The sequence below is a fragment of the Talpa occidentalis genome, unplaced genomic scaffold, assembly GCF_014898055.3.
Source record: "Talpa occidentalis isolate TD23 unplaced genomic scaffold, MPIMG_talOcc4v2.1 talOcc4.2, whole genome shotgun sequence".
Taxonomy (NCBI): Eukaryota; Metazoa; Chordata; class Mammalia; order Eulipotyphla; family Talpidae; genus Talpa; species Talpa occidentalis.
The window spans coordinates 25,939,678-26,228,035 of record NW_023602073.1 but is presented as its reverse complement, the minus strand read 5'-3'; the positions used below and the strand labels follow the sequence as shown (position 1 = coordinate 26,228,035).

Sequence of the window (288,358 nt, the reverse complement as noted above, 5' to 3'; positions counted from 1 at the left end):
ACTGAGATCCAGTCACTTTAGACTAAGGCTCCATTATCTTCCACTTGGATTGTTCTTAACTATTCTCTGCACTTCCCTCTCTCAAATCTTTAAGTGAATAAGAACAAAAGTATGCCTTTTAAATTATATATTCCAACTGCCTCACTCCTCTGTTCAAAATCCTTCAATTGTTCTGTATTATATTAGAAGGAATTCCACCCTTCTGTTCACAGTTTAAGACTCTGCGTGATCTGGGTCCTGGCAACAACACCTACTTCATTGGGTGCTACTCTCCCCAATGCCCCAATACACTGATGTGCATTGAGATTGAGAGAGTGAATACTCAAATGGACAATGGCCAGATGATATATAAAATATGCCGGTCTATTAATATGTACAGTAACAAACCAAGAAATCATCCTATCTATTGAATATGTGAGATTTGTAGGAAAACAGACCACTACTTCTATCAACTGATCCAGAAGTCAAGTAGTAAACCCTCAGCAATCAGACCAAAATGACCAGCACTTATTAATAACTCATAGTTTCTCTAATTCCTGTCCTTGTTTCCAATTTGGAACAAACCAGAGAAAAGCAAATATGCATCTCTAATTGGTCATGTTGGTTGATGCATCCACAGTTAGCTCACCTACAGCATTCCCATGCCAGCATTCATTATTCCACCATCAAGCTTTTTTACTCTTCTGCCTTCCTTTGCGTGTCTGTCAAAACCTAACTATGATGATTTTGTTTGGCAAGATCTTAATAAACAACATTTACTTGTTCTTTTTCGGTTGGTCTTCTTTTATTTCTACAAGACCCTTCACTGTCACAAGCTGAGCAATTTTGTTGCTCCCCTTTGCACAACTAACTCTTTGAGTTATTTTATTTTAAAGATTTATTTATTTATACAAGAACTGGGCTACAGGTCAGAAGCACGGGAGGGTGAGAAGATTCACCAGAGACAGAGCGGGAAGCAGAACAGGCAGACTGACCGAAAACACTGCTGAGGGGAGCAGTGGGCAAGTCAGGAGAGGTCTGCCGCGTCATGTGGGTATCTCCCTGACCAGCCAGGAATTGAACCCACACTGCAGAGGCTGCAGACAGCTTCACAGCACTGTACTCAACCCGCTGCGCCACCGGGGAGGCCCATCTCTTTGAGTTATTGATACTCTTTGTGTTCCATTCCTCTCCTCCAGTTCCATCTTTAACCCATACAGCCAGGCTTTTGTACCACAACTTCACCAAACTCTTGTGTCAAGTTCACCTCTGGTCTCCACATTTCTAAATGTAGTGGTCAGTTATCAAGCTCATTTGATTTGATGTCTCAGCAGTATTTGACACTGAAGATCACTCTATTTTGATATTCTTTCCTTAGTTGTTTTCCAGACCTCCACATATTTTGTTTCTTCCTTCCACCCCACTGATCGCTCCCTCTTCTTCTCATTAGCTGCATCCTTTCCTTACCTTTTCCAGGTATCTTACTGTTGGAATGGCTCAAAACTCAGTCCTCAGTTCTGTTCTCTATTCAAACTCACTTCTTATTCGTCTCATCCAATTTCATGGCTTTCTTTTTTACAAGTTAATGTATCCCAAATCATATTTCCAGAAATTTATTCTCACAATCCCAACTTGACATCACAATTTGGATGCCAAATAATGAGTTCAGAATCACCATCTCCAAAGATGAACTCCTGATTTTTGCTACAAAACATATTCCTCCTCAGTCTTTCCTGTCTCAGTTGTTTATTAGACTATACGTCTTCTTTCACTAACCATATCTGATTGCTCAGAAGATATTTTTGGTTCTATCTGATAAGATAACCAGATTCTCATCTCTTCTCACCACATTCATGACTATGACCAAATTAGAGGTGTCCTTGTTTTTGCCTGAATTACTCCAATGGTCTTCAAACTGATCCTACTGAGTCTGCTTTTGCCTCCCTACAGTCTTTTCTCAACACAGCAGCTGCAGTCATCTTTTTTAAAAAATTAACTGACTTAAATCCTTCATTTGCTCAAAGGTTTATAAAGACTTCATCAAATACTGAGTGAGAGGAATGCTGAGCTATAGATTTGAAAAGCATCATGGAGCTTACACATGGGTTAGTACTTCAACAATTACCTTCTAGCTCAGCTAACAAATTATCTAGTTTAGGGGTTCTCCACTTCAGCACTATTAATATCTTTAGGTTGGATAATTCTTTGTTGTGAGAGACTGTCCTGGGCATTGTAAAATATTTAGTAGCATCTCTGGACTCTATCTACTATCAATAGATGCTAGTGGTAATGTCCAAAAATGTGTTCAAGTTAAGATAATTAAAAAACAATCCACAGACTTGGAGAAAATACTTGAAAATATATGTCTGATAAAGGACTGTTAATCCCAATGTATACAAACTCTTAAAACTCAACAGTATGGTGGAGGACAGTTGCAGCATATGCAGCATACAGAAATGTGCTTTCTGCAAGATTTGACATGCTCCCTGTGACACTGAAGAAGAACACTGTATGCATCTATAAGGCCAGAGCAGGCAGAAATTATGTTGTGGAACATGTCCCTGGGTAACTTCAAATGCTGCTTTGTTAATATGTTCAGAGATCTGTTCTACAGGTGACCTTTTCCTTTATGAAAAGGTAAAAGGCATATATGTTTCCACATCAATTCCCTGAGACAGATAGATACCCCAGTGACTTTTGACACAACCACATGGGGTGCAGGGGTAGGCAGGGAATTCTAAAACAGTGCTAATCTCCTACTCCCTTCCCAATGTACACATCCTGCATAATCCCTGGAACTGTGAAAATAATGGATTTCACCCTCATGATGACATGTTGTTATATGGCACACTTGACTTTATGAAAGGAAATTACCTATGTAGGACTGACCTAGTCACACAAACCCTTTATAGGCAGACAGTTTTCTCCAGCTGGTTTCAGAAAATGTCAGATATTCAAAGCACAGAAAAGACTTTTTGGACTTATTTTTCACTGGTTTAAAGATGAAAGCAGCCATTTATTAGAACTGCAGGCAATACCTACGAGTTGTGTTTGATACCCAGTTGACTGCCAGCAAGGAATTGGGAACCCCAGTAATACAACCACCAGAAATTAATTCTTTCAAGAATTAATTAATTTTCAAGTTCAAGAATGAACTTGGAAGAATACTTTTGCTCAGAGCCTCTCATAGTAACTCAAGCTGGCTAAAATTAAGATTTTTGAGATCCTGAACATAGAACCCAGCTATGCCACACTGTACATTTTGTCTACAGCAACTGTGAGCAAATATACAGATTAAGTCTCTAAGTCTATGATGAGCTGTGTTTGTCAGACAGCTATAGAAAACTCAGAGATGTCATTGGCTAATAGCAGTGGGTCCTTTGCAACTAGGCTAGACTGCACTCCCAGACAAGAGAAGTAGCCAGAAGAAAGTAGCTTATGAATGTTCCTGGGGTCTGAGAAAGACAGATCCTACCTTTAACCCTGTAGTTTAACCCTGCAGTTCCTCTGGTCTTATTTCTCTAATTATTATCATCCACCACTCTATCTTAGTTCCTCTGATTATTAACTGAGGTAGACATTTTATCTGTTTGGATGCCCCTATTCCTTGGATCATCTTCAATTTCACACTTTTCACATAAGACCCAATCTAGCCCTTTGCATAGAACCATTAATTTTTCTTGACTCTGAATCCCAGTCTAAACACAGCACACTGGGTTTCTGTTTGATTGAGGGAGGAGGCTGGTCAGGGCTTACTTTTGTAGAAGGAAGCTATTACAAATAGGCCAGTGGGCCTGCAAGGCCTGGAACTTCTGCTTTGCTTTTTAAGCTCACTTTTTCTATACATTTAAACAAATTACTACCAACAGCATTGATATGACAGTCCAAAGTGGTGACACTGGGTAGTCCAAATTCATTTTTCCCTCTTAATCTTGAGTATCTAGTATTTTGAAATGACAGGGAAACTTGAAGTTCCATGTCTAGAAATAGACCATTAGATATTTATGAAATCCAGAAATTGTAGGGTTTTTCAATCTCACTGACCTAGATGAAGCCTAAGTCATGGAAACCCAGGAAAAGCCTCTAGAATATAAGTTCAACAGTTGATCATGCTCTTTTGTGACACTCCTAGAATAACATATTCTAACTCCAGAATCACTGAGGTACTGGAAAAGGGCAAGTAGATTTAGGCAGAAAACATCATAAGGTTATATGACTTCAACGTTTTTTTCCTCATCTGACATTCTATGAATGGGTAAAGAGGCCAGGACTAAATGAAAGTCAAGCAGTAGAAATGAAATAGAGGTAGTATGCCAGATTGAGATTCAATTCTAAGAGATACTGAGTTGGCTTATCAAAATTTAGCAAAGTAGATAGGAGATCTGAAAAAATTGGAAACCATGAGAAAGTTGAGGAAAACCACAAGAAGTGAAAGTGAGGAGCTTATATTTATTATCTACATCCTATCAAGTATCACAAGATCTATGCATTTGCAGGCCTCCCTGGTGGCGCAAGGGGTTAAGAGCAGCATTTTGAAGCTATCCACAACCTCTGCAGCACGAGTTTGATCCCCAGATGGCCAGGGAGCTACCCACATGACGCAGCAGACCTCTCCTGTCTTGCCAGCTGCTCCCCTCAGCAGTGTATTTCATCAATCTGCCTGTTGTGTTCCCCGCTCTGTCTCTGGTGAATGGTCTCACCCCCCGCACCTCTGACCTGTACCCCAGTTCTTGTATGCATAAATAAATAAATCTCTAAAAAAAAGATGTATGCATTTGTTTTTTCTTCTCCATTCCCTTATGAGGTAATCTCATCTCCACTTTACAAATGAAGAAATGGAGATGATACAGAGTGGATAAATACTTATCCTCAATTACATACCTAGTAAAGTGACCGTTAGGACCCAAGTAACTTCAACTGGCATCACCCAGTCTTCTTGTTTCCTCATGACTATGCCTTTGTTTCACAGAGCTGAATCGTGGAATCCATGACAATTAGACTAATTCTTTTTTTTTCTTAAAGGTTTATTTATTTATTTACACAAGCACTGGGTACAGTCAGAAGCGCAGGAGTGTGAGAGAATTCACCAGAGCCAGAGTGGAGAGCAGAACAGGCAGAAGGACCAAAGTACACTGCTGAGGGGAGCAGTGGGCGGCAGGAGAGGTCTGTGCGCCATGTGGGACCCTCGCCGGTGGCGGGTGATGGAACTGGTGCTGCAGAGGCTGTGGGCAGCTTCGCAACCCAGCGCTCAAGCACTGTACCACCGGGGAGGCCCGACAATTAGACTAATTCTATTCAATGAAAATTTATTGAGCACTTAGGGCATATATATACATATATATATACACACACATACATATGTGTATATGTGCATATATACATATACACGTATGTATATATGTATACACACACGCATATACATACATATATAGACATACATATGTATATATGTATATGTAGACATATATGTATATATGTGTATATATATAGACATATATATATACACATATATACACACACACACATAGAGATCCCGATATCTGCCTCTCTACTATTTCATTCTATTCAATGAAAATTTATTGAGCACTTATAGCATATATATACATGTATATATACACACATGTGTGTGTATGTATATATACACATATATGTATATATGTGTATCTGTATATATACACATATATATGTATATATATATGTATACATATACATACACACACACACACACATAGTGATCCCGATATCTGCCTCTCTACTCTGTTGACCATGGTCTATTGGGAATTCATTACAGAGAAAGAGCCTGTAATGAGGCTCACAAATAGAGCCTTTTGTGAGTTCTGTGCATATGGTAGCCGCAATAATGAGTGCCACCAGCTTCAGGCATTGTGCTAAATGCCAAAAATGCCACAGGCAACACAATAGTCATCATATTTCATGACTTAAGCCAACAGTCTTATTCTTGCTCTAGAAGAAAGATTGCAGATTTCAAAATGGTCTAAATGGTCTTAAAATCTTTAAGGGAGGTAGCCTAAGGACTTGTTCTCCTCTAAAGTGGAAGCAGACCAATTAACCTGAATGAAATCAATAGGAATAAGCCAAGAAATTTACAGTATATACACAACTGTTGGTGATTTTGGGGAAGCTCCAAGACCAAAAAGACTCTGTCAGAGTCATAAAAAAAAAAAAAAAAGGCAGGGAAAGAATATGATTGTAACCATAAAATCTAGACCCTAATCAGAATACTCTGTCTAGGTAAATGCATTAAAAGAGAAGATGTTCTGACTATGGTTTAACAATTGGCTGTTAAAACAGAGATTAAAAAAAATGGTTAGTATTAATCTAATACTGCTAACTGAAGCAGAGATTCAAGTCAGTCAGAAAGATATAAGCCACCGGAAAACAAGGATGATTTTTTTCCCTCATCTTTATGAGATCTTTCTAAATATTATTGCACTCCCTTTATTTCTAATTCCACACACATAAGTAATATGATTAATATTTGAACTATGGTATCAGAAATCAGGGTCTGGATACTATTAAATAGAAAGTCTCATTTATAAATTTAATATAATTCAATCTCAGAGAAGCTGAATAATCAAGATAGGAAAGATCCTGCAAGACTGTAATGTCTCAGATTGGTCATTTCCCAGGGTCTGCTCGTTAGATTTAAAAGAATAGGGTGGTGAAAAAACTGGATGATGCCCTATCTTAACATCCCAGGCACAGTTTTGAAAGATTATTTGGCCCCTTTCTATGATATCTTTGTAACTTTGATAATTGCAAAATGTCCTAAGAAAAATTAGTCCTTGGCTAAAATATACTTCTTCCTTTTTCATTTTAGAGTAACATGAGGCTTTGAGGTTTTGCTCCCTGGAATTCTGCAGTGAGAAAGCAACTTCTGGACTCTGTGCTGCTTGATTTTGTATGACACATTTTTTTTTTTTTTACAAAGGTCCTTCTTAAAGAATTACCTTCCTACATCCTGAATTGCAATCAGAAAATTGAATCTACCCCCATGGAGCTGAAGGCAGAGTTATCTGTGTTGATCTGCAAAGCCTCTGATTATATTTTTCTTATTTTCTCCTGAACCTATTGGAAGCCTGCTGTTTAGAGGGAGTGTTTATATTAGAAACAACTGCTTTGATATCTCTGGCAAGGAGCAAATCTCTCTTACTGGTGGAGGTCTACTCTTCAGTACCCAAAATGAATTATTATAGTGGGATTTGGGAAGACTGGGATTCTAAATGTAACAGTGATCTGAAATGTCTTCTAGATTTTAATGTTGAAGCAGATGACTACAGTATAAGACCTAATCTTACAGCAGACTTATTCACTTTGATTGATGTAATGTCTAAATGATGACTAATGGAGTTTATCAAAAATATGTTTTTAAAAGTACTTTTAATTGTGGTTAAACTAATAGTGTCTATAACTTTTCAGGGATGCAATGGTCTTATCTTCTGAATCACTGTTTTACTTCTTCTAGACAGGATAGATATTTCTCAGACAAGTGTACTTGTTAAATTGACATCTAATGTTGCAATATCTTCAAAGCAGTCTTGTAAAACAAGGTTTACCCAGATTTTTGCAAGGAAGCTTCATGCAGTTAGTGCAGCAGACTCTTCGTATTCCTGACCTCATCAGGAGTAGGCAGTTCCTGGGCTCCTCACAGTTGTATCTCAGCTGCTCTGCCTGCTCTGCCCAAACTATGCCGGCTTGTACACAAGCATGTAGGCAACTGGGAGTACTGATGATATAACTCCCTGGGCAACAGTCAACCAGCAAGAAATGGGAATAAGGGGGGTAAATGCTTTAGTTTCTCTGGGCATTACCCTGCATTCCTTCCTTACAGCCATGCCCTCCTAGCATGAGTTAGCAAACAACCTTTCCCAAATTCCTCTACCAGGTGTGTTAGGAAACCCAGTGGAAGATAGTTAGCAAACATGAAAATGGAACTACCCAGTTTGTTGTTGCTGCTGTTATTTTTTAACAGAATTGCATCCTCAGACTAGACATTTTTTGGAGCACCAAAAGACTCACAGCTTTGACAACGGGGTATTGGGCAAATATAACTCTGGGCTGTACAACTAATTTACCAGAGCATGGAAGTACTGACATTCAGAAGGAACTGACCAACCCTGTACAACAGCTCTTGGCAAACAGAACAGGTACCCCATCATTTTTAACACAAACAGCATAAGTTAAATTTGAATTGAAGTGTATGTGTCATTATTGGTTCTTAACAAAATAAATGAAATGCAAGCTGAGCAAATCTAAAAGGCAAATAATTTTCTCTTTCTGGAGGAAACCACCTGTGGGTATCTGTTCACTGGCACTTAGAGCCCTAAGTGGTTACACAATGGGTCTCCACGAATTTCCATGTGCACTACTGCTGAGCTAAACCAAGCATTTAAGAGAAAATAAAGCAGTAAATGCACATTACAAATCGATTTTATTAAAGAAACATTTCACATCATCAAAAGAACACATCAAGCTCATTAGAAAATGATGAAAACACTATTCAGTCACAGTCCTAAGCAGTGACTCTAGAAAGAATTAATTGAAAGTGAATCAAATATTCTTTTGACTATTCTCCTTCTGTTTGAAGTTCACCCTACAGAAACATGGCACCCAGAAACTTACCGAGGGTGAAAGGAAGATGAGTTCATGTTTCAGGAATCCAGTATATAACCTATGCTAAACACAGGAAGCTTGGGTCAAGAAATTCACAAGTGAACATCAACTAGTCAAACTAACTACAATAAAGTGATTCCAAAATGTAATTTAGTGCTTTCATTTTCTCAAAATAAGTTGGTTTCAAGGGGGAAATATGAACAATGGAATGAAGACAAAGAAAATTCAAATAAAGGATGATTCCAAGTGATAAAGTGGAAATTTCCAAGTGGAAATTAGATGAAAAATTATCACACTGTATTTCTCTTATTCTCCTTCTGCTATTACAACAATGGGAGAAGAAGAATGATGGAGAAAGAGTAGGATTAATCAAACAATGAGGTCAAAATAAATTCTCTTCCTTTCCAGAGCACAAGGGACTATGGTGATGGTGCACCGGTGAATTGGTGGTGGGAATTTTATGGGCACTACACCTGAGAGAAGAAAGTATACATTGTACAAAAAGGAAGAATGATGTAAAATATATATAAAATAAAAGTAAATAAATAAATGTTCTTCCTATCCGTGAAAGCAAAAAATAAACAAACAATAAAACAAAACAAAAATAACAACAATCTGTGAAAAAGACAAGCATTAGGAGTTTCGTAATTTAGTATGGAATGTTTCCACTGGAATAAAGTCAGAAGTATTCATTTTGTTTCTCTATGTTCTTATCGTAGGTGTGTCAGGCATATTTATTTTTAGAATAGATGATTCTTGAGCATTAAGATTATGATTTATTTATATATAACACAGTGGAATCTGGTGTGTAAATCTAGAAACAAGTCTCTTTGCACTGACATGAAGAGGTATTAATTTTTAATATTTTATGTACTGCTTTTATATAGTTTGACTCTTTTATATATATTCTTTTTATCATTGTTGGAATGATTATGTTTGACTACATGAACACACCCAAACTTGAAAAGGGGTTACCATATGCAGGTTTAGTATCACCACATGGATGTGGACATCTGGTCTACCATATAGCAGAGGCAGGCTCTCTGAAGTCACCTAAAGGAATCCACTGATCATCTATTTCCTGTGTCTTCCCATTTTCTACTTCTGCACAAACTTTGGGAGCAAACATCAGATATAGAGACCAATTTTATCTTTGAGTCTAACAGTTTAAATCCTTGACCTTTTATAAAATATACATAGGGCCTTCCTGGTGGCTTAGGGATTAAGTCTCAGTGTTATCACACTATTGCTGCTATGACCTGAGTTCAATTCCCAGCCAGGGAGCTAACCCACATATGGTATAGCAGACCTCTCCTTTCTCACCTTCTGCTCCCCTCAGCTGTGTATTTCAGTCAATCCACCTGTTCTATTCCTCTCTTTGTTTCTGGTAAATCCTCTGGCTTACACCCCAGTTCTTTCTACACAAAAATGAATAAATTTTTAAATAAATAAATAATATATATACATATAATATGAAATTGCTGAATGATTAAGTAGATTATATGCAACATAATGAGCCTTTTTAAATGTATATAAGTACTATTTATTTCACAAAACTTTTTTTCTGTTTAAGGCAGTACATAGGCATTGGACATACAAAAATGGTAATTAGAGTTTTTCTTGGTGGATCTATCCTCCAATAGAGAAAACATAGTATCAATTTTTATGGAAAGTAATAGATAAAGATATATAGAAAGAAAATAATTTTTTAAATAATCTAGAGATTAGAGATGAGGTTCAAATGAGAGACATCTAGTATGATTCCTGGGTTTCTGATTCAAGTTATTATGTCAATTGTGTAACATTTGCTGAGCTGGGAATGGGAATGGTCTGCAAGAAACAAGGATTAAGCAGATGATGATGAGTTCATTTATGAGTTGCAGTTGGTGATGATGAAGTGTGGGATATATGGCCCCAATAGTGGCCCAATGATGGAATTTCTAAAAAACGTCATTGATGTTAGCATGCATTTTTGGTGTTTGACTCACACACACATTACTCTTATCTAACAGACATTGCATCTCCAGTTCAATGCAAATAACTATTTGCCCCCTTGAAATATGAAACAATTGTTCTAACATCTGTGTCTTCGTGGCAGGCTGTCATCTCGTCATCTCTGTGGCCAGAGAACTGCTTCTTTACTTGCTCTCAACCACATCTAAGCTTGCTGCCACTAAGTAACCACCTGTTACTTCAGCTCTCTACTGAGTTTTGCTTTTTTTCCCCCTGACCTGTTTTCTTGCCAAATCTTAAATGTTTCTTGGTCTCCAAGGTAACACACACAGTACACATTCACCTTTCTTCAATGTCATTCATCAACCACGGTGCTCCAAGGTACTGATCACAGCAACGAGGCTGTCACCTACACTGGATGAGTTGAGAGCTGTGGCTGCTCAGTCACTGCCTTCCTGCACCCCTAGAGGGTGAACTGAGTGGCGGGGAGTGGGTGTCATGGCCATGCCTAATTACAATCATTTCAGAAAATGAAGATTTCAAGTGCCTCAACTTCCAAAACTCATAGTTTTATTGCATGATATTTATAAATGTAATGTTTTTAGTAAAGGTAAACATGTTCAAAAGTGATTTATCCTTAGTTTCTGCCAAGTTCTTAAAATGACTCGCAGGCCATAATAAATCTGGAAAAATATCAAGTAGATACTATACTATTTTCACTTTGTGAAGGGACTTGTATGGCATGTTTAGGAACACACATTGTATTCTTACAGCAAAAAAGAAAATAACAAGCCAGAAGAGGTTTGGATAGAGAATGGCAGAGATCATTCTCTTCCCTTTGTCCCTCCTCCCACAAGACAAAAGAAAACAGTTGGAGAAATTTCACCCTGAGAATGAAACATTAGCTCTGCTTCCATCATTTCCCTGGGAGTGGCCTCAGGGTGACTTCAGTCCTGTAGGAGTCTAGAGGATGACCCCTCCAGATGACAAAGAGCTGACTCCATAGTGTTTCCATTTGGCCCACATGAGACCATCACCTGCCTGTACTGTGATCATCCACTTCTGTGTGTTTTCCCCACCTCCCCCTTCCTGCATGCCTCTCCCTCCTAGTGGATGTGTGAAAGCTTCTTTCCCAACTTGATTGGACTATGGCTCTTTAGGAAAAACTCCCTTCCGCCATCTATGTGCCCATCACATGAATAGGGAGATTTCTTTATGCATCCCCAGACACTAGCAAGGGTCCGGGCACTTCTTAGACTCAATAAGCATTGGTAGAATGGATGGGACTAATTGAATTAAATAAAGATAACTTGGCTGGCACATTTTTCTGTATAAGCATTTCAACCCTTTTGTGTGGCAAAATAATATCAGCACATCAGACCAGAGATGTTGGACAACATCTTATCAGAGAAACATATTCCAGCTCTCTAAATATCAGCTTTTGTACTCCCTGTAATAGCAAATAATATATAGTTAAAACAAAAATACAATAACCAAGGAGGGATCATGATTTACATAAAACAAATACTAGGAAAAGCAATAATTTAAATATCCGTAAAAGGAAAAAAAGTGATCCATAAAGAAGTGATTATCTTCCCCAGGTTAAGATCTGTCTTTTCCCAAAATTGTCCCTTTAGTTTTTCTATAAATCAGTGTTTTATACACATCAGAGGACACCCTTGGCTAAAATTGTCCCTCCCTCTGTTATCACACATACCTCCCTTGATCAAGCTTGAATGACATTTAGTTGACTGGCATGCACCAGTTCCTCTCCCTTCAATTCCTAGGTGCTGATACTTTTTTGTGAATGTTGATGAATTGCATTTTCTGTCATTCATTCTATGTGACTTTGTCAGTTTCCTTTTCTCTTTCTGTTCTTGTCTATATAATTGATTTTCCTTAATTCAAATAGAATACCTGGAAAACTCAGCATTTCTATACATCATTTTTTCCTAAAGATTTATTTATTTATTTATACAAGCACTGGGTACAGTCAGAAGCGTGGGAGGGTGAGAGAATTCACCGGAGTCAGAGCAAATAGCAGAGCAGGCAGAGCGACGAAGTACACTGCTGAGGGGATCAGCGGGTGGCAGGAGAGGTCTGCCGCGCCATGTGGGACCCTCACTGGTGGCTGGGGATCGAACCGGCGCTACAGAGCGCGCAACCACTAAGCCACCGGGGTGGCCCTTTATACATCATTTTTGAATAATGAGTTCAAACATCATTATAGCAAGGTTTGACAATTACTTTGTGCATGTTGCTTAAGAAATTATGTACTTACCCAAAAGAGAGAGTGTAAATATGGAGGTAATAATGTTTTATTAACTCAATGATTAATCCTTTTGCAATGCATACTTACATCAAATCATCACACTGTACACTTTAAATATCTTACAATTTAATTTGTCATTATACCTCAATAAAGCTTAGAAAAATAATGGAAATGAGAAAATTATTTTATTTATTTAATTATTTATTTTTCAAGTATTTTAAAATTTTAAAGTAGCCACACAATGATAACAATGATAATCACAAACAATGATAATCTATTGTGGCTCCAGAAAATCTTTTACTATTGTTATGTTCATCATTAGTTTGGATGAATGGATAGATAGATACATACATGATCAACCTGGAGAACAAGTACGATACTTTAAAAATATCTATAGAAGTATTTGTGAACATTTTCATTGATGTTTTCTTCTGAATTACATTACTTACACTCAATATTATATTTTTGTTGTGAATTGTTATATAGGTGACAAAATTGTTCCCCATTTGTCATGGCATACATGAGTAACAATTATTTTTGGTGTTTACATTACTACCAGCTTGCCTTTAGGTTTTAGAGAAGGATTTACGGTGAAACTTTAAGCTTCAGGTGCCTTATTTGTATATGGGTCCTCCACAGAGAAAGGAGTCTTATTATTGTGTTAATATGGTCATAAAACTTCTCAAGAGACAGATATTTTAATCACATTCTGTCTCTTTTCACTTTCAGTTCCTCTTCTTGTACTAAACTTCATGTCAAATTGCATCTGAGAGACTACAGATACTTAGGGAATCTAACTGACGGAAGTTGAGTTCAGAATACGCGAGGTTAGTCGAATGGTTTGCTCTCATTGCTGATTGCGTGTGGCTTAGTCACGGCTAGCAGCGTTGCCGCGCAAACATGCACAAAGCATCTGAAATGCCCAGAGCCGGGAACAAGTCTATGGAAATCCTCCCATGTAAAATATTAAGCACAGTGCTTGATTTTCAGCACTGCCCAGCCTTAACAGAAATTTTCTCTTGATAACCTATATAGTTAATTAAAAATTGATAATACAGTGTAGTTTCAAATGTTCATACAGGAAGATCATTTGTTATGTATGTCTATATATTGGTAGAAATTATTCTGACATTAAGAAGCAAATTGAGGGCCTCCCTGGTGGCGTAGCGGTTGAGTGCTGGGCTGCGAACCTGCCCTCAGCCTCTGCAGCACCGGGTTCGATCCCCGGCCGCAGGGGAGGGTCCCACATGGTGCACAGACCTCTCCTGCCGCGCCCGCTGCTCTCCTCAGCAGTGTACTTCGTCAGTCTGCCTGTTCTGCCCCCCCTCCCCCACCCCAGCTCTGGCCCTGGTGAATTCTCTCACCTTCCCAAGCTTCTGACTGTACCCAGTGCTTGTATGAATAAATAAATAAATCTTTAGGGGAAAAAAAAACACTTTAAAAAAAAAGAGGCAAATTGAAACAAAAGATCTTTGCTGATATTCAAAACATAATTCATTAAAAGAAAGATATAAATTTCAGAGAGAAGTAGTGAAGAAGCCTTGAAACTGTTTAATTTTCAGTTAAGGAAAATTTTTGATTAACATTAACAAATTGCAGAAAGATTTGTATATTCTGCTGATTTTTCAGGAGATACTAACAGGAACATAACACCACAATACTATCAAGGACAATTCAATTCTGTTTTTAAGAACAAGCCCTACAGATCAGACTAAGACAAACTTTAAAACTTTAAAACTTTTTAAACTTTAAAACCCTTGAAAACTAACCATAGAACTGAGGCATCCAAGGTGGGGGAGGGCGGTAGGGGGAGTCGGGGAAGAGTGAGCACAGAAGAACAGACTTAGGAGAGAGTACAGTGACTATGGTGGAGGACTGTGGGTCATTCCGTTGTGGAATTGTGACTACACAATAATGACTACATCTAAGGGGAGAAATACTCTACTTTCAAAACATTAAGGAGACTGTAAGCCAATAATTCTTCAACTTATTAAAAAAAAGATGAATATACCCTGTAGAGGAAAATTTGAAGTGTCCCAATGTCTTCCAATTTATATGAGAAAAAAACTTTTTAAACATTCTCCAAATTCGGCAACAATACTAAAAATGTACATGCTATTGTCCATTATGATTTGTGAAACTGTAAGAAATTTTCATAAGCTACCAATTTAATGAAAGTGCTTTGATCAATTATGATTGGAAAATTTGATTTTTTTAAATTCTTTCTTAGAAAATTATATTTAAAGAGCATTGGTGCATGAAGAGCCATTATATCTAAAAATATAGAAGAAAAGTATTACAGAATTTGTCAGGCAGTTCATTAATATGCTTCTCCTTTTCTGAAATTTGTAATGTCCATGAGAGTCATCAGCTTTGTTTTATTGCTCTAAACAGATATTCACTTTGTTCTAATTCTGCATTTGCATCTTTATTTTATTTAATTGAAGTTCTTAAATTGATTAAGGTTGAGTCCCACAAAACCTGTCTCAGCCTTAGAGAATTTGTCTTAACTACAAATATAATATATTCTCCATATTCAAAATCTTCAATATATGTGGAATGTACTAGAATTTATTTTAGATTGTGGTATGGAATGGGGAATTTGAATTTTTTCAAAATGATTATAGCCTATTGTTTTAGTATTGTTGTAAAATAATGTTTGTATTTTTCCATTGCTACTATAGGTCACTTTAGCATATATGATATTGTCAGGTATGCTTGGAATGCTAGGATTTTTACTCTGTTTCATCGTTCTATATATGTCAGTACCACTGTTTTAATTATTATATTTTGATACCAAAACAAATTTAAAAAATGCAAAAAGTCTGTCTTATTGTTAGTTTTGAAAACATTCTTGGTTACTGAGTTTATTTTTCTAAGTGAGCTTTTTGTATTATAAAAAAGAAGCCCATTAGGATTTTGAGAAATTTGTAACTAATTTAGCAATAATTCACATGTTAACAATATCTGGCAACACCAATTTTTGTACTTTTCTATGTCCCTTGGAAAATGTTGCAGATGCTTTCCTATGGCTTCTGTGCATTTCTAGTTAAATATATGTCTAGCTAATTTATGCTTGTTGCTGTTTTGAGAGACTTTTATGCTTGGCTATTTTTGGTTCTTAGAAAACTTTAAACTTTTTTCTTTAAATGAATGTTGTTTATTTCTTTCCAATATAGTATACATTATTATACATAGTTTTTTTTTTAATTTGCCAGTCATTTACATATTCGTATAATTTTTGGGATACATTTTACACCTCCATTAGTGCACATGCTTCACTCATCATTTCTACCACACCAATTCCCTTCCCCCATTTCAGAGTCGAAGAATTATTTTCGCTGTGCTTTACCACTATGTGTCCTTTGGTTATTTATATTCCACAATTAGATGAAACCACCTGGTATCTGTCTTTCACTTTCTTAGTTCCCTTAGCATAATCACCTTGAAATCCACCCATTTTATCCTAAAAAGTCACTATTTCATCTTTTCAATAGCTGACTAATATTCCATTGAGTATATATTCCACATTTTCTTTGTTCAGTCATCTGTCAATAAACATTTATTTGGTTCCATGACTTAGCTATTCTGGATAATGTTTCTATGAATACTGGAGTGCATAAATCTTTTCATATCAGAGTTTTCATATCCACTGGGTAAACAGCTAAGAGTGGTATTGCAGGATTATATGATATTTACATTTTTTTAAAGTATCTCCACACAATTTTCCATAGAGTTGCATCAAATTACATTCTCATTACCAGCAGGTAAGTGTTCCTCTTTCTCCACATCCTTGCCGTCATTGTTGTTTTCATTCTTTTTTATAGAGGCCATTCTCACAGGGATGAGGTGTTGCCTCATTGTGGGTTTGATTTACATTTCCCTTTTCTTAAGTGATGTTCAACACTTTTTCATCTGAATGTCTTCTTTGGAGAAGTGTTTATTTAGATGTTTTGCCCACTTTTTTTTTTTTGTGTGTGTGTGTGTGTGTTGGTACAAACATTGTGTGTATTTTGGTAATTAACCCCTTGTGAGATATGTGATGGGAAAGTATCTTCTTCCAGTCTATAGGTTACGGCTTTATTTATGCGATTGCTTCTTTTGAGGTACAAAATCTTTTTCATTTGATATTGATCACTTGATTATTTTTGCTTTTGTTTGTCTTGTCATTGGGATGTATCCCCAAATACATCTCTGTGGCTGATGTCCAATACTACATCACTTATACCTTTTCTTGCCTAATTGCTCCTGTTAGGACTTCCATTACTATGTTTAACATTAGTGGTGATAGTGGACATCCTGGTTTTATACCTGATCTTAGGGAACATGCTTTCAGCCTTTCACCATTAAGTATGATGTTGACTATGGTTTGTCATATATGCCCTTTATCATATAGAGGTAAATTCCATTTATTCCCATTTCATTGAGGATTTTTATCATAAATGTATATTGAATCTTGTCACATGCTTTTTTCAGATTCCATTGAAAAGGTTGTGACATTTATATTCCTTTTTGATGATCTGGTGAATAACAATGATTGATTTGTGTAATTTGAACTGTCTTGCAACCTGGTCATGATCACAGTATGTGTAGTGTATGATTCTCTTAATTGCTGAATTCTATTTTTAAGATTTTGTTGAGTATTTTTGCATCTAGGTTCTTTAGAGGTATCAGCCTATAGTTTTCTCCTGCTATCCCTGCTTGGTTTTGGGATAAGGGTAATGTAGGTATCATAATATGTGTTAGGGAGTTTTCTACTCTTTTCAAATTTTTTGAGAAGTTTGAGTGAGATAAGTATTAGGTCCTCTTTGAAGGTTTGGTAGAGTTTAGTAGAAAAATGTGATCCTGGGTTTTTGTTCTGTTTGTGTTTTTCTTTAAGATTTATTTATTTATGCGTACAAAAGCTGGGGTGTAGGCCAGAGGTGTGGAGGATGGGGGAGCATGGGTGAGAGGATTCACCAGAGACAGAGTGGGGAACAGAACAGACAGACTGACTGAACTACACTTCTGAGGGGAGCAGTGGGCAAGTCAGGAGAGGTGTGCTGTGCCATATGTGTAGCTCCCTGGCTGGGGATCCAACTGGTGCTGCAGTGGCTGCTGATAGCTTTGTAGTGCTGAGACTTAACCCCTCACACCACCAGGGAGGCCCCAATCCTGAGCTTTTGTTCTTATGGAGAACTTTGATTAATTTTTCAATTTCTGGGCCGTGATTGGTATCTTAAGCTGTCTATCTTCTCCTGGTTCAGTCTTGGAAGGTTGTATGATTCTCAAAATTCATCCATTTCTTCCAAATTGTCCAATTTGTTGTATAGAGGTGTTCATAGTAGGTTCTTATGATCATTTGCATTTCTTTGGTGTGTGCTATAATTTGTCTCTTTCACTTCTGCTTCTTTTTGAGTCTTTTCTTTTCTTTTCTTAGTGATCCTAGCTAAGCATTTGTAATTTTGTTTATTCTTTCAAAGGACCAGTTCTTGGTTTCACTGATCTTTTGAACTTTTTGTTTTTATTTCACTTATTTTTGCTCAAAATTTTATTATTTCCTTCTTTCTACTGAATTTTGGTTTCATTTGTCCCTCCTTTTCTAGTTCCTTCATTTGTAAACTTAAATTGTTTATTTGAGAAATTTCTTGTTTTCTTATGCATGCTTGTATTGCTATGTTCTTTTCTTGTAATACAACTTTTAGAGCATCCTATTGGATTTAGTAGTTTGTCTCTTCATTTTCGTGAGACTCCATATTACTTTTTTAGTTTCCTCTTTAATTTCTTCATTGACACAGAATTTGTGCAAAAGCATTTTATTTAGTCTCCAAATGACTTGGTTTATTCTAGGATTCTTTTTCTGGTTAATTACTAGCTTTACTCCATTGTGATCAGAGAAAATGCATGATATAATATCTATTTTCAATAATTTTAAGACATGTTTTATGTCCAGCATACGATCTATCCTTGAGAATATTCCACATGTCTTTATTCTATGTTTTTACTTTGTGGTTTCCATGGGACTATATCAAACTACCTATGTCTAAAAGTCCTTTATGAATTTGTATCAATTCAGACATGGAGAGTAACAACTGAAAAATTTGAAGAGATTGGGGGAGGGCAGTGAACCCCTTTGTAAGATATTTTCTTTTTTTCTTTAGCAGTCTTTAATATTTTCTGTTTTTTGTGGGCATTTGATAATTAAGCAATGGTGTCTCTTGGTGAGGGTCATTTTGCATTATCAATTTGGGTGTTCTTTCAGCTTCCTGAGTATCCATGATTATTTTCTCATGTGTGGGGAGTTCTCAGCTATTATTTCTTTGAATGTGGTCTCTGTTCCTTTCTTTCTCTGCTCACTTTCTAGATTACCCATTATCCTTCTCTTCCCTCTTCAAAGTGAGTCTGAAATTTGACTTAGTGTTTCTATATTTTTTTCCTAGACCTTCTTTCTTTCTCTTCTTCCAATTGAGTGGTTTGTATATTTGCCTCTGCTATTTCTGAAATTCTCTCTTCTACCAGTTTAATTCTAGTTCAACCATTTTCCACATTCACCCTCATTTCATAGTTTCTCTTTTTATGTTCTTTTAATATCTTTAATCTCTTTATTCAAGAACTTTTTTGTTCTTGGATCTCCTTCTTAAGATCCTTTAGTTGTCTTTCTAGCATTTCACTGTCCTCCCACTACATAATTTAGCATTTTTAAAATTGTTACTCTGAATTGTCTCTTAGGTTTTCTTTTTCTGTGTCTTTTATATATGTTGCTGGACTTCTATTGGTTTCCTTCTGCTTTTCCACCTGTGTGTTGTTTTATTTGATTTGGGGAGGACTAGGGGCCTATGAGTTTAGTTTTCTTATTTTCTCTTCCTTGTTAACATTGGCCACCCTTGGGGGGAGGGAGGGGAAGCTGAGGCTGAAAGACAGTCTCAGTCCTGGGGAGAGCTGAGGGCAGCTGCAGGCCATTCTATCACATCTGCCTTCATTTCTCTCTGAACAAAGGAAGTTCTGCTTGCTGATTTGTCCCACCTCCTTGTTGCTGCTCTCTGCCATGTGGGGTGTGTTCCTCCAAGTTTGAGTCATCTGGAAATGGATGCCAGGTGTGATAGGCAGAACAAGAGCTACCAAACTCCAGTCACTTTGTGTTACTTAACAGGGCACACTCAGCACAATTTGTGTGTCCTGAGGGGCCCAGCAGTAGTCACCACTACCACTGCTGCTACTGCCAGGCACAGGTCTGGACTGCCATGTGCCACAATACCTCAGTTGGATTTTTATGCAGAAAGCAGGCCAAGGGTTCTGCCAGCAGCTAAGTCGGCTGCCCAATTCTCTGTGACTGAGCCTGGGTCAGCTCCACATAACATTACTGTCAATTTTCCTTTTGATGCTTCCAATGTTTTCCCTTTAATTTTATCCCTATCACAAGCCACCCATCTCCCCAAAATTGGACCCAATACCACCGAACTCCCAGTCACAACACCTGTGGAACACACATATACATGCCTGTCAGGACCACTCTCTTCCTGAAAAGTTCTCTGGGAATATTCACCATGCCCAGTAGAACTGGACACCAGACCCTAATCTGTTCACTCTGTGAGCAATCTCCTTTGTCTTTTTACTCACCTTCCCCATAGCAAGACACCAACCTCAGCACAAAACCTTCAGGAAAATCCTGTGTCTCTCTTGATGCACTGCCAGATCTTCCTTTGCTCTGATTTTATTTATTTGTTTTATTTCCATTTAATTTGTGTTTAGGGGAGAGAGTTATACAAACCTCTACTCTCTCATGTTGTGGGTAGATTACCAGAAAACTTTCAAAGTTAATATATTTGTGTATATGTTTTGTAAATGGGCATTTTACTCAATTTTCATGCTCTCTATCATCTGAATATTTTGTAGCTTATTTAGCCCTTCTCATTATATTGACTTCAATTCCAGCATCACAAAGGAGTAGTTAACTGTTTACACCAAACATTAATACCTTCTATATGAACACCTCTAAATCAGAGAGAGACCCATCTAGGTACCTATGTATATATCTGTATATATCTTTGTATATGTGTATATGAATACATCAGTGAATATATATACACAAATATATACATATATATGGAAGAAATATTCTTTCTAGTTTCCTTAAATACTTTATCAAACTTGGAAATATGGATGTTGAACTAAACTGGACACTATTTGAGGACATCTATTCATATGATGTCCTTAATCATTTGTATCTATTGCATTAATAGATTTCTTACTCAACCATCCATGATTACAAAAATAGACCCCACTGTGGTAGTAATTTGTTGTTCTTTTAATACATCTGGGTTGACAATATCTTATGTAGGATTTTTTCTCCTCTATAATCATAAGTGAAATTTAGCTGTAGGCTTCTTTCATTGTGATAATTTTATCAGGTTTTGGTATAAAGTTAAAATAAACTGGGAAGATTTCCATCTTTATGCTCTGGGACATTTTAAATTACAAAAGAACTCTATAATTTCAGAGTTTAAAATAACATCCATAAACTCATCTGGTTTTGGCAAATTTGGGGTGATAATTATCATCTTTTTTAAATTTATTCATGGTGAATATTCTACATACTGAGCCAATATTGGTTATTTATATTCCATGCTGACAATCTATTTCATCGTGATATTCTAACTCAGCTGCATCAAGTTTTATTTAAGATATGGCTCCCAATGTTTTGTCCTTGCATCATATCAATTAAAAATGTTTGAGTAAGCACCCCAATTTGCTTATTTAACAACTGTGTATATATTTGATACTATGCTCATGAATTACATTCACTGTAACAAAACTTGGTAATAGAAAAATTTGAAGGATAAGATAAAGATAAAATAAACTACTTTTAAATGGTTAAACTCAATAATAGAATGAAAAATTTTTGCTCCTCTAAAATAGTCCTTTTTACAATTTTATTAGGATATAATTATGTGTTTATAGTCTACAGCATGTTGATTTGACACATTTATGTTGTAAAATGATTAGCTAACACCTCCATCACATCACACAATTACCTTTTGATTTTTAGTGAGAACATTTAAGATCTATTCACTTAGCTACTTTTAAATATATAATACAGTGTTTTTACCTATAACTACTTTGCAGTATACTGGATCTCTGGAATTTACTGTTCTTATAACTAGAATTCTGTACTCTCTGACTAAGATATCCTCATTTCCCCTAACTACCAGTCCCTATTATAACATAGTCTTAGTATTTTAGTAGAAGTCATGTGATGAAATAAGCTTCATTATTTCTTTTAAATCTTGGTTTAATATTTTGTAATACAGTGATCAAAGATTGATTTCTAAAGTGAATTTAATTTGATAATTTTTTTTTTAGATTTTTTTTTTTTGTACAAGAGCTGGGGTACAGGCCAAAGGTCGGGGGAGGGGAGGTGTGTGAGAGGATTCACCAGAGACAGAGCAAGGAACAGAGCAGGAAGATTATGAAATACACTGCTGAGGGGAGCAGCGAGTGAGACACGAGAGGTCTGCCACACCATGTGGGCATCTCCCTGGCAGGCCAGGATCCAACGCATGCTGCAGAGGCTGCTGACAGCCTTCACAGTGCTGCACTAAACCCACTGTGCCACTGGGGAGGCCCTGATAATTGTTTTAAAAATATGTCTTACTCATGCAGATAACTCACAAGTACACATAGGTTCAAATTGGAAAAATAAAATGCATCATTGGCATGGTTAGTAAATCATTATATTCATTTTTGCAGTTTTGATTACATTGACATTTGTTGAAGTATTCATTTTCTTTGATACAAAACAGTTGGTCTTTTAAAATAATCACAAGTTGTTGAATTTTTGTAGCTTTAACAAATAAATTAAAGAATCACTGGAAGTGTATATTTTGAATATTTTAAAAGCAAGTTAGGTCATTTTGTGCCCAGGTTTATGGACTCTGCAGATACAAGAAGTTTGGTAAGTCATGAATAGCTTTTTCAGAAACAAAATCACATCATGATATAAATACTTATAAATATTGATTCTCAAAATGTCTCCAACGCAGAAGCTTCTTTTCAAAAACAGTCATTTTCTATTTCCTTGTAAAATTCATCTTTGCTTTTGAGTGATAAATTGTGTTAATTTTCTTTAGGGTTTTCTGAGTTGATACAAATGAGTCATTACCCTTCATAGAAATGATTAACAAATTAGAAATACTTACCTTTGGAAAAGAAATATGCATAACTCACCAATAACTTAAATCATTAGCTCCCAAATTTTTTTTTCAAAGATTTATTTATTTATACAAGAACCGGGGTATAGGCCAGATGTGCAGGAGGGTGAGAGGATCCACCAGAGACAGAGCGGGGAACAGAATATGTAGACTGATGAAATACACTGCTGTGGGAAGCAGCAGGCATGACAGGGGAAGTCTGCCTCCCCATATGGGTAACTCCGCTGCCGTGGGGATCGAACTGGCACTATAGAGGCTGCGGACAGCTTCACAGTGCAGCGCTCAACTGTCTGAGCCACCAGGGAGGCCCAGCTCCCAAATATAAATCTCAAAGATGATGTAAGAGAAAATGAAATCTTATGTCCTTCTTCACATAACATATCATAGTTTCATCAAATTGTAAATAAATTTACAAACATATGATTTGTGAACCTCGGTAACTATTGACATTAAAAAATTGAAAGGCGGGCCTCCCTCGTGGCGCAGCAGGCTGAGCGCAGCACTGGGCGCAGGGGTTAGTTCCCGGCTGGCCGGCCCGGAAGATACTCACATGACGACGCAGCAGACCCCTCCTGTCTCTCTGGCTGCTCTCCTCAACAGTGTATTTCAGTCAGTCTGCCTGGTCTGCTCCCCACTCTGTCTCTGGTGAATCCTCTCACCCTCTGCAGCTCTGGCCTGTACCCCAGTTTTTGTATGCAAAAGTGAATAAATCTTTAAAGAAAAATTGAAATTTAAATCATACCATGTCAAATGGCGTCCCAACACCTTAACAATCTAATATCTACCACTACCCATTATTTTTAAATATATGAATGAGTTCTTACTGAACAATGGATAATTGTACATCATCACTTTTTCTCCTCAGATTTATATATCTATTCTGCTTCAACAACCCCCTTCCTCAGAGAACATATTTTTAATATAGTTCATTTTGATACTGTGTGTTAATCATCATTATTTTCTACAATGAAATATGAATATAAGTTGAAAGTTTAATTTTATAATTACCTGTGAGCATAAGGCTGTAAGTGTTAATTGCCTCTTAGATAAAGCTATCATTGCAAAACAACTTAAGCATATTACACATTTCCATAAATAATCAGTATACAATTTTTTTAATTATTGGGAAAAAAATCACCTAATGACATGAATAAGGTTGGATTATTTTTATATAACTGTGTGTAAGTGTTGCTTGTGTTTTGAATGAGACAGGGGTTATCTCACTTCTGATCATGCAATTTTTGTTTCAAATGTAAATGCTGAGAAACCATACTCATATAAACAGATTGGAATAGAGGCTTTGTCATAGCAACACTGCTCAATATGTTTATCCATGTCTGCATCATATGCCAAAAAGTCACCCACTGATGAAATTACTTTCAATAATTTATCTTTTGACAATTCTAATTCATTCTTCAATTTTGTTGAAATCAAGAATGGATATGTTACCCAGTCATACTATTCATTCACTTTAGCTCTAGTAAGATCGTCTAAATATTTTTTTATTAGTCCGGTTTTCCTGCATAACCAACAAAATCTAGTGGCATATAACAGCAGAACAGTTATCTCTCTCCCTGGCAAGTTTGTGGGTCAACTGGAACAATTCTGGTTCAGACTGAGAGGCACTTTCGGTCAATTCCATGTGTCTCCTTCTGGGGTCCAGAACGAAGGCACAGCAGGTATGTTCTCTTCATGTCCCCAGTCAGAGAAATATGTGGTGAATCTGAAATATTAGACTCAGAATTGGCACATGGCCCCTTCTTCCCAAACGCCTTTGGGCAAAGAAATTCAGATGACCAAGTCCAGATTCTAGGGGTGGGATGAATGGTCTTTTCAGGGATGTGTGAGTGGGGGAGCAATGTTCACTAATCAGGAATCTAAACCACTACACCTATTCACTACTATTTTTCTTGATATTTGTTTTTATTTGGGTTAGCAGAAATTTATTCAAAACAATGTCTTCAAAAGTATTGGTAGATAAAGCATGAGGGAGACTTCTGAGATGCTGGTCATGTTCTATTTCTCCCCCAGGAGATGGCTACACAGGTAGGTTTGTTTGGTGCTAATTCATTGAATTGTGCATGTATAACCTGAATGCTTTTTCAATAATTATAATTCAATTATAAGCTTATTTCAATTTTATTTTTTTAACTATATAAAATTTTTTCAAGGTAACATTGCTTTATAACACTGTATGTTTTAGTGGGACAGACTCGCATCTGTTCAAATGTTTGTTATCACACCACACCCACCACTGAATTACTAACAGCCAGAATCCACTGGGTCTCTGCCACCCTCTGCTCCCTCCATCTTCCCCCTCTGGTAACCTTAGTTCTGCTATCAGATTCCAAGGGTTTATTGTAACTTTGTTATGTCTGTTCATTTGTAAAGATTTATTTTTATTTTTTTAATTTTTAAAAATTATTTATTTTTTACACCATTGTTCATTTTTTAACAATATTTGCTTCCTCAATGTACCTGTGCTCCATCACCTCAGTTCCCTGTGCTCCTCCATCCCTCCTTCTAGCCCCTCTCCCGCCTCCTCCCCTGGAGGATGTCTCTGGGTTATAATTGTCTGTTGTTGCTTTGTACTGTTATTGTTTTTTGTTGTGTTTTGAATTGTTATTGTTGATGTCCTATTTAGTTCCCCTATATTCCTGCTATAAGTGAAGCCATCCAATAATTTTCTTTTTCCTTCTGACTTATTTCACTGAGCATAATTACTTCTAGCTCCATCCATGTTGCTGTGAATGGCATGAGTTTATCTTTCTCAATTGCTGAATAATATTCCATTGTGTATGTATACAACATCTTCTTGATCCAGTCATCTATGTTTGGACATTTGAGTTTTTTCCAGGATTTATTTTTAAATAAGGAGTGAGAAAATAAAATTCTTTTTCATTTGAAATTTTTTTCAGTGCATTGTTTATATAGAGCTACATTTTAAATTATCACAAGCTTTACATATTATTTTATTAAAATTTTTAGAGCTATAGATTTAGAGCATTTAACTTCAGGAGGTGTCGGCTATAAAACCTAATTAGTAAAGCCATTTTTCTTTTTCATCTATTAACTAAATCAGAAAAACACTGCATTTTTCAATTCAAATAACATTAATATTTATTTCAAGGAACATTATTTAAAAAGCCATGTCAAAATAAATTTTGGAATGAATATTGTAAAACAGCTTACTGGAAGTGATAGAGGTTAAAAATGGGCATATCCAGTATAATTAATCCACTTTATAAGATAAAAAGCAAGAATATATCTGCACACCAATTCTACAATTCTAACAACGTAGTATAATGTGTAGTTAAGATGATACTATTATAAAGGGAGAAATAGAATAAAAACATGGTATATTTTAAATGCTTGTATATGTATGTATTGAACGTTGGCATTTATCTCTTTAGAATAATTAACTAAAAATCTTTACTTTGTATTAATTAGTCTTTTTCCTGGTCCCTTATTTAGGTTTTCTATTGGAGATACACTGGGGGGGTAAGGAAGAGGAAGGATTAGGGTCAAAATAAGGGGGGGTGTAATTGTATGGGGAATATAACCAAATTGAAAATGCATACATTGTGCAAAAATGAAAAATGATGTAAGAATTATATAAAATAAGACATTAAAAAAAGAATAATTAGCTAAAAATCATATGTAAAATCTAATAATAACTTTATTAATTTTGTTCACATCATGAACAAACATTGTTTAACAAAAGAAACTTTTATATGCTTCTTAAAAATTAATTTTCAGTAGCTATCCTATTAATTTAAACTTAAAAGGTTGGGACCTCCCTAGTGGCACAAGGAGTTAAGCACTGCACTATGAAGCTATCCACAGCCTCTGCAGCACTAGTTCAATCCTAGCCAGCTAGGGAGCTAACCACATTGAACAGCAGACCTCTCCTGTCTCGCGCACTGCTCCCTTCAGCAGTGTATTTCAGTCAGTCTGCTTGTTCTGTTCCCCACTCTGTCCCTGGTGAATCCTCTGGCCGGCCCCCCAACACACACACCTCTGACCTGTACTCCAGCTCTTGTATGCATAAATAAATAAATCCTTAAAAAAATAAACTTTTAAAAGGTAGAAACAAATTTAGAATATGAAATATTTTTAAGATATAACTTGATAAAATGGGTTTTAATGAATACCAAATCTGAAAGGAAAAAAATTTAGTATAACTTGGAAACTCTGGACCCCAGTAACTTTCAAAGCAAATAGTACTGTCAAGTGGTACTAGCTCTTTGATTGGTCGATAAATGAATGTTGAGAGTAGCTGAAGAAAATTGGTTATGTTTAAGTAAATGAAAGAAAAAAGCAAAAGTTATGCTAGCATCAATATGTCTTACCAATGTCCCTTTTGATTTGTCCACACTAAACTCTCCTTCAGAAAGCAATGCACTTGTTGACAATCCTTGTAAGAAGAGGGGAGGTTATAACAGATAATTGCTCTCATAATACTTTCCCTGAATAATCAGGCTTCAGGAAAGTCTACCAAGGGCAAAGAAAGACTCTTATTTCTCATATACTGGCTGTACCTTTTAAAAGAATTATGTATAAGCGAGGGGAAAACTAGAAGATCTAAAGACTTTTATATTTGTTTTTATTTGGGCATTTGGGAGGAAGGCAGTCCATGGACTAATCATAAAAGGAGGCATCACAGAAAGTAATATTTCCAGAAGTCCCTTTGTTGAAGCTCTGGAGGTTTCTTTGGTTATGAGGCCATATGCCACCATGGTAAAATTTGGGAGGCTGAAGGATACATTCTTCATGATAGGCTTAATGCCCCTCACTGACCTGTCCAGCTCTACTACCAATAGACTCAATGAGACCCATGGACTAGTCCCACCCAGGACATGGTAAAGGAAAATGACAACTGTCCCCTGCAGCCTGGAACATTAAATGCCGTTACAGACCCTCCAGAATTCTCCTTTCCTTCTGCCTGATTGGCAAACTTCCATCCAGTGAGCACCTGGGTCACAGAGTAAAGATAGCATGATACAAAGAACCATACTTTTCCTCTTTGTGCAGCATAAATGAGGAATAAATAAATGAGAAAAAAATGTGTTTTAAATCACTAAGATTCTGGGGTGAATTATTTTCTAGAGCATCCTGACCAGCTCAACTTTCTGTAAATAAAATAGGACAAATATACTTCAAAGCAGAGAGAAGAGAAGTAACATTACAGTAGTAAATCGTGTATATCAATTCTGTGGTCTGTATGTTGTGTACTTGAAACTATCCACATTGAATGTACCCTTTTCAAGTCTTTACCTAATTTTTCATGTGCCTATTTGACATCATTATGTTTTCTTTGTAGCAATGTCTGTTTAGATCCTCTGTCCGTTCATTAATTGGGTTGTTTCGGATTTTTTTTGTGGTTAATTTTTAAGAGTTCTTTGTCTATTTGGGGCATTAATACCTTGTAAGAAGTGCATTGCAAATATCTTCTCCCACTCAGTGGGATGTCTTTTCATTTTTATAGCGGTTTCCTTCACCTTACAGAAGCTGGTTAGTATTTACATGCTTAAGTATTTCAGGTCTTTCTTACAGTCAAGATTTTTAATTGGTTTTGAATTAATTTTTATGCATGGTGTAAGATAGTGGTTTGGATTCATTCTTTTGCATGTGGCTCCATTTTCCAAGCACCATTGGTTGAAGAGATTTTACTCTTTCCATTGTATGTATTTACCTCATTTGTTGTAAATTAGTTGTCCATAAATTTTTTTATCTATCCAGGCTTATAAGTATTTCATTGATCTGTGTACCTGTTTTTATTGGTTGTATGCATTTGAAAAAGCATGTACTTATATCCCTGAAGCAAATACAATGTTGTAAACCAATGTTACCACAATAATAAATAAATAGTACAATTTTAAAAGATAATAAAAGTCTCTTCTTAGTCCAGAGTGAAGACTAGATTTAAAAAAGGTTTAAACCTCTTTAAACCAGGTTTTAAAAAATATATTGCAAATACTTTGTCAAAAGTTAACAGGAGAATAGCTACGGAAAGCAAAAGGTATTTATTTATAAGTCCTCATCTCATTTCAGAGAATTGTAAACATTCTATTATTTCAAAGAATGTAGTCAGACTACACTTATTTATGTAGTAGATTTAAGTGTTTATCAAGAAAATATATACCAATGCAATTGAAGGTAAAGAAAAATCAAAGGGCAAAGTATCAAACCACAACATGGTAAAACCCTTAACTCCTGCCCACAGCTACCCACATCTCACCTGCCAAAGAGACAAAGATGACGTACAGATTGTGTGAAAGTCCACTATAAAGATTAGTTTCAATATTAAGAAAGTTTATTTTTAATTTTTTAAATAAAAAGTAGATTTTTCTCATATTTTATTTTCAGACCACTATAACTTATTCCTTAGAAGAATGCATCCACATTACATTAGAGAAAACTAAGAGAATATTCTCTTCTAAATTCAAATTGAATTTGTGGCTAAACATTCTTCATAATTATTAATTTTAGGTATTTATAGTTTCATTCTTATTTTTTCTTAATTGGCCTTGCCAGATATTTATCCATTTTATTGGACTATATAAGAAACAATATCTTGATCAATTTGTCATTCTTCTGATTCATTATGATATTTATATTAATTATAAATATCAGTATATCATATTTATTACATAATCAATAAATCATTGTGAATAATATTAATAATTGCCAATTAGTTCTTATTTTTTAAGTTTATTTTATGTGATATTAGCTTCTCAAGTTAAATAATTAATTTTTAAAAGATTTTGTTTGTCAAAGATATTGCACAAAAAATATTAAAATTTATGTAGAAACATTAAAGGCTTCCTATAGGTAAAACAATCCTGTGATAAAAGGAAAGAAATGGAAATATCACTTTGCCTGACTTTAAATAATGCTATAAAGCAACAGTAATTGAAAAACTACAGTGTTAACATGAAAAGACATATGGATCAATGAAAAGGAATCAAAAAGTCATCAATAGATCCACATACATATCAATATTTAATTTATGGTAAAGGTCACATAACCATACAAAGGAGATAGAAAGAGCCTCCAACAAACGGTGCTGGGAAACCTGAACAGATACATTGAAAGAATGCAGTATGCGCAAAAATAAATTCTTAATGGAGTAAAGACTTAGATATAAGACCTACAACAATAAACATTGACAGGACACCTCACAACATCAATGATAAAAATGTTTTTGGAGACTCAACACCTACAACAAGGGAAATACAAGCATCGCAAATAAAAATGATGCAAGATGGCAGCCATCATGGGCTCAGGAGTAAAACACCTTCACAACTTCCAACTGTTGGAAAAACTGGAAGAAGGCTAGAAAGGGGTAGGAGAAGGCACAGTTAGTGGAGTCTACAATGACCAAGTCATGACACTTACACAATGGGCAGGAATGATAAATGGGCCTCCAAAAACAATTTATGAAAATGGAATACACACAACCTTAAAATCGAATGTGGACCACTACACAGAGAAGCATCCTTCTTTGTAAGGGTTGCAAAAAAAAAAAAAAAAAAAAAAAAAAGAATAGGAATAGAGTTAATTGTTCTAATGGAGTGGTTGGTCTAAGAGTCATACCATGCTAGCAGAATGGCAGAATTCATATGGCCTCAGAGTTGTCCTGCAAGAGCGTCGGCATTTAATGATGTCTAAGAAAAACATGAAACTCCCTCAACCAGCAGAAGCGTTGTTACAGCAATTAATCAAAATGAAAAACCACAGGTCCTCCCTCCACCCCATTCAATTTAAGCAGCCTTCATTTTCCAGAGTAATAAGTTTTCTAGATATGTCTTGTTAAATCTCAAAGTACTGGAAAGGAAGATCCCATTCAAAGGCAATTTATCTTTAGATACTAATTTTTTGTCCATTTAAAATATGTTCATTGGGCTATAACAAACCATCGCCCTGTCAAGTGTAACCACTGTCCACATAATTGAACTTCTGGGCTCAAGAAAATATATTTAAATTGATTTCCTTTATAACTGGTGGGGCACATCTGATTCAAGTATGAAAACACCACACAATCAACTCTTGCTGCTGATTATGTGTCCTGGATCTCAGCCCTTTCCCTCCTCCTCTCCTTGTCTCCCTCTTTCCTTGCAACAATCCTCCAGCCCCAGGTGACAGCCTGTAGGACTAGTGCTGGGTGATTTGTACCTCTGCATTCCTTTTTAAACTCTTAAGTGAAGCACCCCTTCTAAGACATCATCCTTTTCCCATTCTGCACTAGTGCCCTTGGCCAAAACATAGATTGGAACCAACCCTGCTGCCCTCTTTAACTGACCTTTTTTTTTAAAAAAAAAGATTCATTTATTTATGGGGCCTCCCTGGTGGTGCAAGGGGTTAAGCAGCGCACTATGAAGCAATCCGTATCCTCGGCAGTACAAACTCGATCCCCGACCAGCCAGAGAGCAACCCTCATGGCACAGCAGACCTCTCTTGTCTCTCCCGCTGCTCCCCTAAGCAGTGTATTTCAGTCAGTCTGCTTGTTCTGCACCCCACTCTGTCTCTGATGAATCCTCTCACCCTCCCACACATCTGGCCTGTACCCCAGCTCTTGTATGCATAAATAAATAAAATCTTTAAAAATAAATAAAGATTTATTTATTTATTTATTTATTTATTTATTTATTTATTTATTTAAGAGCTGGGGTATAGGCCAAAGGCGCGAGAGGGTGAGAGGATTCATGAGAGACAGAGTGGAGAACAGGCCGACAGACTGAAAGCACTGCTGAGAAGAGCAGCAGGTAAGACAGGAGAGGTCTGCCTCACCATGTGGGTCTCTCCCTGGCCTGCCAGGAATCTATCCAGTGCTGCAGAGGCCGCAGACAGGTTCATAGGGCTGAGTTCAACCTGCTGAGCTCAACCTGCTGAGCCACCAGGGAGGCCCTGAAACTGACCTTTGTTGAGAAATTCAGGACTATTTCCATTATGGGTGTAGCATACAAGGCTCCTTTCAAGTTAGACAAGAGCAGTATGGCTTGATTGACCTGGGGCATTATTGATGTGCTTTGTGCCCCAGGAATGGATCAGTGGAATGCCTTATTTTTATTTATTTATTTATTTATTTTATATATTTTTTTACATCATTTTTCTTTTTTAAAGATTTATTTATTTATATAGGAGCTGGGGTAGAGGCCAGAGGCGCTGAAGGGTGACAGGATTCACCAGAGACAGCGGGGAGCAGAACAGGCAGAGGACGAAAATAGACTGCTGAGGGGAGCAGCAGGAAAGACAAGAGAGGTCTGCCACCCATGTGGTTATCTCACTGGCAGGCCAGGATCTGAGCTGTGCTGCAGAGGCTGCGGACAGCTTCATAGCACGGTGCTCAACCAGCTGCACCATCGGGGAGGCCCATCATTTTTCATTTTTGCACAATGTATGCATTTTTGTCTTGGTTATATTCCCCATACAATTCCCTCCCTTATTTTGACCTTAATCCCTCCACCCCCATAGTTGTCTCTAGTTTATAGTTGCTTGTTGATTTATAGTTGCTTGTTTGATTTTGATTTTTACTTTACTATAATTAGTCTTTTCCCTGGTCCCTTATTTAGGTTTTCTAAATTCCGGCTATGAGTGAGACCATCTGGTATTTTCCTTTTTCTTTCTGGCTTATTTCACTGAGCATGATCCCTTCCAGCTCCATCCATGATGCTGCAAATTGCATGAGTTTATCTTTTTTGATTGCTGAGTAATATTCCATTGTGTATATGTACCAAGAACATGGAATGCCTTGTGAATAAGATTGGAGCCATGGGTGGGAGTTGAGTGTATACTCACCCTCCCTAAAGCCCAAAATCCACTGTTCAGTTTGACCCACCCTTCTCTGTCAATAAAAAGGCTGAGATCTTGCTCTTGAGCAGCATCCTGCATCCTACAGCCTGCTCCACCACTCCTATTTCTTTTATCACTGCAGTGTTGCTAATGCAGCACTCCATTTTCTCTCACCACCTTTCATTGAGGGTGCTGCTTTTCCTGTCCTCCTCTTCAAGTCCCTTTCTGCACCATCACCACCTAACACCCTCCATGACACTTCCTTATTTGGACAGAAGTATCAGGTAAGGCTGGAAAGAATCTCTGACCTCCTGCTTTTTGTTTTGAAACCATGTTTATTTACTCTCCACCAGCCTGGGAAATGTATTTTGGGTCTTCAACCGTGCCACCTTATGTTATCACCCTCAGCTAATGAGTTTTTTAGCTCAGGTTTTGAGACAGTTTACTCAGACCTGCCAGTCTCAAAGTCCTGTCCAAAGAACATGAAACCATAAACAAGAAATTATATGCTCTACAATTCTTATTGCAGCACTATTTACAATGGCTAAGACATAAAAACAACATAAGTTCCCCCCAATGGAGGATTAGACTATATAGAATATTTATAAAGATTATATAGACTATGTATAAAATATGTATAGAATACTGTATATTCTATCAACCAAAAGGAAAGATAAAGTGTACTCGTTTATAGCAAAATTAAGGAATTCAAGGGAATTATGTATAGTAAGGCAACTCAGAAAGAAAAAGACAATATTGGACATGTACATAGCATACAATTTGACAAATCAAAGTACATATAAAAACTAGTGGACACTAAAAAAAAAATAAAACTTCTGAAGTTAAGAAGGAAGGAGAGGGAGGGAAGGTCAAAGGGGCATAAGGGATGTTGTTGAGGGGGAAAACTCTTTCTAAATGCGTTCTACAAATTTGATATATAACATTTTATTCTCATTTTCTAATTTTCATTGTGTCTTCTTTGTTCCATGTGTTATCTATATTTGTATTTCTTAATTACTTAGTGTCCAAATACATGAGTTTTTTCTATTTATCCTTTTGAATTGTGTTAGCACTTACCTGTGTAGCATCAGAAGAAAAGTCTCTGCTATGACTTCTATTCAAATGTCTCAAACCTTACTTTATGGCCCTCTGTATTGTTAAGTTTTGCAAATGCATTTGAAATAAATATTTGCTTGTAGTCCAGAGACAAGTCTGCAGCTGGAGACAAGTTCTCAAAGGTGTTTTTGAAGTTTATGTCATAGAATGTTTTGCCTATGTTATCCTCTATTTATTTTATGGTTTCAGATCTTTATCCATTTCAGATCTTTTATCCATTTTGAATTGATTCTTGTGCCTGGTATAAGATAGTAGTCAAGTTCATTCTTTTGCATGTGGTAGTCTAATTTTCCCAGCACCATTTCTTAAAGAAACTTCTCTTGTTCCACTGTATATTCTTTGCTCCTTCATCATAGATTAGTTAACCAAATATGTGCGGTTTTATTTCTGGGCTTTCAATTCTAATCCATTGGCCTTTGTGTCTGTTTTGTTCCAGGACCATGGTGTTCTAATTATTATGGCTTTGTAGTACAGTTTGAAGCCTGGAAGCATAATAACCCCATTCTGTCCCCGTATAGTCAAAAGAATTTTAACTATTCAGAGTCTTTTGTGGCTCCATATGAATTTCAGCTATATTTTCTCCATTTCTTTGAAGAATGCTATTGAGATTTTTATTGTGACTGCACTGAATCTGTGGATTTCTTTGGGTAGGATAACCAGTTACATAATGTTGATTTTTTTCAATCCGTAGAATGGAATATCTTCCCATTTCTTGTTTCTTTAAACATTTTATAATTTTCCTTGTGTATGTCCTTCAACTCCTTTATTTGGTTTATTTCTAGGTATTTAATATTTTTGATACAATTGTAAATGGGACAAAGTTCTTAATTTATTCATCTTCAGGCTGATTGTGTATAGAAGGCAACTGATTTTTGTGTATTGATTTTGTTACACTGCTACTTTACTGAGCTGGTTTACTTTTAAAATTATTTTTACATGGATTTTTTTATGGTTTTCTATATATATTAATATATCCCCTTCAAATAATAATAGCTTTACTTCTTTCCCAATTTGGATTGCTTTTATGCCTTCTTCTTGCTTAATTGCTCTAGCTAGGACTCCATTACTATGTTAAATAGCAGAGGTGAAAGTGGACATCCTTGTCTTATAGCAGATCTTAATGGAAAGACTTTTAGTTTTTTTCCCACAGAGAAAGATACTAGCTGTACATTTGACATATATGGCTTTTATTATGTTGAGATATGTTCCCTTTAGCCTGTTTTTCAAGGGCTTTCATCATAAATGAAATTATTATGGTTTTCTAGTATAGTTTGAAGCCCTGAAGTATAATACTCCCATTCTTCTCCCCCCCTTTTTTAAATGTTTTATTTTATTTTTTTAAAGATGTATTCATTTATTTATATAAGAACTGGGGTACAGGCCAGATGCACGGGAGGGTGAGAGGATTCACCAGAGACAGAGTGGGGCACAGAACAGGTACAATGATGAAATACACTGCTGAGGGGAGCAGCGGGTAAGACAGGAGAGGTCTGCCGCGCCTTGCGGGACCCTCACCTGCCGGCTGGGATTGAAAAGCCTGCTGGCTTTTTCTCTTTCTTTTTGTTGATTTGGTGAATTTTGATGACTGACTTATGGGCGCTGAGCCATCCCTGAGTCCCTGCACTAAATCCCACTTGGTCATGTTAAATAATCCTTTTGATGCATCGTTGGATTAGGTTTGTGAAGATTTTATTGAGGATTTTAGCATCAGTGTTCATTAGGAAGTTTAGCCTGTAGTTTTGTTTTGTTTTTCAATTTGGCTTTGTTTGGTTTTGCTATTAGTGTGAAGGTGGTCTCATAGATGTATTTGGAAGTATTCTTTCTCATGTTTTTGAAGAGTTTGAGCAGGATAGGTATTAGTTCACCTTTGAAAGTTTTGTTACAGGGCAGGGAGAGGGGCACCCCAGACCCTGCAAACCTGCCTGCTCTAAATAGTTTCTGCCATCTTCCGCATCAACACAAAACATATGAGACTTTAATGAAAAGGAACTTAATACAATTAGTAAACAATACAAGAAAGACAAAGAATATAGTTTCCAAATCAAGCACCCAAAGTTACCCATCCCCTAAGGAGTAAAAGTCCACCCAAGCAGGATTAGCCCCAAAGCCTGCCACAAATCTAAAGCACCTTACAGTGGGGACCTACAGAAAAGGATCAGAAACAAGACAACTCTGGGAGGAAAAGAGCAAAATCAAAATCAAGACAAAAACTGCTATTGTTACCTCTCCACGAGTCTCACCCACATCTGTGTCACCCAGTCCATGACCAAAAGGCAAGTATAGTTTCTTCACAAGTCTCTCTGCTCCATGTGCCTCCTCCAGGTCTCCTTCTGGCTCCATCCTACTTCCTTCCTTCCTCAGTCTCCTCTGCAGCTTCTTCTCTCCCTGATCAGCTCCACCCTACTTTTGGGTGGGGCAGGAAACCTGGAACCTCCCCCTTTCCTGGAGACCACCTTGTTACAGTTTGGTAGAACATCCTTATCTGGTCCTGGTTTTTTGTTTTTTTGGGAGAGTTTTGACTGCTGTTTCAATTTCCTTGTTTGTAAATGGTTTGTTCAAGTTTTCTATTTCTTCATAATTCAGCCTTAGGTGATTGTATAATTTTAAAAATTTGTCCATCTCATCTAGATTGCTGAACTTGTTTGCACATGAATGTTCATAGTAACCTCTATTACTCCTGGATTTCTGCTGTATCTGTTGTAATTTCTTCTCTTTCATTAATGATCCCCTTTGAGTTTTCTCCCCCTTTTTTGTTGTGAGTCTAGCTAGAGGGTTATCTATTTTGCTTATTTTGTTAATGAACTAGTTTTTTCATTGACCTTTTAGGCTGTTGTTTTGATTTATATTTCTTTCTGCTTTAATTTTTTAATATTTTATTTTATATAATTCTTAAATCATTTTTCATTTTTGCACAATGTATGCATTTTCATTTTGGTTATATTCCTCATACATTTGCACCCTCCCCTTATTTTGACCCTAATCCTTCCTCTCCCTGCCCCTCCACCCCCATAGTGTGTCTCTGGTTATAGTTACTTGTTGATTTTGATTTTTACTTTGTGTTAATTAGTCTTTTTCCTGGTCCCTTATTTAGGTTTCCTAAATTCCTGCTATAAGTGAGACCATCCGGTATTTTTTTCTTTCTTTTTAACTTATTTCGCTGAGCATGATCCTTTCTAGCTCCATCCATGTTGCTGCAAACTGCATGTGTTTATCTTTTTTGATTGCTGAGTAATACTCCATTGTGTATATATAGCACATCTTCTTGATCCAGTCATCTATTTTTGGGCATTTGGGTTGTTTCCATAGCTTAGCTATTGTAAATAGTGCTGCTATAATGTAGGGGTGCAGGTGCCCTTTGGAATTGATGTTTCTGTGTCCTTTGGGTACATACCTAGGAGTGGAATTGCTGGATCATATGGAAGCTCTATCTTTAATAGATTGAGGAATCTCCACACAGCTCTCCATAGTGGGTGGACCAGTTTGCACTCCCACCAGCAGTGCAGGAGTGTTCCTTTTTCTCCACAACCTCGTCAACATTTTTGTTGCTAGTTTTTTTAATATGTGCCATTCTCACTGGTGTAAGATGGTATCTCATGATAGTTTTGATTTGCATTTCCCTGATTACAAGTGATGTTGAACATTTTTTCGTATGCCTGTTGGCCATTTGCATTTCCTCTTTGAAGAAGTTTCTTTTTAGCTCTTCTGCCCATTTTTTGACTGGATTATTTTCTTTGTTTTTGTTGAGTGTCATCAGCTCTTTGTAGATTTTTGTGATCAGTCCTTTATCATTAGTGTATTCTTGAAAGAAATAGAACAATTATTGATGAAATTCATGTGGAATCACCAAAAACCCCGAATAGCCAAAGCTCTCCTGAAAAAAAAAGAAGGGAATGGAGGGCATCACACTCCCAGGCTTCAAACTATACTACAAAGCCATAATCATCAAAACTGCATGGAATTGGAACAAGAAAAGCCACACAGACCAATGGAATAAAATAGAAAATCCAGAAATAAACCGACAGATCTATGGTCAACTAATCTTTGACAAAAGAGCAAAGAATATGCCCTGGAGCAAAGAAAGTTTGTTCACTAAATGGTTCTAGGGAAACTGGGTCACTACATGCAATAGAATGAAGCTTCACTACTACCTCACACCATGCACAAAAACCAACTCAAAATGGATTAAAGAAGTAGACATAAGGTCTGAAACCATAAAATACATAGAAGGAAATAAGCAAAACACTACGTGATATGCACATCAAAGACATCTTTACAGACACATCACCCAAAGCAGTGATAGTGTAGGCAAAGATAAACAGCTGGGACTACATCAAATTAAAGAGCTTCTGCACAGCAAAAGAGGCAATAAATAAAACAAAGAGAAACCCCACTGACTGGGAGAAAATGTTTCCGCTTTAATTTTAATGATTTACTTCCTTCTACTTTTCTTAGGTCCATGAAATGAGAGATTACATCTTTTCTTTGGATTCTTTCTTTCTTTTTTTTTTTAAAGATTTATTTATTTATACAAGAGCTGGGGTACAGGCCAGAGCCACAGGAGGGTGAGAGAATTCACCAAAGACAGAGTGGGGAACAGAATAGGCAGACAGACTGAAAGCACTGCTGAGGGGAGCAGCAAGCAAGACAGGAGAGGCCTGCCACGCTATGTGGGTATCTCCCTGGCCGGCCAGGAATCGAACCCACGCTGCAGATGCTGTGGAGTGCACTGCACTCAACCCTCTGCACCACCAGGGAGGCCCCTGGATTCTTTCTTTATTGTTGATATGGGCCTGTATTGTTATATATTTCCCTTCTAGTACTGCTTTTGCTGTGTCCCATACATCTGGTAGGCTATGTCCTTGTTATTGTTAGTTCCAAGGTACTTTTTCATTTTTTCTTGGATTTCCTTACTAAACCAGTGGTCTTCAGTATTTTTTAGTTTCCACGTTTTGGAGGATTTACTTGCCTTCTTTTTGTAGTTGATTTCTAGTTTGATACCCTTATGGCCAGAGAAGATAACTTGGTGTGACTTGAATCTTGTTAATAACCTGTTAACATTAGTTTTATGACCTACTATTTGGTCAATCCTGGAGAATGATCCAAATGCACTTGAGAAGAATGTGTACTCCTCTTGAGGAGGGGGTTAACTGCCTTATAAATGTCTGTTAGGCCCATGTGGTCTTGATCTTTATTTAGGGCAATTGTGCCTATGTTTATTTTCTGTCTCATTGATCTGTTCACTAGTAAGAATGGGGTGTTGAGGTCTCCTAATACACATATATTTTCTCCAATGTCTGTTTTCAAATTCATAATTAATTTTCTAAGGTATTGTGGTGTGACAGTTAAATGTGTGAAGCCACTCATTCAACAAGTTTCAGTAGTGCCTGATATTTGTGAATAATTAAATATATATAAATATAATCATTAAAAAAAAAGTTAAGGCTTTTCTCAAAGAGTAAGTACACTGGGGTAATGATGATAATATGTCATTCAAAAGTGAAGGACACTGTCTGAAAACATGAATTACATGGGACTTTAGTGAAGAGTGGGGTCAGGCAATGTTTTATCAAATGGGCATTATCTGATCTTCAAGAAATAGAATCTGGATAAGAAGTGACTCTGGTGAGGAGCGAGAGCAGATGGAGACCATTTCAGGCCTAAGACATGCAGCCAAACCACTGAAGAGGAAACCTGAAACAGAGTTATCACTTGTTTTAAAAGAGTTGTAATCAGTTTCATTTGTACAGCCTATTGTTAGTTATCCCCTTGGTTTATTTAAAGTCAAGTCCTTGTCTGGGGACTAAACTAAAATTAGGCAAAACATGATTTGCTTTAAATAATTTGTGTTTATAGGAGCTCCAAAAAGACCTGATGGTAAACAAATGGGATCTTTATGTGTTCATAATGCATACAGTGGAAATTTGTTAGGAGAAACTGAATTTTTACATACAAGGACTAAAAACAATAGGATCCTGTGCTTATAAACAGCAGAAAGAATGAGCAGTGATAAAAAAAAAATAGTGATACCTTAAGTGTAAAAAGTAGAGACATTATAAAAAGAGGGATGAGAAGAAGAAATATTATTTTTTGGAATTCGGTTATACTGAAAAAGAGAAATATCAGAGCTGTTAATCATCTTTAGATTTGCTTGAATAAGAATAAAATCAGAAAGAAGTAAAACTTTACAATTACATTGAATAAAACTGAGACTCAGATGTTTGCATAATGATTTAATAGACTACCTGGCTGCAGTAGTCTATGAAACTGTAACAGGGTGGTCCCCAGGAAAGGGGGAGGTTCCATGTTCCCTGCCCCACCCAAGGGAGGGTGGAGCTAAGCAGGAAGAGGAGAAGCTGCAGAAGAGACTGAGGAAGGAAGCAGGATGGAGCAAGGAGACCTGGAGGAGGCGCATGGAGCCTAGAGACACGTGAAGAAACTGCACTTGTCTTTTGGTCGTGGACTGGGTGACACAGATGTGGGTGAGACCCGTGGGGAGGTGACAATGGCAGCTTTTATCTGGATGTTGATTTTGCTCTTTTCCTTCCGGGCTTGTCTGGTTGTTTGTGACCCTTTTCTGTGGGTCCCCACTGGAAGATGCTTTAGACTTGTGGCAGGCTTTGGGGCCTTGCTCTGGGCCAGTCCCATATGGATGGACTTTTACCCACGAGGGGATGGGTAACTTTGGGTGCTTCATTTAGAAACTAGACTTTTTGCCTTACCTGTGTTGTTTCCTAGTTTAATTAAAGTTCCTTCCCATTAAAGTCTCATATGTTTTGTGTTGATGCGGCGGATGGCAGAACCCATTTAGAATAGGCAGGTTTGCGGGGTTTTGGGCTGCCCCTCTCCCTGTCCTATAACAAAACCATAAAAATATATTCAATCATTATTTTCAGTACTCATAATTTTAAATCTTACTACCTGGCTGCAGTAGTCTATGACACCATAAAAATATATTTAATCATTATTTTCAGTACTCATAATTTTAAATCTTTAAAAGTATTTTGATGGTATTTCTGATATCTCTAAGTGTGTAATTTAAATCTACATTTAACGTCAAGTGCAAAACTTTTATAGTTTAGCTAAAACAATGGCCATCACCAAAGTTGTCTCCGGAGACTATATCTATAGATATAAATCATTTCCAAGTCCACATATATACAAAAATAAAGTGCAATATTAGCTTATGTTTCTTCTGACTCCTGCCTGAACACTTCCCTTCCTTGAATATAATACTAAGTCTGTCGTTAAAGAATCTCAAGTTAACATGTTATTTCACATTAAAATGTAGGTTATTCACTAATTGTTACTACCAATATCCTGTAAGAGAGCAAAAGAGCTCTGACATCAGAGAACAAGGGTAATAGAAAATCCCTCATGCTTGGAAATTCTGTGCTGAAAAAAATGGGTTGATCAACATGTACTAGCTTAGAAAATTAAGCCTAGACTGGATAACCTAGCATTTCATTCAAACACAAGTAAAACATTGCACAAAGGAGGGAGCTGGGCTCATTTTTTTTTTTTTTAAATCAGACTTACAGTTTTCCTATCCTAAAATGTATTTGTGTCTGCTGGCAGACAAGTACAGGTAATTGCCTCCAGGTGTTTGCCTGCAGGAAGTCATTGAAATTCAGAGCTAGTAATGGCAGTTTCCTCAGCAGCAAAAACTAACCTGCAGGAACCTCATAGGCACAGGTATTATTTTAGAATAGCAATGCCAGTCATTTGAAGGGCCATAGGCCCAGAAGGCCTAGTTTAACAGGGTACAGATTAACTAAAACAAGAATTAGGGCTTATTTTTAACTATTAACTAAAATTGAAGGGTTTATTGTCCTTGGCTTTTGAAAGTTTTCAAAATTGTTTATTTTTCTTGAATTTTTACTCATTTTTCATAATTGCCTAGCAGCTCTTTCCTGCAGAGGAAATATGAATTAAAGGAACAGTTATACTTTTCCTTATTGTTTTCATGGAAACGCATTATTTGGATTTTTTTTCCACTGTCTCTTGGTACCCTAGGCCACATTATGAAGATGATAGTTAAACGTTAGCATCCAGTTGAACTTCTCAACTCAAATGATAATAATGTGGAGCTTTATGAAGGGTTCAAGCTTACAAAGACAATAGAAATAAGAATGAAGACAACAGCACCAACAATTTGGAATCTGTGAGCAAATCTGAGAAAGCTAAATCCTATACCAGTTCAAGGAAAAGCAGAGGTGGAGCCTGCTTTTTAGAGAAAAAATTCAAATAAATATCTAAAGGGACATCTTTTCTAGAAAATCTGTTACAAGTGGGGTTATTTATAAAGGAGTTAAACCACCAAATCCCCTTCCATATTGTATGCAACAAGTCAATTACACCCCAGTAGATGACAAGGGGGAATTATTTTCTGGAGAAAAACACACAGAGGGTATGGTATTAAAAACAGCGTGCTGCGCCTACATATTGAGTGCTTAGACTCTGCGTATATCTTGCCTTTTCAGATCTGGAACACCCATGGACTCACATGTATGTGCACACACTCACACCCAAACATATATATGATCAGAAGTATTTTCTAGGGATTTTGTCTAGTCTAAGAAAAAGCTCTGACAATACCAACACTGAAGTTTCCACAAGGAAGAGCAAAGACAGGACTTACAGTGTGAAGTCTTGAGTCAATAGAACTAGTCACATATTCACCTGATCTGCTTTTGGTGTGCATTCCTAGGAAGAGTAGGCAAACAAGGATCACCAGGATCTGATTCCTATTTGAATAAATAATCAGGGAATAAATAATGGGAAAATATAAAAAAAAAACTGTGGGGTGAATAAAACATAAAACTATTATTAATACACTCACTCAGAGGTAAGCTATGAAATCTATAAGACAACAAGAGGTTGCTCTTTTAAGAAAATTTGCAGGAAAAAAAGCCCTTAAAAATTAAAAATTGAGCTACAGAAGTGAAAAATTCTACAGAAGATTTGTAAAAAGAGTTAGAGGAAAATCTTCCAGAAGTGAAGCAAAAATGAAAAATGGAGAAAACAAAGAGAAGAAAATAGAGGAAATGTCCTGAAGGTCTAACATCTATGACAGGAGTTTCACAAAGAGAAAGCTGAGACAATAGAGAAGAGAAAAACATCCTACGAAAATACTTAGTACTTCCCTAAGCATAAGAATATGAGGGTTTAGATCAGAATAAACCCAGCATCAGAGACAATAATAATCCTAAATTAAAATACACACTTTGAAATTCTAGAGGCAGAGGTAGGGAGAAATTGTTATGAGCTTCTAGTAAGATTTCATAAGAAAAGTCATGATTCAGAATTGCATGACATTTCTCAACAGGAATGTTGGAAAACACAGAAAAAAAAATCCATATTTGAATTCTCATCCAGTCTAAGGAGAATTTAGGTGTTTAGGTAGAAAAAATACATTTTCAAAATTTTTGTTTTCCATGAACCTATTTTTAGGAAGCACTTGGAGAATGGGCACCACCTAAGTGAGGGAATAAACTGGAAGGAAGATGTGGGATCCAGGAAATGGTATCATGTTGAAAAACAGTTGAAAACAACCCCCAGAATGATAGCAAATGGGATCCCCATGAAAACTGAGATAGAGCAATGCCTCAGGGTTGACTCTTCAACATGCAAGTTTGAGAGCTTAGGTCTACTTAATTAGGCCAAATTAGTACTATATTGAATGAGTCTGAATACATTAAGGTGGCATTTACCCATGTTAGATTAAATTAATAAGTACATGAAAAGCCAAGCAAATATTATACAAATTAGATAATTATTTTCATCAGGGAGGTGAAGCAAAAAAGATTTGTAACATATGGCTGTGAACAGTATTCATAATAATGCATGTGTTCATGGCAATAATGTACCTGTAAACACTATTGATCACACACCAGGATAATCTGCATGGCACATGGAAGAATGGACATTGTATCTATTTGCACTGCAGAATAGAGGGAATTTCATGTTTAGAGAAAAAGGTAGAACTTCATGTTCAAAGTGAGTCGTAAATAGGTGATATCTAAATTGAAAGGTGAAAATTTAGCATTATATTAATTTATATATAGAAATATAATTGGTTAAAAATTCAGAGAGGGAAAAGACGAAAATGGAAAATGAGCATGACAGGAAATACCTTTTTTCATATTATAAACAAATAGGAATGATATGTGAAAGATGCTTTTACATGTTTATTTGAATAAAGGACAAGTATGCACTTGAAAGAACTACATTTGACAGTGTAAAATAAACAAGATCAAGGTATTTCCTTGTTGAATGTAGCAGTTTGAACTGAGCATTGCAGGAAGAGGAAGACCAGGTAGTTGGGTCACGCATGTGCAAAATCATCGACAGGAAATGTCTCCACAAGTTTAGGTGGTTGCAAATATTCAGCACAGAGAGGAACAAAGAGAGGTTAACTCCAAGAGGATAGGGATCATGATTGTCTTATTCATTACTATATTCTCAACACAGCCTGGCACAAAATAGATACTCAATAAATATTTGCCCAATGAATAGGTTGAAAAGTTTGGAAATTGGTTAAGGGATGATGACAGAAGGCCTGAATGCAATGCCAAGAAATTTAGAATTTAGACTCTAAGCAATAATGTTTGAGGAGAAGATTGTCATTTATTAATTTTGTGGCTAAAATCAAAATTGGAAGCATAAGACATGTCTGTTTAATTAGGGAGTAATGAAAAATAAAGGTCTAAATTAAATCCGTTAGACACCAAAATAGAAAGGAAGAAATATAGATTGGTTGTTTTAGAAGTTAGCCTTAACTTTATGGAAATGTATTAAGTTTGCAATCAGAAAATCTGAGTTTAATTCCTGTCCCTATCATTGAAAGTTGTGAAAATCCTAATAAAACATAGGGGCTTTTTAATGAATATCAGTTTCTTTGCTAATCAAATCATTAATTTAAAAAAATCTCTCACCTGTTATGTAAATGGTATCAGTTAACTTTCAAGGATATGTAAAATACATTGAGACAATATAAATTGAGATGGGTACAAAAGAAGAAAAAGAGTGGAGACATGAATATAGCATCAAATAAAACTAAAAAATCAATGATACACAAAATTATGTGCTGTAAATTGTGCAAAGCTATATAAACATTTGTTGTAGTTAATCTTCAACATTTCTGATTTTAGTGGAAGCTTTGAAAGATACTGACACTGGCTAAGAATAAAAGGGTTTGTGAAGATGTGCCAGTTTAAGTTTTAAGAAGTTCACACATAAAGAGAAAACTATAAACAGGATGTTCACTGGATCAAGAAACTTTGTCTAAGAAAATATTTTTGTGGGCCTCCCCTGGTGGCACAGGTTGTTGAGCGCCGTGCTGTGAAGCTGTCTGTAGCCTCTGCAGCACTGGTTCGATCCCGGCTGGTGGGCAAGGGTCCCACATGGCGCAGCAGACCTCTCCTGTCTCTCATGCTGCTCCACTCAGCAGTGTATTTCGTCAGTCTGCCTGTTCTGTTCCCCACTCTGTCTCTGGTGAATCCTCTCACCCTCCCGCGCATCTGGCCTGCACTCTGGATATTGTGTAAATGAATAAATAAATCTTTAAAGAAAAAAGAAAATATTTTCTTAAAATCTAGATGATATTCCTCAACATATTTTATGGTTTCATTACATTCAGATCTTTTATCCATTTTAAGTTGGTCTTTGTCTATGGTGTGAAGTGGTAGTCTAGTTTCATTCTTTTGCATAGAGTGGCCCAGTTTTCCCAGAACCATTTGTTGAAGAAATTTTCCTTGTTCAAGTGTACATTCTTTGCTCCTTTGTCATAGATTAGCTGACCATATACATGTGGCTTTATTTCTGGGTTTTCAATTCAATTGCTCTGTGTGTCTGTTTTTGTTCCAGTACCATGCTGTTTTAATTATTATGACTTTGTGGTATAGCTTGAGAGTCAAGGAGTGTTTTGGCTATTCAAAATTTTTATTTTTTTTTGGGATTCCATATGAATTTAAGCAATATTTGTTCTATTTCTTTGAAGATGCCATTGAGATTTTTATTGGAATGGCATTGAATCTGTAAATTGCTTTTGGTAAGATGGCCACTTTGATAATGTTAATTCTTCCAATCATGAGCAGGAAATGCCTTTCCATTTCTTTGTGTCTTCTATTTCCTTTAACAATGTTTTGTAATTCTCTTTGTATAAGTCTTTCACTTTCTTTGTTAGGATAATTCCCAGGTATTTAATTTTTTGGAATGATTGCAAATGACATTTTTTTTGTTTCTTCTTCAGACTAATTGTTTGCATATAAGAGGGCTACTGATTTTTATGTGTTGATTTTGTAACTTGCTACTTTACTCAACTGGTTTATTGTTTAAATTAGTTTTCCTGTGGGGTTTTTAGGGTTCGCTATATATTATCATATCATCTGCAAATAGTGATAATTTCACTTCATCTTTCCCTATTTGGATTCATTGTGTATGGAAACCTATGTGGACTTTCCTCAAATGCCTCCCTGGTGGCTCAAGGGGTTAAGATGCAAACTATGAAACTATCGGTGGACACTGCAGCATGAGTTCAATCCTCAGCCAGCGAGCTACCCACATGGTACAGCAGACCTCTCCTGTCTCACCCACTGCTCAGCAGTGTATTACAGTCAATCCGCCTGTTCTGGTCCCCACTCTGTCTCTGGTAGATCCTCTCATCCCCCACACCTCTGGCCTGTACCCCAGTTCTTGTATGCATGAATAAATAAATCTTTTAAAAAGTTACTAAAAATAGATCAACCATATGACCCAGCGATTCCACTCCTTTGAGCTACCCAAAGAATACAAAAACATTAATTCAAAAGGAAATTTGCACTCCTGTGCTTATTGCAATACTACTTACAATAACTAAGATATGGAAACAAACTAAACCCCCAAAACAGATAAATGAATCAAGAAGATGTGGTATATTTACACAATGGAATACTATTCAGCTATCAAAAAAGATAAACTTAATGCCATTTGCAGCAACATGGATGGAGTTAGAAGAGATTATGTTCAGTGAAATAAGAAAGAAAAAGAAAAATATTGGATGGTTTCACTTATAGAAGGAACATAGGGAAACTGAACAAAGGGTCAAAAAAAAAGAGAGAGAAAACTTGCAGTGAAGGGCCTCCCCTGTGGCGCAGCAGTTGAGCGCTGGGTTATGAAGCTGCCCCCGGCCTCTGCGGCGCCGGTTCGATCCCCAGCTGCTCCCCGGCCACCAGAGGAGGGTCCCACATGGTGAGCAGACCTCTCCTGCCACCCACTGCTCCCCTCAGCAGTGTGCTTCGGTCCTTCTGCCTGCTCTGCTCCCCGCTCGGGCTCTGGTGAATTCTCTCACCCTCCCGCGCTTCTGACTGTACCCAGTGCATGTATAAACAAAAACAAAACAAAACAAACAAACAAACAAATAAATAAATAAATAAAACATGCCTCTATTAAAAAAAAAAAAAACTTGCAGTGAAACTATATATATATATATATATATCTGAGGCATACAGCTGGGGAGGGAGAGGAGGGAAGAGAACAAAGGGACTATGATAACAGTTCATGCATGATGTTTTGGTGGGAGATTTGTGAGGACTACACATGAGGGGAGAAATCAGATATTGTACAAAAATGAACAACAATGTAAGAAAATACAAAAAAGTTTAATAAAAAAATCTAGACAGTATTAGAGCAGATTTGTATGAGCAGAAGGAAGAGTCTATGTAGTGGGAGATACAGAATAGGGAGTGAGGATCTGTAGGACAGAGACCTGCTTGAGATAAAGGGAAGAAAGTCAGGGAGGAAGTGAGCCAGTCTTGAGTTGTGTAGAGTCCACCTCCTCAGAAGGAAGAGAAAGAAGAGCAGAAGGAATAGCCAAGAAACTGAAGACTATCAAGGGTTAAGGGATTTCTCATTTCTTTGGTCTGTATTCCACAAGCCAGTCAAGGGTTTCTGGGAAAAGCAAGATAAGTGGGTGGGCAGGGGGTGGAGTTAAGAATGCCAGGAGCAGACAAGTTTGGGCCATTAGTAGACAGAGATACAGAGCCAACTGTGAGAAGGACCAACAAGTATAAATTTAACCAAGCTCCTAGACACCAAAGAAGCATATTCATATAGTACAGTTACAGTTTATATAACATATTACACTTTTTGAACACTTTTTAAAAAACATTATGTCACTTGTCTTCAGATGCTATTGCTACATTACAAAACAAGGAAATTAAAGCTGAGAAAGAAGTAACTTGCCCAAGATTATGGGGCAAGTAGATTCTTGTCTCATCAGAATTTTAGAATTATGTTTGGTTATTAGTGGGAGGAAATCATTTATTTGGGTTATGAAATAAGTATCCCTTCTTGGATAGTTTCTTGATCAGCAAGAAAATTGAAAATAAATTTGAGGGAAAGCCTATATTGCTCAAAATATTTTGGGGGTTAGTATATGCCTTTGTTAGCAATGAATTAATGTATGCTTCTAAAATACTTCATAGGTAGAAAATATGTTTTGAAAGAAGTAATACTAACACCAGTTAGGTATTAATATATTTAGAATTTTATGTTTGCACAGAAATAATACTGTTTTCTTTTCTACTCCTCAGTGTTTCCACAGTCATATCTTGAGTATGAGATGTTGAAGGTAGGAGTGTTTTATGTTAACCTACTGGTAAGGGACATATAGTTAAACTGGAGTAAAAAGGGAAGTATGTTTAAAGTAAATGCTTATGTTTAGAAAGGATGGCAAATAAATTAAGGATTTTCTCTTGGAGAATGGGAAACTTTCTGGCCATCGGTTAAGAATAGAGGTGAAAAAGTAGATAAATTAGCAAGGCAAAATGATATATTACTTTATTACTTATTCGTTAATAAGAAAGATTAAAAAGAAGTTTATATGGAATAATAAATTTATCTGTTGTAAACAATTTTAACCAAAAATAGAAACCTACAAAAAGTAAAACAATAACATCACCTAAGTTGCAAACATGATTAACCTAGTTGACAGTAGACCAATTTCAGATGAGTCCCTAGGATCACTTAATGGAGTGGTCACAGAAAAGGGACAATTCAGCTAGATCTTAGAGAATGAGTAGGGTTTGGATGAGCAAGGAGGAAGACAGGCATTCTGTGCGATGAAAATGACTGCAATAAGAGTATGAAGGAAGGGAAGCCCCAAACTTATCGCAGTAACAGTGAGTGGAACCATTAAGTTCAAATGAAGACTTTATTTGGGGAAACAGCTGGTGATAATACTGGAAATACATGTTTGGATCATATTGTTTGACAGCCAGTTAGGGAGTATAGTCTTCACCTTGTAGCTAGATAGAAGATACGTGATTTCTGCGGTAGAGAGCTACATGATCAAAGCATTATTTTTAGGAGATAATTAGGGTAGAGTGTCTGATTGGAGAAGCGAAGAATGTTTGGACTCTTGCCCTATCTTTTCCAAGTTGATGTTCTAGTGACAACTGCATTCCCCACCCTAACCCCCTCCCCACACCCTTCAGTGTTAATAGTGGCAACAGTGGAGTTTCACAGGGTAAATCTACTATTGAACTGCTTTTAATTAAATGAATGTGGAGTGTACTTATTTTTGTCTTCTGCAATCTTTTGAAGAGTGAGGAAGAAATTTTTTTAAAACATCATACTAGGGGGCCTCCCCTGGTGGCACAGCAGTTGAGCGCTGGGCTGCGAAGCTGCCTGCAGCCTCTGCAGCGCCGGTTCGATCCCGGCCGCCTGTGAGGGTCCCACATGGCACGCAGACCTCTCCTGCCGCACCCTGCTCCCCTCAGCAGTGTGCTTCGTCAGTCTGCCTGTTCTGTTCCCGGCTCTGGCTCTGGTGAATTCTCTCACCCTCCTGTGCTTCTGACTGTACCCAGTGCATGTATAAATAAATAAATAAATCTTAAAAAAAAGAATGAAAAACACGCTTCTTTCTAAAAAAAAAAAAAATCACACTAGGATCCACATTTTAGAGAAATAATAATGGGAGTGGAAGAAGCAAAGAGTTGAAATTGGGAAAACAGGCAGGTTTTACCTTATTAAGAAAAAATTGAGGGGCAATAAGTTTCCAAAATGAGATTGTGTAATTCCTGCATTCACATTGAAAAAAATGACAACAAAATATGAAGCTACAGCATAACTATGAAATGACTGTTTAAATTTAAATTATAACACAAACCAACATATATTAAGTTAATTACCAATTAGTTCATATTTTTTTTAAGTGATGTACAGAGGCATGGAAGAATAGACATATGTTGCAGCTAGCCAAAAGACAATTCCAAATATTTCTAACTTAAATTAGACAGAATTTTGAAAACCTCCAAAGATGAGAGATATTATGATGGAAAATTTAATAACCCATGCTCTCACTTAGGTCAGCAGTAGCAATGAAGAAAATAGTTAGTCATTGATTGTATTTGTTTTAATTTGCATTAAATATAATTCAATTCAAAGAAAAGAAAAAAGTACTTAGAACTAGAGTGGGGAAGCTGGAGAGGAAAAGGAATATCAGAATGGTGACATTTGAGAAAAATCTTACTAGATTTGTATCTTGCAAGTAAAAATATTTCCCCTTTTATTTTTATCCCATTTATATAAATGGACACCTATTAAAAACAAAATTAACATTTTTTAAAAAAGAGAAAATTCAGGGAATTAGAAAAACAAGATTGGAAATGATGTTAAAATTGTGGTTTGGATGGATGTAAAGAGATAATTCTAATTTTAATTAGCCAGAGAATCCATATTCAAGAAGCCAGGTGTCAGGGCAATACAAATTAGAAGAGAAAAAGAGATTATGTAGCATTTTTCATCCAAAGAATTTAGAACACTTGTAAATGTTAATAGAAGAAGTAAACTGTAATTGAATTTAAGAGAACAGATGTCCAATTCACAGACTTCACAAAACCTAAAAATAATATTGTCCTGGGTTTAAGAATAAGCCATTCACTTCAAATTCAGAAGCAAAGAAGAGAAACAAAATAGAGCAGTAGAATGGTAAGTAGTTACAAGTATGGAAATAAATGCTTTCTTAAAAAAGGAATCCAATTACTTGGAAGTGAAGAAACAAATGAGTATATAATGAAGAACCATGGAAGAATAATATAAAGAAGACATTACACATGCTGGAAGTGTAAAGAGAAGGAGCTCTTAGATACTTTTTAAGATGTAGATCACTTAATAAGCTCTTATTGCTTGTCTGTGAAGCATCCCTAGGAAATTATGATTATCATTCAGTTTTACCTATAAGGATACAGCAAGATGCCCCTTAGAACTTAGTGCATTAATCTAAGGGTGCTAATTAGCAATGCATCTGAATTGTAATTGGGTCATGATAAGAAACATTATTATTGCTTTATTTTTCTCAAGACCTTTAATTTAACCTAGTAGAATGATTCCTTTGATTTACCAGCCATCCATGAGGACATCTCAATACTACCACATATTTCAGATTACCAGAAAAATCAAGAAGCTTCAAGGAAACCCATAATATAAAATCATACAGTAATATTTCTGTAACATTTCAGAATTTCTCATCTAAGAACTACCCAAATATATTCTGGCTTTCTCTGCATTTGTGAGAAAAGACACAAAATATTTTCTTGTGATTTATTGTAGAATGGCAGCTTGGCCTTCTGGGAGATGAATCATAGACCACTGTCATCAAATAACATATGTTTGAAATTTTTTTGAATAACAATTGATTTGGGACAAGACTTTTTTTCTAAATAAGAAAAAGGAAGATTTCTTAATAAGAAATCTCATTAGAGGTTTGAGTGATAAATATTGTTTTTCTTTTAATGGTATCAGTGTGGTTACCAGATCGTCAGTTGCTCAAGATACTTAAAAGTAATGGTTATTTACAGTAGAAAAATATTTTTGAGGAAAATTTCAGAAGTTAACCACTTCCTTCTCCCAGTCAAACTGTAGGTAATAGAAAACTATGCTTTCAGAAAAGAACTATTATAGAAAAGTCTGATTTACCTTTCTGGCAATCATTTTATTTTGTTCCAGAAGGGTGGACTATGGAACTTTCTGAGAGAACATGGTTACGAAACTGTTGTGAGATCAGAGCTCTCAGGAGGGAGGGACTGTTTTGACTCTCTTGTTACTATGTGAGGGATGGAATTTTGCAACCAGAAGGTTCCACAACAGTTGGGAACGACAGTTGTGTGAGTCGCAAGCAGAAGACAAATGTGTGTGTCCTGTTACTACTGCTCTGAGCACTACATACCAGGACTGTGCCAAGATTTTCTGCTTGCATCAATATTTTTATAATTACCAAAACTTGTGTGCATAATCCATTAATAGCAAAAATCTTACAAGTAATATCTTTGCTGCCTTTAGGTTACAGAGCCATCTGGCTAGCTGACATACACTGTACAGATTCATGCACATATATACAGACTTGTTTAGATGCCTTAATATAACCCTTGTTCTATTTCTAATAGTCTACTCTAAATCAAGCTCCACCTCCTCTTAGAAAAATTTAAAAAGCATAAAACTCATGTTAAAGCTCATCATGAGCATCATTGTCCTGTTATGTGGGGCTTATTCTGCTTTCCATTGTCTTATTTAGCCCTTCCTTGTGTGTTAATATTGCTTTCATTTCTTTTAGTCTCTGTAAATTCCATTGTCTTTTGCTCTTTCTGCTATTTCCCAAATTCAACTTGGGTTCCTTTATATTGATTTCTATAGATATTTTTGGCATAATAGGAACTATCATGAAAAGAAGATATCAGTAAATTCAAAATCATAATGTAAGCCTTGGGCGTGATAAGTTCTACTTTTGTTTCTTTACCAGGAGAAGTACTAGTGCAAGATTTCATTTAATGAACAGCATCTAGAGTAAATTTCTTAGAGCCCCAGAACATATTTTAAACAGCCAGAAGCTGGTGAGTTTTGGAGGTGATAAGATCTAGGTTAGAAGAGACATTAGAATAGGAAGTAGACATTGGGAGTTGACATATATTTGTAGAAAGAGGACACTTGTAATGCTGCTGATCATGAATCTATGAGGTTGACAATTTATTTACAGGAAAGAAAGTTCACTTACAATTAATGATTTAGGTAGGAAACTTGAAATACTTTAATGTTGTAGACCTGTGCTATAGCCTGGTTCACATACATAGTGGTGCACCTTGTGCATCACTGTGCTGATGCTGAAATTATATATATCCCCTAGATATATATAATCTATATGTAATCCTCTTTGAGATTCAATTCCCACCATGCTGGACTATACAATGTATTATTCTCCTCAATGCATTTTCATTTTATTAGGGGATATAGGTATACAAAATGAAAAATTATATATGTATAAAAATGAATATATATATATATATAGAGAGAGAGAGAGAGAGAGACACATACACACACACACACACTCACACACACATATATATAATGAAAATGGGTCGGGGAGAATAATGCATTGTATAGGCCAGTAGGGTGGGGATTGAAACTCAAAGAGGAGAAAAGAAACTTGGAGAAAATACCAGCTGCTTCATAACTGTGTTCAGTTCATGCCTGCTCACTTGGATCCCAGCCTGCTGCAGATGAGATTTTAAAGCAAAGTTCAGACTTGCTAGGAGGCCAGGTGGTCTAGGTGTTCAGGATGTGGTTTCCTCTGGAGGAGGTGAGGGGCCTTGTGAGGCATTTGTGAGGCCTTGGACATATTACTTCAGCTCTCCAAGCCTGAGTTCCATCATCGGTAGCATATGAATAACAGCACCTGTAGCAGTAGGTTATGTTTTTTAATAAACCTTTTTTGAAATATTTTAGATATAACAGAAAATTTGTAGATTGTATGAAAGCACCCATATTTCCTTACTTAGTTCCTCCATTGTTTACATCTTACATTACCATGGTAATTTTGTCATTTTCGTCTACCTGCTGGACATCACTATTAACTAAACTCCAGGCTTTATTTAGATGCCACAAAGTTGCTCCATTAACATCCTCTCTCTATTCCAGAATCCCATCCAGAGCACCATGTTACATTGAGTTATTAGGCTTCCACAGTCTTCAGGGACTTGTTTTAATATTTAAAAAGTAGGAGGGGATTATGCTAAGCAATATAAATTGGAAAGAAAAAGACACAGGATAATTTCACTTACATGTAGAATATAACAAAACAAAGGAACAGACAAAACTAAACCGAAACAAGCCCTAGAAATCTGACTGTAGAAATTACTGAGGGGGAAGTTAGGTTGAAGAGCAACATGGGGAGGGGACACAGTGGTCTATAATAGAGGATTATGGGTGCTTTGGTGGTAGATGTACGTGTGATAACATACATCTGAAGATGTATGATTCTGTATCCCTAAATCATACAGTGTTGTCAACTAATGCTACCTTGGTGCAGGCGGTTTAGCGCAGTGCTGTGAAGCTGTCTGCAGCCTTTGCAGTGCCAGTTTGATCCTGGCCGACAGGCGAGGGTCCCACATGGCACGGCAGACCTCTCCAGTCTCGCCTGCTGCTCCCCTCAGCAGTGTATTTCAGTCTACCTGTTCTGTTCCCCGCTTTGTCTCTGGTGAATCCTCTCACCCTCCTGCGCATCTGTCCTGTACCCCAGTTCTGGTATAAATAAATAAATAAATCTTTTTTTTAAAGTAACACAATTTTTAAAAACAAGAAAAAAATACCTAAAAGATAATAAGTATTAAAGCACACTTAGGAGGATGCTGGAAATGCAATAAATAAAGAGTTGGTGAATAGGGCCTCCCTGGTGGCGCATGGGGGTTAAGCGAGGGACTATGAAGCTCTTTGAAGCCTCTGCAGCACAAGTTCGATCCCAGCCAGCCAGGGAGCAACCCACATGGCGCAGCAGACCTCTCCTGTCTTCTCGCTGCTCCCCTCAGCAGTGTATTTCAGTAGATCCGCCTGTTCTGTTCCCCATTCTGTCTCTGGTGAATCCTCTCACACATCCCTGCCTCCCCACTGCTCCCCCCCGCCTCCCCCCACCTGTACCCCAATTCTTCTATGCATAAATAAATCTTTTTTTAAAAAAAAATTTGGTGAATACACAGATATATAGTTATAACTACATCTAAACCCACTAACTCATCTACTCCTACTCCTCATGACATTTGCTTTACAGATTAGTAAACTGAGGTACATGAAGGTATTTAAATGACCCAAGATCATACATCTGAAAGAGCTGGGACTCTCTCCAGGCTTGTTGGCTTCTAAGTTCATGCTTTTAATCACTAGGTTCTTTCTGCATAAATGCTTAATCCATGCTGTTTATTAGTAATAGAGTCTGGAGCTGGTGCTTTTCACTCAGGGCAGTAGTGGTATTACTAAGTAGTGGTTTTCTTCCACCACCCCTGCTCCAACTCTTTCCTAAGAATATGTCTGATTTTTAATCCTCTTGAATTACAACAACACAAAAAAGCAAAGGTATGGCATGTGGATTGAACTGGCTGGGAGGATTACTCAGTGAATAGCTTTGTACAAATCACTTTTTTAACCCTTATGCTGCTGTATATTTTTCTTAATTTTATACATATATGTATGCACACTTTTCTCTTCAACCTCTCTTCCTTTGCCTCTTCCTCCTCTTCTCTTCTCTTCTTTTCTCCCTCTTTTTCCTCCTTCCTTTCAACACATAATGCTTAAACCTCAAAATCTCAATGGAGTTGCTGGTGGTGAGAATTGTAGGAGGGTATAACAGGAAAAGGCCTTGAAAGTACGAAAAGAGGGAGAATACCTGAGAGTTCTTTGAATTCTGCCTATAACCAGCTGGTGACATCATGTAACACACACGACTGCAGCATATTTCAGTTTCCCAGTCTACAGCATGAGAACAGCCTTCTACCTATATTATATAAAACATCAGTTCAGAAATTAAAACTTTCCAATATGTTTAAAGGAACATGCAAAAGCAAGAAGACTAAGTGTCCATGAAACCCTTAATAACTAAACTGAAAGTTAAGCAGGATTCAGGCTATAACAGAGTTAATAGTTTGGTATTTGGACCTGTCTGGTGGCCGGGGCATTAAGTCTCAATGCTATCACTGCTATGGTCTGAGACTGATCCCCTGCCAGGGAGCTGACCCACATGGCCCAGCAGGCCTCTCCTGTCTCTCATGTTGCTCCCCTCAGCAGTGAATTTCAGTCAGTCTGCCAGTTCTGCTCCTCACTCTGTCTCTGGTGAATCCTCTTACCCTCCCCCACTTCCACCTTTGGCCTACATCCCAGTTCTTCAATGCAAAAATAAATTTAAATTTTTTTTTTTAAATTGTTTGGGATCATAGTGGGTACAGATTCTTCCACGAATGAAGATCTGAAAGTAACTAGCAGGATTGCACTCAAATGGAAAGGAGCTGTGGTTCTCTTGTTCACTCTTTGTTCAACAAACATTTATTTCAAAATTGTTTCAGATGCTGGAAATACATTGGAGAATAAAACAAGCCCTCTTCACTCACGGCTTTCATGTTCTATTTAAGATTGAGAGGTAATAGAGAAGTAAACTGATAATTAAGTCCAGAGTATTAGATGCTATAAAGGAAATTAATGGGGTTGTCACCAGGTGAGGGAGTGGACCCAAGGCCCTTGGGTCTGATCCCACCCTCCTACACTGGTAGATGTGCTGGTAGGGAATCTGTTGTTGTCCAGCGCTCTACCACTGGAAGTCTGAGGGGCCCTGTTCGTAAGTTCAAGAAAGGGCTCTTGAGACCCTCTGGTCAAGATTCAAAAGACTAGTTCAGAGACACCAGTGAGGGAGGCAAAGAGTCAGAATTTCCTGATGAGCGAAAGAGCAAGAGAAGAGAGTTCTGGGGAGACCTCTCAGGGCATGAGAGAGACTTCCTGAAGTGCCAGCACTCAGGGTCTCTCTAGGTTTCAGGGCTGGGATTTGAGAACAGAGGAATTAGACTTTATTGGCTGAGAAGGGTAGGATGGTAGACTTGACAAAGTCTACATATTGTTGCTAATTGTGGGCACACATCAGGGGCAGCTCAGGCGTCATGCAGGGCTGGTGACCATCTCCAAGGTGAACATGGGGTGGAGGCTGTGCGCCTGCTGCTTCAGAGCCAATTGGTCTGCTCTCAAGGTCTGTGATTCTTTTCTTCCGGGTCTGTAGCAACCTTTTCTTACCATAGCAGTCAACTTGATAAAATGGAAAGTAAGCTCAGAAATGGTAAACAAACTAAAAAACAACAATGACAGCAAGCATCCTAGAATCACCAGGCTTTTAACCTCTTGTTTACCAGCCTGTGGGGAGAGCAAAATTTTGTCCTTGAGTCCTGTCCTACCCTTGTCCTGAGACTTTCATGTCTCTGAGTGATGAGACTTGAGTATAAGGTAAAGGTCAGGATCCACATTTAGATAAGCTATAGACAGAATACTTAATTTACATATGTTCAGAATGTGAATACAATGGGGAAAATGAAAGCTTTAAATCCTTTGTCAATCAAAAGATGACTTTATTTATAATGTAGTAAATGTGTATACCGAAACAGCTCCTGCAGGAGATTTGAGAACTATTTTACCATAAAGGTTTAAAAGTGAGATACACAATTTTTTTTTAAGATTTATTTATTTATGCATACAAAAGCTGGGGTACAGTCCAGAGGTGGGGGGAGGTGAGAGGATTCACCAGAGACAGAGGGGAACAGAACAGGTAGACCAACTGAAACACACTGTTGAGGGGAGCAGTGGGCGAGTCAGGAGAGGTCTGCTGCGCCATGTGAGTAGCTCCCTGGTTGGTGATCGAACTCGTGCTGCAGTGGCTGTGGACAGCCTCATAGGTTGTGTCTCAATCCCTTGTACCACAAGGGAGCACAGAGATACATAATATTTTAATAGTAATTTAGGAGTAATTCTTCCCACAAGTAAGAGAGACTAGAATGAAGTCCTTTTGGCCTTTGAGGCTATGATAAAATCAAGTGAAGCAGGTCCCAGCAGTGGTCGCCTAGATAAAGAACGCTAAAAAGCAACACAGTGCTTCCCCGTGTCTGATATTATATAGCAGCACTTGTCAAATAGTAACCAAGGTTCTGATAGAGGCAAACATTCATTGAGCATTCAATCATTTCAGTAGTCACATTTAGTATTTCACTCAGCCCTGACTCCATCCTTCCTAGCCCACCCCTAGGAAGGAACTGTGGCTTAGAGAGATGAGCCTGACCTGTCCAAGTCAACCAAGGGCCTTGTGGGAGGCATATCTATCTGACACCAATGTCCACATTATTTATTTCATCTTAAGTCCCTGACAAGTCCCTTTTCTTGGTTAGTGCTAACTCACTCTGCAATTCCATGTAAAAATATCCTAATGTCTGCTATGTACTGAATTGGGTGTACCCTTAGCCCCCACCCACATTTATATATTGAAACCCTACCCCCACTGTAACTGCATTTGTAAATAGGGTCTTTGGAGATAATTAAATTACATGAAGTCATAGGGTGGGGTTCTGATCCTGTAGGATTAGTGTCCTTATAGGAACCAATGCCTCTGTGTGCATGCACCTGGAAGAGACCGCATACAGACACAGGGAAGAGGCAGCCAGTTGCTAGGCAAAGAGAGCTCAGAAACTGAGTTAGCTGAGTCTCGATCTCTGGACTTCCAAGCCTCCAGACCGTAAGGAAATATATTTTTTGTTTGTTAAAGTTTATACTTTGGTATGGCAGCCAGAGCAGACTAATAGTGTCTTAGATTGTTGCACTTGTATCAAACGTGTTAACTATGATCCATTTAGGTCATGGGTAAGGTTGAATTGCTTTAGTTGAATGGCCTTACTTCTTGCCAGTGTTCCCCATTATGCCCTTGTGGACATTGCCTATGAAGAATTCTTTTAGGAAATGCATTATCATTTCTAGTCTCCTAGAAGCACAACAAATAATATTCACTGAACTCTCATTAGTTGGCACTGAACTAAGTGCTTTTAAATGAATTTAGAGCCCAGGTTTCTTCAAACAGGGAACCGTATGATGTAAATAACATCAACACTGGCATAAATGTGGATTAACTCATCCTTCTTAATACTAGCCAATGTTAAATTAAAGTTGTTTTCTCTTCTCTCCCTCAAGCATCCATCATTCCAACTTTCTCTTTTCCATCATGTAATCTACCAAATTATCAAAATTTGAAATGATGGACTTTTAAAATTCCTTTTTCTCTTCTTTTCTCCACAGATGTAGAATATTACAGAGTTATTATACTCCAATTCCCCCCACAAAATATAACATTTAAGCCTTAAACTCATCCCAACATTTTCTGGATTTCAAACATGGAATTACTACTCACTAGAGCTGTAACTGTAGGAAGATTATTTCACATTGCTAAGCCTCTGTGTCTTTCGCTGTAGTATGGGTTTATGATGGGCATTAAATGAATTCATATAGGAAAGCCCAGGAAGTCAACTCTCAGTAACTGTCAATTGCTACCACCATCACTATTGCGACTGTTATTACTACAGCTGGCAAGAATACTAGTACTTTTGGTGCAGCTGCTGCTGATACAAATACTATTATTACTACTGCTGCTGATCGACATAATACAATGACAGATCCTAAATCCGTCAGCAATAATAATTTTCCTTAAAAAGATCATTCTCAGTCCATATGTCTCCCAATGACTACCAACTGTTTGGATGTAATATCTTAATTCCTTCTTAATGATGCCTGAAAAAAGGTTTTCCCTGGTTACCTGTTGCCTACTCATCCTGTCTTCATAGCTCATTACTAGAGAACCCAGCATTCCTGTTTGTCCAGAACAGTCCAGATGTATGTTTTTCTTTGGGTTATAGTTATTAAAAACTTCCCTTTCACTCTTAAGAGTGTCTTGGTTTGGATACCGCATTTATGTCACCACCTTAGTTGTTTCATATTTGTTGGACTTTCTGCTTTAGCCAGAAAGCATCAGATGCAGTTCACTTGCTCTCACTTTCAAGTTCTATCACTTGCCTGGAATGTGGTTCTTATACCATTGCCAAATCATAAACTTTCTCGCCTTCATAATCCTACTCAGAATTCACCTGCAGGAAGGAACTGTAGTTCTGATAATCCTGCCCTCTGCTCAATCCAGAAAGCTCTCAGCAATCACGTAAATAACTCTGTATAACTTTAATTGGCTCTGTTTATAAGCTGCTTCTTGTATCTTTTTTCCCTCTAGCTATTTTTCCATGTGTTTATCCTGTCTCCATTAATTTGTAAATTCCCAGAGGGCAAGGCCTGAACACAGGCTGGTGTTGGTATAAAGTGGATGAACAGTTAGGGCTGAATGGTAGACAGTGCAATCCTTCATGATTACTAATCTGTACAAAAAACATTCTTTGTTAGTGCTTTGTTTGTGATGGTCCTGAGATTGATAATCTAATGTAAAAATATATCTAGCTTCTGCTAGTGTCCAGTTAAATAAGATAAAATCAATACTTAGAGGCTTTTCATAATAGGAGGGAAAGGGTGCAGGGTCTGACCTATAAGGGGGTGACCTGTGATATATAAAATGTTATTGCACAGCCTATTTCCATCAGAGGTTTATTTTTTCGTCTCTTGAAGGCGTCGAACTATCTCAGGAGGGAAATATTTATTTTCAAAACACATCTAAAAACCAAAGCCCCAGAAAACATACAATACCACCTTGTTCTAGGTTTGTGCTAACAGTGGAGGGAAAACGAATCTAATTTACAAGGCCTCCTTTTGGGGTCTAACAGAAAACACCACATGGTCCAGCTCTCCAGGATTACTACATAGGTGGATTGTTCTTTTCAGACCAGGTAACAAAGGGAAACCGCCAGGGCAAATGCTCGTTTCTCACCGTGGGGCTAAGAAGTGGGAATCCTTTACCGGGGCCACCTGCTTCCCTCTCTTCAAACAGGCACACAAACTGCCACATTTCTCCATATCCTTCTCGGCGTAGAGCCCGCGGTGTGAGCCGACAGAAGCGGCGCACAGATAACATCAAAGCCCCAGGCTGGGGGCCAGAGAGGGGTGGGGGGGGTGCAAAAGCAGCCGAAGGAATGAAGCGCCTCCCCCTCAGCATTTCCTCTCACGCCCACTTCCAATCTAGCAGGCTTTTGGTTTCTGCTTTTGTTTTTAAAATTAAAAGTTAAACCCAGGAAGCCTTGGACCAGACTTTGGCGTTGCAGTTCGGGTAAGTTTTCTCTCGGTTCTTTTGTCTGTCGCTGGCTCGGGAGCCACCTGGGCGTGGGGTCGAGCTGGCAGGACGTGCGGGGCAGTTTCGTCGCCGGGTCGCCCGGAGGAGGAGGAGGAGGGGATCCGGCCGGTGGCCGGGAAAGCCCGGCGCGCGCAGGGCGGAGGGAGGGAGGGAGGGACGGGCGGTGGCGTGACCCGGCGGCCGGCTGGGAGGAACCTCCGGGATCTCCGCGTGGCGGCGGCGCTGCCGGGCCGCGCGCTGGGCGGAGGGCCGGGGCCGCGGGGCCGCGCCAGGGGGGAGCCCGAGCAGGGCCGGGCCGGGCGGCCGCGTGGGAACCCGGGCTGGGGACGCGCGGGCGGCGGTGGGAGCGCGGGGCCCGGGGACGCGACCCGACGGCCAAGTCCCGGGACCGGGCCCCGGGGGGGCCCCGCGCTCTCCCCCAAGTGCCCCGCGAGGAAGTGCGTGCAGAGCCTGGCGGTGACACTCCGCTGGCTGGAGCCCCACTCCCGGCCGCACGGCCAGGGGAGGTGCAGCCGGGGAGCCCCGGTCCCCAGCAGCCTCCCTCAGGTTCTTTTTCGGCAAAGTCCAGCCGCCTCCCCCCGCTGTTCCAGAATTTTTGACAGTTCTAACTGGGGTTTCCCATTCCCATTTATCTTCTGGTTCATTGCCCCTCACCCCCTCCCACATTCCGTTTATGAGATACATTTTGAGAAATGGTTTAATTTGCCACAAAATATTTAGTGCGAAACTAGTTACTTTTTAGTTGAGCTGAATTTCCCTGCATGCTGGTAACGCGGAGGTTAGACTTGTAGGCAGAATGAGGAAAAGAAGATTTGAAAATAGAAAATGGAAAACTGTTTGGTAGTGTGTGTCTTTCAAAGAAAAGTTTTTATGGTTTGTGCTCATGAAAGTTGAATTGTTAGCAGTTTATTTAACAAAAAGTTCTTTAACAGATTGAAATGACAAAATTAATCTAGTGTAACTCCAAATTGCACATATAATTTGTTAAAAAGTTAACCGCAATGCCAAATGCCATATAAATATTATGTTCACAGTATGTATTTCTGTCATGTTCAACAACGGTTGGGTCAAAAATATTTTCATTCAGTTAGTATTTTTAACTTCCCAACTGACAAAAAGTAGAAGAAATTATCAAACTATCTGAATTCTTATTCTCAGAAAGATTAAGTACACTTCCACATTTGAATAGGTGCTTATTTATTTATTTATTTTTTTGATTTAGATATCCAGGTAGGAAGTTACATTACCTACTTTCTGTAATTGCAATATATTAATGTCATTTTATTTCATAAAATAGGTGATAACATCACGTTGAACATGTAAAAATAGCGTTACTTATTGCAAAGTTGGAATCACAATATGTTAACATTTCAAATTTAGGCAGGTGATGAATGATCTTTGCTGTTTCGACCAAACTTAATTTTGAATAGGCATCACCCTCTCTCCCCTTTACATGACATTGCTTTTGGCTACAAGCTCGCCATTATTGAGTATTTCATTTTTAATCATTGCTATTTTTGATGCGTGAAACTTTTCTTAGCTCAAGTGTTCTAAAGGTAGGATTTCCTCAAGGGTATCCTAGCAGGAAAAATCTACATGTCTTTATGTAAAACCCCAGAGAACAAAACAATTCTAGTTTGCACAGATGGCCAGCGAGGTGGGTGTATGGTCGTTTAGCATTTTTATACCTTAAAAGGGGAAAAAGCACTTTGGTAGAATCTGACAAAGTTTTCCTCATTAATATTTTTAATTTATCATTTTTCTCCCAAGTTCGGCGTGGCTCCTTAGTCACTCTTGTCTGCTTCTTTGGTGCACATGTGCAATTTCTGAGCCCCAAACTTGTAATGTTCTTTAGGTCTAAACCCGAAAACCTGCTCCCCTAGCCCGGGCCAGCCCCTCCTGATTGCGTCCCTGTAGATTTCCACTCCTTGCTTCCTCAGTGCTTTCTAGCAGCCGGGGTCAAACTCTGGTTTATGGTAATTACTCCCCTTTCCCCTCTGGTCCTCCCGGGCGTTCCCGGAGCCAGGTCTGCGGCTCAGCCGCGCACCCCTTCTTTCCCGGCGCCGGGGACCTCTCCCTCGGGGCGCAGCCGCGAGGCGGACCCTCAAGGGTTAACCGCGCTCGCGGCGCGGGCTCTGGGAACCACCGCCGGCTCAGGAGCGGCCTTTGGAATAACCTTGGCTTTCCTCAGTCTTTTAATAGAACATCCGCCACCAAAAAGTGGTTTCAGTTCGGGTTAACGTTGTCCTCTTCCACCCCCTAAACCAACATCCCCCCCTCCGTTTTTTTAAAGTTGTTTTTCAAAGTTAATGAGTTTCAAGTTTCACAATGACTTTCCCCTTCCCTAACGCGTTGCTGAGGAAACCCCCTTGGGTCCCCCCCTCACCCCCCATCCCCCGCCCTCCCTTCTGTACCCTCCCCCTTACGGCCCGGGCGGGGGGCGGGGGGCGGGGGGGCGGGGCTGGGAGACCCCATGACGTCACCGGGCCGGCCCACATCCTGCTTTAGAAAGTAAAGAGACGGTAAAGAGACACTCCCGCCCCGCCCGTCCCCGCCCCTCTTCCCGCACCAACCGCCCCCAACTGCGCGACCCGGCCAGGCCTTCCCGGGGCCGCGTGACCAGCGGGGCCCGCCCCTCCGCCCCCGCCTCCGCCGGGCGCCTGTCCCCCGGCCGGCGCGACCCCGGCTCCCGCCCCTCGCGTCCCTAACCCCGCCCCTCCCCCTCGGGCCGCGCCGCCGCCTCCCTCGCCCCCTCCCGTCCCTGCGGCGGCCGGGCGGGGCGGAGTCGCGGGAGGGCGGGAGGGCGGGCGGCGGGGGGAGGCGCGGCCCCGGGCCCGCCCAGCCGGGGAGACCCGGGGCTCCAGGCGCCCCGCGGGGCGGGGCGGGGTACCCATCCCGCCCCTACGGCGGGGCCCGGCTGGCGGCCGCGCCGGTCCGGCTGGGCCTCCGCGCCCCGGGTGACCCCGCCCCTCCCCCCGCCCAGCCCCCGCCTCGGTTCCCGCCGGGGGACGCCCCCCGCCCGCGCGTCGCCGCCCGCGGCCTCCCCGCCCCCCGCCCCGGGGATCCCCTGCCGCCCCGCCCACCCGCGGGAAAGCCTCCGACCTTCGCCCTCCCTCCCCCGAGCCGCCCGGCCCGCGCGCCTCCCGTCGCCCCTAAAGACGCTAAACGTGCCCTACTCTGCCCCGGGGAGAGGTAAAGCCCGCGCCCGCCCGCCTCGCCCCGGGCCCCGGCGCCCCGGGTCGCTCCGTCCCGCCCGGCCGCGGCGCGCACCCCGGCCCGCCGCCCGGCTCCCCGTGCGCCCTCCCCGGCGGCGGCGGCGGGCAGGTCGCGGCCGGGGCGCCGGCGAGCGCGGCCGCCCCCCCCCCGCCTGCGGCCCCCGCCCGCGCGCCCCGCGCCCTCCCCCGCCCCCCGGCCGGCTCCCCGGTTTAATATTTCAGCGCCGGGTGGTGTGAGCGCCCGTCGCCGGCCTCTGGGGCGGCTGCTGCCGGCGCGGGGGGCGGGGGGCGCGCAGCCGGGGCGCCGGGCGCCGCGGCGGGAGGAGGCTATGTTTGTGTTTGGGGTTGTCAAGTGAAGGAGGGATCCCTGGCGCCGCCGCCGCGCGGGGGTCGCGGGGATTCGGAGCCGCGGCCGCCGCCATCAGCAGCGCAGCTCCCGGGCCGGCTGCAGCGGCGGCGGCTCCGCCGGGCGTCCGGGCAGCAGGTTCGGCGCGGGCTCCGCGGCGGGGGCGCTGCAGCTGGGAGGGCGGCGGGGGGCGGGGAAGGACCGCGTCCCCCTCCGCGGGCGGGGGGCGTGCAGGCGCCGCGTGTGTGTGTGTGCGTGTGTGTGTGTGCAGCCGCCGACCTTGCGGAGGGGATGGCTGCGTGCGGGAGACACTTGCCACTTCGGGGAGCCCTCGCCGCGCGCGGGCGGCCCGAGCTGCGGTCCTGCGAGGCGAGCAGGTACGGAGGGACCCAGCCTCCCTCCCCGGTTCCCGTCGCAGGCGCATTTTGCAGGGGGGTGGGGGGTGAGGGAGACCAGGCCTCGGCTTCCCAACCTCCGGGCTTTGTGGCTTGCTTTTCCTTTCGTTCTTTGCGCTAAGTGCATGTTTACTCCCAGCCACCTGGGTAGTTTCTTTCCGGGTTGAGAGTCCGCGCCTGCAGCAGTTTGCAAGGGGGCGGTGGGTTTGGGCGGGTCGCCGTGGCTCGCCTTGGGGTCGGGCTGGGTGAGGAGTTGCTGCCCTAGAGGGGAGGGGGCAGTGGCGAAGCTGGCGGCGAGGAGGAGTCTGAGGGCTGCCGCGCTCGCCTCCTCTCGTCCTCGTCCTCCTCCGGCTCTCCGCAGCCTCTCCGGGCTCCTTCCCGAGCTGGCACCTCCATTCCCCCCTCCTCCTGGCATGCGAAGCGCTTTGTTCAGTGCAGCGTTGCAGAGGGGTTTTCCCAGGCTCCGCCCTCCACATTCATTCATGTTTTTCCTCCTTGCAACTGTCTTTACGCTTTTTGATCGTGTCATGTTTTTACTCCATGTAGTATTTATTTCTTTCCTGCCAAGAAACGGTTTATCACTCGTCCTGGCCGCTACAGTGGTGCTAGCCTTGAAAATGCCCACTGTCTCCCCCACAAGGGTTTGTACGTGGGATGGGCAGCGAGGGACAGTGGTTAGGCAATGAACTGGGGAGCTGAACGCTGTTACGGATTGGAAATTTGCGTAGTTCACGTTTGTGCTCCTGATCCTGTGGGATCACACGATTGTATTACAACCGGAGTTCACGCTTAAAAAAAAACTTCCAAATATCGTCATTATTTTAAAGCTTTTAAGTTCAGGGAGGGACTTAGCGGTGCATTCGCACATAGTGTTTGACTCTAATGACAGGGACTTGTCTATTGAGATGAGAAGCTTCGTGAATTTGATGGTGGTTGTATGTAGTGCAGTGACTTGAGGAACCATATCTTACGTAGATCAATTAGCTCAGTGCTAGATGAAATGTATATAGTATTTCACACTCATCCCCATGCAGTTAAAAGTATTGCAAATATTTCTGGGCAGTGTCGACATAATAGCCATACTGGGGATAAAATACTGAAGTTATTGTTGCCTTTTCTTTATTTTTTTTTTCCCTTGCTGTAATGAAACCGTAAGTTTTTATGTCTCATACTAGGAAATTAGATAGTCTTTTCCTTATAGGCTTTCTTCAGGAGAATTAATATTAGAATATTTTTGTGTGCCAGGCAGTGAACAAAGCATCTACATTGTTTAGTCCTCACAACAACCCTTTGAGTTGGACACTATTTTCTCATTTCACACTAGAAACTAGATCTTCTGATCTGAAACTAGGGAGGGGCATCTGATCTTCAGAGAGGTTAAGTAACTTGAAGAAGGTCATACAGTAAGGGATAAAGCCTGTCTTGAACCCAGTCTGCTTTGACATCCAATTAAAAAGTCATGACTTGTTGCACTATCCAGCCTTTTGAATAAAGCCTGGAGAGGTTTCCACTGAGGAAATAAGCACCTAGAGTAACTGGGTGATGTGGTGTCTTATTCCTTCTTTGCTGACCATGGCAAGTTAGTTACTCTCTCCCCGTCTTCTGTGTCAAATAGGTAAATAATAGCTACCTTAGCAGTTGTTATTTGCATTCAATTAGATGATGTGTGCCAATGTATTTAGACATTCAGTAGGCATACTCATTTCTTCTAAATTACTAACTATAAGAAAAGTTCTAAACAAAGCATTCCTCTTCCATTCTTGTATCTTTGCTTAGTGATTAAACATAATTTAATGTTTAACATAATGGACTTTGCTTATTAGCTTTATAGCTGGAGGTTAAAACTGAAATTTTAGCTCTAGGATCCTTGAGAATCTTGTGGAAGGTGACTCATTTGGGAAAGGAGATGATTAGGTTTGGGATGATTACAGTTTCGGCATATTGTATTTCAGATTACTCTTTTCAAAATGCGTAAATCAGAACAGTCTAGGTTGCAGTAAGAAATAACTCATAAACCTTAGTTATTTAAAACAAAAAGTGTCTCCTTAATTGTTAATGCCACCTGATTATGCTGGGTTAGCAGGAGCTCAATTGTATTGTTAGATTCACTGTCTAGATCAATACCTCTCTGCCCCATGACGGAGGGAAAAGCTCTGGAGCACTTTCCTTTCATAATTATATAAATGCTCCAGCTTGGAATTGATGCTTGTCTGTGGCACTCAGGGCATTAGCTGAACTGGTCACACATTCTAGTGAAACACAGGAAGATAGAAAAGTACCATATTACCATGCACCTAGAAGGGGGAATTGGAGTAATTGGGGAGCAGCCAAAATAGCAACCACATGTATTAACTGAATTACCTTAGTAAAACAAGATGAATGAGACACAACCCCTGTCCCCAAAGAGCTAATGAATAGGAGTCCTATATTAAGTGTGACTATTCTTTATATAGCCTGTTGCTATATTTTAATTGTACCCAGTAATGTTACTTTGAAACACAACTCAGTAAATTTTTCACTCTTCTCTGATAAAGGTACAGTGATTTTTATTTTTTTTCTGGTTTCCTAATGAGAAAGCCCAAATTGCCAAAATGACCTGTTTTATGTTTAATTAAGATTTGGTAAGTAACATTTGGCAGTGATCATTAGCTTGATTACCTCTTGTTGAGTTTAAGGGTAGTGGATGCACTAAGTCATAACTTGAAATCTTTTTCTTTTGATGGTAGTAAATGTGATTTTTGTTTTTTTCCCTTTCAGCACATGGACTAAGTGATGAATGTTGAGTTTATGGAGCTACCTTTTTGTGATCTGCTCTTCCTACAATTTATAAGAAGAAAGAGGGGTCTCTGAATCAAAGAAGATGCCTCGAACCAAACAGATTCATCCCAGAAATCTGAGAGGTAAGGCTCTGCATGAAATAGAAGTGAAGTATAAGTATTTCTGGTGGCAGCCGTGGCTGTCGCTTGTCAACCCTGATCCGTGTCAAGCTTCAGGGGTGTTGGTTCCACGTTTTATGCATTCCCCTTGACTTTGCACAGTTTGTCTCGGGAGATGCTTATAAATACTTGTTGAATGAATGAATTGAATTTGACATAATTTCAGTGCTTTCTCAGCCATTAAATGTGGGTATTAAAGTCTGAGATATACTGTCTCAACAGGAACCATATTTGGATCAAGGAATCTGAAATTAATGGTTGAATATTCTTTTTTTTTTTTTAAAGATTTATTTATTTATTTATACATACAAGCATTGGGTACAGTCAGAAGCGTGGGAGGGTGAGAGCATTCACCAGGGCCAGAGCGGGGAGCAGAGCAGGCAGAAGGACCGAAGTACACTGCTGAGGGGAGCAGTGGGCGGCAGGAGGGGTCTGTGCGCCATGTGGGACCCTTCTCCAGTGGCTGGGGAGCAGCCGGGGAGCGAACTGGCGCTGCAGAGGCTGCGGGCAGCTTCGCAACCCAGCGCTTAACCGCTGCACCATTGGGGAGGCCCGAGGTTGAATATTCTTTACCAACTCATTCAAGATGAATTTTTTTCCTCCCCTCCCCCATGCTCATTTGAGATTTGGTTTTGTACTGTGCTACACGTTAGATTAGTAAGAAGTGAAGGGAGTTGTAGTTGATATTCTCAGAGATCATTATTTTCAGGCTTGGAGGCAGACTGACTTATTTTCTATGAGGAAGCAATTGTCCAAAAATGTATGTACTATATGTTTCATACCGAGATGAAAAAAAAGGAGTGTTTTCACTTTAACTGTGAAGGGATAGTTTAATATTAGGAAAATAAGCTTATTTTAGCTTATTGTTTTAAGAGATTGTTGTTTTGAAGTATTTCATCAACCAGGAATAGCAGTTATCTTCTATATTTAACTTTAGTAGATGAGGAAGTAGTAGTATTAAGCAATGAACTGTTAAATAAAATTCCAAACTGATGAGATCGTCTTATGGAATATTTGCTATTACAGAAAAAAGAAATTCTCAGATACATGTAAGATAAGAAAGGACTTAAAAATCGAACAAATAAATTGAAAATGCTCCTGATGAAATAAATGTGGTCAGTCACTGCAAGGTGATAATTGAAAATGTCAATTTTGTGGCCTCCCACTTAAATCTGAAAACAGTGCTTTTCCTGCCTAAAAGAGTGTTAGAAATTTCGGAATTGGCAGGTTTCTCAGCCCAAGTGAATTGGTGAATATAGTACCAGTGTTCAGTGAGGTGAGGAATTAAATGGAGAATGTTAAGCAGTTTGTGCTGAAGTCTGATTTTTCAGAGTTATAGAAAATGTTGAAAATTGAAATTGTTTGCCTGTTTCCCTCTGTAGAATCTGTACTACCAAAAGTAGGGGCCCTTTCTCATTTACTGCTCTTAGACCTCTGCACCTTCAAGTGCCTGCTGAAGTGGGCATGCGGAGTCCTGAGCCCAGCTGCTATAGTCCTTCTATCCAGAGAGGGCAGCCTGGGGGCCAGCAGGTGCTCAGCTCAGCACAATTCCTGGCAGCTGATGGGAGTCCAGATATTTGTTGAATGAAGGGAGGTAGTGTTCTTTAGGCTATAAATAATAAATGTTTTTTATATTTAAAATATATGCTGTAATAGTCTAGGTAACATGGATGTCCAGAACGGTGCAGATTTTTAGACCATGTATTCTTTTTTCAAAATTTATTTTCTTACATCATTGTTAGTTTTAGTACAGCATTTGACTTTTCCCCTCAGGTGCAGTCCCCAAAGTTCTCCCACCACCACAGCACCGAGACCCATCACCACAGTCCCTTGTGCTCTTCCCTCCCCTGATTTGACTCCTTTCCTCTCCCCTTCCCTGCTGTATGCCTCAGACTGTGGTCAGCCTGTTAGTTTTTAGATCATAGACTCTTTTCCTTTGTATAGCAAATAAATATACAACCCAACAGATACTTGTTAAATGCCTTTCATGTGTGCTGTTCCAGGTACTAGAGATAAAATGGTAATGAAACTTACAACCTTAAAAGGACCGTAGACTTAATAAGCGGTGATAGGTAAGCATGTAACTCTGCTACTAAGATAAGGTAAAAGCAAGGAGGTATGGATGTTCTACAGGGCTAGGGATCCTATTATCCTTGTTTGGAGTGGGGCAGATAGTGATTTAGGGACAGAAAATAACACCTCATTGGGGTTCTGTCATGTAATTTTGGGGAACTTGAGGGAATCTCATTCATCCTCCATTACGAGAGGATAAGAGGGAAAGAAAGTAAAGATTAGAGTGGGAGATTAGGAGGAATCACATCATGAGGGTCCATCAAATCTGAGCCTAAATTTAGTATGTAGAATTTATAGAGTTAAAAGTTTTAATAGGAAAACTTGTTTTCTAAAATTAGTATTTTTTTTAATGTTTTCTAGGAGAACTTGAAATAAATTGAATTGTGGCCTATCAGCCAGAGTGTAGAACGTTGCTTGACCAAGGCAATTATGAACTCTCAGCCACTAAAGAAAATATCAGAGTAGATTAGCATAAGATAGCCTAGTAAGGACTGGTAGGTGGCACCAGCAGACTTGCCAGACCTAGGGGAGGAGTAACATTGACTCCGAGTAGTGGAGAGCTTCATGGAAGAGGTGACCATCTGAGCTAGTTACCTCACCCAGAGAGGAATAAAGGAGAAAATATTCTGGTTGGGGGAATTCAGATATGAAAAGCACAAAGGCAAGAGAGTGCCAATGTGTAACACTTTAAAAATCTCTTTTCCTTCTAAAAATGTGTTTGAAGGCCTCCCCAGCGGCGCAGTGCCGTGCTGTGAAGCTGTGTGCAGCCTCTGCAGCACAGGTTCGATTCCCAGCCGGCAAGGGAGAAACCCACATGGTGGGGCAGATCTCTCCTGCCTCGCCCGCTGCTCCCCTCAGCAGTGTCTTCAGTCCATCTGCCTGTTCTGTTCTACTCTGTCTCTGGTGAATTCTCTCACCTCCCATGCCTCTGACCTGTACCCCAGTTCTTGCATAAATAAATAAAATCTTAAAAAAAAAAGTGTTTGAGGACTTCATCTCTAGGCACAGTTTGGGGGGATTAATGTAAGCAGGTAAACATTAACTGTAAAAATTTGTTAGTACTTATTTTGTATCTCACATGATAGGATATCATGTTTGTTTTACTTGACCCGTGACCCACTGCTTTGGCTTATAGAAGACCTAATTCATAAAGTTAGCTGTGAAATTGGAGAGAGGAAATCAGAAAACCAGAAAGGGAATAATAGCCCAGCTTGCTGTGAGGAGTACTGTGCTCATAGTACTCAGGCTGTTAGGTTAGGAGTTTTCATTAAACACATCACCTCTTTCTAGACTGAATTTTTTGGAAAATAGTTTGTGAAATACTGGTCTTAGTTTGGTAATTTAGTAATGATGAAAGATTTATACTTAAAAAATTCAAATTATGTTTATTGTGCTTGCATGATAGTTTTAATTCTTAATGTAAATTTTCTTTGATTTATTTTTGGTTTTTCAGCTGGGAGAGTCCTGTGGCTATTCAAAACCACAGGATAAGCATAATGTAACTTTCTGAAATAATGAATTTACCTGTATCTTTATGTGAGTATGTACACAAGGATCTTTCAGGGAGGATTATATAAAATTTGCATGGATTTAAAGTTAGGCATTCATAAGCTATCATCCAATAAGGAGATGAGATTTGCCCTTCTCTGATGTTAGAGGTTCTTAGTGGAAAAGTATGAAGAGAACTGACATGCTAAGGCCAGGACCTAAATTTGGGCCATAACTGACCTGATGGATAATCTCTACAGCTTATAAGAGCGGGCTTTGTTGAATTCCAGTCTTTTGGCTCTTGGCTATATAAACCAGTTAGAACCTTTTTCGTTGGTGCTTGTTTGCCTGATGCAGGTAGGTCAAGTTTAACAGCAGCCTGTTTTTTGTGAGGTTGAATAAAACATTTCAGAACGTGAGAGAAGCATTTGATGTTCAAAAGATAGCTTTGTATGTTGTCAGAGATTCGCTAGAGAAGTGTTCTTGGCCAATTCTAGGGCCAGAGCCCCTGAGAGTGGCCTTGATGAATATGACAGCAGGGCAGTCCCCTTCCCCATCGGTCATTCTTTACTGATCACTTGTCTCCATTGCCTTCCCAGGTCTTTGTGTGGTCTCAGGCAAAATGGAGGGAGGAACCAGGGCACTAGCAGGCACCCTGTGTCAGTCCTCTTAACTAAGAATGCTGCTTTTGTGCTATGCCAGTTGTCATTGAGAATGTGTATCAAAGTTTTAAAAATGTTTCACTTTTTTTTTTTTTTTTTTAAAGATTTATTTTTGCATACAAGAGCTGGGATACAGGCCAGAGATGTGGGGCAGGGGTGGGGGTGTGTGTGTGAGAGGATCCACCAGAGACAGAACGGGGAACAGAACAGGCAGTCTGATTACTGAAATACACTGCTGAGGGGAGCCGCTGGTGAGACAGGAGAGGTCTGCCTCGCCATGTGGGTTTCTCCCTGGCCAGCCAGGGATTGAACTTGTGCTGCAGAGGCTGTGGATTGCTTCATAGGCGGTGCTTAACCCCTTGTGCCACCAGGAAGGCCCTTATTTGTTTTTGACCTAGTGTTTCACAGATTCTTTAGGATCAGGAAGTCATTGTGGAAAATACTAAATGTTAACCTTATGTGAAACATATTTTGAAAATTTGGTGTAGCTGTTTTTTGTTTTTATTGCTTGAGTGCATTTAACTTTGAACATGCTATAGAGTTGGAGCGTTTTTCTTTCCCTCTGAGAGCCGTCTTATTATCATGTGAGAAGTAAGAGGCATGTGGGGTCTGTGGATGTCCATCACTCTAAGAGATGAAGTCTGAAGTCCTGAGTTTGGCTCGGAGAAACTGTCCACGCTGTGATCTTCTTGTTCTGCATTGAGTCTGATAACTAGTGCCATTTCAGGAGCTCAGCATGCATATCCAGCATGGCTGTGCTTGCTCCTCTTTTTCTAAATATCTCAGTCCCCTTCCCATTTCCATTATGTTTTCTCTGTGTTCGAGGTCTCACTAGGAAAATTTCACTTCTTGAGATTTTTCCCCTTTCCTACTCTTCTCTGTCCATCACACCTTCTCGTAACATACAGTGGGCCTCCATTTCTTGCGTTTACAGGTGCCTTATTGTACGTGAATATTGCATCGCAACTGTTCTCCTACATTTCTATCATCTTAGCTGGATACAAAATTTTATATGTCAAAACTAGAGGGTTAAAGTTGATTTGTACTCAAGACATTTGTTTATTGTTTCAAACCTCAGGTAGTAAATGCTTCTTCCAATATTTAATAGTTTCTAAAATGGTTGTAATACAAAATTTAAATTGCGTGAACAAACCAACCAAGTAGTTGTTATTAATTTGTTTTATATGAGGTTTTGCCATAGGACCTAGACTTTATTCCTTTTGTATATTTAATATAATGGTAAAGTGTTTGACCTCTTGCTATGGCTGGCTGGCCGTGTGGCCTTGGGCTAGTTGGGAGTGTTGCTATCCTCCCCTGTAAAACAGGGCTAATGTGTGAAGATTAGATGACATGGGAAATATAAGCATTTGGCACAATGCCTGATACTGGGTAAATACTCACTAAAGAGATCTGTTACTTTTTATTAAAAAAACTGGCTTATGTCAAACTGGGGTTGCCTGTGCTTTGCAAACAAAGGAAACTGAGGAATATCTATATGAAACCTTTAGCTGCATTTTGATGCTGCATAAAGAAAGCTGCATCTGTGCTCAGCATTGATTATAGATAATATCTTTTCTGACTACTCAGGTTTTGGAAGTGAAAGATAAGTACAGAAAATAATTTTGGGAGGAAAATTCTTACCCATTGTGCCTCCTCCATTTGTTCACCCAGACTCATTCAAGCCTTGCTTCATTTTTGACAATATTGAATGAAGTTATTTGTCCTGTCTGTATTTAGCTTTCAGGGAACTGATTGGAAAGTCGTCTATTTTAATATGACTGAACTGTTACAAAACTGTCCATGTTATGCATATGTGGGATTGAAGTGAACTGCTGTAGTTATTTAGGGTCTGAGATGGTGCTGTTTCTCTACCTTCTGCTTTCCTAATGTGTGAAGCTAAAGAAAAGAAACAACCCAGATTTCAGAAGTAATCTGATTAATATGAGTATTTTCATTTGCTATCACTGTTTGGGTTCACTCTAGTGGTTGTTTTATAAAGTCATTTACCATGAATAAAATTTTGTGTTTTCTTGTTATGTGGGATTATCTTGTTGAGCTTATAAGTAGAGTAGGCTTAATTTTAATGATTTTCAGATGGAATTCCAGCTGTTAATGCATCATTTTTTCCACATTTGAATGTTAGGTCAATGATTCTATGCTGACAGCCTTAAAATTTGAAAAGTCAGAAACCTTATAGAGAAAACAACCCCACAGTGTATTAAAAATTGTATATGATTGTACCTAGAAAGGAAATAACAACTTAAAAAGTAGTTTTTGAGGACATAGGTGGAAAAGCTAGCAAAGTCATCAAGACCTATCATGTAAGTAGATGATATTATTTAATTTGACTATGATAAAAATAGAAGAATAGATTTAATATAACAGGTCACTTTTTTCAGATAATTATTTTTAGCTCATGTTGAGAGCTTATTTAATGATTTTTTGAATGCTTATTAATATTAACCAAATGTCTTTTTTTAAAAAAAGCAAATACAAAATGTATTGAAATAATGTGATTAATCAGAGTAATGATTTTATTTTAGAACATCTTTGCACAAAATACATTCTGATGAGGTATAATTTTATCTTATCATAGAGTAGAAAAATAGATAATGAGCCTAAAAGTCCTATCATTTATGTATGTATATACATTTTTCACCTTTATGTTTAGAGTGCAGTATACTCTGTGTGGTCAGACAGGAAGTGTAGGTGATGGTTTGAGACATTACTGCCAACTGGGAACTGGGGAGATGGCTGAGACAGTCCCCTAAGACCATGCAGGATCTTATCTCAGTAATGCAGACTCTTCTGTAACAGATGCAAGATAAATTTCATACCATGTCTGACCAGGTCATTGGAAGAGTTGATGATTTGAGTAGTCACATCAACGACCTGGAGAGAAATATTGGGGACCTCATAACACTGGCTGGGCTGGAAGAGCTGGAATGGGAAACAGATGCCTGCCACACAGAAGAGCTATGGTTGCTTTTACACTAAAATCTGGAACACCATTTTTACAAGCCAAGAGAACATCAAATGGTTTTTTGCAACTAACTCCTATGTGTTGACAGGTTTTATATTATAAAGTGTGCATTGTTCTTCTCACCTACTATACAGCTAGTTTATAGAGTGATTCCTGCCCCCCCCCCTCAGTTTCTTGAACATGGCATCTTCATATCTCTGACCATGGTCAGTTGTCCTGTTAAATATTAGACACTAAAACAGGTGGTTACTGGGTAAAATTGTCAAATGTTTAGTGGTAAAAAAAAAAAAAAAGCTGTGTAATTGGACAAGTCTGGGCTAATGTTGATTCTTGTGTTACCTGAAAAATATTTTGTGAATAAATTGCTTTATTTTTTTAATTCACATATGTAATTCTTTTTTTTTTTTTTAAATCACAGTTTTTTGTTTTTTTTTTAAGACTTTTATTTTTTCTTTTTATACAAGAACCGGGGTATAAGCCAGATGTGCAGGAGGGTGAGAGGATTCACCAGACACAGCGGGCAACAGAAAAGGCAGACCGAAATACACTGCTGAGAGGAGCAGTGGGCGAGACAGGAGAGGTCTGCCACTCCATGTGATTATCTCTCTGGCCGGCCAGGATCCAACCTGCGCTGCAGAGGCTGTGGACAGCTTCACAGTGTGGCGCTCAACCGCCTGCGCCACCAGGGAGGCCCCACATATGTAATTCTTTTAAAATATATATATTTTAAAAGATTTATTTATGCATACAAGAACTGGGGTCCAGGCCAGATGTGCAGGACGGTAAGAGGATTCACCAGACTCACAGTGGGCAACAGAACAGGCAGACTGACCCAAATACACTGCTGAGGGGAGCAGCGGGTGAGACAGGAGAGGTCTGCCATGCCATGTGGTTATCTTGCTGGCCCACCAGGTTCTAACCTGCACTGCAGAGGCTGTGGACACCTTCACAGCGCTGCACTCAACTGTCTGCGTCACCATGGGAGGTCCTAATATATTTTAAGAGGATGCTTTTGTATATTGCTAGGATTTTCTTATAAAGAAGTTGATGTTTGCATTACTGTTAGTCATTGTGTGCTACAGCCCAAAAGATATAACCACATAGGTTCATTTCTTCTAAATTTTCTTAGTAATTCTTTCAGAGGTAAGGGTTTTTGATCACTAAACATTGCAATTTTTTTTTTTTAAGATTTATTTATTTATGCATACAAGAACTCCAGTATAAGTTAGAGGTAAAAAGGGGGTGAGAGGATTCATCACAGAGAGAGGGGAGGAGAACAGGGAGATCTACTGAAATATACTGCCGAGGGGAGCAGCAGGCAAGGCAGGAGAGGTCTGCTGCACCATGTGGATTATCTCCCTGGCCAGGATCAAACTCATGCTGCAGTGCCTGGTGATAGCTTGATAGCACTGTGTCTTTAACCCATGTGCCAGCAGGGAGGCACTAAGTGTTGCATTTTGACTTTTTTCTTTACAACTTAAAAAATGAAAAGTTTTCAGAAATTTGCTGTGATGAATTTTGTTCTAGAAGATATTTTAAGGCTGTGTTACCATGCAAAAGTGTGCGTGTGTATACATATATATAAAATACAAAATAAATAGTTGCTTACTATGTGAATAGCAGCCCCTAATTCCCTAAGAATTATCTAATTAACTGATACAAAGATTGATTTTTATGTGCTTATGTGCACTTTATATTTCTATGTACTGATGTGATTATAGTATGAATTTGCTCAAACATACTTACTGTTTTGCATTTTGAGGTGTGCTTATGTGTGCTTATTTTCCAACTCTTTCAGATTGGCCAGAAAGGAGGAAGATAAGATTAACATATAACTGCTTAGTAGTGACAGTATCCAACTATAGAAAAAGATTAAACATACAATTGGGGCAGTGTTTGATAGTTTAAAAATAAATAAAAATTAACTGAGCTGGTACACAGGGACCCCGAAAGGTAGTTAAACAGTGCCAGTGCTGTGCCAGGGGTTGCTCTTACATTGCTAGCTTTTTATATGCCTATCCAAGAGAATTATAAGTTTGAAAACTGGGAAGGAGAGACTTTAGAGGTCATTGTGTTCACCTTCCTCATTTTACAGATGAGAAAGTTGGCCAGAGACGTTTCAGTGAGTTAAGTGAGTTGACTTTGTGCAGCTTGTTTGTATCTTGTTTGCTTCTGGGTGGTACAAAAGCAGTCCCAGAATACTCTTTGGATGTGTTAATTTGCTCAAAGAATGTTTACAGTACTGTTAAGTCATTTTGTGCATTAGCCCAGAGAAAATCAGTTGTTTTGCGATTTTGGCAGAAGAAAAGAATGGGGGGCAAATCATATAGAAATTTTCAGTGTTTTTGGAAGATATATCACAGGCTAGGGGCCAAATTATATCATTTTGAAATTAAAGAACAACTGTACAAAGAGAATTTTTTAGGGCTGTGAAATTATTCGGTGTGATATTATAATGATGGATTATTATTACACATTTGTCCAAACCCATAAATGTGCAACACCAAGATGAACCCTAATGCAAACCCTGTGTTTCGGGGTAGGTTCATCAATTCTAACAAATGTATCACTCTAGTGGGAGATGTTGATGGAGGGGATGCTGTGCATGTGTGTAAGCAGACTGTGCAGGTTAGTTTTGCTGTGAACCTAAAACTGTGCTATAAAATAAAGTGTATTTTTTTAGAAAACAGAAGTACTTCCACCTAGGTTTAGTATGATTGATTGACATCATAAAATAGGAAGATTAAATTATTGAGGCAGTCTCTTTCCCACTCTTTTTTTTTTTTTTTGAATTACAGAAAATCTTTATGCATGTGAACAAATTAACAAGAAAGCTATATATGACCTTGAGGAAATAACTTGAATTTAGTATCTGTATAGAGAGCAAGTCATGGGAGTAGGCAGGGCTTGGGCATAATGATCTTGATCTATAATTTCCTTTGTAGCTTAAATAGCTGTTATTCTAGGGAATGGGTTAGTAAACTGTATCTAGAGGTTCTAGAGGTCAAATACAATTTTTTGTAAATACAGTTTTATTGGAACACAATCTTGCCCCTTCATTTACATATTGTCTGTGATTGCTTTCATGCCACAGAAGCAGAGTTGAGTAGTTGCAAATCGGCTCACAGGGTCTAAAATATTTACCTAACCTTTTTTTTTTTTTTTTTAATATCAATGGGGCCTCCCTGGTGGCACAAGAGGTTAAGTTTCAGCACTATTTTTTTTTTTTTTTGAAGATTTTTATTTATTTATTTATACAAGCACTGGGTACAGTCAGAAGCGCGGGAGGGTGAGAGAATTCACCAGAGCCGGAAACAGAACTGGCAGACTGACGATATGCTGCTGAGGGGAGCAGCGGGTGGTAGGAGAGGTCTGCGCGCCATGTGGGACCCTCACCCGGTGGCTGGGATTGAACTGGTGTTGCAGAGGCTGCGGGCAGCTTCTCAGCCCAGCGCTCAACAGCTGCGCCACCGGGAAGACCGTTACCTAACCTTTTATAGAAAAAGTTTGCTGACCTTGTCTAGGAAATAGGTGAGACTTAGATTATTTGGTTGTAAAAACTCCATTATGTTGAGAATAAGTAGGAATGCTTTATCTTTTTATAGAGGCCTGTAGGAAAGAATTATAGGAAACCTAGAACTGCTTTAATAGTGAAGGGTTCTTTGTCTGCCAAGCATGGTAAGGGAATTCTCACTTGTTCGGGAAGTTCCTTTGCTTGTGGTACTAAGATGAATGTAGAGCTTCAAGGGATTGAATTGGTCTTTCCAGAAATTTTCTGTTGTTCTTGCTGTTTTGATGCCAGGATTATGAGTTTCCACCCAAAGGATCTAAGTGGGCAGGGAGCCAGCTGTTTTTTCTAATTGTGCTGTCTCTATTCACCTGTATATTTAACTCACAGTGGTAGAAAAGGAGCACAAGCAGCAATGTTGTACACCATGTTTGTTTTTAAAGATTTACTTATTTATGCATACAAGAGCTGGGGTGCAGGCCAGAGGTTTGGGGGTGAGAGGATTCACCAGAGACAGAGTGGGGAGCAGAACAGGTGGATTGACTGAAATACACTGCTACGGGGAGCAGCGGGCAAGGCAGGAGAGGTCTGCTGCACCATGTGGGTCACCTCCCTGGCCAGGGATCGAATGTGCTGCAGTGGCTGCAGATAGCTTTGTAGTGCTGTTTCTTAACCCCTTGCGCCACTGCCACCAGGGAGGCCCCCAGATGTCTTATAAAGGATTATTTTTCAGAAAAAGAAAGCTGCCTTTGAGAGTGGCCCCTTCTGAAAAATGGACCCTCCGAGGTAGTTCAGTGACTTTGAGTGGTCGACTGAGAATGTGACCTTGAGAATGGTCATGGTCATCTGAGTGACAGCTGCCATGGACACATTAAAGCGTTATGATTTGTACTTATTTTTTGAGAACATGATTAAACTGGTATATCTGAATTCTCAATATTCCCTGCAACACTGTCTTTATTCTCCAAGTAATTCTCTATTTCTGGTGGTTTTGGCATATGGGATAAGAGTGAGTAGAGAAAATGTTATTTTTGTGTTCTGGTTTTGTTTTACTTTATTTTGCTTAAGTTAAATATGTTAAGGAAAGGCTTGATTCAGTTCATCATAGCTGTTTCAATGGTTTGAGAAATACTTTTGAAAACAGCGTTAATTCTCCATAGACATATTGGGACATAGCTTCTTTATTTTGGTCCATGCCAGTGTTAGCAACATGCTCAAAAAATGGTATGAGAATCAATAGCTGTTAATGTTTCTTTTTAAACAGGAAACAGGACCAATCTATAGCAAAGTGTGGTAAGAACGAAGGGCTGCTTTGGCCACAACACTCAGAGACCTCTGAACTTTCATAGGCCCTGCTGTGATGTCTTGGACATTATAGCTGAAGACATAAAGACCACAATTACTTGCATAAGAAAGTCCAGATGGCTGTGCAAACACTTGATAAGTGAACATATAAGTAAATATATTTTACATTCAGTAAAACTTTATTCAGTGAACATTGAGTAAACATGTATGAGAAGCCTTATGACTGTGACAGAGGGGTTGCATGCATTATTTGGCTTTCTGTATATTTTGATGGAATTAATTCATATTTGTGATGAGATCCACGCTAGCATCTTGGATGAGCTAGAGTTTGCATTAATTTTGTATTTGGCCATACACTCTTTTATGGAAAGAATGCAAAGAATGCCCTTTTCAGTCTCCAGACAGAAGTTAGTTGCCTCAGTCAAGCTACTGCACAATGTGTTTTTTTTTTTTTTTTTTTGGTAATGTTTTTACTAAGACATAATTTATGTGCAATAAAATGCACCCATTGTAACTCATTTAAGTTGAATCATATTCAGTCAATTTATGGAGTCATACAACTTTTGCCACAATCCAGCTTTAGAACATGTCTCCCTATCCCCAAATTTCCCTAAACCCGTTAGTCAAGCTTTGCTTCTACCACCAGCTCCAGGTAACTTTTGGTCTACTTTCTGGCTTTTTTACATTTGCCTTTTCTGTACATTTAATATAATAGGGTCACACAATTTATAGTCTTTCATGTCTAGCTTTTTAGCACAGTGTATTTGAGATTCATCTACATTGTAATATGTATCCAGAGTTTTGTTACCTTTTATTGCTTAGTAACAGTCTATTGTATAAGTATATCACATTTGTCCATTTACCAATTGATGGACATTTGGGTGGTTTTGACTGTTAGGAAGAATGTTGCTGTAAGTAATTGTGTCCAAGTCTGAAGCTAACTGGAGTGTTCAGTGGAGACCTCTTAGGTCAAATTGGTCATGAACATCTGTTTTACATGATATTATTAAGGCGATTCCAGCTGTCTTAGAGTTTCTGTTTGCTTAATGTATCTTTCTCTATTCCTTTTACTTTGAACCTAAGGTTTATCTCTTTTGGACACGAAATTGCTCTTTTTTCCAGTTTGACAATTTGTTTTTTGAATATCCCATTCACATTAATGTTAATTATTGTTATTGTTGAGTTGATGTCTGCCACATTGCTCTTTTTCCATTTGCTTCATACTTTTGTTCTTTCTGCCCTTTTTTTACATGTATAGTTTTCATTAATTTTTGCTATAATTTTGAGTGTTTTTCTTGGTGGTGGTTCTAGAGATTGTAATGTACACCTTAATGTATTAACTATCTATTTGAGAATACTACTAACTGAACCTTGATAAAATATAGAACCTTTGTTCCAGTTTGTTCTCTTTTTTCTTTATGCTATTATTGTCATACACATTTGATTCTTGTATGTTACAAACCCAGCTGTATAGTATTAAGTTATGGCTATATACAATCTTAGGCTTTTCAAATAATTTAATATAAAAAAATTAGGAGTCTGATATGTACCCACATATTTACCATTTTTGGCACTCATTTTTTTCCTGTCGATTTGCGTTATTGTCAGTATCATTTCCATTCAACTTGAAGAACTTTCCTGCAGGGTATTTCTTATACGGCATGTTTTCTAGCAATAAATTCTCTTTTTAGAAAAATCATGAATATTTCCTTATTTCTTTTTCAGTTTTGGAATGTAAATTTATGGTTATAGAATTCCTGACTCCTAGTTTTGCTTTTTCCCACCAACATTCTTAACAACCGGTCTCCTGGCCTCTGCTATTTCTGATGAGAAGTCTGCTATTCATTGTCTTGCTTTTCTCTGCATAAGAAGTTGGTTTTTGCCTGCCACTTCCAAGTTTTTCTCTTTGCCTTTACCTTCCTGAAGTTTGAGTGCTGTGAGTTTAGAATGGAATTTCCTAGTGTTTATCATATTTGGGACTTTATCATATTTATCATATTTCTGATTTTCTTGTATATGGCGATTAATGGTTTTGTCTATTTCATCAAATTTGGAAAGCTTTAGGCCATTATTTCTTCAGATATTTTTTCTGCTCCTTTATCTTCCCCTATTACACCTGTGTTGGTAAACTTGGCATTCTATCATAGATCTCTGAAGCTCTGTTCATTTTTCTTTGTGCTTTTCCTTGCTGTTGCCCATGTTGGTTAATTTTTATTGATCTGTCATCAACTGTACTTTTTTTTGTGGTAGCCCAAATTTGCTATTAAATGCCTCTAGTAAACTTCCTTTCATTTCTTGTACTTTGCAACTTCAGGATTTTCATTTGCTTCTCTTTTTTATAATTTATATTTCTTTATTGATATCTCTATTTTTGTATTATGCTTTATTTTAATTCTTTAAACATCGTTTCCTTCAGTCCTTTGAATGCATATCTTCATATAATAGCTACTTGGATGTCAGAACTCATTACATCTAACATCTGTGGACACTGAAAACAGTTTCTAGTGACTGTTTTTTTCCCATAAGTTTGGGTTACCCTTTTTTATTCCACTTCATGTATCTAGATTTTTTGTTGACTTTTACATTCTATTCAATAAATAATATATTGTAGCAACTCTGGATTCTGAGTGGTCTGCTCATGATTCTGATTCTGGTCTCCACAGGTTGTTATTTTGTTGTTTTGTTTGTTTATGTGCCTGGAATTAATCTCCAAGACTTGTCTCTCTCATATGATGTGTCTCCTCATGTCTCTGTTCAGTTTTGTTGTTGTTGTTGTTGTTGTGACTTTTAAGCCCAGCTTCCTAGGGTCAGGCTTGTGGTAGCATAGCTTTAGTTGTGCTCAGCCCAAGATCGATCAGTGGTTGACCTGGTAAAGTTAGTAAAGCTTTTTACTCTCTGCTAATGGATCTGTGTGGACTGGGGGGCACGTTCAAATTTCAGGCTGTTTTTTTGTCTGCCCAGGCTTTTACTTTCAGCTGTATTCTGTTGTGTCATCTTTGTGTGCAGGTGTGAGCTCTGTTGGCAAGGGATGTGCAGGTGGCCTGAGTCCACTCTGACATCTAATGATCATGCAGAATCTCTGGTCAGCCTGGTCAGCTGTGGAGAGTTTATCTGGCTACTGTGGTTGTCTCACCTCCAGAACTCCCCATTAAATCCTTGCACATCCTCTGGTCACTTATCTTGCACAGGACTTCAGCCTCAGACTGGTAGAGCCTCAGTGCTTCATGTTCTCTTGCTGGAGGAATTGTCATTTCAATAGACAGTTGTTCCATATCTCCTGAGTTTGGCCTGGCAGTCAAGGTATTTTTTTTCAGATTACCCCTCTCAGTTGAACTGATGGAACTGGGGGTAAGGGGACAGGAACAGAAATGCCACAGGTCTATGCTTTGCTGTCTTACCTGAAGTTCAGTGCTTTTCACAAAGAAATACTTCCCTGTTTATGATTTTGTTTTATTTCCGAGGTGCTGACCTCGTTGTTTTGTTTTGTCCACCTCCTCATTCTGTCATTACTTCTTCTGAAGATGTTCTGAACAAATCCCTGTAGCTGCAAGCACTGTCTCTGGCCCTGAGAAAAGAAAATATCTATTTTGACAAACTTCTTACTTAAGTCTGTTCATAGAGACTCATCAAGTTGACAACAATCTGACTGTTTTTGAAAGATACAAAATAGTGAGAAGATTACTTTTAGGATGCTATTGAAGTTATTATTGATACTTTTTAAAAAAGATTTATTTATGCATACAAGAACTGGGGTACAGGCCAGAGGTGGGGGGGGTAAAAGGATTCACCAGAGACATAGTGGGGAACAGAACAGGCAGATCGACAGAAATACACTGCTGAGGGGAGCAGTAGGCGAGACAGGAGAGGTCTGTCTCGCAGAGGTCGGCTGCGCCGTGTGGGTAGCTCCCTGGCTGGGGATCAAACTTGTGCTGCAGTGGCTGTGGATAGCTTGGGTCTTAACCCCTTGCGCCACCAGGGAAGCCCTATTATTGATGCTTTAAATTACATTAACATATATATATACACACATGGACCAACCAATGTATCTAAATGTGTGCCACTATTTAAGTTCATTAAATATCTAAATATTTGAAAGTGATCTAGTGGGGAAATAAAGTAAGAATTTTGGATTTAAAAAATTGAAATTGAATTCTGATCCTATGACTAAGATGTCTGTGGTTTACGGAATGTCATATGACTCCTCCAAGCCTATGTTTTCTCAGCTTAACTTGTGAATAATAATACTTACCTAATAGTAACTGGCACATAGTAGGCATTGAAAGAATGTTAGTGCACCCACCCATCAAGCCTGTGATTGAGAATATAGTTTTGTTAATTTTTCTTCCTCAAAACATCTGCTGCTTTCTTGCTTTATCTAACTCACTTCTTAGATTTTTTTCTCTGTATAGAATAATTTGGTACTTTATACATTAATTAAAATATACTGTATATTTTTCTCAGAATCCATTTTGGTTGGATTCTCCTTCCAGATATCCAAATGTTTCTGTATTTCAGTTATTTCCTTTTGAAAATCTGAATTTTATGTGCTTATAAATGACAAACTTTTTTAATGATCACTTATGGTGAATGATGAGAGTGTGCGTGTGTGTACGTACATATAAAGTTGTTTTAGGGTAGCTTATAAAATGAAAGAAACTCTTGCACACTGTTGGTGGGACTATAAATTAGTACAGCCATTTGAAAAACTGTGTAGAAGTTCTTCAGAAAGCTATAAATAAAACCACTGCTGTAAGCTGGGTATCTATCTGAATAATATGACAGTAACTCAGAGAGCGATGTGCACCTCTGTGTTTACTGCAACACTAATGTAGCTAAGGTATAGAAACAATCTAAGTACTCACTGATAGATGATTGGATAGAGAAGATACATACACACAAACTGTGAAATACTACTTAGCTATAAAAAAAAAATGATGAAGTTTTGCCATTTGCAGTAAAGTAGAAGAAAACTATATAGAAGGGAATTATGCTAAGTGAAATAAGAACAACAACAAATTTAGGGTGATCTCATCTAAAATGAAAATGAAAAGCAAATGAACTGGTGAAATAAAATATGATGAACTGGTGAGAAGAGGGTGGGGGTTGGGAGCAAGGGTAGAAGGGGTCTAATGGATGGTAGTTGTTTTGTACATTTTTTATTTGTTTAATAAAATCAAAACCTCAAACAGGTAGGCATTACATCAAAGAGTAATTTGGACTTTTTCTTGATCTTCCCTTAGTAAACAGTATTTTTGTAAGTGGCAAATGATTGTAATAATTATTGTCTTCCTAGTAACCCTCCTCCAGGTCATTTGTGTCAGCAACCTATTTCCTTTGAAAAAAGTTTTAAATCAAATTCTACCCATTTCAGATGAGAAATAGTTGAATTGTATCATAAAAATTATTATTGGTAAAAAAATTTCTGGCTATACTAGTTATGGAAGGCAACCATACACACAAAAAGACCTAGATCATTATCTAGATATTCTCAAGACCTCATTGGAAGGGGAAAAACTAGGTCTCTAGTAAATAATATCAAAGACCCAGCGCTCACTCTGCTCAATGTCAGTATCGCCTATATTTATGTAATATAAAGGAAGTGGAAATTTTTGTTTTTTCAGGTTTTCATGTCACCTTTTGTTTTGAAGAGGACACAATTAGGTTAAGGCACATACAAATTCTCTTAACAATACCCAGACTTAGGATTCTTGGAATTGAGAAAGTAACAGTTCTCTCACTTAACGTTTTGCTGAACTCTGGGAGCAAACCTTATGCCAGAGTATTTTGTAATACTTTTTATTAAATTAAAAAAAATAAAATTTTAGACACTGCTTCTTCTGGAAGCATTTAATTTTCCCTGGGAGTATGTGTTTGCTGTGAATAAGGTGTTTATTAGGAGTAATTCTTTAAAATGAAGCACTGGGATAACTATAAATTTCACAATACTGACATTGCAGAATTTGGACATACAGGATATCAAGATCTGGTGCTGCTTCATTGTGAAGGGAAATCAGGATTTGCTGTTTATTGAATGGAGGAGAAAATGCAGATGTTTTACAGGCTGTCACCTTTCTTTTTGAGTTGCAGTCATGTGTGTCAAGTGTGATAAGTTCCTGTAGCAAACTTAACAGTTAAAGAACGAATTTTTTTTTTTAATGTTTAATGGTTTTTCAGCACCTGCATTTGTTGTAAGAATAAGGTGTGGAGTTACATACATACATATATATGCATGTTCTTTCTGTTCAACACTGCTGTAAATGTGTGCCTTGGGAAAAGTGTAGAATAGGTTTATAGAAATGAATACTTTCCCCCCTAAGGCTTTAAAAGCCCTATTTTTGGTAAATATCTTCAATACATTTTTTAGAAAAGTTTTATTAACTGAAATAAAGGTTTAGACTTTTTATTCTGTGTAGATTGGATTTCTTACTTAAGCTCTTAGCAAAGTCTTGATTAATAAACCTGCACGTTCCTATGCCCATTGAGTTTGAGCAATTCTGGCATAAGTGCCAAATCCACGGTCCTGCAGTGCACCAGAAGCAACACAATAAGACACAAACCATAACAAGCACAAAGTGGTAAGTGCCACAAGGCAGTCAGAGCTGCCAGGAGAGGCTGAGGAGGGGCACAGTGCCTCTGGCCTAGTGGGGAACCCCAAGAATTCTCTTTACGTTTTCTGCCCGTATTGTACCTTTCTCCAAGTCCCCTGTTTTAGTGCATGAAACTACAGATGTATTTTTGATTTCCCTTTATCCTGGGAGATGAAAAGAGAGGAAAGAGGATTCAGGGTCAAATAGAGTTATGGAGAGTAGCTTGAGCGGTTGGTGTGGTTTCTAGACTTGAATATTGGGCCAGGCTGCATTAGCATCTGACCTGACAGATCCCTGGAAAAAATGTTAATGTAGGATTCTCAGTGGCAATATCCTGGAAAAACAGCTCAAAGAAGCTCAGGAGCTGTACATGTTAGATTTGAGAAAAATATCATTGTGTGAATCAAGCCGTTTGTACCAAATATATGAACAACTACTGACACCTCATGGATGTAGATAATATTTTCAGTTACAAAAAGTATATATGCATGGGTAGCAGAGCCTATCTGTGTGTGAACACATACATGTAAATGGTCTTGGTGCAACATGATCTGTGATTAAATCTGTGACAGTGAAAGCTGTTTAGTACATTCTCAAGTTACTTGGAAAAATAAAGTTGGATTGTATTTTTTCAGTGGAGTCACAGCTTAATCTTTTGCAAAGTACCCAGGTTTGTTCTACAGAATTAGAATTCTGCCCTTAATACTTACTGAACATGAAGACAAGGAAGCATTAAAAGAATAATAATGCACTCTCCTTAAATGATAATTAAATGATGCACTCTCCTTTTCAAATTAACATGCATTAATGTTTTAGGAAAGAACTGCAGTCATGCTTTTCTTTTTTTTAGTGAAATAGTAAAAGTTTAAGACAATGGAGTGTCAGGACCCACAGGTAAATTAGGTAATTTCAGTTAAAAATTATATATGTAATACATTTTATTTTTCATGTGTTCTTTTTGTGGACTTGCTTTTTTTTTTTTTAAGATTTATTTATTTATTTATTTATGCAAGCGCTGGGTACAGTCAGAAGTGCGGGAGGGTGAGAGAATTCACCAGAGCCAGAGCAGGGAGCAGAACAGGCAGAGTGACAAAATACACTGCTGAGGGGAGCTGTGGGTGTGGCAGGAGAGGTTTGTAGTACCATGTGGGACCCTCGCCCCGTGGCTGGGAATCAAACCAGTGCTGCAGAGGCTGCGGGCAGCTTCTCAGCCCAGCGCTCAAACACTGCGCCACCAAGGGAGGCCCTTGCATATTTTTTTTTTTTAAGCAAATTTGGTTTTTATAAATCTGTTTCTAAGTGACTTATTTTCTAACATTTTCATTTTCAGTTTGAAATTATTTTTACCACACTGAATGCAAAAACAGGGAAGGATCATATTTAAATAATTTGGGATTATCTGATTGGATGTTTAGAGGAGAAAGTACTGACGCTTCACAAATTAACATAAGTTTTAGAGTGGACAGACAGGAAATCATACAATAGGAAAAAAGTAGGAAATGTAGAAGGGAACATTAGAAGGAAGCTCATTCTAATGTATAAGAAAAGACCAAGAGGTGGGGAGTAGGGGGAATGAGAGAATTCACTACAGACAAACTGGGGAGCAGAACAGTCAGATCTACTGAGGGGAGCAGCCACTGAGACAGGAGAGGTCTGCTGCACCATGTGGGTTGGCTCTCTGGCCAGGGATTGCAGGCCGAAGCGGTGATAGCACTGAGACTTAACCTCTAGGCTGCTAGGGAGGCCCCATAGTCCGTTTCTTATACTAGGACATAAACCCCTTTACCCAAAGTGTTTTTAAAAACTTATTAGAGGCAAAAGATATTTTATATTTTGCTCAGAGATACTCATTATAGTGTTATTTTTATTAGCAAAATAGCAGAAGTGACTTTAATTTCCTTTAACTGTACGATAGGCAATTGGTCTTCTGTACTAGTGGACTTTAAAAAAGAACTTTGAGGGCCTCCCTGGTGGCACAGGGGGTTAGGCACGACGCTATGAAGCTACTACCCCCAGCCACTGCAGCATGAATTGGATCCCCGGCCACGGAACAACCCACATGGTGCAGCAGACCTCTTCTGTCTCTCCGCTGCTCCCCTCAGCAGTGCATTTCAGTTAGTCTACCTGTTCTGTTCCCCACTCTGTCTCTGGTGAATCCTCTCACCCCCTGCACCTCTGGCCTGTACCCCAGTTTTTGTATGCATAAATAAATAAACCTTTAAAAAAATGTAAAAGAACTTTGAGATCTTGTGGCTATATGAAAAATGCTTGCTATATGTAAAAATATATTTATAATATAGAATATGCAGTTGTTTGGTCTTCATGGAAATGCTTTTTTTTAGGGTGATGGCAATTTGAGTGTTTAAAGTTTTCAGTTTGATTGTTTGCGATGTGTCTCTTGTTTAATTCACTAAGTTGTGTACTGGTCATTGCTCTAGACTCCAGGGAGGCAAAACTCTTTAGGTGATCTTATATAGACACGCAGATGGACACTTAATAACTGACAGTACAGTTTAAAAGAGTGGCTTCCCAAAGAAGATGGTGTGTACCTTAGATCCTGGAGAATGAATGGGCCTTGGTCAAGTCATCTGGGAGGAGGCCTCTGAGCAGAGGTGACAGTATAAATAAATGTGTGATGTGTGAGTCACTGGGACCTGTGCTTACAAGCATCACTTATTTCAAGGTGACTTTGACTGTAAGGGGCAGTGTAAAGGGCATGGAGTGGGTGGTGAGGACCGGGTTGTGGAAGGATGTATATGTTGTACACAGGCTGGGAAAGGATGGCCTCATTTTTGCCTCACACATTTTCTGCTTTCAGAATGTAGTATGAATTACTATCTTGTTCATTGTACCTCATCCTTATAATTCTCTAACACTTTTGTCTGGCTCTTCAGTATACACAAGTGAAATGTACAGAATCAAACTAAATACTTCTCTGTGTAAATTTCTTTGTGTATTCGCTATTGTGGTTACTTGTATGTCCATCAGTGGTGATTTTGAGACTGCATGAAATTAGCAAAAAGTTAGCTTTTCTAACTTCTCATACATGAACTATATTCCCTTTTGCAATTTATTCTTGGACTGTCGGTTATGGCTAAATCTTAAGCATTTTTGTAGATAATGTAGTTTTATGTGGTTGGAAAACATTTTATTGGCTAATACTGGGAAGGATTGTGTATGAAATAGTAGCACTGAGTTTTTAGAAAGATTCTTCAGTATTATGATAACTTTAGTTCTTTTTTAAAAAAGCACTGTGTGAAGGGAAATTAAGGAACATGATATATCTCTTAGACATTAATGTCATGCAGATTTTTTATGTCTTAATGTTTTGATACCTTGATGTCCTTTCTATTGAAAGCCAATAATAGTTATTATTAGGTATTCTGGTAGATCTCTTAATGTATGTGAAACACAGATAGTACAATTTCTCAAATGCAATTTTCAGTGTTTTAGAACTATTTTGTTGTGCTTGGTTTCCCTTTTTTACCCTATTGTGTTTAATGTATTTGAAGACATTTTGAGAAGAGAGCCATAGACTTTACTTGACAGCAGCGCATCATTCCAAACAAAGTTAAGAATTTCCTTCCCCTATCCTCCCTCTGCCCCTGTTCCTGAAGCCCCAGAGTATGAAGGGGAAGGGACCCAGAGCACTTTGGAAATTCACAATACGGTTTTGAATCTGTACTCTGCCTCTTAGGAGCTCTGTGAGTAAGGCATTTACTTCTTAGTTTAACTGTCTGCGTTATATTGAGTTTATATGTTTGAGAGGTTTTTTTTTTTTTTAATAGAGGCATGTTTTTATTTATTTATTTATTTTATTTGGTTGTTTGTTTTTGCTTATACATGCACTGGGTACAGTCAGAAGTGCGGGAGGGTGAGAGAATTCACCAGAGCCAGAGCAGGGAGCAGAGCAGGCAGAAGGACCGAAGCACACTGCTGAGGGGAGCAGCGGGCGGCAGGAGAGGTCTGCGCGCCATGCGGGACCCTCCTCCCGTGGCCGGGGAGCAGCCGGGGATCAAACCAGCGCCGCAGAGGCTGCGGGCAGCTTTGCAACCCAGCGCTCAACCGCTGCGCCACCGGGGAGGCCCCTTTCATAGGTTTCTGATGAGGTTTAAAGTGGATGCTTACTTGGCAGGGTAATTGGCACATAGAATACATGTTAAACCTTGGCCCTAACTTTTACCATAAACTACCTGAGTATCTTTTGGGCAAATTAAGTTTCACTTTGTGGTCTTTGTTACATGTTTAAAGGAATTTATACTTGTCTATTTCTACTGATACCAAAACTAAAATTCTGAGATTATTTCAAAAGTCAGCATTGCCTTTTCCAAATTGGAAGGTTTTCTGCACAGCTGAGAGAGCATTCCTGTCATCTTCTTTATGAGGCACTCTTAAAGGGATGAAGGTACAGAACTTATTTTGTTGATTAAAGATATATAGGTATTGATCATCATTGCCTTTTTTGATGCCACCCAGCTTTTATTCCCCGCATATTGTTGTTCATTTTTATATAATATTTGATTTCACCTCTCATGTGTAGTCCCTCAAATTCTCCCACTACCCACAATACCCATGATCATCACCATAGCTTACACAACTCACAAAAAGAAAGCAAACAACCCAGTCACAAAATGGGCAGCAGAAGCACTGTTTACAATAGCTAAGCTTTGGAAACAACCCAAATGCCCAAAAATAGGTGGCTGGATCAAGAAGATGTGGTACATATACACCATGGAATATTACTCAGCATTCAAAAAAGATAAACACATGCAATTTGCAGCAACATGCATGGCGCTGGAAGGGATCATGCTCAGCGAAATAAGCCAGAAAGAAAAAGAAAAATACTGGATGGTCTCACTCATAGCAGGAATCTAGAAAACTTAAATAAGGGACCAGGAAAATGAATAACTATAAGAAAGTGAAAATCAAAATCAACAAAAAACTATGAACCAGAGATTCTCTATGGGGGGTGGGGGGTGGGGAGGGGAGGGATTGGGGTCAAAATAAGGGGATTGCAATTGTATGGGGAATATAAAAATAAAATTTATTTAAAAAAAACAAAATGGGCAGCAGAGCTAAAAAGACCCTTTTCAAAAGAAGAAATGCAAATGGCCAACAGGTATATGAAAAAATGTTCAACATCACTTATAATCAGGTTAATGCAACTCACAACCACAGTGAAAAACCACCTGGCTTTTCTTTACTGGTTTCTTTTGTTAAATGGTTTTCTTTTGCCTTGGGTTAAAACAAAGCCTGTTGTCTCAAATACCAACTAGAGTGCTGGAGAAGCTATGCTGGTAGAAAGCATCTCTGTGGGATTGAGTTGTAGGAATGTGCTTCAGTTCTAATAATGATAACCTTACTGTTTGTGACTGGCCACCCTCTCCCTTCTCTGCATTTACAGTAGCTCTTTAAACCTCATTTGATCCATTGGCTCCACGTTGTTAAGAAGCCCACAGTGTTGGCTGATCATGTGTGTCCATGGGTGGGTGGGTGTGGGTTTGGCAGAGGCTTATAATAAAGTAGAAGTATACAAAGTTCTTGACTGTGAAGAATAGAAACAGACTAATTCAAGAAGGAATTTAGTGGAAGGATACCAGCTTGCTCATTTGATCACAAATACAGGTGGACATATGTGTTTGAAAGACAGGTAGGAAGTTGTGTATCCCTCCAGAACATGCAGAAGCATAGCAAGCCTGAGGAGATTGCTGCTCTGGGCATCCTTGGATCCTGGACACTGCAGAGGGGAGCACCAAGCCTGGGAGCACCCCGCTCAGGGTAGGGTGGGCAGGAGCACCCATGGGCCGGAACTTATTGAGGGCCAATATCTGGAAGAAATAGGAGGACCTGTTTGCTCACCAGGCTTGCCTAGTGGTAGCTTCCCCAACTGCAGGGTGGGGATTCTGATGTTGGGCAACTGAGGAGAAATACAGACAAAAAGAAAGCTGAATGTTTTCTACTGCTGGATCTAGGAGTTGTTGAAAGTGCTTATTATTTGTGCATTCGAGTGTGCACCTGCTGTGAGGATGCATGCACGTGCCTGCTTTTGGAGAGGTGAGGACCCGTGAATTTCATCAGACTCCTAAAAGCATCTTTGATCTAAGAGGAGCTAAGAAACACTCTATAATAAAAGAGATTTAGCTGTGTTTGAATCTTTGCTTTTCCACCAGGTGGTGCAAATCTTTTATAATGGTCATAGAAGTTAAATCCTCTTAAAAGATAAGAAAAATGTGAAGTTAAATCTTTTTTTATTAAGAGCTTAGTTTTACCACCCAACAATGAAGGGTTGCTGATCTGATTCTTTCCACCTTTATGTGTTCATAAAGAATATATGAATATATATAACTTAAAATATTGACTATAGATTTGAATTATGCATTGATTTTGGAGACATTGATTTTGTAGTCCTATATTTAATGTAGTAATTGTGTCAATTTCTTTATGAAGCTGGAAACACTCAATTTTTAAAACTTACTGCTTGATACAGAAAACTTGTGTGTTTTAAAATTTCAGCGATAAAAGTACATGGTAGCAAACATGTCAGACATTTTCACTGTTTTCTGCTGTGATGCAAGTGACAAGTAGGATTGTAATTAGAGAACAGGAAGGAAGGCTGCAGAATGGAACAGGTCCTTTGATTAAAGTTTTCATCAGTGTGAAGTAGTAACAACAAAGGGCAGGGTCCTTCTAAGGAGAGTATAAATATTTCATTGCCAGGATAAAGACAAATGAAATTGAATTTTGAGTTCCAGTATGCTTAGAATTGTCTGAGAAACTTGGAAGTTTTTCAATTTGTGCATGGTTTGAATGTTTTTGGGAAAAGCTTTAGAATGTTCTTACTAAATTTAAGTATTGAATACACATGCCATGAACAGAGTTACTTAAACAACACATGCTAGAATTAATTTTTTTAAACAGTTCATGGATAATTAAAAATTTAATTATTTAATAGGTGGACGTTTATAAAGTTTAGCTACTATCACTTTTCATTTGTACCTGGCAATTGTTAAATAATAAAAAAATATATTCAAGTCAAATAGCCCCAAGGTCCATGTGCTATATCTAGAGTTTAGGTCAGAATTTATTAAATAAATCTTATTTAATTAGTTATAGGTGTGCTCTAGACCACTGATTTGCAGATATTTTACATTATCCCCCATTAAGGAGAAAAATTAGCCATTAATTAAATTTCTGCCACGTAAGAAAAATTAAGTCCCAAGGAATAAGATGCGGTTTCTTATTCTGAGTTTTGAAAGGCCACAAGCCATGCATGGTATAACAGCTAAGATGTTTTCTGTCCATCTACCCTCACCTCCCCATCAACCTATCAGCCAGTTTTCTTCATCCTTTGAGCCAATATTGTAGCTGGAAAAAATGGATGATCTGGGCTATATTTACTTGAAATCTCATCTTTGTAAGTGGCTTGTCTGTATTAAAGGTGAGCATATGTGCTTTGCTTCTGGAGAACTGCAAGCAAGTTGCTTATATATGGTGCATTTGTATTTAACAATTGGAAATTTAAAATACGGTATTCAGTAGAACTTTATTGATTTTTTTTTTGCACCCAGAGAATGATGTTGAAGGTACTAGTTCTCTGGTTCCCAATCTAAAGCTGCTGTGAACAATTTAGTTTTGGGAGAAATTCTCCCTGAGTAGACAGATGGAGGATTTCCTGGTTCTCCATCTCCATTGTGCTGTCTTTGGACTTAGGTTTATTGGGAGGGGAAGTAAAGCTGAGTTGTGTTTTTAATATCTATTGTCATAAAATTTATGTTTTATTGAATAAATCATGTAAACAATTTAAAGGTTATAATACTTCTTTTTTCAGTATTACAAAAAAAGAAGGGTAGACTTTTGGAAATGGATCATCTATTCCAGTTTTCTCCTTTTATGCATAAAGAATGCCACTCTAGTTGAAGGCTTAGAATATGCAAATGATAGGAACAAAAAAAATCTCAGACCTAAATGAACATTGGAAACCTGACTTTGTAAAGGTTAGCAGAGTATGACCTTATTTCAAGACAGAAAAGGAATTCTAATTTTATTTATTAAGGGAAAGCATCTTTTGATGGACTGTGGATCTGTAGATGCATCTGGCTGTCTCATCTGTTTGTTTCTTCATCCTATGAGCTGTTTAACAGCTTGCTGTGTTTCCTCATACATTTTTCTGTTTTTTGAAATACGTGCACAAAGTTTTGCTGGTATTTAATATTTCCCAATGATGACGGAAACATTTGCACTTTTTTTTTTCCATCTAATAGGTTGATAGGGACATCCTTCAACTCATCACATATAGATCTTAATGCATAATTTAATTTGTTACTTAATCTAAAATATGAATTGTTCTTTTTTCCCAACTATTTCTGCAGTAGAACAAATGAATTGATTTGGGTTTTGCTTTATTTTGTTCTTATTTTTGCCATTACAAACTACTGCAACAAGCACATCCTATTTATCAAGTCATTTTAATGCTTTTTAATAAAAGCACTATTAACAAATTACAATTACTAAGCCAAAGCAAATTCGTAGTTTTAGATTAGAATAGATGTTGCTAGATTTGTGGATGAAAAATTTGTACTAACACTTCTTTCTCCTGATTCTCACCATCTCTGAATTACTTTGTCTATAATGGGTTAAAAAGTGTCTTGCTTATATTGATACCTAACATTTACTAATTATTTCCCACTGATCTTTTTGCCTTGTCATTTTTCCTTTCCTTCTCTTTGGTGGTCATCTTTTCATCACTTTGAAGGAATATTTTTTCTGTTTGAGAGTCTTAACACATTGTTAGCTATACTATTTACAAATGTTTCTCAGTTTATATTTTAGTTCTGTTTATGAAAACTTTAGATTATAAAGAATTTTAAGACTTTTATACAGTCAAATCCATCAATATTTTTCCTATTCTAATATACAGTAACACATTTTTCTTGTTTCTTACAATATTTTTAATGGGAATACCATATTTTATTGCTTTTAATTTGCACAGTATTTTTTTTAACAGTTTTACATCTTTCACATTGTTTTTTATATTAGTTTGTCATGCATAATTGGTAGTTCATTTTTCCTTCAGTTGCATATAACATAATGGTTTATGTTATAATTGATGCCTTGTATTGAGTGTAATGCAATATTTCTTATATTGAGAGCATTGAAACGTGTACTTATTTTTTAATATATTGTCTTTTTCCTCAGAAATGAAACCAATTTGCCAGGTTTGTTTATTAAATGTATATTTCTTTCCTGATACAATTCCATTTAGTTGCTGCCTATTTAAACCTGGACTCCTGACTTTGTCCACTAGTTTATTTATTCCTTTCACTGTATAATTTTGGTGATAGCAGTTCTTTAGTGATTTTTCAATTTGCAAAGGATGAGTTCATCTTCACTTTTTTTAAAGTTAAAGTAACATTTCTTAATGTTTGCTTTAAGCAACCTATACTTCAATTTTAAAGTCTCTATTTTTACCTATTATCTTTCTTTAAAATATTGTAAATTACGCTGGCATTTCATAAGGTATTTGTATGTATGCAAATGTGCACATCACAGTGTTTCACATCTTGCTGGGATCTGTCCTGCCTATGTAGTCGTTAATTGCTTTAGTATCAGACACAGAAGAGGGTTCCATTGAATGTGATATTCACCAGTGTTCCCTTACTGGATATTATTAGTGGCATTTATAGAATTTTTATTTAGAAACTGCACTAGGTTTTATGGGATTTCTAACAGCTCTGATTTCTGCCCTCTAAACTGTAAATGAAACTTCCCAAATGAAACTTCAGAATAGTCTCAGGGGTAGGTCTCAGTGATGGTGAAGGGATAGGGATTATTGCTGAAGATCAGGAAGGATGAAAGTACCCAGTCATACCACTTTTTTAAAAACATATATTTAGAATTTTACATATAGACTTTGTACACCACGTACATTATGTATTCTTGGAGAGAGGGAGCTTATCCCTATCGAGACTACTATTTATTTATTTATGAAGAACTTTTTTTTTTAAAGATTTATTCATACAAGAACTGGGGTACAGGCCAGAGGTGAGTGTGTGGCGGGGGTGCGGGTGGTGAGAGGGTTCACCAGAGACAAAGTGGGGAAAAGAACAGGCAGATTGCAGTGAGCTAGTCAGGAGAGGTCTGCTGCTGACTCAGGAGAGGTCTGCTGTGCTATGTGGTAGCTCTCTGGCAGGGGATCAAACTCGCACTGCAGTGGCTGGGAATAGCTTCATAGGTTGCATCTTAACCCCTTGCACCACCAGGAAGGTCCGAGACCACTATTAGGAAAATGGATTTTTGGCTTCCAGAGTAAGAATTCTAAATAAATTTACCTTCCCCACAGAACATATTATACTCAATAATCAAGTTCTATATTAATATTTTATTATTTGGGGGCATATTCATGGTAATTTTCATGAACTGGTCAGCATACCAACCAAGAAGTATAATTTTTTTCTAAGGGAAAATTTGTGGTTTTCTAAACAGTATTCTATTTCTAAAAAGTTTTCTATTTTCTAAAAAAAATTCATTTGAATTTAAAATGGCACCTTTCCCCTAGGGACTCAGTGAAAGGCACCAATGTATTTCCTAGGAGACTTTAGTTCCCAACCCGCTCCCATCATCTCCTCTCAGATCTCTCAGAGTAGACATCGCTCTAACTACAGCCTACACTTGCTCTGTAAGTACAGTTGGCTATTCCATATTTCAGCACCCCCTCCTTCCTTGCCAGGCTGGGCCCTACCTAAATCCTTCCTACACAGGCATTCTGTAGTTTCACTGTGCTACACATCTGTAAGTGTCTGTTGAGAAAAGTTGAATTTGCTTTTTGAGAAAGTGCATTTTTATTTTTGATTATAGTGCATTTTTATTTTGATTCTGTGGCTAAGTTGAAAACATTAGACTAATGAGATCACCAGGCTGGTGAAATGTTGTGCTGATATGGACACTCTTCTAGCATATTCATCTCTCTTTCCTTTTTTTTTTTTTTTTAAAGATTTATTTATTTTTTCAGAAATAAATAAAAAAAATTATTTATTTATATTTACCAGAACTGGGGTACAGGCCAGAGGTGTAGGGGGGTGAGAGGATTCATCAGAGACAGAGTAGGAAACAGAACAGGCAGACTGACTGAAATACACTGCTAGGGGGAGCAGTAGACGAGCCAGGAGAGGTCTGCTGCGCCATGTGGGTTTCTCCCTGGCCGGGGCTCGAACTTGTGCTGCAGTGGCTGTGGGTGGCTTCATAGGGAGCCACCAGGGAGGCTCCGCATCTCTGTTTCTTTTTTTTTTTTTTTTTTTTTTTTATAGAGGCATGCTTTATTTATTTAATTTATTTATTTATTTTGTTTGTTTGTTTATACATGCACTGGGTACAGTCAGAAGCGCGGGAGGGTGAGAGAATTCACCAGATCCAGAGCAGGGAGCAGAGCAGGCAGAAGGACCGAAGTACACTGCTGAGGGGAGCAGCGGGCGGCAGGAGAGGTCTGCGCGCCATGTGGAACCCTCCTCCGGTGGCCTGGGAGCAGCCGGGGATCGAACCGGCGCCGCGGAGGCTGCGGGCAGCTTCGCAACCCAGCGCTCAACCGCTGCGCCACCGGGGAGGCCGCATCTCTGTTTCTAACCATATTTCTCTACTGGTCATTTTTATATATACTTTTGATCAGAAGTTAGATTGAGTGAGGGAGTGTGCGGACCCAAATTGATCCATTGTCCTGCTCAGACAAGCCCTTGGCTCCTGGCCCTTGTACAGTACCGTGAATTGCTGGGTGAATGGAGGAGCAGGACAGATTTACTCAAGCTAGCACTGGATCCTGACAGCTTAATCTGAAAGGAGGGCGGAGCAGGTTTGAATCTATTTGACTTGTCAAGGGAAATTTATTTGGCTTACAAATACTTCCACTAACATGTCATGATTTGAGCACATTTTTCAAGTCAAGAGTGGAAAGGTGGCCCAGGGCCACCCTGTTGTCAATTTCCAGGAGACTATAAGTGGCATCCCTTGGAGTTGTGCAATAGGCACAGCCTTAAGCTAGCCCATTAATTTCTTCAGTAGATTTATGTTGAGTTAATGCTTGCTAATGAAGTGTGCCCTCTATGTTAAGAGACTGTTGTTAGTGGTGATTGACCCACCTGAGCCTCAGAGGCTGCGTTAGCAGTGGTGTTCCTAGCATGTAAACACCTTTTTATCACAGATCTCAGGCCTCATTTATTAACAATTAAAAATGCATTAAATATTTTAACAATGCATGCCTGTTAAATGCTTTCTGTAACATCTGTAGTAGTATAAACATGCCTAATGAAAACTTGATAACATTTACAAATACGGGAAGCCATGATTTGCAATTGTCTTTTAAATTCTTATAATTTGGAATAAGTAATTTAATTTGTACTTTTAATATTTGAAATATCTTTTTATAAAAGAATGTGATTTTCAAAAGAATATTAAGTATGTTTTGTGGAAAAATTGAGCAGAGATGAAATACATGTAATTTAGATCACACAGAAATCACTAGGAATTTTTAGTAATTTTAGCAATATAAAATAAAAATTTTACTTTGGTTGTTCTGAGTATCTGAAATACCTCTGTAAATTTCATAGAATTTAAGATTGTGTTCAACAAAATTTTGTGTGCAATTTTAAACACTTTGATATCCTCAACTTGGATAGTAGATTAGGAATTTTCCATTTAGTAATAAACATGATTAAGGATTCATTGAGTTTTCACTGTATTTCTAGATTTGATCTACTCTCATTCATTTGATCCTAAAAATTACCCTAGTAGAATGTTGGTACTTGTGTTGCCCCCATTTCAGAATGAGGAAAATGGAGGCCTCCAGGGACTGAATGGCAGAGCAAAGAATGGAAGTAGAATTTTGATCTGTCCTACCCAAAGCCTTGTGCCTCATTTTTCTGCTACTAAAATTTTAAGTGTCTAACATGCTATTCAAATACTTTTAGCAGTAATTTATAAATGACATAATAATAACATAATCTGAATGTTTATGAGATCTAAGTTTTATTGAATTCATAATGGGACCTGCATAGAGTGTACCAGGATACAAAGAGACTGTGCAATTTTGAATGATTGGAGAGGCATGGCTTATTTCCATCCTTTCACATTGCTGATTGTTATTGCAGAGTTTGACTTCTCCCTCATTCAGATTTTTAAAAAAAGATTTATTTAGTTATGCATATGCATACAAGAGCTAGGGTGTAGGCCAGGCGTGTTGGGAGGTGAGAGGAGTCACAGAGACAGAATGGGGAGTAGAACAGGCTGATCTACTGAAGTACACTGCTGAGGGGAACAGCGGGTGAGACAGGAGAGGTCTGCTGCGCCATGTGGGTCATCTCCCAGGTAGGCCAGGGAATCGAACTTGTGCTGCAGTGGCTGGTGATAGCTTGATAGCATTGTCTTTAACCCCTGCACTACAAGGGAGGCCCCCAGATTTTTTTTTTTTAAGATTTATTTATACAGGCACTGGGAGGATGAGAAGCTTGGGAGGGTGAGAGAATTCACCAGAGCCAGAGCGGGGAACAGAACAGGCAGATTGAGGAAGTACACTGCTGAGGGGAGCAGCGGGCGAGGCAGGAGAGGTCTGTCGCGCCATGTGGGACCCTTGCCGCGGGATCAAACCAGCACTTCAGAGGCTGTGGGCAGCTTCGCAGCCCAGTGCTCAACCACTGCGCCACCAGGGGAGGCCCCCCAGATTTTTTTTTAATTGTTGTTGAAGTACTATTATTTTGCATCCTTGCTAGTGTTTTAATGACATAGAATTCCCCCCACCCCACCCTTGGGTGTAGTCACCATAGCACTTCCATTGTGCAAGCACCCATAGTCCTCCACCATAGTCCATTGTGTTATCTCCCACCCCCTTGATTTTACCTCTCTTTCCTGCCCCCTTTGAAAGCCTAAGAGTTGGCTTTGTCTAAGGGTTGTATTTTCTTTTGTTTCCATCCTTAAGTTTATCAATCTTTAGGTCCATCCTTGCAGGCTACTTCATTCCTGTTGATGTATTGAGTAGGAAGCATTTTAAGTTTTTAAAATGTTTTAAGCATATATGTAAGAAGAGTTACCTGCAGTCATGGAAACACTGTTTTCTCAGCAAATCAACCAGGAAAGTTCATCATACTTTTCTGTTTCAAAAAGTACCCTTCTTGCTTTTTAAAATCAGAGTAGTTAAGCAGTTTTGCACAGTTTGGGGATATGGCTTGAGGACATATGAGTTTATAAGTGAACTCTTTGCTTGACTTTTCCTATTGTGATCCCCCTGGAAACCTTCTTTTCTTACCAGCTTTTGTGGCCATGGAAACTTTTAAGCTTTTCCTAGGATTTCTGTTAAGCTGGAATCCCCATTCTGGACAGTTCTTTGTCCCCCTTAAAAAGTCATGAATTTTATGTTGCTTGGGGTCCCATAGTGAGAGCAAGTTGGCCATGCAGACAGAGCCTGTAACTCATATGGGAAGGCATCTCAACACTGTTTCTGTTTATATACAAATTTTTCCACTTTTTGATAAATAATCAATGTTTGCTTGAATAAGAAATTATGATATTTTTTCTTTGTCACCTAATAAGTGATCATTTAGTATTTAGAAAAATAGTTTACATTTTCAATACTCTAGCTCTCTACAAACATCTGTTTGCCTTCCAACTGAAAGTACCACCACTCTTCCTACAATTCTTACTGTTTTTTAGAATTAATCAAGTTGTTGTGATTCACAGCTTATCTCAAAACGTGCATGGTAAATATATTGTTAATGAAACCTGGATACACTCTACATGAAAATTCAATAAGAAGGTCCAAAATACAATGCTTGGTTTTCAAATTGTGGAGCTCTAGAAGTTAAAAATAGATTTTATTCCTTTTTAATATTATTTAAATAAAATGTGCCTGGTCTTTGTGAAATTGGCACATGGCTTGGCTTTTTTGACCCTCAAAATGTATTATGAGCTTTCGGAATTCATTATATAGTCATTTCTGGTTAGGAAAATAGCAGAGATGAGAATATGAAGAAAGGTGATTCTCCTAAATCTTGGTATGTGGAAGTATGGGATGAATGAATGGCATTGTTATGGCAACATTCATCTGAATTTCAGGTTAAAAGTGATTGGGCACTGGCCCTTCATTACAAGCGGTCTTGCATGTGCAGGTGTCCCTTCGCTTGGTGCCTAACCACCTCTCCCTAAGATTTGCCTGATGGGGACCTGCTGCATCATTACCCTGGGAAACAGGAGCTGTGTGTGTTCATGGTCCTCAGGCAGCTTGTGGGCAACAGCACCCGGTATCTGTTTGGTGGAGGGTGTCAAGCTCTGCATTTGCTCTCCCTCCATCTATTACTTCTCATTAAATGACTTCGATATTAAAAAACCTAGCCAGTGCTTTTCAGCATGCAAACTACACCCAGTTCTCAGTTTACACATCAACACAAGCAGCCAAAGATGATGATTTTCTGTCTGCTTGCTCCAGTATTAAATGCCATTTATGTGTAGAAAGAATGGAATGTATAGCTTATGTGTATTTCTGAGTTATTTAAAAACAAACTTAATTTGTGAAGTTCTAACTAATGAGTGTATACTTTACTGGCAAGCTTGAGTAGTTTTATTAAATTAGCTTCCTTCTCCTAGCATGCCTTATTTGGGATTTCAGCAGTTTTTACTATGTAATGAGGGATTCACTTCTGTTGTGAAATTTTACTTCATTTTTAAATGTAACTGGTATAAGAAGGAGAACTGAAATTTGATCAAATATTAAAATTAGGATGAAAAATAAGGCATTCGCTGAGAGAGTGCTTATTATGATGGGGGTGTTGTTGTAGGTATGGGGTGCTCTCTGGTGTGGGTCTAGATCATTGCATGCTCATTGTCTCTGTCCCTAGTCCTTTAAGAAAATTGAGGCTGCCTTTGTGATCAGCTGTGTCTGGGCCTCTTGCCCTAACCTGTGCTTACACTGGCACCATGGCCTGCCCTGAACACCCTGATACCTAGTGCACCAGCTCAGGGGAAGCAATCCTGTGTCAGGAAGCCACTATTGGACTTAGATTCTTACTTTGCCTCTTACTCTCTGTGTGATAGATATGCCTTAACATCCCCATCTCTAGAAGTAAGGTCATGGCAGCTGCATAGGGGTGTTTAAAGATTAAGCAACATAAATCATATAAAGAGCTAGCAGCATAACTAAGTAGGTGTCCTTGCTCTTGGTTTCCCTCCGTCAAAATGCTCTGTTGATGAGACCCAGACGCGGGAGCTGACATGGCATCAGGGAACTGCAATCCAGGTGCCAGGTGTGAAGTTCCTTGCTGCTGGCTTGGCCATTGTTTTTAGGCCTCCAGTAGACTTTGTATGTGTACATACACAAGCACTCACATGATTTTTAAGATAAAATTCAGTACTGCAGGGTTTTACTTAGCCTCTTTGATCTTGCACCTCTGTCTTTCTGTCAAAGTGACTCCCAGAATGATAGAATTACTTATTTGCTTTATCGCATGATGTACACACAGCAGAATTCAGTATGTCCTAAGGTTCATTTGTCGTATTTTATTTTTGATTTTTAGGTATTATTTTAATTTAAACTTTTAATTATGTAATTACATAAAATAGTTACATGGCTCCAAAAGTGTAATCCAGAAAACAAGATCTTATGAAAGAAGCTCTGGTCTCTTTTCTCCAATAAGTAACAATTAAACAATGTTACAGTTTTCTCCATTTTTTGGTCTTTACTTTGTATGCGTATATATGTGTGTAAATATATAAATTTACACATATAAGTAATATGTATAAATGTATAAAATGTTTTTATTATATATAATTTATAAGTAAAATAGAAAAATGTGGTTAGAAGTATATATGTTTATGTTGTTTTATGTTTTGTATATCCAAAGGAAAGGAAAATAGCCTAGCTATGTTGCAATGTACTTTGTAACTTTTTCCCCCTGTGGAGAGGGAGTTTGTAGGGGAGGATGGCACATGCAAATGGGTATTTCTAGTACTAGAGGGATTGAAGCTTTCATTTGTTGTTGTTATATTTGAACCTTCATATTATTCAGTGTGCTCTTTTGGTTAGCTTTTCTTTCCATAATTACACTTGCCCATGATCACATTTTAGCAGCCTGTGAGAGAACCTCTGTGGCTTTCTGAAAAATTGTTCTTTTATATAAACTTAGTTAGCTAGATGAGTTATAGGAGGAACTGTCCTCTCTAGTTTCAAAATGAGTTCAAACATTGTGAGGGGGACTTTCCAAATGAGTAAAGCATGCCATGGTATGTGGTTAGCCAATACAAGTTTAAGAGGCTGTAGCAGCTGTTGCTAACTTGTGAAATACGCCTCTAGGTTAAAATAAAAAATCGGTTTTTGGAAACTCTTCCGTTTAGACACAGCTTTAGATAAAGAATAAAGAACTGTCTTCTGATGATAACAAACCATGACCTGCTTATCCATTCAGATTATGATTTCCTTTAGAATCTGTTTTACCTAACAAGGACAAATATCTTAGATAATGAAAGTACAGGCAGTACCAGCAGTACTCTAAGTAGGCAAACACATATTTAAAGGGATAATGTAGGGATAGCTTTGGGTAGCATGGTGTACATTGGAGGATTTTTATTGATGGCATTTTAACTTTCTGTAGTGTATGAAATAGTTAAAGTTACTGAGTCAATTTAAAAATTTTCTATTTGCAAAGAGATAGATCTTTATCTGGCAATTTAGTTATCTCTTTGAGGAATTTAAACCATCTTCTACGGCAGATGGTATTTTAATTTTTTAAATTTTTAAATTTTTAATTAAAAGTTGAGGTGAGTTAGAGTCTCTTGACATTAATTGCACCTAATAAGTGGCACAAAGAATTGTGAGCCTCAGTTTATCTGAAAAGAAAATCCTTGTTATTTCCAGTGTGGTGTGTGCTGCCTCTGTTTACTCTTCTTGCACTGAAAGGAAACCCAGGGATCTCATTCCACTAGATGAAAATTAGTAACTACTTATAAACTAGAAATTTTATTAGTTGCTATAATAGTTGCTTCTGTGATTTAAGAATGCACACTAAAATGCTTAGTAAGTACTACCTTTTGAAAACTTGTAACAAACGCTGACAGTAATTTATTGTAGTGGGGGCAGGTGGAGATTTTCATCACCACGGAATTTAAAATAATTTGATTTTCATTATTGGAAAAGCTGTGTACTTGCCGTCGCTGGACTATGTGCTGTTATACATCACAGCTGTAATTTTCTGTAAATCAGAGAACTTTCTGTGCAGCTGCTTTAATTCAGATGCCTTTTTGGGGACGTCTAAAATGATAAATATCTATAGTATATGTTGTTTCACAATGAAGATTTGTATGAGACAAGATACAAAATTATTACAAATATTTCTTAATGTGCTAGTTCATTTGTGTATCGGAATGTTCTGAGCCTTGTCTTGCCAAATTTTATTTGCTATTCTTTGAACATTGACTGTCAGTTTTGTTGGCCAAGTTTAGAAGATAAAGTTTACCAAAGGTGAAAATTAGAGAAACAGCTTAGAAATATGTTGTAAGCTCTGGAAGAATGTCATAGAAAAATATTTTCAGTTGTAAGTTAACACAAATGTTGGGATATAGTGGAAACCTAGATACCTGCGGGTCTCAGGTAAGAGATCAATAGAAATATTCTAAGGTCCTGGGGAGACTGTGTTGTCAGAGACTACTGCTGAAGGTAAGAGTAGAATTGACGTCATGTCTTGAATGAAACTATAGTGTTGGTGGAGAGGGATGTTGTTTGAGGTTATGTGCTTTAGCTAGATTATGTTTGGAGAGAAAAGAAAACATTATTTTCCATTCTTTACCTTATCAACTTCAAAATAAAATAGCAGAGGACATAAGAATACAAGAGATAGCACACGAAGCTCCCCTGCGGTGGTGACTTCCAGTTCTTTTCCAGAAGAGATAGTGTTATAATGAACATCTTGGTACAGTGTTCTTGTTCCATATTTAAAGTTATTATTTTCCTACAATGAAGAATCTCACAAGTAGGATAATAGAAAGGGAATGTACATTTTCATCATTCTCCAGGAAGAAATAGGGCCTTCAACTTATTCATAATAGGTCCTTTCTGCAATTCAAATACCATCCACTGTACTTGAAAACTAACGGCTTTCAAACTCTCATAGATCATATAGTTCACAGCAACAGATAAGAAGGGTCTGTACTCAGTTATTCTAGTCTGTTGCTTGTGGTGCCAGTCTGGCGGTATTTTAGAGAATTGTATTGGCTTCATTTATTTCACTGATGACCATATAAATAATTGGTTTGATACCAAGGTTTATGCTGTAGATTTTAACATAAGAAGAACAGAATATATTCCATCTATCCCCCTTCTATAGGTAGATTTTCAAGAACTGTTATTTGTTTTATATGTGCATTGCAGAAAAGTTGCAAGGGCCACATCTCAGAAAAATTGCTATCACTCGTAATTGTACTATCCATAAATTATTAACAATTTGATATATTTATATATGTATACATGTATATAGATATAGATACATACATATGTGTCTAGACGTTATGCATGTACATTTAACATACAAATTTAAAGACATAGTTGAGATCATATAGTATATATTTTGTAGTGCTCACCTTGAATAATATCTGTCAGTAGTATTTCTCAGTGTCATTGAATGCATATAGATGTGATTTTCAAATCACTGCATGATATTTCATCATATTGCTTTAACACAGTTAATATTTTCTTGATGTTGTATTAGTTTGTTCCCATTATCTAATAATTTTGTGAAACTCTAGTATTTTTCACTTTTAACTTTCAAATTTTCTAGTATTTTTCACTGTTAACATGCACAGGATAACATATTTGATCAAAAATGTCATGTTTCTTATTCATTAAAAAAATCAGCATTTGAGAAGAACCTAATTCAGAATTGTAATATTCCATTTTTTAAAATTTATCATGCAATATTTTTTTTACATTTTAAATACATTTTAAAAAGTCTTCTTTGTTAGCTTCAGTTTGATCTATTTTCATTTGCTCTTTCATAAAATGTAAATTGTCTTCAAGCTTCATAGTCAGACAACAGTGCAGAACAAAAAGGACAAGTTTTCTGTTTTTTTTTTACTATCCAAATGGGCAGGTTTATTATAAAAAGGAAAGGATGTTTGCACAGACACAAGCAGGCAGAAAGAGCTGCCCCTGGAAGGGAGATAGTGTTGTTAAAAGACATGCCTGCATAGTAACAGCCGGGCAGCCTTGGGAGGAGAGCTGCCTCTGCTGTTTTGCGAAGGGAGTAGGTTGGCGAAGAGAAATACCTGGCACAGGGGGGCAAGAGAGTTGTTGTAGAACTGACTGACTGGTTAGAAAGTGTAGTATTAGATAATTACATAAAGTTATTACAGAATTGCACTTGTAACAAATGTTACACACCAAAAATTACAGTGTGCTGTCAGAATGTCTACTTGAGTAGTCTCACCTGGAAAGAAAAGACAATTCATTAATTTTATTATCTTGCTTGGTTTCTATTTTACGTAGAAAACCTCTGTGCTTTATCTGAGAATCTGTGACAAACCATAGAATAGAGTACAGATACTTTATTTATATCTTTTTCTCTTGCCAAATCTGGAAGAGAAGAAATCATTAGTCTCTCTGGTTGAGTATTTGCCTTCTGAGATGGTTTTTTTTTTCCCCCTGAGTTTATCAAATTCCTGAATATAAATTTAATTCTTTCAGTCAGCATTGTGGCTTTAAAGCTTGAGATTTTGACATCACGATTAGAGACTATTTAGCGTCCCAATTCAACATAAAATAAACGAAATGATGTGTGTAGATAAACTTCTGTCCAAGGTGTAAGGGTCCTAATAAGCTAGTGCTACTTGTAAAGTTAGTATAGTAATACCTGGGAGAGATTGCACATCATTTAGGAGAACTGTGCTTTGTGGGTTATTCATATAGAAAGGATGAGTTAGTACTTGGTTATTCTATTATACATTTGATTGCTCAGGAATGTGGTTAGCAGAAGTCATATTTTGGATTGAAAAAGCTGTAGGCAGTTGTTTTGGGGGGGTCCAGATTAGATTTAACCTAGATCTAGTGCAAAAGTTAGGAGAAAAGCTGAAATAAAAATGAGTTATTTTTTCTGTTGAAATTTATTTTTTTTATATTAATTTATATATATTTTGTATCATTGTTCATTATTTTTTCTACAGTGTTTGCTTTTTTTTCTCAGGTGTAGTCCCCATAGAATTCCACTACCTATTCACCCATTCACACGTGCACCATCACCATAGTCCTTGGTGCTCTTCCCGTCCTTACTTTGATCCCTCTCCCTCCTGTGCAGAATGTCTCTGATTTACAGTTGTCTGCTGATTTTTTTTTTAAAGATTTATTTATTTATACAAGCACTGGGTACCGTCAGAAGCACGGGAGGGTGAGAGAATTCACCAGAGCCAGAACGGGGAGCAGAATAGACAGACAAAATACACTCCTGAGGGGAGCAGCAGGCACGGCAGGAGAGGTCTGCGTGCCATGTGGGGCCCTCGCAGGCCGGCCGGGGATGAACCCATGCTGCAGAGGTTGCGGGCAGCTTCGCAGCCCACAGCTCAACTGCTGTGCCACCAGGGAGGCCCTGGCTGCTTATTTTTGTTTTGTTGTGTTGTGTTTTTTTAATTGTTATTATTTTTTTTCCATGATCCCTTATTTGGTTCCCTGTATTTCTCTTATAAGTGAAACCACAGAAGGAGTTAGTTTTAACGAAGAACCAGAATAGAAGGCTACACAGCAGAAAGTTCATTTAAATGCCCTCTGATTTATTTGGAGGTCAAATGGCTAAATAAACTGCTAGTCGGTTAACTGAGCATTGAGCATTAGTTTTAACATGTGACCAAGGGGGGATACCCTTGGATCCCAAAACTTGCTTTAAGTTTGGGTGTCCGGCCTTTTGTGTACACAGAGACAAAGGGTATTATTAGTGTGAAAGAACTTTAATAGAGTTAGTGTGCACAAAGAAAGAAGAGAAGAAAAAAAAGGACATTCTAAATAAAATACCCAAATTACCTATTCTCTTGTGAGTAGGTGACCAACCAGATAGGGTTGGCCCCAAGCAGAGCTGCTGAGGCCTGAAATCTTGCCACAAGTCTAAGGCACCTTCTTGTAGGGAACATAGCAAAGGGATTCTGAAGCAGGACCTAGAAAGCTGAAACAAAGGAGCAAAATCAAAGTTCAAATCAAGATAATGGCTGCCATTGTCAGCCTCCCCACATGTCTCTCACCCACGTGTCTCTTCCAAATGTTTCTACATGTCTCCCCTCCATATGCCTAGTGCAAATTTAAGCTGAGAAACAAGCATGCCTTTCTTCTTCTTGTCTCTCCCAAGCCCACCTCTCTTCCCTGTTACGGAGTTTCACCAGGCTGCCTTACTCTGCCCCTCCCCTCATTAAGTGGGTTAGGGAACACTGTACCTACCCTAACATTATAAGACCATTTGAAGAGGAAGGAAATGTCTTGAATTAATTTACCATGTTGTGTGGAACCTTAGAATGAGGGAGTTTGATGTTCTTAAAAGTAATAAGGTTAATATAATTCCCAGGTCTCCACTTAAATCCATACCTGTTAACTTCTTGCCACATTTGCTTTATCTCTCTATAGATGTACTCCTTTTTGGTTTTGTTTGATGACTGGATCAAGAAGATGTGGTACATATACACGATGGAATATTACTCATAAAAGATAAACACATGCCATTTGCAGCAACATGTATGGAGCTGGAAGCGATCATGCTCAGTGAAATAAGCCAGAAAGAAAAAAAAAAAAAAATCAGATGGTCTCACTGATAGGAGGAATGTAGAGGATCCAAATAAGGGATCAGAAAAAAAAAAAAAAAAGTAACTATAATAAAGTAAAAATCAAAATTAACAGGCACCTATAAACCAGAGACATTCTGCAGGTAGGGAGAAGGGAGTAGGATCAAAACAGGGGTGGGAAGAGCACAAGGGACTATGGTGATAGTTCACCGGTGAATGGGTGGTAGGAATTTCATGGGGAGTATAACCGAGATGAAAATGCGTACATTGTACAAAAATGAAAAATGATCTAAAAATATATATAAAATAAAATAATTAAAAAATAAAAATAAATAAGTACAAAAAATAAATTTACATTCTTTTAAAAAATAAATGTGCTCTTTTTTGTTTGAGATACATTTGAAAGTAGATTAAAACTACCTTACTGAATTTTTATTCTTACCAATTCACTTGATTTTCTTGAGATACTCCAATTAAATTGTCATAGCAGCTGCAAGTTATTTTATATTTGTCCAGGTCCTTTAAAGAAGTGTTAACTTGTATCACTGATACAACACTGACTTTAGTGAGAATATTTCCAATATTTCATAGTATAGTGATCATAGTTAGCTTCTTGTAGATATTCTTTCCATAGCTTCCGAAATTTTCTTTAATCATAGCTTTCAGCTGTTGTGGTAGGGTTGGTAGGGATTTTAATCACTCTGTTTTGGCTTATAGAGTGATAGTTTTCCTTATTATCTCCATACAGTGAATTGTGAGACTAGTTTTCTGATGGCAAGTTATCCTTACATTCCTAAGATAGATTCAACTTGGTAATGATCTTTTAATCTGTTTTGGTACTCTACATATATCAGAGAATGTATATGTTACTGTGACTAATGAAATCAGATCCATCTGAAAGTATTGCTTTTATTTATTTTTATTATGATTCCTAAATCAACAGATAGGAAAACTGTTGTATTATCTATTTTTAACCAGAAAAGCACAGTACCACTGAGAAGGCTACAGAATTGTCTGTTAAAAAGGGGTCCTCACTCTTAAAATACTTGGAATCAGGTCCATAGTCAAGATACTTAAAAACAAATCTCATTTTCATCCTCACTCTTTCTGGCACTTTTGCATATAAATCTTGTCTAGAATTTGATCTTGATGTTAATCTGGACATTCTAAAGTTAAGTCATAAAAAGAACTTTAAGAGGTTATCTTAGTCATCCTTCTGTTTTCTGTTATCAAAGACTTGAAAAAAATAATGATTTTATTTTAGTCTCAGGAAGTAATTCATTCTAAACCTTTAGTATCAAATTGCACATCTACTGATATTGGTGCTCTGGGACATTTTAGTTAATAGTGTTTTTTTTCTGCTATGCTCAGGGTTGTTTAAGATGCTTCATTTTCCCTTGAATGTTTGATATTATAACTTTCTAAATAGAATGGTGAATATAAAATTTAATTATTTGGAAAATGGGAGGGAAATTGACATTATTTTTTTCAGCATCGTTCCTATTAATAATCATTATACAGTAATTGCAAACATATGAAGAATATTAGGTTTAGGATTAATAAATCCTTGAAGCTGGCACGTTGATTTGTCTTTAGTGTGGGAAGGAAGGGATCTAGATAATCAGATTTATTGATAACCATTATACCTTTTTAAAAAAATGTTTCTGTATCTTTGGGAGGTATGGATGTATCTTCAAATTCATGTGTTCAGAGAAACAGAAATATACAAAAGAAGGATAAAAAAAAAAGATGTAAATTTTAGACCTGTTCCCAAGTTTGCTGACTTTTTTGAAGCTGATCTTAAGTAAAATCCTAGAATCATTGCTCTTAATAGTTGAGAGGAACATGAAGAGCATTCATACCATTTTTGAGCATTTCTGTTGTAACAAATATTGTGTTTCATGGTAGGGATGAAATAAATACAACTCTTGCCTTTAAAGTCTGCTTTGAAGTAGTAAATTCTGAACTGGAACCTTTGTGTAGGAGGTAGATTTTCCACGTTTTCAATTTCACTCTAGCATGGTGGGCTAGCAGCCCAGGTGATTACAGCTTCTTAGTGGTGGTGGTGTTCCTGGTCTCTTGATACCAGTCTCATGACCTGGGTCATAGTGGGTTGACCTGTTAACCTTTGAAAAAGAACATTTCAGCTATCATCTTTTTTAAAAAGTAGTTTGCTTTGTACAGTTAAGAGCTGTTTGAGATAAACAGTCATTTCTTTCTTATCCTATTTTTTTTTTTTTTTTTTGAGAGCTGGGGATTCCCCTAAGCATTTAGAACCAAAAGCAATGAATAAATTCAGTATTTTTTAGTCTCATAATTTCATTGCATTATCTAAAATCCTATGCACTAAACATAGACCTCATGATGCAAATCTTTGCCAGGAATCTGGACTCCACTTCTTCCATGAGCTTCACTTATAGGGAGCCTCCTGGAATCTTGGGCTAGGCTAGTTAAGGCACAGCTCCCACCAGCCCTGAGCATGCCTTGAAAATACCTCATGTTATCCCAGAATTTTAGGGTACCTAGGACATTCACAGGTATTTGGTAAATGTTTGATAAATAATTAAATAGAGGTTTGTAAACTGTCTTTATTATATGACAAAATGTGATCATGCTATCGTGTATACAGATGCTGAATTATGTTGCACACCTGAAACATATATAATGTTATAGAGCAGTTACCACAAAAAATTATTTTAAAAGATAAACAAAAAATGTGTTCACACATATTAAAAATTACTGATATTCTGTTATTATCCATGTAAACGTAACTTTTGTAGTCTGATTTATTTTTTTCTTGAATACATCTTTAGAAGGATTATTAAAGTCACCCCATTTATATTGCTCATCAGTCATTGATGAGAGCTTGTTCCATGCTATTTCAGTTGGAATTCTATTATTGGACATTCACATGTTGAACGACAACTTACAGAGTTTGACATTTTGGTATATCCATGGATTAAAACACATATTTAAAATAGGCATTTATAAATATATCATTTGTTGTTAGTCACGATTTGATGGATAGTGATTGCTTCTGCTGTCCATTCTCTGTAGCCTTATGAAATGTAATCTAACCATTATACTTGTTTCTTTAAATATTTATGAAAGGAAGCTGTTCAATTAAAGTTAAATCTGGTAACAATTAGAAGATAAACTGTTTATTTCCCCCCTCCTGTAGGATTATTAATAAGTAACTATTTTGTAAAAGTAAAAAAAAATATAAAAACTTGACTTTTCTAAATAAAAATGAACATGTAAAAGAAGCATTACATATAAGAATGCAATTTTAGCACCAAGTGTTTTCCTTATAATCAATATAAATGTGCCCTCGCTCTTGCTAGCTCTGTCAAATTACAGGATAGATAATATCTCAAAGGATTCTTACATAAAACACTAAAATGCGCAGATATAAAAGGGGCTTGCTGAGATATTGGCATGGTAAATGAGACTCACCAAATCATGCTTATCTTTGGATTCTCAGTCACGTTATATGAGTGGTCATACAGATGGATTTTTAACTCTGATTTTCCTGAGTTGCTTTCCCTTCCATTAAATGATGGAAAATAAAAAGAATGCATTGCTGTTACTTTAAGAAGGGAATTAACTAGGGAGGGAAGAGGGGGATGTTGTGACTGCTGACATTTGTGGCCTCTTTTCATTTGCGTAAGAGGTGGACTGGCTTTTCTGAAGCTGCGGTTGCCATGGAGAGGTAGTGGGGGAGGACTCCTAAGACTACAGCCTGTGAGAGCAATGCTGGTTTAGAGCTGCTCCAGAAAGTGATGTGAAGGGGCAGGGAGCTCAGGTGTGCCACGGCAGCACAGATAATGGGGGCTGGCTGACCTGTCATGGCTGGTAACGTGACTGTGCAGATACCCCTGGGTGTGACAGACATGTTTGTGGAAGTGCCTGTGGATTCTCTATGTGAAGTGAAAGGATTGTAATGTTGTATGTATTCCCACCCTTCCTATGATTTCTTACACTCGAGATTTGATTAAAAGAGTTTAAGCATATTAAACCAAATGAACACTCTTTATATAAGAAAATGACTAACTTCAGTTGACATGTTTGCATATAGATAAATGACATAAATAACAAGTCAGATAAATTTTGATGGGGATAATACATTCAGAAGAATCTAATATGGTAGGTTAAACTGTAAACAGAAATGAATGTGTTACTAACCTGGAGTCATTAATACATGACTATAGCTGGCTAATCTAAAAAAAATAAAACAATGAAAGTTGTAAGAATTTTTCTACATAGCACATAGAAAAAAATCCGTTGTGTGTTTTGTGGGTAAATATGCTTGTATCTTAAGAGATCTATTTTAGGAATTTTGATAGATAATTGTTTTTAATACATTTTGATTAGGAATACTTTTTATCAAATAGATAATTGTTAGAGTACGTAGTATGATTATTTTATGGCTTTTGTTTTCTTGACATAGTTGTAAATGAATATGATTATATTAGTCTTGCTTTCTTAAGGATATTATGTCATGCCTTTGTTTAAAAGGAAATGTGATTGGTAATTTTAACTTACTCCCTGAGCTGCTGTTTAAAATACTTCTAAGTAAAAATATGTTTCTCTTCAGGAAATCATATAATGTGTTAAATTTACCAAGCATGTAAGAACTTACTTCACTTCTCAGTTCTAATGAAATTATTTTATAGTAGTTGAATCAGAAATGGTTTATATGAAAGAATACATTGTAAAGGTTGGTACAGGATTTAACTGCTTACTGCACATTTCAACTTATTTTAAGAATAACTAGTTGCCTAATTTAATCCATGGAAGAAATGACAAACCGTCTTTTTTTTTTTTTTTTAAATAGTGTTAATGTAAAATCAAGGCAAGAGCGAAACCTAGTACTACTGAAAAGACTTGTAAAATACACAAATTTATTACAGAATTTGCTTGGGATGTATTATTGCAGTTAAGGTATTTCAGAAATTGTTCAGTAAACATTTACTGATGAATATGTGTGTGTATAGATATTAAAAAAAATGTTTGCTCAGTTATTCCTGCAATGCAGGAGGGCTATGAGGTGTAAAATACGTGAGTATTTGTTAGATAATAACAGCTTATAGTTGGTGCTCATTAAAAATTCCCTAAGTACTATTTAAACACTTGTGCTTATTGCCTTTTTTTGAATTTTATACAACTTTGTTAGGTGGGTGCTGTTTTCGTTATTTTATGCATAAAGAAATTGAGTTTTAGAGGGCAAAGTAATTTGCCCATATCGTAGAGCTAAGTTATCCAGGATTTGAATCCTTGAAAATTCTTAACTATCACACTTCACCTTTTCTTGTATGTAACCTATAGTTTGATATAGTGGGAGAGCTTTTTATTTGTGGGAGGGAACCCCAGCTTTCAATATCTTAGCTGAGTGACGTTGCAGAAATTATACCTCTTCATGCCTTCGCTTTCATATAATACTTAATGATAGAATACGTGTAGTTCCTTTAATATTAGTGCTAATGTGAAACGACCCCTCCGTTATGTTACTGCTAACATGTGTTATTATTCATATTATTAAAATATTAGGCAGTAATTGCAATTATGTTTTATTACTGTTTGGAAACAATGGTATAAAAGAGTAAAGAGGATTTGACTATGTTTTCAGTTATCCATTCAAGTATTTATCAGTTTATATAGAAGGGTGTCTTACTGATATTTTGGGTTGGATAATTCTTTGTTATGGGGACTGTCCTGTGCTTTGTGGGATGTTTAGCAGCATGCTCTACCTCTCCCCACTGGATGCAGTCCTCTCCCTCCTCAGTTGTGACAACCAAAAAGGTCTTGCCAGATGGCCTTTGGGACATATTGAGGATATGATGGAGGAAACCAAGGTGCTCTAATGCAGGGCAGCAAGCTGGTTTTTGTATAGGGTGTAACTATGTGTAGAGCATGGGTTGTTCAGCAGGGGCCGTTAAATTGTAGGCCTGTGCATAGTCTGTAGCAACGGTTTTTGTTTGTGATGAGACTTTGGATCAGGTAGGGAAAGTAGACAATTTGGAGTGGTTTGGGGATGGAGAATCGGAGGGTTTGGAGTTTGCTAGGGAATTACAAAGAATCAAGAACAATGAACGTTTAAGAAGCGGACCCTGGGGAAGCTGGGCAGTCTGCAGACTGACGCACCAAGTGCTAAGTGCGTTAGCTGGCTGGGTTATGCGTGGGATTCATGTGTTTCTCAGCAAAGTTAGCAATTACTGAATGTCCTCAACATCATGAATATTGGAAACCAGGAGTCTTATATCTCTGACTGCCAAGTGATTGCATATTTAAAACTTCTGTGATTTGCCTTGCCTTACAGATTAGATATGCTCTTGAGAGATCTTTCATTTTTGACAAGTGGCACTCGTTGGTCATTACTGTTCCCGCTATTTAGATTCTTGCCCCTGCCTTGGCCTACACAGGTTTCTGTCCTTGGCCCCAGACTACTGAATCAGGATTTTGAAGACCTTGTAGGATCCTTAAAGCAGTGTATCTCTATAGTGGGTACAGTGTACACCATAATTTTGGCCAATGGTAAGGCTGGAACATTCCAGATCTTTATGTCACAGTGTTCCGGGAAATCCAATAGAATTTCTGTTTTTACAGTAAATAATCTCAACTGGCTGCTTTCTGGAACTATTTCTGGAATGAAGATCACCATACACTTAATGATCTTTTGTTAGTAATAGTTGGTAAAATCACCAGGAGTTATAATTACAACTTAATTGCTAGTGTTACAAGTTTGTAATGCCAAATACTTCAGAAATGATAAAACTTTTTTTTTAAGATTTATTTATTTATGCATACAAGACCTGGGGTGTAGGCCAGAGGTCCGGGGTGGGGGCCGTGAGACACAGTGGGGAACAGAACAGGTAGATTGACCGAAATACACTGCTCTGGGGAGCAGTGGGTGAGTCAGGAGAGGTCTGCTGCACCATGTGGGTCACCTCCCTGGCAGGGGCTCGAACTCATGCTGCAGTGGCTGCAGATTGCTTCATGGTGCTGATGTTTAACCCCTTGTGCCACCAAGGTTTTTCTCCACAAAATCATGTTGTTGAAATTGTGTGTATCTGAGTGTGTCTGTCAGTGATTTCTACCACAGTAAAATAGAAATTCATTTTGCCGTGTACACCAAGATATACTCAAAGGGAAGAGAAGAGAAACTACCTTTCTTGCTATAGTTTCTTGGGGATTTTATTTCTTGGTCCTACCAGTCCCCTCCACCCTCCAACTCCAGTTCAGTTGTTCAGTTATTGGTTGCTTTATTTTCCTCTGGGAAAGGGGCTTTTTCAACTCAATTTTCCATATTGAATCATCTTCCCAGTGGGCTTTGGTGAAGCAGTCAAGAATTTTGGTCTGCTTATTTGCTCTGACAAATGAATTCAGCCAAATTTGAACACATGCTGTGATTTAGGGCTCTACATGTGCTGTGGGGATTGATTTTCCTATCTTCAGGGCATTTAAAACTCTGAGATGGATAGGAGATTTTTTTTACACATAATAGAGACTTTAAGGAATAAATGAGTTTACTAATAAATGGGATACAGTTAAATACCATTAGATACTTTATTATATATAATAGTGCACAATAGATGAAGCTCTGTCAAATTGTGAAAGGTAAGAAACTATTGATTTTCTGATTTATTAGCAGAAGTTTTTGAGAGTTGGGATTTAAACTTGGCCGTGAAATGACCGGTAAATACCTGTGGCCAAGGTAATAGAGACTGTGATAGAGCTTGGTCATGGAGTTTATGGCGTTAGCAGGTTGATACAAGCATGAATGAAGCATCCAACACCCCCACCCCCAACCCCTGCCCCACCACCACCACACATACACACTACAAGACAAGCTGGAGTACTGTTGCATGCCACAGAGGTCCCAATTGGAGATCAGGAAAGGACTTCATAATTGTGACATTCAAACACACACGAGAGATGAGGAATTGCCAGTGCAGGCAGGACACTCTTTTGATGTACATGAATAACACAGAGGAGTAGTGTAGTGTAGTGTAAAGGAGTTCACATTCTGAAAGCTATCTGTTTGGGTTCAAGCCTGGCATTTGTCATTATTAGCTATCTGAAGTTTGCTTCTGTTTCCCACAGTTGACGCTCATCTGTAAAATGGAGATAAAGTGGTTCCCTTTTAGCAGAGTGTGTGTGCGTGCGCGCGCGCACACACACACAAGCTTTATATTTTGTGAGGTTCGAATGAGTTAGTAGATGTGAAGTCCTTAGTACAGTGCCAGCAATAGTAAGCACTTACATTTTAGCTGTTGTTGATAGGTTTTTCTCTAGTAGACGGAGGAAAATGGGGGCTTTCCAGGCAGGTGTGAGGGGAGCACCAGGAAGCAATTCTCGAAGAAGGAATACCTTGGGTGTGAAGCACTGGTGGTGAAAGGCCTGTGAGATCCTGTAAAGTAGTATTGCTCCTTCAGAAAGGAGGATTCTAAGGATGGGTTGGAACAGATAACTTGCGGGGGTGGGGAAGTCACCATCAGTTTTATGAAATACGTATGTGTTAATTACGTTTTGCTGGTTTATGTATATTTTAGGGAGTTTAAGAAATAGTTTTATTAGTTATCAGAAGTTATTGCATCATGGTTGTCTGTTATGTGCTACAATATTCTGAATAGAATTTTATATTTTCTTAAATTCAACTATAATTTTTTTCCTGTGCTTTGCTAACTTTTCTGTATAATGTGGTATCCTCTATAGCAAACAATAGCAGCTGATAAATGACCAGAAAGCTATTTTTGACTTGACTAGATCAGATCCATACATATGAAGTTACAAGCCTAATTACTGTTATTTTTGGCCAGTCCTTGCAAGTGTGGGAGTTAGCCAAGTACTTCCTTTGTGGGGGGAAAAAAAAATGACATTTGTTCTTTGTTTTAATTGTAAAGTTTGCTCAAAGCATCTGAGTTTTTCCAGTGATTCAGATTATAACGATCTAGATGGGGAATTTTATGCATTGTAACATTTATTATAAATATTTGTTTAGAACCACTTAAATGTACTAAGGGCCCAGTGTTACCATTATCTTCTGTGAACTGCTATTTCTAGATAACAGTGAAAACAAAGGACATATGCGTGTAGACATGTAATTCTTCCCATCTATAGGTATGGAATGGCTTTCCTTGTGTGTTCTATGTCTTCAGCAGCGTCTTATTGTTTTCATTGAGTAGGTCATCTGTTTTGCTAGGTTTATACTTAGGTATTTAATATTTTTTGATGCTACTGTATGCAGGATTGATTTTTAAATTTTTTCTCTTAGATTTCATTATTTGTATATAGGAATGCAACAAATTTTTATATATCAATTTTGTAGACTGTCACTTTATTGATTTACTGTTTCTAATAGTTGTTCCGTGGAATCTTTAGAGTATTTTGTGTTTATTATCAAGTCATCTGCACATAGTGATATTTTTACTGCTTGTCCACTTTTGATCTTTTTAAAATGTCTTTCTCTTGCCTAATTGCTCTGGCTAGAACTCTAGTATTATGTTGAACAGTAGTGGTGAGACTGGATATCCCTGTCATATCTGATCTTAGAGGAAGAGCTTACAGTTCCTCACCATTGAGTATGATGGTGGCTATAGGTTTGGCACATATGGACTTCATTATGATGAGGTATGTTCCATGTATTGCATTTTACTAAGAGTTTTTATCATAAATGGATGCTGAGTTTTGGAAGCGCCATGTTTCCATCTATTGATATGGTCATATATTTTTGCCTTTCCTTTTCTCAATATGGTGAATCATATTGATTTGACCATGTTGAACCATCCTTTCATCTCTGGAATAAATCCCAGTAGGTCATAATATATGATCCTTTTAATGTATTGTTGAATTCAGTTTGCTAACAGTTTGGAGGAGTTTTCGCTTGTGTTTTCATAAGGGATATTGGTCTATAGTTTTCTTTTTTGGTGATGTTCCTGTCTGCTTTTGATATCAGGGTAATGTTGGCCCCATAAAATGCATTCAGACTCATTCCTTCTTCCTCAATTCTTTACAAGAATTGAGAAGGATAGGTGTTATTTATTCTTTGAACTTTTGGTAGAATTCACTAATACATCTGGTTCTGGGCTTTTGTTTTTTGGAGACTTATTAATTACAGGCAAGAAAATTGAAATAATAGTCTATTCAGGTTTTTCTGTCTCTATCTGATTTTATCTGGGAAGGACATATGCTTCTAAGAATGTGTCCACTCCATATTTTCTAATATGTTGTCATGAATGTTCATTGTAGTCTCTTATCTTTTGTATTTCTGGTGTCTGTTGTAACTTCACTTTCATTTCTGATTCTCTTAGAGTTTTCTCCCTTTTTATCTTAGTGAATATGGGTAAAAAATTGTCTTTCTAGTTTATTTTTTCCAAAGAACCAGCTTTTGGTTGCATTTATCTTTGGCATTTTTGATTTCTATTTCTGTATTTCCACTCTAATTTTTATTATTTTTGTCCTTCTGACTTTTTGTTTCATTTGTTCTTTTTTCTAGTTCTTCGAGATAAAATGTTAGCTTATTAGTAGACATCTTTATTGTTTCTTGATGTGGGTCTCTATTGCTCTATACTTCCCCCTCTTGGTATTGCTTTTGCTGTGTCCCTTAGGTCTAGTAAGTTAGCTTATATTTTCATTTGTCTCCGGGTATTTTTAAATTCTCCTTTGATTTCCTTATTAACCCAATAGTCATTTAGTAATGTGTAGTTCATCCTACACATAGTAAAGGTTGTTTTTCTGGTTTTCTTTTTGTGATTGATTTCTAGTTTGATTCCTTTGTGATCAGAAAAGATACTTGATATGATTTCTGTCTTCATGAACATAATTGACATTAGTTTTGTGACCAACATATGGTTTATTCTGGTGAGTGTTTCATTTTTGGAAGTATGTGAACACATCTTTTTTGGAGTATAATGTCCTACAAATTTCTAATAGGCCCATCTAATCTAATTCCTCATTTAAGGCCATTGTTTCTTAGTTGATTATCTGTTTGGTTGATCTGTCCATTAATGTAAGTGGGGAGTTGAAATCCCCAGCCACTACTGTGGTGTGGCCAATGTCTGTTTCTAGATTTTTTTTTTTAATTTTTATTTTTATATTCCCCATGCAATTGCACCCCCCTTATTTTGGCCCCAATTCCTACTTTCCCCGCCATCCCCCCCCCCCATAGTGTGTCTCTGGTTTATAGTTGTTTGTTGATTTTGATTTTTTCTTTATTACAGTTACTCTTTTTCCTGGTCCCTTATTTAGGTTTTCTAGATTCCTGCTATGGGTGAGTCCATCCGGTATTTTTCTTTTTCTTTCTGGCTTATTTCCCTGGGCATGATCCCTTCCAGCTCCATCCATATTGCTGCAAATCTTTTTTGATTGCTGAGTAATAGTTTATCTTTTTGATTGCTGAATAATATTCCATTTTGTATATGTACACATCTTCTTGATCCAGTCATCTATTTTGGGGCATTTGGGTTGTTTCCAAAGCTTAGCTATTGCAAATAGTGCTGTTATAAACAAAGGGGTGCAGGTGACCTTTGGAATTAATGTTTCTGTGTCCTTGGGTAAATACCTAGGAGTGGAATTGCTGGATCATATGGAAGCTCTATCTTTAGTCGGTTGAGGAATCTCCACACAGCTTTCCACAACACTTAAGATAGAGGACTGATCACAAAAATCTACAAAGCGCTGATGAGACTCAACAAAAACAAAGAAAATAATCCAGTCAAAAAATGGGCAGAAGACCTAAAAAGAAACTTCTTTAAAGAGGAAATGCAAATGGCCAATAGGCATATGAAAAAATGTTCAACATCTCTTGTAATCAGGGAAATGCAAATCAAAACTACAATGAGATACCATCTTACACCAGTGAGAATGGCACATATTAAAAAAAACTAGCAACAACAAATGTTGGTGAGGATGTGGAGAAAAAGGAGCTTTCCTGCACTGCTGATGGGAGTGCAAACTGTTTCTAGATTTTTTAACAGCTGTGTAATATATTTTGGTTCTCCTTTATCTGGGTGCATATATGCATTTGTAATGTATATAGGTATACTTATATATCTATATCTATATCTCTCGCTCTGTATGTTATGTCTTTCTGATGTATTGTTCCCTTAATTATTATATAAGTCTATCCTGTCTCTTGTTACCTCTTTTAAATGGAGATAACAGGCTTTCCCTGCCTTTTTATGTGTCTTGACTGGGGGATTGTTTTCTGACCATTTACTTTGAGTGTATGTTTATCTTTGAAGCTGAAGTGGTCTCCTGGAGACAACAGAAGTTTGGGTTTTGTTTGAACCAGTCACTCTGTGCCTTTTTGATTGGCCAGTTCAATTCATTTACATTTAAAAGAGTTATTGATAGATGGGAATTTGATACTGGTGTTTTGCCTTTGGTGTTCTGGTTTTATTTCATTATTTACTTTTTACATGGATTTTCTTCACTTTAATTAGTGCTCCTTTTTTTTTTTTAACATATTTTGAAGGAAAGTCTAGTATTTGCAGACTTCTTCAGTTTTTGTTTTTCTGGGAAGGCATTTATTTCTCTCGTATCTGAAAGTGAATCTTGAAGGATATAGAATTCTTTCCTGACAGTTTTTATCTTTTAGTATTTTGAATGTATCTTTACATTCTCTCCATGACTTGAGTTTCCACTGAGAAGGCTGATACAAACCTCATGGGAATACCTCTCTAAGTTACCTGCTTCCCCCACCTTACCTTCATCTTCAATATTCTTTCTTTGTCTTGCGCTCTTGCTGCTTTACAACTGTGTTTTGGTATATTTGTTTGATTCCCATTTAGGTAATGAGGTATTCTTTTAGCTTCATGGACTGGTATATTTAACTCCTTTCCCAGATGTGAGAAGTTTCCTTTATTATTTCCTTAAACAGGTTCTGTGTTCCCCCTTTCATCTCGTCCCCATCTTGGATACCCATTATTCTTATGTTCTTTCTTAATGGTGTTGGATAGTTTTCATATTGCTTCATCATCATCATTATTTTTTTTTTTTTTTACATATTGTCTCTATGTCTTCTTCCACTTGAGTCCTTTGTGCATTTTTGTTTTCAAGCTTCAGTGCTCCTTTTGATGCATTCAACTTCCATAACTTTAGAGTTCTTGATCTCAAGTTTTGAGCTCCTTCCGGAATTTCTATAGTTTTCTTATTTAAAGCTTCAATTTTTACCTTCTGCACATTGATTTTATTTCTAATGTCGTTAATTTGTCTTTCTGGATTTCATTGTGTCTTTTGGATTAGTTTTTCTGAGTTCTTTAACTTGCCTTTCTGAGTTTTCTATTTCTTTTAGATTCTTTGTTATAATAGTTCTGAACTCTCTGTGTTAGTTGGGGAGATAAAATTTTCCTTTTTATGTTGGATTTTGGAATGTTCTCACCTTCTGATGTCATACTCTTGTCTTGAATTTCCATGGATTCAATCTTTTTGTCTACCCATTTTGCTACTTGAGATCTCCTCTTTTATTATTTTAAAAATATTATTTAGGGCCTCCCTGGTGGCACAGGGGATTGAGACGCAACCTATGAAGCAGTCTGCAGCCACTGCAGCACAAGTTTGATCCCAGGCCAGGGAGCAACCCATATGCGCAGCAGAACTCTCCTGACTTGCCCGCTGCTCCTCTCAGCAGTGTATTTCAGTCAATCTTCCTGTTCTGTTCCCCATTCTGTCTCTGGTGGATCCTCCCATTCCCCACACCTCTGGCCTGTACCCAAGTTCTTGTATGCATAAATAAATAAATCTTTAAAAAATATTATTTAGGGGCCTCCCCGGTGGGGCAGCTGTTGAGCGCTGGGTTGCGAAGCTGCCCACGGCCTCTGCAGCTCCCCGGCCACCAGAGGAAGGTCCCACACGGTGCACAGACCTCTCCTGCCGCCTGCTGCTCCCCTCAGCAGTGTACTTCAGTCCTTCTGCCTGCTCTGCTCCCCGCTCTGGCTCTGGTGAATTCTCTCACCCTCCGTGCTTCTGACTGTACCTTGTGCATGTACAAACAAACAAACAAACAAATAAATAAAAATACATGCCTCTTTAAAAAAATATTATTTAGTAGTAATATAGGAGATTAAATTATTTTACTTTCTGTGAAGGTGGTGGGTGTGGTTTTGTTTTAATTTAATTATTCATGCATGCATGCTGTTGCTAGCTGTTTTTATAGACTCAGATCTTTTTTGTAGTTGCTGAGTTAGCAGGGTGGGGGAGGTGCTTCGAGAGATCCAACATGGGTTTGGGCTGGTGCATGGTTTTGGCAGTGCTGATATCCTTCCTCTCTGCATTTGGGTTGTGATTTGGCTGTCTCTGTGCTCTCAATGTGCTTCACAATATGAGTGCCAATCCCAGGGGGTAGGAATGGAGAGTGCAGACCAGAATGCCTGCTCCATTATTATCTTCACCTAGGACCCTGTCTGTGTGGTGCAACCCATCTCCTCCTCCTTTCAAAGGAGAATGCCTGTGCACAACCTTCATGCCCCCCTTCTCAGGACCTCTGGCTAAATTGACAGTCCTGCCACTGGTGTCCCATACTCAAGACCAAAACCCCAGGTTCCTCTTCCTGTCCACTTCCTTGGATATAGTGTGAATCTCCTCAGTGTCAACCCAGTTGAAGTATGCACTGGTTTCTACTGGCCAGGAGATGATCAGTTCCCCTTCTATCCATGGAGATATCTATCTGAACGGTGTTTTTGGTTCATGGCTCTAAGATTAGTGGGAACCAGGCCCTGCAATTGCCTCTGCTTGAGCCTGTTTCATCTGTCCCCTTGCCCCCTTGGCAGGGCTTGCTCCACTGTTTGTTAGACCACTTTTGGGTCTGGATGGCTTCTAGATCCTACCCAGGGCTTGCTAGGATTTGCAGAAGCCTACTATATTGGCGATGCTGCCAGGTCCCTTTTGGGGGTATGTGTGCTGAGGCCTTTCACCTCAGGGCTGCTGACCTGTTCCCCCTCTGAATTGGGTCCCCTTCCTCTGAATGCTGCTCCTAGTGTGTGCTGTAGTCATCTCTTCTTCTGTCAGTATTTACTGGTATTTTTTTCTGCAGTCTAACTTATATGGAGGAGGTGAATCCAGTTTCTTCACTCTATGCCATCTTGCTCAACTGCTTTATTGCTGATTTTTAATTTTCTTATTCATTAGTAAATATTACATGCATCTGAGATAGTATAAGAGCAAAGTGCTTTCAACTTACTCTCGTGACCAAACATAAAATGCAAACCAGACTCTATCAAAATAGAGAAATCTAGATTCTTAATTCCAAATCTTTGTCCAGCCTATATCAGTCACTAGTTTCTATTTCAGCTTTTCTTTGAAGCACCTCTCCTGTAATAAACCCCTATCCCCTTGATCCTGTTTCCCAAAGTTCATTAATAAGACTACAAATGGATTTCCCAACCCTAATAGGCTATAGTTTTCTGCTTCTATTTGTAGTTTTTCAACTACTATCTTTTCCCTTCAGCCTGAATCACTGCTTTTAGCTTTGCTTATAGTATTAGTGACAACTTTTCTTTATCTTATCTTAAAGCCAAAAAAAACCCTTTATTTGCTTTTCATTTTGTAAGATAATTTTGTTATCTTACAGAATTCTAATTTAACTTTTCTTTTTCCTTTAGCATGTTAAAATTCTGTTGCCTTACCATGACCATTCCCCTCTTCCCTGAATATTCTGCAGTGTACTATTACATGCTTTTGTATCCGTTTTTTAATACTAATTTTCCTTGGGGTTCACTGAGCTTCTTGGACCTAAAGACTCATGTTTTAAATCAGGTTTTGGAAAAATTAAGTCATATTTCTTCAGCTGTTTCTCCTCTCTAGTTTTCTCTCTGCTCTCCTTGTGGGACTTGAAATATGAGTAATATGTTATTTGATACTATACCTCAAAATCATTGAAACTGTTATTTATTGTCAGTCTTTTTTCTTTTTACTACAATTGGGGTAATTTCTGTTGACTTATCATGAAGTTCACTAATCCTTTCTTCCACAGTGTGTGTATCTTATGTTAATAGCATCCTAGAGTTTTTATTTCAGATACTGAATTTCTCTGTTATTTTTTTTTAGAATTTCTGTATATCTTCCAAAATTTTCTACTCCTCACCTTTTGCAATATTCATCATGTAACAACATAAAGAGGTGAAGGATATCCTATGTTCATGAATGGGAAGAATTGATATAGTAAAAATGACCACTTTGTCTAAAATGATACATAATAATCCCTGTCAAAATATCAGTAATATTTTTCAAAGAATTTGAACAAAAAGGGGCCTCCCTGGTGGCACAAGGGGTTAAGCACCGCACTATGAAGCCATTCACAGCCTCTGCAGCATGAGTTCGATCCCTGGCCAGCCAGGGAGAAACCCACATGGTGAGGCAGATCTCTCCTGTCTTGCCCACTGCTCCTCTCAACTGCTTGCCCACTTCTCCCTTCAGTGTATTTCAGTCAGTCTTTCTGTTCTGTTCCCCGCTTTTGTCTCTGGTGAATCCTCTCACCCCCCCCCACATCTCTGGCCTGCACCCCAGTTCTTGTATGCATAAATAAATAAATCTTTTAAAAAAAAAGTAAGCTCCAAATGGATAAAGATTTAGATATAAGAACTACAACTATAAAATATAGAGAAAGGAACGTTGGCAATATATTCTGTCTTTGGTGACTTGATCCCTATGGCAAGGCAAATAAAAGCAAATACATTTGGGATTGCCAAGTTAAAAAGCATTTACTCTGCCAAAGAAGATACATGTGAGAAAATATTCATGTACCATGTAACCAATAAAGGGTTATTCACTATACACTAAAAAGTCACACAAGTCAACAATAAACTGAAACAACTCAGTTAATGAATAGGCAGTTCTAAATAGACCATTCACCAAAGAGAATATCCAGAAGACTAATAGACATATGGGAAAGTGCTCTTCATTGCTTCCAATAAGAGAGATGCAGATTAAAACCACAATGAGGGCCTCCCCTGGTGGCATAGCGGTTGAGCGCTGGGCTGTGACGCTGCCCACAGCCTCTGCAGCGCTGGTTCGATCCCCTGCTGCCTGTGAGGGTCCCACATGGCGCGCAGACCTCTCCTGCTACCTGCTGCTCCCCTCAGCAGTGTACTTCGTCAGTCTGCCTGCTCTGCTCCCCTCTCTGGCTTTGGTGAATTCTCTCACCCTCCTGCGCTTCTGACTGTACCCAGTGCTTGTCTAAATAAATAAATAAATCTTTAAAAAAAAAAAGAGTTTCTAATAAAAAATAAAATAAAAAAAATAAAACCACAATGAGATACCATCTCATACCCATGAGAATGGCACATATTAAAATAAACCTCCAATAAGTGCTGGAAAGGATGCAGAGAAAGAGAAACCCCATTACACTGTTGGTAGGAACGTAAACTGGTATAGCTATTATAAAATACAATCTTGAGTTTACTTCAAAAACCTAAAAATGAAAAATTCCATATGACCCAGTAACCCACTCTTGGACATCTATCCAAAGAACATGAAACCATGAACAAAAAATTATATACTCTGAGTGTTTATTGCAGCATTATTTTACAATATGTAGGACATGGAAACAGCTATCAATGCCCATTAGTGGGTGATTGGATCAAGAGATGTGGTGTATGTGCACTATGGAATATTATTCAGCCAGAAGGAAAAACAAAATGAAGCCTTTCTTAGTGAACTGGAGGAAGTTTGAGAGAATCATGTGTAGCAAAGCAAGTCAGAATGATACAAACAAATACTGGGCATTTACATAGCAGATGATATTAATAAACACCACCAGGGCCCTGAAATTAAAAGGGAGTGGGGCGAGAAAGGAACAGGAAATATAAGGGATGGAATGGTGGTAAGGGAAAGAAAAAACAATATCCATTTGTTAGTTCTTTCCCACATTTATCATAGCTTAAGCTCCTTGTCTGATAAGTAGGTCTTTATCTTCTATATATCTGATTCTTTTTTACTGCTTTCTTTGTCACATTTTTGTGATTCGCATGCTTAGTATTTTTTTTTTTTTATTATATAGAGAACAGTGGGATTGATATGTATTAGAGGTTTAAGAGTCTCTCTTTGTTCTAGCTAATTTGTTAGAATTAGGTTTTTTTCTCTACTCTTTTGGACCATTTCTATTGATTTGTCATCAAATTCACAAAGTACTATTCGGTTAAATTACCACCAGATCAACTGAAACTTGTGGACTTGACTTTATTTAGGTTTTTTTTAGAATAGGTCTATTTGATTTGTCCTAAGTCTGAGATCTGATGTTAATCCTAAGGCATGACCATCTGAAATTTCTTCTGAAAGCAAGATGCTTATCTGACTGCTTATCATGACCGAACTTGGATCCCAACTCTGTGTCCTTCATACCAGGTGACTGCTGATACTTTGCTGAGTTTTTCAGCCTGCTCTTGGGTTACTTTCTTAACCTCCACACAAGCAGTTCAAGAGTAAACTAAGGATTGAAGAAGCTTTTTCAGAGATACTGTCCCTTCCTGGACACCCCCCCCCCCCCACCAGTTTTCAGTGATTCCTGTAGCCCCAGACTACACCCATGTCCTCTCAGTCCAGTACAGGTGCTGCTTTCTACTTGAGCCATGCTCTTTATGGATTGATGACTGCCCTTCTGGAAATGGGACTCTTACCTCATTTGGTTCTCTCATCCTGCAAGTATCAAATGCCATCCAGTTTCTGCCTGCTTTTGGTCACTCTCCAGTACCTTCTCTTTTTGTTTATTGTGGCGGCTCCTGAGAGCAATGTTACAATTGCCACAATCTCGCATCACTAATGGGTGGCTGTGCTGTCTGGGCACAATGCTCTCTGCCCCTGTGAGCTGGACTGGACAGTCAATGACGGGTAAGATCAGGAAGTGAGTCCTGACAACCTAAGACAGACGCAGTCCCCGAGGGGATTTTGGTTCCCACCTGTTCATCCGTGTAAAACAACAGGAACAAACAGGCCTGTGAATGATTGAGGCACCACTTAAATATGTTGCCAGTAACTAAGCTCATAATAAAGGAATGTAACCATGGAAACAGATTATAATGCGTGTAGTAAACAAAATAATCAAATATAGAAATAAATATAAGATATAAAGATATTAATAATAGAAAATATACAATCATAACAGTGAATCAGAAGATCTAGAACAAACCTCCAGCAAGGAGGATAATAGAATGAAATATTCTTGATTTATATGATTTTGTAAAAGATAATAAGCAAGATGTAATGATATGTAACTACGTATACTTTGATAATGATTAACCAGAATTTGTGCAAACACAATGAAAGTAATTATGAAAGAAATGTATAAAAAGAAAAGACTGCTTTCAATAAATTGCACTCAGATTTTCACTCTCTCTTGAGTGTGTCTGTGTGTCATTTCTTCTTGTCCCTCGCCCTAAGTCCTTCGACCACCTTTAGCTCATTCTCAATCAACCCTGAGATTGTCTCAATCTCCCGCCACTGCTGGGCTGGTCCATAGCAGTTTATCTTTACATATACATTATAATGTACATTGTAACAATATATATGTCTTATATCATATCTATTCTTTGTGGTTTTTATTGTTATTGACAGTAGAATTAGTTCCATGTAATCTACTCTGCTATCACCAGAATAGCCAGAGGTCCTAAAGAAGTAAATAATTGTTGCTATCAACAAAAGGTTTTTACAAATTTAGGCAGATGATAATCCCTTAATAGTGAAGAGTTTCTGGGGAACCTCTAAAGCTGGAAGGTAGAGGACTAATACTGTCCTCTGATCATTTAATTCATCCCAGGTTGTCTTGCAGCTAACTTGCAGAGGTGAGTTAGTGGGAGCTCTCACCACTGTAACTCGCACTACTGCACTGCTGTTGTAAACAAATGTAGATTGATTATAATTGGGGCATATACTGTGAAAACTTTGCTTCATTGACTTTCCTTACCCCCCATTTGCTGCTATTATGGAAATTATTAGTGTTGTAGGTACTTACACACACACACACACATCAATGTATTTTTGTATTTTTGAATTGGTTGCAAATGGAAAACACTGTATTTAGCTTAAAGCTTTACACGTGGTATGTACTAAGGATGAAATGGATCAGATAATGCAGATGTACTGGTGTCAGTAGTTTTTTCTTTCCCATGTACACTCCTCTATGTAAAAGTTATTAAATATAATTGAACTGGTAGTAAAGAACAGATTATTTATTCCAGCTAGCTACTTCCCCCCTCTTCATGTGACTAGATAAGAATAGTTTGTCTGGTAAGAGCTACATTGTTAAATTATTTGTGGAGGAATTTAACAACTGAAAAAATGATAACATTCAAACAAGTGAATGTTCAGTATCACTGTGAAAATGTCTTTGAATTCTCATTCAGAATGCAAAAGAATAGTGAAAATATAGATTAGCTCAATAACCAGAGATTTTTAACAGGGGTTTAAGGTCTCCATAAGATAAGATATGCAGAAGTGTGTGTGTTTGTGTGTGTGTGTTCGCATGCACGTGTGTGCTGCACAGGCTTATGGGGGGGGAGGGAGGAAGAGAGGGATAGAGTGTCTCACTTCTAGGAGAAGCTGCAGAGTGGTTATAAGATTTTTTTTTAATACAGGCATTTTGATGTTTCAATTTACTCTTTTTTTGTGTGTTTGTTTTTAAAGATTTATTTATTTATTTTATACAAGCACAGGGTACAGTCAGAAGCACGGGAGGGTGAGAGAATTCACTAGAGCCAGAGCTGGGAGCAGAACAGGCAGACTGACGAAACACACTGCTGAGGGGAGCAGCAGGCTCGGCAGGAGAGGTCTGCGCACCATGTGGACCCTCCCGGGCCAGCCAGGGATCGAACTGGTGCTGCAGAGGTTGCGGGCAGCTTCGCAGGCCAGCGTTCAACCGCTTTGCCACTGGGGAGGCCCTCATTTTACTCTTTAAAAAGCAATCTGTTTATTTTTATTTTATTATTACTTTTTTATTGTATATTTCTTATATCATTAAAAAAAGCAATCTGTTTAAACTTTTTATTTAAAGAAGCGATGCATCAGTATTGGAATATTAGTGATGTTATAATTTTGAAAAAGAGAAAGGCAGTGTATCCATATAGTTCTTTTATCAATTTTGAAAAAGTGTGCATGAGACCAATACATAAAATGTGCATTCTGTTCCTTAGATTTGTTTTTAACTTTGTATCTTTTCAGTCTCCAAATTCTTGTCCTTCTCTGTCCCACCAGAAATAATTCAGAACACTGGATATCTTATTTCTAGAAATTATTTTGTTTGTTATCCTTTTTAGCATTGTGTACAAACATGAGTCTGGTGTGTACAAACATGCCTCCCAATGATAGCTTAGTAATTATTTCATTTCCTTTTGGGTCTGATTATTTTGGGGTCAGTGACTTTTACTGAAAAAGTATGTGTGCTGGGCCTTTGGATACTTTGTCTCATTTACTTAACAATATTGTATATATATTCTAGTTTATGACTTGTGCTATCATACAGTGTTTAAAAATGTTTCACATTGGGCTGCTTTTGTTTCTTTTTTAAACTTTTACTTATGAAAGTTTCAAAATAGTTCCAAAATAGAATGGTGTAATAAGCCTCTAATTTACTTACCAAGCAGCACTAGTAATTAACAGCTTATAGCCATCCTGCTTTATTTGTTTTCCTGGGCACTTCCCTCTACCATAATGTCTTAAAAGGACTTCATATGTATCTTTTAATTAATTAATTTGTAATCCTATTTTATTACTTTGTTCCGTGTCTCAGTTGCCTTTTCATAAATAGTATTACTGGTATACAGTCCGGTGACTCAGGCATCCTTGCCTCACAGGTATTCCAGCTTACTGGAATACTGCAGAATTAACACATACTTTTGGGATCTCTCCAAAGTTCTACATCCTGTAGTGGAATAAACACATGTTGCCTGTCACTAGTCCAAATTCCTCTTGCATGAAAACCCCCTTGATATTCCTTCAAAAACAAGCACCTGCACCCCTATGTTTATAGCAGCACTATTTGCAATAGCTAAGCTTTGGAAACAACCCAAAAGCCCAAATAGATGACTGGATCAAGAAGATGTGGTACATATACACCATGGAATATTACTCAGCATTCAAAAAAGATAAACATGGGCCTCCCCGGTGGCGCAGCGGTTGATCGCTGGGTTGCGAAGCTGCCCTCAGCCTCTGCAGCGCCGGTTCGATCCCCGGCTGCTCCCCGGCCACCAGAGGAGGGTCCCACATGGCGCGCAGACCTCTTCCTGCCACCCGCTGCTCCCCTCAGCAGTGTACTTCGGTCCTTCTGCCTGCTCTGCTCCCCGCTCTGGCTCTGGTGAATTCTCTCACCCTCCCACGCTTCTGACTGTACCCAGTGCTTGTATAAATAAATAAATAAATAAATCTTAAAAAAAAAAAAAAAAAGATAAACACATGCAATTTGCAGCAACATGGATGGAGCTGGAAGGGATCATGCTCAGCGAAATAAACCAGAAAGAAAAAGAAAAATACCGGATGGTCTCACTCATAGCAGGAATCTAGAAAACTTAAATAAGGACCAGGAAAAAGAATAACTATAAGAAAGTAAAAATCAAAATCAACAAAGAACTATGAACCAGAGACACTCTATGGGGGGTGGGGGGGGGCAGGGAAAGGAGGGATTGGGGTCAAAATAAGGGGGTTGCAATTGTATGGGGAATATAAAAATAAAATTAAAATTAAAAACAAAACAAGATTTATACCACTTCTGCCATGAAGTCTTATTCTTAGCACACTGGAGTTTACTTCTTCTATTCTTAGCACACTGGAGTTTACTTCTCAACTTTTAACTTGCTGAATAGTTGGAAAGGAATAATCTGTTTAAGAAAAAGATCCCACAAGTTTCTTACATTTTAATGGTAACACAAATAGGAGTCATCCAGTATTTTGTTGTTTCTGTGCTGGCCAACTTAGATCTTACTCATCAGCTTGTTGAACCATTCCTTTTTCAAAAACATAGATACCATCCCCAAATTTCCTGATATCCTTGTTTTTAACCGTTGTGGTTTGCTGAATCAAAACAACTGACTTTGATACAAATTCAGTGTATCAACTTCTTTCAAGAATTAACTCAGATTTTTGGGGTTGAGATACTGAACAAGCAATGCAGGGCCCATCAGAACCCTGCAAATGCACTTCTCACTCATGAAATTTCAGATTTCAACAAGACTCATTCTCCCCAATAACTGCATTGATGGGGAAGGGAGGACACAGAACTCACCCTGTAATGGAAGCCCAGGGTAGCCCCCTCTGTCATGTGTGTTCTGTATATGACTACACATTCTGCAAACATTAGTCGGTTTCTTTCTGTTTCCCCACCATTTGTCAACCCGGAGGCGTTTTTCCCTTTCATGGAGACTGAATTCAACATTGATGTGATAGAAGTCCCTCCACAGGGTGCCTCTGGGGCCCTTCACATTATCAGTATGTCCCTTTGGGGAGATGTCAACATTTTTGGAAATGTCAGCAGTCTGATTGCTGAGAATGGTCTTCATTCTCTCAGGTGTGGCAAAAACAGCTCATTTATGTGTTTTTATTATATATGCTCCAAAAAATGAGGGATGTTTTTTCAAATGATCATGATACCTTCATCAAACAACAACAAAATAATAATTCTATTGTGATCAAATATCCTCTAAGTGTTTAAATTTCTTGTCCTTTATAGCCCATAACTTTTTAAACATTTTGTTAGAACCAGAACAAATAAGTTTCATATATTTTCTAGGTTTTATATGTTTTGGTCTGTGGGTACCTTTTTCAATTCTCCTTTTTTTTTCTTTGCAAATTATTTATCAAAGGAACTGGTTTTTATGTCCTGCAGAATTTTCCTCCATTGGTTTATCACTTTTTAAGGTTTAAATATATAAGTAGATTTCTTTAAAAATTATTTTAACTGGTGGCTTCAAGCTTCCAGATAGTCTATAGATACCTAGTTATGTTTGAACATGTATTTATTGTCCAACATAGCTTTTATTTATGGTTTTGTTTCATATGAGTTACTAGATAAGTACTCATTGTAGGTTTGAAATGTAGACTGCTCTGTGAAATAAAAATTCACATGAAAACATAAGAGAAATTGAGTAATTTAAGAAAATTATGTGGTATGCCTGTACGTATACATTATTGAGTATATAATGTGTTTAAGTTTGTGGTAGGAACTTAAAACAATTTCTGGTTTCTTTTTATTTAAATTTTTTTTGCCCACCACCTTCCCTCAAAGGAAAAGGCTCAAAGGTCTTTCTCCCTTTTAACTTCAGTATTTGCCTTTGTCATTCTGACTTGCTTTAATGTACACAATTCCCTTTAATTCCCTGCATTTTGGTGTAAATGGCAACATTTTTTTCTTTCCTTCTGGCTGAATGGTCTTAGTGTGGATATGTCACATCTTCTTAATCCAGTCTTTTTTTTTTGATGGGCAGTGAGGCTGCTTCCAAGTCCAGCTATTGTAAATAATGTTGCTATGCACATTGATAGTTTCACATTCTTTAGATAGATGTCCCAGAGTTGGATTGCTGGGTCATAGAGTATTTCCATTTTTAGTTTTTTAAGGTAATTCCAAATTGCTTTCCAGAATATTTGCATCAGTTTACATTGCCACCAGCAGTATACTAGGGTTTCTCTTTCTCTGCATCCTCTCCAGTACTCATTAGGGATCTTGCTGAAGGGATCCTGTGTGTCAGTGTGTGCCATTCTCACAGGTAAGATGATATCTCATTGTGGTTTTGACCGGCATCTCTTCTTGGAAGTAGTGATGACCACTTTTTCATGTATCTGTTGGCCTTCTGAATATTCTCTGTTTGGTGAATTGTCTGTTCACATCTGCTTCCCATTTGTTATTGGGTTGTTTATTTTTCTGTTGGATTTTGTAATGTTTTTTTTTTTTATATGTCTTAAATATGACTCCTTTCAGTTGTGTAATGTGTAAATATTTTTCCCATCCTATAGGGGGTCTTTTTAATTTACTCATATTTTCTTTCATTGTGAAAAGCTTTTTAATTTGCGGTAATTCCAGCTGTTGATTTTTTTATTTTTTTCCTTTATTTTAGGGGTTGAATTTACAAAAAATCTTTATCATTGATGTCATAGAACATATTGTTAAAGTATTTCTTTTATCTATTTTGTGGTATGTATATATATACCTTTAATCCATTTGGAATTTAATTTTGTGTAAGGAGTCTGAGAGTGATCTGAGTTAATTCTTTTAATGTAACTGTCTAGTTTTCCTAGCACCATTTGTTAAACACCCTCCTTTACCCATTGTAGCATCAAGGGGCTTTTATCATAAATTAAATATTGATATGTACATGGATTTATTTTTGGACTTCTATTCCATAGATCCATGGGTCTATTTTTTGTCAACACCATATTATTTTAATTAGTGTTGATTATAATATTATTTAAAGTTAAGTAATATGATATTTTCATTTCTCTGAGGATTTTTTGGGGCCTGTGTGCGTTCTCTTTCTCTTTCACACCCCCCCCCACCTGTTCAATGTCATATATAGAGAAACCTTTTTAGAGACTTAGATGTCTTGGAGTTTAAGTCTTTCCATGGAGGTGGATCTTGCTGAGGGGATCATATATGTCAAGCAGGAAGCCAGTTTTTGAGCCACTGTAACCACAACTTCCAAACTGAAAAACAGGGAGTGGGCAGTGAGGCTGAAACCTCCATGGGCAGAAGTGTCCCACCACAGCAGTGATAGATCGAAGGGCAGGTAGCTGGGATGTCATACCTCATAGCTCTTTGCTGGGTCTGTAGTAGAAAGTTAAAGTACAGAATATTATTTCTCCAAACTAATATTTCTTCTTTCAAGTTGTAGAAGAAATGTAGTTGGTTATCTTCCCCTGGCAGTCTTCTGTGCGTCTAAATACCTTCCTTCTCCAGAAGGGATTTGGACATGTATTTCCACTGTTTTTTTTTTTTTTTGTTCCCACCCCTCGCCCCTGTTGTTGGTGTTTTTTTTTTTTTTTTTTTTTTTGGGCATCCTTTATTCATGTTTCTAATCTTCCTTATCCCTTTCCTTTTGTACTTTAAGAAAATTGATTTTTTTTTATAGTGAGATTACAAAATGGAACCAGTAACCAGAAATCTGAAATACCTGGTACTATTTGCCTAACCCGTACTGGAGTATCAGTGTATGGCAGGGTGAGCATCAGCTGTTTCCTGCTGATGAGTGAATGGCGAGTGGGTTTCCAGGGAAGAGGTGAGGAGGCTGTTCTGAGAAGAACCCCCAGGCACATGAAAGGTGAGCAGATAGACTGAGTTCATGCGCTTTCTATATTTTCACCCTAGTTAATGGCCAAACCTTGTATTTAATCCCTTCATTGTTTTCTTTCCTTTTCTGTTTTTCTTTATTTATTTTTTAAATTGATAGTAATGCATTCCTTCTTCTTTTTTTTTTGAAGACTTATTTATATATACAAGAACTGGGGTACAGTCAGAGGCACAGAAGGGTGAGAGGATTCACCAGAGACAGAGTGGGGAGCAGCACAGGCAGACTGACCAAAAACACTGCTGAGGGGAGCAGCAGGCAAGGCAGGAGAGGTCTGCCATGCTATGTGGGTTACTCTTCGGCTGGCCCGAATCGAATCCGTGCTGCAGAGGTTGTGGACAGCGTCACAGCGTAGGTATCAACCCACTGCGCCCACAGGGGAGGCCCATTTTTTTTTTTTCCAAAGGGCTATAAAAATACATAGGGAGGGCCTCCCCAGTGGCATGGTGCAGCGGTTGAGCACTGGGTTGCCAAGTTGCCCACAGCCTCTGCAGCGCCGGTTCGATCCCCAGCCACCTGACGAGGGTCCCACATGGCGCACAGACCTTTCCTGCCGCCTGCTGCTCCCCTCAGCAGTGTACTTCGTCAGTCTGCCTGCTCTGCTCCCCGCTCTGGCTCTGGTGAATTCTGTCACCCTCCTGAGCTTCTGAATGTACCCCGTTCTTGTATAAATAAATAAATTAATTAAAAATAAAGTATCTTGCTTTTCTCAAGGAAATTTAAGAAAAAAAATACATAGGGAAAAACTGATGTTATTTATTCACTGGGGGTGATATGGCACATAGACAGCCTGAAGAACCAGAAGAGTTTTTTCAGTTTCTGAGATCCACATTTGCTGGTTCTTTCTCAACCCCTCCTACATCTGTATCCCTCGCCCTGAATTTTGGTTTGGGTGTGTGTGCGTGCACCTGCATGAGTGTACACTGCTTGCACGCATGAGGGCACACCTGTGTCAGTGACTCATTCGTTGGACATTCAGCTTCCCTGGGTAATAACGTGCTGTCTTCATTTTCCTTTCCTCACTGTAGTTACCATGACTGCTTCCTTCCATTTACTGCATCAGAAGTCATCAATTGGGAAGAGGAGCCAGTCATACTCTAATAATAATATCTAAGCCACAATGGCGAAAGTGTTTCAATATGATTATTAGGAACTATGTGAGGCCATGTCAATTTCAGCCTCTTTGTATGAGTTCATGTTTAAATAGATTTTGTGTTTTCAAACCTTGAATTTACAGCTAGAAATTAATTTTCTAGTTTAGTGCTCACTTTACTAATAACATTAGGTCTATATTTGGTATAATACTTGGTAAAAATATATGCTTTGTGTTTTAGAAGTATAATTTAATTGGACATCCTTAGCCATGAAGCATGCATTATTCTCCTTAGTTTCTGCTGAAATCAGCAGCAACTTTGATAAGGGATGCAGATGATGTTAAGGCCACTGCCCATATTACTTGATGAAAAGATGCTTTGAATAACTGACTTGATAAGTCTTTCCTCTAGCTGCTTGGATTTTTACAATTTCAATTCTCAACCTAATAATAACTTAGAGAACATTGATTCCTAAGTTGTGTTACATTGTGGAATAATTGGTAAACCTAAAAATACTGGTTTAACTGGTATGGTGTTTACCCTTGGTATGCAGGGTTTCCACTTAAGTTTGACCCCTTGTCTGGCCTCAATGCAGGAGAACAGTGTGAGGTTTGGGGAAGGATAATTGGAAAATTTGCTTTGATTTTGGTTTCTTCGCAAATATCTGCTCAGCCATAAGATGCAGTGCTCTTTTTATCACCCTCTGGGGTAAAAAAGTATAATTACCCCACAATTAAAAGGGCAGAGTTTGATCGGTGTCCTAGTAATTTTTAGCTGTACTTTTCAAAAGCTAAGCTACTGTGAAGTGAAACCAAGAGATATGCTATTAAGGCAAAACAAAGAATTAAAAGCCAGATGGTTCAATTTAACACTTGCATTGTGTGTCTGTGCACATTTTGTTATTTTCCTAGTTTTGATATCAAGATAATTTTCTTACAGAAGAAATATTGCATTTATTTGATCATATCTTAAAGCTTAATGGAGTTTATGTCTACCTTTTGAATTATTACAAATTTTTCTTAGTATCATGGGTGGAAATATGCATTCTGAAAAGGATGAGTATAGAGTTTGCAAAGGGCAAGCTATAAAAGTGTGTCAAGATTAGGTGTTTCACACTTTAAATTTTGTTACAACATATTTTTTTCTTAAATTTCTTACTATTTCCTAAATTTCTTGGTTAATGTCCAAGTGATCTTTATCTCTAGCCTACTTTACCCATAGCCACTCTGGATCTTTTTAAACCCTTTGAAGACTTTGTCAAAGATTGATCACAACATCCAAAGAGAGATTTTGGACCCTTGGATGCTCAGCGCCCTTCCTCTGCCCTTGGGATCTATAGCTCCTTTATCAGTTCCTTCCTAGCCACTACCCATCTTGTGTATTTGGTCATTGGGACAGTTCTCTACATCTTTAACTCACCGAACTCTTTGTCTTTCCTAATTAATAGAAAAATCCAAAATTCACATTTCTTTTTCATTTCTTCATCCAGGTTGCCTGAGTTTGTTAGAATAAATGGTACAGTTATGCACCCTGCAGCCACCAACTTTCATAGACTTCCACATTTATGGATCTCTAGTCGCTGTTTGTTAATTCTTTGATTTGCCCTTGAAATTAGTCAGCTCTTTTATTCCCATCAATAACTTTATTTTGCTTGACTTGGCCAGTCTCTAAGGCACCCTTACAACAAACACTAGATTCTTTTTTCTTTATAGACAACCACACCTTTTATCTCACTAAAAACAACCTTCTCTTGACACCCTGCATTTTTCTCTGGCTTTGCCAGTTTACTTTGTCCCTCTTCTGCTGAGTGTTTTTTTTCTATTTTATGTATTTTACATTATTGTTCATTTTGTACAATATTTGCTTTCTCCTCTCAGATTTAGTCCCCATAAAATTCCCACCACAAATTCACCCGTGCAGCATCACCACAGTCCCTTGTGCTCTTCCCTCCCGTTTTGATCCCTTTCCCTCCCCCTCCCCCTCCCCTGCAGAATGTGTCTGATTTATAGTTGCCTGTACAGCAAAAGAGACATTAACTAAAACAGAGACACCCTACTGATTGGGAGAGCAATTTTGCACACTATACAACTGATAAGGGACTCATTACAAAGATCTGTAAGGAGCTCACACAATTCAACAAAAACAAAGTAAACAAACCAGTCAAAAATATGGGCAGAAAAGCTAAAAAGATACATCTCCAGAAAGGAAGTGCAAATGGCCAACAGGTACATGGAAAAAATGTTCAACATCACTTATAATCAGGGAAATGCAAATCAAAACCACAATGATATACCATGTTACACCAGTGAGAATGGCACATATTAAAAAAAAGAAAGCAACAAATGTTGGCAAGGATCTGCTAAGTGTTTTGAAAGGAAGTTCTGCTTTGTTTCCTTCTCTACATCATGTCCCATCACTTTCTCAGTCTCCTGCCCTCTATTCCCCATGCACATTTGCTCAGTTCAGTGGAAGCTTTTCCAGTCTGTATCAACTGCATTATTTACTGAGTTGACAATGAAACACTATTCACTTCTGTGACCAAAATTGTTTCTGGTTCTTCTAATATTTCCCAGTCCTTTTTTTTTTTTTTTTCTTTTTTTGCCTCTTTGTTTTCTCTTCCTCTCCCTGCTCCTCACAGTTAGGCTACCTCTTACCTGACTGTGATTCTTAATTGGTTAGTAGGGCCACTCGAGAAAAGAATGTTTTTGCTTCCACCAGCTCCGGGGTATGGCTTTAATTAATTCAGTCATGTCAGAAAGTGACTCCCAAATCCTTAATGGTAAACCTATTCTCTCAGATAGGATTCCAAACTATGTTTCCCTAACTGTATGGCCTTTTCTCTCCATTGTGGAATGAGTCATCATCTTCTCATATTCAGCCCCTGTATTATTTCTTCTAGGAAAGCATTTCAGAACTGTTCTTCCTATATCTAGGATGACCACATTTTTACCCCCAGATAGTTTTCGCATTTTAGCCTATTTCTTCATAGTTTCCTCTGTTTACCTATGTACGTATTCTTCTATGTGGCACAAAATACTTTCACATACTACACTGAGCATTTTTCTATCCTTAAGTATTTTAAAAAGCATTAATGGTAAATGATATTCTATTATATGAAAGTTCCATAGTTATTTAAGTCCCTTATTGTTTTACGTATATAATTTTCCTCCAAGTTACCATTAACAAATACTGCAAAGGTGTCAGCAGTTCTAGGAATTTCTCCAGAACTTCTAGGAAGTTCTCCAGGAGGTCAGGACCAGTCTTCCTGATGAGTCTATCTTGCAAAGTTCTGTCTAGGAGAAGGTCACTGAGACTGAATCCCAAGGTGTCAGTCATCCTAGCTTTCTGGAACATTGGCTTATCTCCCCTGCCTACCTTTTCAAGCCTGATCGGTCTTTTTACAGTTCGAGTTGTTTGATTGGAGCTGATCAAGTTCTGCCCAGATTGGGCTTTTTTATGTTTCCAACAACATATTTAAAGGGGAATCCCCGCAGCTGCAGGCCCCCTGCTTTGCTGTTAAAAATATGTAATAATGTGTCCTGATATTGAAATATTGTTGCATACTTATTTTGCACCCTATCTGGGCATGGCTGCTAATCTTAAATAGGCTACTTGATGTAGATTATTATGTCCATATTCATACTGAGACTTCTTGTAGTATTGGTTTTACTGCCCCTTGGTCAAATTGGTGTCCATGCCATACCAGCTTTATAAAATGATTTAGAATACTTTTTGTGTTATCTTGTGCTCTGAAACTGTTTAGGAAATGCTTAATTTTTCAAAATTGGAAAGAAGTGGATAGTAAAAGTGTGTGGGCCTGGAACTTTTAATAAAAAGGTTATTCTCTGGTAAGTTACTCAGTTTCATCAATAGTGGGTTGTTCTGATCTGGCTTTCCTCTTCCTGAATCAACCTTGAGTACTTTTATGTTTTGGATTTTTTGTTTTTGTTTTTGTTTTTTTTTTTAGAATTTTTAGTAATCACAATTTTAAAATCATTAGCATAGAGTTGTGTCTGGTTTTTTTCATTTATTTCAAGCAATACTTTTTGATTTAAAACATTACTAGTCTGTCATTTTCCATATTATTGTAGAATGTCATCTTACTGAAAGACATAGGTTTAGAGTATGTAATATGTATAATTAATGATTAAAACATGTGATTTATTAAGGTAGTTTACTTAGCTGATTTAGTAGTGAAATCTGGATAGTTTTCATTTATAAGTGCCTGTATAATGGTTATGGGTGTTGGATGTGTTTTTTCAACATTACATCATTGTAATATATTTAGTCTTACTGAAATAGCTCTCTAGCAGTTAACAGTGAGAGTCAGGAGTTTGGACTGATGTGTAATTAGGGGACATGGGAGTTATGGTTATTCAGTAGTAAAAATAGTACAATCACATATGGTGATTCTGTTTCAATCAGATGGTACCTCTTTCCGTAAACAGAGGCTCTTTTTACAGTTCATTAGGATCTACATTATAAAATTTTACGACTGGCATTTTCATTTTGTGTTTTTAGGGCTTCACTTTATGGAGAGTGTGTGCATCTTAGATCAGGTTTTAGGTACTTATCAGAACAGCAAGAGAGAGATGAGCTAATAGAATTAAGGTTGAAATAAGTTAAATCATTTATAGGTGGGATGGAGTGATAGTTGATTCAAGTGCTTTCAGAGTAGTAATAGTTTTCCCAAAGGTTGAAGTCATTTGTAATGTGAAAGGGAATAAAATGCTAGGCTCTCTTAAGTGAAAACACCCAGTGCTAATTTTCATTTGTGCAGGTGTTCATTTTTTTCCCGAATGCATTAGTTCTCTGTGTTACTTGGCAGTTTATACAATCAGTAAGTCATTGAGATCTGTCTCACTGTCATCCTGACTGGTGAACTTGATAGATGCAACAGGGTTCTCGTACCAGCTTTGGTGGTGGCCGCAGAAGGGGGTGACATGCTGTGAATTAGTGTTTTAGAGAGGGTTTCCAATTGGAGATGTTGAAAGGATGCACCTAAAGAAAGGGTGGGTGGGAGGGGGTGTAGTGCCAGCAACCAGGTGCAGGGTGGGCAGGCTGGGGGATGTGGGGGCAGGAGGCTGGTAGATCTCCCACCCCTAGGCACATCTTCACTCTTTCTCTTTGGCCTCGTTCAGGTGTCCTCTCCTGTTCTCTTACTCTCGTAGCTGTTCTCTGCTACCACAGCTTTCCTGTGTGACACCATCCTTACAGGCTCAGCCTCCAGGCTCAGGTGTGCCCACTCACGCATGCCCACATCATACTCCAGGTGTCCACCATCAGGCATGCGTGCCCCGAGACCATGCTCCTCCTGCATAAGCACAATCAAGGCCGCAGGTGATGGCCCCAGAGGCCAGTGGCATAAAAGCCTGACCAGTCTTCATTTACCCTACAGGAGTGTTCCGGGAAGATTTAGGGATCTGAAGGAGCCTGCACTTCGGTGTCACTGAAGCTGAAAAGAAAGGGAGGGTAGGAGTGGGGGAAGGAGGTAGTGGGATTCCCAGGAACCTTATTAGCCAGGCTTTATATTTACCATTATATTAAATATAATGGTAAATTATAATTAATTATATTAATTATAATTATATTAATAATATAATAAAATATATTAATAATATAATTATATTAATAATATAATAAAAATATAATTATATTAATACCATTATATGGTATTAAAATGACTGTTTAAAGGATATAATAATCTGTGAGCCCTTCCAGGAGAGCTATTCAGTTTTTCTAGCTCCGTTCCTTCCTCTCAGGCCTGATACGGGATAGACATTCAGTACAACAAAAACACAGCTTTTGTTGAGCTTAATTCTGATGAATTTAATGGGTTGGACCCTGACACTGTAATGTGCTGGATCCAAGGCCCTTAAGGAGTGGTGTTGAGGCATCTGAGATGGTGAGGCTATCTCTCACCCTTCACCAGAAAATCAAAATGCTCAGAAAGCAAGAGCTTACTGTGAACTCTTATTTCAAGATTGTGCTAAAAATTGTTTTTAATTATTCAGTCATCTTCCCAGAACCTTAAGAGACAGATTGTTTCTTAAGGACTTAGGATTTGTTTTCTCAGAGGTTTCAGCTTTAGTAAATAAGGAGATTTTTCCTTTATTTATGGCTGATGAAAAGAAAATATTTTTCTATTTTCTGGGTACATTTTAAAAATTAAGGCATTATACAAGATTGTTCATAGCCTTTTTTATTAACAGGCAGTTACTGTGTTTTATCAGAGAAGAAAAACTGAAAAGATGTACATTTTTTGTGTATTATTTTTGTTGAGGTAGCATTGGTTTATAGTGCTATACATGATTTTATTTAAAACCTTTTAGTATCCCTCTTCCTAGCCTATTGTTCCTTTTAACCAGGGCCTCTCTGGATCTTGAGGGAATATTATAGCTCCATCAACTCTTCTTACTCAAAACTGAATTAATTAGAATTCCATCTTAATTTAAATACAGGGAGAATTCATTACAGTAAGAATGATGATATTTATTGACATGTGTGATTGATCATCATTTTGCATATATCTATTTTTATTTTTAAGCACCAGCAACAGAGAAACTTTTTGAATGTGGCATTCTTTGTGAAATTTTAACTTCAGATGACTGACATTGGTGGAGAGCACGAAGGATGATGTCTCACAATCTGAGATCTCATACTGTCTTCTTCTCCCATCCCCCAGTCAAGGATTATACTAAGAAATATTATTGCTGGGAAGTGTTACCTTTGGCAAAAGCATGGTGAAAAAAATGTGGTGAGATCTTGTTTCAGTGCATTTCCAGCTTCAGGTTTACAGTCCAGCAATGGATTGTGAAATGAGCCAAGTTGGGGAAAGTGGCATTTTTCATTTTTAATTGGAAAGGATAGAAAGTAGTGTGTGGGTGAGTTTGTTTCTGAATTGTGTTTACACATACTAGAATATAAAGATATGCTTCTTTCTCTCTGTCATGATGAACACAATCATAAATAGTGCTTTAAATTTCAGCAAATTGTCTAAATCAATTAACTGCCTATAATACTGACCATATTCTCTGTAATTTTAGCCTCTTAGAAGATCATTTTACCAGGACAATCATAAAACATAGGTTAAATATAAACAGGACTTTTCAATGAAAATTGATTGCAGCAAAATTTTTAATAATGGTTGTTACAAGCTCTCTTGTGTGTTTGCCCATTGAACTGGAGTTCTGGGTAAAAGCGTCTAAGTAGACGTGTATATTCAAGGTAGATGTCCTTAGTCTACTGATCTGCATGCTGTATTATCAAGAATAAAAGGCAGCTAACTTAAATTTTATAAAGGAAAGCTACTGTTTTGTGATCAGATGTAAACTGAGGTCACTTTTTAAAAAAGATTATTTATTTATTTGTTTGTTTATACAAGAACTGGGGTACAGGCCAGAGGTGGGGGGGGGGTGAGAGGATTCACCAGAGATAGCGTGGGGAGCAGTGGGTGAGACAGGAGGGGTCTGCTACGCCATGTGGTTCACCTCCCTGGCCAGGGATCAAACTCGTGCTTCAGTAGCTGGAGATTGCTTCATAGTTCTGACGCTACCGTTACGCCACCAGGGAGGCCCCGAACTGAGGTCACTTTTATAATAATTGTTAAGTTATATCGTCAACAGAGAGGGACCAAACCTCAATAAAGTAAATACCAGCTATTTTTAACATAGTTGTTGAATCATAAGCTTTTATTGCTTTGAGCCACAGTTGATTGTATTATTAAAGATTTGTTTTTATTTAGTATTGCCATATTACACTTGCATAAACTCTTGAATATACTCACTAATATCAGAAACACACAAAATATGTATGTATTATTTATGGTTCTTAAATTTGAACAAACTGCTGGCAAAGAAATAATGATGCTTTTGCTTTTTTGTTTTTCAAGGAGTATGTATTTAAATTTGTGACATGTTTATTTACAGTTTGTATGTCCACAATATACTTAGTCTGTTTTACTTTTTAAAAAGTAATAATTACATGTATGAGTTTATTATTTTTCTCTTTGAAGTAAAACCGCTACTGAATGCAGATCTTTCTGCATATAATTTAGATTTTTTTTTCAGGACTGTTTTCAATCACTTAGTGAGAAATAATAAAAGTTTGTAAATAAGAAAATTTATATTATTGCCAAAGGTTATCTCTACTTCCAACTCTTACTCTGGATCTGATAATTAGAAGGAAGCAAAAAGGACACTGCTGTGGGGAGCGCATTTATCAGGATGAAAATTTAGTTATTGACCATTGCTATATAATGTCTAATATTTTAAACTAGCTTGCTTCCTTTATTCTGCTTCTCCCACTGTCTTGATTTGTTGGGCAGGTTGGGTCATCAGGCAGGTACACCAGAGTTTCGAGGACTCATGGTGTGGGGATCTGTGTCTTTTAATTTGGGGGGAAGGATGCCATTTTGGAGAGAAAAATCTTCCATGAGTAGAAGAATGTTTAATGGCAGAGACCATCTGTGGACTAGTGGTATATGCTAGAAAGCATAAATACCAAAAGTACCAGTATTTTGAAAGCATGTACATTATGCTCATTTGGAATATCTTAAGTAAATATTATATGTATATATTTCATATGTACATATATTACATGTTATGTAATTATTGGTCAGTTTAGTATAAAAATAGTAACAAGAATTTTGCAATTTTTGTCATAGCATTTAGATTGCTATATTAAACTTGCTGTCACAGTTATGAAATATGTATATGTTTATAAAATTTCAGTTTATGTTGCCAAAGGAAACCGTGTTTATATGCAAAATTCAAGTGTATCCCATATATCAGATTGAAGATCTGCAGGTCCTGGGACAAGTCTTGCCTCCCCCTGCTTCCATCTGTTTCTGAGGCAGTACTCCCAACTTGGTTTATTTTTGCTTCTGGGTTATACCTTATTTTTCAAAACTGCTTTTACAACAGTTCTGTAATTATTCATTTTATACATTATCTCTTCAATGCAGTATTCTACATGCATACCATGAAGATAACTATCCTGCTATCAAGAGCTGGCAAAAGTGATGAGCAGCAATCTACTTAGCTCATTTGCTTTGTTTTCCCATTCTTTCCATGTTTGGCTTAGGTTAGATCTTTTGTGAACTTTGCTTAGACTTGTTTCTGTGCTTACAAAAATTTATTATATATCTCTAATAAAATCCCTACTGTGAACTTATATGTCTTCATGAAGAAATTATTATTTGTAGATATTTTATTAGGTAGCTAAACATTTTTTTTTTATTTTATAGATAGCCCAGTATTTAAAGGGTACTAATTACTTGCTTTGTGGAAACATTAATTAATTTCAGTTGGTACTTGTGTCTAAGACATGATAAAAATTGTACATATAATTTTAAAAGGAAGTATATAATTTTTACAGTTTACACATCTGTTTCATGAGTAATTCATTCATTCAACAAATACTTATTACCATGTATTAGGTATTCTTTATAAGTATGTTTTACTGTATTCTCATTTGTCTATGATGCATTGATTTATAAAGTTTTCTTTGTTTTTCTTAGACAAAATTGAAGAAGCACAAAAAGAACTTAATGGGGCAGATGTGTCAAAAAAAGGTAAATTAAAGCCAACCCCAATACAGATGATATTCTTGGCACAAATTTCTATTCAAGTACCATATTGCAGTGTTACTAAATCAGTGTGAACATACCACAAAATTAAAAATCACTTTAAATTAATTGATATCTAAAAGTATATGGACTTTGCTTTGTGAAATGTTTTAGCTACTTAGCATATTCTTTAAATTTCCCACATACTAATATATTGCTGGAAGTGTGAAAGATTGCTTCAACTCTTTTGAAAGTCCTATTAATGAGCTGTCCTTGTTTATAAAAGTAGAAGTACAGTGGATATTGATGGATGTGTTCATGCACTACAATTTTTTTTATAATGACACAAGCTTAAGACAACTAAAACAATCTGAATGCTAGTTCATGGAGGAATACATGAATAAATTACAGTAAATTCATAGCTTGACGTACACAATATTAGAAAAAAATTGAAAGTGAGGATTTATTGCTAAATGAGAAAAGTTAAAATGTATCATGTGAAATTTTCCAGTTTTTTTTCAAATGACAAAGGCATGATACACACATAAGTGTTTATGCACATACATTTGGTTATTTATAAGTTTGAAAGGGCTTATATACAAATGTTTACTAAAATGATGGGGAAAGGTATAGCGGAAGATGATTAACTTTTTAAATATGTCTGTTTCTTTCACTATCTACAATGGGTATATTTTTGTATAAAAAATTGTATACTTTTGTATAAAAGAAAAAAAAATTGTATACTTTTGTATAAAAGAAATTGGTTTTCATTCAGAGAAAGCACACTGATTATTTTTCCAGTTAATATGAAAAAATACATCCAGTGTAGAACATCCTGTGGGGAGAGGAGATGGTGAAGTAGAGAGTATTGTAACACTACTGTTAATGAGTAAAATTGATTAAAAGGCATAGTAAGTTCTCTTTATGGCATTTACTTTTCATGATTTATTATTCCTTTGTCTTTCTTATATTTTCTAATTGCAGTGTAATGTTTTGTTAAAGTAATTATACAAATAGGATTCCAATTGGAAGTCTTTATTTAAAAAAAAAGTCTTTTAAATTTAGTTAGGTTTGTAAATGTAGGTATCTTTGGGGAAAATGTTTCAGATTCTCCAGACTTTCCATTGCTTGCACATCCTGGGGAGCTTCCAATACTGTTTGGGGTTGGCCTGAATAGTTACACTGCAGTATGCATCACGTCACACCTTCTTTTTCCTTGCTATCCTTTTATCCCCTTGTTCCAATGGACAGCCAGAAAGTCCACGTTGACAGACCTAAGAGCAAGTCTATAAAGAGCAGAGAAGTCACCATAGCCATGTCACCTAGGCACTTTGACAGGTGGACTCAAAATCCCTTGCCCATATTGCTGTAGACATGAAGTATTTAAGCTACTCAGACTATAAGAGACCTTATGATTTAAACTTAATTTGTCATAGTTGGCCTTATTCACATCTAGTAACGATTTAGAACTGCTTCAAGTAGTAAATAAATGTGTGCTTGTTTCCCTTTTCCTGTTTTATTACCCTTATGCAAAGAGTCTTAAGTGAACTAGGGCCTCCCCTTGTGGCGCAGGCGGTTGAATGCAGTGCTCTGAAGCTGTTGCAGCCTCTGCAGTGCTGGTTCGATACCCGCCTGCCTTGGAGCAACCCACATGGCACAGCAGACCTCTCCTGTCTCGCCCGCTGCTCCCCTCAGCAGTGTATTTTGTCAGTATGCCTATTCTGTTCCCTGCTCTGTCTCTGGTGAATCCTCTCACCCTCCCGCACATCTGGCCTGTGCCCTGGTTCTTGTATAAATAAAATAAATCTTTAAAAAAAAAAAGAAAGTGAACTAAATGTCTGATAGGAAGGAGGAAATGGAACAAAGGTTCTAGAAAAAGAAATTGGATACAGTTTAGAATAATCTAGTCAGCTACATTTGTCAGGCTACACTTACTAAGACTTGGAATAAATACCAAGTGAATATTGTCTGCACTTCACTGCCTAGAATTACTACTTGACTTTCAATTTTACATATACATTCTGAGCAAATTAAAAATAAAATAATTTTCCTTTAAAATATGAGGAATTATATCCATTTCTCTTGTATAGCATTGTATAAAATCTTTGAGTAATAAAAGTGTTGAGATTTTCAAATTTTTGCTTTTTTTTGCTGTGCTTATTAACGGAAATTCACTTCTTTTGAAGTGTTTACTTTTAAAATTGAGTTATTTGCTGTTTTTTATTAAGATGACTCTTCTGGGACATCGCACTGTTTCATTAATTCCGGCATGCCATTAGGGTTTTGTTTTACCCCTGGAAGTTTGACTCTTTCTCCAGCTAACTTCTTTCCTGCAATGCTCACGGTTGTAAAGCTTTGAAGATGCTGTGACCCTTAATTAAGGTTCTTTCTTCCCCTTCTCATCTTTTAATTATTAGGGCAAGCAACTAATTTATTTCCAGAAACATCTTGCATGATGGTAGACTCTTAAATGAAAAAATATGCTCACTGATTTAAAAGTTTGCTTTTTCTAACATTTTTTTAATTTTTTTAAATTTAAAATTTTAATATTTTTTTTAATTTAAATTTTTCTAACATTTTAAGGAAGTATTACTCTATTTTTTATTAGTGTCATAGAACTGGCCTTACCCACTAAACATCAATGAAATAATATTATGTTAATAAAGTTGTATTTTTTCTCTGCTTATGAATGAAAATCAGATGACTTTTTATTTTAATCAATTTGGAGATAAGTGACATAAAATGATAGTGTTTGATTAGGCTTTATGAATTGGAGCATTAATAATGCTGTGTATTTACTTACATGCTGTTCTCTCTTCCATCCCACTTTTTTCTCTGTAAAGTTATTTACTATCATCAATTTTGTGTTCATTATTTTAGTGATTTAAAAATTAATGATGCATTCTCAAACAATATATTTCTTTAATTTTGCCAGAATTCGAGCTTTAAAAATAAAATTGATATATAATTTTTTCATAGCTTTCATTCAACACTATTGTAAAGATTCATGAATGTTGTTGCATGTAGCTGATTCTCCTCATTACTGTAATAATATTTCATTGTGTGACTGGTTGATTTGTCCATTCTCTTTTTGATTGATTTAAGTTCATTTTTTATTGATGACTCTGAGATAACTCTGCCTTTTTGATGTCAAACAATGCAGCTAAATATTCTTATATATGAGACGTGTCAGTTTCATAGGTCATTTATCAGGGAGTGTGGATGTTTAAGTACAAATACAATACTAACTTGTAGTTTAAAAGTATTTATTTGAAACTGCACTCACAGAACCAAGAATTCATTTTGTGCCATCTAGTGCTTGGCATTATGAATCTTTTCCAGTTGAATGGGTATAAAATTTTTAGTTTGTTCTGCTCTTGATTGTCATTTCCCTGATTACTAATAATGTCAAAATTGTCCTCATTTGTATTCTACCTTCCTGAAATGCTTGCTCTGGTATATTTCGCACATTTAAAAAAATATTTTCTTCTAATGTATTTGGATAACAACCCTTATCCATTTCATGTTTTTAGTTTTTGAATGAATTGTTCACTTTCTTTAAAGCTCCTTTTAGTAAACAGAAGTTCTTCATTTTAATAGTATCAATATAGTTATTTTTTTCTTTCATGGTTAGTATTTTTTTGTTGCGATTTTGTTTGTCTTAAGAAATTCTTGCATACCACAAAAAAGGGTATTTCTGTATTTCCTTAAATTTTTTTCTCCACTTTAGATTAAAAGTCCTGGAGTTGCTTTTTGTTTGTTTGTTTGTTTGTTTGTTTGTTTGTTTGTTTGTTTAATTATAGCAGATTCAGAGTTCCAAATCTTCCCCCAAGTGAATAATCGTTTGTCTCTGGTGGGTTTTTCCTTTTCTGTTTCTTATTAATTTTTCATATATGTCTGAATTTTTTTCTTCGCTCTTTGTTCTGATAGTTTGTATATTCATTTTATTATTTTCATGTACATTAGGGCAAATTCCTCAAGATACTCTTTTTCAGGAGTGTTTTGACTATGTCTTACTTTTTGCTCATCTATTTACATTTTAGAATCAGCTTTTAAAAAATAACTTGGAATGTTGTTTGGAATTGCATTGAATTTGGGGCCAAACTAACCAATATCACTTATAAAGGAATATGTTTGATACTTACATTTTCTTTAATGTCTTATAATTTTTCTCATATGGGTCCTCTTTATTTTTATGGGCTTATTGGAATTTTACTCTTGCTGAATTTCATTTTTAAGTTTTTTTCAGCTTGTTTCAACATACATTTTTGTATATCCAGCCATCCTTCTGAATTCATTCATTCTGAAAATCTGTCTGCAGCTCCTTTAGATTTTCTTGTAGATAGTCATATCTGGGAGTAATGAATGTTTTTTCTTTCCTTTTAAAAAATATTTTTTTACATTTTAAAAGGGCAGGTTTATTAAAAGGAAAAAGAAAAAGAGGGATGCACCTACATAGTCACAGGCAGGCAGGGAGCTCTTTCTTTCTCTTCCTTTTAAAATCATTGTTCCTTTTATTTAATTTTCTTGTTTTACCCAGTTGGCTTTAGTAAAATGTCAGCAGAAAATGGTTGTATTAACATCCTTGATGTGCTCTTCATTTTAAAGGGATATGTCTAATATCTTCCCACTACATTGTCATTTTATGTGAGGGTTGGGTCAGTTTATTGTTTAATAGCTTAAGGAAGTTAACCTATTTTTAATTTGTTGATATTTTATTAAATCACAAGTAGCTCGTCTTTTTTTTAAACAAATGCTTTTTCCTTATATAGAGAGATGATCTCATGGTCTTTAGCTCTCATTCTAATGGTTAAAACTCATTTTCATAATTTTAATAAAACCAAATTTGATGTTTAGAGTTTTTAAACATCTACTAGCTTGGATTTCTTCGTTTTTGTTGAAGAGTTTTTATATCCATGTTCAAGAAATACTGCTCTATAATTTTACTTTCTTATAATTTTCTTTTTTTGATTTTGTCTTTAGATACTACTAGCTTAATAGCATTATCTGAGGATTGTATCTTTCTGCTTCCCATGGAGGTACTTGTTTATTTTTGAAATGGCAGTTTCTTAGGCAAATCTTAGAACATCTTTTGAGTTTTGAGAGGTGGTTGAGGGTAGATTTTTAAGTTCATTGTATTAAATTCAGTGTATTAAATAATTAGAACTATTCGCAATTTTCAGTTAGATTTATTAATTTATACTTTTCCTAACATCCATTTTATGTGAATATTCATTGTTTATTGACAAAAAGTCACTCATGATACTTTTTTACTGTCTTTTATTGGTGCTGGATCTGTAGATGTTTGTCAGTTTTTCCATTGCTATTATAGCTCATTAGTACTATTTCTTTCTTTCTTGATTAGTCTTACTAGAAGTTTATCTTCTCACTCTCAAGTATACCAGCTTCTGATTTTCTTCATACTGTCTTGTATCATCCTTTTCAGCTTCATTAAATGTTGTTCGTTATTGTCTTTCCCTGTTTTTCTTTGTTTATTCTGTAAATCAAATTTCTTAAGTTTGCAGCTCAACTTACTCAATTTTAAGTTTTTGTCTTCTGTATTGGAATGATGTAAGGCTGTTAATTTCTTTCCAAGTAGTGGTCTAGCCATATTACATATGCTATCATACTTGTTCATTTTTTAATTTCTATGCTGGTTTCTTCTTCCATCCTCTTGATAGGGTTGTTTTTCTCACATGAATGAGAATATTATCGTATGCTTTTCCTAGTGATTTCTGACTAAATGACTTTTTTTTGAAACCAGTTTGTATTTTAAAAATAATTTTCTGACTTTGAATACTGTGTATTAAAAACTTCAGGAAATGCTCCTGGATTTTATGTTAGAAATTTTGAATTCAGTATTTCACAAAGATGAAAAGACTGACATTGAGAGATGCTAAATAGTCTTAACCCGGGAAATGCAGAAAGTGGTATGCCAGCAAGTGGCATGAGGAGGTTCAGCCCTAGCTCTTGGATTCTACTGTCTTCATTGTGTATATCAGAACCTTATGAGAGCTGTGTCCTAGTGATAGCTGAACCTGTCTGGACATTAACTGTTGCTCTAAATACAATTATGATAAGTTATATCCAAAAACTTTCGATGACTGAGGAAACATAGTTATGATTCAAACAATGATAGATAAGGTGGAGATTTAAAGTCAGCTTGCACTGGGATTTTTCATAGTATTCTCTCAAGCAGAATCACCACCGTATTACTGTTAAATTACTTTTCAGCAGCAGTGATATCATTCTAACATATATACTCTGGATAGTTTTTATTTAAATGATAATTGGCATCATTTATTTTATCACACTTGTGGAGGATAACAGGTCCCCAGCACTTAAATAATTTTTAGAGGTCAAGAAATATTGTAAGGAATCAACTGCTGAAATAACTCATTGTGCTCCAAGGAGTCTGTTGACTGACAGGATTTTGCTAACATAGTCATGATCTATGCCCTTGAATGCCTTCCTGTTATCTGGAATAGCTTAAAGGAACCTAGGTTCCCAATAAAAATAGACTAATTCAGAAGCAAGAGTGACAGACCAATGAGAAGAAAACTTAATTGGTGAACTTGTTAATTTAGTGTTTAAATAAGAAAGCTAGCATTCATTCACTTATATTGCCTAATGTTTTTTAAGCTCCTATTAATAAGTGTAAGTTTACAAGAAAAATACTCCCACTTTTTTACTCTTTTAAATATCATGTAACGGTATTTAAAAAAAATAAAGACTGATTTGGAATAATACTTTACGTTAATGAGTTTATGCCTTAATGCCAATGACGTTCTCTTCTTTAAGAATTATGCTAGGTATAGGACCTCCCCAGTGGCGTAGCGGTTGAGCACTGGGTTGTGAAGCTGCCTGCAGCCTCTGCAAAGCCGGTTCGATCCCTGGCCGCCGGGTGAGGGTCCCACATGGTGCACAGACCTCTCCTGCCACCCGTTGCTCCCCTCAGCAGTGTACTTCATCAGTCTGCCTGCTCTGCTCTCTGTTCTGACTCTGGTGAATTCTCTCACCCTCCCACACTTCTGACTGTACCCAGTGCTTGTATAAATAAATAAATAAATATTTAAAATAAATTTTTAAAATAAAAAAGAATTATGCTAGGTATACATAAGAAAATACAGGAGCATGTTCTTTTTATTAGGAACCATAAATTTCCTGCTAAGTAAAACTAAAATTTAGGTGACAGAATAGAAAAGTTGGATTGATTTTATTGAATTGAAATGAATGCTATTAACACAGGTAAATGTTTTAAAGCAGTCTGGAAGAAAATATGTGCAATAAAACAAAGCTTGGTTGGTTTAGTGAAAATGTTATAAACTTAGGATATTAATTTAAAAGTGAAAACTGACATTAATAAAGCCCAAGGATAGCCCATTTTAGTGAGATGTCTAAAATATAGAGTATTTTTTAAAAGAATGCAGTTTTATTATTTTAGTATGATGGTAATGCTAACTAGAATATATCTTGGAAGGGTGTAGTTCTTGAATTTATAAATTAATGACTGGGAAATATTTAATGAGCACATTAAATGGTTAAGAAGTAATGTTTATAAATACTGCCCCCTTCATTTTAAAAGCCCTAAATAATTCCTCATTGCAAAGTTCTTAGTTCATTCTCTTATCCAATATGTTTTTATTATGAGCAGCCCTTCTTTTTAGCTTTGGAAAGCAGATAGGAAAGCAAAAGGTTAAATCCTTAAGGAAGCCACTAGCTTTCACTCAGCCCTTGCCCAAATTATCATAAAATCTGAACAGGTAGAATCAAAATTCATGAGGTTTTTTAATGTAGACTGGCAGGAGCACCTCACAAATTCTCCTGGGAAAACAGAAACAGATTTCTGTTTTTTTTTTAGGAAAGAAAATCATCTTCTTTTAATGTTATATTAACTGGAATTTGAAATTTAAATATTCAGGACTTGTGAAGTGTTCTCTTAGTGTAATAGGCATTGCTAATAGCTTGAAATATAGGAAGATAAATATTGTTTTTATTATGTACTAGTTAAAAGTACCACATCAATCTGTCAGTATTTTGAGATTTAAAATTATTGAATCTCAAAAGATCATTCCTGTTGTTAAATCTGCCAACTTTATGGAAGAAGATTTTCATAATAACAAAGAATATTTTGGTATGTTATTGTAAAATAAGTGGCTTTAAATATTCTATTCTTAGTTTATAATATAAATGCAAAAGAAAACTTCCTACAAAATATGAGAGGAGAAATCCTCAGTGTTTACTAACAGAGTACTTATTGATTACTATCTGCTGAGTAGATACTAACAATATTTTAATTTTATAATATTTATCTAAATGCTTGGATTCTTTTGTGCTTCCATGGCATATTCCATTGACTTCAAATGCTATTGATTGTAAGATACAATGATTTCATGCTCCATTTAGAAAGGGAAAAAGTCAGTGTCAGTTAAATCATGACACAGTGTTTCTATAATTGATTAGAAGATGCATCCTGATTTCAGGGAGATTAAAATGTTCAGAACCCATTGTCTGAGATTCTATCAAGTATGTATTTATGTCCACTGCTTCATTTTTTGACAAGAGAAATGAAGTAGTTCACATAATGAGGTGTGGATTTGAGCTGCTTTGAAGACAGCATTTCTGAGGACAGTGAAAAACAAAGGAATGGACTAATTCTGTTGGTTCACTTGAGGATTCATGGAAGAATAATAAGGAAAAAAATAAATCCAGGTTATATTCAACTTATTCTCTTCACATTTGAGTTAATTGGCCTCATGCATATGCCTTAACATTTTCTATATAAATAATGTTGCAGAGTAACTTAGCAGGCTTATAGGTATGTTGCTGTTGATTTAATTTAGGTGTTTTTCCATCTTTGCTCTGCTGTCTATATTCTTGGGGTGGGCAGTGGGGTGGGGGAGGGAGGTTTGGACAAAAGAAAAAACAAAGAAGAAGCTCAAATATTTATTGCCTACATGGAGGTTTTTTTCTTTTTCCTCAGATCAGAGAAGGCAGTAGACATGTTCCATAACTGATAAGTATAGTTTAGGGAGGAAGGAATAGAAAATAAAAGTGAGGTGAGACAGACTAAATTTGAAGACATATAAACAACAGGAAGAAATTAAAATAAATTTTTAAAGAAATGGGGAGAAGTGCCATTTCACCAAAATATGATATTCTTTATGATTACTGTTCCATTGCTCAGAATGTATTTATCCTGCTGTGCATCATATAGCAGGACAAATACCCTGACTACCAAGCGTGGAATATAAAACCTTCTATTTGATTCAAGAAAATACTTAAAAGTAACAAATGAGATTATGTGAGTGAGGAAGGGCTGTAGGCCGACTAAAGAACATTTAAATGAGAAGAGATATTCATACATAGTCTGATGTTTGGTTATAGGGGGAAGTAGATTTGACCATACTGCTTAAGAACAGATTGTTATTGGGAGTGCAGCTCACTCCACAGGAGTACAAAGTGGAATGTTGGTCCTGTTTCTGGAGGCCCACCAGCTCCCTACAGTTAGTCACTTAGTCACTACTAAGTTAGTCACTTAGTCACAGTTTAACACATTCCTTTAAAGGCTCTGCAGGACTCAGCTTGGAAACCAGCTAAGTGGCCTGAGACCTCACCTCACTGAGCTGCTCATGATTCCTCCAGTTTTTTGTCTGCTGTATCCTGACACCTCCTACACTCTTGGTACACGCTGTAGAAACGAATCTGTGTTAAATAGATGAAGAAGGGGGTAGGTAGATTGAAAAGGATGGGTCGGGCTTTAAAATAATGTGAACTGTGGTTAAACAGGTATTTTTTATTTAGCTTTCTGTGATTTGGATTACATAGCCCAAGTAAATTGTTTCATTATATTAAATTATCTGTATAATTTAATTGTAACTATAGTGATATATACAAATTGTCTATGTATGTCTAACAAAAATAAAAGCTTCATTTTCTGACTTTTAATAGAGACTGCTGATAGCTTTTTCAAATGAATAATTTCTTAAAACTTAATCAAAAACACTAAGATTAAAATTGTTCTTAATGTACTTTGTACTATAATAACATTATAGCATGATAGTTAATGAGATTGTGATATTCTGAAGAATTGAGGATTCTAGATTTCTAGATGTTTGACACTACAAACCAAGAACCTTTGTGGTAGAAATGTTTATGAAACAGATCCCATATTTTCTTGTCTTAGTAATTTAATATCATTATCCTCTAGTTGAATGATTTTGTTTTGTTTTAGCATCATTTGTGCTGGTAAACCATAATGCAGAGGTGAGTGAAGAGAGGCAATTTATTGCATTTTTTGTTGTGAAAATGCTTTACCATGGCTGACTTAAAAGTACCAGTGAATCTGGCTTAGAAAATTACTGAATATTCAGTATTCATTGCCTTAGAGAAATCCTTATCTAAGAGAATGCACCTCTTATGTTTAAAGATCTTAGGACATAGAAAAGGCACCAGAGTTTTTGGGATCTTTCTAATGAAAGTCAAGAAATTTGAATGCCCTCAATGGAGAGAAATGGGACTGTTATTCTGTAAATTTACGGTTTGAATCAAAGGCTGAATCAACCTTCTAATAGGTGATCTTATTAACTCTAAGTTTAATAAGGTAAAATATAAAAGCACATCAGGATATTTGATTTTTATTGGTTATATTATCAGTGTCAATTATTTAGTTAGATTTTCATTCAAATTTTTATCTTTTGCTTTTCCAATTCACCTCCAATTTTCTACAAGCCAAATTACAAGACATTAGAAACATGTTATTTTAGAACATCTCATCTCAATTGTTGTCAGTTTTCTGTTACCTTCTTTACTAACCTGGCTTTAGCATAGCCAAAGCGGACCTGTCTTGAAGTACAAGGTTGTATTTTCTCTAGGGTACTTCTTAGAAGTCCTGCAGAATAGCTTATCAAAATAGTAAATAAGGTTTTTATAACAACCTTTTCTAAGCTTTAAGTATATACTTGTTCTCCTTTTCTTAGTAACCTCTTTAAAAGACATGTTGTTATGTAAAGTGGTAATTATAACTATCATGTTGGGGTGTAACATTTATAGATATGATATGAATAGCAATAACAAGATAAAACAAGGAAAAGGGATAAAACTTTTAAGGTATAATGTTTTTGTCTTGTTGGATATACATTGGAAGTAGATTTTAATGAGTTAAATGTAGGACTAGAATACTACAAAGGGATTAACTCAAACATAGTGACTTGATATAAGATATAGTAGAGAAGTAGATGCGGCGGAAGAAACATGATTACATGATATATAGAAAACAAAATGGCAGAAATACATCCTGTTCAGTAATAACATTACATGTGAATGGATTTAACAATTCAATCAGAAGGCAGGGCTTGTCAGTCTGGACAAAGAAGAAAGTCCAGTTATGTGCTGTCTAGTTTCAGAGACACAACTGGACTGAAACTAATGGATGGAAACACATACATACATCATGTAAACTGCAAACATAGGAATACTGAAGTAGCTGGCCTAGTATCAGACAAAAGAGACTTTAAAGTGAAAACGTTGCTGAAGAAAACGGGCGTTTTCTCATGATAAAAGAGTTAATCCATCAGGAAAATATAACAGTTTATAACAGCTTACAGCAGAGCCTTAAAATACGCCAAGCATAACTGACAAGTGAAGGGAGAGAGGATTCAACTGCACAGCTGGAGACATCAATGACCCACTGTCAATAATGGATGGAACACCTAGGCAAAAGGTCAGCAAGCAAATAGAAGGCTTCTGAACAGTGTAAGCCAGCTGGATCCAGTAGATACATCGACAGCAGAATACATCTTCTCCTGAGCACATGCAACATTTTGTAGAATAGGCCATAAAACAATTTATCAGTAAATTTAAGATGTCTGAAATAATTCAAAGTCTGTTCTCTGACCATAATGGAATGAAATTAGACATAAATGACAAAATAATGTACTTATCTATACTGATCTGTACCAAAAGTTCTTTTGGTCCCAGAGGAGAAGAAATTGGCAGTCAATAAGGCAAAAAGTTTAAGTGATTCAAAGGTTTTCAAAGCAAGTACATCATGACCATTGCTATGAAATTGATAACTGAAATTCTGCATTGGAATCTCTGTACATGAGAAAACTCATAAAAAATAAAGGAGATTGGAAGTGCTTTTTCTGAAACAAACATAGATTGCTATACAAATTTTTTAAAGACCATAGTTCCTGCAAAAGAACAAAATGTTCAAAGGCATCTTCTTAAGTAATCAAACAAGGAAAGGGATTATTGGAAGACAGAAATATATTGGAACAACTATATCATCTCCTTTTTTTCTGAATAAGGTAGTCAGAGGTTTTTTTTAATCACTGAAATTTAATAGAGGGGCCTCCCTGGTGGTACAGGGGTTAAAGACACAGCACTATCAAGCTATCCCCAGCCACTGCAATGTGAGTTAGATTCCCCAGCCAGGGAGCTAACCCACATGGCACAGCTGACCTCTCCTGTCTCTCCCACTGCTCCCCTCAGCACAGCAGTGGAGTTCAGTAGATTGGCCTATTTTGCTCCCTACTCTGTCTCTGGTGAATCCTCTTACCCCCACGCCTCTGGCCTACACCCCAGTTCTTGTGTGCATAAATAAATAATCTTTAAAAAAAGAAATTTGGTAGAAAGATTCACTTGCAACCCAGTTTTGTTATCTTTTCATTTGTTAAGGAGAAACTTATAAAAGATTAAATATTATGTTGGGTTTTTATGTTAATTTAGTATTCTTTATTTTAATAATATTCAATCCATTTGAAATAATTTTATTTTGTTTTTATTAACATGCTTATGCAAGTTTGGGTTACATTTTTACTCCTCCATATGTGCACATGCTTCACAGTAATTCTTATACTCTAATACAAAGGACACAATAGAATATGTTATCTTTAATAAGCTTAGTCAAACATCAAATAAAATTATCTTTTATGAGAAAAGTATTAAAACTAGTTTCACTGAAGCTAAAATACAAGTGTTAATTTAATACTAGCTATTCCATATTAGAGGAAATAAATGCTGAATACTGGTTTAGCCATTTTTTTTCTGGTATCACAATTGTAAACCATGATGAGGATATCAACATTAACATGTTAATAAGCCAGAATTGAAGATCCAGACACCGCATTATTCTTTTCTACGTACATTTTCTCAAATAATCCTCACAGCTTCATGATATATCATTATCTGCATTTTACAGAAAATGAAGCACAATGAGAGAACTCTTACCTAAGGTTGAATAACTAGTAAGTGGTAAATCCAGGGCTTAAGCTTCCCTGTACACAGTTCACCAGAGTTCATATTTGAGCAGGGATGATTTGGAGAAATGGTAACTGGGATTGAGACTAGGAGGGAGGGAGAAGAGCAAGGCTAGGTCTTAAGTAAGACCCTAGAGGCCTATTTAGGCGTTCACCTTCTTGGACCAATTTTATTTATAAACTGTTACTTTCTTGGTTACTCAAGTGTCCAACTATATTAGGGTGAGTGCAATAGTCTCTTGTCCTTTTAAATATTTTTGTTTTTACGTTATATCCTTTACATTTCTGAAAAATTATTGATTAGATTTATTTTTTTCTTAATTTTCAAAGATTGGTATCATTCTTTTAAATTTTCAGTTTCATTTCTGACTAGTTTTTGTTCTTCTTTTCTCTCATCTGTATTCTTCCAGTCTTAATTATTTCTCTGAAATCATATATTGACTGCTTAGGAAATTATTTTTCATATATAGAAAAGTTATACAGCATTCACATATCTTTGATTAATTGCACAAGTATTTGATTACCTATTTTGTCTGTATATACTAGATTTTGATCTATATTATTCTAAAGGATTGTTAAGTAAGCAACTATTGGTTGAGTTCTTAACTTGCTTATTGTCCTCACTTGCAGTTGAAAATTTAATTACTTATTTACTCGTGTGAGAATAGTATGTATGCTCCTTGTGCCATGTCTAGCCCCCATTTCTGTGTGTCTCAAAAACATTTTAGAGATGAAAGTTTTATTTTAAAACATTATAAGGGTATAAGATTTGTGACTTGATTCTACTACAGTCTCTTTTTCTGTTAAAGCCTATGCATTTTTTTCTGTTTCCTGAATCATCTACATCAGAGTGCATGCTACTAGTAAATTCAGATTTCCCACTCATACTTTACATTTCTGTTTCTTTTGAAAAGTTTTTAAAAATGCATTTTGTTACTTATTTGTTATGGTATGAAAATTTAATAATGTCTTTCCTTGCATTGTTCACATCTTTAAGTGATTCCTGGCCTTCTGATGAGGTTGACCTCAAATTCTGTTCCATTCTTGCTTTTCTTTTCAGGGCTTGGATTCTTGTTCACAATTGCTGCTGTGTTCTGATTGTATTTCATGAATTCTTCCATTAGGAATATTAAGGCTTTGATTTTGGTTAGTAAAACTTACCTTTTCTTTTACTGAATGGTCTAGGAACCACTCTTCGTATTCCCTTGATTTACTTACTGAGGCATGGTGGTGCTCCCAGGGGCTGCTTTTGTGTTCCTTCTGACTTCAAGCTTCTGGGCTCTTCACCATTAAAGAACTTGTTGGTTTACCTGCTTTTGACTAATATGTTATTATTATCGTGTATTTGAATTTCATATGCTTTATTATTTTTCATGCTGTTTCTACTCATTGTGATTTATTCCCATGTTAATCACTTTTTTGTTATTTCATCTTAAAATTCTAACTTCCCATCTGGGATGCTTTTAAAAAAAAAAAAAACTTGAAAATAGCCTTTAGTTTCCCATTAGTCACAGGTCTGTTATGACATATTATTTCATGTGTCATTTATTAGAAATTGTCTATTTTCATCCTTCAGAAATACTTTTTGCTGAGTATAGAAGAAAGTAGCATAGAATTCTACCAATTTTTCTTTCATTGAGTACATTGTTGCTGTTGCTATATCATTTTTGAGTCTTAATTGTTGCTTATTTGAAAATAATGTGGTTTTGGCTTTTTATAACACTGCGTGAGTTTTTGTTGAAGTAACGTTGGTTTACAAAACTGTATGTTTAGAGGTATAGGCTCACATCTCCTCAGACTTCCATTACCACAATGCGCCCACCACGAAAGCATGGATACTCTTTCACCACAGTTGATTGGGCCCCTTTGTTTCCCATCCCCAGCCTCCATCTCTGGTAGGCTCAATTCTGCTATCAGATTTCTAGGACTTGTTTGATTTAATTTGGGTAGCATTTTCTTTATCAATATATATATTTTAAGTTCTTTGGCCTTGTCTCTGATTTTTGCAATTTCACATGAATAGATATAATTTCTCTTATTTGTGGTTTTATCACTCTTGAATCTGTAGATTTGTGTGTTTCATTAGTTCTCAAAAACTTTTAGACCTTGTCTCCTCAGATATTGCTTCTGTAGTTCCTCACATAAAAGCATGTAGTTCTTCTAAGAACTCCATTCATTGCATGCCTTGGGTTCTTCATTTTCACTCTTAACCCCTTTAGATTGCTCTTTATGGGTAGCAAACTCTCCCTGGGCTTAAAGGAGTACCAGATGCTGATATCACCTTTTTGAACTTTTGCCCTTTTTTCCTCATCTGAATACTGACCCATTAACTTTTCAGCACCTTCATAATGTTTTAGTGCCTTCAAGCTGATAATTATATTTTGCTAAGTCTGTTGTCCACATTAGTAGAGTGCTTTCTTTATTCTACTCTCTGCTTCAGTTCCCATCTGTAAATGTGTGTTATCAACCTTTTCCTCTATACTTCTTAGTTATTTACTTATTTTATTATATTACTTAGTTATTTTAAAAATTCCCTGTCTGAGAGTTCTAACATCTGTATCATCTCTGAGTCTGGTTTTTTTGATTACTTTCTCTCTTGACAGTAGGTTCTTCTTAGTGTGTACATGTGTGTCTTACATTTTTATTGAATTTTGGTTATTGTTTATACCAGTAGATGGTAAAGTCAGTAGTGATTGTAGTAGACATTGTTACTCAGTCAGGTCATCTGCCGAGGAGTTTGAAGCAGTCTTTTCAGGAGTTGGACTGGGTTCAGATTTTGTTGTTTCTTTATCTTCATTCTACCACACTGGCCTGTAATTCTTTTAGTGGTGGCCTGCCATTTTTTTGTGCTGATAGTGGGATGGAGGATCTGAAGGTTTTTTTTTTTTTTTTTTTTTCAGTTTAGTGCTGTATGTTCAATTTTCAGCTGCCTATACCTTTGTATGGACTGGACTTGCTCCACCTCCTTGACCTTCTCCTTGGAGTACACTGCTATTATTTCTTAACAGTGTTTGACTGGGATAAGTGAAGATCACTCTTATCCCAATGTAGTCTCAGTCTTAAGCACTTCCTGTTTTTCTTGGCCCACTCATAGTAGCAAACCTCTAATTTTGTTGGTATGGACTTTTGACCCCAAGACAGTTTCCTACCTCCTTTGGGTTAGAGCATTTTCTCTCCTACCCTTCTCCAAGCTTTTGCCAGTGCTCTGTGGATGATGTATCTGCTGTTTCTTTCCCAGCAGCTTAAAGTGTGAGGTTTTTGGTCCACAAGAGAGAAGCTCATAGGCAGGGCCTGTAGCTTTGTGCCTTTTTCACAAATGTGGCTGAATCCTTCTGGTATTTGGAAGGCTGTTTTCTCTACTTGTCTGCTCTGGCCATGTGTGAAGACCTGGTGGCTGCCCACCAAAAATAGCCTGGAAGTGAGTGTGAATTCCTTTGTGTCTGAGGCCCATCAAAATCAGGCCACACTTGGCCTCCTACAGTGTTAGAATTTTAGGTGATACCTTCTCACACATTTGCATGACTACTGCATCCTCTTCTTACATCTTACACCCTGTGTGGCCCTATATGTGAGCCAGTACATGTTTCTGTCCTCAGAGGTCAGGCAATTTGGTTGCCCTTCACTTTCTGATGGACTCAAAAGGAGTTCTGATTTTTGTGTTATTTCTGCATTTTTCTAATTGTTAGGAAGGATGCAACCCTCTTCAAGTTTTTACATCCTAAAGTAGATTCAGGTATTTTCATTTTTAAAATAAGGACTAGATGGACTTTATTATATATCACTTTTTTAAAAATAGTCATATGAAATTCTAATTGAGCCTTTGTGAAGTCAGGAATTATACCAGTAGGTAGCCTATTATATTTCTCTCTTATTTTCTCCTACTTAGATATTTTTTTCATCCAGCCCTATTAAGTGTGGGTTATGTAGGAATGAATAATAAAGACAAGTCTTACAGATCTCATATCATTATCAGAAGGTGGACAAAGATACTTACATAAATAAATAGGGCATTTTGCATTGTGATAATATTATAAGGATGGACAACACAAGGCCAGCTGCTTTAGGTGTAATGGGGTAATGGACATGAATGTTTATGATCTACATTCAACATGGGTTGAATATGATCTAGTCTTGTAAAAAGTTGAGAGTAGGAGGAACTTTTCAAGAAATGACAAATACAAACCTGTGGACAGGAAGGAGATGGGCCTGATGGAGTATCACGGTGTTCACCACTGTTGACTACAGCATGGAAAGTAGGGGGAAATTGGCATGGACAGAGGTTGGAAAGGTGGAGTCAGATAAGCATGCCATCTTTTGACCAAGTTAAATGTTTAAATTACATTCTATGAGGAATGGGAGGAATGTGCATTGAATGTAGCTTACAAATGCTTGCTAAGTAAAATGAGCTGTTCCTACATCCATGTGGTAGCTTCTCATTTTAACTCTAGTATAGATATCACACGTTAATTTATTTGTCTTGCATTTTCAGGCTCCTTCTCTCTGCTGATTTACTTCTTGTTTGTAAACCCCTCAACCCTATCTACCTTTCCATTCTTTTCCCCTGATATTGACATCCTGCCTTTCTGTTTACCTTCACAGAGAATGAAATTTTTCAGAAAGCATTTGCTGACCCATAGACATCATCATGCCCTTCCTTACTCCTTGCCCTTTTGCGATTTGGATTTTTATATCAGGACCAAACCACAACTGCCCTCTGAGATAAGATGTCTTTCTCAACCCAGTGACTGCCAATTCCAGTACTCTCTTGTTTAGTCTTATTTATCTGACTATAATATTTAACATTATTGGCCACATCTTCCTTCTTGAATGTCCCCAAACCCTGACATACTGGATATCACATATTATCTTTGATATGACCCCTGTGTTTCTTTTCATTTCTACTTTATCTTAATTCTAGTGATGAATAAGCTGCTGATGTCAGGCTTCTCTTTCTACTATAATTCTTTCTGGTTTATCATTTACATACTTTTACAAAAGCAGTTCTCACCATGTACTCCCAGATCTATTCCTGTAGCCTAGACTTCTCTCTAGGGAAGGAAAAGAATATCTACATACATTTAGTATTGTAATTTTCATATGCTATGTAATCTTCATAATTATTTTAAATGGATGTTTAATGTTAAGTGGCTATGCCATAATTAGCCTAACCATTTCCCCATTGAAAATTTCTACTTCTCAATTTGCAGCTACAATTTATAATTCTGTACATGTATATTGAATTTTTCTACTTCTCAATTTGCAGCTACAATTTATAATTCTGTACATGTATAATAAATTTGAGAATCAGTAGGGTGGAAACTAAATTTATTTTACCTCCTTCTTACTCTAGCTCAGTCCTCCCAGGTAAAGATAACTGCAGAATCTTTAGTAAACTTTGCTCAGATTTGTGTGTGTGTGTGTGTGTGTGTGTGTGTGTGTGTGCTGTGAATCAACTAACAGACTCTGAGTTCAGAGTAACATTTTAACTCTTGCATGAAAGGCTCCTCAGTGGTCTCCCTGTCTCTGATCTGTTAAATCTCCAGTTCAACATGTTGCTAACTGTTAGAAAACAGGCCTTCCCTAGGGGCGCAGGCGGTTGAGCGCCATGCTGTGAAGCTGGTCTGCAGCCTCTGCAGCAATGCTGTGAAGCTGGTCTGCAGCCTCTGCAGCGCGGGTTGGTTCAGTCTCGGCCAGCGAGAATCCCACATGGTGCTGCAGACCTCTCCTGTTGCGCCTGCCACTCCCCTCAGCAGTGTGCTTTGTCAGTCTGCCTGTTCTGTTCCCCACTCTCTCTCTGGTGAATCCTCTCACCCTCCCACACATCTGGCCTGTACCCCGGTAATTGTATAAATAAATAAACAAATCTTTAAAAGAAAGAAAAAAAAAAGACAAAGGAAAACAGGTAGTAGTCCTTGTGTGCCCAAGGCCCCAGAGAAATTTTAAGTATTTTACACTGACATGTTTCTGAAGAAATCTGAAAAAGAAACCTACCTTCAATCTAGGCAGAATTTTAAACATATAATTCAGTTGTAGTTTATCATACTTTTTTAACTGAAAACTCAGATCCACTCCTAAGTCAGGAAACTTGGCTTGTTTCCAATCTGTTGTTCTCTGGATGTTATTCTGGAAACCAGCCAATGGTATTCTTGGCCACTTATACGCTTCTCTAAAATATATAGGTGCCCTCATTGTTACTAGGTTGGTGGGAGTGAGCATAATAAAAAGGCATCGTCCTTAGATTGGCTTTTACCATTTGTCTCTTTGTCTCTCAGCCTCTTCTAATTTATTTTCATTTTAGTTTATTATAACAACAACTTGCCTTTAAAATTATTGAAAAATGGAAGTGCTGATGGAAAATAGCTGTTCTCCTTTCATTCTTCACCCCAGCTATATTTTTGCTTTGGGATATTCTGGTTTATAGAGCTTCCTAACAATGGTCTCTCATAACTATATACCAGAGGTTGTAGATGTATTCACAATGTTTAATGATTGTGTTTCTTACTATAGATAAGGGGATATAGGATCTCTAGTGGATTTTAAATTATTAAAGATTAAGTTGAGTTTAGTAAAACTACCCCAGGTATTGTCTGAAGACCCAAAGGTCTGCAAGCGCATTTTTTTTATACCCCTTCCTCATCCCCCCATACACACCCTCTTCACTTCTAATAGCAGCAGCAAGAAGAAGTAGTCCTTGAATTTAGAGACTGTCCCAATAGCCAGGGTCAGCTACTCATGATGAGATGGGCTTTATCTCATGAACAAGGAGAGTGACCCTGATACAGGAGATTCACCAAAATCGTTCAAGAATAAAAATACTCTTCACTGAATGCCACACCCTGCTATTCCACACGATTTCAAGCAGTAAAAAAGTAGAACATGAAAAGACAGGGTAAAACAGACTTAAAGAAAATGATGCCTCAGAAACAGAAGGGTGTTTTTTAAAGCACAGTACTTAATAAAGTCATAAAAGTATTAATGAAAGAACTCAAACATACCATCGGACAATAAAATGAGTGAAATGGGAAATAATGGAACTAAGGGAACAAAATGAGAACAAAACAACAGTCTAAAACAAACTTGAAACAGTAAGGAACTTAATGGTCTGATAAGTGAATTGTTAACATACAGGAAAATGTTTATGTAGGTAATTCTAGAGAAAAATTCATACAAAAGCAGAATGATGAAAGTAATTAAAAATTGCCATAAGTGTGGTCCAGCATAATAATTGATGTATTTAGAACAGAAAATGTATTTGATCATTAGTAAAAGAAAAAGTTTCCAAAAATTTCCTTTAGATATAATCATTGTTTCTAGAGAAAAAAATGTAAGTTGTATGTTGATCAACTCTGAATTGACTCCTAGTTATATTAATAGCCTTCAAAAATAAAGAATTTTGCAGACACACAGGCAGAAAAAAGAAAATCACCTCCAGGAGGGGAAACTGTTAGTCAGGCTGATACCAGATTCTTTATATGAACATTATTGCTAGAAGGCAAAGGAGTACAAGGTATTTTGAAGGAAGGGATTGGTGTGTTAACACCAATGAAGTGTTAAAATTCAAATAGAGAACTAAGAGTAAACCTCTATGAACAGAATGTTAATTTATAATCTTTACAAAAGGGAGATAACTCAGTCCTCATCTAATATTAAAACATGCAATTCAGAAAATCTGTTTAAAGTGTTTGTTCAAATCCTCAATTCCAGAAGAATTTTTAAGAAATAGTGTTTCTATGAAGAAATGTGAATCAGAAATTTAATAGTTTCTTTATTTTTACTCTAACTCATTTTCTTTTAAGTACAAACTTAAATTTCACCTTTTTTTGGTTTGAAACATACATAGTGTGGTATTTATGTTTGTGTTGTCTATGTGTTGAATTTTTGCATTTTTCTTTGGAATGTAAGACATTGTTTAATTTTTTGCAAATAACTTTATGTAAAAATAAAAGCTTATGCCCAAAGTATGTTAAAAAAATAACTACCTAAACCCTGATTCTGGTTGCGTAGTTGGCCATGGCAGTTATAAAAATTACCTTTTGTATTCCTGGTCACACAGTCACTGGAGTTGGGAACCTCTGCTCTGTCTTTATATTTATTTTAGCAACCTAATGGCTTTCACTTATGTTACAACCCACTTCCAAGCTTTTTGGAAATAGGTGGGGAAACTACTCGCCCTAGATGATTATCATTTTTTCACTTTTGATCACTTGCCTGGTGAAGTTCATGAGAGACATAAAGTGCATCATTGACTTTGTTACATCCATATTGAAGAGGAAAAACTAATAGGAAAACATCACTTTATAAATGAGAGGACTGAATAATAAAAAAATACTTGTTTAGAAGGTGTCAACAATCATTGGTTCTTGTTTTTCTAATTTTCTTTAGCTTAAATACTTTAGCCAGGAGACCCTGCCCCTCTTATTTTTTCCCCTTTCTAATTAGAGTGGGTAAATGTAACTTTGGCAAATTAGCACGCATTTCCTTCTTTAGGTTAATATATAACAGCACATAAACTGACATCACAGAAAAATAGAATATTTTATTTTATGTAAATTTTTATCTTCAGTGAATGCAAAGCAGTTATTATTGTACAGACATTTCATCTAATGTAAATTTCGGTTATATCCTTTGCAACCGCTATTTGAAAATTTTGAGGAATTAAATATTTGGCTTTTCTGCAAGCAAGTTACATAAACTTGAACAATATTTGTTTGCCTAAATATCCAACAAATGGAAACAAACTAAATTATGGCAAATAATTGTTGGTGAAAAATATTAATAGTTGACAGAGAGTATAGGTAGTTAATTCCCTTTGAATGTTTATTACTTCCAATACAGTCAGCAGTGAAGGTAGTTTTAACTCTTCTCTTCTGCTGGAACTGCCTACCTATTGATCTATCATTAATGTTAAAGATACACAGCCATTTTTAAGTTTTCTTAGTTTAAACAGTGATTTTTTTTTCAACAAAGGACCATTACACATGACTTTTAGATTTCATTGAAAAACCATAAATAATTGGATTGTACTATTTTTTCCTGTTTGTAATATTATTGCTATATTAGCAATACTTCATGGTTCAACCAGCTAATATCTAATGTTCATCTGAGATTTATTTGCTCTTAAAATTATTTTATAGCACTTTTTTTCTAATGAGACATTGCATATTCTAGAGCACTACTGTTATTTAGAAACTTTGTGAAATTTTTCACTCTAGAAGATACTAAAACAAATACCCAGCATTAAAAAGTTAAACTTTCTTATGGCTTAGCTTTTTCAAGACTATTGTGTAGACAGAGCCCTTAGCTTTGGGAGTGATACAAAGAGGTTAATTTAGTTTTCAGAGATCTGTATCTAGGACAAATGTGTTTCCTTCATGAGATAGGAGGTAAAGAGAGGAACACAGCAGTCTAGAAATATACACTTAGGTCTTCACTTGACTGTTTCAGTAGATTTTGATTGTCAGCATTCCTAATATTGTCAGAATGTTGGAATGCTGTTTTATCCAACAAAGGTCTCCTTAAACCACCTTATTCAATAGTTATAATGACTTTTATGATTATAATTTTATTTATGCATATAAGAACTGGGTGTAGGTCAGAGGTACACCGGGGATGAGAAGATTCACCAAAGACACAGTGGGGAGCAGAACAGGTGGATCTACTGAAATACATTGCTGAGGGGAGCAGCGGGCAAGACAGGAGAGGTCTGCTGCATCATGTGGGTTAGCTCCCTGGCTGGGGATTGAACTCATGCCACACTGGCTGGCAGTAGCTTGGTAGTGCTGAGACTTGAAACCCTGCGCCACCAGGGAGGCCCCATGATGATTATAATTTTAGTTGTTAAAATTATAGTTGGTCTCTGTGCTTTTTTTACCAACTGATTTTCTTGTTTTATTTTTTGAACAGAAATCTTAGAGGCTGGTATTAAAGGAACTTCAGAATCACTTAAAGGTGTGAAACGAAAAAAGATTGTAGCTGAAAATCACCTGAAGAAAATACCAAAATCTCCACTGAGAAATCCTCTTCAGGCAAAACACAAACAAAATACAGAAGAGTCATCTTTCACTGTTCTTCAGAGTGCTTCAGAGCCTCACAAGAAGCAGAATCACAGTCCTATAAAAAATGGGAAGCAATTTACCAGACAAAATGGAGAAACACCTAGGATAATTGCTGAGGCCTCTAAGTTCGAAGACTCAGTCTCCCCAAAGAAGCCCTTGATTTTGCAGCACCCATCTGAACTGCGGAGATGGAGGTCCGAAGACTCTGATCCTGCCAAATTAAATCATCTAGATGGAAGATGTGACCCTAGTTCTTTGTCCAGTAAAACCAGGACTGACCATAGTGAATGTATCTCCTCTAATGGTAGTACTACTTCCTCTTCCTACACAAACACCGCATTTGATGTCTTACTGAAAGCAATGGAGCCAGAACTGAGCACCTTATCTCAAAAAAGCTCGTCTTGTGCAGTTAAGATAGAAAAACTGAGACCAAATAAAACTGTACAACCCCCTTCTCAATTAAAAATCAGCTCAATGGATGCCCCCAATCAGACTTCACAAGAATTTGTTGCTGAATCACAGTCTTCTCCTTGTACCTCATACACAGTACATGCTTCTGTTGCTCAGAAGAATGAGCCAGCAGCAGTTCAATCTATTTCTCATTCATATAATCAACAAGAACACTTTGTTTCTAACTCTAACCAACTTAATCAGCAGCTTCCAGTATGTTCAGGTTTAACAGGATCACTGAAAAATCTGCAGAATCAAGAAAATGCCAAACTTGAACAAGTTTATAATGTAGTAGTGACATCATCTATAGGTCTGACTTCACCTTCCAACAGAACTCAGGTTACTCCTCAAAGCCAGCAAGTTGATTCTACTTCACCTATGTCAATAAGTCCAACTCATTCCACACAGTCACCCCCCATGACAGTTTATAATTCAGCTCCTGTAGCCTCTGTTGTTAATCACAGCGTAGAACAAATGTGCAATCTTCTTCTGAAAGAGCAGAAGCCAAAAAAACAAGGAAAGTATATTTGTGAGTATTGCAATAGAGCTTGTGCAAAGCCTAGTGTGCTTTTAAAGCACATCCGTTCCCACACTGGTGAGCGACCTTACCCTTGTGTGACCTGTGGATTTTCGTTTAAGACTAAAAGTAATCTGTACAAGCACAAAAAATCCCATGCACATACTATCAAACTGGGTCTTGTCTTACAACCTGATGCTGGCAGTTTGTTCTTGTCACATGAGTCCCCGAAAGCACTTAGTATCCAATCGGATGTAGAAGACAGTGGGGAAAGTGATGAGGAGGCCACTGCTGATGACAGACCAAATGAACCAGGCTCCATAGAACTGCAGCCTGTGCAAATAATGAAAATAATAGCAAATTCTGAAGCTTTATCAAAATCAGGTCCCATTCCAAGCAATCCAGATCATGTTGTAGGTACCTTTTCACTACAGGACAAATCTTCAGAATTACAAGCTATAACGGAGTTACCAACTGTTGTGGTCCACCCTGTCAATGTGTCCCCTTTAAGGGTTGAGAGCCCAAAGGTGGTAGATTCCAAGCCTGATCTTCCTAGTGCACAGAAACAGAAGGACCTTCAGGTAACTAATATATTGTCACATCCAGCCTGGGCATCCTCCCTAGAGACTAATGTGAAGTCCTGTCCAAAAGGGGACATGAGTCAGCCAGAAGGAAAGCAAGAATCTCATATAGGTACTGTACATGCGCAATTGCAAAGGCAACAGGCTACAGATTACTCTCAGGAGCAACAAGGAAAACTTCTGAGTCCTCGAAGTTTAGGAAGTACAGATTCTGGTTATTTTTCACGTTCTGAAAGTGCGGATCAAACAGTGAGTCCACCAACTCCCTTTGCCAGAACTTTATCCACCACAGAACAGGACTCAAATAAGAATATTGGATCCTCTGCACTTCGTATCAATACACCAGCACCTTCTACTTTACCAGCAGGTGAAAAGGCATTGCAACCAGGTCAGATGCGCCCACCTTTGGCAACAAAAACACTTGAAGAAAGAATATCAAAACTCATCTCAGACAATGAGGCTTTGGTAGATGATAAGCAACTGGATAGTGTAAAGCCACGGAGAACCTCTCTCTCACGACGAGGAAGTATTGATTCCCCCAAATCATACATATTTAAGGATTCTTTCCAGTTTGATTTAAAACCAATGGGACGGAGAACAAGTTCAAGCTCTGATATACCAAAATCACCTTTCACCCCAACTGAGAAGTCAAAGCAAGTGTTTCTTCTGTCTGTACCTTCCCTTGACTGTTTACCTATTACAAGAAGTAATTCTATGCCTACCACAGGTTATTCAGCAGTCCCTGCAAACATAATTCCTCCATCTCATCCACTGAGAGGAAGTCAGTCATTTGATGACAAAATTGGAGCTTTCTATGATGATGTCTTTATATCGGGACCTAACACTTCTGTGCCCCAAAGTGGGCATCCCCGCCCCCTTGTCAGACAAGCAGCTGTGGAAGACTCTTCAGCAAATGAAAATCATGTTCTTGGTCTTGGGCAGTCTTTGGATGAGAGCTATCAGGGATATAGTGCCACTAGTGAAATTTTATCAGCAAGGAGCAAGTCATTGGTACCAAGCTCACATTTAGAAAAAAAGAAGTCTCATCAAGGACGCGGGACAATGTTTGAGTGTGAAACCTGTAGAAACAGGTATAGAAAATTGGAAAATTTTGAAAACCATAAGAAATTTTACTGTTCAGAGTTACATGGACCAAAAACAAAGGTAGCTATGAGAGAACCTGAACACAGCCCTGTGCCTACCAGTACACAACCTCAAATTCTGCATTACAGAGTTGCTGGTTCCACAGGGGTCTGGGAACAGACATCCCAAATAAGAAAAAGAAGGAAAATGAAAAGTGTTGGAGATGATGATGAACTTCAGCAAAATGAAAGTGGAACTTCTCCAAAAAGCTGTGAAGGCCTTCAGTTACAGAATACTCTGAGTTCTGCTTCCAGTTTCTCTAAACATAATGTTCCCATTACAAGGGACCAACACCTAAGAAATATCCAGTTGCAAAACTCCCAGATTCAGCATGTTGCCAGAGTCCCTGACCAGACCGTGGATCCAAAGCTGTCCACCATCATGGAACAACAGATAAACGCAGCTGCCCCAGACAAGATAGAGTTGAAGAGACATGCGATTTCAGTCATCCAACATACAAACTCACTGAGCAGACCCAATTCATTTGATAAGCTTGAGTCTCTTGAAAGGGGTTCCCCAGTGTCTTTCCAAGAGCTGAATAGAACAGTTAAACCCCGGTCTCTGAAAGTGATAGGAATTTCCCAGGAGGGAGGGCTCCCTCCTCAAAACACCTCTCATTCTCATCAACCTGCACTATCAAACACGATTAGAGGAGAACTTCAGGAAGGTTCAAGAAAGATTTCAAGTGAACGACACATGTTAGGACAGCCTTCAAGGCTTGTTCGGCAGCACAACATCCAAGTTCCAGAAATTCTCGTCACAGAAGAACCAGATCGGGACCTTGAAACCCAAGGGCATGATCAGGAAAAGACAGAGAAATTCAGTTGGCCCCAGCGTAGTGAAACCTTGTCAAAATTGCCAACAGAGAAACTGCCACCTAAAAAGAAAAGGCTCCGTCTTGATGAGATTGAGCATTCCTCAACTGAATCAAGTTTTGATTCCACTCTCTCCAGGAGTCTAAGTAGGGAGAGTAGTTTGTCACACACTTCAAGTTTCTCAGCTTCATTAGACATAGAAGACATTTCTAAATCTGAGGCTTCTCCCAAAATTGATTTTCTAAATAAAGCAGAGTTTCTCATGATGCCAGCAGGTTCTAATACACTTAATGTTCCTGGAACTCATCGAGAAATGAGGCGTGCTGCATCAGAACAGATTAATTATGTGCAAACATCAATGGATGTCACTGATTTCAGAAGTAAATCATTCGACTGCGGAAGCATAACTCCACCCCAGACAATGCCACTTGTTGAATTGCAGCCTCCAACTTCCTCTTCTGGCATGAGTGTCACTGGGCACGTGCCTCTCTTGGAGAGGAGGAGAGGCCCATTGATTCGGCAGATATCTTTAAACATAGCTCCAGATAATCATCTGTCACCTGTGAACCCCGCATCTTTCCAAACTGTTACTCTTCCAGTGGTGAACGGGGTGCCATTTCAGGGACCTCAGCCCACTAATACATCTTTAGCTGAGCTTCCTGCAAATACTTCGCGCTCCCAGACTCAAGTTAAGGATCTCCAGACAGAAATTTCCAAGTACAGTTCTACTAACATCTTTCCTATCCAACAGTGTTTTCCTTTGTTAAATGAGATCCATACACCTTTTAGCCACCAAAATGCACAGAAGTCTCAACAAGTGTCTACACAGTGTGTCAAAGCAGATGAAAGCCCCAGTTTATGTGTGTCTTCTAAAAGTGAGGATTGTTTTGCTCCCAAATACCAACTTCAGTGTCAGGTTTTCACTTCAAGCCAATCTAGCTCTTCTAAATCGGTACATTCTTTGCCAAATAAAGTTCTTTCAGATCCAGTTCAGGCTGAACATCTTGGGACTTCATTGGCATTACCAACCAAATTAGTAGATGCCATGTCGAATTCACATCCTTTGCCACCACTGATGCTTGGGCCACTCAGTCAGGTGCCAACATCATTTATACCCCCTGTGCATCCACAGGGTAAAGTTCCAGCTTACTGTTTTGCCACAGGCACATCTCTACCACAAATCCTAGTGACCCAAGACTTATCCAGCCAGCCACTTAGCCAGGCTACTTGTAGTGTGCCAGTTGGCGAAGAACAAAATTCCATGCCAAAATCGCAAAAAGATCACCAGAATACTTTGCCAAACCCAGAGGAAGTGCTTGTTTATGACAATGTTTTTTCAGATATAGGCTCAAATTCTCCATCAAAGCCCTTGCCCATATCTCAGAAAATGTCTGTTGGTAGACTTTCTCCCCAACAAGAATCTTCAGCTTCAAGTAAAAGGATGCTTTCCCCAGCAAATAGTTTGGACATCGCCATGGAAAAGCACCAGAAACGGGCTAAAGATGAAAATGGAGCTGTTTGTACAACAGATATTAGATCCTTGGAACCACTGAGTTCAAAAGCTCATGAAATTAATAAACACAAGAAACCTGTTTTAGTGAGACAGGTTTGTACTACAGAGCCCCTTGAAGGTGTAATATTGGAACAGGATATTTTTTCTCAACCTGAAATTAATAGTGAGACTGTTAATTTGGCAGAAGTTTTACCAGCTGATAATTTGGCACCAGGACACTCTAAGATTGTAGTTATAGAAACTATAAAAGAATTGCAAGAATTTGAAAATGTAAAGTCATCTGCATCACTTACAGTGGAAAATTTACCTGTCCCTTCAGAAAACATCCACATTTTTCCTTTGGAAGGTATAGACAACAACCAAGAAAGGAAGTCTCCAGGGGCTAAAAATCAAGGAGACAAAGTGAACATCCCCAAACAAAGTCAACTGGCAACCACCACTCTGTCGGTGTTTGATGCTGGGGACACCCAGCAGCTGTCTTTCCCCAGCCTGAAGACAACAACCAGCTTTACATGGTGTTATCTGTTAAGACAGAAGGCTTTGCATTTGCCTCAAGGTGACCAGAAAACTTCAGCCTATACTGATTGGATAGTAAACACCAGTAATCCAAATCCACTTGGCTTGCCTACAAAAGTTGCTCTTTCTCTTCTTAATTCAAAACAGAAAACTGGAAAGTCACTATATTGTGAAGCAATAAATACCCATTCCAAATCAGATTTGTTGGTCTATTCAAGCAAGTGGAAAAGCAACTTAAGCAAGGTACTTGAAATATCATTTATCTTCAAAACTAGTTTGTGTAAATTAGTTTTAATGTCTTGATGCATTAAAATATTTTAATTAGAAGTGTTTTAATTTTGAATGACAAGTCATGCTTCATGTGTATAGTTATTTGAAAGAAAGGATGGTATGTTTTCCCTGGGAGTTTTACTGATAAGGATTACCTGGAATTCTTTCAGTGATTCTAAGAGACATTTTGAAAATAACTTGCCTTAGCATCTGTTTTTTCCTCAGCTGGATGTTGAAGTCTTTATTTAGTAGTCCAGAGTATCTTTTTTTTACTTTCATCTTTCTCCTATGTTAAGAGTTAATTGTTACTGTTAAATGAGAGCAGATTGTATTTATTTTTTGTCCTGCAAATGCAGGAAAACAGACATGTGAATAACGGAACTTTGATCTATTTCGTTTTAAAATAGCAGTCATTTATATTTATGCATATCTAACCACTCTCCCTCACCAAGTTTATGCCAACTTTCCTCCAGTTTAGTTCTGAAAACTGTCTTAGTATTAGAGATCACAAAATAACTCATGCACCTTTTAATTAAGTTGATTTGATCAAGCTTTATATTGTAAGGTTGTAAAATGATAATTTTAGGTAGTTTGTGGGATCTGTCTCATTAGAGTTGTTGGCATTATAAAATAGGAAAATCACTCAAGTGATTCAGATTAAATAAATAGGTAAGGGTATCATGGTGGACATTCAGAATTATTAATTAGGTCCTATTGACATGTTCACAGGCATACAATCAGGATGCTTATAAGCAAATATATATATATATATATATGTACTTAATAGAAAATATCACAGTAGTGGTTTTACAATAGAAGTATGTACAACTTCTGAATGAAGGAAGCCTATTACTATCAATATAATGATGAATTACAGATATAAGGAAAATTTTTCAAAACTATGATAGCTGAATCTTAAAAACAAGAAGTAGAGATTTTTCAGGCAAACAAGAATGAGAAATTTTAATAGTCTGCTGAATGGAATGGAAGTGAGAAAAAACTTGGTTTATTTCAAGAACTCTGAGGAGTCCATCATGATTAGAAGGTGTTAAGCTTGAAACACTGCCTTACATGGAAGTTGGAAATGTTGGTAAAAGCCAAAGACTGTGCATGGTGGTAGAGAACCAGTGAAACATTTCTCAGTGAAGGAGAGTACATCCAAACTATTTGTGGAATTTAATGTTTAAGTGTTCAGATTCAACTCTGTATGTATTAAGTCATGGTCTTGGAAGATGAGACCTGATCATAAGGATTTGTGTGGTATCTCGTGTGTATTTGTGAAGTAGCAGGCGCCCTGGTAGCAATGCTTCTGGAAATGAATGTCCCCTAGGTTTTAATCTAGGAGAGAGCTTCAGGTAAACGATCTAAAAATTCTTCAGTTTTAATTAATGAGATTGTTCAGGGAGTGTGGAAAGAAGAGATTTAGGCCTGTAATAGATCCTGGGGATCACTGCTATTTAAAGGGTTAGACAGATGTAAAAAGTTCGCATAGGAAAACTGAAAGAGCTTTTCATAAAGGAAAGAGAACTAGGAGAAGTGGTATCACACAGATCAAGGAAGAAGATATTTCAATGAGAGTTGTCCAGGTAGAGAGGTCAGATAAGGATGAACTAACAATCTGGACTGAGCAGCTTTAATATCACTGGTGATTTGAGTCCGGCTTTTAACTCAAAATCAAAATGTTGAAGTATTTATGATTCAAAATGGAAAAGAACAGATGCTAAAGTAAAAGGATTTCCAAGAGAAATGAGGTCTCAGCAACATATAATTATATGGAGTGGTTGAACATAAAAAGACTAAGGAAATGATAATGATTTTAGCACTTAGCTCATTAGTAACTTTGGTAAATAGAAGCCAGATTAGATAGGGACAAAGTAAGCAAAAGATAAGTGGGGATTTGGTATGGGAGGTAATAAATAGGGTTACTGTTAAGAAAAGAATATGGAAGGAAAGATGTATATATGTTCAAGTATTCCAAACTCAGGGGAAACCTGATGTCTTTCCCAGGAAAAGAGGGCACAGGTGCATTTTTACTCGTCAGGGTCTGTGTGCATTATCTTCATACTACCTTTTTGAGAAATTTGGGCCAACACCTTTTCTTTGTCCCTGGCTTTGTAAGGACAGAGATCTCACTGAACACTTTCTGAGGCCAGATAGGCCCTCCATCCACAAGGTAAATACCCTCCCACCACTTAATATATCATCTTAGTAACCATAGCTGTATACTCAGCAGTGTGATTGTTAAAGGAGGTTTGTAACAAAGAGGCCCTTGATCAGAAAAGCGCGCCTGTGTTGGATTTGCCCGAAGAACTGAAGTTTGAGCCTTTGCTTTTCACACTTGATCTGGATAAATGTCTTAACCCGGAGAGTGTTTTCTCACTGTTCTACACTCCCCTATGCTGTCTGACTGAAAGGTATGTGAAGATGGAACAGCCGAGGAAGGAGGAAACTTAATGTGAATGGTGTGGTTTATGAAATGATAGTGTAATATTTCTATTGGAAAAACACATTCATTATTTTAATGTTCGTTACCTTTTTTGAGAGATTTAGTTGTTTCCAGGCCAAAACCCGATTTTTGACCTGACACGGATCTCACAATTACCAGTATTTAGAAACTTGTGAAACAGTAAGAGCACCACATTATGGTTTAAACTAATGGGAGGAAGGGAGAATAAAATGCTGGAAATCAGACTTCTTCTTTTAACTTTACAGTGCATTTTAGTCAAAGGGGATTTATTCATGTTTCTTAGTATAAGGCATTAGTATACCAAGGGGGATAAATAGTTCTTTTACATCTGCAAAGGAATGTGCTTAAATTAGAGTATGAATGGTGAGTTAGATATAAGAAAGAATATTTAGTCTGTTAAAAACAGTTCCTGTTAAGCTCATGGAATACCAAGGTAGGAGGTTGTAAGGCATTTATTTGGGGTGTCAGTGCACTGCAGTGGAATTTTAAAATAGCTGTAATCGGTTTGCTATGATTTAGATAGCTATATTAAAGGTAATGGAGAAGACAAAGCAGATGACAATAAACCTGTTACTTCACTGAAATGCATTTCTTTAACTATATGCCCTGAACTCTGCCTTGTTTAATTTCCAAGTGAAACATTAGTATGTCTGTGTTTTCAGTTTTATTAAATTAGTCTCTCTTTTTTTTTTTTTCGTTTCAGAGAGCATTAGGTAATCAAAAGTCCACAGTAGTTGAATTCAGCAATAAGGATGCCTCTGAAATTAACAATGAGCAAGATAAAGAAAATTCCTTAATCAAAAGTGAACCAAGAAGAATTAAAATATTTGATGGAGGGCAAGTACAAATTTTACTTCTTAAATGTACATTTAAACTTACTTTTTAAATGTACATTTGATTTCATGTGAATGAACACGTATCAGTGCCAATTTTATATAACGATGAAAGTTCCTGAGTTTATGAACAGAATCTTCATTACAAAATATATGTAGTATTAAGTAATTTTGTTTAATCAAAAAAGTGATAATTATTTAGAACATTGTTGAACCTAGGAGGCTACTAAGAACTGAGTTTCCACAGGGAACCCTATATTTCACCTTGACTGACAAAGGAATGACAAGGAAAATCTGCTCTTAAAGAAATGAATTCATTGCCTATTATCTTTATTTGATTATGAGAGAAAAATGAATTATAAAAATCAGTGGTACTTAGGGTGAAACTCAGAAATATTTTAGTACTTAAAGATGTGATTGAATTTAACAGTAAAGAAACCTTTTAAACCAATTGCTTAGAAACAGGAAATATTTTTAAATTGAACTGTAATTGAATAAAGTTTTGATTAGAATTAACTGTTAGAATATTGTTGGGTGTAAAAGCTGGACTGTTACATTTACATGTATTAAATTTGTGTTGAGTATAAAAATTGTGCATTGGTTTAATTTTTTTAGGTTGAATTTTAATCATTAATATTTTCTAAAAGACATAGTATCCATAGTATCTATTCATTTCTTTTTCTTTAAATTAGATATAAATCAAATGAAGAGTATGTGTATGTCCGAGGCAGGGGAAGAGGAAAGTATATTTGTGAAGAATGTGGAATACGTTGTAAGAAACCTAGTATGTTAAAGAAACACATACGAACCCATACAGATGTCCGCCCCTATCACTGCACTTACTGTAACTTCTCCTTTAAGACAAAAGGTATGAGTGGGTTGCTTCAAGGTCCTTTTTATATGCATTCAGTTAGTAGAGATAAGACCCTGCTTTGCATTATTCTTTGACCAAGGATGCAGTAACTTAAATACACTGATATAAATTATATCTTGTCAACATTGTAGTCTTATTTCATTATATGTTTCTAGTCCTTTTAGAAAAAGATTTTAATTACACATTTTTAGAATATATATATAATAAATAGAACATTTTAAAAAGAACAACTGCCCTTTTCAATCTAACTACCAAATTACAGTTAACATGATGACTAATACATTTTCAAAAATATTTACTTTGCAGCTAACGAAGAACAAAAATTTTCATGATCACAAGTAAATTCATTTTGGTGCTAAAAGATTAAAGTGAAATTTAAAATAATAACTACTTATAAACTTAATAATGATTACTCATGTTTTATCATCTAATTTTAGACACATATAACCATTTCTTTTTCTTTTCCCTGATGCTTTTTTTAGCCCAAATTGTTGAATTTAAGCTTCAGATTATCTAACCTTTGTAAAGAAACTCAGAGCTACTTTTTAAAATTATATTTAGTATTCCTTCTGTTCTCTTTATAGGTTTTTATTTAAATTGTAAGCCTTTATTATAGTTAAGGCAATTTTACCCTTTACAAATTTCCTGTTGACATGCAATGGATAAAATACTATAAAATGTTTGCTTTTTCCTTTATATACCTTCATGAATCAGTATATAAAAATTTGCTTCTGGTGATTTAAATTTTCCATATCCTTTAAGAAGTATTATTCTCTCTAAAACAAAGCCATGCAATCATGAAATTGTCTGTAAGGACAGCAGCTGTAAAAATTTAATCGATTTTTTACAGAAGCTCTTTTCATTCCTTAGCAGTTAACATTTGCTTTTATTTTTTATATTGGTGGTTTTCACAGTTTTGTTTTTAAAGACTCCTTAACTCTTCAGCAAAATTGATTTTTGGCTTTTAAGAACGTTATAATATTTACAAATAAATAGTTTCAAATTCGCTAGCCTTGAATGCCGTACTGCTTGAAACAAGAATGAAGGGGGAAAATTATCCAAAGCTGCTCTTCAGATAACCTTGAGTATTTCTAAAAAGTTTCAAGAAATCCTGAGGAGTTAGAAGAAACATTCTGTAGTCCTGATTGTAATATAGAACCTCCTTCTGGAAATGGAAGGTGATTCAGGATGATTTTCCTGGTCGGATCAAATGCTTTAATCTATGCACCCAATTTATTGCCTTTCACTGATTTTCCTGTCATGAAGAAGCATCAACTAAGTTCCAGTATGAGACCAAGAGCCATTTCAATAGATCAGTATTACTAATAAAAGATTACCAAGTACAGAGTGATATAACCCAAATAAAAGACAATCAAGGTGTAATATGAAATGGGTAAGGAAAACTAGGTGTGGAAAACCAAATGAAACTATAAAGATTTCATGGCAAAGAAAAATATTGATTCACCACCACCCAAAACAGCATCATATAAATTTTCGGTAGATATTTATTAAATAGTGGGCAAAGCATATTGAACCCTAAAGAGTGAGCATTATGGTAGTAGTTTTTAGTCCTTCATTTTTCTAATATACTACATATCTGAGTTTACATTAAATGTTTTTCTTTTGTCAGATAATTCATGTAGTTTTATGTGACAAGTAGTTATTTCAAAAAAGCTCCCTTAATTGAGGACACTGATAAAGAAAATATTAGAAATTCAATATTTTCCCATTCTCAGCATGATAATTCCCTTTTTTTTAATGATCACCTCCCATGGAGAAACAGAGACCTTTTGTGTAAAGCAGATTCCTCAGAACTTTCTAAAGTAGCTAAACAATAGTAGTCCTGCTTTTAGGTTAGACTAGATTTTGCCCTGCTCTGGTTTATTTTGTTATCCTCGCCAGTCCAGCTTTACTTCTTATTGAAAGTGCATGGTTTTTAGCAAAAAGGAACTGTGGTATAATGGCATGCCATATACATGTGGGAATGTACAGGTGGCAGAATCTTATCAGAGCAACGATCTGTGGTGCTAGAATTGATCCGCCTGCTGCTCATGCATATGAGCACTTTATCATTTGTCCTCTTAGTTTATTTGATGAGTACATTTTCAAAATAATTGTAATTTACTTCACTATTCAGTTTTAAAGGCCAGTCAACAAAAAATACATAGTAAGCTTGCATCTTTGCAGGATTTAGCCCCATTTATGTCACAGAAAATTAAACTCTGTGTAGTTATAGGAATCCAGCAACAAAATCTCTCATGCTTTCCATAGGATTTTGATTAATGTTTATTAAATCTGTTGAAAAATTTCTCTGTTAATACAGTTTATAGCATTGCTAGGGGATATTTGCATTTTATATGCATCTTTAAAGTGCAAATTGCTTTGTTTATTGTAAATTCTTTAAGATATGGTTGATAATAACTCAAATTATGAGAAGATATGCTTGTTAAAAATTTATATTCCCAAATTTGCTAGTTACAATTATACAGTAACTTCCTAAAAAGTAAATAACCTGTTATGACTATCTGTTTAGGGAACAAAAGCATTTTGAAGAGACTGTTGGAAGACCTTGTAATTTGGTTTGTAAAATTGTTATTATGTTGAAAGTGTTTTGACATATAAGTAGAATTTTCAGTCACATTAAAATGGCCAAGCTTTTCTTAATAACGTTTTTATGTGAGAATTTTAAAGCATTCAGAAAAGTGTAGAGATTATTTAGTGAACACCAGTATGTCCTTCCTCTTTTAATGTCACCTTTTTTACATTTGTATTTTATATTTTAAGTGTATTTAAAATATACATCAGACAAGGCTAATCCATTTTAAGTCAAGGATTCTCTCCGGAATCACAGAAGCCAGGGTTCAATAGCTTTTAGACACAGTTACCTGGTCCAGTCACCATCCTATGCTTGAAATTCTTGTGCTTGAACTAAGCTCTAGGATTCTGTATATACTATGTAGGGCAAGAATTTGCTTGAACATGTGTGTGACGAGTTCAAGGTTTTACTACATTTTTAGGCTCTATAAATACAGCAGATTCACAGGTCCTTTAGCTCCCACAAGCACATAAGCTAGACCAATGAATCAGATATGTTGAGCTCCTCTAAAGGCTTTTTCTTAATATTAGTGTGTCCCTGAGCACCAAACTCAGCATATTTGTTTAGAATTTGGTTTTCTGGAAAGACATCAGTTTTTCCCTTTTTTTTGGGCAATTTGTGTACATGTGTGGCATTACCCACTCAAGCTGCTTAGTATCCTCAGAATAATCTGAACTCTTCTCCTGCAGTCACCAATGCTTGTGCTCAGCATTTCCCAGTTAACCTGATAAAATATATAGAGGTCAGTACTCCAGCCCCCAGGGGAAACATACCTGTAGAGATACTATGGTAAGACTTCTAGTTAATGTGGTTGATTGAAATTAATGAAGACATTCTTTCTCATGTTCCAAACACAAAGATAATTTGTAATAATGACAACCAAATAGAGATTTTATTAGATTATCAAGCTCAAAATTTACAAAAGTCTTAATTTCCAGAGACCAGAAATTAAAAAACAAAAAACAAAACAAAACAAAAAAGCTACCAAGCTAGAAAGGTGAGCAGATACTTAAAAAAAAAGAAAAAAAATCCATAGGGACATCAAAACCCAGATACATGCCTGCAGGCCTGAGATTTTAATGTCAGTTCTGGGAAGGAGTCCAACACCCGAAATAAACCTGGCTCTCCTGTCTTTGGACCACATGGAGAAAAAGCTGTCTGCTAAAAAGGAAAACCCTATACCTATGTCTTGCTTGCAAAAGGGAAAAAAAAAAAAAAAAACTTACCCCAAATCAGTGGTCTGAAAACCCCAATGAAAATGGTAAAGTCCCAGGAAGAAGCTTTTAGAGAACAGATCTATTAGAGATGTGTCTGCAGCTCAAAGTACTTAAGACTCCTTACGGTTCCATGGATACTATGCCAGCACATACAACTGGTAGAGAATTCCCACTCCAAGAACTATACAGGTGATAGTGCAGTCGGAAAGGGGCTTTATCTACAAAATGTTCTAAGACATAAATAAGGACTAGAGAATAAAAACTAAGTAATGTGCACAATTATCAAAGTAAAGGAGGAAGATTGGAGCTGAATTATTAGTAACAGGGTTGTTACAACACAGTTACCAATATGTGCTTTGATCCAAATTTTAGTCATTGGAATTGTATAACCACAGTGTGTACTTTCACTTGAAATAGGAATGGAATTTGCCAGTGTTGACAAATGCAGTAGCAAATTAATAATGCTATGTAAGCTTAGTAAACATTCTTTTCCCTTAAGGAAATCTGACAAAACACATGAAGTCCAAGACACATAGCAAGAAATGTGTGGATTTAGGCGTCTCAGTAGGTTTAATAGATGAACAAGATACAGAAGAATCAGGTAAGGCTTTATTCCATATTTTACATAACTGTTATTTATTGTGTACTATTTTTTTTTTTTGCATCCATACTCTTCTGTTTCTACTTGGTTCCTATTTTCATTATCTCCTATTTATACTAAATAATAGTCTCATAATCCATTCTCCTGTCTCAAATTTATCTTACTTCCTCTCCATTTTCCCATTTTCACATAAGCCAGTCTTCCTGAACAAGTACCTGGTCATGTACTATGCAGTGTTTCATTGGTTTTCATTTGTCTTCCAAATAAAGTGTGAGCCATTGACTTTACATCCTCAAAATCCTGTATAATCTGCTGCCTACCTACCTTTTCATCCTATTTTTCATTTCTTTCTTTCACCAATTCTAATGCTTTTATTTCCTGCTGTCATGACTTATATCCAGCTTAAAATTGCCCTCAAATCCAATCCAAAAGTGGCTCCCAGTCTGCATTGGTCAAAATCTTGCTTTCTTTCAAGATCTAGCTCAAATTTGCTGCCTTTATGAAGCCACCTCTGATTTTCCCTTCCCACATCACTTGCTGGAAGCAGTTTTTCCCTTCTCTAGACTCCTCAATATTATTGCTTTATGAAAGTATTGAATCCCTTTCTGCTTTATTTTGTGATTATTTACATGCTCACTTTACCTCCACACTGAAAACCTTGAGCAGATCATGAGCAAAATTGATGACTGAATAATAATGGCTTCATCCACAGCACTTGGTGCAGTGCCTTGCACATAGCAGCTGTTCCGGAAATGTTTATGAAATAAAACATTTGTTTGCTTCCGTAAAACGTTTGTTATTTTGAAGAGGTTAACTGGTTGTTTTCTTAACAATATTAACTCAACAAATACAAGTATTTATTTTTATCCAATTTTGAAAGAAAATATGCCTGCTCATCTGTTCTGATTAATCAGACTAGAATTATCCTTTTGTATGAATATTTAACTAAAAAGTCTATCAAAAAGATATATTTAAAGAATAGTTTTCCTGCCGCTTTTTCAAAAAATTCTCTATAAACATTTACCTGCTTCCGTGTTTTGTTTAATATGCATTAGTTTGATACAGAGAAAATTACCAAAGAGAAAATGGTGAGGACATCATTGAAACTATAGGTAGAAAAATCAGATACATTTTTGTTTACTGACAACCAGTAACAATACTAAATGAATCAACCTGAATTTATTTCTATACATATTGTGGATGACAATATCAGGTTTTAAAATTACCTATTACATGTTTACATATTTTGTTCTATAGTATATTAAACTGATTTTTTAATTGCTAAGAATTCTGTCAGTGTCTTTGTTTAAAGACATTTTATAAAATTAATTTATAACCCACTTCTATTATAAGTAGCTTGTTCAATTTATTTTCAATTCTTAGTAGCCATGCAATGCAGTTAAAATTAACCATTTAAGTGGTGAGAGGATTAGCCAGAGAGGGTGAGGAGCAGAACAGGCATATCTACTGAAATGCACTGCTGAGGGGAGCAATGGGCAAGGCAGGAGAGGTCTGCTGTGCCATGTGGGTAGCTCCCTGGCCAGTTGGGGATTGAGCTCATGCTGCAGTGGCCAGTAACAGCTTGATAGCTCTGTCTTTAACCCCCTGAGCCACCAGGGAAGTCCCTCTCTTTTGTGTCTTTAAAAAACTTTTCAATGTATACAGTCACAGAGAAGAGAAAATGTACTACTGAAACCTCTGTAGTGTTATAAAGTAAAGCTATCTCAATAACAAAAAAGGAAAAAAATGTTTTTAAATACAAAAAGATTACAAAGTTTTATTACATACTCATGTATTCACATTAGAGTTGATGAATATCAATATTTTCTCACATTTGCTTGAAGTCTTTTTCATTAATTCAGTGTTAAGTAAGACTTTACACATTAGTGCTGTGCCTTGCTCATCATTTGCCAGTCAAGCTCCCTCCCAGAGGCAAACACTAAATGCATTTAAGGATTTTCCTTTTATTTCATTAACACAGAGATATATATTTATGAGCCATGTGGCTTTGTTAATGTTTGGATTTTAAATTTGCATAAATAGTATGTCTTGTATGTAGACAGATAACCTAGAAAATTAATTTTGCTTTGTAATTTTAAATTATTCTCTAGAATAGATTTTCCATTTCTTCACATCTTAAATTATTTCTAATATAAGAATTTACGTTTTTGATCACTTTGATGGAGAGTCTGCTGTCTTTGTGTTTTGATTACTGTCATGAAATTGGATATTAACATGCTTTAAAAAGAAATTTCAGTTCATTAAATTGATAATAGAGATGCAATGTTGCTTAGCAATACTTCAGACATCTCTGTGTGTAGGGGAGAATGCCCAGATCATGATATGATGCTGCATGTCTGGAAGGTGTACTTTTTTCTAGTCTAAACATTACCCTAGAATGTCCTAGCAGTTCTTTTTCAATTTTCCTTTGCCGGTTCCTTCTCAACCCCTTAGCCTCTATAGGTAGTGCCCAGAGGCTATGGTCTTTTAATTTTTCTGAATACACTACCTCCCTAGGTAATCTCATCCACACTTTAAAAACCATCTGTGGTGATGGTTCCCATATTCACTCAAACTTGCAAGTCCACCTCATACTCCTGATCTCCACTTGGATGTCTAATAGGCATTTCAGGTAGCTATACCCCCAAATACTGACTTACCTCTTACATCTAAGAAGTGTTCTTTTGCTATAGTGCTCTCCTGCCCTTTCTTGCTAGACCAAAAATCTTGAAATCCTCCCTGATGCCTTTATTTTGCCTATAATCCACAGTAAAACCTGTTGTCTCTTCCTGCAAAATGTATTCAGAAATCAACCACTTTTTTTTTTCTTATTGAGTTTATTTCTCGACTCTCAATTTTATTCTAGTCAAGCGGCATAATCTTTTTTTTTTTTTTTAAATTGAGGTATAACATTAGTTAACAACACTAAGTGATTGAGAGGTTCACACCTTCAGATGTATGTTATCACACCACACCTGCCACCAGAGCCCCAATAATCTCATCACCAAGGAACCCATAGTCCTTTGGGACCTGTCCACTCTTTGTTCTCTATCCTCCCCTTCCCTTTTCAGTATTATACCGTCAGATTTCTAGGCTGCTTTATTAGTTTGTTTTGCCTGATCCTTTGTTATGTTTCTCTGTATCCTACATATAAGTGAAACCATCCAGCAATTGTCTTTCTCCTTCTGATTTACTTCATTTAGCATAATACCCTCCTTTTCCACCCATGTTATAGTAACAAATGGCAAGAATTCATCCTTTTTTTTGTATAACTCATAATGCATTGTGTATATATACCACAACTTATTAATCCACTCTTCTGTTGTTGGGCACTTTGTTTCCATAATAAATAGCATTGCAGTGTATGTAGGAGTGCGTATATCCCTTTACATCAGTGGTTTTTCATCCTTTGGATAGACCTAGGAGTGAAATTGGTGGGTTGTGTAGTATATCTGAATATCGTTTTCCATACAGAATAGACTGGTCTTTAACGCCACCACTAGCAGGAGAGCTTCTTTTTCTCCACATCTTTGCCAACACATTTTTGATCTTTTAGTTATGACCACTCTCACAAGTGTGAGATGTTATCTCATTGTGGTTTTGATTTACGTTTCCCTGAAGGTATGTGATGATGATTTTTTCTTGTGCCTGTGGCCATCTGTATGTATTCTTTGGAGATGTTTCTATTTTTATCATAAAAGGATGAAAGGATTTAGCTCTCCTGCCCATTTTTTGATTAGGTTATTTGTTTTCTTTTTGTTGTGTGGGTTCTTTAAAGAACTTGGATATTAGCCCTTTTTTCAGTTGTATGATGTACAGATATTTTCTCCCAGTCAGTAAGGTGTCTTCTTGTTTTAATGATAGTTAATATCACTATGCAGGAACATTTTAGTTTGCTGTAGTTCCATTTGTTGATTTTTCCTTTTTGCAATAAGCATCTAGTCTCCAAAGACATCCCTGAAGTAAGTGTAGTGGAGTACTTTGTATTTTTTTTTCTTCTATATATTTTGTGGTCTCAGGTCCAAGTGTTACATCCATTTTGGGTTAACTCTTGTGTATGATGTGAGAGAATAATTTGGTTTCATTCTTTTGTATGTGGCTGTCCAGTTTTGTTGAAGAAGCTTTTCTTTTTTTTCAGTGTATACTCTTGGCTCATTTGTTGAAGATTAACTATAAATTTGAGTTTATTTCTGGACTCTCAATTCTTTTTTTTTTTAAGATTTATTTATGCATACAAGAACTGGGGTGCAGTCTGGAGGTGCAGGGGGTAAGAGTATTCACCAGAGACAGAGTGGGGAGCAGAACAGGTAGATCTACTGAAATACACTGCTGAGGGGAGCAGCGGGTAAGTCGGAGAAGTCTGCTGCGCAACATGAGTAGCTCCCTGGCCAGGGATCAAACTTGTGCTGCAGTGGCTGCGGATAGCCACTGCGTCTTAACCCAGTGCCACCATGGAGGCCCTTCTTTGTCTTTTTTTGTGAGAATTGCTTTTGCTCTCTCAGGGTCTTTTGTGGTTCCATATAAATTTGTTTATTCTACCTTTCTGGAAACATGCTGTTGAAACATTGGTAGGATTTGCATTGCATATTTATATTGCTTTGGGTAACATGGCCATTCATATTACTTTGTTTTGTTTTGTTTTTTATCACTTAAAGTCGTCACCTCTTTTGGCCTATATATATCTGACTTTTAATCCAGATTATTTTTTCAAATGTTCTTGAAATAAGGAAACAAAAGATATTAGGACTTTTGATATGAAACCATGGAATTTTCATTGCTGAGGATTTTTGTTGGCTGGTTTGTTTTTGCTGCTGCTCCTGTTTTATTTTGTAGTGGGAATTCAGAGGATAATGACTAAAAGAGTTTGATTTTTATATTCATTTTTCACATAATGACAAAATAATAACTACTTCCTTAAGTGGATAGTCTCACTCAGCAACAACAATAATATTGTAGAGGAAAAATTGTTTTCCTTGTATTATAAACAAAGTACTTTTGTGATTCAACATCCCTCATTCTCCACCAGATGGAGTTTTCAGATTTGGGCACAAAGTCTGGCATGACTTTTCCCTTGTGACATCTGGTTTTGTATTTATATGTATAAACGCTTAATGACTAATTTGGAAATCTTCTCTTCATTTATTAAATTAGAGAGCATTCATTCTCCTAGAATTAAATTCTACTCTAACCAGCATCACTATGGTGTGGAATCTTTCCTATAGTATAAACTATCATAAAAGATAAAGAAAGACTTGAGCAGTTTCTACTTTAATGTGTTTTAAAATTCTGCCCTTATTAATTCTTCAGACTATAAGGAGTAGAAGCATATGTTATGAAGTGTTTAATTTTGCCATCAATTTTGTTTCCTAAGGGAAAATAGAAACAAACATATGATAGATGAAGTGGCTGACTTTTTAAAAATTAGGAAGCATGATAAGTATTTTTCAGTAGACAGTTATAAGTTAAAGTTTGCCTCTCCTGTTAGAACAAAGCTGGGGATCAGAGGCTGGTCATATTGGTGATCTTAATCTTCTCCCTATACCTTCCTTCCCCCACCACCCTTATAACCCAGGGAAATCCTCTGAGTCATACACTGCTAGAAACCATCTTGGGATTCCATTTGCTGCATATCTACAATAAATATTCAGGAAAATTCTAAGGTTTGGTCAGCAGTCAGGTGTTATCATAGCTTTCCTACCTTAATTCCAAAAAGTAGTGATGATAGTGACTTTTCAGGTGCCTTTCATCTTGACTTCACAGCTGTAGCTTATGAGAGACATCTGGTCTAGCTGTTTGAAGAGTGAAAGTGAAAGAACTGAGCAAGCTATCATTGACTATCCTTTAGTGCCTAGGTTTTCCCAAACACAGTTGAAATTTGTCTCTTAATTATGCTAATAGATTTCACATGTCTACTTGATAATACACTGATTAAAGAGAAGTAAGTAACCAAAATCAGGAGCTACATGTCTTTTAGGAAACCAGTACTATAAGACATCCAGTCTTGGTCAGTGTGAAAATTGATGCATTGTCTTCTCTAGATACTGAGTAAAAATTCCTAAGTACTTTGATAATGCACTTTATATTAACAGTGTGTTACCTATGTCACTAGTGGAGTACTCCAGTTCCTTTGTTAGATTCTGTATAGTCACATGTATGTAAACAATTAATGCTATTGAGATACCCAAGAACTTGCTGCATATATTTAATCTTGATTAGCTCAGATAACTGGAAAATAGAATAAATCTTTTTAAAGGGAGTGTAAGGGGAGGAAAGGACACAGAGCAGGTTTTTCTGATCCAGCAGACCGGGTAAAGGAGGAGTCAGAGTCCTCAGTGGCTTTTGCAGGTCTTTTATTGGGATTTACCTGCTACACAGCAGGCAGGGGTGCTGGGGGGCCGGGAGGCTGGCAGTCCTCCCAGCCCCCAGCAAATCCTCACTCTGTCTAGGCTCTCCGGTGATCTCTGCTTCTGTTTCTTTGCTTCTCTCTCAGCTTCTCTTTCGGCTTCTGCTGCTCTTGCTTCTCTCTCTGCTTCTTTCTCGGCTTCTCTTTTGGCTTCTGCTGGCGTCCCGTGATGCCGCCTTTAAAAGCCCAGGTGAATCCCATCTACCTATGCCCACACCCTACTCCAGGTGCCCACCATCAGGCATGCATTCAGGACCGCAAGGATCCATCATCTCTCTTGATGGCAGGAGGGCAGAAAAGCCTGACATTTTTCCTTACCCCGCAGGGGGGTATAATCCCACAAGGGTATTAGATTTAGATTTGATTGTAGATCTAACCCCTGTCAGACTTTGCAGAACAGCACCCAGTGGCTTAAGGATACTGTTTTTAGGTTTATGGGAAAACTTGGGGGACTTACTACATTGATTTTTCTGTAGCACTCATATCTTCATCATCATGAAATCTCTGAGTTTTCATACATTCAACAAAGTTTACTGAATGCTCATGAAATGTATCTCCTTGTGATGTTTTTAAATATCATTACCGATCGGTAATGTCTTGGTCAACTTGTAGCTTTTAGGGAAAGAGGGAATGTTCCAAGTATTTTTATGCCATGTTTCTATTTAGTTATTTCTTTAAGTCTGCCTTACTTTGTTGATTTTCTCCAAAGGTTCACTCCATATTTATTCCTACTTCAACTTCATTGTTTCTTTCCCTGGCATTATCTTTGTTTTCTTTTTTCAAGAATCGCAAACCTGTGCTCTCTCATGCCACCCATGTGACACCCAGAATATCACTGATCAGTGTAATGTGTGTGTTCCCTGGTTGATAGAGTGCTTTGTAAAGATCAGTGTGGCAGTGTTACAATAAAGAAACAAAGATCCTTGATTTGTTTAATTCTTTACTATTCTTAGCAACAGTGGACTGTATGGCTACTCATTTTATCTTTTAGCTGATAAATTCTTGTTCACATTTTCATATGGAATAAATGCAGAGGCTAGAAAATGTTTATTTTGAATTAAGCAAAAAGAATTATAAATTTTTCTACGCCAACCATTAAAATTTGAACATTTGGCATTTAAAAGAAATTTCCATTTAGTTTAAGATAACAACTCAAGCTCTAATTATAGTATGTGCTCATGAAAAGTCTAATTGCGGCCCGGCTACACACACCCTTGTATTATTGCTGGGCAAAATTACATAGTCTCAGGAATTTTACCCCCATGTTCTTGGGGTACTAGCAAATGCTTTTTTTTTTTTATCTTTTGTGTCAAAATTTGTGCTCTTGGCTATTTGCTTTTCATGCCTTGATCCAGAGAATGTTTTTGTCATCTGAGTTCTGGACTTCAATGCTAGGAATGTTAATATTTTTGCCTCCACTGCCAAACTGGGAGAACCATTTACATGGGAAAGTGTCACTAGAAGCATTACTCTTGTTAGAGTGTAAGTACTTAGAATAATGTGTGTAATAAGATGATGTCAGATCACAGGATTTAAAACTATGTCCCATTTACTCTTAAAAATAAATTAAATGTACTTTTTATAAAATAGTAGCAAAGCCTTCTTTCTAAATGGAACCTGTAGTATATGTTTTTATAATATATGTTTTTATCACTGGAATTTTAATAGAAAACATCTATATATAATATATATAATATAAATCATAGTAATGACATAAAATAATAATTCTTGGACTTATATTTAAAATAATGTTAATGCCATTATTGAACAACAAGTAATTGGTTTACTTTCTAAAGTTAATGTACCTTAAACTTTGATTAATTATATCACTTTTTATTTAAATTAATATAACCTTGGCTTACACCACTGGAATAAGATCAAGTCATAGAATGACACCCTTCAGGTGTATGTGACCCACCACACCCACTGCCAGCGTACCCCTAGTCCTCCACCATAGTCTGTCATGCTCTTGATGATGTTTTTATCTTTTAAAAAAAAAATTAAAAATTGACAGCAGTTGTTACATGCTTTAAAATAATTTTTCCCCAGCTTGCTGCTGTTTGTCTGAATTTCAAAGTAATATTTCTAAACATATGAAAATACAAAAGCATGTAGATTAGAACAATGAAGAGTGTTGGATGGAGGGGTGTGTGGCTGAGCTCTCAAGGGCTTCTTTGGGGTTCCCCAGCACTCCTTTGTGGAGCCATCTTCCAGCAGGTGTCACTGTCTGGCAGCAATGGGAAGGCGAGTTGCTGATTGTCCCACTAATCTGAAGAAGATACTTTTGAAACACAGCTTTAGGGAAGTTGTTTAATTAAGTTTAAGTTTATCGAAATATTTACTTTTGGGGAAAATACTGCATTGATTAATTTTGCACCTATAATATTTGAGTATTAGAAATATTTTTTTATAAATAGTGGGGAATGTGTCTGGGAGGACATAACTTTCATGGTAATTGTTCATGAATTTGTTAAGTAAGTATTGATTCCTAATATCTATTTTAGAATTCCTGGAGAGACTGAGGGGCAATAGCTTTACCCTCCTTAAGTATTGTATCTGTTTTATACATGACAAAGAAGGGGCAATTATAATAGTAAAAAGTCAGTATATATTACTGGAATTGTCACAGGATCCTAACTACATAAAGACTTGATTCTAAATTCTGACATCGATGCTCTCTAGCCATATATATCTTTCCTAAATTCCCTTTATATGATGGGTTTTACATCACCTGTGTCATGGGGTGGGTGTTAGGTTTAAACATGACAATAGACATTGGGAAACTTTTTCTGTAAAGAATCTTATGGTAGATATTTTAGATTTTAATCCATATGAGAGCTGTCGTGACTACTAACCTTTATAGTTGTGGTACAAAAGCTACAATACATGTGAATGGACTTAACTGTATTCCCATGGGGCTTAATTTACAAGGATCAAAGGTGAGCCACATGTGGCTGATAGCTGTAGTTTACCAACCCTAGAGTTGACAGTTATCCAGTGTGTAGTATATTGTCATGCAGAAATTATGTGAGGTTACATTCAGTAGCAAAATGAGCACTATCACAAAGTCATAAATGATAAGCTTCTTGAGTTGTTAACAAATCTGTCTTCTCTTGGTTACTGGCTTGTGATTATAGACAGACTCATGTTTCTTTTCTAGATCTTCTATCAGCACAACTTGACTCAGTAGTAGTAATCATCTTTGGGGGGATGAAGAGATTGAAGTTAAGGGAGGACAGAAAAGTAGTATGAAATGACTTTTATTAGCATGAATGCACACATAAAGCAGTTACCCAGTCTTTGTTTTGGTGCTCTGGATATTTGAAAGGATGCCAGTGTCTTCTGTTCATTAAAGCTATCCATTTTATCTTTTTTCTGTCACTCCAGCATATCAGGTCTATATAACAAATATATGATGATCCAACATTCATTTTCAGGCTTCCAAGCTTTACAGTGGTCTTCTGCTTTGGGGGTTTCCAGACACAATGCATGCAGAGAAATAAAGATTAGTCTGTTTTTACCTTGGGGAAAGAAAACTATACAAAGGAGTTCTGGCCCTTCTTATGTCCTCTGCAAGCTGTAGGCATGTGGCTCTGTCCAGGAAAGTCACTGTGTGTCCTCCCACCCATAATAATACTGCCAGTTGTGATCTGAAACTTGGTACATCAAGGCAAAATCAGATTAAAATGGAGTCAGTAAATAATTGTTCTTTTTAAATCGTTCACATAAATTGCATATACTGGAAATAATTTATAATTAAAAGTGTAAAAGATAATTATTCTAAAATTTCTATAGTTATTATGAAATGTATTTGTGAGATTAAAAGATTGTTAATTAGCTTTCATGCTTGTTGGAGATTGCATTTTATGTGTTCTTTTCATAATCAAATAATTATACGAAGCTTTTAATGTCTGTACCTACAAACATTCAACTCATGCATATTTATAAGCTAGCTTAATGACTATAATTCATTGTTGACCTTTCAGATCATTCTGTCATTAGATTTTTAAAATATGAACTTTGAATATGGAATATTTCGCATCGACTTGGATGACAGAGAAACCTGGCTTTGACCCTCAGCTCTAATTCTTGTAAACTATGGGCTCCACACTTTATAATAATTAACTGCTTTTTTCATTTTTTTTAGATCATTGAACAAAATTAGTCCTTATTGTAGTTATGATCAAATAGTATTGGTCTGTGTATAGTGATAGCTGATTTCTCTTGGTGCCCAGACGCTGGAACTGGAGGAGAGCTATTTAGGCATGATATGCACCATTGATTAAGAAATGCAATATAGAAGATAAGAAAGTTTGGTAAAATGTAAAGTTTTTGTATAGATTAGGGTACATTTTGGAAAAATTTTCTGTGTTTTTCAGTGAACCAACAGAAATACTAGAATTGGTTTCAAGATTTAAATTGTTTCCTATTAAACAATAGGAAAGGAAAATACTGCTTTTCAGAAAGAGAAGTCTTAATGAGTATAGGACCACAGGGAGGTGGATATTGTACAAATTTATCTGAATGAGATAGAATAATAGTTGATATCAAATGTATAAAATTGGTGTCATAATTGGCAAATAGTATTTTTTAATGCCATTGTATTAAAGCTTATTTGTCTTACAAAGAAGTTGCAAAACTAGTATAGAGAGTCTCTATATACTCTTCACCCAGCTTCCTCCCCTTATATAGAATATTACATACCACAGAACATCTGTAAATATGAAGAAATTAATGTCAGTTCCATGTTACTAACTGAAGTACAGAATTTATTTGGATTTCACCAGATTTTTCACTAATGTCCTTTTTCTGTTCCAGGATCCGCTTTGTACTTTCTTGCTGTAGTTCCTTATGTTCCTCCAGTGAAGTTCCTTAGTCTTATTTAACTTTTATGACCTTGACACTACTAGAGGGAACTGATCAGTTACTAAGTAGAATGTTCTGAATTGGGGTTTTCTGGTATATGCTCATGATTGGATTGAGATCGTGCCTTATTGGGAGAGTGCCATAGAGTGATGTTATTTCTTTAGCCTATCATATTACGGGGATCATTCTGTCAATGTGTATTATTGGTCATGTTAACTTTCATTACTTGGCTAATGTGATGACTTCCAGGATTCTCTACTGTAAACTTACTACTTTTAACCTTTATAAATATTAAGAATTAGAGATCCTTTGAGGCTATGTAGATATCTTGTTCATATTTTGATGGATCTTGTCTTTGGTATTACTGTTTCCTTTTAGTGTGACCCCATCTTTTTTTTCTTTTTGTGGTTCCTTACTTTGGGGTTCCTTAAGCAGCCCAGTATATTCTGGGCCTACAGTGACCATTTCTCCAAGGACCTCTGTTTCCTTTTACTAAAGAACGGTGTTTAGATACCAAGATCTAGCCACTAGGTGGTGTGTTCTTTGCTACTGACCTGTGACCATTGCTGTCCTTTCTTATAGGCTGGAACTGGAAATATCTGTATGTATGCTAACTCAAACCCACATGCACCTGTATGTCTATATCTGTGCATGTGTATGTATACACACATACTTCTCTCTCTATATATAAACACATGTATGCCATCTAGATAAATGAGAGCAAGTCCATACTAATAATTCCAAGTCCGGGCCTCCCTGGTGGCACAAGAGGTTAAGCACAGCACTATGAAGCTATCTGCAGCACTGTGCACAAGTTCGATCCCCAGCCAGGGAGCTAACCACATGGTGCAGCAGACCTCTCCTGGCTAATTCCAAGTCCATTCTAGCACCACAGAATTTATTCTAGCCAGTTCCATTTCCTATTTTTTCATTCACATACAATGAGAAATCTGTTTTTCATCCACAGTATGTTTACATATTTCTTCAACTCTAGTATACCAATCAACTAGTTTAAGAAATCGTAGTCCATCTGTGAAAAACAGACAGTGGTAGCCTAGTGTTTGCGTGTAGTTCTTTCTGTCTGCAGACTTCAGAGTATCTGGTCAAAACCTACTTGGCTAAGGTTGCCTAAGGTGGGGCCACTTTTTCCTATTCCGTTCATTGTGGTTTTGTGGCTCCTTGTAGTGCAGTTTGAGGCATCTGTCTTAGCTTGCTTTCCATCTTGTATTCTCTAATTCATCCTGGTTGATTACCTTTCTATAACACTGTAAAATCCACTTCATGGTGTACAGTTCTGTGGTTTTTAACAAATGAAAGGAAATATATATCTACGCCTACAGTTCCATACAGAACAGTTTCATCACCCCAGAATGCCGATGTCACCCCTTTATAGAAAACTGCTTTGCCTCCTAGAAAACCCTAGAAACCACTGATCTCTTTTCCTTCTTATACTGTTCAGAGTGTCATGTAAAGGAATTATACAAGCAGCTTTTCGGGTCTGGCTGCTTTCACTTAGCAAAATGTAAGATTCATGCATGTTTTGTGAGTCAATAGTTCATTTCTCTCTAGCTGAGTAGTACTCAACTGGACTGGTGCACATGGTTTGTTACCACTGACTGCTGAAATATTGCTGGATTGGTTCCAATTTGGGACATTTATAAAGTTGCTGTAAATATGTGTGTATAGGTTTTTATGTGAATGGTAACTTTCCATTTCTTCATTTGATGTTAGGAATGGAATCTCTGGTAGCTATACTTGGTGAACATTTTGCTTTGTAAGAAACTGCAAAACTATTTTCCAAAATGGCCATATATTTTACTTTCCCATCAGCAATGTATGAGAGTAGAGTTATTTTGCTACCTTACCAGTACCATTTTTGCAAATATTCTAACAGGTGATGCTATTTCATTGTGGCTTTAATGTGCATTTCCCTAATGATTGATCATGTTGAGTGTTGTTCATTTGCTATTTGCCTTCCAGACACTTGGTGAATTAAAAGTGATTTATTTTATTGTTGAATTTTATTTTTTTTACATATTCTGGATTTAATTATTTTTGTCAGAAATGTGATTTACAAGTGTTTCCCCCCCCCTTTTTGGCTTGTCTTATTATTGCTTTCTGTGGTTGTCATAAAAATTTAATATTAATAAAGCCTCGTTTATCGATTTTTTTATTGCTTGTGCTTTTGGTATTGTATATAAGTAATGTTTGTCTAATCTGAGGTCACACAGATTTATCTTGTTTTCTCCAGTAAGTTTATAGTTCTGTGTGTTATGTTTACATCTATCATCTATCTTAAGTTATTATTTGTAAAAAAATATTAGGTGTGTATTACGTTTTTTTTGGTATATAGATGTCTATTTGTTTCACTGCCATTTGTTGAAAAGACTGTCCTTTCTCTGAAATTACCTTTGTGAACATTCAACTAACTCTTCAGTGTGGTTTTTATCTTTGGACTTTCTCCTGTTATTTGTTGATGGTATACATTGTTTACAATAACACACTGTCTTAAATGTGAGTTCTTTAACTTTCAGCCTTTGAAATTATTTTGGTTCTTCTAATTTCATTCCGTTTCCACAGAAATTTTATCTAGAGCATAATATCTAGAGCAAAGTGTGCATGTGTGTTTTTTTTTTTAACATTGGTGTATTGCATCTATAGATCAAATCAGGGAAAAATACTATCTTAACAGTATTGAAACTTCCAATTAGTAAGTATTGTCTATCTCTTCATTAATTTTCCATTTTTGATTTATTTAACCTGGGTTTTATAGTTTTCAACATATACAATTCCTGTTTATCTTCTTAATTTATACCTAAGTATTTTATTTAAAATAAATAAAATTTATTCTATTTACTATTGTAAATAGTATTTTTAGTTTTGAACTCATGCTGTTCAGTGGTAAGGCATAGGGTTTTTCATAGATTTTCTGGTTATCCTCTCATATATGTGTTTTTCATGACAATTCCTCTTTTTCCCCAAATGTGGTAATTTATACTTTCTCTTTGGTCAATTTCACTTTAGATTTATCAACTTTATTCATTTTTTGCCTACACCCCATCCATGGTTCCGTTGACTTTCTCTATTTTTTCTTTTCTCATCTTTATTATTTCCTTCCCACTTAATTGCTTTGAGTTTAGTTTTTTCCTCCAAAATTTCTTAAACAGGCCATTAGAGAAGAACAAAGACCCCGGGAGACGCGCACACAGCCCGGGCTGCCGGTAAGCTGGCGCGGAAACGCGGCACGCTAGGGGAGCTTGAAAAGCAAGTGCAGACCGGAATCGCGGCTGCCCAGGTACCCGCGCCTGCAACCTAGGCTTGCGGGGAGACGACCTAGGCTTGCGGGGAGACGCGCGGAGGTCCTCACTGAGGTGAAGGTCCCTCCCTGAGTGAGCAGGAACCAGGCGCCCAGGCACGGGAGCTGGGTGCAAAAGGCGCCATTCCTGCGCCACTGAACTGGGCTACAGCCCGCGTCCTGGAACTGAGGGCTTTGAACTGAGACCCGGGGCACGAAAATTCGGGGCGTGGGTTCTCCACGACGGTGGGGCACAAGGCAGACACAGCACCCCAAAGCTGTTGAGGTGTACCCTACCATTCCCGCTCTGTTCCCTGTCCCACGGGGTGGGGGGGACGAAAAACAGCCCCCCAAGGACAATAGGAGAGATCTCTGGCGCCACCTAGTGACCAGGAAAAAAAAAAGTCACTAACACCCCATAGAACAGGAAATTTCTTAAGACTGCTTGAAAAGGGCAGAAGGCTTCTGCAGTGGCCAGCCGGGAAGTTATTCCACGCCAGGCCCCTTCCGACCAGCAGTCTGAGCCCACAGAGGGAGCAGGCACCCACGTCCGGGGCAGACCGGGGGCGCAGAAGAGTGTGCCTGAAACCGGAGGCGCAAGGACTGCATCCCGCTTCGCCATTTGAGAACAGGGACATTTCTTCAGTAAAAACTGCCTAAAACCAGCAGAAAGCTCCCCCAGAAGACAGAGATGGCTCCTGGAAGAGCCAGAGGGGAGCGGAGAAGTTCACCCAAGATGTCAGTCAGTCCGAGCAACACAGTGTCCCAACGCATACGACAAATTAGAAAACAGACAGTAGGGAGTAGAAGAACCACACGCAACCTAAAAACTCCTCAGGAAAGAAGCACACCACAAAAAGAAAACCACTCCCCAGATTGCAACGACAGCAACTTGGAAGAACTTCTGAGCCTGCCAGAAAGAGAATTTAAAATTGCCATGATTAAAAAAGTGATAGATCAGAAGAAGGAAATTGAGTCCCTAAAGAGGGAAGTAAGAGAAATGCAGGAGATCAAAGAATTAATGGAGGAACTAAAGAACTCTGGGAAAAGCAATGAAAGCAGAATAGATGAAATGGAAGAACGAATAAGTAATCTTGAAGACACAGAAATAAAAAGAACCAAAACAGAAAAGGAAAGAGAAGTACGAAGGAAAAAGAATGAAGAAAGACTTCGGGAACTATCTGACTCCATGAGGAAAGGAAATATAAGAGTTATAGGAATTCCAGAAGGAGAGGAGAGAGATGTAGGAACAGAGAAAATATTCATGGATATAATTGAAGAGAACTTCCCAAATGAGAAGAAGGAGCTGAAAATTGATATACAAGAAGCAAGAAGAACACCAAACTTCAACGACGAAAGGAAAAACACAGCAAGACACATAATAGTAAAGCTCCCAAGAATCCAGGACAAGGAAAAAATAATGAAGCTGACAAGAGGGAAGAAACAGATAACATTCAAAGGAAAACCAATCAGGCTGACATCAGACTTCTCTGAAGAAACACTACGGGCAAGGAGAGAGTGGAGGGACATAGTCAACAGACTCCAAGAAAACAGATGCCAACCAAGAATACTCTATCCCGCAAAGCTCTCTTTCCTCCATGAAGAAAGAATATGGACCTTCCCAGACAAAGAGAAACTCCGGAATTTCATTGCGACTAAACCCCCACTCCAAAAAATACTACAAGGAATCCTAAAGCCAGAACCTCAGAGGGACGAATAACAACGAAAGAAGACCAAAGAAAGTTATTAAAAGAATAAATAAATAAAATCAAAGGAAAGACAAACATAATGGCAAATACAGATGCTAACATATCAATATTAACTCTAAATGTAAATGGACTAAACTCTTCAATAAAAAGACACAGAGTTGCAGCCTGGATTAAGAAACAAAACCCAACCTTTTGCTGTCTCCAGGAAACACATTTAGCTACAAAAGATAAAAATAGGCTCAAAGTGAAAGGATGGAAAACAATCCTACAAGCAAATGGGCCAAAAAGGAAAGCAGGAACAGCTATACTTATATCAGATAAAACAGACTTCAAACTCAAAAAAATAAAAAGAGACCCCAATGGTCACTACATTATGATTAAAGGGACAATACTTCAAGAAGAAATAACACTCATTAACATATACTCACCAAACGAAAGAGCACCAAAATATATCAGACAACTGTTGTCCTCTCTGAAAACAGACATCAGAGAAAACACATATGTAGTGGGAGACTTCAACACACCACTATCAACAATGGATAGATCAACAAGACAAAAAATAAGTAAAGAAACTAAAGCTCTAAATAAGGACCTAGAGCATTTGGGCTTAACAGACATCTATAGAACACTAAACCCAAAAAAAACGGAGTACACATTTTTCTCAAGCGCACATGGATCATTCTCCAGGATCGATCACATACTGGGGCACAAGACAAACATCAACAGATACACCAAGATTGAAATCATACCAACCATCTTTTCTGACCACGAAGGCATCAAACTAGAAATAAATCATAAAAAGAAGGCAAGGAACTATCCTACCTCATGGAGATTAAAAGCCACACTACTGGAAGACCACTGGACTAACGAGGAGATCAAAGAAGAAATTAAAAAATTCTTTGAATTGAATGACAAGGAGGACACCAATATCCTAAATGTATGGGATGCAGCAAAAGCAGTAATAAGAGGAAAATATATAGCAATAGAAGCTCACATCAAAAAACAAGAAAGAACTCAAAGAAACAACCTAATCTCGAAGCTCAAAGATCTAGAAAAAGAACAACAAAAAAACCCCAGAACCAGTAGAAGAAAAGAAATAATAAAAACCAAAGCAGAAATAAATGAAATTGAAACTAAAAAACAATCCAAAAGATCAATGAAACCAAGAGCTGGTTCTTTGAAAAAATAAATAAAATAGACAAACCCCTAGCCAGGCTCACAAAAGAAAAAAGGGAGAAAGCACAAATACACAGAATCATAAATGAAAGAGGAGAAATCACAACGGACACAGCAGAAATCAAAAGAATAATCAGTAACTACTATGAACAGTTATATGGAAACAAGTTCAACAATCTAGAGGAGATGGACAAATTCCTACAACTCTACAATCACCCAAAGCTAGATAAAGAAGAAATAGAACACCTAAACAGACCAATTACAAGCAGCGAAATTGAAATGGTAATTAAAAACCTCCCCAAAAACAAAAGCCCAGGACCTGATGGATTTACAAATGAATTCTACCAAACATTCAGAGACGAATTAGTGCCTATCCTTCACAAACTCTTCCAAAAAATTGAGAAGGAAGGGACAATACCAAACACGTTCTATGAAGCCAATATTACACTAATACCAAAACCGAATAAGGACAACACAAAAAAGGAAAACTATAGGCCAATCTCCCTAATGAACACTGATGCAAAAATCCTCAATAAAATTTTAGCTATCAGAATCCAACAATGTATCCATAAGATAATTCACCACGACCAAGTTGGATTCATTCCAGGGGCACAAGGATGGTTTAACATCCGAAAATCAATCAACGTTATCCAACACATCAACAAAAAGAAATATAAAAACCATATGATAATATCAATAGATGCTGAGAAAGCTTTCGACAAAGTGCAACACCCATTCATGATAAAAGCCCTTGAAATTCTTGGGATACAAGGAACATACCTCAACATCATAAAGGCCATCTATGACAAGCCAACAGCCAGTATCATTCTCAATGGTGAAAAGCTGAAAGCAATTCCATTAAGATCTGGAACAAGACAAGGATGTCCACTCTCACCACTGCTTTTCAATATAATACTGGAAGTCCTAGCCAGAGCAATAAGACAAGAGAAAGACATCCAAGGAATCCAAATAGGAAAAGAAGAAGTCAAACTATCACTATTTGCAGATGATATGATAATATACATAGAGAACCCCAAAATCTCCACAGAAAAACTAATTCAACTCATCAATCAATTCAGTAAAGTGGCAGGATACAAAATCAACACGCAAAAGTCAGTAGCCTTCCTATACACAAACAATAAATCTGAAGAAGAAGAAATCAAAAAAACCACCCCTTTTATTATCGAAACAAAAAAATCAAATATTTGGGAATAAATCTAACAAAAGAGGTAAAGGACCTATACAAAGAAAACTATAAAACACTGTTAAAAGAAATAGAAGAAGACACAAAGAAATGGAAAGACATCCCCTGCTCATGGATTGGAAGAATAAACATTATTAAAATGGCCATCCTACCAAAAGCAATATACAGATTCAATGCTATTCCAATCAAAATCTCAATGGCATTCTTCAAAGAAATAGAACAATTATTGATGAAATTCATATGGAATCACCAAAAACCCCGAATAGCCAAAGCTCTACTGAAAAAAAAAGAAGGGAATGGAGGCATCACACTCCCAGACTTCAAACTATACTACAAAGCCATAATTATCAAAACTGCATGGTATTGGAACAAGAACAGACATACAGACCAATGGAATCGAATAGAAAATCCAGAAATAAACCCACAGATTTATGGTCAACTAATCTTTGACAAAGGAGCAAAGACTATGCATTGGAGCAAAGAAAGTTTGTTCAATAAATGGTGCTGGGAAAACTGGGTCGCTACATGCAAAAGAATGAAGCTTGACCACTACCTCACACCATACACAAAAATCAACTCAAAATGGATTAAAGAACTAGACATAAGACCTGAAACCATAAAATACATAGAAGGAAATATAGGCGAAACACTACGGGATTTGCACATCAAAGACATCTTTACAGACACATCACCCAAAGCAGTGATAGTGAAGAGAAAGATCAACAGCTGGGACTACATCAAATTAAAGAGCTTCTGCACAGCAAAAGAGACAATAACAAAAACAAAGAGAAACCCCACCAACTGGGAGAACATTTTTGCACCCAACACTAATGATAAAGGACTGATCACAAAAATCTGCAAAGAGCTGATGAGACTCAGCAACAACAAAGAAAATAATCCAGTCAAAAAATGGGCAGAAGAGCTAAAAAGAAACTTCTCTGAAGAGGAAATGCAAATGGCCAACAGACATATGAAAAAATGTTCAACATCACTTGTAATCAGGGAAATGCAAATCAAAACTACCATGAGATACCATCTCACACCAGTGAGAATGGCACATATTAAAAAAACTAGCAACAACAAATGTTGGCGAGGATGTGGAGAAAAAGGAACTCTTGTGCACTGTTGGTGGGAGTGCAAACTGGTCCAACCACTATGGAGAGCTGTGTGGAGATTTCTGGACCTACTAAACATAGAGCTTCCATATGATCCAGCAATTCCACTCCTAGGTATTTACCCAAAGGACACAGAAACATCAATTCCAAAGAGCACCTGCACTCCTATGTTTATAGCAGCACTGTTTACAATAGCTAAGCTTTGGAAACAACCCAAATGCCCAAAAGTAGATGACTGGATCAAGAAGATGTGGTACATATATACCATGGAATATTACTCAGCATTCAAAAAAGATAAACACATGCAATTTGCAGCAACATGGATGGCACTGGAAGGGATCATGCTCAGCGAAATAAGCCAAAAAGAAAAAGAAAAATACCGGATGGTCTCACTCATAGCAGGAATCTAGAAAACTTAAATAAGGGACCAGGAAAATGAATATAAGAAAGTGAAAATCAAAATCAACAAAAAACTATGAACCAGAGACACTTGTTGGAGGGTGGGGGGCGGGAGGGGAATGATTGGGGTCAGAATGGGGCGTTTGCAATTGTATGGGGGAATATAAAAATAAAATTTAATATTAAAAAAAAAAAAAAGAAAGAAAAAAAAAATAAAGCACTCCAGAAAAAAAAAAAAAAAAAAAAAAAAAAACAAAATTTCTTAAACATGAAAACTTGATTATTTGAGATCTTTGCTCTTTTTTTTTTATCAGTTCCCAAAACTTTTGTTGTTGTTTTTAAACATCCCTGTTTTTCACAATACAGGATTTCTCCCCTTAGGCATGGTCCCCATAGTTTACCCACCACCAAAATATCCACAGTCCTCCATCACACTCCACCACAGTCTTCTTCCCCCCTGTTCACTAACTCTCCCCCTCTGTCTTCCCTTCCCCTACCCCTCCTGAGGAGCTCAGAACTATGATTTGCTTTCTAGAGTCAGTCTTAAAGTTTGTTTTGGTCTGATCCTTTGTTTAGTTTCTCTAGATTCCACATATAAGTGAAACCATCTGGTATTTTTCTTCTTCTAGCTCACTTCATGAAGAATAATCCCTTTAGAAAGTACTTAATTTAATACATTTCTCACCATTGCTTTAACTGCATCCCACAAATTTTGAGTGCTGGATTTTTCTTCCAGTCCAACATATCTCTAGCTTTTCCTTGAGACTTTCTCTTTGACCCATGGATTATATGTAAATGTGTTACTTAATTCTAAAATATTTGAAGATTTTTAATATATTATTCAATTATTGATTTTTAGTTAAATTCTGTTTTCATTCCCAAAACATACTTGGTATGTCTTCTTTTTATTGAAGTTTGTTGAGCTTTGTTTTGTATAGTCAGACTATGGTGTATATTGGTGAATGTTTCCTATACACTTATAAGGAAAATATATTCTGCTGTCGTTGGGTGGAACATTCTATAAATGTCATTTAGCTCTAATTGGTTAGTAATGTTTTTCAGGTCTTTTATTTTCTTACTGATTTTCTATGTACTTGTTTCCATCCATTAATAAAAGTGGAGTTTTGAATTCTTCAACTCTAATTGTGGATTTGCTGTTTATCCACATAATGTTTCTTGTTCTGAAATCTACTTTTTTTTTAAAGATTTATTTATGCATACAAGAACTGGGGTACAGGCCAGAGGTGCGGGGGCGAGAGGATTCACCCAGAGACAGAGTGGGAAACAGAACAGACAGACTGACTGAAATACACTGCTGAGGGGAGCAGCGGGTGAGACAGTAGAGGTCTGCTGCACCATGTGGGTAGCTCTCTGGCCAGCCCGGGGATCAAACTCGTGCTGCAGAGGCTGCAGATAGCTTCACAGTGCTGTGCTTAACCCCTTGCGCCACCAGGAAGGCCCCTGAAATCTACTTTGATGTTAATATAGTTTTTGCAACTATATTTTAGTTAATAATTTAGGTATATATTTCTTTACATTTTATTTTCAATATGTTATTGTATTTAAAGTTTATTTCTTGCATATAGTATACACTTGGGACTTGTATCCAGTCTGGAAATCTCTCTCTTTTAGTTCATGTGTTAGATCATTCCCCTTAATGTTGTTTTCCATGTGTTGGGATTAAAAGTTACCAGCTTACCAACTGTTTTCTATTTGTTCCAATTTTTGCTCTCTCTTTTATGCCATACTAAAGTATGATTTTATGATTGATTTTTTTCTGTTGTTACATTAAAAACATTTAGTTGTCTACCTTCAAAAGATATTATTGTTTTATATCTACTTTAAAACCATTAGTCTAATCATAATTCCTTTGTTCCTTTGTGCTATTGCTCACTTACCATTTAAATTTATATATAATATACACACACAGGGTGTTATTACTTTTTTTTTTTGCTGTAAGTATTCAATTACCTTTTAGAATATGCAATTATACTTTTTAAAATAATTTTACCTTTATTCTATTCCTGAGGCTCTTCATTTTTTTGTAGCTATAAGTTGCCATCTGATACCCAGTTCTCTCTGCCTAAAGAGCTTCCTTAATATTTATTATTAATAAATCAGTTTTTGTTTATTTTTTTCTAAGAAAGTCTGTATTTCTCCTTCATCTTTGAAAATTAATCTCAATGGGCATAGAATTTTGGGTTTGAGAGTTTTCTTGTCATTACTATGTTTTGCACTCTGCTATAGCATCTCATTTCATTGCTTTTTATAGTTTTCAAATCTAAACTAAAATTCTCATTCAATGTTGCATGTTGTCCACCTTTCTAAGAACTTTTAACAAAATATTAATCATAATTTTAAATTCCCCGACAGTTGTAACTGCTGTGTCATATATAACTAGTTATGGTTGCTTTTTTTCTTCTTAGTGTTTTTATTCTTGCCTTTTTGTATGTCTTGTAATTTTTGTTGAAAGCTGGACATCATGTATAAGATAGCAAAGACTAATGTAAACAGTCTCTATGCCTGGTGATGGGCATGCCTCTCCTTCTCTGTGTCTTTTAGTGTGGGCATTAAAAGTTTTCTAGCTAGAGTGTGTGTGACCGTGTGTGAGATTTGTTGCTGGCTGTGACTACTCTCTGCCTCAGACTTCAGTTTCTTACATAGAAATTGTGTTTGGGTGGGGATTCCATGACAAGAGTAATGCCTATTCAATTCTAATTTTTAGGCCATCTGTTTATACTGTGCTTCTAACAGGGTCAATCCACACATCTTTGTCCTTGTCTTTTCCCTCTCCTAGAACCAGCCACTGAGAAGTAAGAAAGAGATGGCATTCTGTCTCTCTTCTGAGTCAGCATCAGCCTTCCACATGCACCATGCTCTTAGCTTTCTGGGTTGTGACCCTTTTAGTTCTCCTGCCCCTCTCCTAGCTGTTGTGGTAGAATCAGCTGTAGTCTTTTCTCTTGTTCATTCCCTTTCCTCATTGCATTGAGTTTTCATCAATTTCCTGAGGTCTACAATGCTGGTTACTCTTCACAGAATAGTTTTTCTTCCCTAGTGGAGAAAGGGGAAAGAGATCCAGGAGGAGTTTCTTGCCTCTCCTAAATTGCTACTGCTCCTGTTCCCAGTTCTGAACCGAGACAGTAAGCAGTTAACATTCTTTTCTGAGAGCTCTTGGATGAGATTCATGACAGAGCTGCAGAAAATTCAGAGTCATTTCAGCACACACTTGTCTCTAATTAGTCAGGTAGCTCTTTAGCTTCACACACCCACCCCTCCCCACCCTGCTTTCCCCTTTAAAAGAAAATGTATCTTTAAAAAGATACATGATTTGGAACTAGTGTGGCAAATCCAAAGCAAATTGGGGATGGCTTGCTCACTTTATTCAAACATTGGACAGGGTAGAGGAGAGGCATTTGTGAGGCAGGAGTCAGGGCATTTACTCAGAAATTACCTGTTCTGGCTCCAGCATGGGATTTAGCCAGTTGATATTACTTTATTATTTTTACAACAAAATATTCGGTCCCTTAAAGTAAAGAGCTTGTGAAACCACATTTTAAAGAACCAAAATGGGTATGCTTTATCTTTGGATGTTTAAATTATGAAAGTGCTGGAGATAACCAATGTAAAGTTTCCTGTATGTTCCATCTCCTTAGAAATTATCTGGTGTCAGTCCTTTCAGACTTTAGGAACTTATCATTGTAATAAAGGAAGGAAATTAAAATTAATTTATAGACCATTTGGGAAAGCCAGGAAATATACCTATTATTTCTCTATTTTCTTTTTTTTTTCCCTCTCTTAAAAAAAGGGGGGGGGGAGGAATGGAGAATGTATCACAGCTAAGCTGAGCATGGTTTTTATTACGACCCTGTGACAAAGAATTGTGGTGAAGAATTATATCCTTCCCCCATCTAACTTTGAAAGTTCATTAGCTTTCTAAGGGAAAGTGCCACTAATTTTGCAAGATTTTGAATAAAATAAGATAAGGTTTTAAGCTTAGTTCTACATGACCTTCTGAAAGTATTTGAATCTATTTTGAAGACTATTTTGGATATTCTTTGTTAAGTACACTCTCACATGACATTATGAGATGATATGAATAATTTAGTCTAATGTTCTCCTTCCTATGAATCATCATAGAAAAAAAATGATAGGGAATTTAGCACCTCTCTTAGTTTAAAAGAAAGTAGAAGAAGGTTTAAATATTAGAGAATATTACTACTCAGATGACAATGGAAACATGTCTGAAGTACTATTCAAGTATTAAAGAAATTATTTTGCTTATAATTACAAAATGTCATCAGTTTTTTGTTTGTTTTAATTCAACAAAGGGAGGCCCAAAGGAGTAGACAAAAACTCTGTGTTACATTTTTTAAAATATAGTCCAGTCTTCATTTGGGATTTTACAAGTCTATTTGAGATGTTTATTTCTGATTTTCTTCATATGTTACCTTCTGCCTGCCCACTTTTCAAGGCTCATTTCATGTTCTGCATCCTTAACAACACCTGCACTGGCTGTGCCTCTCTATTTGTGCCTCAATTCTCTGAATTCCTCTTGAGCTGGCTAGCTTGTTCTACACCAAATTAACTAAATTCTAGTAGAGTTCTTATCGTTTATATCCTTCACAGTGTCACCAGGCTTATATCAAACAAGATTGCATTTGTCCCATTGCAAAATATTCTGTAACATACCCTCTTGTTTATTTTTATTAGATGAAAAGCAAAGATTCAGTTTTGAGAGGTCTGGATATGATCTTGAAGAATCTGATGGCCCAGATGAGGATGATAATGAAAATGAAGATGATGATGAAGACAGCCAGGCTGAATCAGTCCTGTCAGCAGCTCCCTCTGTCACGGCCAGCCCACAGCACCTTCCCTCTAGAAGCAGCCTTCATGACTCCGTGAGTACTGACGAGGACATCAGGATTCCAGATTGCTTTTCTGAGGTACATGCAGACCCAATGGACGTTCTGCCTAGAGCATTGCCCACCAAGATGACTGTGCTGAGCACAATGCAGTCAGACTACAGCAGGAAGATGGAATCCCCAGTGAAGAGTGGGCAGCGTGCTACCAAAAATGAAGAAAATGAGACAACTACTCCTGTAGACTTTTCCAGGTCACCTGAAGCTGCACCCAAATCCCCATGTCATCAAATGTCAGTAGACTACTCTGAGTCAGAAGAAATCCTGAGAAGTTCTGTGGCAAGAAAGGCTATTGCTTTAACACAGGTAAATAGTTTGTTATTGTTTTCCTGTGGTCTAAATATTAAATATAGGTAATTGATGACTTAAAAAATGATGTTCTTAAATGATTCGTTTATGACTAAATCATTGTACTTCACTTTTTTGTTTTATTTAAAGGCAAAGGACATTCATCTGCAAAGGAATTTAATCAGAGTTCATTGTATTGTAAATCTGTGAATGAACCTTGAAAAATATACTCGTTTATTATTATTTGCTTTTTTCTTATTCTTGAAGTAAAATATATGTTGTGCCAATTGAGAACACAATGGTGGGACATACTCATCGGTTGGTTTACTCTGAGTTGTTTTCCCACTGGTATTAATGGGATGGATTTGCACTAAAATTACCCAAACATTTTGTAGTTTGCCTTCATGGGCAAAACAGCTACCAGTTTCTATCGCAAAGTTAACATGAGCCAAAAAAATTGTATCAAGAAATTCACTCTGCTTGACTGATCAAATTGCTGTGGCAGCTTGGGAAAACTTCCAGCCATGAACTAGCTCAGGGCAGTCGGGGCCTCACAAAAGTCACTCTTAAGTATGCTGTGAATGATTCCCTGCTTTTACCCCTGGCGGGCTTATGAGGAATGTTTAATTCAGTGAGAAACTCATTCTTCTCTCATTGACAGTACAGTTTTTTCTAAATGAGGCAAATTTTGGTTTGCTTGCTAGCTGACACTGAAGAAAAATTAAAAGACTAAAATCTTGGATTTTTATAGATCATCCTAAATTAAGTTTAATAAATTTTGTCAATGTGTGCATTTATCTAGAATATAATTTAATGTGACTGTAATATAGTTATTATCAAGTAAAAGCTAATATTTAGATGATATTGATAAAGAGAGGAGTGGTAAGATTTATTCCTTCTAACAGCATTTCTCATTGCTTTCATATTGGCCACCTGTGCTATAAGCTTTTCTAGCTCAAAATCTCTTGCAAACCTGCCAATGCCTGAAATCTGGTTTTCAGGAGACATTTCATAAACATATGAATAAATGCATGAACAAACCAATGAAAAACTGCAGACCTTTTTATTAATAAGAGTTCTTTTTTTTTCATATATAACTAAACCTCCAGCTTGTTTTCCCCATGAGTTGATAAAACCAACAATGTGTTACTGTTACTTGGCACTAGAAAATAAAGAGATTAAAAGTAAAATAGTTGTTTTAATCGGAATTCATTTTTAAAAGTCAAAATAGGGCCTCCCCAGTGATGCAGCGGTTGAGCTCTGGGTTGCGAAGCTGTCCGCAGCCTCTGCAGTGTGGGTTCGATCCCCGGCCACCGGCGAGGGTCCCACATGGCATGCAGACCTCTCCTGCCACCCCTGCTGCTTCCCTCAGCAGTGTACTTGGTCAGTCTGCCTGTTCTGCTCTCTGCTTTGGCTCTGGTGAATTCTCTCACCTTCCTGCGCTTCTGACTGTACCCAGTGCTTGTATAAATAAATTTAAAAAAAAATAAATAAGTCAAAATATAATTTTTGGAAAGCTTGTGAGCTTTATAAAATATAAATATACATACTTTTACTTCATTCATAGCATTTTCACTCAGTGACAAAGAAAGCTTTGCTGTAAAAGTTATTCTCTCTTGTTTTCTAGAACTCTTCATCTGTAAAACTTCCTCCTCCTATAACTGAACACAGTCCTCAGAAAGCAGCGGGCATTCCTTCTGTGGTCTTACCCCAGCCTGACTCTCAAGAACAGAAGCAGCAAATAACTCTCCAACCAACTCCAGGACTGCCTTCTCCCCAGACTCATTTGTTTAGCCACCTTCCTTTGCATTCCCAGCAGCCATCAAGGACACCTTACAATATGGTTCCAGTCGGGGGAATCCATGTGGTCCCTGCGGGCCTCACATACTCCACGTTCGTGCCCATTCAAGGTGGGCCGATGCAACTTACGATTCCTGCGGTCAACGTAATTCACAGTACTGTGGGTACTCCTGGAGATACTGTCACAGAAGTTTCTGGCACTACAAATCCCACTGGAGTGGCTGAATTAAGCAGTGTTGTGCCATGTATTCCCATTGGCCAAATCCGTGTGCCAGGCCTTCAGAACCTAAGTACACCCAGCTTGCAGTCACTTCCATCACTGAGTATGGAGACCGTCAATATTGTAGGCCTGGCCAATACGAATATTGCCCCACAGGTACACCCCCCAGGGCTGGCTCTAAATGCTGTTGGACTGCAGGTTCTGACTGCTAACCCCTCCTCGCAAAGCAATCCTACCCCGCAGGCACACATTCCAGGCCTCCAGATCTTGAACATAGCATTGCCTACTTTAATCCCCTCAGTTAGCCAAGTAACTGTGGACACACAGGGAGCTACTGAAATACCAGTTCCCCACAACAGAGCACGCGAGACGCCAGCCAAGCAGACTTCCCTAGGCACTGCAAATCAGGGCAGTGGGACTGCGTCTCCTCAGGGGTCACCTCAAGTCCAGCAGGAAAATGCAAAAAAAGTTCTAGATCCACCTGCGCCTTCAAGAGACCATGTAAGGCTGGATAGTTCAAATAAGATGGACACAGGGAAGCCTGCCTCCGAAAATCATGTGAAGCCCAAGCATGAACTCACTTCTGGGCAGAGCAAACCCATGTCCCCATCAGAGCCTGTGCGGAAGGCGCAGCCTGAAGCTTTCCCAGAGCCGTCAGGCCAGCAGACTCTCTCTCCGGACAGACAGCTGCCCAGGCCTACAGCACCGCGCCGGAGGCAGGCCACTGCACAATTCAGCGATGTGAGCAGTGACGATGACGAGGACAGGCTTGTGATAGCGACCTAGTGGTTTTTTATTGTTTTGAGGTTTTTTTAATATAACACTTAGAGGTTTCTTTGAAAACCCTCCTTTACTTAAAGCACATTTTTCTGACATAAACTCATGACTAATCTCTGTGCAATCATGAACTTTTGACCAATAATTGTTGTTTTGTGTCAGCTCCAGCCATTTTTGTACATGTTGTATAGACAATTGTGCCTTTTAGGAGTTTTATGTTTAGAAACTGTACAGATTGTTGAATATCTATATACATAAAATATATATTATATATGTATATGAAAACCAGGTAGTTATTTGTGTTAGTAAGAAAACCTGTCAAATAAATGCAATGATTAAATTATATGTTGCACTGTTAAATATAATTTTTATGGCTGTGGGGCAGAGTTTCTGTGTATAAATTAGTATGTAAACTCCATATTTATTGTATTCATATTAGTCTTTGAAAATGCGTCTGTCCTTCTTGTGTAAGATGGTAACTTTACACTTCAGACAGATTTTCTGTGTTATGAAATGTTTCAGTAAAATATTGCTTACTGACTTTACAAATGCTTTAGTTGTGCGTTCTTTTTATCATCTAATGATTAGTAGTCTGCTTTCAGAAAATAGCCCCGATTATACACTTCCCCCACACACATCCACTCATAGCTTTTTGTGGACATTAGTGATGTTGCTGCCATGTGAAACACTGAAATCCATACAACTGAGAGACTAATTTTTCTTTGTAAGGGGTAACTTTGGGACTGTTAACTTGAACTCACTATTTATGCATATTTTCCAGGAGTACATGTAGCATGATGCCCTGAAATGAGCAATGTTCCTAAAGGTGGGCATAAAAATTTCTGGTAAATGCAAAAAAGTTACAAAACAATCATCCTGAATATATGTCTTTCCTTCTGGCCAGCTTTATGTCTTCCTTTCACTTCCTTGTTCTGCTTTGATTTATAATTATCACAACTATAGCTTAGCTTAGTCGTAGATCAGTAAGTTTCTCCCTTCCAAATTAAAAACAAAAACAACCCAACAATCATCCTGTAGCATTGACCCTGAAACCCCTTTCTCACACCCACCTCTCTGTTCTACAGCCACAGGCTCTTCTTCCCCTCAGTCCTACTTGTTACACTCCCCTGTCCAATACCAAACCATAGAGGCCCAAGACTTACAGAAGACCCAAACTTAGACTTTTAAGTTACTTAAGTGACTCTTAGAAATAATGTCTTGTGCATTTAGAAAAATGGAAAGGAGAAGCTAGGTGTGAGAGATTTTAATGTTGGGATTTGTCTCAATGGTGCGCTAAACATTTAATGTATTCACATTTTTAAAGGCCTATTTAATGAGGAATTCAGGAATATGAAGTTAGTGAGGCAATAGAGCCTGGTGGAAGTATTCTAAGGAGGCTGGAGACCTGTGACAATCAGTTTCTGCATCATGTCTGAATTTGGGAAAGGCGCTGGCCATTTTATATGCCTTAATCCAGATTATGTGTAGGACGTGCCCAGCTCCAGTGGTTCAGATGAATCACTGATGCTTTCAGAGCATGCTTCAATTTATATTTACACTTTCCCAAGAAATAACAGAATTCTCAAAAACTATTTTCTATTCTAAAATTAATTTGAGCAGAATTCTGCAAACTTCTGTTTTAGGAATTACATTGGTCTATCAATATTTTTTTAAAGATATATTTGTTTATGCATAGAAAACTGGGGTGCAGGCTAGAGGTGGTAGGGGGTGAGAGGATTCACCAGTGGGAAGCAGAACAGGCGGATCCACTTGAGATACACTGCTGAGGGGAGAAGTGGGCAAAAGAGGAGAGGTCTGCTGTGCCACATGTGGGTCAGCACCCTGCCCAGGGATTAACTCAGGCCACAGTGGCCATAGTGTGATAGTGCCGAGATGTAACCCCTAGGCCACCAGTAGTCTATCAATATATTAAAAATGAGCTTCATTACCTGTTAAATCTCTCAGTCTTTTCGCTTTGCATATCTTTGTATTAACACATTCATTGCCTAAAGTTCTAAAGCAGTATAATAAATATTCCACAGTGATATTTTAGACATATATGACGTCTCTAAATAGTATTGCTCTGAATTGAAGCACTGAGGATTTTTAGTTTATATACATAGAATTTTTAATGTGAAAAATTCATACATTTAGCAAATGTGATATGCTTGGCTGCTCCCTTGAAAATTTCATAATGCAGTAATATTGCTTAAGCTTAATTTGTACTCTTGACTTTAAAAGATTCATTACATCATGCACATACCCTTAATATTAGTGACTTTGATTCTTAAGTGTGGCTTTCAAATGTTTTGCTAGAGTTTGAAGTATACTGCTTTATTTAGAAACATTACCAACATCTGCACAATTATATTTTGAAAAAATTGTGAACAAAATATTAGGGAATAATTTTGAACTTTTTCTTTAAAGTTATCTTTTTCCAGGGAGCACTGTTATTTTTAAATATAAATGACTTTTAGAGAATATAATGACTGAGCTGTGATATTTGACTTTCATTCCACTATTCTGGCATGAACATCCCACATCAGAAGAAATTGGAGCAAATCTCTTAATAAATTATTGGCAGGGCCTCCCCTGGTGGCGCAGGCGGTTGAGCACCATGCTGTGAAGCTGTGTGCAGCCTCCGCAGCACCTGTTTGATCCCGGCCGGCCGGCAAGGGTCTCACAAGTTGTGGCAGACATCTCCTGTCTTGCCCGCTGCTCTCCTCAGCAGTGTATTTCGTCATCCTGCCTGTTCTGTTCCCCGCTCTGCCTCTGGTGAGTCCTCTCACCCTCCTGTGCATCTGGCCTGTACCCCGGTTCTTTTTTTTTTTTAAGATTTATTTATTTATTTATACAAGCACTGGGTACAGTCAGAAGCACGGGAGGGTGAGAGAATTCACCAGAGCCAGAGTGGGGAACAGAATAGGCAGACTGATGAAGTACACTGCTGAGGGGAGCAGCGGGCGCAGCAGGAGAGGTCTGCGCGCCATGTGGGATCCTCGCCAGCAGCTGGGGTTTGAACCAGCGCTGCAGAGGCTACGGGCAGCTTCGCAGCCCAGGGCTTAACCGCTGCGCCACTGGGGAGGCCCAGTACCCCGGTTCTTGTATAAATAAATCTTTAAAAATAAATAAAAATAAAATAAAATAAATTTTTGGCAAAAAGGTGGGAAATAATGTGACACAATTTCTCTGTCTTCTTGAATTAATCCACTACAATGTTAACATCAGAAGTATTGGAAATAGCTAAAGAACCAAACATAATTTTTCTAGTTGTAATGGATTAACAAAAATACCATTCAAGTAACTTATTTTCATTCCTCAAGCATTTAGGCTTCAGAATGATAATCAACTGATAGCACTTAATGTAGATATTTTGTTTCATAATTCACCTATGATTTTCCTTTTAAAGAAACTATAAATAACAATAATGCTTAAATTTTAAAAGATAGGGCTTATCAAGGATTATGGAATATGACCATTTTTTTTAAAGATTTATTTATTTGTGTATACAAGAACTGGGGTACAGACCAGAGGTATGAGGGGTGAGAGGATTCACCAGAGGCAGAATGGGGAGCAGAATGAACAGGCAGATTGACTGAAATCCACTGCTGAGGGGAGCAGCAGGTGAGAGAGGAGAGGTCTGCTGTGCCAGGTGGGTAGCTCCCTGGCCGGGGATCAAACTCGTGCTGCAGTGGCTGCAGATAGCTTCATAGGTTGTGCCTTAACCCCTTGCACCACCAGGGAGGCCCTGACCATTATTTTGATGGGAAGACTGTCATGATAGTTAATATTTCCTGATGTATGCTCAGGTTGAAATACAGTGTCAGTGTTCTTCTTGAAGGTTTTTAACCTTACATTTTGAGATCCAGTTTAAAGCAACATCAGAAAAGATGACTTTTATTATTAATTTTGCTGTGACATTTAATCTTGACCTTAAAGGGACTTTGCTAAGCAAAACAATAGATGGGAAGGACATTATAGATGAAGAGATGTGGAGGGCAGCCAGTGTTTATCCCCACTATGCTAGAAGTGAGATTGCTGGATTGTATAATAGATGTATTTTTAATATTTTGGGAAACATCCACACTTTTTCCAAAGAGGCTGGGCCAGTCTACATTCCCAACAGTGTATGCGGGTTCCTTTCCCACTCCTTGCCAACACTCGTTTCTGGTCTTTTTGATACGGGCCATTCTCAAGAAGGTATCTCATTGTAGTTTTGATTTGCATTTCCCTGCTGATAAATGATGTTGAACAGTTTTTTACATGCCTATGGACTTCTTTGGAGAAGTGTTCAGCTCTTTTTTGTAGCAATTTCATTTTTATACATTTCATTTATATATTTTAGTATGTGTCATCCTAACCACTTCCCCTCCCCCCAGAAAGCATCATCTTTGAAATGTTAGAAATATATTATTTACACTGCGGTAAGTTAGCCACACTCTATCCCCTAGTGATCAGCATATCACGAGGATGTATTCTCCATAACTGGAATTTCTGGACTCCAAGCTTGAACAAGATTGAGACAAAACAAGCAGATTTGGAGGCCATCGGGCCTGGGAGGCCAAATTCGGAGAATGGGCTGGAAGGCAACACCACCTCGGATGGTTCATCACATCAACCAAGAAAGCAAGCACTTCAAGAGTCACAGCAGCACGGATAATAATATAATAAGTAACAAATAAGAATAAAGACAATAGTAAATTTGTCTTTCCGGAGGGAGAGTTGGGGGCTATGAAAGGAGGGTGGGCTATTATGAGGGGAGATCCATGTGGCCAGTAATTTTTGTACACAGCCAGGATTAACCTCATGGCAAGCAGCTAGTGGGGATTCATGGCTCACACACTGAAACTCATATTTGCATAATAGTCAGACATAAATAATGGAAGAACATAATTCTCTGCAAGGGAGACTACAAGATTAAAAATTCTGGCTTTAATCACACTAATCCTTTAAGATATCGCAGGATCAGCCAAGGGAGAAAATGCTTATCTGTTCTTCCCTCCAATTTATTTTGAAGCGAGTTCTGAAGGAATATCACTTGGGTGCTGATGACCAGATCAACTCTGGCAAAGCACGGAGGCAGCAGAGCAGCACCCAAGTCCTGGTCAGCCGTCACCCAATAACTAGGTGAAAGTCTACTACATCCTTGTATCAGGGAGCAGGACAACGGGCAGATGTTTCTTCCAAAGGCAAGAATCAGCTTTTGCTTATTTTATAATTAAAATTAAGTAATAAGTCCTTGTGACATATAACAAAGTTTGCTTATTACTTTGCTTCTGTACTCTGAGAAGCGTGAGCCATGGTATTTCATGTCTGAGGGTTACATTAGTGTTTAATTCAACACACTGAAGATGTATTTTTTGAGGATTAAGATTCCTGATTAACTGACTTAGGTAATGAAAATGAAACTTTAAATATGAAAATTTTTTGGCTTTAAGATATATGCAAACTAGATTTCAAAATTTGGTAAATATTCTTAAACTAACAGGATACTCATATAGTTTTTCAGTTTTGATATTATATACAAATTGTGCCCCTTTGGCATGATAATAGTTTTGTATGTTATAATGCAGTATTTCTAATTTTAACAAGTGTTATATTATCCCTTTTTATATAATTGAGAAAATTTCTCAGGATTACAAAGTTAAATCTCGAAGCTGGGATTTAAAATGAGGTCTGTTTTTTCCTCACTGTTCCATTCTGCTTTTCAGTAATGATTTACAGTAACTGGGTTGCACTGAATTCATATCTAGGTGACAGTCTGCTTAGTATTCATAAAATGCCCCAGCTGAATCCCTACTGCACTAAGCATATCCAGTCCCATGCATATTTATATAGATAATAGATTTCAAAACCTTTTTCTATGTCCTTTATCATGATTGATAAAATGGGAGACATAAAAATATTTAGTGAAAAAATATTTAATAGCAGGAGATAAAATGGCAATCTAAAGTGATAATTCTAATCAAGCATAAAACATAAGTTTCCAAAGTATATTAGGTTTTGATTATCAATCGTTATCCACAAAATGTCTTTGATACACATCTCAGGATAATAAATGTTAAAATGAAAGGAGGACATCTGAGAATGAATTCTCATCATTTGGTATATAGACGTGATTTGAGCATAGCATGATGTAGTATCGTAAATTCTCTCAATTTGATCCTTTCAGAAATATTTTCAAAAGGAAAGAGTAATTTTTTTTATTACTTTTCTTACAGGAGAAATCATTCTCCTACCAGAGGGGTCATCAAATTGCATGTCTTTTTAAGTTCAATTTAAATCTAAAGAAAGCAAATATAAGAATTAGAAGGAAATTAAGACATTTATAGATTCCTTTTTCAAAAGGAGGAAGAGGTAAAAGAATAACTGATCTGTTTAACAAATGATTTCATATCTCAGAATAAGCAAATAGAGGCAACCATATAGCATTGCACATTTCTGACTTGGTGTCTGCAGTATAGAAGTGAATAATTAAGTATTTTTTATGGCACCCATGTATTTGGAGGGGTTAAAAAGATGTAAGGATCAGCAGACATTTGTTATGCAGTTGGTTTTGCTTGAGACAAGACATCTTTCATTCGTTTTCAGTTACTTGAAAGACAGCATGTTTAGTTATTTACCTATGAATGTTGCCATATGGGATCTAAAGAAACCATGTTAGGCGAAAGACAACTGGACTTTACATTCCTGGAGGTCAGTCATGGAAAGAAAAGCCAGCTTTGGGATCAGTCAATTAGCCAGGCATGCCTAGTTTCCTCTGCTAATAGCAAGGCTTATTTTTGCTCCATAGGGTCAAATGTTAAGATCCGTTTAGACTCAAATTCAAACATTTGAATTTAGCTATTTTGGAGATCTTTCTACAGAATGCAGTGAGACGTTTTGTGTTACTGCTACACTCGTTCATCCTATGTAATTCCTTGATAGTTTAAGGTTTCGTGCAGAGTCTGCTTGTTTATAACCAGCCATGTGAATTATAATAATTGCTGATTAAATCATCCAGTCTTCATTTAAAATACATTAATTATTCTGATAAAATAACGTGTATCATTTCATAGTCTACAAGGGGGTCCAATGTATTGAATGCATAATATTAATTAGAAGAAACTGAATTTCAAAAACTACTCTGACGAGAAAAATAAAATCATTTTTAAAACTACTTTAAAAAATGTAAGTCAGATAATGACTGCTTTTTGTTAATGCTGAATAAAAGATAATATTCTTTGTCTCAGCCTCTGTTGAAAACAGCTGTAAAATGGTTAGTACATGGTACATCAATTCTCTTTGATGCTTAAGCAACCCTGAATGCCTTCAGGTCCATGCTCTGAAGGTCCTTTAAATGGAGATAAAGATCAAAACTGACATGAAGACCCCAAGGGCCTAGCCTGGAAAATGTTTTGTTTGTTTTGTTTTGTAACTAAACAAATTCCTGTGAACCTTTGTTGTCATTTTTTCTAAATCCTTCAAAAAAGGAAGGCTTTGGAAGACAAAACATTCAGGAGTCTCAACATTTGAAGTTTTTGCTATAGGTGGCAGCACCTATTCCTTAGAATTTCATGTGAAACAGATTCAAATATTTCATGGCAGATTTTCATTATTGTCTTTTTCATTATTGTCATTATTGTCTTTAGGGGTACTAACAGCTTTTCTAATGATTTATAAATACATGTTTGTAAATCTTGCGGTTTTCATTAATTCAGTCCGGTGTCAGAGACCACTCAGATCTGTTGGCTGGGAGTGTGACTGAAGTTTTTCAACCTCTGCTCAGTGGCCATAGGCTGTGTCCCTAAACGGCTGTCAATTGCCTCACCAATTTGTGACTAAGTGGGGTATGAATAATGAACTTGCATAGTTACTGCTGATGTCAATCAAAATTTGAATCTAGTTTTTGGTTCATTTAAATATTATATGTGGAAACAAGATACAGTATATGAAAACAAGCGATTTTAAGAACTGATTACTTAAATTCAAATCTGAGGTCAAATTATTTTCTGTGCCTCAATTTTCTCATCTATCTTTTTTTTTTTTTTAAAGATTTATTTATTTGTACAAGCACTGGGGTACAGGCCAGAGGCGCAGGAGGGTGAGAGAATTCACCAGAGACAGAGCGGGGAGCAGAACAGGCAGAATGACGAAATGCACTGCTGAGGGGAGCAGCGGCTAAGACAGGAGAGGTCTGCAGCGCCATGTGGGAATCTCCCTGGCCAACTGGGTATCAAACCGCGCTGCAGAGGCTGCAGACAGCTTCACAGCGCTGCTCTCAAACCACTGTGCCACTGGGGAGGCCCTCTCATCTATCATTTAGGGTAAAAATATATCTCACTTGAGAAGGCTTTTGGAAAGACTAAAACAGTATGTAAAGCGCTTAACAACTTCTGATTAATAGTAGTATCTGAATGTTAGCTCTTATTATTAGAACTTTTTGCTGATTTTGAATGTTTTGGAATAGAATAAATACTAATAACATTCATCCAGCAAATACTTGTAAATCACTATCACATGGGACATCTGATATTTATCTGCGAGTGTGTTAAAAACCACTTACACCTTGTTTTAATTGATGTGCCAGAGCCTCCCCTGGTGGCGCAGCGGTTGAGCACTGGGTTGTGAAGCTGCCCGCAGCCTCCCCGGCCGCAGGGTGAGAGTCCCACATGGCGTGCAGACCTCTCCTGCTGCACCCGCTGCAACCCTCAGCAGTGTACGTCAGTCTGCCAGTTCTGTTCCCTGCTCTGGCTCTGGTGAATTCTCTCACTCTCCCACGCTTCTGACTGTACCCAGTGCTTAAATAAATAAATTAATTTAAAAAATATGATGTGCCATGTTTAAATTTTTATTTAAAGATTTATTTATTTAAGCATACAGAACTGAGGTACAGGCCAGCGGGTCGGGATGGGGGGTGGGTTGGGGTGGGGGTGGGGAGCTGTGAGAGGATTCACCAGAGACAGAGTGGGGAGCAGAACAGGCAGATCTATGAAATACACTGCTGAGGGGAGCAGTGGGCGAGTCAGGAGAGGTCTGCCACGCTGTGTGGGTCACCTCCCTGTGCTGCAGTGACTGTGGATAGCTTCATAATGCTGAGACCTAACCCCTTGCGCCACCAGGGAAGCCCCTGGTGTGCCAAGTTTAAAATAATTTTCTAACACTTTGCTTTGCAGGAAAAGCAGAGAAGGCAAAAATAAAATTAGTAAAGCAAACAGGTCATTTCTAATTGCTTACACTAATTCCTCTGTCTTAAAACAGTTTGAAAAAGTGAATGTATTATTATCTGCTCTGTCAACTGGTAAAAAAAAAAAAAAGGTTGTGTGATATTTACAGATAATGAAACAGAATCTCAAAGGCAACAGACACATTACCTGGGTTGTCCTGTGGTCACCTATGTTCTTGGAGGGATCTAGCAGGAAGTGGGCGCCAAGAGTTTTCTTCACAGAGGATCACAGCTGGACCCTCTACAGGGCCAGGCCTACCCAAAGGCCAGCACTGAATAATAACTAGAGCAGGGAAGAGTCCCAGTCAGCGGAACTAGGCTGGTCCTCAGTAGCTCTACTTACTCAGGAACTGTGGCTGCTTTTCTTTGCCAGGCAACTTCAAGGTTAATCCCAATTGGGACCGGAAGATGTATTAATTAGATTGTTAAACCATGGTTGGGAGGGCCTCCCCGGTGGCGCAGCAGTTGAGCGCTGCGTTGCGAAGCTGCCCGCAGCCTCTGCAGCGCCGGTTCGATCCCTGGTTGCTCCCCGGCCACCGGAGGGAGGAGGGTCCCACATGGCGCGCAGACCTCTCCTGTCGCCCGCTGCTCCCCTCAGCAGTGTACTTCGGTCCATCTGCCTGCTCTGCTCTCTCCGCTCTGGTTCTGGTGAATTCTCTCACCCTCCTGTGCTTCTGACTGTACCCAGTGCTTGAATGAATGAATGAATAAATAAGTAAATAAATAAATCTTAAAAAAATAAATAAATAAACCATGGTTGGGACTGGTTAAATAATCAGAAAATAGTATATTTTGATTCTAGGTAATTTAGATTTTTTTTTTAAGTGTTGGATGTGTTTTTAAGAATCATAGAATTTTAGACATAAGAAGCAAACTCGTAAATGGATGTTAAAGTTTATCAAATGTTTTCTTGGCATCTATTGATATGGATCATATGATTTTTGTCTTTCTTTTTGTTGATATGGTGAAGAATGTTGATTGATTTTGGATGTGAACCATCCTTGTGGCCCTGGAATAAATTCCACTTCATCATATAATTGTTCTAATACACTGTTGGCTTCAGTTTGATAAGATTTTACTGAGACTTTTAGCATCTGTGTTCATTAAGGAGATTGGCCTGTAATTTTCATTTTTAGTGTTGGCTTTGCTTGCTTTTGGTATAAGGGTGATGTTAGCCTCATAAATGTGTTTGGAAGTGTTCCTTCTTTCTCAGTTTTTTGAAAGGGATAGGTATTGAGCAGGACAGGTATTAACTAATGATTGGAAGTTTGGTGGAACTCTCTTGTGGAAACCCTCTGGTACTGGCCTTTTGTTTATTGGGAAGTTTTGTTTCAATTTGCTCTTTCAATTTCCTTGCTTGCAATTGGTTTGTTCAAGTTTTCTATTTCTTCCTTATTCAGATTTTTTTTTAAAAAAAGATTTATTTATTTCTGCATTCAAGAGCTGGGGTACAGGTCAGAGATGTGGTGGGTGAGAGACAGAGTGGGGAGCAGAACAGGCAGACTGATGAAATACACTGCTGAGGGGAGCAGCGGGCGAGACAGGAGAGGTCTGCTGTGCCAATTTGGTAGCTCCCTGGCGGGCTGCGGATAGCTTCACAGTGCTGTGCTTAACCCCTTGGACCACCAGGGAGGCCCTATTTATTTATTTTTTGGTGTGCAGTGTCTATTAGGCCCATGTGGTCTGATCTTTGTTTAGGGCAATTGTGCCTTTGTTTATTTTCTGTCTCATTTATCTGTCCATTGTTGAGAGTTGGGTGCTGATGTGCCCTACCACACATGTATTTTCTCCAATGTCTGTTTCAAAAGCAATTTTCTGATGTATTTTGGTGATCCTTCACTTGGTGAGTATATATTAATGAGTGTTACATCTTCCTGCTGTATTGTCCCCTTGAGCCATCCCTGTATCTTCTCGCATTTTTAGCTGGAAGTCCATTTCTTTTCAAAGATTTATTTTTTATTTATACAATAGCTGGAGTACAGACCAGAAACACGGGAGGGTTAGAGTATTCACCAGAGACAGAGTGGAGAGCAGAATAGGCAGACAGACTGAAAGCACTGGTGAGGGGAGCAGCAGGCACAACAGGAGAGATCTGCCACGCCATGTGGGACTCTCCCTGGCTGGCCAGGAATTGAACCTGTGCTGCAGAGGCTGCAGACAGCTTCACAGCGCTGTGCTCAACCCACTGAGTCACAAGGGAGGCCCCTGGAAGTCCATTTTATTTGATGTAAGAATGGCCATCCTGCCTTCTTTTGAGTGCCATTTGCTTGTAGAACTGTTTTCCACCCATTTAACCTTCAGTCTGTGTTTATCTTTGGAACTTTGGTGTCTTTCTTGGAGGTGGGGCCTCTGGTGGGCTCCCCAAGGCACATGACCAGGTCCAGGCTGAGTACTCCTTTTCTTTTTTTTTTTTTTATAAATATTATTTTTATATTCCCCATACAATTGCAATCCCCTTATTTTGACCCCAATCCCTCCCCTCCCCACCCTCCACCCCCCATAGAGTGTCTCTTGTTCATAGTTGTTTGTTGATTTTGATATTTTCTTTCTTATAGTTATTCATTTTCCTGGTCCCTTATTTAAGTTTTCTAGATTCCTGCTATGAGTGAGACCATCCGGTATTTTTCTTTTTCTTTCTGGCTTATTTTGCTGAGCATGAGTACTCCTTTTCAGTCAAGGAAACTGAGGCTTAGAGTACATAGATATTTGCTGAAGTTCCCAGAAAATTTGAGCCCATTTCAACTGTGTATTTCTCTTGTTCATCACCATATTCTGTTTCAACTACAAAGCAGACCATCACTGAATAAGTTGAATCTATGTATTTAAATTAAAAGAAATTCAGTTATTTTCTTGGCTTAGGCATTTGCAATTATTCACAAATTGAATCTTCATCTACTGAGAAGCAAGAGTACTTTATTCTTATAAACTATAATTATAAGTCACAATATTTTTAGATGGGAAAATGTATCTGTTTATACTAGGTATTTAATAATAACCTACAGATTTGCTCTAATTATCAGCTTCTTCAAAATTACTATTGTTTCCTAAATTTCTTGACAACTCATTATAAATAGATGTTTTGGTATAAAAAAATGAGAAAGTTATTCAGTGTTTCCTGTATTTCATAAACACCACGTAATTTCCATCATTACAATTTCCAGTTTTTGATATGAAGTAATGTTAGACCACAATGTGGTCTTACTTCCATACTGAAAGCACCCACACATTCCTTTGTTTTCTTCTAGATTACTCAGATCTCACTCTGCAATGTTAGAAATGTACACAAGACATGAATATTCAAATCCATGAACATATCTTTGTTTTCATTAACAGCAAAGGATTATTTTTAATTATAAATGCTATTTAATGTGGAATGGCTATTTAGACAGATTCTCAAACCAACAAAGCTGGAAGAGCAGGTACTTTAAATGTACAGGCCACTTCATCATTCTGACTGTATGTATGTTTAGCTTGACTTGTGAACTTTATCCAATCATCCAATCTGTTATCACACAGAAGAGCTGAGGTAATCCAAAAGGAAAGTATTTGGGGACTTCCAGTAGATTCTTAAGTCAACAGAAATACACTTACATGCCAAAGCATTGATTCCTTCAGAAGTCAATACAAGATATGCAGCTGTTATCCTGGAGGCCATTGTGCTGAGGCAAATGTGCAAAGGTGGGAGCTTCTATCTGTCAAGTGCAGATTTGGTTTTTCTCATGTCATAAAGCAGGAAAACTAACATCTTGATGACTCACCTTAGAATCCTTTGTCTCTTTGATAAAATGGTGTTTGTGATATAGACAAGAGAAGCTATTTTTTTATCTGCCAAAGCATACTGAATTTATGATCAAAGCCAAGATACAGAAAATGCAAGATATCTCATGTTTCCAAAAACTTGATTCTTAGATATTCCAGTACAATCATTCTGTTGCTTGTTCACAGCTCCTAAAATTAGGGATTAAGACAACTCATACATGTTGGGGCGGGAGAGACAAAGCTCAAACACATCCTGTATTAACAATAGGGAATACATTTATCCTACAAAAGGGTAAAGCAATTTAAGATGCTGATTAAAACATATTTAGAAATCTGTTTTAGCAACTTGTACTGTAGGGAAGTCAAAGAAAAAACAATTCACACATAATATGAGTACTACTTTTTTCTTTTTTATTTAAAGAGGAGTAAAAATAAGCAAAAAAAAAAAAAAAAGAACAACACTCCTTTGAAGAATCATACTCAGCTATCATTTGCTTCCTCATGCCATACCTCAGAGTATGTGAAGTAATAAACCTAGTGTAATCTGGTTTCATGGACTGGGCTTTGGTCCAGGGGTCAGAGTACATGATTCTACCTCCCACCATGACCCCACACTGATACATTGTTTGACTTCCATCTTCCATTTCATTCTTCTTAGCATGCCATGCCTGCCTCAAAAGAGCCTTGTGTGCAAGATCCAATGAGCAGATGTATCCAAATCACCTAATAAAATAAACAGTACTATACAAATAGAAAGCATTATTTTTTTTAAGAACTGGGGTTCAGGCCAGAGGGGGTAAGTGAGAGAATTCACCTGAGACAGAGTGGGGAGCAGAACAGGCAGACTGACTGAAATACAATGCTGAGCGGAGCAGTGGGGGAGACAGGAGAGGTCTGCTGTGCCATGTGGGTTTCTCCCTGGCCAGCCCAGGGATCAAACTCGTGCTGCAGAGGCTGAGGATTACTTTATAGTGCTGTGCTCAATCCCTTGTGCCACCAGGGAGGCCCTAGAAAGCATTATTATTAATACTATCATTAGAATTTTTACAGAAATTACTAATGTGTGTGACATTGTTTGTGCTTTACTACAGGGACATGGTGTTAGCTCAGGTAATGGCCCTCTTGAGTGATTCAGGAAAAGATGCACATTTTAGCACAGAACGGATCTAAATTATTTTAGTGAAGATGCAAAATGATATCAGAGACCAAGCTGCAATCTAATATTATCTATGGGGAGTGTGTCACAGGATTTCCAAAAAGAGGAAAATTTTGTATTAAAAAGAAAAGATAGACTAGCCAGTCCTTTTTTTTTTTTTTTTTTTTTTTTTACATTCCAGGAAAATAGATAGCAAAGGCACTGCAAAAGAAATGATAGGACAAGCAACTCTAGTTTTAATCATTATGAAATGTGGGAGAAATTGAGAACTAACATGTACATGGTACAGTACAGCTTATTTTTCCTGGTCATAATGTCCTCTGTACTGTGAGTCAGATACATGAAAAGTTAGGCGAGGAGGAAGATGGAAGAGCAGGGAGGAGCAGGACAGGAAAATGTGAACAGAATGATTTTTCTCTGGAATAATCTCTGGCTTCAGCACCCTCTTGTGTTTATTAAATGTTCTGTCTGTGCTGCAAACCACATTATGATTTTCTTAGAATGTGTTTTCCAGTGATCATTCAGATGAAAGTGCTTATTTTTAGATGAGAAGGTTAACTGAGATAAAGTTTTAATCACTTAATTTAATCTTGTTCTGCTTAAACTAGAATTCAGATTTCCTGAATTCTAATCTTTTTGCCAACTTTCATCATTTTTCACATTTATAAGACATGATTATTTAATTATTGGATAGTGATTAGAGGTGCAAACAAGTCTATGCTTATATTTTTCCATGTGAAATAAAAAAAATTAAAGCTAGAAATCACTCTCAAAAGTAAATTGTACAGAAATTCAGATTATTAAAGTCAATATATAAGAAACCACAGTGGAAGGGATTCTGGACTAAATCAATTCATACTGGTAAGTTTACATTATATCAATAAAACCAAAATTTTATAAGTACTTATTTAATTGCTCTACACAGTAAGGCATTTTTCTGAAAAATGATATGCATTATTATTTGATTGCTTTGAAATTTTTCCTAGAAGAAACCATTATTTATTTAAAAATGAAAAGTTGGGCCTCCCCGGTGGTGCAGCGGTTGAGCGCTGGGTTGCAAAGCTGTCCGCAGCCTCTGCAGCGCTGGTTCAATCCCCGGCTGCTCCCCGGCCACCAGAGGAGGGTCCCACATGGCGCACAGACCTCTCCTGCCGCCCGCTGCTCCCCTCAGCAGTGTACTTCGGTCCTTCTGCCTGCTCTGCTCTCCGCTCTGGCTCTGGTGACTTCTCTCACCCTCCCGTGCTTCTGACTGTACCCAGTGCTTGTATAAAAATAAATAAATAAATAAATCTTAAAAAATAAACAAATAAATAAAAATGAAACGTAATGTGCTCTTCAAAATATTTTGACAAAATCTGAAGCTACAATTAAACACACACACATACATACATATACACATACTTCAAAGTTAAATTTTGGGGATAAAAACTTTGATAATAAAGAAGGGACTTCTGGTTATGTTCATGACCAAGTAACATGCATTGGCTTTAATTACTTAAGGTAATCAAGCCTCAAATTGGAGAAAATATATGAAGTAATCATTTTCAGACAGTGGGTTATATGACACAGGACTGACTTAACAGAAAGAAAACATAGGAATGCAGATATATCTTACATTCACCACAGTTTCTGCCTGGGAAACTTTCCAAACTTTGCTACAAGGAAGTTAACCTAGTTTGAGAGCACTGGTCATGTGGGTGGAGGAAACAGATATCAGAATTCAGGACTGCTGAGGCAGCTATAATTTATGGGTTAGGGTTTCCAGAAAGGAAAGATCTATTGATAGTTTTCTCCCAAACATTAATCTACATATGGGTGTTTGTGTGGCCTTTCTACCTCTTGGGGCCTCTACACCTATGTGTGTATGGCCTCTCTATGCATCCGTGTGTGTGGGGTGTGTGTGTGTGTGTGTGTGTGTGTAGGATTAGGATAAGGCACTCCTGCATGACTACCTTAGGACAATGGCCTACATCACGAGGCAGCCAGGGATGCCTAGGTAGCCATTGACTTGTAACTGGTGGCTGGAGCTATAGACTATTACAGGTGGTGCCACCAAAAGGGGGTTGCTGGTGAGGATAAATAGCCCCAGGAAAATGCTAAAAAGTATCACATTTGGGGTAGGGTGACCGGTAAGATATATAAGGGACTGCAGAAGGGGGCGTGGATTCATTTAGCCTTCAGGATTCAAGATTTTCAGATCTTCAGCATCTGGAGGTCAGTAGATTTGGGCCCCCACCATGCCAATCTTCCAAAAGGCTGTTGCAGGTCTCTGAATGTGGAGGCTTCTAGCAGCCAACCTCAGAGAGGAAAAGTTCGGAGGCTTTGCAATTAGCTGAGAGACAAACTTTTCATGGTTTTGCTGCAGTTACAGTCTGGCCGGGAAGGCAAAGACCCAGAGCTTGGCACCTCACTGGGCTGCATAAGTGTGCCCATTTGTTGGGTTGTTCAGCCACTGCAGCTGCTATCTTTTTTTTTTTAATTTAAATTTTATTTTTATATTCCCCATACAATTACAACCCCCTTATTTTGACCCCAACCCCTCCTTTCCCCACCCCCCACACTCCATAGAGTGTCTCTGGTTCATAGCTGTCTGTTGATTTTGATATTTTCTTTCTTATAGTTCATTCTTTTTCCTGGTCCCTTATTTAAGTTTTCTAGATTCCTGCTATGAGTGAGGCCATCTGGTTGCAGCTGCTGTCTTGAGTGTCGCTTGTCTGGTACTGTGCTGGGGCATCCTGGCAGCTCCAGGAGCCTTTCCTGTTGCATTTTCTGTTGTCTTCATGAGTTGAAACCTGGCCTGAAGTGTGGCTGCCATGTGCTCTGGTTGGCAGAGGCGGGAAGATACCATCTTGGACATGTGACCTATTGTTCAGGAGAGGAACTCTGCATCCTCAGTGGCAGGAAGACACCATTTTTGCTGCTTTTGTGTAGCACTGAAAAACACTGGACACTGCTTTGGGTGAGGGAAATGGCCTTTTTTGGTCTCAGTAACTCTTTGTTTTTCCCTGGTTTGTTAAATAAATCCCATTATTGTTGTTCTCTGAACCTGAGTAGTCTTGCAATTGTGCTCTTGGGTGAAGAACTCAGACAGTGACCAGTAAACTATTTGAGCACTGTCCTTGGCCAGTTTTAGTGCCTCTTGCTACCCTGTATCAGACTGATTGCCATGGTCTGAGGTGGTTTGGGAGTAGGTCAGAAATTACACCAAACACCTGCACAGGAAGTCCTCCCTGTATATGTGGCCAGCATGTCCCCTCCTGTTCCCCATAAATTTTATTACCCTTTGTCTCCCCTGGACCCTTCTCCTACTGCTATTGTCACATAATCAATCATTCTTGTTCATTACGGCTAATAAATAGCAAGAGAGCTGCTCACTGAGCAGCAGAGTCTTGCCTTGCAAAACTGCTCCATGACTCGTCTCTCAGGATGTCCCTGGGGATGTGGTGGCATGTTCACAACCCACCATATAGGAAAACTCTGTAATTACCTACAGAGAAAAAGTACTGAGGGGCTGAGAGATGAATTGAAAACCTGGAGTTGTCACAGTGCAGGGAGGTGAAATGGGGCAAACTCTGGGGTAAAGGGTGACCTAGTTGGTGGGCCCTCAGTCATACCTGAAGAATGCAGGACATAAACCAGAAGCAAACACACAGAAAGAAACTAAATGACTTACTTACACAGGGAATGAGGAAAGGGAGGAATAGCGAGAGAAAATAAGAGAGGAAAGAAAATGCATTGGCTGACATGTGGAAAAATGCTGTCTGTCCTACACCTAACATCATCCACTAAGCAGAGACCACTTTCCAAGCTGAAGCCACACATGGCAATATGGCAGTTGCCCATAACTGGAGTTCAAGAGGGGCTATGTTATAAAGAGGGTAGCTGCCCACTGAGCCAAGACCAGAGAGATAGTGAGATCCTCTCCAGCATGAAAAAGAGTGTGACTGTAAGTCTGTCATGTGGAAGCAGAACTGAGAGCCGCATGTGGAGAAAAATAAGTTGGCCTACTTGTGTTCCCTTTTTAAAGTTAATATTGTGGCTCTGCTCCCCTTTCAGTATTATTATCCCTCTCCACCTTTTAGGAAGTCAAGGGTGGATTAAAATAACTCCACCTTTTCCCACTGAGCTGGCCACTGATGCCAGTGGGATTCTGTAGCATCTTTTGTGTAGCTTGATGGGGTAGGGGAGAGAGGGGTTCTGGACCACGTACCAGCAATGCCTCCATGGCCCAGCTGGACATGGAGCTCAGCCTTGAACATGAGCAGGATATCCTAGAGCAGGATAAGGAGTAAGTGAGGGGTGAGAGGGAAGTGGCCATCCCAGCCCCTCTGGATTGCCTCAATGGTTGTTCTTCCAATAAAGAGACCAAAGATCTGATCAGAGTGCACTCATTTCACTGAAAGCCCTAGGCATTCTGTTGAAATCACAGAAAAACTAGTCCCTTAAAAATAGGGCTAACGCCCCTTGAATTAAAAGTGAGAAAAAGATTGAATACACATGTAACTTAAAAAAATACAAAAAGCTAATAAACACATGAAAATTTGATCAACATCATTAATTGTTAGGGAAATATAGGTTAAAACAATGTGATACATCATTTTATACCTACTGAAATGACTGTAATAGAAAGTAAGACAATACCAAGTACTGATACAAATGTGGAGTAATGGAGAAACTTCACATTTTCTAGTAGGAATGAAAATGGTAACAGATATTCCATATAACATTTTGGCAGATTCATAAAGTGTTAAACATAAATTTACCATTTACCTAGCTAATCCACTTCTAGAAATCAACCCAAGATAAATAATAGCATATATTTACATAAAAACATGTGCATAAAATTTCACAGCCACATTATTAATAAGAGCCAGACAAAAGAGAAATAATTTCAATGTCCATCAATGATTGGATTAAAAAAATGGGCATATCCATACAATGAAATTCAAAATCATTTATTTAGTAATTAAAATGAAGTATGCTAAAAATGTACTAAGTTCAAAAACATGCTAAATGAGAGACATCAGAATCAAAACTAATTTATATGCAGTATCTCAGAAAGATACATTTTATAGAGTCCAAAAACTAGTCAAAGCATGTGCCTAGAACTGAGCCTATAAGATGGAGTCATTTGTTAATGCACAAAGGAATATTTGGGATCATGGAAATGTTCTTAAACTGGATTATGATGATGGTGACATAGTCTATAAATTTACCAAAATTATTGATTAAAAAAAAAACAGGACTGTTGCTAACCATAGAGTAAGTGCTATCAAAAGTCATCCTAATAAATCATAAAGTCAAGTTGACCTACCAGTAAATTAACTGTCTTCCTGAATAATACTCTACTTTATTTAAAGGGAGGCAATATAATTAAGAATCTAAGCAACACAGTAGCTACATTAACACACAATTAAAAGTTATAAGCAGGAGAGAAAAATGTCAATAGAAACAGACATGGAATGTCCCAAATGGTGGAATTATGAAACAAAACTTTTAAAGACTATTATAAATCTATGTGAGAATTAAAAGGAAAATAATCATAGAGTGAAGAGAGGGTGAAGTTCAGTATAGAAATAAAATAAATATTAAATAGAAGTGGGAAATCTGTAGCTAAAACAAATCAGAAATGAAAAATTCACTGGTTGGGTTGAATAGCAGATTGGAAAATACAGAAGAGACCTAATGCATTTTCGTTTTTGCTCTGAAGAAGCTTTTAAGTTTGATGTTATACCATTTATTTACTTTTGCTTTTGTTTATTTTTTTTTTTCCCTTGCCATTGGAGTACAGTCCCCAAAGACATCTCTAAGACTGAAGTCAAGGATTGTATTACCTAAGTTTTCTTCTATGCATTTTATGGTTTCAGATCTTACATTCAAGTCTTTAATCCATTTTGAATTAAATTTTGTGTATGGCTTAGTTTCATTCTTTTGAATGGCTGTCCAGGTTTCCAAATACCATTTATGAAAGTTATTTTCATTGCTCCATTGTGAGTTCGTGGCTCCTTTGGCATAAATTATGTGTGGTTTATGTGTGGTTTATTTCTGGACTTGCAATTCTGTTGCATTGATCTTTATGCCTGCTTTTTATTCCAAACCAAGCAGTTTTAATTATTATTGCTTTGTAGGATAATTTGAAGTCTGAATGTGATCCATTTTTTTTTTTTGTTAGGATTGCTTTAGCTGTTCAAGGTCTATTGTAGTTCCATGTAAATTTCAGTAATGTTGGCTACCTTTCTCTGAAGAATGCTGTTGAACCTTTGATATGGCTTGCATTTAATCTGTATGCAGTATTGGTTAAGATGACAATCTTAACAATGCAAATTTTTTAAGTCTGTAAGCAGGGAATTTCTTTCCTTTTATTTTTGTCTTATTCTATTTCCTTTTACATTATTTAATAGTTTTTAGTTGTTGTTGTTGTTGTACAGATCTTTCATCTTCTTTGCTAAATTTATTCCTAGGTATTTAATTCTTCTAGGTCTAATTAATTTCTTTCTCTTCTATTTTGTTGTTTGCATGTAGGAACACTACAGTTTACCGCACCCTGCAAATTCAATGCAATGATAAATTTTTCTCATCACTTTTTTTTTCATGTAGTTTCTAGGATTTTCTATGTATATTATCTGCAAATAGTGGTGGTTTTACTTCTTCTTTCCCAATTTGAATTTCTTTTATATATTTTTCCTGCTTACTTTCTCTTGTTTGGAATTCCAACACTATATTGAATAGTGGTGGTGAGAGTGGATCTTTTCCTTGTACCAAATCTTAGAGGAAAAGTTTAGATTTTTCATCATTGAGTTTAATGTTTGCTGTGGGATTGGCATGTTAGTCCTCAATGTTGTTGAGTTATGTTCCTTTTATTCCCTTTTAAGTGAGAATTTACATCATAGATGGATGCTGAATTTTGTCAAGTGTTTTTTCTGCATTTATAGAGATGATTGTTTGATGTCTGTCCTTCCTTCTGTTGATTTGATGTATCACATTTATGGATTTGCCATGTGTTGGATCACCCTTACTTACATCTCTGGAATAACTGTCACTTGATCATCACATATATTTCTGTTTTGCTGGATTCAATTTGCCAAGATTTTATTGAGGATTTTGTGTTGGAAGTTTGCTTTCCTTTTCAATTTAATGGGAGAATTTGAGGATAGATATTAATTGTTCTTTGAAATTTTGGTAGAATTCGCTAGTAAAGAAAGCAATAAGAAATTCCATAATGATCCAGTTAGCCTACTTCTGGGTATTTACCCCCAAAATACTGCCATATCTCTGTATGGCAAGATCCCTCCTTCCCTGGATGTCTCGGCAATGGGAGGCACATATTCAGAGAGATCCCATTTTTAAGTATGCACTCTAAAGTAGGGTCTTTTTTCCAGTAGTCCATGTGTGCAATGTGTGTGTGTTAGTGTGTGACACCTGATTCTTTCTATTCACTTTAAACAGGTATTAGTTTTTATTTTTTTACTTGTCTGTTGGCTGATTTAAAGTCTTTCTATATTCCTCCTTAGGAGTTTAAACTCCTTGAGGTATCATTTCTATTTTATTCTATGGCTAACACCTATGATTGTGCTTGTCATATTCCAACCTGTGTTGGACATGTTAATATGTTAATTCATTCTTGAAAAAACAAAAGTTTTATAACAAGTTAGAATAAATGTCTTACTGATAAGCATGTAAGTGTAAAATTGTGACCCCTATATTTAGTATTTAAAACTCTCAAGATGTTCATTATTTTCTGTTGTTTTATATACTGAATTTTCATATATGTCTGATTGTTCATTTCTCTTGACAATCTCAGTGCTTTGATAACCACAATTATTTAGGGGAGTTATTGCTAAATCTACATCAATTTGTTGAAACATCTTCCTTTGTGAACTTATCCAAAAAGAAAGTAATAAAATATGTACATAAGTTGACACATTATTTGATTATTTTTGCCAAAGTACAACACACAGTGTAGTTACCGAATTTAATTTTAACAACAGCACCAGTGTAAAAATAATATAGTGCTTTTCATATTTTAAATTGCTTTCATAAATATTATTGTACATAATCCTCATTATAAAGCCACAATAGAAATCATTTCAGGTCATGCTTTGTAAAATCACAGGATTACAAGCATGGAAAATTTACAACGTAATTTAGTTCTCTTCCTCATTTTATTGATGAGAAAACTGGGTCCAAGGAGCTCCATAAAGGTGTGCTGAGGTCTCACAGCTCATTATGATAAGGACTCAGGTCATTTCCTGGGAAACTGGCAATTGACCGAACATACTTTTGCAACACATCAACATCATACTAATAACCTAAATTATGTAGATTAATTTATGTAGATAAACTGACCCAGTTTTTCTTAATAGATGAAGTATGGCACACACACAAAAAAATCATCTATATCCTACTACCCAAATAGAACGACTGTTTCATTTTTGGATATTGTTTTCTAGGAGCTTCCTATGAATTGCATATTTGCACATTTCATAGAATTATAAATATAATAAACATTTAATTCTATGTTTTCACTGAAGCTTCTACTCTCAATCTGTTATAGGACAGGGAGAGGGGCAGCCCAAATCCCGCAAACCTGCCTATTCTACATGGGTTCTGCCATCCGCCGCATCAACACAAAACATAGGAGACTTTAATGGGAAGGAACTTTAATAAAACTAAGAAACAATACAGGTAAGGCAAAGAGTCTAGTTTCTAAATGAAGCACCCAAAGTTACCCGTCCCCTCGTGGGTAAAAGTCCATCCATATGGGATCGGCCCAGAACAAGGCCCCAAAGCCTGCCACAAGTCTAAAGCATCTTCCAGTGGGGACCCACAGAAAAGGATCAGAAACTACCAGACAAGCCCGGAAGGAAAAGAGCAAAATCAACATCAAGATAAAAGCTGCCATTGTCACCTCCCCACGGGTCTCACCCACATCTGTGTCACCTAGTCCACGACCAAAAGACAAGCGCAGTTTCTTCACGTGTCTCTAGGCTCCATGTGCCTCCTCCAGGTCTCCTGGCTCCATCCTGCTTCCTTCCTCAGTCTCTTCTGCTGCTTCTCCTCTTCCTGCTCAGCTCCACCCTCCCTTGGGTGGGGCAGGGAACCTGGAACTTCCCCCTTTCCTGGGGACCACCCTCTTACAATTCTTGTATTTTTATTGCAGAAAGATTTTCATAATCATAATTTTAATGCATATTGATTATGCTGCTTAATGAGTACAGAGTAACATCTCATTTTCCATGTTTGAGCTTGAGGATGTTTTCATTTTTATAAGTAATTCTGAAGTAAACATTCTATGTGTATACCGTGGTCAATATATCTGATAATTTTTATAGAACAGATTCCCTGCAGCATGACTACAGGATCAAATGAAATGAATATTTTTAATGTCCTTAACTTACATTGTCAAGGAATTTTTTCCTCAAAGCATGTGACACTATCACCAACAGTGTGTGAGAAACAGTTTAGAAGGTTTTATCCTTATTTGGTGTTGTCATTTTAAAACAAATTACTAGCTTAATAGGCAAATAGCTCCAAATTATTATTTTATTTTGCAGTGATTTAGTTATTAGTGAGATCAAACATTTTTCCAACTTATTTACTTGATATCTTTTAAGACTAGATTAATCTACCATTTTTTTAATGACAAGCTCAAACAGTAAGATGAAAAGCAATGGAAGGTGGAGATGAGGAAAGCAGAGGCAGAAATTATTACTGACCCCCTACTAAGGTGCTGAATATTTCAAATGATATTGTCAAGCACATTAATATGCACATTATGAAAAAGAGAAGAAGCGTAAGTCACAAGACTTGAGCTGATAATATAGTAAAAACTACTTCAAAATGGCTCAGTTCTAGATCTTAAGGTACTTTTATCCTTTGTCAATTTTTTTACAAACTAAATGCATTAATGCAAAGGAATTAATTCAGTTTTACAAAGAAGTAATAATCAGTGTGAGTAGCTTCTCTGCGATGGGTCTACAGCTGTGCTGGGCATATGGTAGCCAGTAAGGACATGTGACTGCTGAACACTTGAAATGGGGTTGGTTTGAATTGAGATATCTCCTAAGTACAAAATACCCATGTAGTTTTGGCGCCTTAGCACTGAGAAAAGGAATGTAAAATGTCCATTAATAATTATTTATTGAAATAATGTTATTAATTATTTTTTGATATACTAGGCTAAACAAAACATGAAAATCAATTTAAACTGTATTATTTTATTTTTTTAATGTGATTTCTAGAAAATCTATGATTGCTTATATGGTTATTAGTAACCATGTAACAAGTCATTATGATGAGAGGGAGAGAATCTAACATGTACCATGTTATTAAACTAAGTCGAGAGTGAAACTGCAGCAACTAATATAGTCAACTAGAGGACTTTAGTGAGCTCAGATATTTATTCATAAATTCATATTTTAAAGACTTGACTATAAAAGATAAACAGAAAGGAATATAATCAGCTATTGACAGTACTCATATAGAATGATCTAGAAGCAGCCAAGGAGACTTTATAATCTATTTTTAGGAGACAAAGAAGAATAGTCACTTACCAGGTAAATGATCACGTATGGAAGACAGGAGACCATTATGCAACTTCTATTTTGCTTCTAACCTCTATAAAAAGAAGAATAGTCTTTAAACTGGAAAGAGAAGATACTTAAAAAGAAAAAAAAAAACTCAAGGTAGAAGAGGAGAGATAAGAGAATTATCAGGGTGTTAACAATAAATGTTTATATCTAACTCCAGATAAATTCTTTTTCTGGGTAATCACACCTGACTTGTTCCAAAACTGAAGTGCTCTAGCTTCTAAATTATAGTTCTGTGAGAGCTAGGACCACTGCTGAATCCCAGGTGGAACAATGCCTGGTTTACAGGAAGTGAACAATAAAGACATGCAAAATAAATGAACAGAGAACACAGAATGCAAGATGACTGTGATAGGGAAATATTATGATCTTAAAATTGGGGGATATGAGGCTATGTATTGAACAGATCATACTAGCAAGATGTCAAAAGCTGGAAAAACTTAGACTGGGCTAATATAAAAAGACCTAATATGCTGGCATTCCTCTAGAATTTTACATATGGTTTTACCTACACAGTTAAAAAATTGTTGCTATGCACATTTTTGCAGATAAGAAAAATGAGGCTTGAGAAAACTAAGAAACTTTTCAAGGGTTTTTATAGCTGGTGAGCAGAAAATCTGACACCTAGAACACAAGTATTTGACTCCAAAATCTTGTAAATTTCATTCTTTGATTATCCATGGAAAGGAAGATTTTGATTACTTTTAACTATCATGTAAACAGTAAGAATGGTCATGCTAACGCATCCTAGTTTCTTTTTTAATCAAATTAGGTATGGTTGATTCCATAGACAATTTATACCCTTTTTAAAAAGATAAACTTTATTTATTTATGCATACAAGAACAGGTAGGTCAGAGGTGCGGGGGGTGAGAGGATTCACCAGACACAGAGTGGGGAGCAGAACAGGCAGATTAACTGAAATACACTACTGAGGGGAGCAGCACGTGAGACAGGAGAGTTCTGCTGTGCCATGTGGGTCAACTCCTTTGCTGGGGATTGAACTCATGGTGCAGTGGCTGGTGACAGCTTGATAATGCTAAGACTTTAACCCCTGCATCACAGGGAGGCCCTACTTTTTTTTTTTTTTTTTTTTTTTTTTGGTAAAGCAGTGAAATCCTTAGCCTAAATCTCAATATGTAAAGAAATTTCTAGTAGAGTTCCTTTTTCTCCACATCCTTGCCGACATTTGTTGTTGCTAGTTTTTTTAATATGTGCCATTCTCACTGGTGTAAGATGGTATCTCATGGTACTTTTGATTTGCATTTCCCTGATTGCAAGTGATATTGAACATTTTTTCATATGCCTGTTGACCATTTGTATTTCTTCTTCAGAGAAGTTTCTTTTTAGCTCTTCTGCCCATTTTTTTACTGGGTTATTTTCTTTGTTTTAGTTGAGTCTCATCAGCTCTTTGTAGATTTTTGTGATCAGTCCTTTATCATTAGTATTGGGAGCAAAAGTTTTCTCCCAGTTGGTGGGGTTTCTCTTTGTTTTGGTTATTGTATCTTTTGCTGTGCAACTCTTTAATTTGATGTAGTCCCAGCTGTTTATCTTTGCCTTCACTATCACTGCTTTGGGTGATGTGTCTGTAAAGATGTCTTTGAGGTGCATGTCATGTAGTGTTTCACCTATATTTCCTTCTATATATTTTATGGTTTCAGGTCTTATGTCTAGTTCTTTAATCCATTTTGAGTTGGTTTTTGTGCATGGTGTGAGGTAGTAGTCAAGTTTCATTCTTTTGCATGTAGCAACCCAGTTTTCCCAGCCCTGCTGGTGGGAGTGCAAACTGGTCCAACCTCTATGGAAAGCTGTGTGAAGATTCCTCAACCTACTAAAGATAGAGCTTTCATATGATCCAGCAATTCCACTCCTAGGTATTTACCCAAAGGACACAGAAACATTAATTCGAAAGAGCATCTGCACCCCTATGTTTATAGCAGCACTATTTACAATAGCTAAGCTTTGGAAACAATCCAAATGCCCAAAAATAGATGACTGGATCAAGAAGATGTGGTACATATACACAATGGAATATTACTCAGCAATCAAAAAAGATAAACACATGCAATTTGCAGCAACATGGATGGCGCTGGAAGGGATCATGCTCAGCAAAATAAGCTAGAAAGTATAAGAAAAATACTGGATGGTCTCACTCATAGCAGGAATCTAGAAAACCTAAATAATGGACCAGGAAAAAAATAACTATAAGAAATAAAAAATCAAAATCAACAAACAACTATGAACCAGAGACACACTATGGAGGGGGGACAGGGAAAGGAGGGTTTGGGGTCAAAATAAGGGGGTTGCAATTGTATGGGGAATATAAAAATAAAATTAAAAAAAGAAAAAAATTCTAGTAGAGCTATTTTGGATGCAACAGAGGTTCACAGATGTATCCAAATAGCCACCCACTCACCTTAGCAGAGCTTGCAATCCACTGCCTTAAATAAAGTGTAAGGCACTTAAACAAAGCTGGACATTTCATCAGATCTCTTGCAAGAATATAGTTTGAAGTTAAAGAGGGATGATGACAATCAGTCCAGTTTGGAGTATAAGGCATGAAGTAGTCAGATAAATGTCTCAAGTAGTTTGATTTAATGATTTTTTAAAAAAGATTTATTTATTTATGCATACAAGAACTGGGGTACAGGCCAGAGGTGTGGGAGGTGAGAGGATTCACCAGAGACAAAGTGGGGAGCAGAACAGGCAGACTGATTGAAATACACTGCTGAGGGGAGCAGCGGGAGAGGCAGGAGAGGTCTGCTGTGCCATGTGGGTCAGCTCCTCGGGTGGGGATCGAACTCGCACCACAGAGGCAGCAGACAACTTCACAGTGCTATGCTTTACCCCCTGCACCACCAGAGAGGCCCTGATTTAATGATTTGATATTAAAAAAAGACGTTTACGTCTTGTGATACAAAACTCTGTTATTAAATTTTTCATATTAAAAATGTGGTCAATGTCTTGGAGAAAGTAGTAAAATTCCAATTTTCTGTTGATCCCACAATTTTATACCAATTCGTACAGTTGAAATTAGCCCATGCACTCACATTTACAATATATACAATTTCTACTTCATAGTAGAGAAGCTTTCTCTAGAACAAGAAGTGATCAAAATTGAATGAGAGGGGTTTTCTTTTTTATTATTTTTCTTTTTTTAATTTTTATTTATTTACATCATTGTTCATTTTTAAACACTATTTGCTTCCCCCACCCCCTCAGTTGCAGTCCCCATAGAGTTTCCTTCCCCAATGCACCCCTGCACCATCACCACAGTCCCCTGTGCTCCTCCCTCCCTCCCTCTCAGCCCTTTCCCTCCTCCTCCCCTGCAGGATGTCTCTGGTTTATAATTGTCTGTTTTTGCTTTGTTGTGTTTTGTACTGTTATTATTTTTTTACACTGATGTCTTTGGTTCCCCTATATTCCTGCAATAAGTGAAACCATCCAATATTTTTTTTTCCTTCTGGCTTATTTCACTGAGCATAATTCCTTCTTAGCTCCATCCGTGTTGCTGCAAGTGCATGAGTTTATCTTTCTTGATTGCTGAATAATCTTCCATTGTGTATATGTACCACATCTTCTTGATCCAGTCATCTATGATTGGGCATTCTATTTAGATGTCTAATCCAGGTTTCTTAGGTATGCACTAAATGGAATTTGGGGTTGTTTAGTCTTCAAGAAAGAGTCAACACAATCTCAGTCTCCTCATTCTTACCATTTCTCTAAAAGGGATTCTTGTACAAGAATTCAGTCACTATTCAGGTTTTCTTCTGCAGCCACTGGTCCTACTCTCCCTAAACCACCATTTTGGATTATTTCAGCTCTATATTTCGCCCTCCTAAAGGGAGCTAACATTAGAATGACACTAGGGTTGGTTGCTCTCATATTGACACAAGGACAGAATATGGAGAATAGGACCAGAGGAAAAAGTTTATATTTGGTCTTTGTTGTCTTATTTTATTTTGTTAAAATGGAGAGCCTTGAGGATTTTTTTTAAATGCTGTGTTGAAGGGCCAAAGGAGAAATTTTAGAGATATTAAAAAGAGGGCAGAGAAGTGATAGATTAATTTTCCTGAGGGTGCAGGAGGGATTCATTCATTTATTCATCCAACAAATCTTTACAGAGGGCATCTAGGAATCTGTGAATAAAAGATCCATGCCATCAGGCAAAACAATATTGCATTCTAATGGTGACAAAAGAAAGTCAATAAGAAATAAGTAAATGATAGAGGAGAAGTTGGCAATGTTAGAGAAAAATAAGACTGCATAAATAAATCTTTCCAAAAAAGACTGCATAAGCAGGATAGGAATTGATGGTATGATTTAACAGTATTGGTTACCTCAATTAAAATTATATTCATTAAAAATATATAAACGAAAATAATGTCATCTCCATTAAAATATATATACAAATAAAATAAAACAGTCATTAAGGAAGAATTCTCAGAGAAGATGACTAACACTCAGTATGATAAAGGAATAGCCATACAGATTTCTCAAGAAAGAATGTTCCAGACAGTACAAATGATCAGGACGCAGAATAAGATAACAGGGCAGAATAGAGAGGCTGCAATCATGCTCTTCCCTAAAAACAACTATAAATACACAATGATATGACTCTCAGCAAAACTCAGATCAGCTGTGCAGTCCCAGGCCTGCTCCAGGGAGTCCAATGACTAAGGTTGGTGGCTGCTGAGGGGTAAGAATAGGAGGTGAGAAGGCATGTGTCTGGGCTTAGGGGCTGTAGGGTAAATGATTGTCAGGCTTTTCTGCCCTTGCACCATTAGGATTGATGATGGATCTGTGGTCCTGAATGCATGCCTGATGGTGGGCACCTGGAGTGGGGTGTGGACATGTGTAGGTAAGTTCACTTGGGCTGAGAGACTGGGCATCTAAGAGCAGCTTCATGAAACTACCAGAGGGAGAACAAGAGAGAGAGCAGGGAATGGAACCAATAGAAGAAAAAAAAGAGAACACAAGAGAATGCTGGAGAAGCCAGAAATAGTGAAGATTCACCAGGGGACTGGGAGGCCTACCAGACCCCTGGCACCCCTGCCTGCCGCGTATCTGATAAAATCCCCATGAAAGCCTGAAAAAGCCACCGAGGGCTCCAGGACTCTCATTTACCTGTCTGCTCAGATCATAGAGATCCTGCTCTGTGCCCTTCCTGCCCCTACAGGGGTCGACTTCCAAAGCCACACCAAGGGAAACCCAGGAGATTCGAAAATTCTGTGAAGGAATTTTCCTGAAACTCAGCAGACTGCAGCCAGGGAAATTTGGAACCCCACAATTGGGGTGTAGTGGCCACTGAAAACTCTCTCCCATTCCCCCTCCCAGAAGAAATAAAAAAAACAAGCTGAGCCAGGTTGGCCTCCATAAAAAACCCAACGTCAGAAAGAAGGGCCTTAGGGTGAACTCACAAATGCTCTGGGAAGGCAAACCAGGGGTGCACATACTTCCCAACCCAGAAGCAGCTGCTGAGGTAAAGGTGGAGCAGAACAGCCATTGTGGGCAGCCATAGTGTTAAGTAGGCACACGTGTGTTGGCTACACAACCAGGGTCTCTGAGCCAAGTGCAATCTATTCCCAGAGAATGAGTCTGGTGGTCCTGACATTTCCCTTCCCATCAGGAGACCCACACTTCATACACCATGGCCCTCAGAGGAAAGGAACAAAAGAGAGGTGGGGAGGGAAATGGATACAACTTAAGCACAGAATACAGGTTATTGTGGAACAGAACAAGTGGGAGAGGTGACTAACATCACTCCTCAAATCAAGAGTGAATATTAAAAGTCCTAGACCCTCCTCCTATCTCCACCACACACCAGGGTACATTAAAGAGAATGAACAAAGATAAATCCCCAGTGCCCCAACGACACTTGCACACAAAAATAGTTGCAAATAAGTCAATAATCGTGCTCAGGAAGCAAGAAACATCTCAACACAAGATGGAAAAGCAAAACAAGAAGGGCAGAAGTCCCAGGTCAAATATAAAGAAGAATGAATAGAAATGCTAGCTGACAACTTCAAAACAACAATATAAATTGTTAAATGATATACTGGAAGGTCAGTCAAAGGCTCATAGGCAGACAGAGGATCTCAGAAATCCTTATAGTAGGAATCTGAGGGAACCAAATAAGGGATCGGGGGTAAAAAAAAAAAAAAAAGACACAACTAGCAGGCAACTTTAAATTGGGGGGAGTGAGAGGAATTAAAAATAGGGATGGGAGCCTCCCCGGTGGTGCAGCGGGTTGAGCACAGTGCTGTGAAGCTGTCCGCAGCCTCTGCAATGCGAATTTGATTCCCTGCCGGCCAGGGAGATACCCACATGGCACGGCAGACCTCTCCTGTTTTGCCTGCTGCTCCCCTCAGCAGTGTATTTCAGTCAGTCTGCCTGTTCTGTTCCCCACTCTGTCTCTGGTGAATCCTCTTACCCTCTGGCACCTCTGGCCTACACCCCAGTTCTTGTATAAAAATAAATAAATCTTTAAAAAAAAATAGGGACGGGAAGAGCACAAGAGGCTATGGTGATGGTGCACAGGTGACTTGCTGTTGGGAATTTTATGGGTATTACACCTGAGAGGAGAAAGCCAACTGTACAAAAATTAACAATGATGTAATATCTACATATACATGTAGATATATACATATATATATATACATACATTAAAATATAAAATAATCACAAATGGAAAAGAAAGATGATTCAGGAACAAAGGGAGTTCTTCGCTAAAGAGAGTCAATGTATAAAAAGATCACAAAAAGAGATTCTGAATTAAATCAGACAAACTTAAATAGAATCAGATGATCAGGAAGCAGTTGGGCAGGTGTGGATCTACAGAATGAGCAAGGGGAAGGGGAGCAGAGAGATAGAATGCAGACATGTGATGCATTGCAGGCCTTTGTGTGGAGCATGGTTCTTTTCTCTGAGTGAAATGGAAATTCACTAGAGGGTTGTGAGCTGAAGATGGACAAAATTTGATTTAATGTTTAAGGTTGAGTGGCTGACTGACTGTTCAAGGTGCTCCAGAGAAACAGAACCAATAGGTTGTATTTATCTGTCTGTCTGTCATCCATCCATCCATCCATCCATCCATCCATCCAACATACATATATACATACATACTTCATACATACATACATCCTTCTATCATCTAATATAGTTACTGAGAATTTAATAAAATGACTTTTACAATTGTGGAAGGTGGCAAGGCCAAAAATTTATACAGTTGGACAACAGACTAGAATTCTGTTCAAGGGAGGTTCAAGAATGAAGGCAGCAAGCTAAAAGAATTCCTTCTTGGGAAGAGGAGGAATCTCTTTTGCAAGGTCTTCAGCTGATTGGATGAGCCACCCCCATCATTATGGCAACTTGAAGGAAGCTTGATTTATAGAGGTAACCAATAACTTATCAATATATACCCAATGTAAGTTTTTTCTAAAGGCTCCTTTTGATAAAGATTTTTAGTTGGATAAAGTTTTGGTAAGGTTTTTATAGGTTAGTTTTATGGCTATGTTTGGGGAGTCTCATGAGTATGATACTAAAACAAACTTTTGCTGACTTGGAGGATAAAAGGAAATGGGAAGAAATTCAAATATGTTCCACTAAAAATGGTTCCCTCTACACTTAAGAAATTATTTTTCTATAACTCGGTGAATTGGAAAACAGTTGGATCTAAATTCATGTTTCCAAGTATTGCTTAGGAGTGAAAAAGATTTTAAAAACAACATTAAATACTGTAGGGGACAATTTTACTTTTCTACTATCTTATATTAGATGTGTTTTTTATTCTGTTTTTTTATCACTTTGAGAGATTTATTTTTCTTCATAATTTGGAGTGTAGTTCTCATTTTCTTGCTGTGTTTTCAGTAATGCAAAATTACTAACTGTTATAGTCAATAATTGTCAAATCTTAATTATTCCCCATGATTTATTAAGAATATCCCTGGTGGCGCAAGGGTTAAGATGCAACCTATGAAGCTATCCGCAGCCACTGCAGCCCGAGTTCGGGCCCAGCCAGGGAGCAACCCACATGGCGCAGCAGACCTCTCCTGTCACACCTGCTGTTCCCCTCAGCAGTGTACTTTGGTCAATCTGACTGTTCTGTTTTCCACTCTGTCTCTGGTGAGTCCTCTTACCCCCTGCACCTTTGGCCTGTACCCCAGCTCTTGTATGCATAAATAAATAAATCTTTTTTAAAAAAAAGAATATTTCTGGATCCCTTTACCTCTTCCTATCTTCTCTTTCTGTCCAAACATTTCATGCCAGCAAAATATGTTGCAGATAAATGTTATCTGAATAAACAAAGGAGTAGGTGCATATCCAGAATAGGCAAATTCATTGTAAAGTTAAAAAATTCTCTCAAGAAAAGTGAAATGCATTGCTCCCCACCACCTGCATGGAATATAATAGATGCTGTGCCATATGTGGATTAGCTTCCTGGCTGGGGATCAAACTCAGGTCATAGGGGTGATAGCTCTGAGACTTAACTTTAGGGGCCACCAGGGATGCCCCTAGAATGTGCATTTGTGACTTGTGACCTCAGAATTGACTTCCTAGATACCAAAAAAGGGCACCATATTTTCAGATGTCAACTACATGTTGATGTCAGACATTATTTATAGCAGCAATTTCTGCAATTTGTGATCCAAATTGCCAAAAGTTCTTATCCAAAAAGAAGACTCTCCCTCTTGCCCTTGAACTGGGGTAAGAATGGTCTGACACAAAAAGCTTTGTCACTGAAAGCAACACTTTGGCATCTGTAGATAAGTTTACGTAGTAGCATTGTTTCATGCTCCCTGTGATAGAAAGTTTAGTATAGAATGTGGGGACGTTTATGGCAGATAAGGGCATGCCACAGGGGAATGCTGGGTTGGATTGAGGAAGGAACACTAGAGCCCATTTACTCATGACACACTGGCTCTTGTTTCAGGCCAGTGAAGAGTAGCAGCAGGCAGAGTTTTCATTACTCACAGATAACATGACTGGGGCTAGGCTTATTTTTCTTTAAACATCTAGAATTGTTAGCCAAAATGTACTGCCATTTGTGAGTTTGTTAGTCTTTCATTGTGGTCGTTTATTAGTGTTGGGCTGACAGACACACAGAATCACTAGCTAACTATTGTTTTCCTTTCTGAGAAATAATAAAATCCTTAAGAAAATAATTTATCCAGATTTTTGCAAGTCAATGAGAAGATGAATTCATACAAGGCTGAGTGAACTGCCCTGTGTGTGTCTCTGAGGACAGACAATGCTTCTGAAGGTGGCTGCACATTCAGGAAGTTTCAGTGTTGATCTTGATCCTGTGGCTTCGCGAAGCGGGATTCAGAGAAACTCTTTCTCATAAATGAGAAATGAAGAACTGGTATAAACAAAACTCTCTGCTATGCACACCTCCAGACCCACAAACTAAGACAAATGGCTTTCTCACACTGCACTAAAGGAATGGACGCCTCCCAGGTTACCATGTAGAAGTCTTCTTGTAGACCCATCTTAGTTTCTCATCTTTGGGTTGCCAGCACAGGCCAGCACATTGTAGGTGTTCACATTCTTCCCTTTCCTTTCTTCTTCCTTTTTTGTGGTTGTCCTCTCTTCCCACTCTTCTTTCTTTCTCCCTCTCCAAATGCTTTTCTCCACCCTCAGTGACAGAGCATTTCTTATGCCCCCAGTTTGGAAAGTCTGACACATGATGAATTTCAGTAACAGCCATCCTCCTAAACATTAAAAAATCCATTCAATAAATCCCTTCAATAAAAAAAATCCCTTCAATAAAAATCCCTTCAATAAATCCCTTCAATAAAAATCACTTGGTTTTCAGGCATGGCAGACCTCTTTTGTCTCACCTGCTGCTCCCCTCAGCAGTGTAGATCTTCAGTAGTTCTGCCTGTTCAGTGCTCCCCACTCTGTCTCTGGTGAATCCTCTCACCCTCCTGCACCTCTGGCATACACCCCAGCTCTTGTGTGCAAAGTAAATAAAATATATCTTTTAAAAACTAATAAAAAATCATTTGGGGGCCTCCCTGCTGGTGCAAGGGGTTAAGCACAGCACTGTGAAGCTATCTTCAGCCTCTGTAGCATGAGTTCGATCCCCCAGCTGGCCAGGGAACTACACACATAGCACAGCAGACTTCTCCTGTCTTGCCCCCTGCTCCCCTCAGCAGTGTATTTCAGTCACTGCTCCCCACTCTGTCTCTGGTGAATCCTCTCACCCCCTGAACCTCTAGCCTGTACCATAGTTCTTGTATGCATAAATAAATAAATCTTTAAAAAAATCATTTGGTTTTCAATCCAATTCTATGCCATTTTAAATACATTTCAGTTTTTGTACTTTTAAATAATCATTTATTAAGCTGGATAGAACCCAGTTGTAGTCACCTGATTCATTTATCCATCTACAAATACTTAATGAACATTTCTTATGACTAAACTCTGAGATTATGCTGGTAAATGAACAAGCAAAGGCTCTACTCTACTCCCACAATGATCCCTGGGGGAGAAAGGGAGGAGTAGAGATGCAATATGCAAACAAACAATAAACATATATCACCTCCGATGGTAAAGAGTGAATTAAAGTAAAATGAAACTGCACAAGGTGCATAGAGAGTGGCTGGGTGGAGAGATGGGAGATGAGTGACTTTTGAGCAAAGATTGGAGGAAGTCAGAGAGCCAAGGAGAAGAGGTGGTGGTGGGGGAAGCTGAGAATTACATCCAGAGGGAACAGCATGACAAGGACCCTGAGTCACAGAATGTGAGTGTTCAAGAAAAGCAGTTTATCTGGAAATGACTGAGTGGGATGATAGGAGATGAGGTTACAAAGTGACGGGGTGGGATCTCCTATAGCCTCAAAGAACTATTACTTTCTACCTGGTTATGTGGAGTATCAGTAAAAAACTTAGACCAAATGTAAATAGGACATGATTTATTGCATGCTACAATGGTTGAATCCTGAATTCTTGGGCTGGCACTATTCTGAATAATGACTGTTTCTTGCTAACTGTACTTTGGAGTTTTCATATGAATTTCAGTAATGTTTATTCCATTTCCTTGAAAAAAGCAACTGAACTTTTTATTGATATTGCACTGAATCTGTATATTGCTTTGGATAGGATGGCTATTTTGATCATCTTTTTTCTCATCCATAATCAGGGAATTTCTTTCCATTTTTTAGTGTCTTTTTTCTATTTCTTTTAACAATAACTTTTAGACTTCTTTCACCTCCTTTGTTAGTTTTTCTCTCAAGTATTTCATTTTTTACAAATGTGATTATAATGGGATCATTCTCATAATTTTTTCCTCTTCTATTTCATTGTTTGCATGAAGGGAGGCAATTGATTTTTATGTTTGATTGTAGCCTGCCACTTTGCTAAACTGCTTTATTGTTTAGTTTTTCAGTGAAGTCTTGGGGTTCTTTATGTATATCATCATGTCACCTGCAAAAAAAGGTAGCTTTACTTTTTTCCTGATTTTATTCATTTAATATCTTTCTCATTTTTTTTTAATACAGATTTATTTATTTATTTTATACAAGAACTGGGGTACAGGCCAGATGTGCAGGTGTGTGAGAGGATTCACCAGAGACAGATCAGGGAACAGAACAGGCAGACTGATGCAATACACTGCTGAGGGGAGCAGCGGGCGTGACCAGAGAAGTCTGCTGCACCATGTGGGACCCTCGCTGGCCGGCCGGGATCAAACCGGTGCTGCAGAGGCTGCAGACAGCTTCACAGCGCGGCGCCTCAACCGCCTGCGCCACCAGGCCCTCTTTCTCATTCTTTTATTTATTTATTTATTTATTTATTTATTTATTTATTTATTTATTTATTTATTTATTTTAAGATTTATTTTTATAGAGGCACAGGAGGGTGAGAGAATCCACCAGAGCCAGAGCGGGGAGCAGAGCAGGCAGAAGGACCGAAGTACACTGCTGAGGGGAGCAGCGGGTGGCAGGAGAGGTCTGCGCGCCATGTGGGACCCTCGCCCGGTGGCCGGGGAGCAGCCGGGGATCGAACCGGCACGGCAGAGGCTGCGGGCAGCTTCACACCCAGCGCTCAACCGCCTGCGCCACCAGGGGAGGCCCTCTGCCCGGAGCCGTCCGGAGCATGCGCCGTGTTGCGCATGTGTGCCATGAGTTGTTTCGCTTTGCTTTACTGTTTTGCTTTCGGAGAACCACAGGTTTTTCCTGTAAATCACATGAGACTGGGAGGTACGGGGGGAGGAGCTACCAGGATATAAGAGAAGAACGCGGGCGAGAGAGGGGAGAAGAAAAGAGATTTAAGAGGAGAACCACGAGAGAGGAGAGTGCTGCGAGAGGAGCAGAGAGAAGGCCAGGGAAGTAAGAAAGACAGGGGAAAGAAAGACATGGAAAAGTAAGAGAAGGTAAAGGAAAAATAAAGAAGCATGCGCTAGCGTCAAGTTGTCTCAAGCCCCTCATTTCATCCTCAGCCCTTCTCTTTTCGTGCCTGCGAATCCCGCGGGTCGGGACAGCACTCTTTCTCACTCTTAATGGCTGTAGCTAGGACTTCTAATACTATGTTGAATAGTAGTGGATGACATCTTGTTTTTTACCAGATTTTAGTGGATAAGATTTCAGTTTTCCACCATTGAGAATGATGGTTGCTATGGGCTTATCATATATAACTTTTATTATGTTAAGATATATTCCATTTATTCCCAGGTTTTCAATGGTTTTCCTCATAAGTGAATATTGAATCTCATCAAATGCTTTCTTGTCATCTATAGATATGAGTCTATGGTGTTTGTTTCTTTTTGTTGATGTGGTGAATTATGTTGATTGATTTTCAGATATTAACCATTTTTGTGTCCCTGGTATAAACCCAGTTGGGCATGACATATAATAATTTTGTTGTATTGTTGAATTTCATTTGATAAGATTTTTTTTTTAAAAGATTTATCTACCATGCATACAAGAACTGGGGCACAGGCCAGAGGTGCAGGTTGGTGAAAGGATTCACCAGAGACAGAGTGGGGAGCAGAATAGGCAGACTGACTGAAATACACTGCTGAGGGGAGCAGCGAGCGAGACAGGAAAGGTCTGCTGCACCATGTGGTTAGCTCCTTAGCTGGTCGGGGATCGAACTTGTGCTACAGAAGCCGTGGCTAGCTTCACAGTGCTGTGCTTAACCCCTGCACCACCAGGTAAGCCCTCATTTGATAAGATTTTATTGAGGACTTTTTTGTCTGTGTTCATTAGGGAGATTTGTTGTAGTTTTTGTGTGTGTGTGTGTTGTCAATGTTTAGTTTGTGTTAGTGTAATGTTGGCCTCATAAAATGTGTTTGGAATTATCCCTTGTCACTCAATTTATGGGAAGAGTTTGAGCAGGAGAAGTATAATTTCATCTTTGAGAGTTTGGTAAAATAAACTTGTAAAGCTATCTGGTCCTGGGCTTTTGTTTTTTCAGAAAAATGTTGATTACTCTTTCAATTTCTCTGTTTGTTAGTGGTTTGTTCAGGTTTGCTATTTCTTCCCTATTCACTCTCAGATGATTGAATAATTTAAAGAATTTTTCCATCTCTTTTATGCTATTGAAATTGGTAGCTTATAAATGTTCATAGTAGTTTTTTATTATCCTATGAATTTCTGCAGCAACTTTTGTAACTTCCCATTATTAATTTTTGATACTATTTATTGAAGTTTTCTCCCTTTTTTATCCTTTGTGTGCCTATTTAGAGATTTTTCTATTTCTACTTTTTTTTTCAAAGAACCAGTCTGTGATTTCGTTGATTGGACAGTTGTTTTATTTATATATTTTTATATCCTCTCTAATTTTTATTATTTCCTTTCCTCTGCTGACTTTTTGTTGGTGTTGTTGATGCTGTTCCTAGTTCCTCCAGATGAGAGGTAAGGCTATTTATTGCATTTCTTTTTTGTTTTTTGATGTGGGTCTCTGTTGTTTTATCTTTCCCTCTTAGCACTGATTTTGCTGGGTCCAATATGTTATGGAATGTTGTGCCCTCGTTGTCAGTTCTCTTGATGTATTTTTTGATTTCTTCTGTTTTCCTCATTAATTCAGTTGTCTTTCATTAATGTCCTGCTCTCTCTCCAAGTATTAGATGACTTCTCTGCTGTCTTTTTATTTCTTTTTTTAAAGATTTATTTATTTATGCACACAAGAATTGGGGTGTAAGCCAGAGGTGCAGGGGGTGAGGATTCACCAGAGACAAAGTGGGGAACATAACAGGCAGACTAACTGAAATACACTCCAGAGGGGAGCAGCTGGTGAGGCAGGAGAGGTCTGCTTCTCCTTGTGGATTATCTCCCCGGCGGGTTGGGGATTGAACTTGTTCTGCAGTGGCTGGTGATAGATTGATACCACTCTCTTTAACCCCTGCACCATCAGGGAGGACTTGCTTTCTTTTTATAGTTGATTTCTAGTTTGATAATTGAGTTCAGAGAAGATGTTTGGTATAATTTCACTCTTAATGCATTTGTTGATAGTTTTCCTGTGACCTAAACTTGGAGAATACCCCACATGCCCTGAGAAAAATGTGTATTCTGCTTTTGAGGGATTCAAGGTGCTGTAAGTGTCTATTAGGTTTGTGCGGTCTAATTCTTTAAGGCTATGGTGTCCCTATTCATTTTCTGTCTCATTGATCTGTCCAATAGTGAGAATGGAGTGTTGAAGTCTCCTATCAAATAAGTTTTTTCCAATGTTTGTTGTCAGAGTTGATGCTAGTGACCTAATATATTTTGGTGCTCCTGTATTTGGTGAGTATACATTGAATATATGTCTTCCTGATGTATTGTTGCCTTAATCCTTATATAGTGTCCATCACTGTCTCTTGTTATTTTTTTAACTGGAAATCTATTTTGTCTGATGTAAGTATGACTTCCCCCCCTTCCTTTGGGTCCCATTAGCTTTTAGAATTGTTTTCTAATCCTTTAGGTCTATATTTAAGTGTGTTAAGAGTTAAGATGTGTCTCCTAGAAACTGTAAAAAGTTAGATTCTGTTTAGTTCCTTCCTCAGATTCTGAAAATTTTCCTCTATTATTTCTTTGTGTATGTTAGCGCCCCTTACCCACACCTGACCTTCTGAGATCTTTATTATATTTATGTTGGCTTCCTAGTGAATTTGATAGTACTGGAAGTGCTTTTATTTTTTTTTTTTTACTTTATTTTTCTCTTTTTTCTTCTACCTATTCCTTTGTGCATTATTTTCTTCAAGGTCACTGATTTGATTCTTCATATGTCTTCATCTCTTTTGCTAGGTGTTTTTTTTTAACCTAACCTGTTGAGAGTTTTACTTCCTGAGTCTGTATTTTTTCAATTTCTGTGTTAATTTTATTTCTCATGTCATTCATTTCTTTTTCTGATTCTCACTGCATCTCTGATTAGTTTTTTCTGAGTTTTCTTGTAATATTTTAACTTCCATTTCTCCATTTTCTGCTATCTCTTTGCAAGTCTTTATATAGCAACTTTAAACTCTGTCTCACAGAGAGATAAAATCCTCCATGTCTCTGTAATCAATATGGACAGTTGGTCTCTTCTTGTGATGTCAGATTCCCTTGAGGTGTCAGTGTGCCATTTGTTGATATTTTTGCAGGCCCATTTTGCTACTCATTTTTCCTATTAAAAAAAATCTTTAGCAGTAATGTAGAGTTGAAGTACATGCTCTTGGGCCTCCCTGGTGGTGCAAGGGGTTAAGCACAGCACTGTGACGCTATTCTCAGCCTCTGCAGCATGAATTCAATCTGTTGGCCAGGGAGCTACCCACATGGCACAGCAGACCTCTCCTGTCTTGCCCGCTGTTCCCCTCAGCAGTGTATTTCAATCAACCTATTCTGTTCCTGGCTTTGACTCTGGTGAATCCTTTCACCCCCCCCCCCCACCTCTGGCCTGTACCCTGGATCTTTTTATTTTTTTTAAAGATTTATTTATTTATTTATACAAGAACTGGGTACAGGCCAGAGGTGGGGGGGCGGTGAGAGGATTCACCAGAGACAGAGCGGGAAACAGAACAGGCAGACTGACGAAGTACACTGCTGAGGGGAGCAGCAGGAGAGAAAGGATAGGTCTGCCACGCCAAGTGGGACCCTCGCCTGCTGGCATGGATCGAACCAGCACTGCAGAGGCTGCGGACAGCTTCACAGCATTGCGCTCAACCGCCTGTACCACCGGGAAGGCCTGTACCCCAGTTCTTGTATGTATAAATAAATGAATCTTTTTAAAAAATGAAGTACATGCACTCTTTTTCAGCAGGTGGTACCTTGTTAAATATGCTGGTAGGTGGCATGTGTGCTTGCTCCACTGTTAATATTCATCATCTCTGGGGTTCCTGCTATGAGGCCTCTAGTTTGTGTACTGCCACTTACTACATGAAATCAGTACCAAAGGGTTGGGTAAAGTGAATACAGACCCTAGCACAGTCTCTGATTTCCTTACCAGGGATCCCTCTTGTATGCAGCACCCCTGTTCTTCCTTATGTTTACAGTTGGCCACTTTAGCTATATACCATGTGACTCTAGTCCACTTAGCTATATTCTACACAGGACTCCCAGCTGAGCTGTCAGCCACACTGTTTGTAGCCTCTGCCCCAGAATAAAACCTCAAGGATTCTCTTTTCACTCACTTTTTAATGAAGTTTGACTCTCTACCATGTCTCCTCCTTTCTGTTACTCTCTATGTTGGCCTCCAATGTCCAAGTGGTATTGCAGCTTTACTCCATAAAATGGGCTCTGGGTATAGTGTCCCTCTGGTTACCTGTTAGATGATCCTCTCAGTTGCAAAGAAGGACTCTATCCTTTGACATCTTTGTCATAACTCCAAAATAATAAATGCATTTTTAATGATTCCTTTAAAAAAAAAACCCTGCAAGGTAATTATGATCTATCTTTCAACAATTAATGGAAGTGGCTTCCCTAAAATCCCAACTCAAAAGTAAATAGGTCAGTATGTAAATGTCCAGGACTGAAGTTCACATTTTATTGACTTGGTGCCTCTTTCCCTCAGCAACCCCAGATGATAGAAGCATCATTAGTTCATCATAACACTGCATGCTATGGTTCAACTGAGTCCCTCCCAAATTCCTGTATTGCTGTCCTAATATCCAGTACCTTAAAATGTGCCTTATTTAAAGAAAGCATTCTAACAGAGCTAATCTAATTGAAATGAGATCATTAGGATGAATCCAATATGAATGATTCATGTGCTTATAAAAAGAAGACAGGGGTACACACACAGGGAGAAAGCCATATATTAACTGAGTTATGTTGCTACAAGTCAAGGAACTACCAGAAACTAGGAGAAACATCTTGAACAGATTCTTGCCTGGTACCTTCAAAGGAAGCATGGTTCGTGTCCTGATCTGGAGACTTCTAGCCTCCAGAACTATGAGACAACTATGGTTTAAGCCTCTTAGCTTGTGGAGTTTTGTTACTAAAGATATTTTAATATCTTTAACACTCAGTTTCATCTCTAATTTCTAGCCTAGTGTAGTGGCAGCAAGGCACAGAGCAGGTTTTCTATGATCCAGTCAGACAGGTAAAGGAGAGTCCTGGAGCCCTCTGTGGCTTTTTTTGGGCTTTTAATGATCTTTCTACACCATTTGTAATGAAGCAAACCAGGTGCGGGCAGGCAAGGAGCTCTGGGGGTCAGGATGCTGGCAGCCTCCTAAACCCTGCCAATCTTCACTCTTTCTGGGCTCTCAGCTTAGTGTTCTGACCTGGTCACTTCTCTGATCTCTGCTGCACTCTGCCCCACCACAGGCCTCTACCCCCACTCAGTCCTCTACTGCTGCCCTTATATGCTCTGTCTCTCAGCTCGGGTGTGCCCACTCATGCCCGCCCGCACCCTACTCCAGGTGCTGCCATCAGGCAAGCATGCAAGATCACAGGTGTTGATCAGTGATGCTAATGGCAGGAGGGTAGAAAAAAACCTGATCACTTCCATTTACCCTACACCTAGCTAAGAAGGCCAAGTTCTCTGCAACTTCATTGTTTCACACTTTACCCAAGAGGTGAATGAGATGCTGTAGCAAATCATTTACAATTAAAAGTGATTGCAAGTAGGAGTTATCACTGAGGTCTCTGATGTGTGCTAATTTCTTCCTGTAATTAACCTGTCAACACCACCTGTTAATAAAACTAAGGAGTTGCCAACATTGATCAAGTAAAAGGAGAGGAAATTGAAGTCCATGGAAAAACATCATACCAAAGTATTAGAAGTTTTTTAAAAATCTATTCTGATTCTGCTGACTTTTAAGTAAGACAAATCATCCCTGATGAGTAGAGATTGCTGGCACCTGCATCGTCTGGGAAGTCACCTCATTTTGATTGCCTGTTGTGTGGTTTCATTTCAGACTGAGATCTTAATTCCCACAAATAATCTCTGCAATGTGCAATAATTCTCATGCACATTGAAAGGTAATGTACCTGTTTAAGATGGATTTAACTGTATCAGAAACCTCTTAAGAGCTTGCTACGGAATGTCTGTTTGTTTTTTTAATGTGCAGAGCTGTAGCATATAAAATGCTCAATAAATATAATTTTCATTATTGAACTTAAATATTTTTCCTTAACCTTGATCTCTTCCATTCCAATAAGTTATTTAATTTCACTGTGTAAATAAAGAAGGGTGCATGATTTCTACTGAATTCCTATAGTTTGTATATTCTAGAAATGCTTGGTAACTACTGTGGAACAGCCTCAGAAGCCTATTGGTAACTACCACCTGAAGATCTGATAAGTTGTTCAAGAATCTATAGTTAAGGACCAAGGGTGGGGATGACTGTAGACCTTGCTTTGAACTCACCTGCTAGCTGGGTCAAGATATTGAATATCCGTGGCTTTCAGTGTCTTCAGCTGTGAAGTAAGGGGACTAATAACATCTTTGTCCAGATTCTTCTCAGAAATAAAAGAGAGAATATATGTAAAGCATCTGAAACTAAGTAAGCACTCTTTAAATGATAGTTATTGTAGTTATTATTCAGTAACAGTGTTACTAAGTAATTACTATTAGCATTTTTAGAAATATGTTCTGAGGCCATGCTCCTCCCCATAATTTAAAAAAACAATTGCCCCTTAATAAGAAATTTTTGATTGTCTGAGAATAGGAAAATCCATGATTATTTAAGTCAGTGCATCATTAATATTGATGTTTCAATAGGAGAATAACTAATGTTTGCTAGTTCTAGATTTACATAGTCCATTAACAGCACTTTCTGTCTCCTGCTATCCCCCTACTTTTGAGCAACTAAACAAAGATAATATATGATGACATCAACACATATTTATATAGTTCTCCACGAGAATCAGTCAGTAATCTAAGTACCTATAATATTTACTCTTTTAATCTCTTTAATCACCCTCAGAAGACACATCACTCCCCATTTTTTCACTAAAGGTAACTGAGGCACAGAGAATTTACATAACTTGCTCAAGGTTAGGATGGATGACAGAACCCTGCAGTCCTGAATGCATGCCTGATGGCGGGCACCTGGAGTAGGGTGTGGGCATAGGTAGATGGGATTCACCTGGGCTAAGACTGGGCTTTTAAGGGCGACGTCACGGGGACGCCAGCAGCAGCAAAGAAAGAAGCCAAGAATGAACAGAAGCCGAGAGAAGAAGCAGAAGCAGAGAATGCCAGAGAGCCCAGATAGAGTGAATATTTGCTGGGGGCTGAGAGGACTGCCACCCTCCCGGCCACCCAGCACCCCTGCCTGCCATGTGCCTGGTAAATCTAAATAAAAGACCCGCAAAAGCCACTGAGGGCTCCAGGACTCTTTCCTCCTTTACCCTATCTGCATGGGATCATAGAAAACCTGCTCAGTGTCCATTCCTGACTTTACAGATTCACCTGGGCTAAGACTGGGTTTTTAAGGGCGGTGTCATGGGGACTCCAGGAGAAGCAGAGAAAGCAGAACCACGAGAAGAGAAGAGAAGCAGAGACCACCAAAGAGTCCAGAAAGAGTGAAGATTTGTTGGGAGCTGGGAGGCCTTCCAGCCTCCGAGCCCCCCAGCACCCCTTGCCAGCTGTGTACCTGGCAAATCCCAATAAAAGCCTGAAAAGCCACTGAGGGCTTCAGGACTCTCTCCTCTTTACACCATCTGCATAGAATCATAGAAAACCTGCTCCGTGTTCTCTTGCCCCTACACTGGGCAAACATTCCAAAGAACAAAGAACACTTTTTAAAATTTTACTTGCTCTGGGACATTGAATGTGTATTGGAGGCAGAGGTGAGATGTTTTCTAATTAAGGGAATAGCATGGTGTATGGGAGAAAGACAATTAAAAGAAAGGCAAGTTTTGTACTTAAAGCCAGGTATGGTAGGTAAGAGTTGAATTTTTAGGTAGATTGTCAGGTTAGCCTGAGGCTTTTGATTGGGTCAAAAGTGTAATCCTAAACTAAAGCGTAATCCTAAAAGAAGATCTTTAAAGGATCTGACAATTTAGATTAAGCTAGTTCTTGCGCATTAGCTCCAGGGTCCCACGAACAGGGTGAAACCAACCTTCAGCTGGGTGCTCTTGATTAATGAGCACTCCCCAGGCTCTGCAAAGCCCAGAGATGATAGAGGGCTGGAATTCAAGACAACTGACTTGTGTTATCCATGAAGATGATAATTGCATACTGAGCACTTTGCTCATGGACTGAATTTATGTCTATAAAATTAGAAAATCTTTTTAAACTTTTTGAGTACCAACTTTAAAAAGAGAAATAAATTAGTACCATAGTACAGCTCAGGTTTAGGCAGGGGCCAGGAGTTTCCCTTGTTTGTTTGGTGCCAGGATTGGTAATGGAGGTTGTGTAACCATCCCAGGCTGGGCTGGGTTCATGGTTGACTCTGGCAAATGGACAAGGAAACCTGGAGCTTTTGGTAAATTTGACAGGCCTGTAAAGATGAAGCAGGAAACCAGACACAGGCAGATTGGCGGGCAGGGAGGCAGGGAGGCAGGTAGCAACTGAGCCCCCCAAACTCCATGCTCTCTCTCTGTTTTTTTCCTGACCTCTCTCCACATAATCTCTCAGAATCTCCTGTTCTTGGCTGTAGGGTAAAGAAAATATCAGGCTTTTCTGCCCTTCCGCCATCAGGATAGATGATGGATCCTTGTCCTGAATGCATGCCTGATGGCGGGCACCTGGAGGAGGGTGTGGGCATAGGTAGATGGGATTCAGCTGAGCTAAGACTGTGCTTTTAAGGGCGGCGTCACGGGGGGACGCCAGCAGCAGCAGCAGCAGCAGCAGCAGCAGCAGCAGCAGCAGCAGCAGCAGCAGCAGCAGCAGCAGCAGCAGCAGCAGCAGCAGCAGCAGCAGCAGCAGAAGCCGAAGCCGAGAAGCAGCAGAACGAACGCTAGAGAGCCCAGATAGAGTGAAGACTTGCTGGGGGCTGGGAGGCCTCCCAGCCCCCCAGCCAGCACCCTTGCCTGCCATATGCCTGGTGAACCCCAAATAAAAAACCTGCAAAACTACTGAGGACTCTGACTCCTCCTTTACCCGGTCTGCATCGGATCAGAAAACCTGCACTGTGTCCTGTCCTGCCCTTACATTGGCCTAGGTGTCTGTATTTATATATGTGCACACCCTGTGCTCTGGCTTCTTGGCCTGGGTGTCCATAATCATAAGCGCATGTGCCCTGTGCTCATGCTCCCAAGTGCTTTTTGCATTAATATGATATCACATGTGGGTAATGCTGGGAGGAAAACAAAGCTGCAGGTGGAGGCCATTAGAGGCCAGTGGTGGGCAGGTGGAAAAAAAGCCTTACTTAATCCATTTTGCTTACAATGGACCAATCAGGTTTGATTTCTCCAGTTGTCAGTTAAGGGCTTGAGCTTATTATGCAGATTGAAATGGGAGCAAGTTGATTGGTGCTTAAAAGCCTTTACCAATCAGACAGCTGGTATTGAAAAACAGTCCAAAAAGGATTGTAAGGTGAGAGACCCTGAAGGGATATTATCAGGGCAGGAGCCAGCTTAAATTAACTTGGCAGTCAGCCTCCGAGGAAAGGAAGGATTCAGCAAATGGTCTCCATGGGACCTGTAGACACTTGCAGAGACCCGTTTGCTGCTACAGCTACTGGCCCTGCTTCTGACATCACATGCAAGGAGCACTGTTGGCCTTGGCAAGGGGTCTCAAAGAGCTGTTGGCTATTGGTTCAGACCAATAGCTCACAAAGAGCTGTAACACTAGTGTCTCTGACTAGTGTTAGAGACTAGTCAGCACTGGTGACCGGTGCTGACTGCCACTACTGACTGGGGCTTGAGTCTGTGCAGCAGAATCAGGTGTCTGTACCTGGAGTCAGGGGTCAGGGCTACTTACTGGATTGGTGTCTGGACTGGTTGCTGAAGATCCCTGAGTAGAGCTAGACACCGTGTAGTCCAGGCTAGAGTCTGTTTCTTTTTCCCAGCCACTGGTGGATGAGTGTGATTGGGATGTATTTCCCTGGTGTGAGAGGGGGCATGAGGCCCTGAGGCTTGCTGAAAATGCCTGGTGTAGAGCAACGTCCTGTGTGGGGCCTGCTTCTTCTCCCAAGACTCTTGTGACAAAGTTGTATTTTGGACACACTTACCAGGAGCATCTGTGGGCTCAGGGTGAAAGTCTGGGCTCTGTAAAGCCCGGTCAGGGGCCTGAGGCTACTCATCAGTTGCCAGTGGAATTGACTTGGATGGAGTTATGGGTCCTTACGTGGATGGGTGTAGAGGCGAGAAGGGCACAGTGCAGGATCTCTATGATCCAGATGGGTAAAGGAAGAGTCCTGGAGCCCTCAGTGGCTTTTTCAGGGTTTTATTGGGATTTACCAGATACATGCAGGCGGGGGGCCAGGGGGCTGGCAGTCCACCCAGCCCCCAGCAAGTCTTTACTTTTTCTGGGCTCTCCGGCGTTACCTCATGGCCTTTCTCTGCTCTTCCATTCTTTTCGCTCTGCTGTTCTGCTAGCGTCCCCATGACACCGTCCTTATAAGCCTAGTCTCTCAGCCCAGGTGAATCCCACTTACGTATGACCATACCTTATTCCAGGTGCCCGCCATCAGGCATGCATTCAGGACCACAGGGTTCCCTCATCTATCCTAATGGCGGGAGGGCAGAAAAGCCTGATCCTTCTACCTTACCTTACAGTCCACCCCCTCAGGGTTTTCTGCCGGACAGTCTATACAAGTCATATATGTTTCTCTTGGCAATAGAACACTGCAGACATTGGCCCACAAAAACAAATAATATACATCACAATAGAACAAAATACATAAAATACATAAAATACAAAAACAACAAAATACATAAAATACAACAGAACACAAATAATTCCAGGCAGGGCACCAACCTAGTGGCAAAAGACAATTATTGCCACCAGCAGATGATCCACCAAATCTGCTGCTGAAGGCACTGCTCATACGAGGGAGGGGAATCACTCACGGCATCTACTGTCACAGACAAGGAGCTGTCAGATTTCCTGACCTTCTCCAGCTGTGGTCTCGACCACAAGTCACACACCACATCCACCCCCAGGATGCACTCACTCTGGGATTGGCAATTCTATACTGTTGGGGGTAATCACCAACCCTCAGGGTTTCTGTCTGTGGTCGCTCCAACATTCAGCTTTCATAGCCACCCATGTGACATGCAGACCCCTGCACTCAGACCAACCCATTGCACAAGCACATGGATTGGGGATCCAAACTCCACATGTGGCCTCTCTTGGGTCCCCTCTTCAGCTTGGACTCCACCCCAAGCCATGTTCCCCACATGTCTCCCAAGGACGGGTTCCTCAGCTCCTCATCCTCACTCGAGAACGAGCATCACCCACAGGTGATTTTACGAGACTCACTGGCCTTCCTCATCTTACTTAGTGCTTAACAGCCACTCAGGGCTTCCCAAACTTAGTATCAGCACCAGCTTTTGCCTTCTCAGTTGGCTTTTCTCCTCTGCCTAGCTGCTGGGCATACAAAGGCTGCTTTTGGCCATCAAGGCCCACTGGCCACCCCCAGATTCCCATCTCCTGGGGTGTACAAACAATAGCATCCTCCCCCAGGGTCCCAAAAACTTAACTTGCCAAAGTTCCTCCACCTTCTGACGGGATTGTCAGTCCAAGTCCATTAGTCCAAGTCCATTAGGCCTCTCCCTGCCATCAGCACAGGCAAGCTCCGAATCATGGTCCTCTCTTCCCTGAAAATTCTGCTGCCTCAGGGGTCATTGGCTGGTCCTCTTGGGCGTCTCCTCCACACAAGGTCTCGTCCCGCAGCTCCCAGACCTTGTCATCTCCTGTGCTGCCATGACGCCTCCAGTGTCATTACAGGCAAACACAGTCTGTTACTCCTCAGTCCCTCCAGGTCTTTGGAGGTCTCCATACCCATCTGCATGGATCATCCTGCCAACTACGCCAATTGTACGGGCAGGAAGGGACACTGAGCAGGTTTTCTGATCCAGCAGACCAGGTAAAGGAGGAGTCAGAGTCCTCAGTGGTTTTTGCAGGTCTTTTATTTAGATTGACCAGGCACATGGCAGGCAGGGTTGCTGGGGGGCCAGAGGCTGGCAGTCCTCCCAGCCCCTAGCAAATCTTCACTCTATCTGGGCTCTCTCGGCTTCCGTTCGTTCTTGGCTTCTGCTGATGTCCCCGTGATGCCGCCCTTATAAACTCAGTCTCTTAGTCCAGGTGTACCCACTTCAGGTGCCCGCCATCAGGCATGCATTCAGGACCACAGAGTTCCCTCATCTATCCTAATGGTGGGAGGGCAGAAAAGCCTGATACTTCTATCTTACCCTACAGTGAGGTTGGGGGGTTATTGAATATTGCTGCTGTAGGCCAGGCTGTGGTGAGCATCCGCTACCAGGCACTTCTGGCTGAGCAGTATTTTGGATGAATTTTACAGATGCAGCTGTGGGCCCAGGGTGAAAGTCTGTGAACTACAACCTGGACTGAGGCTTGAGTCTATTCAGCAGGAGCAGGTGGTTGGGCCTGGAGTCAGGGGTACTTACTGGGGTGGAGCCTGGGGATTGCTGAAGATCCCTGAGTAGAGCTAGAATGTTGCGACCAGACTGGTGTCTGGGTATAATTGAGATGCACTTTCCTGGTTTGACTGGAGGCATGAGATGATGGCTTAGGCCCTGAGATTTGATGAAGATGCCTGATGTAGGCAAGGTCCTATGTCACCGGGCAGGGCTTGCTTCTTCACCCCAGACACTGCTGGCTGTGATGTTTTTGAATGCACTTCCCAGGTGAGGTTGCAGGCCCAGGGTTAAATGTTGGGAACTGTAAAACCTGGCTTGGAGCCTGAGTCTGTTCACTAGAAGCAGGTGACTTGGCCTGGTGTCATCAGTGCTTTCTTGGTTAGGGGAGGGGGCCACTGATTCTTGCTGATGTAGATTCTGACTCAGTGCAGATAAGGCCGTGTGGGCTTCTGCTCCCCAGGCCCTGGGAGCTGAGCACTGGGAGGAATGCACTGTCAGGTGCAGCTGTGGGCTCCGGGAGACAGGCTGGGATCTGCAAAGCCTGGACTGTGGCTTGATTTTTCTTACCCAGAAACAGATGGCCTGGCCTAGATTTGGGTGCTTCCTGGGATAGGTGTTTGTCCCTGAAGGTCCCCTATATAGATAACAGACCCTGTGCAGCCAGAATGGGGTGAGTTTCTGCTCCCCAGGCACTAGTGTATGAGCACTGTTTTGGATACACTTTCTAGTTGCAACTGTGGGCTCTGGGTGAGTGGTCGGAGGCAGCCAAGTATTGACTGGGTTTTGATTCTGCTGGACCTAGGTTCAGGGATACTTAAGAACTCCTAGTACCTAGTCCCAGTGCAGCCAATGATGAGGTTCGATGCTTTCCCCTAAGCCCTGTTGGCTGTGACTGGGATACGCTTCTCTAGTCTGGCTGGGGCTCTGAGATGAATGGGTAGGCCTATGGTTGCTGAAGATACTGATGTAGAGCAAGGTCCAGTGTGTGCCAGGGTGGGCCCTGCTTGTGCACTCCTACTCTGGTGGCTGTGATTAAGATGCATGTCCCAGGTGCCAATGCAGTCCCAGGGTGGAAGGCTGGGGACTGCAAAGCTGGGAATTGGGCTTGATTCTGTTCACCAGGAGCAATTGGCTGGATGTGGTGTTAGGGGTGCTTACTGGGGTGGGGGGGTGGTTTTGCTGAAGATCCCCAATGGATAGATAGAACCTGTACAGGAACAGATGGGGTGAGCCTCTGCTCCTGAGGACTGGTGCCTGGGCGCTTGTATAGGACGTGCTTTTCAGTTGCGACTGTTGGCCCCAGATGAAAGACTGGGAACTGCTAAGCCTGAATTGCAGGCTTCTCGTTTCCAGGAGTATGAGGAAATACACTTCTGTTCTTCAAGCCTCCCAGTCTATGGTACTTTGTTGGGTTTTTTTTTTTTTTAAAGATTTATTTGGGCCTCCCTGGTGGTGCAAGGGGTTAAGACACAACCTATGAAGCTGCCCACAGCCACTGCAGCACCAGTTCGATCCCTGGCCGGCCAGGGAGCAACCCACATGGTGCAGCAGACCTCTCCTGACTCACCCGCTGCTCCCCTCAGCAGTGTGTTTCAGTAGATCTGCCTGTTCTGTTTCCCCACTCTGTCTCTGGTGAATCCTCTCACCACCACCCCAACACCTCTGGCCTGTACCCCAGTTCTTATATGCATAAAATGAATCTTTATTTTAAAGATTATTTATACATAGATTTTTTTAAAAGATTTATTTATTTATACATAGAAGAGCTGGTGCACAGGCCAGAGGTGTGGGGGGTGGTGAGAGGACTCACCAGAGACATAGTGGGGGACAGAACAGGCAGATTGACCAAAATACACTGCTGAGGGGAGCAGCAGGCGAGTCAGGAGAGGTCTGCTGCGCCATGTGGGTTGCTCCCTGGCCGGCCAGGGATCGAACTCGTGCTGCAGTGGCTGGGGACAGCTTCATAGGTTGTGTCTTAACCCCTTGCTCCACCAGGGAGGCCCCATCTATGGTACTTTGTTATGGCAGCCCCATCAATGTAATACAGTAGGTGCTGTGTCAGTCTCACTGTTTCATAAGACCTTCTCTGGCCACCTTATACAAAATTACAAATCAACCACCTCCTACCCTCCCTCAGCCTTCTTTATTCTCTTTGTGGTTTTGTTTTTCTTCATAATGCTCATTACCTTCAAACATCCTATTTAGTGTACTTATTTAGTCAGTTGATTTCACTATAAAAATATAACCTCCACAAAGGAAGAGAATTTTGTCTACACTATTCACTAATGTAGGAACAGTGTTGGCATGTGATGGGCACTCAAATATTCACTGAAGGAATGCGTAGATAATATTAACAGTCATTATGAATTGAGCAATGTGTGCCAGGTACTAAATGCTTTATACGTATTGATTTATTAAATATGCATAGATGTGTACTTAATGTAATTTATCTGATATAATTGCTTCATGCGTACAATCAGAATATTACTTGGTGGTAAAAATTGGTATTTTTCTCTATATTGCATATTGTAGGAATGTGAGAAATAGGCATTAAGCAATTCACACAAAGTTGAACAGTTTAAAGCCTATAGGGAAAACCTTCACTCAGAATAAAGAAAGATTTGTCTTCTTGAAAAGTAAATCATGGGCCTCTCTGGTGGTGCAAGGGGTTAAAACGCAGCACTGTGAAGATATCAGCAGCCACTGCAGCCCCGACTTTGATCCCCAGCCCGGGAGCTGACCCACATGGTGCAGCAGACCTTTCCTGTCTCACCCGCTGCTCCCCTCAGCAGTGTATTTTAGTCAGTCTGCCTGTTCTGTTCCCTGCTCTGTCTCTAGTGATCCTCTCACCTGCCGCATCTCTGGCATGTACCCCAGCTCTTGTATGCATAAATAAATATTTTTTTTTTTTTTAAAGAAAAGGAGATAATGAGAAATGGGAACTGGTATTAACTAGTTGTACAACCATCCCAGGCTGGACAGATCCATTGTTGATTTGGGCAGATGAAAAGAGAATTTTGGAGCCTTTAATGCTGAATTGGGGGACTCACAGACAGACATGCAGGCAGCGAGGCAGCAATTGAGCCCCCTAGTCCTCCTGAGTCTCCTCTTTATCCTGCTATTCTCAGCCAGGTGCTCCTCATCATAGGTGCATGAGCTTTGTGCTCATACTCCTAAGCGCTTTTTGCAATAACATATTATCACGTGTGGGTAATGAAACCTGGGAGGGAAGCAAAGATGCAGGTGGCACCCATAGAGGCTGGTGTCAGGAAAGAGAAAAAAAATCTGATTTAACCCATTTTCCTTACACTGCTCACCTGCTTATTTGCCTGCCTGCCATGTACGATAAGCACTCGCTCTGTGTGAAGCACAGCCCCTGCCTCAGGGAGATGGGTGATAACGTGGTCTGCAAAATAGAAAAATTCACAGATAAAATGCAAAGACTGAATTTACAAAGTATAAAATTGTTCCACAGTCTAAGTAATTTTTACCTTTCTCACCATAGCTACCAAAATAAGAAACATCCTTTGATGACCAGGTACAATTTTTAAGCAAAGAATGTCTTTGAAACACAAAATTTCAATCCCTGTTGCTTTCATGTTTTTTGATTCTTGTTACCTATGTTAGCTTATCTTATAATTGCTAAAATTGATTATAATATATTATATATAATATAAGTGTCATCGTTCTCTACATTTTTGCTAAAAGAACTCTGATAAAGAACTATAATCTAAAAACATCACAAATATGAAAAGTGGTGTCTTTACTTCTGTATGCGTTTGTTATCTTCTGACTTATTGAATGTGGATAAAACCTCTGGGGATTGAATTTAAATAATTTGAAGGGGAAGTAATATGACTTTGTAAATTAAACACAACTGCCAGGAGGACTGATTAAATACAACTTAACTATACCCTCATATATTCAGATTGTTTCTTGTTAGCCTTTCTTCAGAAAATAGGTATAAATATGTACCTAATTTGCATTCGGTTTCCACTGGAATAAACCTATTTTTAAAAAAGTTGTCATTTTGTGGCATTAAATATATATTTATATTATATATGTGTATATATATGAAAATGTGTGTGCATATATATATACACACATACTTGCTGCTGTTTAGAAATCCACAAAAGTCTTAAAAGCCTTATAAATTAATACCTCATTTACAAGTTACATTTGCCTTTATGAATATGTGAGAGGATCACTAAAAATATGTCTGAAGGTTATAATAAAAATCCTTCTCATTAACTCAGGGGAAGGTATGAAGACTATCCCCCAGGGGTAGACCCACTTGCTTCTTCTATGAATAGTTTATATCATTTCTCTTTTACCACTTTCCATCCTGCATGAAGAATAGTGGTGAACATGTATATGTTTATATATGCACACTTATCCACGAACATATGAATATATAAGCATATGTATATATGTGTATATATATGCATGTGTATTTATATTTAAATCATGCCTAATGCTTTTTACAAAACTCATGGCTTTTGATTATAAAGAAAAATCACATGACTCAGAAAAGTATAAAGAAAAAGTCACAATTCATATAAAATCACAACCCCAAGAGGAAAAAATGTCAGTACTGGGTCTTGGTAAGCATCATTCCAGATTTCTTGCTAAGACTATCTTGCAGATGGAAACTCCTTCAGGTGTGAAAGGGAACCTCAATGACTAAGATGGAGTAGGTACAAGAAAACTCTATCCTCTCAGTTTGCCTTGAGATTTTTGACATGGATATTGAAAAATATTTTTCTACTGTAAGAAATTATAGTGCAAGTGAAATGGTAAATAGCACACATGCTCTCCTCATTGCTGGGACAATAGAGAATGGTGGGGATTGTGGCAAATTGGGGAGGAGTGCCCTGTCCCAGCAGTCCAGATGTTGCTCAGGAGAACAGATTGTAGCCAACTGGGAATGTGGCTCCAGTGTTATCTGGCTTTATGCTCTATTAGAAGATATGACACATTTGAGTTTGTACTTGGAAACTCCTAATTTAAGAATTGCTTTTTAAGATTTATTTTATTTATGCACACAAGAACTGGGGTGTAGGCCAGAGATGAGGGGGGTGAGAAGATTCACCAGAGACAGAGTGGGGAGCAGAACAGGCAGATCTACTGAAATACTCCACTGAGGGGAGCAGGGCGTGAGACAGGAGAGGTCTGCTGGACCATGTGGGTCAGCTCCCTGGCCAGGGATTGAACTCAGTGGCTGTGATAGCTTGGTAGTGCTGACTTTAACCCTTGTGCCACCAGGGAGGCCCCAAGAAGATTTTCTTAAAATTGTTTGAAAATTCTCCATATACTAAATGAAATATGGAATGTAACCTACCAAATTCTATTTGTTATGGGTGTCTATATAGATGACACCCATAGAAAAGTGGCCAGCATATCAAACAATTGTTTCAAAATGAAACGAAATGATTCTCTAGATGCTATTTACTTTATTTTATTTATTTATTTATTTTTTATATTCCCCATACAATTACAACCCCTTTATTTTGACCCCAAGTCCTCCTTTCCCCGCCCCGCACCTGCCATATAGTGTCTCTGGTACATAGTAGTTTGTCAATTTTGATTTTTTATTTCTTATAGTTATTCATTTTCCTGGTCCCTTATTTAAGTTTTCTAGATTCCTGCTATGAGTGAGACCATCCGGTATTTTTCTTTTTCTTTCTGGCTTATTTCGCTGAGCATGATCCCTTCCAGCTCCATCCATGTTGCTGCAAATTGCATGTGTTTATCTTTTTTGAATGCTGAATAATATTTCATGGTGTACATGTACCACATCTTCTTGATCCAGTCATCTATTTTTAAAGTTACAATGAATTTTGTTTAAACTTAACAGATGAAAAACAAGTTAAATACTTAACTTCACTAAGCATTTCCTCAACAAATATTCCTCAAGCTCAAGAAAAAAGACTATGAATACATTAAGAGATTGGCTACTTTACTCTTATAATTTAATTAGTTTTTAAAACTATATATTTCAGTTTTAGAAATATGGATTGATTTCTTACCTTTGTAAATTGTCAACTCCTTAGAGTCTTTTTTTTCTTAATTTGTCTCAATTCTCACATCACCCTTAATCTACTTTTCTGAAAATTGTTGAGTATTATGAAAATCTCAGTGTTGGTTGAGCTTTCCTTTGGGAGGGAAACCTACGTAAGAACCATGGTCGAGGGCCTCCCTGGTGGCGCAGGCCGGTTGAGCGCCACACTGTGAAGCTGTCTGCGGCCTCTGCAGTGCCGGTTCCATCCCAGCGGGCCAGTGAGAATCCCACATGGTGCAGCAGACCTCTCCTGTCTCACCCGCTGCTCCCCTCAGCAGTGTATTTCATCAGTCTGCCTGTTCTGTTCCCTGCTCTGTCTCTGGTGAATCCTCTCACCCTTCTGCGCATCCAGCCTGTACTCCTGTTCTTGTATAAAAATAAATAAATCTTTTAAAAAAAGAAAGAACCATGGTCGAGAAACATCTGTTTCATTTACTTATGACTACTTTTTAATATTTATGGGATAATGTTATGTTCTTTCATTGTTTGGTTGTGGCTGAAAAATATTTTTTGCCCTTTAAAAAACTTTTTTTTTTAAAATTTAGTATGTGCCAGAGAAAATAGTTTCTGTGATCCTGTCATTTCATCATATTTGTGTTGAAACCTTTCTTGATTGTTTTTACAACTGACATAAATTTTACAGAGAAACTGTTACATATGATTGAAATTATATCAAATAGCTTACTTAAAATCTATTCTCAGGCACATATAATTGTGCTATTAATACAGCAACATGTGCTACTCTAAATAGCATGGTATCTAGCCTATATATGTTTGTGTGTTCATATGTACTGTCTATTGTTTCTTATTTTTTCCACAAATGTCATCTCCAGTTAGATTTTTGAAATTTGCATTTTTTAAAGCTAAATGAATTCTTATTGATTAACTGATTATTTCATCCTACTGATGATACAACTGATTACCACAGAGATCAGTTTAGAAATCTTTTAAGTTATTTAAGGGACTGGAAATTGCTCCAGCTGCTTGTATGTCCCTCTCTGCCTGCCTGCTGGTTTTCAGGACAGCGCCCTGTGACCCCAGGGAGATCAACTCCAACAAGTGTTGCCCACAGCAATTGTACTGAGAAGCTGCAGGTGGAGAGTGAAGAGGCTTTTTACATTTGCAAAACAACCCTTTCCTACACTTCACAAGCTCACTGGCCCCTGGCTTTTGTGTGTTAGGTACTGGGGTTTGTGTTGGGTGAAAATGTAGATACATCTCCAGATTTGGTAGTGGTACAGCATTGGGGGAATACAGCTTCATAATAGATTTTTTAGATTTTAAAATCTTAAATACCATTTGGAGATCAGGGCTCTGAATAAAAATAAACTACCTCATTTATCATCCTCTGAACATTTTTTTTTTTGGTATAATGTGTTCTTTAAAAGTGTATTTTTTTAAAAAGTTTCCCCCTCTACTGCCCCACAATGCCCTTGGGGATTTTTTTTTCCTCTGCCTTTTATATGGATAGATACTGTGGTCAGAAAAAATAATCCAGTAGCCTTTCACTTATCATACTCTTCTTTCAGTTCAAGATGCTTTCCTCAGACATTTAAAGTTGTAGGCAGAAGGATGAAGGTGACAGTCATGAAATTTTGCACATATGTGATGGTTTCCTTTATGGGAAGCCCAAATTACTTTTGAGCTTTTACCAAAGGATTCAGTGGTCTATACAAGATAGGTGTGTGGTGGGTGTATGTTCAATGATGTATAATATACCATTGATACTGTATGCTGAAACAATAAAAACTAGGACTGGGAAATAAATTATCAATAATTATTTAAGGGAAAAACAACTCATTTTAATGAGCATTCATGGTAAATTTACCATATGCAATGAACATATTGCATTTGTTTAACCCTATTATTTACAACCTTCAGTATCTACATTTATTCTCCAATGAAAACCCTGGCTTCTCTGTCCCTAAATCTTTACTCTCCCATAATCTGTTCCTCGACCATGCCCTTGTTATTCGTTCTCAAGGTCATACCATAGACCTTTCAATAGTAATTGAACCATTTCAAATAACCCAATTTTGAATTTCTCTGCTTCCTAGCTCTAGACTTTCTAACCCACTTTCCCTTAATGTGCTTATCCCCACAATTTTTTAATCCCCAGATACTGCTTATCCTTTGGCTTTTTTTTTTATGGCATTTCATTATTTTGAAATTTATCATGATTTCATTCATACAAAGAAAATTCAGCACTCAGATTTCTATCACCCAAATGAAACATTGAACCCCACTATGCAACCTTGCTAACTGCATGTCCTAGATAAATTCTTTTTTTCTTTTTTTTTCCTTTTTTTTTTTATATTAATGTAAGCACTGGGTACAATCAGAAGCGCGGGAGGGTGAGAGAATTCACCAGAGCCAGAGTGGGGAACAGAACAGGCAGAATGAGGAAGAACACTGCTGAGGGGGGCAGCTGTCATGGCAGGAGAGGTCTGTGCACCATGTGGGACCCTCGCAGTGGCCGGACATTGAACCAGCGCTGCAGAGGCTGTGGGCAGCTTCGCAGCCCAGGGTTCAACTGCTGCGCCACCAGGGGAGGCCCATCCTAGATAAATTCTACCTTAACTTTTTGTCCATCAGTTCCAAACATGATTTTATTCTTTTACTGTGTCTCTCTCTACATGATATTGTTTATTTTTGCATGCTTTTAAATTTAAGTTTACTGGTATCATAATGATGGTATTTTTCAATAACTTCCATTTATTTTTCTCCAGACATTATGTGACAGCCATCTTTGTTAGCCCATAACTCTGATTCCTCATTCTCACTGCCATAGGTTATTCTACAGTGTGACTATGGCACAACTATTTGAAATATATATTCCTTACACAATGGAATATTATTTAGTGATCAAAAAAGATAAACTCATGCCATTTGCACCAACATGGATAGAGCTGGAAGGGATTTTGCTAAGCAAAATTAGGTTCACTTATATACTGAATATAGAGAAAACAAAGAAAGTGTCAGGAAAAAGAAATGCCCAAAATTGCAAGCTCACTAGATCTGAGGCAAACAGCAGGAGAGGGATAGGAAGAGGGGTCAAAACAGGGGCGGGAGGAGCACAAGGGACCGTGGTGATGGATTAAGGGTGCAATGGTGGTGGGAGAACTATGGAGACTACAGGGGAGAAATCAAATACTGAACAGAAATGAACATTGATGTAAGAAAATAAATAATAAATAATTTTTAAAAATGAAGAGGTGGAAGTAGCAAGTGGGATTTAGCAAGTGGGATTTAGCAAGCAGGGAAGGTACTTAGTCAAATAAAGGAATTAAACAAGAACATGCCTACATTCCTGTGATGGAACTGCATGTTTCCTTGTAGATAGGCACAAGTCTTCTCTGGGAGAAATGGTCACGCCACAAGGTATTCATTCCTATCTTTACACTGATGTCAGGTTCCTCTGAAGCACTACTATCTGTGTGTCTGCTGTCTTTTTGCTCTCTCCAACTGCAGTGTGCCTGTCCTTGCTCAGTTCAGTTTCTCTGACCCATGGTTAGAAGTAGTCCCTTCCATGCATGGTGGTCACTTGTCTTTTCTCTTTGCCTCTAACCCCCCTAACAAAACCATATCCTGAAGCCGCCCAACTCTGACTATTGGGTCGCGTGCGTGGAGGGGAGCGGAGGGCCCACACAGTTCTGCTGAAGAATCGGACCCCGTGTGTGTTTCGCAGCTTGTCAGCCATTGTACCAGGCACACCAACCTCTCCTCAATTCCCCTTTCCTTTCCTGACAACTCCTTCACTCATTCTTCTCACTTCCAACTCTCTTCTTTACTTTCAAATAGTGAAACTTTTTTCCCTTTCACAATAAAAAACAATCAGGACTTTTTTTTTGTCGCATTTCAGTCGTTCTGCCTACATCTGGCTGTATCCCCTGCCCACCCGCCAGACCAGGCAACCCGTCCGTGGCTTTCTCTAAATCCAACCTGTCTGGGGAGACTGCACACCCCTGTCTCACCTATCTCAAGGCTTTTGTGCTCTGCTTTTCTCCATTCCTCCCACACCTTTCTTTCCTTCCACTCTGTTGGACCTTTGTTATTAGCATACAGATGTGTTGCTTATTTTCCATCTTAAAGTGAAAAAGAAGTTTCCCATATTTTTCTCCCATCTCATTTATCTGCTTTCCTTTAGAGTAAATGCTTCAAGAATGATCTGACTGTTGAGTTATTTGATTGTTTACATCTCCTCTGCTGTTTTTGGTCACTCTGTAAAAGCAGCCTGGCCAAATCATCAGTAACCTCCATGCTGTCAGATGCAATAGTTACAGCTCTTCCTGCAGCAGCTGAACCAGCGGTCTGTTGCTATCGGCAGAGGCAGAGGCAGAGCCCTGCTGCTGATCCATCTAGAATGTGGGTTTCAGAGCTACAGAGAATCTGTAGCTCAACTTGACTTTCTTCACTGTGCTTCTGTCACATAGTCCTGGCTGCTCAGACCCTCACTGTGATGTCTTCTCAGCCTTATTTTCTGGGACCTCTTTTCCTTCCTGTACTCCTACATGTTTCAGTACCTCTAGTTTGGACCTCACTTCTTTATCTAGAGCCAGCCCTCCGAGGTGAGCTCATCTAGCCCATGACTCTGAATACTGTAGATAGATAGGGACTTCCAATGTGCATCTGCAAGCCCTTTGAGGGGACACTGATATGTGCTGCTGTTTACTCAACATCTCCATAGGGGTGTCTGTTAGGATGTCCAGTGGGCACCTCTAACTTTACACACATACACAGCATTACACTCTCCTTGTTGTAAGTAAGCTTGCTTCTCCGCTCTTACCCATGCCCACAAACAGGACTACCCTCTACAAAGTCTCCAGGCTACAATCTTAGTAGTCATCTTTGATTCCTCTTTTTCTCTTACATCTCACAATAAATCTGATAACATGTCTTGTCATCCCAGATTAGAATATATCTCCTGAATCTCACCCATTTTCAGATTCCCACCCTGTCCTAGTTCAAGTCACTGTCTCCTCAAGCTATTACAGAAGCTGCCTGTACCTCGCCCACCTCCACTCTTGACCCCACTCAATATGTTTACAGAACACGAGACTTGCCTTTGCTTTATTCTTTCCCCATTATTTTTAAATTATTTATTGAGCTATATATTAATTGTGGTATTCAAATCTTAAGCATTCAACTTTTTCCTACAGATGCATATTTTCTCATGAAAGGACCATGCTACAAAGCCAGATCACTTCCAGCACCCCAGAAGCCTTCAACATGACTTCTCCCAACCAGTTCTGTGATATCTATCACTGAAGCTTAGTTTTGCCTTTTGGAACCTCATGAGATTGAGGAATACTTGGTGTACTCTGCATGTCTGGCTGCTTTCACACCTGCAGGAGGTCTGTGGCATCACTCATTCTGTTGTGTATAGTTGACTATTACTTTTTACCACTTCATTGCATGGATATGACACAGTTTACTTATCCCATCAGTCCTAAAGCTGATGAACTTTTGGGTTTGTTTCCAGTTTGGGGTTATTATTAATAAATTACTTATAAATGCTCTTGTGCTTGTTATGAAAGAAAACACAAGCTGTTTTCTTTCTTTTTTTTCTTTTTTGGATATTTATGCAGTGGCTGCTTGCTCAGAGATGTATGTATGTGCAGGTTTAGTGAGACTGTCAATTGGTTTCCCAAAACGACTTTACCAATTCACACTCCCACATAAGAGAAAAATTCTAGTTCCTCTACATCTGCATCAACACTTTAATTTAAACCAATTTTTAGAGTCATCATAATCTTTTAAAATAAAAAGCTGAACACATCTTTCTTCTGCTGAAAATTTCTTGCGGCTGCTCATTGCACCAGAGCAGACCAATCTCTTCTTGGTCTACTCTTTTTCTACCTCTCTCCTCTGTCTGCCTGATTTGCTGCTTCACCTATTTAGCACCTTCTTCTTCTGGGAATTTTTTGTCTCTATTCTTCCAAGCCTGGTGTGTTCTTTTCTCAGACCCGTCAGTTCCTCACCCTCTCAGTTCCTTGAGTTTTCTTTTCAAACCCACGTCCTTAGAGAGGTGCTTACTCTTGTTGCCCTCCCATTCCTTCCTATCTCTTCACCTGTATCATTTTTTTTCTAATGCTGATGAGTTCTTGACTTTATATCATATATACAGTAGGTCCTCAAGTGACATCATTTTTTAAAAATATTGATGATGAAAAAACAAATCCCAGATGAGAATGAACAAAATTACCTTACTCAAGGACTCACTGTCATTGCCCACCATCACCAAGACCCTTGCCTACTTGATTTTTTTCTTAGTCTCTCTCTTTAGGATGCCCATTCTGTGAGCGCATACATACTGTCTGTCTTCATTATCACTGTGTATCCAGTGTGGTGCGTAGGAGAGTTCTGGCACTTAGTAGGCAGTGTTTAGTTCAAGGGGATTTATCTCTCTGCACCAATCTGTCTTCCCCAGTAATTCTACCCCTTAACATACCCTTTCAGTGATGAATCTGATATTTTGTCCCTTTTCTTTCATTTTTTTCCATCTTCCTTTTCTGTTCACCTCTCTTCTAGTTTCTCTTTCCTACTTCCTACCTCAGATTTCATTATTCATAGCAGCCTTTGGAGTCACAGAGGGGACAGGATGGCATATTTTGAACATTAAAGCTCTAAATTGCAATTCAGAAAGTATTTAACAGGGAGCAGGGGTGTTAACATTATGTAGTATCATAAAAAAATATTATGGTTCTACACTTTATCTTTAATTTAGCTGAAGACTTTTATAGACATTCTCCTCTCTATTCACATATCCTTCCTCCTCTTCCCTTTTCTTTACACCTCTGACCAGACATTTCACAAACAAATCTCTGGAGTGGAGTCTATTCTTCTTAACAATAGGCCCTCTTGCAGTCAGAGTCCCAGAACTACACTGTCAGAAGCAGAGACAGCTGTAAACCCTGCTCGCCCAGATGGAGAGCAGCCGGAGCGGGGACTGGGTAGGAGAGCTGGGAATACATTAGGCAGGGTCTGCAATGAGAACAAAAGAGGCAGATGACAATTCACCACTTCATCATAGTGGGCAAGAGAGCGGCATTCCAGATTTGTCATCGCCTTGGAGTCTGGCAGGGTCATTAGCATATTTCCAATGATCATGAGAAAGCAACAGACAACGACATCTATCAGGCATCTATAGCCTGCCTTTCTCTTATTCAAACAATAGCTGGAAAATATGACTGAGTCTCCTCATGGGGGAAGGAGAATTTTAGAGTTGTTCTGAGATGGTTAAAGAATGAAGTAGATGAGGGGGCAAAATGACTGTTCCTAGCCTACCAAAGAGAAAAGATCATCCTAAATAACACCAACTGCAAAGAGTCCAATTGTCCAGGTAGGAATCTTGCACATTGGCACCCTGTCGGGTAGAGAAGAGAAAGGACATTTGGCATACACACTATATGCGCATAGCCAATGAGCAATCCGGGAAGACTAGGGAAAGTTATCTGCAAGCCCAGGACCCAGGGTTATGAAAGCGCAGACCTCGCCAGAGCTGCAAATGCCCAGGCACAGTGCATCACAAGCACCCAAATCATTGGGTTGTGTCACTCCATAACTACACTTAAGGATAAATTTATAGCTGCCCCATTCTATGCTTTAGGGATGTTCTAGTGTTCTCTAGCCAGGAAAAATCTGGGCTAACATCAGTCTTGCCCTTGGTGGTCTCTATCCCTACAGTGCTTGTTCTCTGCAGATGACGTGACAATATGTGGAGCGGACTGTTGTGAGAAATATAGTCTTGGCATCACTGTGGCTCCCCATCAGAAGCCACACCTCCTTCCTGCTTTCTTGGCAGATTGTCTCTAGAACCTGAAAATGTCAGAAAGTCATTTTCATGGTAGGTTTTGCTGCTCAGCAGAGCAATGGCACCCAGCCCTGGGAAATATCTTTCTTTTTTTAATTTCCAAGGAGAGGTTTCTCCGTATTCCCCGCTTGCATGGAGGAAGCACGTGATGTTTGGAACAGTGGCCGCTGCCTTGTGACCAGATGGGAACAGTCCCAAGGATCAGGAAGAAGCTGACCCAGATCCTGGATGTTGCTGAGCAACTGAACTGATGATGGAATTGCCTCTCTCTAGACTTCTTGTTAGGCAGAAACAACCAACTTATCTAAAACCCTTATAGTCAGATACTTTGATTCTTGCAACAAAGTACTAATGATAATTTACAACATTTTTACTATGCCGTGTATTAGTGAAATGAATCCTCACAAGCACCCTTTTGCAGGTCCCCAGGCTTGCCATTGCAAGTAGAATAAAGTCCTTACCTTGGACCACCAGGCCTTGCAGAATCAGCCCTCCGCTTCTCTAAGTACTTGGAAGTGTTGCTCTATGTTGAGACTCCTTGGTACTGAAAGGCTTTTTCTTGCAGGAAAGCTGAGGGCCTTGCATCAGGTCATGTCTACCCACCATACTCAACTTCTTGCACATGACTCCCCAACATGCACATGCTTCCTACCCCCACCCCAAGAGCCAATGCTTCTCAAGGATCTGAGAATCAAGAGACTGCTATTGGCAGCCTGTCTGAGGGCATCATGCATGCATACCAAGCTGCAGGATAAAGGTGAATTCAGATGTAAAGATCGGGCCTCACAACTGAACAGATGGCACAGAAACCCCAAGAACTAGGGGGAGGGATGCAAAGGGTGCAGGTGAGGAACAAGCCCGCTCATCTACAGCGTGGGAAGTCCTCACTTAACTTTGTTGATATGTTCTTGGAAATTGGAACGTTAAGCAAAATGCCGTATAGCAAAAGCAAGTTCTTGGATAATGTTTTTGTTCATTGTTTTCTGGAATTTTTATTTTTTTTAATCATGAAATGAAATGACATTGGACAAAATGATGTCATCTTAAGACCTGCTGTATTGTCCACTCAGGACTTTACCTTAAGTTACCTTTAAGGTAAACTTTGTCAGGTTTACCTTAAAATCCTCAAGCCAAGTTTTCTTTCGGATGCTAAGAGTCTTTTCACTTAATGTTTTATTATTTGCAGTGTTCAAGACATGTAAATGGATCTATGTAATGTGCAAGTTCTGACAGCTGGGCTAACACGAATACTGGGTTAAATTTCACACGTCAATAGCAGAGTCTTGTATGGCAATTCCCCTAACAATTACCTGAAATTCCTTTTCTAGAACACATAAGCTTTCATACTAGACATTGAAAGGAAGGCTAAAAATGCAGCTACCAGGGAGAGTTGACACACTGGTATGAATGAGCTTCAGGCAAAGCCTAATGGGGACAGGCAGGCATAGCCTTATAAGGAGGGTTATGAAGAGAAAGGCTCTATGGGCCTCAGGGCAACAGGCCCACCTGCTGGGGAGGAGCAGGGGTCAGATGTTCTCAAGCAAGTGCTCCCAGTTTTACAAGGTTTTTTCACACTCGGGTCACTATTTCTATCTACTCAGAGATAAGAGAATGTCGACAGAACTCCAAATCCCAAATTGTCACAAATAAAATTCAAAACCTTATAAAAATTCTTTCCAAGGTAGTAATATTTTTATTGGCAATATGTATAATTTACTGAGGGCAGATTGAGTGTATTGTGCTCAGCCTTGGGGCTAATGTGCTAAGAAAATCTGAAATTTCGATTTCAAGCAGGAGGGAGGCTGATAAGATCAGGTGGTATCCTGTGCAGTCTGAAAAGTTCCTTTATTCTGACTTAATACACACTTTTGACAACATCTTATAGTCACCATGAAGCTAAAACCAAACACTATTTTTTGTTCACTGGTTTGTTTAACACCTACCCCTCCTGACATGTGTTTGCTCTAAGGCCAGGAACGTGAGTGGGGCCTCATTCTGGCAGGTCCTTCAGAAATAATTGCTAACTGTATAAGCAAGTAAGTGAATGGATTTTAGAAGAGAGGTCAGCTTAGAGGGCTGAAGCACTACTAACTATCCTGGGAATCAGGAAGTTATAAAGATAGGGGACCTTTAAGCTGAAGCCTGCAGGGGCAATCATGCTGGAGATAAGACTGCTGGGTACACCCCAAGGGGATGTGGGAGATGCAGAGGTTGCTGCAGTACAACTTAGAAAAGGATATCATTGGAAGGTAGATAAGTCACCAGTGGGTGCCCCTCTTTACATCAGCCGATTAGAAAAAAGAGACTTTTCTTCCAGATGACTAAGCCTTGCCCAGGAGCCTAGTTGCCTGGGAGAGGGAGGAAGCTGCCCAAAGCCCCAGACGTCTGTACTCAGGGGCGGGTTCACTACTTTCCAGGCCTTCTTGGGAGCTGAAATGCATTCTGTGAGCAGGGATGATGATTTGAAGAATTTAAACCTGGGCATGACTCTTTAAAATAAGTTTATTCCATAGCTACTTCTTGAACTCCGGCTCAGAGGCACACTGAGAGAGGGGTACCCACCCTGGTGGAAACTATAGGGCAGTGGTGAGAGAATGGGGTTGGGGGGGGTGCAGGAGGGAGGCTGGCAAGCAAGAGGTTGGGAGTGCACAAAGTTGCTTCAATTAGAAAGAGAGAGAGGAAGAGAGAGAGAGAGAGAGAGAGAGAGAGAGAGTCTTCCCAACAACCCTGTGAAGCTGCCGTGGACATGTCTATTTCACACTGAGATACTGAAGGTAAATAACTGTCCCAAGACCACACAGTTTCAAATTCACATCTGTGTGATTTTAAGTTCCACCTAATCTAATGAAAGAGAAAAGAGAAAAACACTGATTATGTCCTTACTGAAAATTGAAGCAGGACAAGTCACTTCTCTTTCTCTTTCTCTCTCTCTCTCTCTCTCTCTCTCTCTCTCTCACACACACACACACACACACACACACACACACACACACAGCCCTTCACATTCCAGGAAATGCAATCTGGAAATTAATGGTCAGAGTATGGCTGGTGACCCAACCCTTTTGGGCTTTTCAGACCAGAAAATTCTGTCTTGGGGAAAATGTTTCATCATTAGACCTTGTTTCTCAGCTAAGATGGGTCCCTTGTAAGTGGGTGCCATTCAAGGGGTCCAGAGTTGTTAAAGCCCAGTCTGAAGGCCTGTTTTAGAATGCTCAAATTCAGGTTAGCAATTAGGTGATTTTATGTCAGTTTCTTTCTCTCTCTTTAAACTTTTAGCAATGAAACCCCATATTCTGAAGTTTCACCACCCTGACCAGTTAAGTTTAGCACCACATCCCCCTTCTTGTGTTCTTTGTTGGAATGGAGATCAGACTCTTAAATGTATCTCCTGCAAACTCAACAACCAAGTCCATTTTACTCTTTGTTGTAGGATTTGTTCTCTCTTAATATAAAATATTTGTTTTTCATCTCTGAACTGGCTCCTTTCCAGTTACTTTTCTTTTTTTTTTAAAGATTTATTCAATTTTTTTATACAAGAGCTGGGGTATAGGCCAGAAGCACAGGAGGGTGAGAGGATTTACCAGAGCAGAGCAGGGAGAAGAGGAGGCAGATGGACTGAAATACAGTGCTGAGGGGAGCAGCAGGCAAGACAGGAGAGGTCTGCCTCACCATGTGGGTATCTCCCTGGCAGGCTGGGGATTGAACCCACGCTGCAGAGGCTGCAGACAGCTTCACAGCACTGTGCTCAACCCGCTGTGCCACCGGGGAGGCCCCTCCTTTCCAGTTTCTTTTCTAAAAAAAAAAAAAAAGGAAGGAAGAATGCACATTTTGGGAAATAGAAAATTTGCCAGTTGTACTTCCGGATTATTCTCTTTACTAATACAGCTCTGTTCCAGAAAATTCCTGTGAACATTGAATTACTGAATACTGAACCAGATGGGGAAAAACAGCCTGGGTTCCTGTGAGCCTCCAGTCTTATCTTCATCAATCAATTAATACCTGACCTTGTTTATGTCTGCTTCTGTTGACACACACAATGTTGCTCCATTACCACTGAACTCACAACCAGCTCTCACCACAACTTGTACCTGAACGAAGCTGTGGAGTACATGCGTTTTCTCCTAAGGCTCACCACAGACTTCCTGTGCTTAGAACACTAGACACTGCTTCAGCCCTACTTGGGGGGCAACTTTAAACAACAAAATCACCCCCCAAACACAGAAATGTTAAGAATGTGGTACTTAATAGGTAGCTGAAGCAAGAAGACAGAACATTGCCATGTCTGCCTGGGAACATGAACTTTGGTGACTCCTATTCCCCCTGCTCTGCCCTGGGCATGAATTAATTACTGGAAGTCTGCTACAAGAACTGATTTTGGTGTTACAAATAAATCTTAGTCAGCAGGTGAATTCACTTGTATTTGTTCCTCTTTCCTAAGTTATGGAAACCTGTAGTGGATAGTAGAAAGAAGAATGAGATGCAGAAACTGGGCATTTTTTGAGGCCCAGGAGATTTTTGAAAATGATTAATGAGAGATCCAGAACCAGAACAGCAGCTGACTGGCTCGAGGAGGAGAAGTTTCCTTGTGTCTCCAGCAATCTGTCCTGACCTATGCTAGGGTGAAAAGTGCCTTCCCATAATATTTGAGCCTTGTAACATCTGCATGTGATTAATTATATTTTAATAAAAAATGGTTTTAGAGCCAAGCAACAAGCCATGAGATTAAATAGTCCAGAAATTAATTTGAATTTTTACCCATCAAACCCTGGTTATCTCCCTCTACCACAGAGGGGGCCATGATTGCTCAACCACTGACCCATGAAGGGGGCCATGGCCCCTGTTGGCCAAAGTATTTGCTTGGCATTGCAATTTGAACGCTCAATAATCTATCAAAACTCCAACTCAAGGAATCAAAAGTGAAACCATACATAACAGGAAAAGATAAAATCACTGTCTTAAAGGAAACAAACCTAGAGGCTAGTAGAAAAAGAAAGATATATAGTGAAATCCCTTGAAACATGTACTTCTTATTCTGACATGCATTTTAAGCTCAAGTATGACTAGTAAAAATTATTTTTTTCCTCCTATCAAAATTAAACTGTAATTTGACTTCTGGATTCTTCCAGGGTCATGTCCTAAACAGAAGCAAAGTTAAAATGTTTCATTGACTTATTAGACTGTCACTACCAGAGAGAAAACACGTGGTTATCTGTAGAGTTTTAGGGGAAAGCTATAAATTAGCTTTATTAAACAGAAAGGGGAATGGGTGAAATATAAAGACATTATATCCTGACCTTATTTTCTTGGAATCATACTTTTGTCTGATTTATTCTATTAGATTTTATTCAGAGATATCACTCAAGTATATACAAATTCTAATTTCTTTTGAGTAAACTTTTACCTCTTGTATAAATCTGATATATTAAAAAATGAATTTGAATTAAATTTGAATTTGTATTAAAAACAAGTTTAAAAAAGCTATACACTTAAAACCAAAAAGAACATACTGGTATTTGAAGTAAATAAAGATCGGGTAAAATGTTGCCATGAAAATATATTTATATTTTCATATCTCCTACAATGTAATATCTAATACATACAATATGTAACATGTGTAGCAAGTAAATTAAATGCAATAACATATATGAATGTACACTTCTATAACCTCTAGTAATGTGACTATCATCTTTACCAAAAAATAAATGTGCCAAGAGCACTATATGGGGAGTCTGGTCATATTTTTAGCAATTGAGCTCATTTTTCTCATTAGGAAATAAAATGTCTAACATCAAATAAGTAAGGGTCAAATGATTTCCTAAAAATATCACCAGAGTGCTCATAAAATTAAAAAATGATGAGTCAGATCATTTCAAAAGTACGAAAGCTGCTCTCCTCCAAATTCAGTGACTGTGGCATGTCGCAATCTTGTGCTATGCCTTCTGAGTCATCAACCTGGTGCTGTCAAGCTCATCTTGCATCCCCTCTGCCTTCTGCCAAATACTTGTGCTTTCATTATTAAAAGGAAATGTATGAATTTCTTAATTACAGTGAAATTTAGTCTATTAACGTAAAGCTGGTTCTAGTTGATCTTAATTGATTCTTTAACTCAACTAGCAGACTAAAGGAAAATGCTGAAAGATATGAATTAATGGTGCTATTTATTTGTGGTAGCTGTTGTGACATGTGTAGACCTTTTAGTTATTTTATAGTGAAAGGTTGTTGGGTACAGAGCAGTGAAAAAATCAACAGAATGTTTTTGGAATGACTGCTGGCAAACTTTCTTTTCTTTCTCTCTGCTCTCATTAGTAGAAAGAGGGAGCAGGTCACTTTCAGAAGGATTAAAAGGTCAAAGAAGTTGATGAAGGGAAATCTACACAAGCCTTTAGAAAGCTGTTATCAGAGGATCAGCTAGAAAACAATCTTGGAGATAATCCCCTGGCTGGATCCAAAGAAAACCTTTTGCTTTAATTCCCTCCCCTATTCTCATCCCACTTTTTTTTTCCTCTACAGAGGCCATTTTCTACAAAAAGTATCTCTGCCTTTATGTCTTAGCCCAAGTTTTCAGGATCTGCGCTCTCCCTTTTTCTCAGCACTGTTGGTGCTGGTCCTTCCTCCCTTTGTCTTCTCTCCTTTCTCTGGCCTCATACCAACTTTGCTTGGTTTTATCTGGGATTACCCCTACAGTCTTACTAGCCTCCATAATACTCAAACTTAAGGTGATCAGAACCTCATCTTAAGGAAAAATGAGCCTGACTGACAGGATGCTGGCATTAAAGAGATCTTTGAAATCATCTGGTCTACCTGCCTTCCTTCCCTTTCATTTTATAGGTGAACAAAATTCATGGATTTGCACAAAGTCACACAGCTAGGTAGTGATTGAAGCAGGACTAAGACACAGGACTGCTAATTCTACTTTGCCTCTCAATAGTAACTGTAAATTAGTTGTTTAGTTCTTTAGGTAGTCCAAACTGCTCTGTTATTGGTGCAATACCCAACTCAGTGTAACTCAGTGTTATGAGTGTTGGCAATCTGAAAATTTAGAGAATCCTTTTATACACAGAAATCCATGATCTGTACCCACAGCCAGAGGCTCCCAGAACTGTCCTACAAGGGGGAAGTGGACTTTTCACTACCTCAGGACAAAAGTCACAAGGACATCCACCCCTTCGCTTCCCCTTCACTGCACTCTGTGAACCATTTTTTTCTAGGAATGAATAACACAGACATTGGGGAAAACCACATAGTAAATTGGTAAGAGTTTGCAGAATGCCACAGAAAAAGGAATCAAATAAATTCCAGCTTGCTGGGGTTTTTTCCTTCCTGCCTCTCAATCAGAGAAGGGAAGAACAAGAAAGCCCCATATTTGTTGTGTGTCCTTTCATCATTAGTCACAGAGGTTCGGAGCCCACCGAACTATCCGTGTTAGGTTCAGAAAATTTAATGCACTTTACTATTCACTTTTTGTGTTGGAAAATCATCCCATTATCAAACTTTAGAATAAAGCACCACCTTGTGGTCTGATGCATTTATTAAAATGGCAAAATTTAAGAGCTAAACCTGGAAAGGCTCCCTCAGCTGGTCACAGAGAAGCCACAATCTGAAATGGACTCCAGAATGGCTGACTAGAAGGAAAAACACCAAAGGCTTCTTTCTGCTGCTTCACGGGGATTTGCAGAGCCGTTAACAGCGTCACCTTTCTTGCAGTGAGTCTCAAGCTTCTCACATAGAGTAAATAACTTAATTCTTTCAAAAGTCACATGAAAATCATTCTTATTATTTCAACTTTATCATGAGGAAGCTGAGGCTGAGGTCGGTGGAGAACTTGCATTAGAGGTCAAATCCTTTTGACACAAAATGTCTACTCTTAACCACTGGTCTGCTGATCTCCACAATCCAGGGCTCACTTCACAGTCTTCTACAGGACTGTGATTCTGGGTTCTGAACCAAGTCAGATGCAGCTAGAATCCTACCTAGCACTCAGGGTGCTAGAAGCAGCCCATTCCCCAATATTGCTCTAGTTCAAAAGATCTGACTCCGAGGTGGGGACTTTGCTGGTGTCCAACAACCTCCTGAGAGATGAACCACAATAATTTATTGTGCTAAAAAGGTAATTATTTGATCATGTCAATAAGAGGATATCTGTTTGGCTAGTATATAATGTAAGTAGGTAGTAACAACATGGGCAAACTAGCATTAAAAGGGAGCATTGCCCCCCTGTGTTATTCCAGTGACTTTTTTAGTACCCTTGGGCAAGTTACTTCTTAGTTTCTGGGTCTCAGTTTTCTGGATTGTAGTATAGGGCCTCAGACTTCACTAAAAGTTGGATGACTCTAAAATACTCTGTAACTATACAGAAAATATGCTCTGGGAACTTCAGTTTTCTCCATTTCCTTAGACAGTCTGTTTGCCCATGCTTCCTTCCTATTCTCAACTGAATTTGTTGCTAACTTTGGTAACATAATAACTTGCACACCATGCTGCTCAATAACATTACATTTTTTAAAAAATGTAAGATTGGTTTATAGCATTATATATAGTTTTCAGGTGTAAAATATTATAAATCAACATCTGTATAACACTGCACTTTGTTTGTCACCAAAAGTCTTTTTAATGACAATGATTTCAGGAAATTTATCTTCTTTATTTTCTAAAAGAGATAAATCCTTACAGCTCATGACTTCCTAGACATCCACCAATCCACCAAAAAGAATTAATTTTTTTTTAAATACTATAAAAAAGGAAACACTGGTATGGACTTTCTTTCCTTGCATGGCTAATATATGACACCATGATAGTACCCATTTGCTTCAAAGCTTCTCCCATTCTGTGTTCCTCCTGGGCTTTCAATCTCAATCTAATCTTGGACCTCTATTTGTCAAGCCATCCTTTTAATAGGAAATCTCTACTAAAGTAGACTGTAGAACTGAGCTGGTCAATAGAACTTGGTGTAATAGTGAAAATGTCATTTGTGCTCTGTGACAAGGTAGTTAGTAACTGAAAGCAATTACTGAGCATTTGAAATGTAGCTATTAAGATTGCTGGTCTAAATGTTTGACTTTATTTAATCTTAATTTAAATTCTAATTTAAGTTACATATGTGGCAGGTGGTTACTACATTGGACAGTACAGTTCTGTAACGTTGATATACAGAGATTTTGTTCCAGACATTATGTTTATCTCTAGGATAACAAATATCTATTGTAACAGAGCTATCCTTAATTATGACTTACAAGCAGACTTTTGAAAGATTGCGCCTTTATGTTGTTGTTTTTTTTTAAACAGGATTATATAAAAATAGTGGCATATCAGTCTTTGTGAAATGTACTCTATCTTTTAGATAATTGAGTTTTTAAATTTCACACTGAATGATAGGTACAGAATCCCTCTTGATTCAGTGGGAATAGAACTTATTCTTCATTACAAGTAGAAAGAACAGTATTTTCTCACTCTCAGACATTCTCAGAGAATGGCTTCTAGTTAATGAGTGGATTGATGTCAAACATTTAATTATAAAAATACATTCTATCCTTAAAAATAAGACTTTGTGTGTGCATGTGTGATTCCTAAAATGTTTGATATGAAGGATGAAAAAAACAACTGTTTTAGAAAAAATACAAATGGTAGAACACTAAATGCTTTGTTATACAACTCTTATCTTGAATGAGCTTGACCAGCATTTCAAGTATATCTCTAATTAATTAGCCCAGTATTTCTGAACTGGAGCAAAGATTGAGTAACATTATCCCCATTTATCTCAAAATGAGACCTTCTATATTCAAATAATATAAAGAGGCTTGTAGGTAGGTGACAGTCTTGAGAAAGTGATACATTAGCTGAAAAAGCAGACTAAAAAGTCACGGAGGCAATTTTGATAAATGCACAGAAGCTTGCATGATAGAGCAAACTGAAGCATTTTAGAATCTGTGAGATTCATCTGGAAGAAAACAGGAACACCCTAGTGTCTTTCCTCATCTGCTTCATGGTTGTGCTTCTCAAACTGAGACCACATGATGGTCTGCTGTGCTGGGTCATACTCACTTTATGATGATGGTACTCAGGGCTTGATTTCTTCAGAATGCTTTATCTTTGATGCTGAAAACTGTCTCTACGCTGTAAATAATTCTGAAAATGCATTTCCTGAGAATGAGCATTTCTCATGCCCCCAACGTTATGTAAGTAAAATGCAAACTCTGACCCTTGTAATAACGAAAGCATATTGTCTGTGTTCCTGTTTCTTTGTAACTTGGTTTCCAGAGGTGCTTATACTTGAGAGGATGTAAATTTCTACTGGAGGGTGAAGCCACCTTTACACCTTGAAAAGACAATTTGTGTCCACTTGAGACGTAAATGTGACATGTCTCAAGTCCTGTGTCACAATCTCACAGAGGAAGTGAGAACCCTCCTGTCTACTCCTCTCCAACTTGAGTGGCTGCAGCAGCGGGAATGTCAGCAACCTGGAGAGGAAGTGATCTTGACTCGGTGACTCTCAGAGTTATGAGGAAATTGATCAAAAGCCTTTGTTAGGGAACATGCACAGGGAGGAAACCTTCCCCAGGGTTAACCAACCTAACCCTCAGATTGCCCAGTGGCAGAGCACAAACTTCCTCAGAACTATGGTTGATGTAAACTGTGGTTAAAATTTGGCCATTTAGCTCTCATCAGAAGAGAGGTTGAGAATCTTCGCTTGCTATCAGTTTTCAAAGAAATCATCACTATAACCACAAGTTTAATCAAAGAAGCAAGTGAAAAAAAGAGACAAGCTAGAATTTCAATGGGACATTTACTTAAATTGCACCTGATGAAAGCCTTCCCAACTCCTCAGTGAAGATGAATTAGAAATTACATGAGAACGATAGACTACATCACTTCTACATTTCTTATATACAATATACTTTTGGAAACTTCTTCAGTATAAATAAAACAATTGCATGCACGGCAGAATCAGTGTTTTGCTTACTAATCTAATACCCGGTATCTACTACATGACAGGCCCTGTTGTGAATTGACTGACAATGGACCATTACTGTGAATATTCTGCTACCCTAAGTGTACAAATGAGGTAAGCATGCTCTCTTTCAGAATGTTGCCTTAATATACTGCTTGTTCCGTGGCCTGCCTGGTGGCACAGGGGTTAAAGAAACAGCACTAACAAGCTATTGCCAGCAATTGCAGCATGAGTTTGATCCCCAGCCCTCCAGGGAGCAACCCACATGGCATAGCAGATCTCTCTTGTCTTGCTCGCTGATCCTCTCAGCATTTCAGTAGATCCCACTGTTCAGCTCCCCATTCTCTCTGGTGAATCCTCTCACTCCCAAGCCCCCGCCCTGCACCTCTGGTCTACACCCCAGAGGTGTACTTATTTATGTATGCATAAATAAATAAATCTTAAAAAAATACTGCTTGTTCCTTTCTTGCTGTGATATGCATACACACATATATAACAATATCTATAATAATTGTTCATATCCTTAGAATCATCTAAAAATATACATGTAAGTATAGTAGGATTGCTAGTTATTCCTGAACGTTCAATAATAAATTCTCTAGTTGCTGGTGGAGTAATGGTCCCGAAAACCAAGCAAAATAAAACTGCATTTCCTTTGTTTCTCCTTGTCACTAGATTTGACCATACGGTGAAGCTTGGGATAACAAATATAAACAAAAGACATGAAACTTGCAGGAGTGTTTTAAGGGGTGAGGGTCATCTGCTGCCTTTTTCTTCCTTCATGTTATTTAGAACCCAAATATGATAACTGAAGCTGGAGGAGCCATCTTGGAACACAGGTAGAAAAATCTTTGTTGAAAACTGGCAGAACACCAGGATAAAAGAAACCTAGGTTGAAAAAGAGTATTTAGTGGACTATAGAGGTCATGAAGTAAGATAAAACAGACATCAGGTCTAAAAACCATGATCAGACAAGATTTTTGTGGTTGCTTAAAGAAGAACTCATTGAATTCCAGTCGGCCAGAGTCCACTAAATTTTACATTGACAGAGACCACAACCTGGCCTGTAAAAGCTTTTAGTCATTCAACACTTACGTGATCCCACTTCCTACACCAGCACCTGGAGGAAGGCCATGAAAACATGCACTTTGGAATACCATGAACAAGGAAATATTTCCCAAAAGAGAGAGTCAGTGCCCACAGAAGACAGTGAGTAGAATGAGCACCCATCAGAAACTGTACTTTTACTTTTTCTGCGTAGTGAGATCTAAAAATTTTAGGGAGAAGTAATAATTGTATGATTCTTATCCCATTTTTCCCCAAATGTGAGTCATGTTTCTTTGTTGTGACTTATCCTGTTGCTATTGCACTACTGGCTGTGTTGCAGTAGATTACTTAGATGTTTCAAAAGGTCTCAGAAGGGAGCCTGCAGCAGGTCACCACACAGACCTGATGAAGAGCAGTAAGAATCATCTGAAATTCCTGGATGCATGAATCTGATGGGATGTTGGGGTGCTTCCTCTGGGTGAGTGGGGTTGAGCGTGTTTTAAATATGGAAATATAAAGGTACAAAGAGATATGTAGTTGTACAAAGGGAGAACTTAATTGTCCTTCAACAAAAATAAAGTTGTTCTTTACTTCTTCAGTGAAAAAACTAAGGGCTAGGCCTCCTTGGCGGCACAAGGGGGTAAGCATAACACAGGTCTAAAAACCATGATCAGACAAAATTTTTGTGGTTGCTTAAAGAAGAACTGATTGAAGTTATTCACAGCCTCTGCAGCACGAGTTCAATCCTGGGCCAGCTGGGGAGCTACCCACATGGTGCAGCAGACCTCTCCTGTTGT

General features: G+C 38.1%; 1 protein-coding gene across 3 annotated transcripts; it reads left to right on the top strand.

The window, feature by feature from the left end:
* The first annotated feature begins 60,844 nt into the window (after positions 1-60,844).
* HIVEP1 (HIVEP zinc finger 1) lies at positions 60,845-212,641 on the top strand. Of its 3 annotated transcripts, none has more exons than XM_037519215.2 (9): positions 60,845-61,006; positions 67,744-67,886; positions 146,168-146,221; positions 169,381-175,310; positions 178,508-178,641; positions 179,330-179,505; positions 183,824-183,925; positions 208,803-209,317; positions 210,927-212,641. In XM_037519215.2, exons 2-9 carry the CDS (start codon positions 67,847-67,849, stop codon positions 212,103-212,105), a joined length of 8,130 nt encoding a protein of 2,709 aa, XP_037375112.1. In that variant the 5' UTR covers positions 60,845-61,006; positions 67,744-67,846; the 3' UTR covers positions 212,106-212,641. The 3 variants fall into 3 exon arrangements, with proteins under 3 accessions (XP_037375112.1, XP_037375113.1, XP_037375114.1); XM_037519216.2 differs by lacking the exon at positions 60,845-61,006 and adding an exon at positions 64,145-64,222; XM_037519217.2 differs by lacking the exon at positions 60,845-61,006 and adding an exon at positions 64,913-64,968.
* Positions 212,642-288,358: the final 75,717 nt, after the last annotated feature.

What these genes read in the sequence shown, in the direction of transcription:
- HIVEP1 (XM_037519215.2), top strand. Translation starts at nt 67,847, where the DNA reads ATGCCTCGAACCAAACAGATTCATCCCAGAAATCTGAGAG. An exon ending in GGCAGATGTGTCAAAAAAAG is followed by an intron (nt 146,222 to 169,380) that starts GTAAATTAAAGC and finishes TTTTTTGAACAG; the next exon opens with AAATCTTAGAGGCTGGTATT. An exon ending in GGAAAAGCAACTTAAGCAAG is followed by an intron (nt 175,311 to 178,507) that starts GTACTTGAAATA and finishes TTTTCGTTTCAG; the next exon opens with AGAGCATTAGGTAATCAAAA.